The 279,789-nt window shown below is 42.9% G+C and overlaps 3 protein-coding genes across 19 annotated transcripts; all 3 read left to right on the top strand.

The window, feature by feature from the left end:
- Positions 1-4,142: 4,142 nt before the first annotated feature.
- On the top strand, positions 4,143-75,205 carry LOC143322550 (neuronal cell adhesion molecule-like). 16 transcript variants are annotated; one of them, XM_076733806.1, is made up of 32 exons: positions 4,143-4,375; positions 33,786-33,873; positions 50,198-50,373; positions 52,483-52,588; positions 53,960-54,153; positions 54,548-54,670; positions 55,342-55,512; positions 56,101-56,157; positions 57,187-57,298; positions 57,409-57,593; positions 57,772-57,906; positions 58,983-59,126; positions 59,232-59,343; positions 59,427-59,593; positions 59,869-60,016; positions 60,184-60,308; positions 60,624-60,653; positions 61,410-61,511; positions 62,191-62,388; positions 62,560-62,630; positions 62,841-63,066; positions 63,190-63,305; positions 63,400-63,604; positions 64,289-64,411; positions 64,834-65,010; positions 66,288-66,323; positions 66,800-66,859; positions 67,077-67,196; positions 68,909-69,070; positions 69,782-69,913; positions 70,238-70,316; positions 73,010-75,205. In XM_076733806.1, exons 3-32 carry the CDS (start codon positions 50,292-50,294, stop codon positions 73,254-73,256), a joined length of 3,945 nt encoding a protein of 1,314 aa, XP_076589921.1. In that variant the 5' UTR covers positions 4,143-4,375; positions 33,786-33,873; positions 50,198-50,291; the 3' UTR covers positions 73,257-75,205. The 16 variants fall into 16 exon arrangements, with proteins under 16 accessions (XP_076589921.1, XP_076589925.1, XP_076589922.1 ...); XM_076733810.1 differs by lacking the exon at positions 56,101-56,157; XM_076733807.1 differs by lacking the exon at positions 60,624-60,653.
- Positions 75,206-80,390: 5,185 nt separating this feature from the next.
- LOC143322729 (contactin-1a-like) lies at positions 80,391-143,574 on the top strand. The gene is made up of 24 exons (XM_076734119.1): positions 80,391-80,632; positions 112,924-113,058; positions 115,011-115,049; positions 122,256-122,382; positions 123,299-123,477; positions 123,829-123,924; positions 124,941-125,147; positions 127,238-127,337; positions 127,830-128,011; positions 128,295-128,419; positions 128,935-129,052; positions 129,383-129,530; positions 130,457-130,584; positions 131,314-131,486; positions 132,337-132,460; positions 135,206-135,367; positions 135,672-135,821; positions 136,418-136,488; positions 137,557-137,791; positions 138,946-139,049; positions 139,420-139,609; positions 139,737-139,849; positions 139,934-140,090; positions 141,187-143,574. The coding sequence occupies exons 2-24, from the start codon at positions 113,004-113,006 to the stop codon at positions 141,261-141,263; spliced, it is 3,060 nt and encodes a 1,019-aa protein (XP_076590234.1). The 5' UTR covers positions 80,391-80,632; positions 112,924-113,003; the 3' UTR covers positions 141,264-143,574.
- Positions 143,575-146,743: 3,169 nt separating this feature from the next.
- LOC143322677 (PDZ domain-containing RING finger protein 4) lies at positions 146,744-257,179 on the top strand. Of its 2 annotated transcripts, XM_076734020.1 has the most exons (9): positions 146,744-147,163; positions 147,287-147,376; positions 238,415-238,668; positions 241,004-241,106; positions 247,534-247,632; positions 249,869-249,931; positions 251,678-251,779; positions 252,624-252,752; positions 253,836-257,179. In XM_076734020.1, the coding sequence occupies exons 1-9, from the start codon at positions 146,762-146,764 to the stop codon at positions 255,300-255,302; spliced, it is 2,709 nt and encodes a 902-aa protein (XP_076590135.1). In that variant the 5' UTR covers positions 146,744-146,761; the 3' UTR covers positions 255,303-257,179. The 2 variants fall into 2 exon arrangements, with proteins under 2 accessions (XP_076590135.1, XP_076590136.1); XM_076734021.1 differs by lacking the exons at positions 146,744-147,163; positions 147,287-147,376 and adding an exon at positions 209,567-210,010.
- The last annotated feature ends 22,610 nt before the right edge of the window (positions 257,180-279,789 follow it).

Here is a 279,789-nt window from a genome sequence, read left to right as displayed (position 1 = left end):
TAGACTCATCACGCAACAAAAGGAGAAACTGTTTCCTGATGGTGGAGCAATGCATGCTTCTATTCCTCCATTAAATTCGTCTTGTCTAACAAGTTTGAAAGAAGACATCACATGACTGGACATCTTTCATCAGAGGTGTTTGTAGAAACTCTCACACAGTCACCAGTGTGCATCGAATCCCACCGACTGAGCAGCAAATGAGAAATCACCCGTCTTGTCTTTACTCGCTTTTTGGCCTGAACCTGTACCCAGCTGGGCTTGGATGAGCACAGTTCAGTTTATTCCATCAGGATGATCCATTCAGTATCAATACTGTCTTCCAGGGAGTCCTGGGTATGTCTGTATTCAAGACACACGACGCAACAAAAGGACAAATCACAGCAATCTGAGGCCAGTTTGCTCCTGTGCAGACTTGCCAAGCTGGTTCCAGTTAGTGGCACCACACTGCTGAATGCTGCTCCTGGGTCCTACCTAGGGTTGCAAACTTCAGGACGTTTTAACTCATTTAACAAGAATAAATGGAACACGTGGTAGCAGCTAATTAGCAAAAACTAGCAGAAGATGTGAAGTTAAAAACTGTAAATTTGCTTCAGCCTCCTTTCTGCTGGTTAAAATATGAAATATGTTAACTCCAGTAATATAAAACCTAGCAGAAAGCTAGTGTTGACAATAGTGTGGCTGCATATGACTGGAGAACGCCCTGTGCATGCAGAGGGTCGTAGTTTTACCGAATTCCCATTTAACGGGATGCTAGGAAAAGGTCTGTACATGTGATGGAATGACTACTGAAAACTAAGATTTTTATATTGAAATTGTGCGACAGTCCCCAAATTTAACTTCCCCAGGAAAATGCCTGGAAAGTCTAGTTCTAGTTTATAGAAGTTTGCAAGCTTTATGTGAGCCTTCCCTGCCTGACCTGAGACCTGTGAAGCTCTGTGACCTGCTGTAGGGAAGCAGCTAATATGTGAAAGAGGAGACCTGCTCACAGCTACGAACCTTGTCACAAACTATCGTGGAGTTTCCTTTGAGAGAGCACAAAGATTTAATGTTTGAGGGTTTAGAGACACTTTATTAGCTCTAAAGCACAGGCAGGCCTTGTCACATCCTCTGTGCTTTAGAGTTAACACAGTAAACAGTCCCTAAACACAAAGCACACCATCCACCTTCTTTGCTTCTCTTTACTCAGCCACTGGAGCTGATTAATGTCGGTCTTTATAACCGTGCTTACACATTTTCTCCTTGTTCATTTGTTCTAATAGTTCCTTTCAAAGCAAATTCATGTTGTGACACAGAAACGAGGAACGGTTGAACCCTAAAATGTGGTCATTAAAAACACATTTTCAGGGTTAAATGAAGAAGCGCCCCGAGTGAATGGTGTCGTATAAACACAGTTAACTGCAGCCAAACTTGTTACAGCTGAAAAATCTCAAACGATTTGGTTCAGCAGACTCGTCGCTGATGAGGGATGAGTTGGTGCAAAAGGCCTCAGGTTGTGAAAATGACATAGATGTTGTGAAAAATAACCAAATTCAGCTGTAAATGTATTACTGTCGTGGCAATGTAAAATGCACAAAACATGAACTGTATGACTAAAACCTTCACCTGGGATTCACATGATGCTGCTGATAGAACATCACAGATGGTCCATATCTGCTCACCGCGCTGCATTTAGTGGATTCATGCTTTTGCCCCCTGTGTGTTAACAGGGTTGGGCGGCCAGTAAAGGCTGCTCCCACTCAATATAGAGAAGTCATAATGTAATTAGAGAGCAGACAGACAGAGGAAATGCATCCTCCCCTGATGTAAACAGATCTGACTCATGAACTTGTCCCCCAGCAGTAATCACATCACTGATTTGATTTCTTTTGCACCTTTGGCCAAACCTCCAGACTCTGAATAGAAATACGTCTCTCTGGTCCATGTCGGGAACGGATCTGGAGAAGGTTTTGACAGGTACTGCGTTCTCCCATCTTCGTTGTTATGTAAGTGTTTGTCCTCAGGGCAGCTGCTACTCAATTACACCTCACGTTTAGCTGCAGCAAATACACCCAGCTCATTAGCACTTAATTAGTTTTGGAGCGAGCGGCAGATATTTAGATAAGATATGCAGAGTTTAATTTCAAAACACGATTGCCACTTCTGAAAAAAAGGTGAGAGAAAAACAAGGGATACGAAAACATCCCGACAGTTGAATGGATAATAAATAATGTGGCTCACTGTCTTTGACAAAGTCATGAACCTTTTCATAACAGATACACAACATTGCAAATAATGAAGTTCTTTCTGTTCCTAATCAATACGTTGAGTTCTGAATTTCTGACTCATTTTAAAGATGTGATCATAACATGGCTGTGTTATTGTTTCAGACTGATGTTTTTAATGTAAGTTCTGACTATGAGCCTGCCGATCTGTGTTAAATCTTTGTTAGTTAATCATCATCTCTGCTGGGAGTCAGGTCATTTCATGGTTGGCTTGCCAGTGCGGCATCTGTTATGGAGTTTGTTCTGTAAAGAATCAAAGAAAATAACACTGAATCAGTGATGAAAACAGGCCAAGTGAGGACTCTGTCTCTCCTGCACAATAGTCATGCCATGTGTGAAGTTTTGCGTCTCAGTGAGCAGAAGACTTCAAGGATCCACTGCAGTAACAGGCACGATAATTGGAGTTACCAGTGAGGCAGAGGCGATGTCTTCTGTGTTGGGTTTTTGCATTTCAACACAAAGCCTGACAAAATTCACTTTTCAACTTCGCAAGTGCTACACTTGGTCTCCATGGTGCTGTATCCTTGAACTTGTGAAAATCCCTTCGAGTATTTTCCGGATAATATGCATGGGGGAAATTAAGAGAATATCTTAATGAGATTCAAGAGGTATGCAGACATATCTGGAGGCGGTGTGAAATGAGAGGCGAAGACAATTACAATACTTCCCAGTGTGGCACTATCGGCAGATGTGGGTAAGAATCCCCCTGGTCCCCTTCAGTTGATGATGAGGGAAACTGGTGCTTTTCACACTGGGGGATTACGTTCAGCAGATGACCTTGGCTGCATGTCAACCTCTCTCTTTCTCTGTTTTCAGTCATCCTTAGCCGTTATTAAGCAAAGCCGAAACATCTTAGGAAGTGCTGAAGATGTGAAGCATAAAGAGAAGTGGATGACACCTGGGGTTTAAATTAGGCATTCATTTCTTTTGGCTTCTTATGATGAACTGTGCTTTGGCTGATTTCCAAATGATTATAAATCTATAAACCCATTTTCATTTTCAAATCTGTGCCAGCACCTAATTTTAGCTAATCTCAGTCAACCAGCCTCTGGATGACAACTCAAACTAAAATCCTTGTCTTCTTGCCAAACCAGGCTTATCCGAGTAATAACTGCGTCACTTGCTCTCAGTGTTTGGTTCTACGGCTGCAGATGGCCACCACAGCTAAGCCCGAGATAATGCATGTGTGCAACATGCAGTGAGAGGAAAGAGCATGGCTGGCTGGCAGCAGATTGAACTGAGAGGAAATGTCGCTTTATAAAGTCACATGACCTCATCCAGCACAGACCACAGGCTACTGATTATTAGTGCAATCCTGCTGTCAGGGCGAAAGGGTAGAGTGTATCAGGGCATGTAAATGGCTCTGAGCAATTAAGGCCCAGAACAGCTGCAATGAAGTTCACTGTCTAAAAGGTGAAAGCACTCATATTAGACTAACTGTAGTCTGTGGATTTAATGTTTCATTTCAGTTTTGTTTTCCTCCTTTTTTTCATTTTTCATTCAGCCCGATTAATGAAAATGTACAGGATTATCAAGCCTTAAAGGCCTGGAATTATTTCAGTGTTAAACATTATATCTGCCTGTAGCACTTTCATGATGCTTAAATTTAACAATAATAATATAGCAACTAAATTAAAAAGCCGCTCCCTGCTGTTAAATTACAGAGATGGGCTTCGCTGAGCATTAAAACTTTTGCCTTGTTTTATCCTAAAACTCGCCCAGCTGTTGTCCATCTGTGAGTTTTGAGCCCGCAGAGGACTAAAGTACTATTAGCGTGACTATTTGGATAACAATTTAGCAGGATGGTTCAGTGCCTTAAGGCCACCGTACATGGGTAGCGGCGCTGCAGTGCGCGCAATAGGCGTGCGCACGCCCCGGAGTGATGCTGCGCGCCCCCGCCTGGGTGAGCGTGTGTGTGTGTGTATGTGTGTCGGTGAACTGGTGGGAGAGGAGAGGAGAGGAGCAGAGACTGAAGCGGAGGAGACAAGTGCAAGAGGCGCGGCGCTGAACGGGACTCCACGTAAATAAAGCCAGCAGACGACAACGCTCTGTCGCGGGGGACTGAGGATAACAACCCGGGCTTCGTGTTTGGCACCGCCGAGGGAGGAGATAAGGTGAGCCAAATTCTTCCATTCATAATAAACACGTGTCCTGCAGCCTCCAGCTCTCTGTCAGGAGTTTAGAGAAGCGGCACGTTGAGTTGGATGCTGCGAGGCGGCCGATGAGAGCGCCACTGTCCTCTTTACGGCTCTTTGCTCCTGAACGCAGAGACGCGCAGGTTGTGTGTTTTTTTTCCAGAGCTGAGTCTCTAAAAATACACGTTGACGTGTTAGCCTGTAGCTTTTGGTCACCAGAGAGCAGGTGCACACAATCCGGAGCGCGACTGTCAAATCAAGGCTTGACACTTGGTGTGCAGCTTCAGAGATGCTGAGAGAAATCGTTGTCACTTGTCTTCCAATCTGAAGCCTTGATGTGATCTGTTCTTTGCTTCATGCTGCTCACATTAACGCTCAAAGTACAGATAGATAGATGGATAGATTTACTGTATTTGACAGTTGTTTTTGGTCCTGTGGTGATGAAATAGCTGTCCTCTGACACAAAATCCCTCGTGCCCTAAGCTGATTTGCTCCCCACATGTTTAATGCCCTTCATATTCACATCCCAACTGAGTCTTGTTTTGACTGACCGGTCAGTTTGTTTAGTCTAATTTCCCTTCATCACGCTCCATCTGATTAAGATAGCCCCCTGAGATTCACCACTTCCATCCCCTGCCATTTATTATACAAGCCAAACAATTCCTTTACTGAAAAAAAAAAAAAAAAAAAAAAAAAACCATTCCCACCCAAATCCTCTGCTCTGTCCCCGCTCCACCCCCTCCTCCCTCTGTCTCCTCTTGGTCAAAGCTTCAGTCAAGGGGGGGGGACTCACCATCATGCAACAACACCCCAGCACCCCCCACCCCTTCCTTCCTCCGCTCATCCCCAGACACTCTCACTCATACAAACACCCAAACACACATGCCTCGGCTGCACACTTTCGCTGCCCGCTCAGATAGCCAAATTAATGCAATGCTAATGACCCCCGCTTTATTGTCTGAATCTCTTGTTCTTACTTCTCCCTGGAAGGGCTGACACACTTTCTAGTAATGTTTATTCACTCCCAGGCAGACTATTGTTAATCTGTTTAAGAAGATAACAATATCCCCCTATCCCTGCCTTATGTCTAGTTTGCATTAATTCAGAAACAGGCGGCAAAATGTGTGATGCCACTTTCCATACGCGTGTCCCCGACTGTTTGTGAGCCTTTTGGTGGCTCCTTCAGTCATTTCTTGACCAGGGTAAGTCAGTACGTGGCTTAAACCCAGAGAGCCACTACTCCACTGCTGCTGGAGCTCTGCTGACGGGACATTTCAGGCTCATTTGACCAATGTGGAGAAATCAGGACAAGATAGTGACCTACATCACGCTGCCATCTTTACTTTCACCCTCAGCAGAAACGGCACTAGGCAGGGGAGATTTGCATAACTAAGGGATTATCATGACACACGTTGGCCGGAGTTATTGTGCGAGCACCAGTCAGTCACACTGCTGACCCAAAACCAGTGGCGGGCAGCGCTGCTGTGGGGGCTATGGGAAAAGCTTGGGTGTTGGAGGGAAAATGCCACTAATTTCAATGTGTGGGCTGCAGAAACACGCAGACTATTCTGCGAGAAGTGATCAACGCTCCTTCTGTAAGTGGCCGTCTGCGGCATTGTGAACTCCGCCAACCGCAGGACGAGACAAAGTGTCTCACAGAGAGAAAGAGTTGTTCTGTGTCACTTGTGCCGATGGTGATGACATCATTTCTGAGAGGAACTGATCTGAACCTGAGAGGCTTTCACTGGGTGATTCATTTCAACATGGTCATGCTTCATTTACAGAACAGAAAAGTTGTTTCATGTATTCAAAGACGGGAAGATTAAAATGACCCCAACGAGCTGCTGTTGAAGTCAGAGGAGGAGACATTAGAGTCAGTGGACAGTAGTATGGTACACATTGTGTGGAACTGAGAGACATTTTAAAGGTTAATTACAACTTGGCTCTTACTTTTGTGGGTTTGACCGTCGTTTCTCTGACTGGCTTTGACGAACAGGGCAAGAAACGAGTGATCAGACTTGAGCAAAAATGCCAACAGTTCTCTGGTTCCAGCATAGATGATTATAAAGTGAATATATTTTGGGTTTAGGCTGATGGTCGAATAAATCAAGCAATTTGAACACAGGAGCTTGAGCTGTGGGGTATTGTAACAGGTAAACATGGACACAATGATTAATCGGTTAAATGAGAAACCAAAACAGTCAACAGATGGATCAATAAAGAGAGCTTTCAGACAGTCAGATAGTTTGTGAGTGGACATGCAATGCTGATAATAATCCTTCATTGTCCAGGAAAACTGTACAACTACAGTAAGAACAGTAGGTCAAAGCTGAGCCAGTGTGTTGGTCCCTGAACTGTGCTGGATGTTTACAACAGACAGTTTGGTTCATAACTTTGCTCCCCTGCACTGCTTTTGTTTTCTCTTCCAAATCCTTCGACTAACCTGGAAACTGGTTTAAAACCTGTATGATCATCTGACTGCTTGTGTTTCAGTCCCGTCTGGCTTCTTTTTACTGATGCTGCCTGTTCTCAGATCTCCGCAGTTCACGCAAAGCGCATCATTAATGGGAGCCGTCATGATCAAAACTACCAAACTTAGGCCTGAGTTCAAGTATACCATAATTATCCTTTCATAAAGTGCTGCACTCATTTGTTTTCATTGGGAATGGCGCAGATGAATAAAGCTCCAGCTGATTGACTGAATGATTGAGTGTGTTCTGGAGACACGTGGACAATCCGGCAGCCGTTGTGAATAGAAGCGCTGTGCTGCTCAGCTGTGCTGAGGCTGAATCTCTGGGGGACTGATGGAGGCCCATGCCTATCCATTAGTGTCACTGCGGTCTGGGTGTCTCCTCCCAGTGGGCCAGTCACACACAGCAGCACAGCACACTGACATCGCCTGGACCTCCTTGTCACAAGCATGTTCATCTCATTTTGGGACTGATGAGCACCTCATTAGAGGACCACAGAGGGAGCGCCGCCCCCCCCTCCTTCCCTGTGCTTCATGGCTGCCTGAACACTAGCCTTGGTTGTAATTTGGACAAATGTATGCAGGGCCAGATCAGTACATGCAAAGAAGGACATACATGTTCATTACATACACACACACACACACACACACACACACACACACACACACACACACACACACGCATGTTTCACTTTGAGCTCCCTCTCTGCGAGTGGGCCCTGTATGGTTGCAAGCTGGTGGGTGCAATTAGAGTTTCACACTCAGTTAGGCAACAGCTCTAATGGGGATTGACACGTTCCTGTGAATCCACTCCTCACAGCTGCAACTGTGGATGTTTACAGACTAGACCTGTATTATATCATCAGGAGTGGACGGTGACAGATGATGAAGAAAAATGGATGAGAGGTGAATTATGTGTTGCTCATGGATGGACTCAGACTGGTTGCTGTGATAATTAGAAACAAAGATGTGCAGTATCTTTGCTGTTGTTTCTGCTTTGTCTCCTGCAACAACGCAGCTTCAAGGATTTATGCTGAGCTATTGCTTAAGCGATTAGAGGATGAATCGATCGCTGATCAACAGAAAAGTAACCAACAACAGCTGATAACTGAATAATCAAAAGGAAATATGTCAAGAATTTTCTGGTTCCAGCTTCTCAGATGTGAAAATGTGCTGATTTTTTTGACAGTTGGTCAAGAAAAACAAGCAGTTTGAAGACATCACATCACTTCTGATTGGCATTTTTCACTATTTCTGATTATTATCTTTAGGTTTTGCATTGTTGTAACTCGTCAGCTTTGGCTCTGGATACTTGAATAATCACATAAAGAATCAGCAAATTAATCAGTGGTAATAGTTGTTAGCTGCAGCCCTAATCTCAAGCAATCACGGATACTGTCTTCCATGAATTAGGCCGCTGTGCTGTTACAATAGGTCATATTTTTTGAGCAGCAGGTAGAGTGGACAGATGGCGGTCAGTCTGGACGTCCCTCAATGGCTCACTGCGACCAAATCATTACACCAGGGCTTTACACCATGACTGTCATCAAGCCCAATCACTCAAGGTTGCCCAGGGAATGCTATTATGGTGCATGTCAGGTTATTACACCCCCGTGTGAGAACAAAGCATTTAGAGATGCTCTTTTCTGTCCAAGCTAACTGCCAGGGAGTGACAGCAATGGAGCCCCCTTTTGAAGTGGGAGGTCGGGATAATGGAACGTAATGTTGTGGGTTTTATGTTCCCTCTCCACCCCCCAGTAGTGCGCCTGACAGGTTAACTAGCTCCATGTACCGTTTGATCAAACTCCCAATCAACCTTGAGTTCAGGGAGAGCTACTGTATAAGCAAAAGAGGTTGAGGCTTGGGATGTGCCCTCAGATGATATTTCGTGGATTCTCATAAGATGATCTGTTGTCTTGCCATGAACTAGAAGATGTGGAGGGAGGGAAAGGAGAAGTGGGAGTGTTTTGAAGCTTTCTGGGTAGCAGGAGGGAGGAGGGGTGGATCGTGTACCTCCGTCGACGCTGAGAAGGGGCAGGGGGAACAAAGGGGGTCTGTTTTCTCTGTCTGTACTGGCGGGGCGGCTGTACTCGGCTCTTTCTTGCAGTATTGGGGGGTGATGCAGGGTTATGCCTGAGGAGATCCACAATAGAAACTCTGGTGTTGGAGCCTCTGTTTGAACACACACAGTTGTTCCTGCTGAAGAGGGCTGGAGAGGCAGTCCTCGCTACCGACAGCCTCGGGCCTGTTGAAGCTCGGGCCAACTTTGGATGGGCAGCAGATGTTGGAGAGGTAGTCGGTGGCCCGGTGGCAGCACATAACAAGGACCATTGCTTCCCTATCCTGTCCTGAAAACAACAGGAGGTGGGCATTGCTCCACCGGCAGGGTGTAAGCTCGCCAAAATTACAGAGAATTCAGGAAGAGTGTGCACTTGAATGCTTTCTGTTCTGTTCTCAAGCCTCCATCTTCCTCCTATTTGCATCAAGCTTAAGAGAAACTCGGCTACACATCCCACTCTGTTGGCACAGCAATGCAGCCCACTTGTACAGTCTAATAGCTCAGTAAATACATTGCAATAGCTCTTATTCTGCTTAAAGCATTGGAGATTTAAACAGTGGGTATTGTCAAGAAATCCACCACAAACCGCCACACTCTTTCCAGCTGAACATTATATCCAGTAAACCTGTAGAATTAGGGGTCTGCACAGAGATAAGCGGAGCGAAGGTGTAGATTACCTTTGTCAGCCCAGCACATGATGCAACAGTGATTGAATCAACAGGAAATAAGAGGACACTTAGCTGTCAGCTCATGAATAAAGTTGACATGGAAACACAAAGTGGCTTTGCCATGGTTCAGGAGGCTCTCTGACCTCGAGGTCTTATTTAGGCCAGGCCCTCTAATGCCCTTACCCTCTGCTCCACCCTCCACCCCCTCCCACACCCCGGCCGCGGGTGAGACACCATGTTAGCAGCTCAGCAGCCACCACTGAAGGGCCCTTAATCCAAGTGGGATGACAGCTTGGCTCTCGATGGTGTTTCTGTGGCGCTGAGACCAATGGGCTTTTCTTTCCCTCTTTTTCATCCCTTAAACCCCCCAAACACAGCCACAGGAATCCTGGGAAAAAAATTCTCCCGGGGGAAACAAAGGAATGGGATGGTAAACAAATCCAAGTGTAGATCTGAGATTCCCCATTCAGCAGAAGATAGATGTGCATGTCCTTTGAGATATCAAAAGCACTAAATACAATACAACCTTTGTCTTTTTTTCTCCTTTTTTTTTTTTTTGTTGTTCTGGTGCCACGTGTTGTGGTAAAAACATAATCTATACCAGATAATCTTTGCTCAGGCTTCTGGTGAATGATTAGGGAAGATTGAGGTCAGAAAACCATTTGAATCATAAAATTTGGTGCAACTATCAAACCAAATCCCTTTTCTCTCCTTTACACCAATCAGCTGAGCCATTCAGAGACCACATGTGGAAAGACACCCGAACAGGCCAATAGTCACCATTGAAACAACAATGATCATCAGAAACATTTGCCAGTAGACTGAATGAGTCTGCCAGGCTGCGACGGCAAATTCTCCTTTTCCAGGCTGATCATGCGGCTGTGCTGATGTGATGTTAACACTGGGAACAGCCAGGAGTCACGGTAACGGTGCTGTTTTTCCTAAAATGTGGAATTGTTGTTCAGTCTCATTTGTTTTAACTGAGTATTTGGAATCTTTAGTTCTGAAATTTAGCAATTGAACAATTCAGTTGGTCAACAGACAGCAGTTTTGATAATGTGTTAGTAGTTTTAAGTCATTCATCAAGTATTAATGTCAGATGTTTGGAGCTTCTCAAATGTGAGGATTTGTAAATTGATTTTACTGTATTTGGCTTTTTGACTCTTGGTTAGACAAAGGATCATTAATCATCTTAATGACTAAGTACATTGCTAAAATAACCAACAGGCTAATCAATAATGAAAGTAAATTACTGTACATAACCCTAGAAATATTGGACATGGAGATATTGGACAAGGAGATACTGTATTGTTGATCCGAATCAGTGCATGCATATGCATTTATACCATATTCTGTATGAATGAATTGAATTTGCCTTCTTTTTCCTGTAATTGCACAACAGAGATCACCAAATAGATTTGAGCTTTTTTCAGCATTTCCCTTTATATCAAGGATATAATTTTTTTCAACCACCATGAGAAGAAAATTGCCTGTAAATTTGATTTATTAGCAAAAACCCAAGGACATCCACCATTGAGTTGACTGTGCTCAGGCCCTGTGCCAGAGCAATTTAGGATCAAGTGCAAGCAATGGAATAGCAATCAGTATAATCTCCTTGTGGTCAGTCCTTTGCCGGTTTCTCAGTGCTGGGCGTCTCTGGGAGCTGGAAGAATGTAATTGTCACTAAGATAATTCCTTGCTGTGGGCTAGCTGGGCCCGGCTGTGAGGACGGACAAATGGCAACTTCATTTATCAGGATCTCCTCTGAGGACGGCTGGCCTGATAACCCAATCAAACGTCTAATGTGGCTGAGAGCTGTCTGGGCTGACACTGGGCTTTTTCAGCTCTGTGTTTGTCTCTCTGTCTATGTGGAAATATCAATGAGTCTTTGTCAGTGTGCCATGGTTTATAGCCAAAGCCCTATGGTGTTAGCAGTCTCTCATAGACAAAATCACACTAATAATCTTTACATTTGTGGACTTTTTCAGCAGCAGAAATTGTCTTTTGCACATTTCATCTACACCACTATATGTCTGGATCTTGGCAATGAATGGTATTCTTTATGTTGGTTTTAGTTTGTATTCTTCTGGCAGAGGTTGAAAAGAGTCTGGTCTGAAGCAGACCTAATGCTCGGGTCTTCAAGGTTGGCTGATTTTGGGCCTCTCAGGGCTCAAGACACAATGACCACATCTCTGTATGAGCGGAGCCATGGTGGACATGTTACTCAAAGGGGTTACAGCGTGACAGAGAGCACGCCTCCACAGATCCTGTGAGAGAAAAATAGGACACTTTGACTCGTTGGTCATTTGTGATGTGTCACTGAGGTGGAATTCATGTAGCTCCTGGTTTTGAAGTCAATATCTTGATTGTAGTTGACATTTCGGGGTATGTAGAAGGCTCAGCTTTGAGTCAAGGGGCACTCTTTAGATGTGCACGACCGCTTTCATGAAATGTGATTGGTGTGTGGAATTAAAGATTAAATTGTTAATGTACTGAGAGGCTGCAGTGTGCCGCTGTACTCCTAGGTTATGTGCACTTTGGCAGCTATCTGAGCTGAACTGAAGTGGACATGTGAAGCTTTGACGTAATTGTTACAACTGCCGTCTCTATGAAAATCTCAGTTTCCTTGATTGGATGACAGTACTTGAAATTGTGGCTTGATTTTCAAAGCCAACCTTTTAGATCATGATATGCGCAGCGCTTATGGAATTATTAAAACCTGTTTTATAATCTCAGCTCGTAGCCATGTGATTTAAATAAAGGAGCAGTCGCTGACCTGAGAGCAGATTATGCAGTGATCTCTAACACTGTCTGTCTCTCTCTGTTCCTCTGATTATTTCCTTTTCTCTCTGGCCCTCTTCCTTCTGTATCACTCTCGGAGTATATTTCACATCTGCACTAACCTGACACCAGCTATTTATAAATCTGTGTTCAAGTGTTTGTGTCTAAAGTCTTTCATAAGTTCTTAGTAACTTCTGTGCCTGCTTGTTTCAACCACTGACTCAAAACAAGCCTAAGAGCCTAAGAAATGTCTTAGCTTTAATTACCTTTAAAACCTGTAGCACTGTCCAAACAAGAGAAATGGTAAATTGCTCTTGCTACACTTCCTGTTTACATTGTAGTCAGTATATCATTACAAGCTGTAGCATGTCTTCCAATAAAACATAGACAATTAAAGTCTAAGAAATGTCTGAGCTTTAATTAGCTTTAGTTGTTGTAGTCAGTATATGACTTCAGTTTTAGGGGAGCAAACGATCCAGAAGCCTTTGTAAATGTGAGTCTGACATCCTTTTATTTATATGTACGCTAAATTTGACTATGCTAACCTAGCTTGATTTAGCATGGCCTTTAATTGAAATATGTGTTTTTCTGTGAAATGTAAACCTTCATTTACATCATATTTATCCAGCATTTTATCAAGTGGCAGATGTATCAACTATATCCTATTACATATTTTACCGTGTAAAAAATTAGTAAGCTAACTTTAGCTTTGTCATTTGGTCCAGTGGCTACATTTGTCAGTTTCAGGGTGTAAATATTTACTAGCCTAACCGCTATGTAAGAACTAGTTTGTGTGCTGCAACCCATTTTAATTTAGTGATGCAACATTTCCACTACACATTTTATCTTTAATTTACCTTATTTTTACCCCGAAAACATCCTTATTACATGCAACTATCTTGTTCTACGTTAGGTTATTATAATACTGCTTAAGTACATGTTTACACTGCCTCATCCAAGGGTAAAGCCTGAGGCAAAGTAGTAGCATTCATTATAACCATGCATTTTTTATGAATTTATAGATTTCCCTGTATCCAGCATTGCCTTTAAATATAGCTGTTTTTTCACTGATATAGCGCCTAATCAGACCAGAATTGGGGAACTACACAGAGGTCGGACCAATTGGATTCTCCACGGTCATCTGCGGTTAAAAAAATCTAATTAAGCTTTAGGCGTCCAAACTCAAACTCCCCAGGATTACCCTGGCCCTGCACCCAAAACCCAACCCTGGGAGAGAGTGATAACTAGACTCCCATAATCTGAAGCTGGGGGGTTGTTGATGATGAAACGCTTGCAAACTGAATCGACTAGCCCAACTGCAGGGATGGCTGACGTCGAAGCAGGTTCAGGAGCGTGTCAGTCATGTCATCCTGGAAGCAGTGAAACATATCTGGTAAATTAAGTTCAAATCTAACATCACAGTTTGAGATGAACCCAAGTGGAGTTGGTGTTAATGATCAGCACCACAGCAGGAAATGGTGCATTTAGCTACAGTAACATCAGTGTGTTTTGTGGAGATAATGATAGAAAAACTGATTTCATGCAGAGTTTCATTGGCATTCCTCACAATCCCCCGCGCTTTGAAGTTAAATTAGAAGTGTGTCCGTATGGTTGGAAATGACAGACAGATTAGAGAACAGAAAACACTTTCAAAGAGCATTTACCCCACCTCCTCCTCCTCTTCCTCCTGCTCCTCCAATCTGCCTTTTGAGACAAAATAAAACCCTGTAAAGCATCTTTGCTTTTGTCCCAACTTTAGGATGTGGGTTTGATGAATTTTAGCGTTTGCTTTTCACTCACTCCTTTGTTTTAGTGTCCATTGAGTGAAAGTACATCTTTACTGTGGCCATTGCTTCTTAACAGCCCTTGAACAAGTCTGTTTGTGAGGAGAGTAACGCACAACAGGACACAACTATTGATCAGGTGTTTGCCTAAAGAAAGCCGGGATGAAGGGAGGAAGAGGTGAGGAGGGTGAAGAGGTCGGAATAGGGTGAGAGACAGGGCAAAGCCGGTGACCAGGACATGCTCTCGCTCTCACCAGGATGTAGCCAAGTCTGAAATATGGCTCTCTTCTTTTGATCCTGGAAACAATGCACCTGCTGGAGGCCTGAGGATATGTCCTCTCCCCATGTGTCCTCCTTTCCCTTGTCTCCAAGGTTTCACTGACCTTTATCCATGTGAATGAGGGTTCTAGTGTTAACATTATTTGACGATATCTTATTTCCTGCCACACCACAAAAGTTAAAAAGTTGCTTGTCATCTCCTCTTGCCTTTGCACACGATCCGATTGTTTATGAGTTCTTTTTCCCAGTGTAGCATCAAAACGCAGCCAAAGTGGGAGCAGAATATGCTCTTTTGGCCTCAAAACAAAAGCCCCCGAATTTGTTTCACTCGCTCTGTTTATCTAAGCTGTGATTCAGCCGAAATGGGACTTCGGATATGAATTTCGAGTGGAAGCAGAGCGTTGGCAGCAGCAGCAGGGCCACGTCCTTGACAGCCCTGTTGAATTAATTCCTTCCAAATGGCTGGTTTAAAGAATGAAAAGAGGAGTGTTGAATAAAACCTACTACTGATCTAATGCACCACTATGACGGAGGTCCATTTTTACCCATAATGTCTTGTGAAACCATCCTTTTTTATCCCTGTGACTCATATTGTGTGGAACTGAAGCAGAATGGAGTAGGTGGCCACAGAGAAACCACCCAGGACAGCTCGTCATAGCACTTCAGTTTGATTGACACAGCACTTCTTTTTTCACATCAGACATGGTAAAATGGTATAAAAGTGGCTCTTTTACATAACACTGGACAACTGCATGCCTAACCTCCTTCATTCACCACTGGGCCTCTGTGAATTCGAACTGGAGCAACCTCGACATATCTGTGTTTTGTAATGCAAAAATAAGCAGAATCTGAGGCATGTGCTTGATATGGTAATAGGTCAGGAAAATTGTTTTTTGAGTGTTAGTTTTCCATTTTACCGGGGATATTTGCCAGAATTGGCTTCTTAAATTAGACTCGCTGATGTGCAACATTGGCCACAATGGTCTAACCCGCCCAGATATTTCTAAAAGATTGCTACCATGGCAGACACGATTGAGCAAATGTGTAAACATATCTATCCTATTTTATGGTATATACATATATTGTTCGTGTGAGGCTTTGCTCCATCTTTGTCTTGGCTCTATTACTGAACTGATGAGATGATTTTAAGTAAGTCAGACTTGTGCAGATGTTTGCTGAGCCTTAAACATCACAGCCTAACCACTCTGACCATACTGTTAATACAGAAGTGTGAGGATTAAATATAACACAAGATAACATCTTTTTAATCCCCAGAGGCTAATTTAAATAGCCCCTGTCATGCTACCTACCATGCAGTTTCTCCTCTGCTTCCTTGACCTCATCTCCTACTCAGAACTAAGCTTTCTTAGAGGAGAAAAGCAGCCAAACATCCTCCAGAATTGTGCATTGTGCTGTGTGATTTATGATAGTCTTGGTAGATGTGGCGTAAATGAAAACTTCTGTGACGCTGACATGTTTTCTCACACAGCGGCAGCTCTCTCAGCTGTGCCGAGTGCAGCTTTAAATGTTTAATGGAGAGTCAGGGGATGAGGGGCATCTTCTGTCTCTGTCTGTATAGTGTCTCATTCCCACCTGGCTGAGCTCCAGTGCTCACTGCAGCACAGGCTGCTGTTCTCAAACTTGGCCAGACTATAAAGTTTCTCTGTTACTTGACTCTTGTGCACCTGTGTTTCATTTTCTGGCTTGGCTGTCTTCTTTGCAACCTCAGAGTAGCATGCAGGTCGTTTGACCACTGCCCATCAGCCTGTGTCACGGTCAAAGCCTCAGCAGCAGAGAGAAGCCCTGGCTGTCCTTCAATGGCTCTTTCACTGCCGCTATGTGACAATGCATTTTTTCCATGCCATAAAGCAGATGCTGTATTATAGCAGCACAATACTGGTCCCATCTGAAACTGTTTACCATGTGAAAGGCACACCGGGATCAGGATGCCTACCACTGTGTGGGGCTTTTTGACTTGCCACTCTATAATGAGTACACACTGGAAGGAAAAGGGGCAGGCAGCTTTAACTGGCATTGTGATCACTGCATAGAGAGCGGAAATGCGGTATAAAGTGCTGATCCAGGCTATTCTTCCAAGGCTGGGACCTTTTTTTTTTTACTTAATATAATACAGAGATTACTGTGACATCAAATGAGCCTGTCAGCAGTTACACCCACAGCAGATAAATAAGCAGGAAACTTGCAGTTTAAGAGTTTGTCCACCTTAAAAAAAGATTATCCTCCAAATGATTTAATGCTATAAAAGTGAGTTTAGTGGATCTCTCACACCAGCAGCCCCCCCAACCTGAACTGTGCTGCTTGTTACAGCCGAGGCAGGTGCCCTCTGGATGAGGACACTGATCATTTCAGCCCTCTCTCTCTCTGAAAGTCAACAAATCAAGAACTAAGAAGTGAAGTGAAAACCTCTTGACAACAGAGGCTTAACTGGCAGAGCAGAAAAGCCCTGCAGTTAAATGTTTAGCCTCCTTTGTGTGACTAGTACCTGTCTTCTCTTGTCTTGCTGTTTGTTGTCGGTGAGTTGAAGAGGCTCCCCTTGTTCTGGGTTGTCTGCCCTCGGGGCTTGTTGTATGATGCAGTCACCCCACCCTCCACCCCTTATACAAACAACTAAAACAGTGTTGAACCAACTCCACTGTTGAACTTACTGGTAGTCTGTCAAAAAGGCTCTTAGTCACTAATTGAGCACTCAAGCAGAGAGGGACCTTGAAAGGCCAGAGGTACCCAACCAGACAGACTGGTTGGTCAGTCACCCTCCATAGTCAGACCCTTTCCCACCCCAGACGTGATTTCAGACTCCAGAAGGACTTCCTGCAGACAGGCAGCACTTGGACCTCCTCCTCCACTCAGAGGGCTAATCCTCCCTGACAAGAGCTCTAGTCCTCAGCTGGCCATCAGTCATGTCAAGGACACACCTCTATCATGTCAAGAGCTTGGAGAAATAAGAGCAGCACCACACACATAAAAGCCCAGACGAGGACACGTTTAAGTACATTAACCCAACTCCAGTACAGCTTCAGAAGAAGGATGCCACTATGGGAAATAAGGAACTTACTGTGGGTGTATAAACCAATTGTATAATTTGATTTCTGCCCATGTCACAGGCTGATAGCACTACAGCTGGGTGAATGCGTAGCTGAACGCACTGAGAAAACATTGCCGCTGGCTCTAGGAAAAACATGTTTGAGCAGAGGTTGTTTTTTATATTCAGTAAATATAATTTTTTATTGCATTTTTTTAGCCAAAGAACTGACTGGATCAATGTCAGCCTGCTTGGTTGGTTCACCACTTTGGTCCAGCTGTTTGAGTGCCATAAAGGTTTGTACAGACATACATGGTCCCCAGAGCATGTTAGCATGCATTAGCATTTAGCCCAAAGGACAGCAGTGCACCGCCTCACAGAGCTGCTAGCATGTCTGTAGGCTCTTATATTCTGTTGCACAAAACATGCAAAAGTCATGTATATTATTTTCAATTGATTTTACCTCTATATAGTATTTCAATTAGTTTTAGAGCAGAAAAAGGCCAATTTGTGTCAAGCACTCTGTTGCAATACATCTAATTCCTTTCTATATGCTACACGGCATCTTTGAGAAGAGTTTCTTGCATACAAATTTGGTCTTTTTCTGTCCAATCTGTCCATAAAAGACATCTGGTGTGGATGAGTAAGATAGAAAACACTTTTAAGCATGCTGTCAATACATTCAGCTCGCAAGGAATCCCCTACAGCCAAGTTTTGAATAAAAAATGGTGATCTATTCACCCAAAAAAACATTCCATCACTTTTCTTATTATGCCGCTGTCTATGCTGTCATCTAAGTTATTTCAGCAGTGAGCATCTGTCCCATTTTGTTATATCATTTCCCTGAAGAGTACATGGTGTCTTGTCACAACTGCAGTAATGTTAGTCTTGCTTATCAAAAATGAGGCAGAGGGAACCCAGACCACAGAGACTAATTCAGTGGAAGTTGTGTGAAATCCCTTTAGGTGTTGAATAACTGAGCGTGTAGAACATATAGTAGAGAAATCATATCACCGAGAAAACTCAGGACCAAATGCCATGTATGACGAGGCTGTTGTCTCCAGCAAATCAAGTGAAGACTTTTTCTCGCTGCTTCTTCTCATCGTTGGAGCCAGCTTCTCTGACGTCGTGCATTCATGCAGAGCTTGTCTGTCAGCTTCGTTTTGTTACTAATTTATTCATTTAAGCAGTGGCAGCCACATTCAAAGACAATGGCACACAAGCTCTGAGTTGAATTAACCTCAATAATTATGCAGATTTGGGGGAAGAAAAGCCCAATTGTTACACACTCCTCAAATTCCTGCCCCCTCCTGTGCTTGACATCCAAGTGAATAAATTACTAGACTCAAGAAAATATTCAAACTTCCCTCTTCAGGATCTTCTTGGTACAACTGAGCAGGGAACTATTTTTTAAGAACATTTAGACTGAACCCTCGAAGGTCAGCCATTCGTGTTTGTGTTTGCATTATTGATCATTTACACGTACTTCTCAGCCTATGTCCACCATGAGTGCATTATCCCATGCCAGTAATGCAGGGGATCCATAAACTCAGAACATTTTAAAGGAATCCACTTTGAGCATTTCCAATAAAGACCTGGTTCAAAGTGCTAATGGTTCGTTTGATCAATACATGAGCTTTTCCACTGTAAATACCAAAGTTGGTCGAACACATTTAAAGGAGAATCCATTAAGTGTTCACTTGAATTCAGGAGCCATTTGAGCTGTAATAGTATGTTTATGGATGTTTTCAGCTTCTATTATATGACTCTGATTTAGTCTCGCCATAGACTGTCACTCAGACGATATCTTCCAGCCAACCTCACATGGTTCCCATGCCATATACCCACTATGGCCATCTTTGGTGCATATTTGTCTCATATACATACTACTGCTTAAACCTTTAGGCAATTATTCAATTACCTGATCAACTGAAAGTTAATCACTAATTATTTTGCTAATCAATTAGTCATTTATCTGACAAAAATGCAGTATATTTGCTGGTTCAGCTCCTCAAATGTCTTTGTTTATATACTGATGCAATTCTGATATATTTTAACTATTGCTAGGTGAACAGCACAAGCTCTTTGAAACTGTGATTTGCATTCTTCACTAACAACTGAAATGACTGTTACTATTCATAATACTCAAAGAGAGCATATCAGAACTAAATGCAGCACAGATGCTTCAGTAACAACACCTGGCCACATCTAATCGGTCACAGATGAGATATAATAAGGTTTTGACTGACTGTGAAACACAACAGACTAAAACTACAACAACAGAGGCCCATTTGCATCCTGTACTCAGCTGCTGAAAACAATGGCATCTGTAATTCTGCCTAATGTAGAACTGAGTGGAGATGAAAGCCTCTCTCCAGCAGTGTGCCTGGTACTCAGCCTGTCTCAGATGATGGAGCCCGAGAATAGGAAGCCCAGGGATGTTGCTGTTATTCAGGTATTTCTAAGAATAGGACAGCTCCATTCCATGAAAGTCTCCTCTGTGTTTACACAGCTCATAATTGATTTAATAACTGCGGTAATTTGTGCTGTAATGATGCGGGATCAGTCACTGGGACACGTGTTAGCCTCTAACCACAGTTATTTCCTGCTTCTCTCGGTCTCGTTGTGTGTTTCCTGACCATTGGCTCCTTCAAAATGCTATCGGTTACTCAGACAACCTGTGTCGAGTGTGTGTGTTTTTGTGCGTATTGATGTGTGTTTGGGGATGTATGTGTGGCTGAATTATTGATGCAGTGTAAATCCAATCTGCCTCATGGCAGGTGCGACGTGTGCTGTTTGCTATGTGTGTGTGTGTGTGTGTTTTTGTCTGTGTGTGAGACATTGTCAGGGAGGAGGAAGGAGCAGTGCTGTAATTAAAAGGCAGCACAGTCTGCAGTCCTGCCCACACAGATTCAGCTATAGGCGCACAGGCTAAAGGCTCGGTGTAATTTACATACACACATGACCAGAGTTCACACACATACATACACTGATGCTGCAGGGAAAACTGGCTATCTTTCCTCCTCACTCTTCCCTCCCTTCTCCTCCTTTCAGTCTCAGTTGAGCAGTACAGTTTGTTTTTCTCTTTCTCTCCCTCCCTCTCTCACCCTCCGTCTCTCTTGCTCTTTGTACTCTTTTCTCTCTCACAAACTTCACAATGTGCCACACTCGAGCTGCAGCAGTCTGTTATTGTGCAGCATGCAGACAAGCTGCTAGGAGCCGACCAGTGATATCATCCCATTGTCTCTGTGCTGTCACCTGCACCACGGAGCATGGAGTCCGGGAAGAGAGGGGAGGCACAGAGAGGTGGAAGGAGAAGGGAGGAGAAGAGGCAGGGAGGGGAGTCTTGGGAGGGATGGAGGACTGTGTGGTCTTCCTCCAGTGGGCCAGTTAGAAACACCAACCTCTGCAAAGACACTCGTCTTTTGGGGCAAACAAGCGAGAAGGACAAGCAGTCATCATGTACGTCACCTTGTGTAAACTTCCTTGACAGTGTTCAGTGTCAACTGCAAATTAAACTCTTCCTCCATGTTTAGCGATTGTCTTTTCAAATTCGAGATCATTTACATTTCAATAGCATCACTGTACAGCAGACACTTATAATCATGCCACACTCTGAGCTTCTCTTTTCAGGCACTGTTCCACTAGCTTCTGCTTTGACGGTTTTTTGTTTGCTGTTCAGCTACTGTACATCCACAGGAAATTTAGCTTAAAGGAATAGTTTGACATTTTAGGAAAGGCACTTATTCTCTTTCTTGCTGAGAGTTAGATGAGAAGATTGATACCACCCTCATGCCTTTATGGGAAATATAAAGCCACCACAGCAGGTAAGATAAGTCAGCAGTTGGCTGACAAGGCTTACCTGCTAAGGTAAACTAAACTTAGCTAACTTAGCATAGTACAAAGACTTCAAACAGGGGGAAACAGCTAGCCATGTCCTGCATAAAAAAGCAAATTTTCATGTCAGCTTCCACTTAATACTTCCATTTTGTATGATTTTAACAAACCAGGTGTAACATGTCGATTTGTCAACCTTAGAGGTGCTGGTAGGGGAATTCTGCACCTTTGGACAGAAGCGGGCTCGCTCTCTCCTCCTGCTTCCTGTCTTTTTGTGAAGCTAAGTTAGCTGGCTACTGATGCTAGCTTCATATGCATGCATGTGCACAGATTAAGCAATGTGTTAATTAGTGAGCTTCAGAGGTGGTATTGGACATAAATTTGATTGTGGCAGAATGCCAGGCTGGCTGTTTGTCCCTGTTTCCAGTCTTTATGTTAAGCTAAGTTAGCTGGCTACTAGTCCTAGCTTTAGATTTAGTGTACAGACATGAGAGACGCATCAAAGCTCCCGTCTTAAAAATGGCATTTTTACATCTCTGTTTGTGCATAGATTAAACAAACAATGTGTTAACTAGTGAACTTCAGTGGTGGTGTTGGGCATATTTACTAACTTAGGAGAAAGCTAGGCGAGCTGTTTGCCCCTGCTTCCAGTCTTTATGCTAAGCTAGGCTAATCACCCCCTGATTCTAGCTCTAGGCGTGAAGCGTCATCCAATTGTCAGAAAGACAAGAATCAATATATCCCTATATCTTGAATAGTGTCTTTACAGAGGACAAAAAACAAGAAAGGGGTGATGTATTTGTGACAGAAAACAATAATATTTCAGAGATAAAGCTCTTGGAGCAACAGCGGTGAGTGTGGCGTGACTGATGATGGAACTAGGGTGTAGAAGTACATTATGTTGAATTTTCCTCATGAACCATTATACAGGTAATTTTGCCGTCCCCTCAGTGTTCTTTACCCAGCCTTTATTTGTTTGTTCCAGCCGCTCACCCGGCTGTTATTTGAGCCTTTACAGTATACACACACTGATGCACACTCACACAGGGGATTCACGTTTCAGTGATGTACTCATATGCCAAACAGACACACAACCTCACACTTGCGGACATACAAACACAAACATTTGCGGATTCATGTTGCAGCAATGTACACACTCTTCTCCCTTCCCACAAACACTCACATATTGTTCAGTGCACACACACACACACACACACACACACACACACACACACACACACACACACACACACACACAGAGCAGCTAACTAGCCAACACATCCACCTTCACTGGCCTTCACGTCTGTTCCTCTCATTTGCGCCTGCCTTTGGCAAACTGTCTTTCTCTCCTGTGTTTCACATCTCTCTGTCTCCTTCCCTCTGCATTTTATCTCAGCACCTGCAGCAACATAAATGTGTGTGTCTGTGTGTGTGCGTTAGTGTGTGTTGGTGTACGCATCAGTCTGCTTTATGCAGGCTGATTAAACCCTTCAGCGTTGCCTCCTTCGCCGCCAGCTCAGAACACCTCAACATAACGCCACGTCACTGACACTCCCACCCCGCCAGCTGCCTGTGGCTTGTTTCACATCTATCAAAGTTATTTATATGTATAAGAATGTCTTTATACAGTATCCGTGTCGAAGGAGTGAGCAGAAGTGGCTCTTTTTACTCAGCCTTTGTTTTTTTTGGTTTTTTTTTTTGCTATTGACTCATTGAGCGCAATATGGATTTCACATCAGAGCAGGAGTAGGAGGCGAAAGATCAGATTTGTCCATTTTTGGACTCACTAAAAAGCCCATAATTTTGACTCTGTGCTTATGAAAAAAGCAAAGTGCTGAACATGAAGCATTTGCTGTGAGGCAGGTGTTTCAGGGTATTTCTGCTGGCTTTGGCTTTGTCATCTGTTTTTTCTCAGTACAGGCATGCAGTTGTGCATTTGAAGTGAAGCTTTTATACAGCCTGTAGAAAGCAAAGTCTTTAGATTACATTTCTCTGCTCATTCGGTTCACTGCAGGTTGATGTATTCATGCAATCCCAAGGCCAAAAGATAAATACATGCATAAACATACACATGTTTATGGTTTATATACCTATTGATAGTGTTTTCTTTGATTCTGAAATATCTCACCATTGCCATGAAATCCTTTGCAAACATTTCCTCTCGCAGCAACATGAGGCTGACATTTGTGTTTGTAAATAAAATGTCCTGACAATTGTTGGCTGCATTGCCCTAAGATTTGGCAGTCCTACACACATTGGTTTTCCCTTCAGGAAGAATTGTAATCACTTTATGACTAAATACCTGCAGAATTCAAGATATTCCCACCAGCCTCCACCGTGTTAGTATGCTAACACATGAAACTAAGATTGTACCTGCTCAACATCAACATGCTAGCATTGTGATTGTGAGCATGTTAGCATTTAGCCCCAAACATCGCCGTGCTCAGTCTTTTACTCTGAATACCTGACAGCACTGCAGTCCTGTTCTGACTGTGTTTGTGTTTGTGTGGACACTACACGTGTTTCTGTGGTCTTGGGAGGCTCAGGTTGTGCTGAGGAGACAGGTGGTGTGAGAGATGGACACACAGCATGGGTGAGGATGAGGAAGAGGAGAAGAAGGAGGGCAGAAGAGGAATGTCATTCCCCTCCTGCTGCCACAAACCACACTTCAAAGATGGCTTGTGGGGCCAGGCTCCCTCAGCTGCTGCTGTGGGTCGCTAATAAAACTAATGAAAACCAACGTAAATCAGGAACGACAGTCGAAAGAGCAAACTTAACGGGTTAACGCTTAAATGAAACTGACATCCATTCATCCGGCCATGGGTGCCGTGCAATGTGTCAGTGGGGCAGGTTGTTTGTGCTTATGGCTGCAGTGTTGCCAACAGTAATGAACAGCCTGGATGACGCACCCTGTGCAGCATCGATCGACACTCTCACACAGACGGCGGATGGAAATTGGTCCTGGTGGGGAAGCGAAGGAGGTGCACACATGCCTGCACCTTCTGTGGACACATATGGATGCAGGGATCAGCACACATGTACATACTGAGAGAGGGCGAGGGTGTGTGTTCGTGTGTGCGTGTGTGTGTGTGGGGTAGCCTGTGTTTATTGACTCCTGCGGATGCTCATTGGACCGAGGATGATCTTCTTATTGGTGACAGTATGGAGCATATAGAGGAGGAGGACCAGCTCGGTGGGTCTTTCTCTCTCTTTGCTGCAGAAACCTCTTGGATCCCTTCCACCTCCCCTCATGCTCTCAGCTGGTGCTCTGCAGTTGGAGGCAAGCCCCATATACACACTGTATCAAACCAGGCTGTAGCGCTTCCTCACTTTCTCATTACCACATGAATGGCTGCCATATTGCCATATACTGTATGGCTATTGTTGGCAAGTCACTCAAAGTCATTGGCTCGTACAGCGGCCTAACAATAGCCAAGGCAGGAGCAGTCATGGTGGTGCATATCCTTAAAGGGAACTTCTAGTTTATTTCAACTTGAGCCTTATTTTTGCATTTTTTGCCCGTTGTTTTTATTAGTTATACCGTTGTCCTCATGAAGTAAAGTATTGAAATCTGGGAACGTAATCGCTGCTACAACAAAGGCTGATGGTCAGATGATCAGACTGGTTGTAAATCTGCTTTTCACTTCACGGTTAAAACTCAGCACACTGGAAATATCAGTAATAATCCTTCAGGGAGGCCATGCAACAGAACAAACAAGACAGCAACAGATAATACAAACAAACCTACAGACCTCTGGGAAGCACAGTCAAACAAAAGCAATGCAGATAACAAGCCTTAAAGGAACACTATGGTTCATTCTCTATCGGCTATGGTAAGCAAACAGCAAAGTAACATGACAACAGGAAACGTGAAATTGCATCACATGAACACAGTGTCAGGCTAATTGAGTAAAGTGAAATAAAATGGAAATTTATTCTGATTATCAGGCCGAGAACGAACGGCTCAAACCACAAAAATAAACCCCCGGTTTTAAGTGCTTACGAATGTTACTCAGTCGTGCAAGCTAGATTTACTATACTCAGCAGGTTATTAATCCAAAACAGTTGCACAACAATCAAGAGTAATCCAGGATTTTAAGATTTTTTTCTCAGATCAAAGATTAAGCTATAACTTTGCTTTTATTTGGCCACCCTGAGGGTTTGGTTAAAGACCTGAATGAGTGTCGTTTTGTGCCCTGCTGGGCTTCTTCTTTGCAGTGTTGCTGCTTGCCGACATCTCACTAATGAACATGGTGAGTGCAGTGTTATTATTCATGATAGGACATACGTGCAGACAGAATTATCCCTTAATAATGTACATCACAGAAGCAGAATTGATTCTGCAAACAGTTCAGGGAAAGAAAAAAGAGTCTGGTGCTGCTCCGGCTTCTGTTAAGTTGGACTATTGTGTGTTTCGAATTGTGTCACTCAGGATCTTTCAGTTAAAAAGAAATACGATGCGCGACACCACAGGTCCTTAACCTCAGGGACGGTCTGCTGCCTGTGTGTGGTAAATCTCTCCTTTTCTACGCTTTCTTTGTTTTTTTACTGCGTGCTCTCTGCCTCTCTCTCTCCCTCTGTCCTTTTCTTTTTTCTCTCCATCATCCTCTCTGTTGTCTGTGAGCATGTTAACACTCCAGCCCTGTCAGTGAGCCTCATGGCACCATGGAAACCAGTCACACCATTCTTCACCAGTGTGTCTTTGTGCATGTGTGTGTTTGCAGCAGAGACCGCCTGTGTGTGTGTTTGTATGTGTGTGTGTGTGTGTGTGTGTGTGTTGATGGGCGGGATTAAGGTCTTGTTTAGTTTCAAAAATCTGAGGAGAGGTCGCGGCCGTCCCTGTGGGCCTCTTGCTGTAATTCATGTAAATTCCCTTAAGACCCCGGCCGCTTTGTTGTCCTCATCGTCCTCCCGAGCTGAGTCAGATGCCTGTATCATCAACGCAGCTTGATGCAAAACGTTTTGCCTTTGATACTCAAGCAGATACCTCAAGTTATCATGATAGTCCTGCTATGTGATACCTCTGACACTGTTATTGTGCTTGAATGAGTTCAGCCAGAGTTAACGAGGCTAAAACTGAGACGTGGACGAGGACAAACCCAAGTGATTGCCTGAGGACAGTGCTCCTCTGTCTCATCAGGGTTATTGACGTGGTTTATTACCTGTTGGAGAACAACATTTAAACAATTATGTGACCAGAAAACGTGTCTGGAGCACTCAAACAAAGGAGCGTTGAAAATTACGTATAGGAATGTGTTGGGAAACACAAAAGCAAACATTAAGAAGACTAAATCATCTGTACTTGTCTTTTAATTCTTACTCTGTCAGGAGTGAAGTATTTCACAAGTGCCCCCCCACCCCACCCTGCCTCGATAGCCTTGTGAACCCAGCCCCTCATTCTCTCCCTGAGCCAATCATATTTCACTCCCATTCACATTTCTGAATGGGAAACTCGAAAAAGAGCCCTCGCCACGAACACCCACTGATTGACAAATGCACGCACGCACACAAACACACACACAGATAGCGTGCAGCTCTAGTTAGGAGGGCTTGGTCTAGACCGCAGCATGAACTTTGTTCTGTTAAAAGTTGCCATTGAAATATGCGGTCGCCATTGAAATATTGTTATTCTATTGGTGTTGTGACAAAGAGCAGGGAGGGCGCCGGTCCTATCTCAGTGTGAGTCTGAAGGAGCAATGGGCCGGCGGGGATCGCCCAGTGTCTCTGCTCAACAGAGTCAGTGTGCAGAAATAATGCCCATTAGACTTGGTCAATCACGCCCCTCGCTCAATGAAATATGGCCCTTTCACTCATTTCATACCATAATCCATACACCTCGCCGCTATCCATCATCTCTGTGAAAGATGTCTGCCACTGTGAATGCTTTTATTTATGATCCATTTTTTAAATTAAGGGCGTCTCATGTGGTGACGTCCGATGCTGAGAAAGCTTTACGTGCTGAGTTATGTTTACAAAGACGCCGACTGAAGCAGTTCATTAGTGAATTAAGGTAGAATTCCAGCGCAGAGGTTTCAGGTCTCTTGACCGCCAACGAAGCTCTGATGGTTTCATCACGGTAAGTGGGTGGAAATTAAATACTCGCAGTAGCGTGCAACAATGACCATTGTGAAGCCATTCAGCGTGTCCCACTGGTGCAGACAGAATTCATATGCCTTTGTGGGATTATTAAGTGGCTATTCCCAAACCTGCAAGGAACAGAAGTGGAAACAATTGAGCAGTGGTTTAAGAGGTGCTCACATCTTTTCCTTAAAGGGGCCCTGCGGAGTTTAAAGAAATGAAAGTTTTGTTTATATACAAGTTCGGTGAATTGTTAAGCTCTGATAAATGAATACACTTCCTTCCTCATAAAACAAAGTATTTTTAATCCAGCGTTGTTTACATGCACGTTTAATTGTTTGCAGTCTTCTTCTTCCCTGCCTTTTCTACCGCATTGCTGCATATCTTGGCAAGTTACAGGTAGATCAGTGGAATAGTCTGAAACCAGAAATGTGTATTGTGTAGAAAAACAGCCTTTAAACCTTATAACCTTTAGGTTAAAGTACCAATATAACAATGCAAAAATGCACCATTGCAAGTAAAACTGCAGAAGCGTTTTCAGCAATTTGTACTAATACTGGTTCTGCAGTAAAAGTTAAGTACCTCAGAATTATACTTACAGTGCAGTACATGGCAAAATATACCTTCCACTGCTTCAGCTGAGAGGGAGAAAAGTGTAAAAAGCAATGTTTTTTTTAGATACTGGAGTCTAAGTCATTGTTCAGTGTGACGGACAATGAGCTTTGAGGGTGATTATGTTACATTTTCTGTGCTTTTGTTGTGAGAGGAGCATTATTTAGGGCCGGGCCCAGAGAATAGTGACTCTTTCAAAGGGATAGCTCCTGCCATTGTTGTCCTCTGCAACCATAGCTAACGGACGTCAAAGAGCTTTTTCACATCCATTCTTTTAAAATGGGTTGCAATAATACCGGTGAGGAGTCGGCAATAAATAAGCTTCCCCTCACTGAGTCAACTAGATTAGATTGCATGGGGACATCTGTTGAGTGTAGGTGAGCACTTTCTCTGGCTTCTCACTGTATGGGAAAGGAAGTCCTTAGGACGTGCCTTCAGGCCTTTTCCTTTCTATTCGCTTAGCTTTGCTGGTTTTACTCCACCTCCACCCTCTGTTGAACATCTAGAAAGCTGCACTGACTCGAGCGCAATCAGTGCAGCTGACAGTTATTTTGTGTACACTGGGCCGTTTAATTCAACATGCAGTTACAGTGTCAATTTTGCTTTTATGCTCTGCCAAATTCACATCGCAGGATGTTGTGTTCTGTCATCGCCTCATCCCGCCGACGGTTGCGTCTGATACAAAACAAATAACTTGTTGAATATTTTATGCTGTGTTTTTCGAAGCCACCCGTAAACTTGTGGGTTCTGGTAGCTGTTCATGTGATACCAGGAAATGTTTAACCCCTATTGTAGAGAGACAAAAGGTTGTTTTAATCCCACTGTGAGAGGGAAGGGAGGGTCAGGGGAGGGACGTGAGAGGAGGGGAGGAGGGGTGGTGGGGTGTGATGGAGGGGGTGGGGGCGGTTTTGTGAGGGAATCAGCTCGTCTCTCTTTACTGTCACTCAGTCACAGCACACACGTCGAGGAATACGCAACCACTGGGATTATGACAGCTGAGTTATGCTCTCGCACAGCGGATGCACACACTGAGGGGACGTATTGACACATACAGAGACAAAAGGTGATGTATTCTCTCTGTTATTAATGAGTGCTTCATTCCACCTGTTGTGGAGAAAGTTCAGCTTGTGATGCTCTTGGTGATCTGCAGGTCCGCAGTCCAACCTCTTGCATGATTTGATTAATCGATTAGTCACCTTCTATTTAAGAGAAAGGCTAAATATTTAATGTACAGGCCTCTCAAACATGAAGATTCACTGCTCTCCTTTCTTTTATTTTATTGTGCTCAACATATTTTTGGGTTATAGACCGCTGGTCATGGAAAACATGATGTTACCTTGAGCTGTCAGGTCTGTTTTCTCTGTTGATCATAGACTAAAAGAAAATCGATTAGAAATTAAACAAATAGCTGATTTAATTGCCATAACATTTTATTAGCAACTATTTTGATAACTGATTCATCGTTTCAGTCATTTTTCGAGCAGAATTATTAAATATTCCCCAGTTCAAGATTCTCAGTTGTGAAAATTTGCTGCTTTTCTTTCTCTTATGTGACAGCCAGTTGTATCTGAAGATGTTCCCTTGGGCCTAAGGAAATTTTTCACAATTTCTTTACATTCTGTACACAAAACAATGAATCGGTTAATCAAGATTCTGCAGATTAATCAATAAGGAAAACAATCATCAGTTCCACATGATGATTCCCAAAATATCTGCTAAAACATCAAATCCACTTGTTTTTGTCTTCTGATTGCAGCCTGTGGCAAACTGACAGGTGAGCATGTTTCTTGCAGTGTGGCAAAAATTTTGGGAGCTCTGTTTTTCTGCAGTGGGACGTCCATAAAAGATTGTTTCCTCTAACAATCAGCTGTGTTATTAACATTTTCATGGATGGTTTGCACTTTTCCAGCACTCACATATCAACACATTATCTCTTTTTCCGCTGTTTATTCTGCTGAATCTTGTCTTCGGTGTAATGGCACGAGAGCTCGTCTCTCACTCTGCGAGCCGTGTCCCCTAATGTAAATTCATCATTGGGGAAGAGGATCCGGCTCTAATTATTTCTCCCCTCTTTGGCGGTAATGATGCTACATCAGGAGAGTGGTGTCGTCTGCAGCCACTCTCTGCCTCTCATCAGGCAACTAAAATTAAACCCACAGGCCGCTATGTTGGTGCTGAGCCCCCTTCTTCAGTCTGAGGACACACACACACACACACACACACACACACACACACACACATCAAAACAACACAGCCTAGAGGAGAAAATCAACAGACTCTCATTAGAGAAACGTGTGACACCTCACTACCTGGCATTATCTGCAGTGAGCTTGTTGAATCTGCAGACATCCGTGTGACAAATGACAACCAATTTATAATGAATCAATGTGTGTATGTATACTGTCTGTATGTGTTATTAGATCTCTGCTTTTGGGGTTGCGATATCACTTCAATTTCCTTTAAAGCAGTTATACTGTTGTACTCGAATGAAATGTAGAGCAACATTAATCATTTATGATGCACTTTTGCAGCATTTTTTGGCCACATGGGGGCAGCACCACAGGCTACATTGATATATTTCCACCTTTTAAAGCTGATATGGCTCACTGCTTGGTAATCTGTAACTGCTGCAGACATGGAGCAACATTTAGCATTTGTTTGTGTTTCTAATGCACTGACTCCTGAGGGAAATATGTTTCACTATGTTCACCAGCTAACTTTGTGTGCCTGACATTTGGTGGTGAGCCGGTAGTGTACGGTGGATTTATTGGACCTTTTTTTGCTGAAAAGTGCTGCCTGCTGCTGGAAACGACTCTGATGTGAGAGGTTATAAAACCAAAACAGTGAGTTTAAGGACACTAAAAACTCTTAGCAGAGCTGAGAGGAAGTGCAGAGTCTCTGTGGGTTCATCACTATGAATTGTTTCAGGGTGATTATAACACACATTTCCTTCGTGTGTTTACTGTTACCTGTGGCGATTTCTCCTTGTAAAGTGCTGCTGCGCGATCTGTCTTCATGAAAGATTCAGCCCTCAGTTTTGTCTGTCAGCACTCGTGGCACAAGAGCTATCCCAGAGGTACTGAGGGCACCGTGCGTCTCTTGCTGTGAGGTTTTTTGTAGTCCTGCTCGCTGTCAACTGTCGGCATCCGATCTTTTAGCTATTTTCAGTCTCCGTCCCCCTTCTTATCACCATGGCAGCCGAGCTGGACTGAGCCCGGCTGGACTCTGTGGTGTCTGAGGGCAGAGGTGGGGTGGCGGGACGGCTGGCTCGGTGTCATAGGGGGAGGCCTCTTTTGATGGGATCAGCCCTCAGCTCATTCAAACAGGATGTGGAAAGGTCATTTTGTTGTTGTTTTATTCATAGATCCCGCCTGTAATCAGATGTTTCACTGATATCTTGCAAATGCACAATGAAGCAGAAATTACGAGCTTTGTCCTGCAGTTGAACAAGATGAACTGTAGTTCTGTGGTACGGCATGGTGTCAGCACAGGTGTCAGCAATAATACGATGTGATGCTGTGAGTGAATAGCCTGTACAGAATGTCAGCGCCTTTTAAAAACTGGGTCAGGATCCTTTCAAATTCAGGCCCTAGCGTTCTCAAATATGTTATTGATCACACCTTGGTGCTGAGGCTTTCTGAATGTTTGAATTGCACAAAAGGTTGAGGAAACACGAAGCATGAAGAAACACCTCAAATGTTTTTTAGACAAGCCCGCGGCGCTCCGATGCTGCGGAGTCGAGTCTCGTGTGCCGAGACAAAATGGTGATCTTGAGAAAACAATGGAAGACACCACATCTGTTATTTGTGTGACACAGAATTAATGTAAACTTATAGTTTACAATTGTATCTGTGCGGTGTTGCAGAGAGCGGCGGCACTCAGTGGGGCTTCCACATTCTTATTTGGAGAGCAGACTGAAGTCGATAAGCCTTTGCTTGAAGTAAATTGGATTGGCTTCTTCAATCTTTTTGCCGATCGATTCCAGAAGGTGCGTCTGTGTTCATTGTGGCAGCGTTTTAGGAGAGGAGAGGTTTGAGCATGAAAGAAAGGAGGAATGGACTGAATAGGAAGGTAGAAAAGAGAGTAAACATAATGCAAAGAGATTAGGAGAGACAAAAAAGGACAGTTTAGCTGAGGACAGGACATCTGAGCCTTTTCTGGGCTGTGACCCCATGTGGAGATCCCACATCGTCACAGCAAGGGGACGCCAACTCATGACATGTCAAACTATGTGGAGCACTTTGTACTTTATATATCAAGACACATCTTCATATCATCTCCCACGACTGTCTGCATGGGGGCTCCTGACCTTGAGGCTGAAAAACTCTGAGATAGAAGAAGAGAGAAGATGAAGGGAGATGAAATATAAAGCTTAGACATGACAGTATAAGGAGGAAGTCAGAAGAGGAGGACAGGTGATGTGAGGAGAGGAGGAGATGATGGAGGACAAGATCAAAGAAAATGATAGAATAGAACTGAAAAAGTCATGATGTTGTCATGAGAAACACACTTTGGTGCTTTGCTTCAATCTCAAAAATGTTATTAAAATATGTAGAGATGAACATCCGTGAATTATCTCCCACAACTCTTGATGATATTATAAAAAAAGAAAAGAGGACATGAGAGTCAGGGAGAAGGCAGGAGAGGAGGAAATGTGAGGAGGTGATTAGAGAGGAAGGAGAAGGATGGGATGGATCAGAACAGGACACCTAAGCCTGTTCTGGCCCATGTTTAGATTCTCATAATGAGTTCTCACTGAAGAAGGGAGGAGAGGACAGGAAAGGGGAGAACCAGGCAGGAAAGCAAAGGAGGACAGAGAGGAGAGCTAATGTGATGTGATGATTAGAGATAAAAGAAAAGGTCGAGAGAAGCTAGGGTGTAAATTTGTCACGCGAGAGAAGCTTTCGGTTTTCATGAGAAATTGCGATTTATTTCTAAAAAGAATTGCATGGATACCACGTCTGTTGAGGTGGAAGAAGAAAAGTGGACGGGTTTTGGTGAGTTGGAAAGCAGGAGATAACCCAGGAGGAGTGAGGAGAGGAAGGGTAAACGGAGACAGTACTGAAGGCAGAAAGGGAGACGAGGTGAGAAGAGGATCAGAGGAGAGGAGTGAGGACAGTAGGTGATAGGAGAAGGAAGGAAAAGCAGGAGCGCCGAGAAGATGAGACAGAGAGATCAGGGAGCTGAAACAAGACAAGAGGAGAGACGAGGGGAGGAGACGTGCCTCTCCTCCTGCTCTCAGCCACAGGCCCCTGTGTCTATCAGTTTGGATTACACACTCCTGCCTCGAAAAATCCGTGTTCACACTTTGGTTTACACAGCTTGGATGTTTGCTTTCTTTTCACCTCCAAAACGTGTCACAGTTGGGAGTGTTTTAAGTGCATTTGCGAAGAGTCAACACGCTCACGGATGATTATGCATGAAAAAAAAAAAAATCTCTCCTTTCACAAGTGTTTGATGAGAAGCAGAGATTTCGCGTCGGATCATCCTGGTGTGTAATCTGTGGTGTGACTGTGACAGAGCAGGAGACGTCCAATATGAAAAGGATTTCAGCAGATTATAATAAACCAAACACGGAGTAGCAGACCCAGTTTGTAGACAAACTGATCTACTGGATGTTGGAAAATATGCACGCTGCAGCTGTGCAAAACTTATTAAGAAAAATGGGCTTTTCCTTTCTGGTGGGTTCAAAGTTCTGTGTGTTTTCCAGAAGGAGAGAGCAGAGAAATCTACATTATGACAGCTGAAGTTTGTTATTCTCTTCCATTTTTGTTTAACCAGTTTGAAGAAAACCACTGAAGAAGAAGAAGAAGAGGAAGCAGACAAGTGACCAGGGAGGAGGAGGAGAGAGGGGACTCTGGTTGCTCGGGTGAGTTGGAAACATTTCTGTCAGACTTTGAATCCATTTTTCCATTTTTTTTTCTTATCCCATCATCTCCAGCATCTTTTTCCAAAACTGCGTGAACTCTCGGCCTTTCGGAATCAAACGCTCTCGTTCTTCCCGTCCCGTCGGACGTGAACGCGCACAGCTGTCAGTCTGTTGGCCATGCCAGGCAGGACTCCCGTCCAAATATCTTCATGTATGATCCTGCCAGTGAATGCATTAATATTAACAGTCTCTGTAGAGCGACGTCCCCAGTCGACGTCCCGACCTTTCCACCGTTACGACTCTTTTCCTCGCTCTCAGTTGTGATGCCTGCTCTTTTATTCGAGCTGTAAGGCAAAGGTCGCCGCTCGCTGGACTGGCATTTGTCCACCAACAAAGTGTGTTTTTGTGTCGGCATCCATTTTGGCAACGAGGTTTGGCAGCGAACGCACAAAAAAAAAAAAAACAACTCTGTGTCCACTGTCCAACTGTCTGTTTGATGCATATGGTTGTCAAGGTAACACACTCTCATCCTCGCCCACTGCTGTGATGGTGGGCGTCAACACTCACAAATCACAAAATAGCACTTAAGCCCAAATTGTGCTCCTCTCTTATTGACACATAATGTGTCGTAATGGAGCTCGCAGAGGTAGAAAAGTTCCCTAATGGCAGTTGCACAATTAAGAGCTAAAGTAGCTCCCTTAAGCACGAGGTCTCGACGTGCATTAGAGCCCGGAGAATTGACTCTCTCAAGTGTGCCTGTGATTCAGGGGGGAGTTGATCTAATGCTCTGTGAGTGGAGGTGACATGGAGAGATGTGTGTCCGCCGCCCGGGTGAGTGCGAAGGAAGGATCCCACCTCGCGGCACGCCGAGCGGGGCAGGGGACACCGCGCTCACAGCCGAGTGGAGAGTTAAGGGACTCTGACGGCTCGGAGCTCGTCCGCCTCTGCTGTTGGTGCTACTCTTGTTTTATTTTTGGCCTCGCTCGCTCTCAGTTTATGTGCCTATTTCGGTCTTTTCGCTTCGCCTCTGCCTCAGACCGTTAGTCTCTGGATCTCATTCATTCTTTCCGTCTCTCTCCTGTCATCTCGCTGCGGCCGGCGCCGGCCGTTGTTGTGAAGGTGTGCTGCAGGCCAGAGAGGCTGAGTAGACAGTTTTCAATGGCCGAGTCATAGAGGGCCACACTTAGGAGCTGCCGACTGAATTTGTGGTTTGAAACACAGTGAGGCGTGAAGCGTCCATTGTGAGCAGCAGCATTCAGGTCCCAGGCCCTTCAATGGAAGGCTGCAGAGGTTTCTGTTGACGTCCATAGTGTTGTCTTTCACTGGTTTCTGTCACGTGGCCATCAGGGAGTTTGGTGTTATTGTTTGTGTGTGTGTTTTAATGCAAAGTGGGGGAGGATGGGGAAATGATCAGCCAATCAGAGCTTTACCTCTGCAGATGATATTGTTAACTCTACATGAGTGTTGCTTTTGACTGTGAATCTATGAGACAGAATTATATAATCCAGTGTCTTCATAGGCGGTGCAGTCACAAAGTATTTGTGAGCTGATGCATTCTCCAGTCCAACGCGCTTTAAAATGAAAATGCGACTATGAGGTTTAAGTGCTGACTCTCAGTTTTGTAGGGGCATTTGCACCCCTACTGTGTGCGTATTGCATAATGGATGAACTCTAGGACAGTTTCCAGAGCCCCAGTTTCAGCAGAGTGCTGCAACACAGAGACGGCAGGAGTTTTATGGCCAAACTATTGATTGTCCAAATCTGTCATTTGAGGGCCAGCTCATTGTGTGTTGCACTTACCGAAGACCAGACTGAAGGCAAAAAGCCCCTCAAACAAGCGACAAGTGCAGATGGCTGCAGTACAGGCCTGGCAGACTAACACCAGGGAACATGCCAACCGTCTACTGATAGATGTAGAGTCCAGCCAGCCATTTTCTGAAAAGGATTTGCAACTAGAGATATTTTAAAGGAAAAAATGGCCCAGAAGAAAACCATGAGGCCAACCATGAAGTGAAAGTCCAGCTGGGGATCTTTGCTTGTTGTGTGTCATTTCCCTTCTCTCTACCCCTTATTTCCTGTTTTCTACTGTCAAAATGCTTATAAAGAAAAGAAATACCCCCAAAACACTACAAAAGTACTTAAAAATCACTTAATAGTCATGTTTTTTATTTCAAATCCAATGTGCTGGAGCTCACAGCCATAAAAAACGTGGCTCATCTTAATGCTCTCTGGCTGCACTATGCAGAATAAACGACTTCAGCTACTGTCTGTACTTACTTTTAAACAGACTGGACGGTGACCCGCTGACTCGCTCACAAAGAACCTCCTTTCCTTAAATGCCAGTGTACACAAACTGTCGTCGTCTACTCTGAAGCAGCAGCTTTCTCACATGTGGTTAGAAAGCAGCGATATTACGCAGCGGCGGTTCTGAGATCAGACAAGCTGCGGATGAGTAGAGGGATCCATGCACGCACAGAGGGCCCCTGGGCTGCTCCCAGCGCACGTCGTTTCAGATGAACGCGTCGAGATATTTCTTAGGTGTCTCTTTGATACGAGCCTGACAATTCTCCGACGGTTCTCTGTGTCAACACTCCTGTCTGCGCGTGTTGCGAGTAAGAGCTGCTGTTTGTGAGAAAGAAGCCGTGTGTGGATGTGTGTGTGGACGGATATTACTCACTTTGTGGGGACATATATCTCTTAACATGGTCGCATTGTGAGGACCTTTCTTATCAGGACAATAAGTAAGACATAACATAAATCATTAAATTTTAGGGTGAAGATGCGGGTTAAGGTTGAGGTCAGGCTTAGGCAAATAGTGGTTTTGCTCATTATGTCTCCAGGAAATGAATGTAAGTCAATGTAATGACCCAAAAGTGATGGAGACCAAACTGTGTGTGTGAGAAGCAGAGACAGGGAGGTGCAGAGAGACACAGCTAAAGTGTCAGGAAGAAGGACATGAATAAACAAAAGGATGAATAGATGGATACAAAGACAGTGAGGGAGAGAAAGAGGCTGCGTGATGTGAAAGTGGTTGGTGAGGCCCCTCCTGAGGGGCTTCTTCTCTCCTTCCTCGTCTTCCAGGCTTGTGGAGAAACTCGGCTTCATGCACACTGACTCACAAACTGCTCAGCAGACGGGCCTGGAGAGTCTGCGTTCTATATCTTGCTCTGCCTCTCCATTTATTTTTCATCCCACAGCTCCTTTCACCTTCCTTCACCTGCACAAACCTTCCTCGAGGCCTCGTTCCACCTTCACCACTCATCCTCTATTTGCAATTATCTGGTCTAGATTTTCCTCACTGACACTGACTGAATGCATGCGTATTCATTCCTCTGTATTTATTTGTCTATAATCCAATGCAGCAAGTTAGTTCTTACAGTATTACAGTTTAACTTTTTATCCAGCCGTTGCGGCCAGTCAGCTTATTTCAGTTTGTTGTTACTCTCTGAGAGTACCTTGTTCAACATTTGGGGAAATACGCTTATGGGCTTTCTTGCTGATGGATGAGATGGCTGACATCACTCTTATGTCTGCATGCTAAATATAAAGCTAAAGCCAGCGGCTAGTTAGCTTAGCTTAGCATAAAGACTGGAAACAGGAAACAGCTAGCCAGGCTCTGTCTAAGGAACAGTACCAGCATGTTACTCAGAGAGGAACATGTTATATCTTGGTTAGTTTGACAGTGAGTTGTATGCTGGATTTCTGGGACAGAACCAGGCTCGCTGTGTCCCCCTGCAGCCAGCGAAGCTCAGCTGTCCTCCGCTAATCATCTCCTCGCTCTGGCTCCATATTTTCCATTCAAAGACGAGAGTGGTATCAATCTGCTCATCTAACTCTCTGCAAGAAAGCCAGTGAGCGTACTCCCCCAAATGTTGAACTGTTCCTTTAATGGAGCCATCCACTTCCTGCCTCCAAGATGTTGTTGCTGGTTTAAGATTTTCTCAAGGAACTGGATTTCTCACTTGAGCTACAGAGAAAAAGATGTTCAGACAGAATACTTGAACAGCCTTAGAGGACGGAGCATGTAGTCTGTTCTCCCTTAGTGCTTCTGCTCTTTGTTTAGACAGAAAGATCGTAGAGGAAATAGAGCCCAGGTTATCGTGGCCCTCCTTATGGTTCAAAATCCTAACCAGTCAACTACCTTAATGTTCCTTTTTTTAGCTCACTTTAAATTGTACAAGCCAAATATTTTATCTCAAAGAACAGAATTATTGTCTCTGCGTGATGAAACATCTTTTTCTTTCATCTTTTTTTTTTACTTGGTACACCTCTGAATCCTTCTTCACACTGTTTATGAACGCCAGAGGTCTGTTTAGTCTGATTCCAAGTATCGACGTAGCTTCAGGACAGAGAGGATTGTCCTCACACGTCATAAGCTGGTGGGATCTATCTGTTTGGAAAGGCCTCTAAGAAACAAAATGATTTATGTGGCTGTTAGGCGTGGGTCCTGGTCCAAGGCCAAGTCTATCTGCTCATCAATATAAACAGCCTGCTCCCCAGGTGTTGTGGTGGAATACAAATGGCTGAATTTAGATGTAACCCCTCGCTCACCTGCATCTCAACCAATTCTAATGAGAAATCTCTCTCAGTACCTGCTGAAAAGGAGAGAGGGGAAAGAAATGGGATGAATACGAGACGTGAAAGCGCACTGAAATAGCAAGCTATATACAGACTTATGTGATTGAATTTTTGTTGCTTGGTAAATTACATCGAGTCTCTGTCTAAAAATATTTGTTTTTCTGCAGACAGATTTTATTTCATAGAATTTTGTGCATTCATGATTACATTTTCTGGAAGCTGAATCCAGTATAAAATCCTTCCCTCATATATATTAGCATTAGTAAATGAGCAAATTTGAGCCCTACTAATGAATGACCAAGTGTATACCTGTGTTTGAAACACACAGTTTAATGTGCTTCATGTAGGTGACCATAAAATGCATTTGTTCATTCTTTATGAGTTGACAGTGGAGGGTGAGGTGGTTCCAGCAGCGATGCCGTACCATTATCTGTTAAGGCAGCAATTCATTCATCTGTCATGTTTGACCCTGGGGCCACAAACACACTGAAACACCCCTGGTGTCCTTCAGCGGAGGCGAGTCACACACACCTTATCCACCTCCTGGCAGCAGCCTTTCACTGCACCTGCACTGAGAGATAGAAGCAGTCAGAAAAGCCTCTCCCAGCCATTATCCAACACTCAGCAGACACTTCTCATGCATTAGCGACCGGTCTCATGCCGTCAAACACAGACACAGGACAGAGGCTGTTAGCGGAAGCCGGGCGGACTGTTAGTGTTAAATTGGAGCAGTGTTTCCTCCGGAATCACCGTTTGACAAATGAGGGCTGATGGAGCAGTTCTTGTCGGGGCCATTATTTCTGATGGGGCCAGACGATCTGTAAGGATGGAGCGCTGTTTGTCTGAGCTGTGACGCCCTCTGGGTAAAACACCAAACCCACTGGAAACACTCTCAAACTCTCTAAGTGATGAATGTAATGGGGAAAATCTCTAAGCTGTAGCACTAGGAAGCGTCTTTTAAGTTTTGAGTCTCTGGTGAGTTTCGATGTCACGTCTTCAACTTGCACAGAGAGAGTTTTACAGCACATAAAGGGACTTCCTTTATGAGAAAGCTAAGTCCTACATTAGTATCATTATTGCTCATTAGCCAACATTTCAGTCATCCAGACCCAAGAGACAGATAGAAACATGTTCACACTAAGCCTTGGTGAAGCGCCAACAGTCACCATCAGTCAGTCACCACCAGGGGCTTTCCCTTGTATTCTTTAATCTTCACAATTCTTTCTTTAATTTCACAAAAAGCAGGGCTTCGCATAAAATGGGGTCACCCAATTACTTGCCGACAAAAAAAAAATCTTCCATTCGCTTAAGGGAGATGTTATCTCTCTCCCTGTTGTTTCTTTTTTTGGTAAAATATCACAAGTTTCTCAGCCTCGGAACTTAATTAGATCAAATTCCATCAAAAGTCTTTGAATGGGGAAGATTTAAAAGGAAATTTCACAGCGCCACTCTTCAGTTCGCATACAGTCAGAGGAGTTGACTCAGGGCTATCTTTGATGAATTGTTCGCTTCCCCTGAGCTGTTTGTTGAGTTTAGCATATGAAAACCTGACTCGTGAAATAGAGTGGCCATAGCTCAAGCCAATGTAATCAAAGCTCATTCAGACTTGGCTGAAAGAGAGTGTTCGGATCAGTGCGGCTGGCACACACATTATTTTCACATTAAGCAGCATTTCTGCATGTGTGGTGTGAGTTTTGGTGAATTATGTGGATTATGTTCTGTGTGGTTCAGGTTTCATACACTAACAGGCTGGAGAAAAGGCATTTGTCTAGTTTAACAGCAAGTACTGTGACGCTGCTTCTGCAGGAAGAGAGCGACTCTGCAAGTGATGGAGATATCTCAAATATTAAATCAAGTGAAAGTGTAACGCCGTACTTTTATTGATTTTGATGATACCTGTAGATTAACCGTTAAATCAAGCAAAAAACCCCAAACATTTGTTGGTTCCAGCTTTGCAAACATGGAGATTTGTGGCTTTTGTCTGTTTCTGTGTTAATATTGTCATTTTGCATTTGCACAAAACTTCTTTTTTTCAGGATGACAAATAAAATTAAGTCAAAAGTAACATGAAATCATAAACTACACTAAAAGGAATTGCAATTTATGTTGAGGAATAAAAACGTAATCATAGAACGAGTCCAGTTCAACAGCAACCGCTCTCACTGCTCCTGCATGTAGAGGTCTAATAGACAAAAGATCGAGCTATCTCCAAATGTCATGTCGAAATAGTGCAGAAGTTATTAGTCAATGAATAAATCATCAGTTTACAGATGCTTATCTCTAACAATGTGGCTAATTATTATTAATCGTTTTGAGTCATTCGTCCAGTTTCTCAAATGCAAAAATGTGCTGCTTTTCTCTTTTCTGCAACGTGCTAATTTGTCAGTCATAACTGTGCTAAAAAATATATGTTTGCAACTTTCTCCTCTTAAAAAAAAAACTAGATAAAAATTGGTCATTGAAAGCAAAACAAACACAAGTCAACAAATACAAATTAAACAATGGCGTGAAAGATTGATTACTGTTTTGATGCAGTCTGCGTGCATGCTTCTGATTGATAAATTGGCATCGTCTGCTGCCCCAAAATATCTCTTCTTCAGCTGTTTCTCTGCTTGACTTGTTGCAGATCTTACATAATAACTCGTAGATCCTGTGTTGAGTCTTGATGAGAATAAAATGTATTTTTCAGAGCTTGTTTACCATTTTGAACGCGTTAACTCCTGATTGTGTCTTTCATTAAAAAAAGACCATGATTTGATTTTCTCACACTTTGAAAGGACTATTGTTTGTGTCCTCTATGTCTGAAATTGGATGGTGAGTCCTTTTAGAGAGCAGCGAAGGGGAAATGATTTGTATTCACCTGCCGTATCTGAATAGAGCTGAGGAGGGGCTGAGAGAGAGAGAGTGAGAGCGAGGGGGCAACTACATAGTGCTTCCTTTATGTGATAATGGATTGCTCTGACATTCACACACATTGTGCTGTGGTGTGTCTATCAGTCAATACTCTCTAACTCGTGGGATGAATGGCAAATTTTAAACAGATGCCATTAAAGAACTGTCTTGCAGTGACACAACAGGTGACAGATTTATGCATTGCATGTGTCTTTTACCTCAAACCAGCAGGATGAATATCAGGGTGATTATTCTGCACTAACACATGCAACATTTGTGACTTACCATCATTCGCTCCTGCAAATCTTTCTCATTTTCTTTCTTTCTTTCTTTCTTTCTTTTTTTTTTTGGTGGAACTGCACTCTCTTTTATTGGCCCGGCTGGGCAACTGGATTCTTCTGTCAGCCACACAAAAGAGACAAAGTGGAACCGGGGACGGGCAGTAATGAGCAACTCCTCTTACAGTGTTACATATAGACCGGCCACGGTGTGGGGAAGCCTTCTGGAGACAATGGAGGGTTTTGAGAGGTCTGGAGCCCTCTGAAGCCCTTCTTTGATTGAGTTTCCTGGCACTGGGTTCCAGTGTTGGGGCTGATTGTGGAGTGGGAGCTGTGGGTTCAGGGAGGGGGTGAGGACCCTCCTCTGCGCTGACCTTTCACAGACACAGGTGGGGTGGAGTGGAAGGGACTGGAGGAGGAGGAGGAGGAGGAGGAGGGGAGCGGCAGGAGAGGCCTATTGTAGCGCTCTGTGAATGTAGAGGTGCCACTCAATAACACTAGACCTCGCAGCCTCCGTCCACCTGCCAGGGATTTTCTCACCGCTACTTTATCGCTGGCACATTACATGTTCTGGTAACAGAGTGTTCCAGCGGACGGTTCGTGTTCAGGCTTTGTTTTCTGATGTTGTCGGTAGATTTTGCAAGCCAGCCTCATGCACAGTTTGCTCCTTTTTAGCCATGCTAATGGCTGTGGAGATGGCACTGTCAGTCTGTTGTTGTTGGTTAGTGCAGACTGAAATATCTCAACAAAAAGTGAAAATTCAGTGCAGACATTGATGGTCCCCAGAGGACTAAACTTACTGACTTTTCCATTAACGCCACCAACAATTTCTCATTTTCGGCTTTTAGTGAAATATTCTGACACCTGAAAGATGCCACGAAATTTGGTACAGATATCCATGTTTCCGGAACGATAAATCCTAAACACTTTGATGATCCCCTGACTATCCTCTAGGGCCACCATGAGATGTCTCAATAACTTGCTAGCATGCTAACATGCTAAAATGCCAAACACAGTATAAACATTATCCCTGCTAGAACATCGGCATGTTAGCATTTTCAGTGTTAGCATACTAGCATGCTGTTAGCCTTGCAGTATTGCTAGCATTGGCTTCCAGCATATTTTAGATCTCTATTCCTTCTTATTGGTACCTTTTTAAAGACACTCTGTGATTAAAAGGTCTTTTTCTTTCATCTCAATGCCTCAGAAACCCTTTCCCTTTGAATGAATCCCACCCTGCTGTTTAGCCTGATTATGAGCACCCACATGGCCTCAGGACACAGAAGATTGTCCTCAATAAGACTACACCTCGCTGCCTCTGTCCACCTGCTACTTTCTCGCTGGCAAATTACATGTTCTGGTAACACACAGTGGTAACAGATTGTTCCAGCGCAGTCAGCGTCCACGCTTTGTTATCTGATGTTGTCGGCAGATTTTGAGAGACTGAATGGTACCATACAAAGCGCAGACAGGTTTAAATGACCCATCGCTGCCTGGATGCCTGTACTGTATCAGCACAATTCAAATTCCACCAGAAGAGTGTTTATTATACAGTAGTGCTTTTCTAGAAAGGCCTGGTTGCTTTAACTGTTGACTCTGAGCAATCATATATAGACACTGTTTGTCTTTGTTGCTTTGGCTGACACTGGCAGGAGTTCATTTGCTACAAAACATCACCACTTTCTGTGCATTTGAGGCGCACATTTCCTCCACTGCCTTTCTCACACGCTCTTTTTGTTGCACCCCTAAGCTTAAAGTAAACTCCACATATTGGCCCCATCTTGAGAGACCCTTCACATGTGGAGAAAGCCATCCGGTGTGGACACGGTGGCAAACTGAGATTCTAATCATAGCTCTTTTGTTGAGCTCAGAGGAGGTTGAGATGTTTTTTAGGGCAGAGCAGATGTCAAGCGTACAGTCTCTCTCCAAGGTTACTTATGAGATGACAAATGGGTCTGGGCCTCTTTGTCCCTTTTTTTTCCCACATGTCTGCGTTTGATGAGAGGGTTGACATCTTTTTGTCAGCATAGAGATCTGAAATCAGGAGGGGATTGCCATGGATACAGAGAGCCTTGTTGGAGTGCTGCTCAGAGTGGCTCTGGTCTGCTGGAAAGTGTATGGAGTGTCCCTATATTTAGCTATAAAACATTTTCCTGCATTTGCTGAGCTATGAGGCTCGTGGATTATATCGTATAACTATAATAACAGTATTTGTCTCTGATTTCACGTATGCATGGGTCTGTCTGTCTGCTGTCTCAAAGGATTTGCTTGCCTTCCCACAGCAGATTGGTTTTATGTTGATTACTTTCTCAAAGCTGTTATGTTTCTGTAGCTAAAGTGTGTCTTGACGTTGTGTGCCGAGGATTTTGAGAGTCCTTTAAGCTATTCAGGATGCCAGTCAGAATGCATTCCTCCCACTCCCCTGCATTTGCTCATGATAATGACCCTCTGCTCAGCATATGAATGGCCTCACCCATAACACACTCATAGTGCAGGCCAAGGCTCCATCTTTAATATCCGACATCCTGCACTGACCCATAGACTCTGGGAGCTCACATAAACAAGGAGGATGCATACGCAAATGAGTGCAAACGAGTGGGGATTCATATATACATGAGCAGGACTGCCTGGCGATATTGAAACAGCCTCTTTTAAGGAGTAATTACAGTGTGGGGATTAGCTATCAAATAAAGGTCAAGTTCAGATCCACAGTTACTCGTTCAGCTTGGTGCTGCTTCCCCTCCTGATCTCATTTTAATGAATGCTTTTTAAAAGTGTCTCCACTCTCTTAATTCTTCAGTAATGAGCTACTGTACAAGTCAGGTGTCAGACAAGTGTACCAGTGCACTTTGGGAACTTAACTTTTGCCATTGCTACTTTATTAACTAATGATTTATGGCTTTTGCTACATTGTGAGGCTGTGAACAGATCGAAAGACCTCTAATCTGCCACCAGCAATTACCCCAAGGGGTAAGAGAGGGCCTCATACACCCATCCAATCACAAGAACGCTCTCAGAGGGAGCGCTGGTATAATGTGAGGACGTGACTCACCAGCTATATGTCATATTTAGCCGGTCTGCAATGATGAGATGAAAGTAAAACGCCTTTCGGTTCCATTCAGGTTGAACAGGCAGGGATTTCCTCCTTAACACAGCCGTCCCATCTAGTGGTGCTGCATCCATCTGCATGCTAAAGAGGAGCCTCCTCTCAGAAGTGCCGGCGCCGGCAGTGATTAGCATTTGGGCAGAGGGGACAGAGAGCGAATCCTGGAGTGTTTTTGGCGTGTACAGGGAGGAAGCTTGGTGAATGCCAATGTGCTGTCCTCTGTGAAAGGAGGAGGACCAAACAAATTGCCGGACACGTTGCATTAGTAGCAGATGCCCATTAGCATTAAGAGTTGTGGTCAATTGATCGCTGGAGGAGAAGTATTGAAAACAGAGCAACATATCCTTAAAGGGCTACTCTGCAGATTTAATATTGCATTTCCATCAAGTTGGGGACTTCAGTGAGAATCGATGCAGCAAAAGCCAAAATACCCTGACTTTTACTGCCTAGTATGATTCAAGCCTACACTTCCCATAATGCAATTTTCCACACTGAAAGTTTGTACCCCATGCTTTGTGTTAAAAACATGGAATCAGAACCAGTTTAGCGTTAACTTGCACTCAACAAGAGAGACATATTTACAGTGGAGCACATGAATTCAAGATCCTCACTTGGTTGTGGGGCTTTGTACAGTGCAGATGAAAGCGCTGCGGTGTTTTTCAGCTGCAGGGTCCCCCTGAACAACAGGACTCCAATTCATATGTTAACCACACCAATTATTTGCATACGGCCCCCCAATTATAAAAGCTAATGAGAAGATTATGGGAAACGCACGCTGAAGCCGGGACGCGGAATTTCCATTGTGATCCTGTAGCTGCAGATAAAAGGCCTGTGAGAGGTATTAGTCAAAGCCACTGAACATTCAACCTCATACATCATGGCTGTAGTTCATATTACTGCGAATGCCTGTCCACTACATTGACTATAAATCCACAGCTCAACAAATCTAATGTTCCTTTCAGCTTTTGTTTTAAAGGACCTGCAGAGAGATATAACTTCATATATCCCATATGATTGTGACTTTCCAAACTTTGGTAACCAAATAAGGGACTGTCTCCTACAGCGAGGCCTTTCAAGTGAACTCCCGCTCCCCCATAGATGTTTAATGGCACAGAGAAATGGGCACGCAGCCCTGGGCTTGAATACCATGCAGTGACATCCTGAACTGCGACGGGAGCACCCGGCAGCCACAGAAAAATAAACTCTTCCAACCGTATCCGTTTTCTCATCACCACCTTCCTGAGTGTGGAGCCATTCTCATCATTATACCCCCACATTCAGCTGTCTGTAGGGGATCCCTGCTGCTCCATTAAGGCCATACCGAGGCTCACAAACTGCTGATTGCATGAGCCATCAATAGCACTGATTATAGGAGTTAATTAGGGTGCTTGGCAGGAGAGAAAGGCTCATCTTTCATCATAGATGTTTAAACTGTACAGTACTGATGCAACAGCAGCGATTCTGTCAGTGTTGCAGTATTGCATCACTGTTGTTTGGCACAGACAATGGCAATATCTTCACGAGTGGTTAGCATAAAGCATATGGAGTAGTATTAGCTGTTGCTTTAAGGGAAATTCAATTGGGTTTTTCCCCTGCTGACGGCTATTCATTTTCACCGTGATGTGCTTCAATTCTCAGTGCTCGTGCCCCTGTCAGCTCCATCTGTGAGCGCAGACATGTGCTGACCCTCACGTCCTGCAGCCAGCGCCCATGAGTGTGTGTATGTGCATCACTGTGTGCACTATGTCTCTGACATGGCCACAAAACCAATTAGTTTTGGGATGGTGAAGTAGCAGGCTATGGGAAAATGACAATGGAGTAATTGAAGAGGCTGGCTGAATGAGAGGCCAGACAGCTCAATGCAGCTGTTACACAAGTGCATAGTGTTTTCTCCACGGACAAAATGGACAGAGAGAAAACAAGTCCTGATTGAAGGTGGTCCTGTGAAGTTGTAGACAGTAATTAACATCGCCTTTCACTTCGCTGACGTGAATTTTTACTGAAGAAATGCAACTAGGTAAGCTGTGTCGTGGCACTTAAAGGTCCTCGGTGCAGTGGTTTTGCATGCTTTAGTTCATTTAATACAATTCAAAATTTGCCTCACATCCCTGCTAACTAGTTTACAAACCATGCTGTTTGTGTTTCAGAATGTTTTTTTCCAACCAGACAGCCGTTGACTTGAACTCAGTTCTGAAATGTACAGAAATCACTTGGTAGACTCTAACACACCACAGCATGCCTTTCAAAATCTTTAGCAAAAATGCATGCAGTCACTCGCAGTGATGAACCCACAGAAGAAGATCACCTGACTTTTTTCTTCCTCTCAGCTCTACAGACCATTTTAGCATCCTTCAGCTCATTGTTTTGGAGAGTAAAAATTGGATTTATATACATCAAGTGACCGGAAACATGGCTACAAATGAATGGTATCTTGTCATGTTGCTCTGTGTCTGCTGGATGTGGAAATAAGCAACTTTTTCACCCCATCAACTTGCAAGGTGATAATATATTATTGCGCTCACAACTTTCCACTGTTCCAGAGTGGCCAAAAAATCAGCTGGAGCAGGTTTGAGTAGCTAGACGTTGCCAAAACTCTGCTTTGATCTTTTAAGTACTCTGGCAGTGCATTAAATATCTATTGTATTGAGTTTTCTAAGTGAGACGGTTGCTCAGTTTATTGTCCTCATGGCCTTGTCTGTTTTGAAAAATAGCTTAAATTCCTCTCTGGAAGTGTCCTTACCTGCCGTGTTTCTTTCAAAGGGACCATTTCCTGTTCGATTTTATCAGCCGTCTCACAGCTTTCGGCACAGCACTCCCAACAGTACTGCGTTTTTATCTCGGCCTCAGCAGTCTGTGCTGAAGTGAGCTTTATTTACTTTGGCTTTTCCAGTTCTGTCAGCACAAGATGCATAGGAAGGTCCAGCATTTGTGATGGATGTTTTGTGATTGCGTGTCCCCTCAAGAATTATGTAGTCAAATAAGGAATGGGCTTTGAAGTGCGGTGTCTTCTTTAAGATGCACGGCTGCTCCAGCTTCAGCTCCAAATATTCTCATTATGCAAGCTTTCGCCTCATGCCTAATCAGTAGAGTGAATTTTTTAAATCAGGAGTATAACATTTTAATCATTTTTATGCTCACTGTGGATGCCAGTAGTTTCAGACCCTGCTGGTTGGCTCCTCGTCTTAAGAGCCCCACTTGAGTTTCCACTGTCTTCCAACTGTGAGAGGGATGTGAGGGGCTGGCCCCGTATCACTGCAGCTCAGAGGGATAATTATAGCACACGTACACACAAATGAATACAGGCGCACATATACAGTATGCACACAAAGACACACACATGCTGACCGGCTTGAGCTGAGCCGCTACACCTCATTAAATTGGGAAATGAATCCTGGATGAAGCTCTGGCTCCTTTCCAGATAAGAATCACCAGGCTTTCGGGGATTCACCGTAAAATTTATAATTAACACATTTATTCTCTTGCTGTCACAGGCTGTCCTTTTTTTTTTTCACTTCACCTGTGACTGTACACTGCCAAGTTCAGCCTGTATCGTATGTTCTTTTAAAAAAGAAGAATGATCTTAATAAGTTTTTACTTAAACAAAATTAGAGAAGGTATTACAAAGCAATATCTTGCTAATCACCATGAATGGATTTTCCATAAATCACATCTGATCATAAATGTCTAACACACGGCACATTGATGATAAACATTTATGACCAAAGTTTGTTGCAGGTTTTCTGCTCAGTACATGCTCAGCACTCCAGTCTGCAGCTTTCAAACGAGCTCCCCATCGGATCTTTTTATGTCAAATCCCAGCCCATGGCTCCCTGATGGTGTCCACGGCAGTGTGATTGGTTGCCCTAGGTGAATAATACAGCCCTTCCCCAGAGAGGTGTAGTGGAAGCCGGGGGCAGCAGACGTTAGCCTTGCTCTCTTCCCATGCTACCAGACACACTGGCTCTGGGGCCAGTACTGAATCATGACTGTAGGGCAGCACTAACAAATACATCAGTTCCCCAAGGAGGACCAGGCCAGGGTCTAACTGCCTGGCTGTCTCGCCTCTGGTCCCAGACAGCGCTTCCACTACCTCAGCTGCAGCCCTGACAAGACTCACACCCAAAGGCAGGAGAGCGCTGTACACATATACAACTCCACCTTTAATGGGCTCAATTGGATTCTTTCATGCAGTAACCAGCATTAATATCACAAATTTGATAGTGTGCTTTTGTGATAACGCAGCAAATTGGTCTTCCTGAGCTCTGAATTAAGCTGTGACATTTTAATACTGTGCCAGCGGATGCCGAGGGTAAGACAGGCGGGAGGGCGAGATAAAAACAGGTCAGCTTGTAGTTGTTAAAACGACAGAAAACGACTCCCTTTACTCATCACTTGCAAGCTCACATTCGTATAAAAATAATGAATTATACTGATCGGCTGAAGTATGCAGATGAATAAAACTGAGAAAAAAGTCATTTGGACTCCATTATCTATGCCCTCTGCAGCTTGGGTACATTGTTTTGACCCTGACAGTGATTAAAACATTTGGCTTTTGCTATCATTCCTTTTTAGCTGTCTTGATAAATAATTGCTTCTGGTTGGAGGAAGGTGTGATAAGGCGACACCGAGCTGCCTGGCAACAAGAAAGATTCCAAACCTGCTATGATCAACACAGTACACATATTTCTGCATTACTCTCCACTCTATTTACAGTCCATCCACCACCTAACACTGGTGATGGAGGTATAATTGGATTATATTGTGTAACAAAAGAAAGTCCTCACTTACTTAACAGTTAATCAATGGCCAATTAGCCTCTCAGCAGTTTTTTCAAGCCTGTAAACAAGCCACCTTGCTTGAACCTGAACACCCCGTCGAACTTGTACTATCTGTTTTTCTGCTAAGATGTTAGAGATTTAAGATCCGGTCACACGTGATGTTTCCCACTACAACAATCTCATGAAAGAATGATGGTTCGGTGTCTGAAGTCTGACCTAATTGCCGATCAGTTTGCCGCTGGCTCAGTCGGTCGATCAAACTGATAAAGCTGAGAGTAAAATTGAAAGCAAAGTGAGTGTCCCCTTGTCTTGTCCCTTGGCATGTAATCTGCCGGCTGATGTGATCGATATGGCAGAGAAGCCTAATGGCATCGTGGCCACGCCGGTGATTAGCCAAGCAAAATGAGCCCATGTGGGCCCTGCTGGCCCGCATTGGAGTGCACTAGATCAAAAAGATAGCTTCCAGCAAACTACACTGCATGGCAACTAGCATCGATCTGTGGCCAGAGCTATATGTGTCTGTCTCTCTCCCATTCTCTCTCCAGCTGATGAACACAAAACAGAACAAACTCAGCTTTATGATTGATATCCGCGGTAACTGGATGTGCCATTCAGCCCAGTAATCTCCGCTCCTGCTTCTATCCTCTTATCTCTGACGGCGTCTCTCTCTTTCTGTCTTTCTGTCCCCGCAGTTGTGAATGTGCACGTGTCCTCAGACAGTGTGACTGAGCAGAGAGGCGGGGCGTCGCTGTATTTCGGGGCAGACCTTCGCGTCACACACCGCTGATGGAGAGGAGGAGGATGGACGCGGCACTGCTGGTGCTGTTCCTGGGACACCTCGCCGCCGCCTTGGAGGTCCCACTCGACCGTAAGAGCACAGATCACCACACAGCACAGTCGTATCTCCGAGAGTGTAAATGGACTAATGTGAGGGGTTTGATTTGTCTGAGGCTGAAACAGTCAGTCAGTTAACTGATTGACAGAAAGTTTAATGCTAAGTCATTTATCAAGCCAAAGCGCCTCTTAAATGTGACGATTTGCTGTTTTTCTTTGTCATAAATGAGAGTAAACTGAATGTGTGTGGGGTTTGGACAGTTAGTGGGACAAATTTGATATGCACTGTAGCTTCGGGCTCTGTTCTACTGGGCACATTTTTCTGACATTTTAGAAAAAAGACAGATTAAAGGAATAATTTAGGGGATCACGATTTTTCACTTGCTTGCCAAGAGTTAAATGAGACGATACCACTGTCATGTCTCCAGCACGTAACCCTGTTTAAAACCGCAGCAGTTCGTCTTTACTCCTCAGTTTTCATATGTGTTAAACAAGTGAAATTTAAAATCTTTAGATGAGCTTGTTGGCATTTTGTTGGCATTTTGTTACCTTTAGACACAGTCAGTCTAGCTGCTTCCCCCTCTTTCCAGTCATTGTATTATGCTAAGCTAACCAGCTGCCTGGGGTAGCAAAAAGGAGGGTAGCATCAGCTTCCCATTTAACTGTTCCTTTAATCAATTAATAAAGAAAACAATTAGATAATTGGTAATGAAAATAACTGTTAACAGCATTCCTGTTTTTATCCGAACGAGATCCAGTTTTTCCTTTTATTTTCCCCTCAGTAGCTTTTTTTTTTTTTTTTTGGTATTTTACAGTTTGTCAGTATCACATCTAATGGCTGCATCTAATGGTTATTCTTCTAGATTATTCATTAATGTGCTAAATATGTATGAATTAATTATTCTATACTCTGCCTATTATCATTTCCCACAGCCTGGGGTGACATTTTTTTTTTTGCTTTTAATCTTACCAGTCTAAAACACAAAGATATTCAGTTTACGTTCATATATGACAAATAAAAGCATCAAATGCTCACATTTGAAAAGCAAGAACGTGTAACTGTTTTGTACTTTTGCTTGCAAATTGACCGGAAAAATTATTTAATTATCAAAGAAGTTGCAGGTCAACTAATTGCTTAATTGAGTAACCCTTTCACCTCCAGTTACTTTTATTCTAACCATCTGTCTATGTACATTTATATCTACATGTGGGGTCAGATTCCTGTTTTCTAAGCAGCTTATATGTCAAACTAAGCGTATGTATTGTATGTATTGGTGTTGTAAAGGGAACAATCTTTACACCCTCATCCTGGCTGATGTGGAAAAGGAAAGCGTTTGTCAGACTGACCTCCAGCACCGCAGTCTGATGTCTCTGTGGTTGTAGATCTTCTACACATTGTTTGGTTGGAGCTGTTGACCACCGGAGGCTGGCATTTCTCAGCTGGGACCCATCTTTGTTTAAACCGTGTCTGAAGCAGAGTTAATGCAGGAAGATGTGTTTCACCACTAATGTCTGGTTTTCTTTACTGTCACAATTTTTCTTTCTTGTTTGCTGATTCTTTGGAAAAACACTAAAGTTCTGGAAGGATGTAAGTCTGAAACTAGTGTGAATTCACTGCAGAGGTTGTGCCAGCAGTTTTTTTGTTGTGCATTAAAGGTTATCTTTGATTTGTGTTTTATTTTTGTTTAGTTTATGCTTTAAGGTGCTGAGTGGAGTGGATTTTAGTGTTGCATGCATTGATTTCTTTGTTTCTTTATTTGCTGTTTTTGCTTCTGTGTGTTGCTGCAGCGGTAGAGCATTTTTCTGTAGAGCAATGTTGCAAACAGCATGAGTTCTTATGTCATTTGTTTTGTCACAGTCCATTAGCCATCTCCCCAGCATTGACAGGAATACATTAAGCAACAGATCATTACAACAAAGTGAAATGTACCTGAGCGTCCTGCATGCTTTCTCGCTGTTGCACATGTTACAGTCTGAGAGCTTTTTGTGTCTGTCAGCAAACAGCCGTCTGGTTTGATTCAGTGTGGTGAGTCTACATGTGATTGGTAATGACTGCTTGTGTGATCAATGCCGCAACAGCAAAAGGCTTAGTTATGCAGTAAAGGTCATGATTGAATATCACCCTCTCTCTGATCGCCTGTAGTGCCGCAGCCGCCGACCATAACTCACCAGTCCCCCAAGGATTACATCATCGACCCACGAGAGAATATTATAATCCACTGCGAGGCGAAGGGGAAGCCTCATCCCAGGTAGGAATCTGTGAAATGTGATTTTTGCATTAATGATGGTGTTACTGTGAAAGATATTCCAGGTGTGGATTCAACCACCACCTGTCAAAATTCAGTGAAAAGCCTCAGCTGTTGGCAAGTTTCCAGAAAATATATTTTAAAAGCTGTAGTTTATTCAAACTTCACAAGAAGTAAAGCTGGTATTTCACATGCCGCCCATCAGATGCGGATTTTAGCTAATGCTTTTGAATCTTTTGCCTTTATGCCATCCTCTTTCCTTTATCTTTCTCAGTGAAGCACCTAATTAATTTCACACACATTTGTACCTCTACACTTGCGAGGACCCTCATTGACAAAATAAATTTCTTATCCCTTAATCTTCACTTCACCCTAATATAACCTTAAGCCTAAAACCGGCTCTTATGTAACCCTCAAACATCCTTTTGAAAAAGACTGGCAAGTACAAAATATTTTGCACATCCAAATCTTTTTCAGTTCTCTGTAAAGCCCCTGAAAATGTGAGTGATTAAGCAACAATCAAAGATAAAGTGAAGTAAAGAAGAAAGTCCTTAGGGAGTATTTTTTAGGCATTTAATGTTCGCGCTTCATCAACACGATGTGGGATCAGATTTGAATTTTAATTTTTTATTCTGTTAATCTTTACAGTGTGTCAGATCACAAGTGGGCAGTGGCGATGCAAGTGTAAACTTACGGAGGGGGCCTGGGACACATTTCATCTCATATCTTTTTTAGCATAAACGCTAATGTGTCCTGGCGCGTCTCTGACAAGGACGCAACAGGAGACGAAAAGAAATTGATGTAGACAGTAATGGAATCTGTGAACAGCAATGTGTCTGCTTCTGGTCAGATCACCAAGAGGCATATTAAACCAGGTGTAAGCATGGCTTCTGATTGGTTCTCAGAAATATGTGAAACCACCCTTCTGCAACCGAATCCCTCTCACTTCAAACCAATGAGAGTAGCATTGAGAAAAGGCACAAAAATGTCCAGTGTGAACTAACCAAAACTGTGATCTTTTTCATAACTTACATGTACATGTGGACCCCATTACGCATTTAAACAAGCTAATTGCAACAATAAGTTGTCAAAACCCTTAATTTTATTTTTTTTTTACACTTACTGTGTTACACGAGTGTTTTTGGAGTGAGGATTGGCCAGAGTGTTTTCACTTGGCAAAACTGTTCTCATTCTCCACAACAAAACATGGTCCCCACAAGGAAAAAGGACAAGAGCACAAACACACACGCTAACTTCACCACTTTTTTTCAGCACCTCCTTCTGTATACAGTGTGGCGGCTGCATGCTCCAGATTGTCATAACACAGTTTGTCATCAGTGCTGTTGTGACACTGGTCTGGTTCTTGTTCCTCAGTTTCTCCTGGACAAGAAATGGGACTCATTTTGACATCGACGAGGACCCCAACGTGACCATGAGGCCCCACTCTGGGACCCTGGTGGTGGACATCAGCAGAGCGAAGGCCGAACAGTACGAGTGTGTGTATCAGTGCACGGCCAGGAACAAACATGGAACTGCTGTTTCCAACAACATAGTCGTAAAACAGTCCAGTAAGTGCCATGCAGTCATTTCCATCATCCCACCTTTAAGTTCTTCCATTTTCTTAATGGCATACATATCGCACATCTTTCTTACATTATTCTTTTTTTTTCCCTTTTTTAAAAATTAAGTTGCATTTTCCATCTTAAGAGCGCTCCTGAAAGGTAAAAGGTTGCATGCAGGAAGTAGCATGTTTTACTCTGCAGGATGGACCAGTAGATAGAGCAAACACTCCGTTGTATTTCTCCTTTTGCATATTTTTATCCAGTTAGGCATCATCCCTCTCATCTTGCCTCGTCACCTCTGTCATCATGTCAGCAACAGTCCATTAGCAACCCCATATTTTACATCAAATCACAGGAATCCTCATCCACTGACGTGTGTGTTCTTCTCCAAACAATCCAGGATCCCCCTTGTGGTCAAAGGAGAAAATCAAGCCAATCGTCGTTCAGGAGGGCGTGTCCTTGGTTCTGCCGTGTCGACCTCCTGCTGGCCTGCCTCCCCCCATCATATTCTGGATGGACAATAGTGAGTGCTTCAGTCATGGGGAATGATAGTTCAGCTGCATGCATGAACACACATTACACACTGTTGTGTTCCCTATGTCTGTGTGGCACCTTAATGTAAACATGTCGTATTCACATTGATGTTTGTAGACGTTAATATGAGCAACTGCAAGCATCACGTGTCCAAAGGTTTATGGGAAATGTGGTCTTTATGTTGAGAAATATCATTAGAGGCGACCAAAAATCTCATACTGGGTCTTGTATATTCACTGTAATCACATTAAGTATTGTAATTAATTAGCTAATTATTGCTTGATTCATCAAATGTGTTGATTTTAAAGGGTCAGTTGACCCAAATTACAAAGAAGACATATTGTCTCTGACCTTGAGCCATGTAGATAATTTTGCTTTAGTTTCATTCAGGTGCATTTGGTAGCTGCTGTGGAGCTTTCAGTTCATCTTATGAGGAAGATCCCATGATACAGTTAAAAGCTCCAGGACAGCTACTGAATGGACCTTATGATGAGGTCAGGAATAAACTAACTAATCTGAAGATTTAGTTTAGACCATACTTATAATTTTTCATGAAAACGTTTGTGATTTGATTGAATTTACTGTTTAAAGCAGGCAGCACAAACAGTAGTATGTATTAAAAGGTATGCATCAAAAGGTTTAATGTGCTCTACATTTCAGACTTCCAGAGGCTGCCTCAGAGCAGCAGGGTCGCCCAGTCCCTGAACGGCGACCTTTACTTTTCTAATGTACTCCGAGACGATTCGAGGAACGACTACATCTGCTATGCCCGCTTCCCATACACACAAACCATCCAGCAGAAACAACCCATCACCGTCAAGGTCCTCAACAGTAAGTCTGACTGTGTGTGTGTGTGTGTGTGTGTGTGTGTGTGTGTGTGTGTGTGTGTGAGGGGAGATAAAGGCAGTCAAATGCACTGAAGTTGTAATGAGCTAGCATAACTGAGATGACTGGAGTGTGAGTTTGTGTGCTATGTGACCGCATGAGAGGCAGCTCATTCACCGTAGTATGTGCTAGCATGACTGCGTAGGAGGGAAACAGCATTTCCTATCTCTGATTTCATCCTCAGAGACGCCAGCGGTCGTCATCCCACTGAAAAGACATATTGTCAGAGCTCTCATGGCTCCCTGCGCTGCATCTGCCAGGCAGGCGTTCATTATATTGCCTCTGTGAGACGTTCTGTATACGCGCTCTCCACCGACAACAAAGAACTGCTCTCATTCAGTCTAGCATTTTGTAGCTGACATGAGGACAGGCTGTTCCCACAAGATTACAATCATTTTGAGTCTTGAGTCATTGAAAGTTTAGTTCTTGCCTTTTTGTTTCTGGACACTGTCATGTTAAGTTGTGTGTTTGTTTTTTTTAATGTGTCTGATGATTTCAACTTGTGGCGTGTTTGGTTTTTCTGTTGTGTTACAGTGGATGCAATCAATGACACAATGGCAGCTTTTTACAATGACACTGATTTGTTTAGTGGTGAGTTTTGGCACCCCCTAGTGTTTACCCCCCAACTTAGAGCTCCAAACTCTATCTGTTTACCCACTAACACCAACCCTGAAACCCCACAACCTAAAGCTTTTAAAATCTCACTGATTTATTGAGGAGGGAGATCTGGCGCCCCCTAGTGTTTACCCCTCACATAGAGCATCAAACCATAGCTGTCACCCACTAACACTAACCCCTCAATCCAAGAATCCCAGTGAATTCTCTACCCGTCTGTCACTCCTGCTCTATCCAATCAAACCCCTTTTGATAACCATTCGCTTCTTCCTATGAACTGCTAAAACCAGCTCTGCATGGTGATTCCAGCACCGACTGAGCAGATTGTGTCATTTTTACATGTGACAACATCTGCACAGTCTTCAGCTCTAAAAAACAATCCTCGGATAAATGAATTTGACCCTAAAGCACCTCCTGAAAGTATAAAAATGTTGAAATTAGACTTTTTGTTTGCTTTTCCTCTGCCATAACTGCAATCTTCCTTTTCAAAATCACACTTTCTGTGCTGCCCTGCCTAATTTTAGAGCACACTTAGTCTGTCACCAATCATTTTCATCTCTTCCCATTGCACAGAAGATCTTTGATTTGTCTCTTTTGTCTGAAATATACCACACATTGGCTAGCCTGCAACATGCCAGGGTGTTAAGTCATCATAATCACCATCATCATAAACATTTAGTCTGATTTTGTTATTATTGCTTTAGCTGATTACTTCATGTGCAGTTGAGTAGCAGAAAGCAAATAATTCTCAATTCTGTATCTGGTTTCATCTTATTATAACTCCAGATGGCTATAAAATTTAAATCTAACCATTAAATATGAATATGAATGTTGGTCTGTAATGAAGTGGGTTAGTTTCCGTGCATTACAGACCAACTGTACAGGAGAGCTTTCATAAAACCACAGAGACTGAGAAGGGCCTGGTTCAGGCCTGGATCTTCATTGCGGTGGACTTTTGCAGATGAGCTGATAATAGTTTCAATGTAAATCTGTGTGAAACTGTAGAAGAACCAGCGGATGAGCGGAAACCGTCCTTCCTCATCCCATCTGGCCCCTCCAGCTCCAAGACAGTGCTGAGAGGACAAGTGCTGGAGATGGAGTGTATCGCCGAAGGACTGTAAGTGAAAGAGTCGGCCATTTCTTTGGTCCTGAAAGCCTCAAGTGCCCACCTGCTCGAGTGTCATCATCACTCTCTGTCTCTTCCCCTCTCTCTCCCTTTGATTCCAGGCCCACTCCTGAAGTCTCCTGGACCAAAGTGAGCGGCGATCTCCCAGCCAAGCGCACATCCTTCCTGCACTACCAGAGGACCCTTCGTATTGTGAACGTGTCAGAGTCCGACGCAGGAGATTACCGCTGCACTGCCAGGAATCAGCTCGGCTCGGTGCACCACACCATCCACGTCATGGTCAAAGGTGCGTCTGTGACAGCATCCCATTGGGCCATTCGCTTCGCCATGTGGCGGCACAGTCGCTCCTTCCTGTCTCTTCATTCTCCCTCCATCTCATAATTGATTTATGCACAGATGCCAACAGGGCAGTGTGTTCAGTGATTAATTCTCCAGCCTTCTGCTGTGCTCGCTTCTATTTTCAGCTGCTCCATATTGGATCAGTGGCGCTCCCAGGAACCTTGTTCTAGCGCCGGGGGAGAGCAGTGTGCTGACCTGCAGGGCCAGTGGCACGCCCAAGCCCTCCATCACCTGGGCTATGAATGGCATCCCCATAGAGAGTGAGTGCGCCCTGTTCCTTTGACTGAAAGTCACTGTGCTTAGAAAAGACATTTCTCTGTCCCCATTTTTCATTTTTCATGTTAGCTGAGCATTGTTTCATGTCATTTTTTGAGACTAGACTTTCGTTTTCAAAGTACAAATTTGTAAATATTTTGATACTGCGTATTTACGATACCCGATGATACCAAAACAAAACTTCACGAAGAAGAATATAAAGACGTTTTTCTTCAATATTACACAAATTAAGCAAACCTTCTTTTCAGTGTTCCACACAGAGCCACAAAACAGGCCCACACATAACCCCTATAAAACCATAACCTGCCAATTTTACACTTTTTTTTTAAAGAATTTATAAAACATTGTGAATACAATGTCTTAATTAGTGAGCTTCAGAGGTGATTTAGTTTTCTTTGTACAGAGCCATGCCAGCTTTTGCCCCTTTACAGTTTTTATGCTCAACTAAGTTAAGCAGATGCTGACTGTTCTGTACAGACATGAGAGCGGCATCAATGTTTGTCCCTTAACTAGGCAAGAAAGAGAATAGAGGAGATATGTTGCACTATTACTTCTATTACTAGATCCCTGATTCCAAAAAAGTTGGGAAGCTGTAAAACATGAATAAAACAGAATGTCATAATATGCTCATTCTTCTTGACATATACTTAACTGAAAACTGTATAAAGACAATATGCCAGCAACATGTTTCAAACAAGCAGGGACAGGAGCAGAAAAAGACTGGGAAAGCTGTGGAATGCTCCAAAAACACCTGTTTGGAACATTTCACAGGTAAACAGGTTGATTGATAACAGGTGATAGAATCATGATCGGGTAGAAAAGGGGGAAGAGGAAATATCTGATCAAGGAATAAGTAATCAATGCCACATTTTCTGGTTAACACTCAGAAAGTATTAAGGTTTGAGACACAGCCTGAGACGTGAGACACATTAATGAAAGCCAGAGTTGTTTGTTTGGCAACCAAGACACCTGACAGCTCCTGTCAGGATGTTTGAAGCTTCTTTACATCCAGAATTCAAACAGCCAGAGTTGCATCTGTAACCCCTGTATCCACGAACAGACTCCCCTAAGGACCTCAGCAGAAAGGTGGAGGACGACACCATCATCTTCACTGATGTGCAGCCGGGATCCAGCGCCGTCTACCAGTGTAATGTCTCCAATGACTACGGTTACCTCCTGTCCAACGCCTTCGTCAATGTGCTGTGTAAGTTCATTACACAACAACCATTTGCATTAAAATGCTGTTTTACATTTACATTGATTTCTGGAGAGTAATAACATGGCAATAATTGCTGCTGCATCACTGCAGCGGAGCCGCCCAGAGTGCTGACACAGTCCAACAAAGTCTACCAGGTCATCAAAAACCACCGGGCCCTGATAGACTGTGCTTCCTTTGGATCACCCATCCCTAAAATTACATGGTGAGTTAATGACCTTTTAATAGACGAGTGTTTTGAGTTTTGTCCAAAAGCTCTAAGCGGCTGCCTCTCTCTCGCTGTCTCAGGTTTAAAGACAGTCGGTCCAGCACCCTGGATGGAGACCCTTACATCCTTCATGATAATGGCACTTTAGAGATCCACATAGCTCAAGCCCACAATAGTGGCAGATACACCTGCGTGGCCAGAAACAGCATCGGTATCTATGAGAATCACGTCTCCCTGGAGGTCAAAGGTGAGGTCTCTGCACTGAAGAATCGATAATAAGACAGGGAGTGCACTGGAGCAGAACTGGCTCTGAACTCACACAGTGCTGTTAAAGTGTGATGTTTGTTATAAAATATGTCTTTCCAGGGTTAAAATATCAAAATAATCACTCAATCTATCAAAAAACAATATTAAAACAATAACAATATTAACTTTTCCAGACACATGGTTTATTTGTCCACACTGGTGATTCTTCCATTTCTATTCAAACTGAAGCTTACCTCCTTGTCCCCCTCCCATCAGAGCCCACCCGAATCCTGAAGCAGCCGGAGTACAAAGTGGTGCAGAGGGGCAAGTCTGTGGTGTTTGAGTGTAAGGTGAAGCATGACCCCTCACTCATCCCGACCATGACCTGGCTCAAAGACGACGGAGAGCTGCCTGCTGATGAGAGGTCAGAGCTGTCTGCAGTTTGTTGGATTCAGCTAGTATCTAATTAGCAACCTTACCTTTAATTACACAGTTAGGTTCTTTGTTAATGGCCAAGCTTTGCTCTGAGCTCCAAGATTTGATAGAATCCAATGTCGTGCTGAACTGTGTGTATGAATGCTTTGTTTGCAGATTAATCGTGGACTCTGACAGCCTCACCATCACTGATGTGACGGAGAACGACGCGGGCGTGTACACCTGCATCATGAACACCACTCTGGACCATGATTCAGCCAGCGCCGAGCTCACTGTTGTCGGTAAGTTCGGCTTTGCAGGAGCTCAATTTCACTGACTCATAAAACGAACTCACAAATTATTTAAGTCTCTGTCTCAGGCCTTCCCAGAAAAGTGAATCCATTCAATAACCTACGCAGCAGATTGCCTTTCAGCCCTTCAAGGTTAATTGCTGGAGAGTTTACTTAGGTGGGCCGGAGCAGATTTAGTCAGCTATCGTGTCAGCAGCATGAATATTTGATTGTTCCCCTCTCAGAAAGCCAGATAATCTTCTTTGTTTTCTTATGGCTGACTGACCACTAAACTCCCCATTTCACTCCCGCCCTCCTACCTGGCAGAGGCCACGCCAACACCAGCTGTTGTCTACGGTAAACCTGCAGCACACATGAGCACCCAGATGTGCTCAGCTGAATGGTCTTGTGTTGTTTCTGTTAAGTGAAGCATGTTGTGGCCTGAAGATTTGTTTTTGACGATCACCGAGCATTTTCAGTCCATTTGTTTTCATTTTGATTTATTTGGTTTGTCTTAACGTTTTTTTCTTTTGAGTAAATTGTATGTTTTTACAAGTTTGAATGCATTAAAGCACTGATGGAAGCATTAAACATTTAGGCAAAGGGGGAGCAATTTCCACTGCCACTTGAATGCAAAGATAATTTGTAAAGCAGACATCTCCCCATTGCACCACTTGGGATCTTTTCAAATGCAGTTTCCTCATCACTCATTTATTCCAAGCATGCGTTCCACGTTATCATTACAGTTTCTAAACATGCGCTTCAATTTAGCCTCTCTAGTGAGCCCGAGACTCTATTTCCTGCAGAGTGATTATGGAAGATGCTCAGTTGAGCATCGGTCGTTTCATATGCATGATGCAGCGCCTGCATGTGCATCGTGGGGCAAATAGCATCGTCAAATGGAAAATGTAAAGAAATAGAGCAGCAAATCTAAGGTGTGCTTGGTTAAACAAGCATTCTTAGCATTTATTATGATTCCAGCATCACAGGAAGCAAATTATGTAAGCAGTTACCCTCTTTTGTTTTTGCCTCATCTTCTCGTGGCATGAACGCTTCACACTCGTTGACTGTAACTGTGTGCTGAAGTTGCTGTCTGTGCTGTTTCTCCACCAGAGCGACCCGACCCCCCAACTGACCTGGAGCTGACGGACCAGAAAAAGAGGAGTGTTCAGCTCACTTGGACCCCTGGGGATGAACATAACAGCCCCATTCAGAGTATGTCTTAAGTGTGTGTGTGTGTGTGTGTGTGTGTGTGTGTGTGTGTGTGTGTGTGTGTGCACGAGTTGTACTTTGATTTTGTCGTGAATTGACAAAAAAATCTGTCTCTGCTGACTCTCCCAACATAATGGAAGTGCAAAACTAAATCACTAGAGCGCCCATTTAATTAATTATGTATTTGGCATTTAGCTGACTCCCCGAAGCAGCAAGTGGAGATATGTGAACAAAATCAGAATGATCTACAATACTCGAGACTCCATCTGACTCGAGTCAGACTGCTGACCTGAGGTCAGTCTCAAATCTGATGACAAGTTTTAAGAGCATAAAAAATACCAAACCAGCCACGGAAATCTCTCTCAAACCTCTGCTGCAGCTTAATTTTCTTCTAAGAAAGTTGGAACGCCGTGTTAAGGTTTATAGTAAACGCAGGTTATTGTGAACACTTATCATTTCATGAAAACGTAGATAAATCCCTCTTTTCTTTGAAGCCTCAAAGCACTGCCACGAGTAGCATATTGTGACATATTTCAGCAAAACTCTCTTTGCTTTTTGAGTCACAGTACCCCAAAAAACCTTGAGGCGATTCATTTCAGTTATGCAAATATACTGTCAGTGTCAGAGAGTGTATGAAGTGTTCAGTTATGTACAATGCTTGTCTTTTTTCTATTTTACACAGAATTTCTGATCCAGTATGAAGACTTACTGCACCACCGCGGCCACTGGCACAATCTTACCGAGGTCCCTGGCACCAAGACGACAGCTCACCTCAAACTGTCCCCCTACGCCCACTACACCTTCAGAGTTCTGGCCCTCAACGCTGTGGATTTCAGCCGCCCCAGTTTATCCTCCAGAGTGTACAAAACAGAACCTGCAGGTACAGATTCAGCAACCTCAGGCCTTTGATCCAGTTTCTCATTAAACATGGTAATATGCGTCTTCGTTGAATATGTCATTCACAAAGAAAATCAGTTCTGGTTTGAGCCTCAGTGAAAGGTTTTCTTTGGGATAATGTTTCACTCTGGGTTTATTTTTCTATGTTTTTCAGCTCCAGACGAGAATCCAACAGGTGTACAGGGATTTGGAACAGAACATGATAATCTTGTAATCTCCTGGAAGGTAATAAAGTTGTATAAGTCTATCTGTTTTAATCCTGAGGCACTTACTGTTGTCCAGGGAGTACCATGAAACATAAAAGCACACTTCTCTCATTAACTGGCCTTATGAGTTTTCGTTTGTTCTCACTTTCCTCTCTTTTTCTCATCATCCACCAAAGCCACATACATCATAATGTACTGAAAGAAACATTTTAAACGCTCTCCTCTGCAGCCGCTGTCAGGCCTCCAGTCTAATGGTCCAGGGCTTCACTATAAGGTGATGTGGAGGCAGAAGGCGGTGGACAGTGATTGGACCACAGTGACTGTGGCTAATAACTCCAAGTTCGTTGTGTCTGGAGTGCCCACGTTTGTTCCATATGAGCTGAAAGTTCAGGCTGTGAACGACTACGGAGCCGGACCCGAGCCCGCTATTGCCCACGGCTACTCAGGAGAGGATTGTGAGTTCGACCTTGAGACCCTTTAAAAACGCACTGTGTACAAGCGTCGATAATGATGCATTTGGTCGTTAAACCTGTAACGTTTACTCAGTATGTTTCCTGTGCTCCTTGTCTTTTTTACAGTGCCAGTAGCAGCTCCAGAAAACGTGCAGGCCATAGTGATGAACAGCGCTCTGGCAGAGGTGCACTGGGATCCCGTGCCCTTTAAATTAATACGGGGACATCTCAAAGGATTTAAGGTACAGTGCAAAAGGCTGTATGTAATGTATCATGTGCAGCAATCCCACCAACCATAATACACCCCCAGCGCTTACTGTGTACTGTGTGTCGTAGGTGTACTACTGGAGAGAGCGCAGCCTCCACAAACACAACCCTCATCACGTGGAGAAGCAGATCCTGACCTTCAGTGGGAACCACACCCGCGGCATGCTGCCTGGTCTGCACCCCTTCAGTCTGTACTCGTTCAACGTCAGGGTTTATAATGGCAAGGGAGAGGGTCCCCCCAGCCCCACCCGGCAGTTCGAGACACCTGAAGGAGGTAGGTGACGGAATTCTTTCTTCCTTTCTTTCTTTCTTTCTTTCTTTCTTTCTTTCTTTCTTAAATAGAAGACAGAGATACTCTGTTACGAGTAATTGTTTGTGTCATTCTGCACAATGAGGCTTAAACATCCAAATGAATTGAGAATAAGCAGTGCTTGAGTGGAGGGGAACTTTAAAGGTGCAAAATGTAAGACGTCTGTGTACTGTGTTGCATAGCTGTTTACGTAAGTTAGCATGCTAACCAGCTAGCCCGGCCCATCCTGTTTGGTACATCTTTGTACCTTAAAAGGTCGTAGTCCAATAGTATAGCTCAGGCCTCTGGAGGTGGGCGGCTGGGCGCTGACAGATGCCCAGCCTCCCTCTTGCTCCTCTCCTACTTCACACCTCTCCTGAACCCAACGTGTCTTCATCGTCCTCCAAGTCAGAGTCCTGATTGGAGTTGCTGTAAATCGGTCAGCAAACTGTTCACTAGGTGACTGCTGAACCTGCTTCTGTTGCCCACTCAACCAGCTCTGGTTCTGGCACTGACCCCTGCCAGCATCTCCCCAAACTCTGGCATCTTCAGTAACTCTTGACAAACACTGACTGTCTTCAATCATTCATTTAGAATAATGTTTTGGAGCCTCTTCAATTTACTTTGTTAAACTGGTGTAAGGTTTCATGATTTATGTGTTTCCTGCAGTGCCGGGGACTCCTACCTCCCTGATAGTCACCAACCCCAACCTGGACTCTCTAACCCTTGAATGGAGTCCTCCTCATGTCCGTAATGGACGCATCACCGGCTACACCCTCAAATATCAGCAAGGTGAGGCTTTTTCCTCCATGACAACAACTGAGCTTATATATCTTTGCCAGGTAAATGTCACCTTCATGTAGTTTGTAGTTTGTACGTCCTCCTTTTTCATGTCTTGTGCTGTCATCCTGCTCAGACTCAGATTTTGAGACAGAGAGAAATAACAATAAAGGTTTAAAGTACTCTAAGAGCATTTCAAGCAAGTTATTTTGCCTAAATTACAACATAAATTAACAAATCAACTTTTGTCACCTTCTATTTCTGAACCCTACACCTCTGTGCTCCAAATGCTATCATTTCCACCTTTTTCGTCATTGACGCTCCGACCCCATCTACGACCTCTTCTCCTCATACCTCTATTCAACTTATCTCACTACTTCCCAACTTCCACTTCCATCCCATTATTCTTGTCACCTCATCCTCCACCCCTGTAGTCAATAACTCCAATGAGCTGGGCCCAATGGAGGAGCTGGCCCTGCCTGCCAATGAGACCTCAGTCACTTTGCCCAACCTCAAGTACAGCACACGCTACAAGTTTTATTTGAATGCGAAAACAGTCAGGGGAGCAGGCCCAGCCATTTCTGGGGAAGGTGTCACCATCATGGACGAAGGTAAGTCAGCAAATGCAGACGACTAAAAGTAATTAACCTGTTCATGTTTCTTCAAGTGAAACGATGTTTGAGCTGATTAATGTGAATTGTGTCTATAAGTCAGGTATGAAGATTCGAGCATGCCATTAATCTGCAGATCACGGGTGAAATCCATTCAACGTTAAAACACACAATCCAACTCTTCAGTACATAATATTACAATGTTTAAATGTTTTTTTGACTATCCTCCCTTCATCGGGGTTGTTGATGAAGATGAATTTATGTTTCTGTTGTTATTTTTTTTTTTAGCCGTGAGGAAAAATAAAGTGATGTGTGATCTATAAGTGATCTATTTATGTATAAGTTTAAGGAAACTGGAACCAACCTCAGACACCATCCTGATGAAGGCAAGATAGCCATAAATCATGGTGTTCTGGAGAGGAGTTGGGTGAAGTGTTTAAAGTTGGATGGACTTGCATTGAAGCTCACACTGGTTGCGTCTCACTGTGTGCACCTCCTCATAGTTAATGATTAATGATTTGCGCTGAAAAACATTCATCCAAACACTGAAATTGTAAAGCTTGTTGTTCTGTTTTGGTGTGTTTTCTGTTAAGTAGTGCAGAAACAATAGGCAATTTATTGATTAGTTGACAGAAAATCAGCTTGCGGCATTATTTTGTGATTTTTTTAATGGAAAAATGGCAGATATTTGCTGGTTGCAGCTTCTCAAATGTAAAAGTCTGCTGCTTTTTTCCATTTTATGTAAGTCTAAATTGAATTCGGTGTCGTTTCAGACTGCTGGTCGGACAAAACAAGCAATTTGAAGATGTCACCTTGCATTGTGGGAAATGATCATTTTTCACTTGTTTGTGGCACTATAGACTAAATGAGTAATTGATTAATTAAAAAAAAAATGCTCAAGCCATTAATCGATAAGGAAATTACTTACTGTTAAGTCAGAACATTGTCATGTGTTTCGTGTATGTGAAATGTTCCCGTCAGTCCACCGTGTGCAATTTAGAGTATCATTTTTTTGTTTTTGGCATTTTTACATAGCATGGATAACATAAGCTCTTCATCCATGTCCATGTTTAGTGGAACATGAGTGTGATCCAGTTGCATTGTTACACAGGTTGACCCATGCTGTTATAAATCTTCAGACTGATACTTTCTCACATTACACAGCATGACCACATGAATGCCTTTCTGTGAATGTTACATACAGTGACCTAGGTGGGGGGTCATCCCGTAGTGACCCCTGTCCCGTTGTTTCTCTGTGTCCTGTTTCTCTCTACAAGCTCTAATATCACAGCTTGACGTAGATGTGGGCACAGGTACCGGTGGTATCTAGACCGATGCATGTTTTTCAGATACAGTCAGAGCTTCAAACCCCACTGCAAGCATGCACTCCTCATCTTTAAGCAATTTCCCCTCGTCGCTATCAAATTTTCTGTGGCCCACCACAACACTGCTGAGTTCAAAGCTGGGGAAAGTTCAAAGCCACGTAGATAAAGATGCCATGTGACATATGCCTCTTTAATGACGTGTGATAAAACTAGATGAGTCTTTTCAAAGCGCTTGGCTGCCTTTTTTTCCTTTTAACTGAGCCTTTGGCGACTTTGACCCCTTGTCACTTCTTCCACTGTGGCTGCCGGTGCTGCTTCCTGCTGCATGGCAAGAGTTTGCTTGGCATGCCAATGAACTGTCTGCGCTGTGTATAATGACTTCAGTGTCTGTGGTGCCTCTGCTTGCGTCTGTGTGTGTGTCTCATGTGTGGTGCGGTCTTTACCCCTCTCCATGTTGTTTACAGGAAACACCCAAACCTCTCATCCCATTGCACGGTCTCCTTCACGCCATCCGACCCCCCAGGGTACATACTGCTGTGATCTTAGTACACTACATGATCAGCTTTGTGTATTGTTTGTTGGTATAGTGTCCTGATTGGAAATTGCTGTTTTGTTTGGCTGTGAGGGTCTAGGTTTGGTAATGGAAATCTCATTATATCAAAGCAATTAACAGCCAGTTATTGGATTACCCTTTGACCAACAGACCAATCTTGATGGTTGTCTTTTCTCTTGTGTGCTCAGCGCCATCTGTGAGTCCTTTTGGGAATGTTAGCTCCTTGGTTGGAGAGGACGGGGCCCTGATCAGTTGGGAGTACCGGGGGCCGGAGAAAAATGTTTATGTAGAATACAAAAACAAAAACAGTAAGCGAAGCATCACACCTTTATTACTGTCAGTTTCGCATGTAGGTGGCAAGAGACCCCTACTCCATTATTGGCTTGTGCAGGTGAATAGAAATTTTGGCAATCATGTCAGTGCTGGCTCCTGCCAACATGGACCCAGATGTGAAAAACAAGGCGGTCTGTGATTGGATTGCTAATTGCCCAGTCCTATTATTGACTGGAGTTGCACGCATCTCCCGTGACAATCACGCTGGAACTTGTGCAGACAAACATCATAAAAAGCAGCACAAACACTCTTGTTATGCCAAATGATTTTGACTGAAGTGCTCTCCATTATTTTTATCCACCTGCAGTGAGGATGAACAACAAACGCTGCGTTGTTGTAGTATGGCTCTCTCACACCTACTGTTCAATGGATTCAATTAGGGATTATCATAATTATAGATCGCATTCATTTAGAAAATGTTGTTATCAAAAACATAATCTTGTGATCATCAGTCAAACACATTTCATATCTAGCTCATCGCCACATGTATAATTTAAGGGGACCCTGAGAAATCAATGCTCCGCAACAGTATGCAAAAACAAAAGAAAATGAAGATCAAATCACAAGAGCAGCATTTAGAAAGCAAGACGAAGAGTCTGCAGCCAAGCTAGCAGCTCTGAGAGGCTGTTCTTTTTCTTAATACATCTATGGAACTCACTGTGGTGCTTTGAGCTAATGCTAACATGTTCACATGCTAACATGCAGATGTTTAGCAGGTATAATGTTAGCCATGTTCACCATCTTAGTTTAGCATGTTAGCATGCTAATATTTGCTAATTAGCAAGTAATACAAAGTACAGCTAAGGCAGATGGGAATGTCACAGGTTGGATGTTAAGAAAAAGTATTTTACCAAAGTATTAGAGCCAGATTTACCAAATTTCAGCCTGTCCAACAGTCGTTGAGACCATTACCTAAAATATACTTGCTAGAAGAAAAGATGGAATCACCAAAGTAATCAAGTAGGATTCATCATCTGGGCACCATGAATGTCTGTACAAAGTTTCATGGCAATGCATCTAGTAGACAGAGATATTTCAGTCTGTGGTGAGGCAGTGACAGACCGACTGACCACCGTTTGTCAGTCATGCTGCTGGTATGCCTACAAATGCTGCAAAGCAAGAAATTCAGTAAACGCGATCACATACAGAAACACAGCAAATCACACAGAAGACAAGATAAACGAGTCGCAAAGCCGTTTCCAGGGGACAATGAATCTGGGAGGTGCATTCATCCCATTTTATCGTCCCCCAGAAACTTCTGTTGTTTTGTAACTCATCTTCTCTCTCTCTTGTGTAACTTGCAGCATTTCTGATTGTGGCTGTTTTTCTGTGTTCAGTTGTATTTTCTCAAATTGCAGCATTTTCTGTATGGTGCACATGGGTTGTCAAGTTGCTGAAATTCTTTTCTTCATTTGCTTGTGTTTCTTTAAGTTGTGGTGCATTGAGTTTTCAGGGCCACCATAATAATTCATTTATAGACTAAGCTGTTTTTTCAGAGCTCCATATGAATATTCCATTAATTTTAACTATTCACATCTAATATAGACAGTATTGCCTGCAGTGTAATCTCATGTCAGTAGATTCTTATTAAGTAATTAGTTCCCACGATGTCGTGATCTCCATGACCCATTTGAAGTTGTGCTTGCTCCCTCAAACATCCCTCTCTTCATGAACGTCCCTCCTGCAGGTGAAGCTGAAGAGGAGTGGCAGAAAGAGCTTGTGAACGGCTCTCAGAACTTTATGCTGAAGGGCTTAAAGGGGGGCCTCTCCTATAGGGTGCGTGTGGTGGCCAAAGGTCACCACGACCAGCCGCCCCTCCTCTCTGAGGAGGTATTGGTGACGGTCCCAGGTGAGGCACTTCCTGGGTGGTCGCCTCCACCGTAGCCTGGCCTGGCTTAGCCTCGCACTGTGTCGTTTGTACAATGTGTAGTAGTTTGTACCGTTGTGTAGTTATAATCCAGTCAAGCATGGGTTTAACCGATGTGTTGTGGCCTCTGTATGCCAGGCATGTACTGTCGTGATATAGAGACAGTGTGTAGCAGCGTGCATGATCGTGTGGTTGAATTTCAGCGTAATTTAAGTGAGTCCAGTAGATTTGTTAATTAGAAAAAGTGAATATCATTCTCATATAGGAGTTTAATATATGTTTAGTGGTATAATATCCGACCTAATATCGCCCACAGTAAACCTGCTCGTACAGTATGTGTGTCTATGTGTAATCTGTGTGTGTGTGTGTGTGTGTGTTTCTGTCTGTGAGAGAAAGATTGATTTCCAACATCATGTACTAATGCGGTTTCAGTAATGTGCTCAAGTCACCATTAGCTTAATCTATGAGATTTCTAACTCGTCTAACATGAAATTTTGCTGTAACAATAAGCAATCATGACCCACTCATGAGCTGAAATCTCTAACAAGCACATACTAAAGAGAATGACTTGATCTACTTAATACATGCTTGTCTTAGCGAGGATTCGTCGATAATTGTTTCAATTTTTCCCTTCCCACCGGGAAAAGATCAAGCAGTCGTAAATGTTAAGTCTTCTTCTCCTCCTCTGGCCAGCTGTGGCGAGCAGACAGGTGGACATCGCCACTCAGGGATGGTTCATTGGCCTCATGTGTGCCATCGCTCTGCTCATCCTGATCCTCCTCATTATCTGCTTCATCCAGAGGAATAAGGGAGGGAAATACCCCGGTGAGTAGGAGCACAAACACCAGCACGGGCACTCTCGTACATAAACCCACACTTTAACGCCTCATTTGCAAACATTCCTTTATGTTTAATAGGATTTTAAGATCACTTTCTGCAGCAGTCTATGGCTGTCGCAATGCCGAAATATTTTTGCTCGGTTTGTTGTTGTTTGCTCACTTATTAAAACAGTTTTCAGTCACATTCAGTCTAAATGATGCACAAAATGAGGAAAATAAAAACAACTTCATACACTATTCCAAACAATATGCAGCATCACACGTTATATTAGCCATGCCCGAAGTTGATTGCGTCTTCTTTTCTCACTAGTCAAAGAGAAGGAGGATGCACACACAGACCCAGAGTTTCAGCCCATGAAAGAAGATGACTGTACTTTTGGGGAATACAGGTGAGAGAAAGTGCTCCGGCCTCTGGAGCCCCCAGAGCCCATTTTTACCCATCAACCCCTGCCCCGCCCCATGCTTTCTGCCCAGATCTGCTCTCTCTGGCTGGGCTGGAGCTCTGCACTCTCTCCCCTCTTCTCAACCCTTACAGCTGACCAATAACTCACCCAGGATCATCAATAACAGACACAAGAAGAAGAAGAAGAAGAAGAAGAAGTGCCCCTCATCTGAACCCCTACCACCGTGAAGCACAAGATTTTTGTTCTGGGTTCTGGGACGTCCTGGATGCTACTCGCATTGGACTCTCTTGTGTGCGTTTGCTTGATATGACATTGTGGTGTCGTTTGAGAAGCAGGATTCTTCAGGTTCAAGGGATTTAGGGGTTTGGGTGTTAATTTGAAACTTTAGATAAGACTGTCAGGAAAAAAATAAGCTAGATTGATTTGAAACACATCCTAAACCAACCCCGAGCATCGAATCCCATCCCGACTAATAAGCTACTCGTATGCATCCTGTGTACAGTATACATAGTATTAACACTTTGCCTAGTGTATTGCTACTTACATACACAACTCTCATAAGATTGGAAGTCATTGAAATGATCATTCCCGCTAACTTACAGCATTTATCCAGCTATGCTTGTCAGCACCCTCTTTCTAGACTGCTTCTCCAATCGCACGCAGAATAAAGAAAAATGAAGCACTTTAATTCTGTATAGCTAGCATTTTTAAATTGTTTTTTAAAAGTCGATTTATAAGATGGTCTTGCTTTTATATTTTATATTCCTTTTTGTATTATGTATACATGAATCTGTCCTATGGATTTTATGCTGTGATAAATACATATTGATATATGAATATATATAGAAATAATATGTGATATGCATGATGTGAAGATCTGATCTGATATATGAAACCTTGCTCTGCGCAATAACATGTTGAATGGAATTATTGTTCATATATAGATATACAGTATAGAGATGCATATGGATCTTACATGAAATTATCAGCATGTTTGAGGGAAGCAATCATCACTGAGTGTACAAGAGCTGGTTAATGCTGTTTATGACAGGCCAGTAGCCATTCTTTCATAGTAATAATTCTTAAAGGATAAGGCTGGTGGTATTCTATATTTTCATTATTGCAACAAATTCTTTAAATAGACCAGAAACATCGACTCCTCCAGCTTGTTTGTGGCTCTCTGCTTCAAGCCCTACTGTTGACTTAAATCTTTAAAAAGTACTACGGCACAGAGGAATAGTCTCTGACAGCCCTTGACGCACAGTAAATATTAGTTTGTACCATTCATTTGGTCTTTTCATGGCACTTGTTGACAATAAGAAAAATGTAGAATATAACTTATCCTTTAAAACTCATGCAGTTTGTGTAAAATGAGAGACCTATTTATACTGCAAGGGAGTCTCTCCAATGGACATTCAGAGAACAACAGTAGACAATAAATCACAAGGCAAAGTGTATAAATATTAGAGTGCCTTTGTGAGAGTATACTTTATATCCATGCTGTTTCATTAAGCTCAGCTGGAACCCAACAGTATGTCAATAAAGGCATAACTTAACTCACCTGAGCTGTTCTTGTTTGACTACAGGAGAGCATACTGTAAGTTCAGACTATACATGCACATGGCTTATGTGCCTGCTAAAGTGCCACACTTAAAAGAAATCCTTCTCAAGTGTGTGCGTAGTGCAATCATCCATAGGAGGAGTGACTGTTGTGTTGTGTGGGATCTCAGCTGGATCTCCTCATCTGCTCGCAGGGGTGTAGGTCTCAGGAAAGGTAAGGGTGATGATGGTGGGGGGGGGACTGAGGGTCATTGTTCTGTAAATCTAGCATGTGTGGAGGGTCAGTGGATAGTCGGGTCACCGTGGAGAAAAATGCTCACTGTAAAGCATCCCAGGCTGTCATCAAGTTAACATTTGGTCATAAAGCCGTCATCATGTGTGCAGTGCATAGACAAGTCTCTAAGGTCACTCATCTGTGGCTTTACTGTGCTGGTTTTACCCCTGAAAAAGGCTTTTGCACACTGATTGATATCTGTTTGCATTCAAAACCATTTCGGCATTATGATGGCTTTGTGATCTTATCTCATGTTCAACTCATGTATGTGGAATGTTTTCGACTATCTGATATCCAAAGAAAACTTTCTTTGCAGATTTTTCATGCATTTTGCCTATTTGTGATTATTATCATGCTTGCTTTGGGGGATGTTTGGCTGAAACCTTGCTTTCCGAGTTTTATTCACATCATTGCCTTGGATTTTCTGTTTTTCATCACAACCTCTGTCTGGGGGCGGGGGGGATGCTTTTGTCAGACAACACATTTACCACTTCATATTTGGTTTCAGGGGGAATTTGAACAGGGTATGATTGCTTGAGCTTTATTCCCCTGTTGCCTGATGGAAACCAACTAATCATTCATAGCTGCCGTTTTTTAGACATGGAGCAATCCAAATTCAAATTTGCTTCTTGTGCAGTGGGCAGGAATGTTCACTGTTGCATATTAATGAAAGCTGATGACTGAAAAGTAAACATTTATTTTCAATCTGGAAAAAGCCATCAAACTGTGGTGAAAGTAACTATCTGCGGTTCTCTGCTCCATCTAAAAAAGTGATCACTAATCTCCTTGTTGCATCTGTCACATCATCTCACCTGTAACACCTGCATGTTATTTTCTCCTTCAGTGACAATGAGGACCATAAACCGTTAAAAGGGAGCCGCACGCCATCTAATGGGACAGTTAAGAGAGACGACAGTGACGACAGTTTAGTTGACTACGGGGAAGGAGGAGACGGACAGTTCAACGAGGATGGCTCGTTTATCGGCCAGTATAGTGGAAAGAGTGCCAGCAGGGACACTGCTGAGGGCCACGAGAGCTCGGAGGCCCCGTCCCCTATTAATGCCATGAACTCCTTGAACTCATTTGTGTAGCCTAACAGACCAGTATGAGGTGGTGCACTGACTGCTCCATCCCCACATCTCTCTTAGAGGGCTGTTCCAACACTGCATGGCTTTATGATCACGTCTCCATCCCCCACACATGACACGCAAGAGGCAGACAACTTACGAAAGACATTTATGTTTTCACTTGGAAATCTTCATGGAGAGGCTTTCAAACCTGTGCTCATTCCAGTGTATCCCGAGCAGCATTTAGGAAGGAAGTAGCTCAACCTGACATTTGATTTTAACAGTGCATGAAATACCTGATATGACCTTAAATCCATATATTACTTAACACTTTGATATTAACAGGTGTTGCATTCTTACCACAAATCTCTTACGGACTATGCAGTGCTCGTCTGAACTATATTTGTTTTTGTTATTGGTTATTATATTATCTACTATGTTCAAATAGTAACCAGTGTCTACAGTAAATGACTATTATTCCATGTATTTTTCCAACACAAGCTTGTACAGGAGTCTGTATTTAATAATGTAATTCCTCCATGTAATTCCATCATGCATTTACAAGGCAGGTCATGTACAGTGTATATATATTAAAGTGAACTATCTGCAGACTGAATATTGGGAGCAGTGCACACTGCATGCTTGAGATTGCTGCATTGATACATCCTCATCTGTCACCACTCTGCTGTGATTGATGCGACTGCACCTATGACAGAGGGCGCTGAAATGCTGCATGGCTTGTAACATGACCTCATAACCTTTGCCCTGCATGTAACCTCCTCTTATTGAGTGTGATCTGAGGGCCGGCGGGGAACGCTGAGGGGGTGACAGCCTGCCTCAGTCCCTGCAGTGCTCCTTCAGCAGGTTGTGCCTTTTCTTCAAAACAAAGATTCGATTCTGAAGTCTCTTTCCACAGTTCAGTGGCTGGAACAGAGAGAGTTGTAGGACTGCAGAAGTCACACCCAGGGATGGATAAGATAAGCCTGAGAAGAGGACTCTGTGGAGGGAGGAATAATTCATATACTCTTGTCATCTTTTTTTTAAAGACACCTCCCAATGCCTTGAAACACAGGACTGGCTTTGATTCCTCTGAGAAGCTAAACGCACTCACATAAAACATCATTAAAACCATGTCTGGTGCATTTTCAAAGTCTGCACTCATTATGTACAATACCCGATTGTATTTCTGCAGTGTATGAATGTATGGATGTGTGTGTGTGTGTGTGTGTGTGTGTGTGTGTGTGTGTGTGTGTGTGTGTGTGTGTGTGTGTGTGTGTGTGTGTGTGTGTGTGCGGGCAGATACAGTACATTATTCAATTCCTATTAGGCAAAAGTTGTTCACTTGTACTAACTACACTTGAGGGCCTTTGGATGGGATCAAGATTTCTTTTCTCTTAACTTGCATCAAGTTTTTTTTTTAAGACGTGTAGAATATTTGTTAAATTTGTAAATACCTTAATTGATTGTACAGGGACAAGCAGCTTATAAGGCAGCCTAAGAGGCAATATTGTGCATGATATGGTTTAACCTGTTGATAGGACTGTATTAAATATAGAGTACTTGTAGAGAATATATATATACATATATTCTTTTTTTTTCTTGCTGTGCACACTGTACATTGTTCTGTAACTATCTGGACATAATATGAATTTGAATTCTGATTGTTTTCTGATTTGCTTGTCAGCGAGTTACATAACTTTGGTATTGAACAAGAACATGTAGGATATAGCAACAATATTAATTAATGCACAGAATTATATTATTCTGATTTGTATTGGTTCTACGCTGTCCCAACATACTGCCAAAATTATGCTTTTTTTTTCTGACAGTATTGCAAATGGTTTTGTATTTAAGAAACAGATTTGTACTAACAGATACTTTCTTTGTCTCTATTTAAGTTTCTCCTTTTAGTGCAAGTATGAAGCTCAAGCTACTGGAAATATAATGAATGAATAAATAATTATCTGCTTTAATTTCCACTTCCAGACTCTTCACTCAAAATGTCATTGCCCTCTGGAAATGAGTGCTGATCTGAATGCCCTTAGATTCAGTGAGTCATAAAAACCCAGTTACCGAGTCTGTGCATGCTATATAACCATAAATGGTTAGTTACATTCACTACCACATACCAGTAATAATAAGAGCTATTTCTGCAGGCACATAGACAAATATACTGCATTCTTGTCAATACTGATGCATCGCTGTGTAATCAGCATTGCACTGCTGTAGCTTGTCGAGGTAGAGCTAGATTTAGCTTCTTTATATACAGCTGGAGTCCACTGGTTGCCAACCAGGGGGTCAAGCCTCCTCCAAAGGGTCACAAGATACATCTGAGGTGTTGTGAGACAATTAATGTGGTAGGACAGAAGAAAAAACTAATTTCTGCTACACAAATTTGTTGTCGTTTTTTGGAATATTCTCTAATCTAAATGAAATGATGTTGAACAAATGTCAGATTTCAGCCCTCTGAAACTTCGCAGGGGCTGATAAGACCACTGTATAAATGCACATGCTACCACGTGCAATACACACATACACCTACATCCTGAAACACACACTGCACAGTAACGCCACCCTGTACAGTAGGCAGGGGCTTTGTGTAAATACGGATGCCTACACCTGCCTCAGTCTGCTTTGTGTGAAGCAGCTATAGAAAGGCCTTATGGAACACGACAGTTGGGCTACATCTTTTTGGCGCTCACTTGTGGCACTTCCACTTCCATTACAGTCATATTGTCAGGGTAATAGCGAGAGAGCAGCCAGCCATCTGGTGCATTATCACACAGCAATGGTGTCAGGAAGCGGGGAAGTCTGGTATCGAGTGTCTTAGAATTACTTTCTCTCCCTCTGGCAAGGACTCTTTGCCTTCTGTTCATTCAGGTACACTAATTCCTTTTTCTGACTTAAGTTGTTTGGGGACAATCCACAGGATTGTTTGCAGTTGGCACCAGTGATTGAAAGTGGATTGCTGCTCCACATATTTATGAGCTGGGCTGTGAATTACTTTTCCTTTTCAAAAATGAAGCCACAGATAGATTTATGAAGGATGAGTGCGTCCATGTGAACTGCAGATGGTTGGAGGGATGTCCATATTATTTTGAACCAAACCAAAGACTCCCACACTCAGCAGCAATGATCTCAAAGACCTGACCTTCAGCCACTGGGTGATGATTCATCAATTTGTTTGTTTGGCAGATTTTCCCTCTTGACTTTACTGCCACCTAGTGATATGAGGCAACTACACCAATGGCTGAAATAAGCAACAGGCTTTTAAATGTCATGCCAGGCACATGATCTGAACCGTCAGTAAAGCAGTTTATTGACATTTTTACTGGGAAGAGACAACAATGAAAATCTTATACAGAGGCCACAGTTGGAACATGCCATAAAATCAAATCACAATGTGCTGAATTACCTTACATTTTGGCTCATGGTCTGTAAGCCTATGAATTTATTTGGCCCTCTGTTGATGTCCCCAGCTCTCAATTACAAAAGCTTCCTGTAAGAGGCTTAGCTATTTATTTTTCATGGCAACAAAATCACATTATTTGTCCAGCAATTGGTGATCATTGCCACCAAACCAGCAGCTGCCCCATTACCCTTCTGAACTCCACCCAACCCCCTTCCTGCCGACCCCTCCTTCCATCATCTCATTCCTCATCCAGCCCTCAGTGGATTCGGCTGTTCGTCTGCCACAGCATCCATTATCCATTCCCACCTCCTCTGCGTCCAGCTCCTTGATTTACTGCTGGGCGGAAAGCCTCGTTTGAATTGATCTATAGCAGGTTTTTATGTCAACCTCCTGCCTGCTTTCAATAGGGAAAAGGATCATTACATGGTCTCATAGTCCTGCTTCCAAACAACCTGGGATCTTTAAAGTGCATCATTTGCATCCCAGAAGCTTCCCAATAAGACATTATGCAGAATAAAGGATATCAAAGGCAGGTGTTAGAAAAACACCATCATTTAGTTTTTGATATTTGTTGAGACTGTTGAGCTTACTTAGATGTAAGTGGCAGAGTCTTTGTGTCTTTATGCAAATTTGCCCTTTTCTGATGCTTTGAGAGCTGAGGAGGATAATTGTTTATGATTGTTCTGTGACATTTCCATATGGCTGACGAAGGGTTTGCCAACACACACGCTCACTGACACACACACATCTGTCAAGACCAAGCTGCTTGGAGCTTGAATGGTAGGTTTGGTTTGCCTGGGATTGAACGCCCCAACTGTGGGAGGGACATCACGCCTTCCAGTGTCATTTCTTCACCAGTGTTTCTCTCAACCCAAGGAGACTGTTTTCCCTGGGGGGAGGCGGTGAGCTGATATGGTGGCGGATAGCGTTCCTCCTGTTGGATGGATGCTACATAAAGTGAAAGTGCTTTGTTCTATCGATCTGACACTCTCTATCAAGCCCCCTCCCCCTTTTTATCATGATAGCACCAGGATTATAACCCTCTCCACCCCCTGATTCCTATTCCCCATGCAACCCCCACCCTTGTCCCATGTGTATTTGGACTGGGTGGGTGGTGGTGGGTCAGTGTGCGTGACGGGGGGGAGTACCTTTGTATGAGCCCCTGTGGAGATCATTGGAGCTAAATCATGTTTACCCTCAACCCTCCCTCTACCTCCTCCACCTCCCTCCTCCTGCTCCTCTGCCAGGCAGATAGATGACAGCCACCTATTCTTTCCTCCAGACAGCAGGGTGTTTGCTGTTCCTCTTATCCACCCCAGAGACCGGCCTTGTAACAGTGTTATTCACCAGCAGGATCCGTCTCTATTTGCACTGTCACGTTGTAAGAGGAGCAAAAGTGTTTGTCTGAGGGTTGAATACACCTAGATCCTGGATAACAAAATAATATCCTTTTGGGCCCAGTATTACACTGCTGTACTGAATTCTTTTGGCTCGGCTATCTTCTATGGAACGATATATTCTTCTCATGCATCCCCCCGGGCTGAAGATAATAACTTTTTATGTATCAAAAACAGCTCCCATCTCAAAGGAAACAATGCTATTCTGATGAAATCTATGAATAATAGCCTTTAGGGAACAAAGCAGCAACAACTTGATACAGAGCTGTAACCTTCATGTAAAGTCAGTTTCTGATCACATTATTAAGAACTTCTTTGATATGTTTCCCCCAAATTCATCCAAGGGGGCTAAGTCCTTCAATTAATTCTACCCTGCTCTTTCTCAAAGGTTTTTGCATTATTTATGGGCCTCCGCCACAGCACATTATTATTTGCTGTGTGGTGTTTACATCCAAGATTTAAATGTAATCCCAGGGGTTTGAGATGGTCTCATGTTTGGACTGACACTCGGGCAAGGCATTATAATTAGTGGAGGTGCCCTTTTGATATCTGCCTGATGAAAAACGGGCTGACGGTTAACACGCAGGCTGCACTCATTTCTCATCTACCCCTGGTGGTGTTCAGCCATGCAAACACATATATCTGCTCATGTTTTGACATTTCTGGCTCTGAAACTGTTGCTGCTTCCCCAAAACAATGCAACATAATTACGTTTGTGCAGCTTGAAGCACTGAAAAATTCAGTGAAAGGCAAAACTCTATAGAAAAAACATTACTCTGGATAATTCACAAACCTTGCTGTCAACATTTTTTACAGGGACTATTTTTCTTTGAAAGCAGTTCCAGCTGCAGCCTCTAAGTGCTCACATGCCTTTGTGTTTTTCAGTGTAAAATTAAACTGTGAACAATCTAAATCACCTTTTGGGGAATAATAGTGTTACATTTGTCTATGATTTAGGTTTTCCCTCTTAAACAAAACACTAGGTTATCTTTGATATCCCTCATATGTATTTTATGATAATCAGGGACAGGAAAGTTGACTCAAGTGTCTTTACTTGGCCAAAATTTGAAAAATACAGTCATTACAGGGAATGCATTCAGACAGGTAAACAAAACTGCAGCAGACAATCTGGTTAAAAGGTGAACGCTTGGTGGTGAGTATATAATACTGGGGCTGATGACTGATACAAAGCAGGTGTGTAGACAGGAGTTTGGTCAGGTGATAGCAGTTTTGTGGCATAACAGATGTCCTGTTCATTCATTCATGTGCATCAGTTATTCATTCCAAGGGACTAATAATGTGATCAAAGTATATAAATTGTTAATCTGCGTACACAGATTAATAATCAGGAACAGAATTATTTATTGTGGGCACAATTTATGTGCCATTGTGTCGATTTGGGAACAGCAAAACAAACTCTACTGTCTCTGTAGTGAAGATATGCCACCAGCTGTGACACCTTTTTGATACTGATAGACTGTACAGTTATGTCAAAGTTTCATCAGCTTTTATCATGAGCTTAGCTGCCATCAACATAGCCCTGATAAACTGTACCTCTGCCCAACAGCAAACACCAGTTAGTTAGCAAATGGCTGGTAAACACACCCTCTATCAAACGGCCAAGATATTTTGCCAGCAGCTGGTGGAGACTGAACCAAAGTGGTAAGAGGAGACTGAATTTTGGACTTAAATTCAATACGTGAGCAGAAAGAGGACTTCAAATGAAGGCTACTTGCTAGTACATCTGATGGATTTCAAGTAGGCAACTGTTTGCTAACACATGCTGAAGCGGTGTAGTGTGATTGTTTTAATGTTAGTTTGCCCTGAGAATGGCATGGAAATCATTCAGCTCTTATTTGACATTATTTAACAGTAACTACTGCAACTAGCATTACTAATATAACATTAAATTAATAATGAAGATACCTAGCTACCGTAACAGCTAGCTACCCTGCTAATATTAGCTAACTGACTAGCTAGCTAAGACACAAAGCATAGCTTAGCTAACAGCAGCCGTCAGAGGAAAAACGTTAGCTAACAGTGACTGTAAACTGTGAAGTTAACTTTGCTTTCAGCAGAATGATATGAATATGGTTTCATTCAACTTGTGGATGGCATGTATATGACTGTAAGGTTAGTGATTTCTACTGTAGGAGAAAGACTTAAGATGTGTATATTATAGCTAATAGGAAATTAACCAGTATCAAACTGGTAGTTTTAATCTGTAGTGGACAAAAGGCATCCCATAAACGTTACTGGGTGCGCTCACATACTGCGGCAAGGTTGGATGAGCATTAAGGTTTTTTTTTTTTTAATGTTCCTCAGGTCATCCTGGCATGCTGAAGACCTGCTGATGGAGCCCAGGAGGAACCCGGACACCACTGTGAGAGCCACTGCTCCGTGGTCCTGTGGAACAAGGAGGTGTAGCGCCCCCCTAAGCTGACAGTCGTAACCCTTCATCCAATGCGCGGGGACAGGACCGCTGCTCTGTCAGTTTCTTTCCCCGCTCTTGAGCGCCCGGCGATGCGGTGCTGAGCAGGTGCGAGCATCGTGAAGGACACACGCACGGACGCATTTACCCGCTACGGAAGGTAAGGACACGGGAAGCGCTGGACAGATAATGTGAAAGCTGATCATTTCATATTATTTCCAGAGTAGCCGGGTGCTGCATTTTGACAGCTGGGAAATCAGTGTTGTTTACAACATATGAGTGGGATGCGCGGATGGGATGGAGCCCATGTAGCCCACCGCATTGCAGAATTGCTAACGATTTGGGTACCAAGAAACTGCCTTTTTTGTGTGTCGTAGTGACAGATGCAGAGAGATACCGTGTGTGCAATATCTGACTTACGGTGGCGTGGTGAGGATGATGCTGTTACATGATCTGCTGCACATCCTGGCATGTACTTCCCTCCCCAAAAAATAGTCGATGCACAGAGCGGATGCAATGATGGTGCGATGTGTTCCTGCAATATATAGCACATCTGCTTTAAAGTAATAAGTCTGAGTATTGCATTCATTAGACCACGCCGGAGGCCATAGCCTAACAGCGCCGCACATACCGATGATTCAAACTGCCGCCTGCCTTATAGCCAAGAGATTAGGAAGGACCATACGACTGTAAACACTTTCATCTGGGGTGGAACTAAAACGCATGTCCTGGTGTTAGTGCCGCGATTGAGGCATATAGTTGGGCTCTGTCATCTTTGCTGGCAGACTGAGCCGTGGTGCTTAGTAATGGCCCAGTGGCAGGGTTATTCTGTCAGGATGTCAGGTGCTGGAGAAGGTGTCATGGGCGCGTCCACACTCGCCAGACTAGGCTTCAGTGGAGAGAAACTGTTCATGCTACATGTTGCCAAAGTAAGGTTTAGTGACTGCCAGAAGTCCTGCAGGGATTTTCATGCGGTCCTCGTCATTTTCTTATATGATAAAGAGTTAATTTTTCTATATACATCCTCATTGTTGACATTGGGAAAAGGATCTCACTCAAGTCATGCAACTATGGACTGATTGATTGCGAACTACAAAAATCGTAGACGTTATTCTAAAATATTCCATTGCTTTTTAGCATCCATAGGGGGTCATTGATTGGAAGTTGCTGCGATGTCAGGTAGCGTACCAGCTGCTGTGGCTCTGGTCACCGTGAATAGACTATAATGGTGAAGTCTGTCTGAAACTTTGCCCACATGACTACTCTATCTCATAATGGGTTGATATTTAGATAAAGTATGGTCATAATTTTCATTATGTTGTTCAGTGGTCGCTTGAGTGCATGGCTTTGTGCACAGCGCCCTGTAACAGACAGCAGAGTATCCTGTGGTCTAATGAGCTCATAATTGCCATTCATGATGTGATCAGTAATAGCTCCAAACTATTATGACATCTAATGGCCGTCTTTGTTTGCCATTCACAGGTCTAGAGTTGTTTTGCTTCGTGACAGGCAGAGCTGACTGAATCAGAACCTGGTATTTTGGATTATGGGTCTGACATCAATATATTAATGTAGGTTTATGAACATGTTAAATGGCACTTAGTTCCTTTAAGATCTCCTTTCCGATGATCCACTGATAAGTGCCTGGCCACTTTCTGCTCCTGGGCACCATACACTTAAATGTTTTTGACCCAAATTTTCATCTGGGCTTTCTTTGGCATTCAGTGCCATGTGTGAGAGTCGTCACTGTGTGTTTGTCTCGACTGAATCAGAGCCATAAATGTGGCACAAAATGTCAGAGGGATTCCATGGCTGCCTGTCAGGTGGAGCACTTTATGAATCTTGTAAGCTTGACTGCTGCTAATGCATCCTGTGCTGTCCTGTGTACACCCTGAGGACAGACCCTCTCCTTCATGCTCGGAGAATGAATTTACTTTGCTCAGAAGTAGGCTAACCTACTGCGTGCAAGACATCATCTTACATTTTTACACCCCTTGCTCTATAACAAAATATGTAGCATATAGAGTTTCGTAATAAGCTGCTCCCTGCCAGCACATTGGCTGTGGGGCTCGTACAGCCTGCACGACGAGGAACTTTTTACATAACACAGCACAAGATATGGCTGTTCCATGATGCATTTCAAGGCTACAGCCTCAGCCTCCATTAGTGTCACAGTCACATGATTCAACGTAACCGTACACTTCTCTTTTGGTCTGAAGCGTCAGTCGCACACGTCTGTCATGTATTGAGGTAGACAGGCTGACCTCACCTGAGGCAGAATATAGGACTGTCTTCAACCTCCTCATCTCCACCTCACATGAGTGCAAAGTTGGTAGAGATTGTTTTTAATAATCTTGGGTAGTACTTTTTACTGCAGATCTGTCCAGTGCATGAAGAGTTTTTTCCCATGTCCGGTAACATTAATGTCTCCATAATTATAATTTTGGTGCTCAAAGCAGAACGTTGGATATTTGCCATCCAAGATTAAGGCAATTTTAGAGTCGTTTTAGGAGATTAGATTTGTTTCCAGATGTCCTTCCAAGCCCTGGGCGACAAATTCTTGGGCAAAGAGTCAAAGCATTAGCTGAAGAGAAGATTTAGTGTGTGATTTTGAAGAGACTCTAAACTGATTGGCAGCGTTGGCATCTGGGAGCAACAGGGCTAGTTTGTTAGACGCTGTTTGTTCTGTCATACTGCAGTCTCAGTCACGCTGGAGGGAAAAAACTGGTTTCATTGTTAAAGTGAATGATATAGCAAGACAAGACAGTCCATGCACGTGAACATTTGTGGGCAGAAGCACACACTCATACAAACACAGCCCCTAGTGTACAAGTGCTTTTCTCCATCCTGCTGACAAAACATGCGATGCTGTTGTCTTGATGCTTCCTTTAGATTGCTCAGCAATTTACACACCGGTGATCAATAGAGAGATCCACTAATGGTACAGCAGTGAGGCAGAGACATGACGTGTTCTGTGTTTGCCTGGAGACAGACCTCTCCTCTGTTCATGCCTGAAGAGGAGAAAGGGCTTCAGTCCCCATCTGCCATCTTTGGCTGTCTGAGTACTAGTTGCACTGGGCCTGCCATTGATTTTCCTCCTGTGGACTGCTCCCTGCTCTCTGCATGCATGTGACCCTATAGAGCTTATGTGCAGAGATTGAGCAAAGGGGGGAAAAAATGCAGAAACACTGTGCACATTTGTATCCCACTTGTTGATTATCCATCTAATTTGTGCAATGTTAGACCAAACTGTAAATGTGGGCTCTTTAACCATTACGTTCCTAGCTCTATGTACAATGCTGATTGCTTTGTAAAATGAGTTGGTAGGAAAGCTAGCCATTCAGGTTAGAACTAAATGATAAGTCAATTCATGGATTAGTTGACTGGCAGCTTCTCATATGTAAGAAATGCTTCTTTTCTCATCTGATGTGATAGTAAACTGAACTCTGGTGGGTGTATTTCAGAATTTTGTGATATTTTATTGACCAGTTCATCAAAAATAACGAGCTGAATAATTGGTAATGAAGATAATCCTTCATTTCTGCTTTAACGCAGCAGCTAACATTAGTAGCTAGCTGTATCTTTTAAGCACCTTACATTGTTTTACGTCCCTCTGAAGTCATTCACTGAATGAGGTTTTGTTGCCTGGCTTGTTGTTCTATTTCTGGGGCCACTGTTTCCTACTCGAATCTAATGATCTTGAATAGTTGCCTCCGGCAATTCAGGAGGCTGGTTACTTTTAATGCCAGACCCCAAATTAATAATTATTCAGCCACACTGGATTAAAGTTGTTTTTGTGTGTGTGTGTGTGTGTGTGTGTGTGTGTGTGTGTGTGTGTGTGTGCGTGTGTGTTTGTGCGTGCATGTATGTGAGCGTGACTCATCTAGCTCTTCTTCAGTCCATGATTACTATCTTCCATATCAACGATCAGGATAAAATGCAGCTTGCATGAATGGCATTCTGTTGATTTACACAAATTCAGCTCAATGCTAAAAATAGAAATGGATTTATTTGATATCAACCACTATTTTTTTTTTCTTTGTTTTTGCCTATTTATAGCATTAAAGCTCCTGGAGAAAGATGTTATTCATTTACTGACAAGATAAAAAAGATGGTTTGGAAGAAATGGCTTGCTTGTAAAGCATCAAGAGCCAAACTCCCCTCAAGATATAACTTGGTGTCTTTTATCACTGAACATTTAATCTGTTCTTCTCGTTATCAGTGTGATTTTGTTTGTTGATAAAGTGCCTCAGCGACTCCGGTTTGTCCTCCGGTTTGTCTGCCAAAGTGATGTCTCATTCAAAATCAGATTTGCATTCCATTAAGATAATGTGGACCGGACAAGCTGGTAATGTTCAGAAATGGGCCGGTATCTCCTCCTGCCACTCACGGGGCCACTCACGGGGCCACTCAAAGGGCCACTCACGGGATGACATTGATCAATGTCATCAAAGTGCTGGCGAGAAGGTTCACGTGTTCTGTTGGGTGCAGCCGAAGAGTTTAACTCCTCAATATCATAATTGAAATAATACTGTTAAAAAATAATCAAGATTGCTTTATGAAGGAGGTGACTGATGAACCGGGTAATGACTGATTTACTAAATGATGAGTTTATTGGTTTACAGGCCGTCTGTGTGCGTCCAGTGATTCTAAATGTTGAATTTAAATTGATGAATTTAAGACATCATTTTGGCCACATTTAAGAACAATTAAAATCTGTAACTAGGTTACCTTGGACAGTATTTCACTTCTTTTCTCTGATTCGTCGCTCTGTTCCCTCTGAGATATTTTTAGACTTTACAATCAAAGTAAATCTTTTGGGATTTAGGGACTCAATTAGAAGGAGATTACAAACGTGTGCCCTTCGCCTGCTAATTTCTGTTAACAGCACGATCTGCCATTTGAATTTTTCCTGATAATATTTGACTTCCTTCATTACAATGTCAGCACAGAAAATTGTTTGTTTGCTTATTAGCAGGGCAAACCTTATCTGTCTTCACTGGGATGAATTCAATTTCCACAGTAATATCAAGAGTTATTTGCTCATCAAATAACTAATGGCCTTGTTGTAGTTGTTAACTAGTACTAAAGAGGTTTGTATTTAATGATGATAAGACGTAAAAGTGACTGTACTGCGAGGTTAACAAGTTCAGAGGACAGTTTTCTCTAATTAAGTAGTCAATTTTAAGTATCTGAATGTGAATGGGTCTTAATTAAACTACTCCTCAAAGAGTCAGATTGCCTCTTGTGAATTTGTTTAACATTTCACTGAGCAGAAATATTGTATTACACACAGTGGACTGACTTCTCACATGGGAGTCTTGAGCCATCTGTTTTTACACCTTTGTAGATGCAGGCAGATACGTTGTTTACTGGGCTGTTGAGACTGTGCAGTCAGACAGCACTGTACCTCTGCTATTTTGGTCCTGTAAGAAATGGCTTTCAATTTCATGCAATTTGGAAAGCAGTGGAGTGTTTCTGATTTATTCCCTGGGATTTCAGTGTTGCAAAGTAGAACACTTCTACAAGTTGGAAACAAGTAAATTCCTGTAGACTCAAAAAAATGAAATATCTGTTGAGATGTTTTCGCTTGTTTGTGCCGACCTTAGTCAGTACTTTGGAACGTTAAGGGAAAGCTTTGTGGAGACGTTTTGGACGATTAAAGGTTGAAACAGAAATAATCACCTTTGTTTCTGGCAAATACCTACCTACACAGCTATATTCCCTGTGATATAGTAATTAATTCCATAATCTTACCATGAAGCCTCGTATTTAGCATCATTTGAAAGATTAAATTACCTCTGTGTCCTTCATTATTGATATTCCTAGTAACGGGCAGCATTGTTCTGGACTTAATCCTGTTTAATCTGCGTTTGTCATGGGGTTGTGAAAGCTTACTGTATGTTTCAACAGCTCGTGCTGTTATCTTATAGTGCCAAGGATAAAGAACAAGCCCAATGGTGCGGGGAACTATCCAATTAGGTACAAAAGCATCTTCCTCGTTGGGGCCAAGCCACTCTTGGGGCCTTTGAGCAAGGCCTGTTGCTATGGTGCTTGGATCATGTGTGGAAGACAAGAACACACCTTCAGCTACGTGCTAGTTCAGCATTCAAGGCTCCCAAGCATAACAACACTCCTCTGCTAATACAGTCACCTTTCATGTATACTGTTTGATGTTTTTCATGGTAACCCAGCGTATGTTGCCTCACAGTGATGATGCATGCTGGATGCTGTCGACAGCTCAGCCCTGTTACTGCGATAGTATATTTAACTGGAGTCATGAACTCCCCGCCAGTTGTGTGTTGAAAATAATGAAAGACTGAGGGGGTCAAAGGGGACCTTTGCACTAATCAGAAATGTCCTTGGTGAGAAGCGTACTAGTTCTTTAGCTGGCTGACCCCGGGCCTTCTGTGGGAAGGTCTGTATGTGTGAGAAGTGTATGGAAAATAGACGGCTAATCGCACAGAGAGCCCAAAGGGGAAGGCCTCCTGGCACGTGGAGCGAATACTGAGGAAGCTGAGCTCTTGGGAAGCCTCATTATACATTTAGGGGCGTCCTGTTTTCCCTCTCTCTGGACAGCTGGACAGCTAAATTGTTTGTGGATCAATAGTTTAGCTTCCTACTGGCTCCACAGAGTGAGTGAAGTGCATTTAAACCCAAGAAATCCCATTACACTTGGCAGAGGTGGGAAGCATAGCACTAGGGGCCTCAGCAAGTGCTTATTGCTATGCCCATTATTCAATCTCCCTGTTTGTTTACCTGCAGTGTGTCTGCTGAAACCATCCATAGTCATTTTACTCTCAGGTTATCTAATTTTTTTCGACTTCCATTTTCTTTGTTACACAGTTTCTTCCATAAATATGCCATGATATTCCCATGCTTTTTAAAAACGCTGTAGGCGCTGTATCTTTAAATCTTTCATTGGATGCTGTATTTTCCGGGACACTACCTATAACTGAGAGATCTTCACTAGCATGATTGATTGGAAGTCATAAGGCTGTGTTGCGTTCCCGTACGGACTGACTGATTGTATATTAATGCAGCTTATTATGACTAGAACCTTGCTGCATCCTTTCTGTATTGATTCAACACTTATTTAGAATGCCTGTTGTTTTTCAGTTCAGCTCTTTGGCCATGTAAAAGGCAGAGAGAGAAAATGGGTAGAGAAGGAAGGGGTTCGGGAGTATAATGAGACACAGAGAAGAACAAAAAGTTTGGAGCCCTCCCCTCATTCCTTAGATCAGTGTAACCAGAAATAAAAGCTGTGGCTGGTGCAGGCTCTGGGCTGGGGGCCGCCGCTGTCCTCCCCTGGCTCACTTGCTGTGCTGCCGGTGTATTTTGTGTTTCTCTGGTCAGCCTCCGAGATCCTGGGCCCTAGGCTGCATCTCGACATGAAGAGCCCATTGATGTGGGCAACATTAGCATTCGGTGTAGGCGAGCACGACAAACAGGTTGGTTTCCCATTTCACACTGACAAACCTGTTCTCTCTGGATTCTCTAAAAGGGTTTCAAATCAGCCCTCTTGTTGCATAGCTAATGAGATTGGATAAAAGAGGTCAGACAATGCTTATGTAGCCCTCTTCAGTCCAAGCAGTGTACTCTTTGTACAAGGCCTTGACCTGCCAACTGCCACGTCAGGGCAACACTTCTTAGCTGGCGTGACACTGTCACATCTGGCTCGTAAACTCACATGGTGATGTAACCACCTGCGTCATGTTTTCTGTAGGTGCTAGTGGGACAATACACCAGCACTAATAGCTTCCGACAAACTACCCTAAAATGTCCCTGAACAAAAGCTGTTCTTTCCAGTTGGCATATCATTATTCAGATCTGAACCCAGCTTTTGGAGGGAGCCTGGCTGACTTATGCATGAGACTTGTGCACTAATTATGCCGCAGATTCTTTTCCTTGGCTCGTTTTGTAGCTGCAGGAGCGTCTGTTGCAATCTGCTAATTCATGGTGCTGACATTATTCTCACGATTTTACTTAACAACAGCAAATTGCCCCTGAGAAGAAGCGGCTAATATTACCCCATGAAAAATAACACTTTCGATCTTGGTGTTTACCGTCTCTGTGTTTTAATTATCATGAGTCAGACTGCTGCTTGAGCAAGTCATCCTGGTGCCAAGAGAGAAGTGGAGGGAGAGTAGGGGAAGCCAGCTTCCTAATTGCAGATCTTTTTCTTCTAATGCTGGACATTTCAGTCTTAGCGTGGAGGAATTTATACGAACGGTAAACAGGCAGATAATGAAGATGTGAGTGAAGATACCACCCTTTTCATTCTCATTATTGGCTGTCTAGACTGAGGGAGGTGCCAGCAATCACAACATCAATTCCCTGCCCGTCTGAAAATATCTCTCACATTATTCCATGGAGAAAAATAAGCCATGCATGCATATTAATAGAGTTATTTGTTCAGAGTTCAGTAAGGCTTGGCAGCGGACAGCCTCCATACTGAATGTGTCGGGCCCATGGTGTCCGTAGTAGGCAGCTAGTGTCACTGGGTGGATTATTCATGAAGAAGGTGTAATGGCAGCGAGTGAAGGAAAGGGCATCCAGAGGTGAATCTGACTCGGACTAAGAGCACTGAATCCTTTTTTACTATGCTCTTTTCACACACACACACACACACACACACACACACACACACACACACACACACTGCTGACTCTTATCTGCAACACACAGCTCCACTCATGCTGCACACACAGGGCCATAGTGTGTGGAGGGCATACGGAGTGAAGGGCACAGCGTCGCAGTCAGGCAAGCACACATACACCCTCTACACACACTCACAAACACAATGGATGGAAAGAGGAGGCGTTGTACTTTCTTAATTCCCCTGCAACAGAGGACAACAAGACAAAGCAAACCACTGCTCTTCGATATAACTGAAGGGGGATGGAAACTGCTACATGTTGAGAGACTGCTGGAGTACTTAATGTTATTCACAATGACCCATGACCAACCCGATTATGATTTGACTCCAGTACAATGAAATGAAAAGGCTGCAAAAAATGAATGCCTGCAACTCGCTGTATATATTAGACATTGCTCTCAATAATTTAATGAATCACATTTCCAGTAAGGGGTTTTTCAAACAAGACACAAAACTGCAAATACTATCAATGATCCAGAATTAGAAATAAATAAGCATAATGTTATTATGCTTAAGGATAAAGGATCAGTTTGACATTTTAGAAAGGTGCAGGTGCCTACCACCTCTTATTATCATATCATATCTCATACAAAAAAAAAATTTAAATTGACAGTATGTGGTTTTATGGACTATTCTGGCCGGTCTTTATGCTAAGCTAAGCTAACTGTTTCCTATGGTTGGGTTCTGTTTACTTTTTACTGGTACTGATTCCTAGAATTTAGTACTGGTTCCAAACAGTACCTTTTCTTTTGGTACTCTACTTTCTCTGTGACAACAAAAGGTGTCTGTTAAGTTGTTGCTGTTATCTTTACTAAAACAGTGCTTGCATACTGTAATATTGCCCATAAATAGTATGCAGTTCACATACTGTTGGCTTCACACTAAGGTTTCAGACACTGAAAAAAATCTCACATACTGTTTTAGTGTACTACATAGCATGTTGGTAATGTCGGCTAATGCTAGCAAAAATGCTAAGCCAAGACAATGAAAAAAAGCCCAGTTATCTCCATCAACAGCTTATTGAGCCAGCTAGGGTGATTTAATGAGAATGGTATTGATCTTCCCTGAAAGGAAGCAAATCATTTCTCCAGATGCCAAACTTAATGATTTGAAAGCAAAGCTGAAATGATTGAGAAAAGTTTACAGTTATTACTTGATAAATGTTCTTTTTTGTCCATGAAATATGAGCTGCTGAATGGAATATAATACCGTATTTATTAACAGTCATAAAGCAGAGTGAATGCTGCTAAGTTAGGTAGAAAGTCACTTGAAAATCTTTAAAACATTTATAAAACTGATGCCTAGTGCTGTAGTTTTACTCAAGCACTGGCATGAATATAGCCCAGCACAATGTAGGTGAGAGGGCCCTGTGAGTTCTCTTAGGGCAGTCAAGCAAAAGCATCTGTTTGAAGCATAATATATGAAAAGTCTCTTAACCTAGTTTAGCTTTCTTCCTGCCACTGGGAAGAACACAAGCCTGATTGGAAATGCTGTTAAGCATGTAGCTGCGTGGGCTGTTAACTGAGCTGTGTCTCTGACAGCAGTTGGACTGCGCGCATACAGCTTCATAACACTGAAAATGATTTCCTTATGTAAAGTGATAATCTTGTGATCTGAATGCCAGAATTCTCCCACACATCTGCACCCCCTTACGCTGACACAGCCAAGCAATGGCATGATGTGCCATTTTTGTGTTTGAATATTTCAGTTTTTGAAGAGACAGCACATTAACCCAGTCATAGTCGGAGAGTTATCTACACAGTCAGTTGATCATGATCTGGCATCGTGATCTGAGCTCTCCATGTTCATACATCTCCCTCTGTTCTTCTCTGTTGTTTAAGTGGACACCTGTTCTGTGTCATGAGCCACGATCACATGGTGTGACTTGGCTAAGAAGCACCAGATGACTCAGGTCTTTGCCCAGGCTGTGCTCATTGTCAGTCGGCACACACACCGCTTTCCAACAGGCTGTCTGACTGTGGCCATGTGCTCGGCAGTAAACACAGGTGACTGGGTCTGTTGACATGGACACTGTGTTCCGGACATGGATGTATATGATGGTGAATGGCCTGGTCCAGATGAAGACTTGATCCTTTTTGCAGATATCCTTGCATGCAAAATTAAGAGAATATGTTGATGAATAGAAAGGAAACAAGCAACAGAGAAACAGTAAATTGGATAATGTGTCTGCAAATATTAGCTTGTCCCAGCTGTCACCCTCATGCTGACTGTTAAATTGTATATGTGATTCTTCAAGGAAGGAGTGCCAAATACCAGGGGAATATTATTTTACACATAAATGCACCCATTGAGAGAGACTGTGGAACTTGCAGGGGCACAAGTAGTGGAGGAAGATTTCCTGATGGGTAGGCATTAATATGCATGGCATTGCTTAAAAGCACTGGCACTGACTAATACAGTATGGCAGTCAATGGATTCACAGAGCAGTCTTTGTCTCGTCTACTTTAAACTCAGGAGGAGGTGTGTGAGCCTCTTGTTTTGAACTGTTCAGCCCTAAAGTGCCACAGCAGAAATCTCACAAAGAGAAACCTCTAATCGTGCTTTAAATCTTATAAATGCAACATCATATGTGGAGCCTTATTTTGTGTTTATGCTGTTTCCGCCCTCACTTCTTTATTACTTATTCATCAGGAAGATTGTAGGGTGTTTACATTCCCCTATCCAACTTGGAATTATGATATTTCATTTGGGATTCATAGAGGTTGAATTGGTTTAATGAACCGCTCAGTGATACAACATAAGCTACCAAAGTAAACAGCTCAGCTTGTATCTGATGCACCACAGATCTTTAAAAAGATCTTCTTGTGGTCCAGGCGTATTCTAGACAGGCACCAACTCTGTTCAGAGACTAACTGGCAGGGGATTTATTTCTCTCCTTCTCATTTCCTGGAATTCCCTGTCAGTCATCCACATCTGCCTTGGAGAGAAATTTATAGGAAACAGGAAATATTAGAAGTAAACAAATATCTGCAGAGCTTGCTGTCAAGTTCTGAAAGCTGCAAAATGCTGCCCTTGGCAATAGGGCTGCTGTTGCATCAAAGCTAGAGTGGAATTGGGACTTAACAGCCACAATGGCTTCACCAAATTAAATTATCACTCCCAAAGCTTCAGCACGTCCAGTGCATGCATAAATCTGCTGCCCCTGTCTGCCTTTCGCATGCATCTGTTTTCATCTATTTCTCTATAGTCTGTGCAGCTGTGAGGTCTGACATTGTAAAGATGTAGGATGTGAGTGAAGCTGTGGCCAAGTTTCCCTACAGGGCCACATTCTGCTGAGAAAAATGATAGAAGAAACAGATCTGGTTGTTGGACAGATCCAGGTACATGGTTCATGTACGACATAGCAGGAGACACAGCTCTTTGGGAAGGAGGCCAAGGGCTTGATGGTGTGTATATATTAGTTTAGAATCTGAATCAAAATAAAGGGACTTGCTTTATAGAAGCAATTTGAGACCTTAGTGTAGTTACTGTGAACAAACAAGACAATAAAAACTCACTAGAGTGAGTCACTCATGGCACGAAAGGATATTTCTTTATGGTAAGGTCTGTGTAGACTCCAGCACAAACAGAGGGCTTCTCATAATGGAAAGCACAATGGTGCAGCATGGCGTCAGAATGGGGAAATCAGAATTCTGATGATGTTTTATATTTTCTACAGTCAGCAAATCCCATGAATATACTCAAACCAACAAGAAATGAATACTACAAACAAGTAGCCTGATAGCGTATTTCCCCGTCCCATTAATCTCCACTGTTGTCCAAAAAATCCATGTGTAACACATAAATGAGCCACACTGCTGCACTGTGTGACATGTTCCTCCATCATCATTAACATGGGCAATGCGTTTTGTATTGAGTCTATTAAGTCTATTGAGTAATTGTTAGAAACCTGTTTAGTAACATGTTACATTAATAAATGGACAGAAGTAATATATTACTGTAAAGCGTTAGTTTTATATTCTGTTCCCCTGACACTGTTTTGCCCCAAATCCATAGCTGAAGAGCATTATTTAGTCCTGTTTGTGAACTACAGTGCTCAGCTGTTTGAGGAACTTATTTAAGATTTGTGACCAGTTTTGAGAGATTTTGCTTGGGGCTGAGAGCCACATACAGGCTGGGGTTGTCAGAAAGTGTTCAAAACATCGTTGGTTTTGTTATTTTCATGGGCTTTGCTCATTATAAGAAAAATCCAGAATAACGCCACAGACACTTGATGTGGGACTTGTCTCTAAGAAACCGTGGGAAACATAAACACTCTCAACAGCTCTGGGAACAAGGCTTCTTCTGTAATCGTCCTAATTATGCTGTTGATTGATTGCAGCAGTGATACCGAGGTATCAGTGCCGCATTAACTAATCATTGCTGTGCCATTGGTTCAGCCCCCCTGACTCAGATTTACCTGAGCTGTACTGACAAACATCGATTATCTCCTGATGGATTCCATTTCTCAGACATCACTCTGTGTGTCCTAACACGCGTGAATTGATTAATAGATGTCAATGATTGGCTGATGTCTCGCCCACAAAGATGTCGCTGTATCTCTTGCTGTGAAAAGCGTCTTGTTTGGCCCGTGACCCTCACTGGCTTACATTATGTCTTAACGGTCATTATATTCTCATGTGCTTGGACGGTACATTTTTTTTCTGCCATTTTACAATCAGTATCGCTGGGGGTGAAAAGGTCCACTCAAGTGTTGAGGTGAGGAAACACTGCACTCTTCAGCTGACTTGCACATACAGTGCAGTGCACACTTGCTACTTGCTCACACCCACCCACCCACACATTCACTCTGGAGTTGCTGGGTTGGTCTGAAAAAGCTGAAGGAAACACAGAAAGGAGGAGAGGGTTGTTTAGTTTGACTGTGTGTCAAACTGCTGCAGAGGAAGGTAAAGATTGCAGCCATTACACACATACAATAGCTCTGTGTCTAGCTAATACTGGCCCCCACTGCAAGACTCCTCTGCTGAAATCTTCTCACCTGCACTTTGTTCAGACAGTCCTCTGAGCAGACATAGATAATGAAGACAGAATAGGCCAGAGGTGAGATGTTGCTCATGAGGCAGAAAAGGAAGGTGTGGGCAGTTAACTGGCGATGGACTCTGTTTTCTATGATTAGGCTTAATGTACAGTAATAATTAAAAAGCAGCCTGATGTTCAGTGTTCAGTCCCCCCCCCCACTCTATTGTTAAAGTGAAAGAGATCTTGTTTGTTTGTATGTGAGCATGTTTGCATTGGAGTGTTTTGCAGAGAGACAGGGAGAGAGGGTCAAATCTCCAGGACGGTGGAAGACACAAACATAGGACCTGGCTTCTGTGCTGTGACCTTGTTTGCTAATTAAGTGTCAGACCTATTTTTCCACTCCAGAAAAAAAAAAAGCTCATATCATAGGACTGAGATTGCCAGAAGGCGATGGGAACGCTCATTTCGCCCCCATTGGCTGGCTCTTCGGGGTCTTTGTCTTTTTTGTGTGGGTGTGCGTGTGTGAAAGAAAGTCAGGACTATCATTAGAGATGCTACTGTATGGGTAGCCCGTTCTCATGAATACTGCATAAAGCTGTGAACATAGATGTAACAACACAGTATAATGCTGCAAAAATGTCACTGTTACTGTCACAAATATTGGCTCCAGTGATCTGCTTCACAAAGGCCCGGTTTAGCTCTGAAGCCTCAGACAAATAGTAAATGTGTCATAAGGAAGACAACTAGTAAGTAGGGTTGGACAATGAAGTAACACTGTGATGGCAGATTCAGTATGAGCTGGGTTTTGGTTTTATTATTAGTTTTACCAAATGACATCTCAAATGTTGACATCACAAGTCGTTAAGGTGGTGTTACATTTAAATGATGATGAATTATTCATTGACTAACCAAGATTAATTGATTATTAACAATAATTGGCAGTTGCAGCCCTTTTCACATTATAGTACACAGCAAGTTTCCTGAAGTACTTACAATGATCCCCATGTTATATCATCACACATACTGATATGAATTTCTTTTAAAATGTAGTAATATTTATGTTTGCACATACTGACCTGTGCTAATTCGAAGACAAAATCCAGAAAATATACTATATGACAGAATATTTCACTGATACCTTGGAAGGAGATTGCATCCATTTACCTGACCCCTGCTCATACAGTCTAGCTATTAGAGAGATAAAGTGTAAAAAGAGATTATTATGTTATTTCTTTCCATTCATGTCAATCTACTGTCACCTTTATGTAACATTCCAGATCATACAGCCCTGAAAAGTTGTTTTCTTGACACATTTCCTCTTGTCTGTTTGCATCTAGCCGCCGACTTTACATTGTATGTGTTTTGTTCAGCGAGCATGAAAATTGCCCTATTTAATGATGCCCTCCCATGTTGCTCAAGATGCACCGCCTCTTGAAGCACAACTCGCTGACCCTTCCTCTAAAGGCTCCTAACTCCATAGGAGGTGCTGCTTTAAATGAACAACAGATTTCACTCTGGTTGATCCCTATTGTGTGGGACATTGTTATATGTTAATGCTGCAGGCCATAAGTGCTTGTTTGTCCAGTCCTAAAAAAAAGAGCAGCATTGTACATGTGACACATATCAGTCACTTGAATGCCAATGTTGACCTATAAATGAAGGCCTGGGTCAAAGGAGGGGCAGGCTGGCCACAGCATAGGGCAGATATCTAGTCTAATGAGGCTTAATGTAGCATCCAGTGACACGACATGAGTCATATTGTGTCTCAAACAGACAAGAGGAGGCAGGATGTATGTGGTAGCTTACATATTCTTCAAGCTGAAATAAGTGTGTGTTTTTTGCTGTGTTTATGGTTGTGTAATGCAGACCACTGCTGATGACACACATGAAAACCTTCCCACAAGCGTGCTCACATTTACTAGAGACTTCCAATCTTCTCCCTTCCTCAATCTTGGTCTTGCTCTCCCCTTTTCTTGCAGTACATACCTGCAGATACACATCCATATTGGCTAATTCCCAATTCTAAACCAGTGTATCCATTTGCTAGTTGGATTCGTATGCATGTTGTGTTGGACAGGACAGACAGCAGAGGACAGGAGAGAAGATGGACTGGCTCCCCAAGGGAAGGCAAAGATGCAGAAAACTCAGTGTGACTCTAAACCTTATTATCTTTGCCTTGATGACTCCTCTTGTGCAGGAATCAATACAGCCTGACTGGCTCCAGGGGCACAGGGCCCACTACAGGAAGCGGATATCTCCAAACTATCCATTATGGATGAGAGGAGGAGTGTAAGTGTAAGCATGTAAGGAGGATAAGAGGAGGAGAAAGAGCAAAAGAATGGAAGACAGGGCCAGAGGAGAGGGATGAGAGGGTGGGAATACAGGAAGGAGGGAAAGTGAAGATGGAAGGAGGAGGTGATCCACAAGAAGAGTGAAAGAATGGATGAGGAAGAGGAGATGAAGGTGAAGATTGCGGCAGGGCACTGATCCTTGCAGCTTGTTGTTGTAGCTCTGTTGCCTCACTGTGGCTGGTTCTCGCTGTTCCTCCAGTGTGGTCGTAATGTTTATTTCCAGCTGAGGGAATGGACACAGCTCTCTCAGCTATCAGAATTAAATTGTCTTCTTCCCTCCCTCCCACAGTTTGTTCTCACCGCCGCAACTTTCCAGCAGCATTTTTTGTATTAGTTCTTGCCCTTCTCCTCCTCACACAGCATCCTCCCCATGGCGCGTACTGTAGTCTTCTTACTTATCCCTCCACGCTGTAGTAATTTCTTACTCCTCACTGAGGCTACCATGCTTTCAGGTCATACCCTGTTATCACTCTCCCCCTCTCTCTGTAAAGCACACACATGCAACCCCAACCCCCTCATCTCTCTCTCTCTCTCTCTCTCTCTCTCTCTCTCTCTCTCTCCACTCTCATGCTCCCTTTCCTCCTCCTCCAGTGTGATGTGAGGTCACAGCTGGAGAGCCCTATGATTTGACAGCTAAATGTTTATGTGAGAGTGTATGTGTGTGTGTGTGTGTGTGTGATGGAAGGGGTTTCTGTGCCACTGAGTCCCTGTGATAGAAGGGGGCAGGATGCCATGACAGCGGTTGCTAACCAGCACTAGCAGACTAGCAGTTTATCCTGAGGCATACTGAAGCAGAGAGATATACAGCTGGCTTCACTGCTGCCAACGCCAGCGGGATTGGAACTACAGGCGTGGTGGGGTGCCTCTGCCTGCACCTCAGGGCTGTGTGCTCGGGAACAGAGGTGGGTGGCAGAGTGGGCTCACTGTTTGGTTTGTGTGTGCGCTATGTGGAGGAGCCAGAGCAGAGCAGAGAGTTAAGAAGTTTACTGGTTTCTCTTGGGGTATTGTAAAGTGTGTGCATGTGTATACTGTATGTGTGTGTGTGTGTGTCCTCCAGCACAACTCAACTCTGCTGGCTGCGTGATTCTGTCCTCTGCAGAGGGAACAGCTCATTATCTGCCTTTCAGAATAAAGCGTCCTACCTCAACACTGCAGTGCTGCACACTGAAAGAATAAACCTACTGAAGCATTATGTGTGTGTGCCTGTATGTGTGTGTGTGTGTGTGTGTGTGTGTTGCTGTACACTGCATGTCCCTGTTAGTTTGTAGGTTGTTGTAAGGAAAAGGGTGGCGGGAATCTGTTGTAATAACTCCTCTACAGTGTATGTGTGTATCTGTAAGTGTTTCTGAGTCTTGTCATGTTTACATTTTTCTTACTTGAGGCATTACTTTCACATGTTTGACCCACAAAGTCATTCATTAAATATTCATAGCTTATTTTCATTCTTTTTTGTATATTGCTACAGTACATGTTCAGTGTGTGATTTATTCATATCGAGCCTCAACTGTGGCATTTGTCCCGTATGCCCAGTGTCACCTATAGTACAAATAAGCACAAATAGTCTAGCTTAATCACCATGTATGCTGTGATAATGTTGTGCCCTATATGTGCATTGTTCATCCATGTATGTAGTGTTTGTGGGCCTTAAGTATTGAAACAGTGTTGGAAAGGTCTCTTGTGGTGAGTGTTTTTCCATGTCAGACGCTTCACACCATGTGATGTGGATCTGTGTGACCTTTATGTAATGACTTTCTATGCATGATTTTATGTCAATGGGCTTGTACCATCAACAGCAGCGTGACGCGTTACCCTCAGAATTCAGGTTGTCTCTCCTTCTCTGTGGTTTGAGAACATGTTGTGGGAGCCAACCCTGCATGTGCAAAGTGTTTTATGATCGGTAGGTTATGGTAATAGATGAATAATTTTCAACCAAATGAGCAAACTGAATACTGAATAAGTGGCTTTGGAAAAATGCACCAAAGAAGTAAATCAAATGATACCCCAAGGTGAAATAACTTGAATTTTCCAAATGTGTGGGCTCATTAAGGTCCTGCAAATCTTTTTTCTCAGTCAGCCTCTGTGAGTAATGGTGCTCGTAACAGGTCTGTTATTTCACGTCAGAGAGTTAATGTGTTCTTCTCTTTGCTCTTCCCACTGGTTTGAAGTGGATGATGCTCAGTTTGAAACATGTAATGTCAACTACAGTACTATGGTGCACCAGTAAAGTGACATTTGAATCAAAATCTGGTGAAAGTTTTAGGGATGTTTGCTCAAATGCATTGACAGTCAAAGTGGACATTACATAGACTCACATTCATTTCCTGGAGATTTAACCTACCTTAACCACTACTTACCCTAACCCTAATCTATACCCTAACTCTATCTTAACCCAAATATTAGCCTTAACTGTTGAGCCAAAAATCATGTGTTTCCCAAATGTTCACAAATAGACAAGTTGCCCCCAGTGAAGTGTTCGTTCTGAGACGTATCCCCGAAAATAGGTTAAGTCAGAAACCCCTCCCCAAGCAGATTAGCTCCATCATTAACTTAAGAGATTTTGACCATTCAGCTAAGTCAGCAGGGATAGACTCAGCAATGGCCCCATGGGCCACCAAGCCCCTAAATTTGGTGGCCAAAGTACATTTTTGGTGGCCCAAATGTAAACTTATGTAAAAGAGAAAGTTAATTTAATGCTGAACATGATTAAAATTTGTTTATATTTTACATGTAATTAAATGTGATTTCTAGAGCAGCAACAGCAATGTTTAAAACAGCTAAGTCCCATATAAACTCAATAATAATATCTCAATAATATCTCACTGGAAACAATTCAAAAATGTCAATAAAATAAGTAATATTCCTGACATCATTACACAGGGTGAAGTTTAAAAAGAATGAAGAACACAGATATTAGTCAGCGTCAGTCATTCGTCTTGTCCTCTGTCCTGCTGTTGTGACATGCTGCCTGTGGGTACCATGGGTAGAGGGAGGAGGCTGGTTTGCTTCAGCCAGCAGCTAAGTCTGCAAGAATTTGCCAAATGGTAAGAGACATGGCAAACTAACAGCTGGACTACACGCAGACAGCTTTTGTTTTACCTCGTTTGTAACAATTCCCTAACAGCCAAGCTCGTGTGCTTGTGCTTGTGTAAAACATAGCAGCGGTGGATAACAGACTGCAGACAGAGCAGACTGAGATGTTGCTTGCACTTCTAGAGTGTAGTTGGAGGAGCTCAGCCCCAACGTTGAGAGTAGAGGAGATGCTGCAGCATGATGATGACCAAAACGTTAAAAAGTATCAATAAAAGAAACAGTAAGGTCAGATCTTATTAATACTATGGTCTTAATAATTAATATTGGGTTTTGGTACCATGCATCTGCCCCATCACGCCCTCATTCGCTCCCTCCCTGCAAGCACTGTGCCTGAGTGAGACATGTCTGCAATAAAAGCATTACAGAAAACAGTAGAAAACCTTAACACACACACTTCCAACTGTAGCCTTCTTTGTCAAAATACGCTTTGTTTGTTCATGGTCCACCTTTTGTTTTTCGCCTCTGTATCATGTTCGCAGTTTAAGTAGGCGTAATAAACCCATAATTCAGTAGCCCTGACATGTTGGTTGCTAGCCCCCATCGAGTACTGTTGAACTGTAACATGTTGACGAGAGCTCACAGTTTGGAGATTTTTAATTTAATCTTTATTTAGACAGGCATTCTCATTGAGACACTCTCTGTGTCCACAGGCCATCAGGCCATGGTTAATGGCGAACCCTGCAATCAGAACCAAGGATTTTTTTTAACTTCAGGGGCACTAACAGGGGCATTTCTTTCTCCTATCAAAAAATCCATTTGTGCTGTACTCCCTCATTTCCTAGCAGACATACGACAAAAAACACTCGCAATGAGAGCTGAACGCCTTTCAAGGTACCTTCATTCACTCGAACCTCTCAGCACCACTCATATTAACATGCACACAAAAGCTCCTTTGGGCAGGTTGGGCTCTCCTCCTAAGTCACAGGTTGTCCAGCTTGTTCTGCCTCTTTTGTCTTGAAATGACTCATTGAGCAACAAAGAAGGGCTTTGAGGGAAGGATCAGATCAGGGACAATTTGCTATGGCCTCAGCTCAAGCCTTGAAGAGACTGTAGTCTGCCCTATTATCAACCGTAAACAGCAGCAGTAAACATTTGTGCAAGACAAGTTAATTTATTCATGTGCAGCATGTCAATAAATTCTGATTCACTGACCTGTTCTTAACCTGTCGTGCATGAGGTGAGAGTTCACTACATATTGAACAGGACACAGCTGCTGACACACACATCACTACACATCTACATGCACAGCTCAGAGCTGACACAAAGAGGGTGTTTGTGGGGATGAAACCAGTTAAACACAGTCAACAACTGTATGTTAGAATGAAAGAACAGCCAATGTACGATGGTAGATGAAAAGACTGTAGACCCCCAAAATTTCTGTAGAAAGCCTCTTTGAACTTAGGAAAAATGCTTCATAAGAGCTATGAAGTGTGTCATTGAATATGTATCTCTGTTATTCCTTTCATGCATTCAGTCTGCTCATTATACTGCTGACATTCAACACCACATCAAATGAGATCATAGGGAGAAGAAACCAGGGCACAACAGATTGAAGACTTACCACAAATGAGACTTGCATGCCTTCCATCAGTGTTAAACAGTTACAGTGTTATCACCAGATCTTGTTTAAGCAGTGTTTGCAGTTAATTCTTAATGTTTGTTTTAAAAGTGGGTAGATTTTGGTGATTTCATAATTTGCACAACTAAATGCATGATCACTCAGATGTTGATCGTAATGTGCTGATGAATACTTTCAATAGATAATTGGATGATTTTTAATTTCACTCTTTATGATCACAAACTACAGCCAGTTTAATATATAAAACAGAAAGCCAAGTTAGCAATTTAAAACTCCTCATGTGTATCTAGTGTGATATTGGAATTTTCCTGTTTATGCTTTCCTTGCATTTTTACACAATGTCGTGCTGTTAAAAGAGAATCTTTGCAACTTATTTAGTCGATGGCTATTTTCTGCAGCCGTGCTATGCGGGTATAATGCGCAAGGTGGAGATGAGATTGTATGCAGGTAAATTAGTGTACATTCCTAGTGTGAATACATTCAGTCACTTCTGTGTTATGTTCCTGTAACCCTGCTAAACTAGATGGGAGAATTAAACAACGATTTGACCCCACTGAAATTGGTCGTAAAACAAAAGAGAACATGAGAAAATGCAGCACGTCCCACTGCATTTATAATGTCCAATAAGATGCAGCTGCAGACTCAAAGCAAACCCTGCCAATCTGATACCCCAAATCAGGGGTCCTACATTTGTCCCAGAGCCACAATTTCTCTCTCTCTCAAAAAACATTGACAGTCCATAATGGTAACTGGATACTTGATTAGAAAATGCTCTCAGACCACAGGCAAGGAAAGACCAGTGCCCAGTACAAAACCCACAGTTCAACTACCAATGAATGAGTCCTTGTCTCACAAAATATCCTCTTTGGGATCCCAGAAAGCAAAGAAAAATACTCAGTTTGGGTCTCAATACAGCAGATGGCCAACGAAAGTTAACACAAATGACCACGCTTGCATTCAGTAAACAAGCTTTGTGATTCTTCGTCAGCTCTGGACCTCCCTCCCATAGTCTGGCCAGTGTGCTGCTGTCGACTCCGATGAGCGACCAGCCCAGGAGCCGGGCGGTTTGATGGTGGGTCCATGGGGTAGAGAGGATGGAGTTGGAAAATGATTTGATTCTGTAAAACGAGTAAACTATGAATTACTGACTTTTTGGCTTGTTGCCAGGGTTTGTCAAGCTAATGGACCATCACTGTCGGGATTAGCTGGCCTTCTTCCACTGGTGGGTAAAGTTAAATGCGCGCATTTCCAGAATACATTAATAGTCTGTGGGATGTATGTGGTCGCCAGTTGACAATGCCTGAGTTATGGGCTGTTTCTGGATTGACTTACTGTGATCCAGACTTTGAGAAGCCGTGCCCCAAATCATATACGTCCACGAACCGTATCCAAGTGAACAAACACCAACAATTACCTGTAACTGCTTATGCTATTTCTGTCTATTGTGGTCAGAATGGTATTGTGAAAGAGAACAAACTGTGCAGCATTTACCCACTCTGAATGGACTGCAGCTCTGTAACATAGAAGGGACGAAATTATCCTCTTTTATTCCCGTCAGCAGTGGGATTGTGCTGAGTCAGAAGTCTTGGGTAAATCACATTGGAAGAAAAAAGCCAGAGCACTGAAGCCAACCAGACACAAGCCTTATGCTCTGCCACTGCACCCTGGCCCCGCTCCACATGCTGTATGCTTCTGAGAGATTTGCATTGGGTTTGATTAGCCGGGGAGCTCATGGTTTATGAATAGTAGCGGAGTGCTCGCTAAATGAAAGAAATGGTACTTCTTGCTTCTTTGCACAATTCTCTTGACTTTTTAGTGTCCGGGCTGGCTGATCTAAATAGAAGCCATTAGACCGGATTTGGTCTCAAGCATCGTCTCCAGCTCTCTTGACCTGATCCATTCGTTTTAATGACTTGAAGGTTAAGTGCAGACATTTGTGAATTCCAGATTTCATTGGCTACATTTTAGCACAAACGCTCAGCTTTATCTGCTTTCAGCACTGAAACACGCTGCTCTTGCCACTTGCTCCCCATAATCCCTTTACTTTCTGTAATCACTTATGTAAGTTGAGTGACCCACAAAGTTAATGTTACTTAGAGCCTTAGATAATACAAAATGATCTTTTTCCTAATTCTTCAGTCCTATGTGTGTCACTCACAATCCCTTATGTAATTTAATGCCTTAGTAGTGAATCAAGATCAATTAAGATGCATTTTCTTCCTGCAGGGCATCAGCTGGACATAAATTGACCAAGAAGATAGATGATAAGGGGGTACTGGGAAAAATTTGGGACCTCTGTGTGATTAAACATCTAGAAATCCAATAATTTTAATCAGTTCATTGCTCTGTATTGTTGCCCCAGTTTCTTTTTAGCCTGATCACACAATTTATCATGTTGTCAGGTTGTCTGGTTGTAGGCAATGCCAAATCATTTGCTGCTCAAATGCTGCTGTATGTGGTACAAGACTCTCCTAAATCAGCTCCAGTGCCACCTCTACCAAATCCCTGCAACACTCAGCATTTTCTCAGTTAATGCAACCCATAGGCACTATGTGAGATTTGTATAATAGTAGCTTCCTCCTGTTCCCAGAACAGAGCGGACACCACTTAAACCTCATGTTACCACACTGGCTGGGTATAAAACTCACAACTGGGAGCGGATGAATTATATATCATCATTTTGCTGTTAGACCGTGAGAAGCTCAGCTGGAGAGGTTTGGGTTTCAGTGTCTTTTTAATGGTTCTTGAGTACTTATTGTAGCTTTTCTTTCCCATCCAGAAAGTGCCATTTTTGACCTTTCACTTAGGCTAACTGAGCTTTCTAAACTTTTGAAAAAGTTATGGCATTGGTAGAAAATCTTTTAGTTGGAATTGTAGCCCAACCGATACTGGATTTTTGAGTTTGATTCAGATATATCTACATTTTAGAGATTTAAAACTCTGATGATATATCGGCCAATATAATAATTTTAAAGTTTAATGGTGATACGGTTTCAAAACTACCTCAAACAATTCTTTGGCATTTCTTAACTATAATTTCTTGTGATTTATTGGCCAGTTTACACACAGATGTAATAATGCATCAAGCTAATATAGGCCAATGTATATAGTCACAATTTATCAGCTATTTGGCTAAATGAAAGAAATTTTCACAAATATAATAAAATACTTTCCTTGTCTATCCTTTGTTTTACATTTTAGTGATCGGGTGACTCTGGGTCATCTTTGGGTGACAGGTTGTACCTTTAACACCCAGAAGCTTTGACTTATTTGGGAGAGGAGATACATGAACTTCAAAGAAGAGCTCAATTATTGTTGCCTTTCTTACGTACGATAAATGGAACAGGAGAAGGGGAATACAAAAGGGAGAATGAACTTCAGAATGTGTTTCAGACTGGGAGACTTCTATCAGCTTTTAAGTTAGCAATCCATATCACAGCCACAGCCTCTCATGTCTTATTGTCACTCGGTTGATCTCGTGCTAAAGTGCTTTGCGTGTCTGTTCTTCGCCTTTTTCAATGGACATCTTTTCCAGGAGGAAAATTGCTTTCTCTGTGACAGTTGTGGGGATGATGATTATGACAGTGCTGATGATACGTCTGGCCCGCTGCCAGGCTAATGATGAGAGTGAAGTTGGGATGGAGGGTGGGGTTAAAGTCGGGGTACTGGGGGAGAGGGGGGCGTTACGTGTGTGTGTGTGTTCATGTTGTATTTTGTGTGCTGCATGTGTGTGTGGGAGGCTTAAAAGATTAAATCCCAGCCTGGCCACGGTGACGAGAGAAGACCCCTCTGTGGAGCGCTCTCACTGCAGGGAGGCTTCTTCAGTGGCGTCCCATTTGCATGGCTCCCTGTCCTGCTCTGGGAATTAGCCCTTTCTTTTCCCATTTTCCCTCCCTCTTCTTTGCACCTTGAAGAGAGTGCTTCCATCCAGCAGCATTGCTTGTTTCAGAGGCAGACAATGGAGCGGAGTATTTAGGACACTTGGCAGGGTAGACATGTTGGAGGGGATGGGGACACGGGCTGCTAAGTAGCTCATCTTGTCACATAGCCACTGGCATGATAGCTCTCCACAGCAAGGTAAGCACTTAGCAGAGTCACATCACACACACTCCATTCCTTGATTGTTTAACTGTGTGTCTCTTATAGCTTTGTGCGGTAATATAATAGGCAACCTCCTCCTCTTCTTGACCGTGCAATTAAGCAGGATGTTTGTGGCTTATATTTCGATTACATTTAACCATTCAGTTTGTCAAGTTAATCTGTGGCATAATGTTGGATTCACACCCTCTAATCCAATAATGGGATGAATGGGAAATGTTGTGGGGACGACTCGACTTAGATTAATCTTTCTATTGTTTACCATTTATTGTCACTGCCCAATGCAGAATAAATGCATTGTATTCACTCTTTCCCTCTGAGACCTTTCTTTCTGCAATCTGAAGGTATTGTTTGTCACTGTATACTTAATTGCAGTATCTGAACTCTTCCTCCTGATCTCTACAGCTTTGCCATCAGGTGTAAGCCACATTCTGTCACTTAGTAATTACAGTTATTTACTGCAGAGTATGCACCAGTGAAAGCATGTGGCTGCTCTCCTACAGAAACCTCTCAGCCAATATCTTTATTGGACAGATGTGGCATGAAATAATTAAGCTGAGCACTCAGTCTCCTCTGACCTTTACCTATATGGCACAATTCATCATACACGATGTGATATACTTTGCATACTTGGAAGCACATGTAGTATCTCGTATCTCATATCTATTATCCTCTCACAGAATGTATCACACTCTTCCATGGCTGTTGTTTTCTGTATTTCGAACAATTAACTAAGCATAAAAACAAACTGCACATCTATATTACGTTGTGACAGAGATTTCTGTGTTGTATGTAAACAACAATGGTCACATCCAAGTGCCAGACAGAAGAGGTCAATCTTATTTATACTGTAGTTGCGTAGTCTGCTTTAAGAGTCAGTCTTTTTGGAGAAGTATCTTTGATAGCATTTCAAATGTTATAATGGCCAATTTGGAATCAGGCTCTCGTTTAGTCTTTTTTGATTTGCCAAATTTAAGATCACCCTCGTCCACTCCATAGACTCATATTTTATGTCACACTGTCTTATTCCTGCCAAGAAATGTTGGCATTCCTTCGCTTTCATGTTGGTTGAAACGGTCCTGGAAGAGCACCTAATACTAAGATGTGACTTACAGTTCAGTTCAGTTCAGTTCAAGCAGAGAGACTAGGCATGAGCAGAATGAAATGTGTTAATGTATGTGGAAACCATGGATTGAATATTTGGATTTGAATTGATCTCATCTGTTTCTGGTTGCAGCTAACAAGCCGTTGCAGAATTAGACAAAGCACAGGTGTTAATCATCACTTTGGAAGCGTACAGTCTCTCATGAATGCAAAAATTATCAGCTGTCATTCCACGTCTATGGTTTGTCACTCACAGGTCAACCACAGCATCAAATGGTGTCTTCCGTATTACACGACACTGAACAAACTCGCACTATGACATCAAAGGCAGAAGTCTCAGTCATTTTATGTGATTCAAGTCACGTGTTTGCTATTGTGTCTCTGCATTCGTTCACAGACACTACCTGATTTGAGGTTAATGTAATTTATACAGCAGTCCAGCTCCAGATTTCATGGATTGAATGACTGGTGTCATTGATATTCAGGTCAGCTGAGGTTGCTGAGCCTGTGTGGCCCTGAGGGCATTGTGTTGACTGCAGGAGTTGGGATAAATAGCTTACATTAGCATGGCTACCTCTGTTGGGTGAGAGGCAAAGAGGGAGGGGGAGAGAGACAGAGTGACACAGTGAACGAGCCATGACTGGATCATGTGCAGCTGGATTACATCATGAATAGTCCTGTACTTCATCCTGAGTCTGTCGGTTCTCTGGGTTCAGGAGGTATTGAGGTGCTTTTGCAGAGGATGGACAAAAATAACTACATTTTAAAGCACTCTACGTATTAGATTACACACAACACGACAAGTAACAGGCTGAGAAATTAATGCAGAAGGCAATTCACACCTCACTAACACGGTTGTACCAGAAATTGTCAAAACATATGGCTGACATTAGCATTTTTTATTGGTGAATAATAATCAATTATTAGACAGGTTGATTTAAAGACAACGGTTTAGGTGACTGCTGTTTTCTACCCTGGACTGCTGAAAAGGAAAAGTGGAAAGTGAGTTCTGCCTGTGGAAGAAATCCAGCTGTTACAGTCTGAAAAATAATGTTATTTTTTTCTATTAAGTGCTGAAACAGTTCCTGCTTAGCAACAGGGGACCTGGGCAGCACAAAGCATGTCTTTTTCTGCAGGTGTTGTTTTGTGTGTCTTGGGGTTACAGCTTTATCTGCTGTGTAATAGACTTGGATAGCCTGTGTCTGTATCCTTTATTTAATTGAATCATTCTGTTGGTCTTCTGAGAGATAGAAATCCTGTTTGTCTTTAGCCGAGTCCAGTCTCAGTTTCCACGCAGATGCAGTAGAGAAGAGTTCATTTTTCAGAAGTCAGGTTGGAAAGACACAAGCTGTCTATGGTTCATTTTAGAATCAAAATCAATGATTTTGTCATAAATAATTCATAAGTCAGACGAAATGTATCACCACTGCTTTGTGGTAAAATAACACTGATTCAGCATAAGAATCAAAGGGATCGCAGCTTGTTTCATTCTGGGATTTATGTTTAAACACAGTATGTAGTCATATCAGGTGTCTGATCTCATCAGACGTGAAAACATCTGTGTTTTTTCCTCTTTCTTGTTTTCCATTTAAGAGAGAAGCATTTAAATAGCAAACCTCAGACAATTTGGCTATTTCCCCCAAGCAGAATACGTTATAAAGAAACACATTTAAGTAGAGAAAGAATATTTGGTGACACTATGGCAGATGATTTACTTCTGAAAACTGACTTTTTGTAGAGCCTTTTGCAACTTTGAAGAAGGCTGGCTGGTGTACACACCTGCTCTCTGAATGCTTGATGGAAAAATGGAATGATCAAACTTCCCAGCTGCTTCAGCGGACCACCAGTGGTTATACTGGGCAGCTGAGAGGCATGTTGGTGTGTAATTTCATGAATGTGAATCAGAAAAACAGCAACTGCTCTCAGCAGGCTCAGGATGAATAAAGATAAAATGAGATTGAACAGTAATGCTCCTTAAACCAGACTAAGTCACTGCTGCCTCTCACAGATGATTTCAGACCCAGTGTCTCACTGTTTCATCTAAATTTAATCTGGATCGATATTCCTCTGCCTGTCTCGCTTGTTTTTTCCCTGTTTCATTTGGTGATGACACTAAATCTTATCTGTTGTATCACAAAATGTGTGCTTTTAGGATGAGTAGTCATCAGACACTGTGTTGATATTGGATTTCACATCTCATGCCTCAGCAGAAGCGGTAATTCACTGCCCTGTAGGGGTGCAGGGATGGGAAAAAATAGACTGGACTACATTAACCAGCGAACCCTCTTCCAATAATATACAATTATTTTGACATTTTGGGAAATATGTCTCATCACTTTCTTGCTCACATTAGACGATCAGTATTACTTTCACATCTGTCTGCTAAATATGAAGCTATAGCCAGCAGCCTTGGTTCAGTTCAGCACAAGGACTGGAAACAGGAAACAGCGAGCATGGCTTTGTCCATAAGTAACAAAGTGTGTCATCCTGTGTGTTTTAAACAAATGAGATATAAAATGTCAATTAGTGTGCCTGAGCAAAAGGGAGGCTAGCGGTTTCCCTTTTGTGTCCAGTCTTTATGCTAAGCTAGGCTAACCGACTGCTGGCTGCAGCTTCATATTTACCATGCAGACGTGAAAGTGGAATAAATCTTCTCATCCAGCTCTCAGCGTGAAAGTCCAAAATGTCAAACTATTCTTTTATCATCACAATGTGACGTTAAAGTGGTGAAAATGAAACCGGCACACTGTCAATTTGCTTTTGTCATTGTTGGAGAAATGAAACTCACCAAGTGCTTTTTCATATCAATTTCAGACCTAAAAATAATAATAGCAAGGACGGTCTATAAAAAATTAATATTTGTTTTATCCAAACAGTGCTAAAAACAGTTTAGAATGATATTAAACAGAGCAGGGCAGCAGAAACAGTACAGTGTGTCTTTACTGCTAAATGTTTGCATCCTTCAGACGTTCAGACGTGGATGCTGCAGCAGCTGACACGAAGCAGTGCTGATTTTCTCTGACTGATTAAGACCAATCCAGCGTTAACCCCATCTTGGCTTCCCTTTGCAGGATTACTGTAAATCTGTTGTTAATGACTGATTGTGGTGATGTGGCTGATGGTGTTTGTGTATGTAAGAAGTGATGCTGGCGGGGGCGGGGGTAGGGTTGTTGGAGCAACATCTTGTTTTTGAAGTCAAGCACTCTGACCGCCCCTCCACCCTATCTTCTTTTCTCTCCCTCTCTCCTCCCCCACATCACTGGATCTGCCCCAGCCGATAAGAGAAGACGTTTCTATAAAGTTAGCCACTCGATTATGCAGCACACATCAGGCCGAGCGCGGAAAAGGAGAGGTTTCGCTCACGCTCACTTAGCCTATAGCACCCTAAGGGGGTTATGGGGTCATGATAAAAAGTGCAAATGACAGTGTTGGTCATCGCAGTGCGGCAGTGGAGAGTCTAGAATCAGCCTCCAGCAGAATCGACTTGGTGTAATATGATGTCTGATTTCTGAGCAATAGGGTTGAGAATTCTAAGGGGAACAAAGACAAAGAGATTGAAATTCAGCGAGCAAAGCTGGGAAAGGGGGAAAAAAAAAAAAAAACGTGACTAGAAAACCCACCAAAATCAAACCCCGAGCAGTAATAGCTCTGACATCGTCCAGAGTGTGATTTATGGGGGGGAAGAAGCGGCCTTGTTTGAGGGCTGTCACATCTGGGCCATGTGATTTACTGTGATGACTGGAGCACTCTCATCACGTGCATCCAGGCTGCTAAGATGGGACAGGAGAGGTAGGAGGTCCCATTAATACTGATTTTAAGAGCATGCTGCCTTTCTGTGTGGTGCTGGTCTGATTTTTTTTTTTTTTACAGTATATCAATTCAGTGACATTTCTTAATGGGATAGACGGGACTGGTCTATCCACTATGTGCTCTGACGCTATAACGAGCCTCCTTGTCGTCTCCCCTCATCTCCTAAGTGCATCTATTAGGCTCATTTATGATTTATGAGTTACAGAAATTATCTTACTGTAGCTCTATAGCTGTAGTGTAAACGTGGAGAGAGGGAAAGAGTGAGTTTTAATAAACTCATTTTTTTCAGTGCTTCGTCTGACTTCAGCAGATGAATGTCTTTAATAGATGAGCAGAGCTGCTCAGTCTTCGTTCCACAACAGCAGTGTTGTTCCAGATTAAAATGAGTGTTTGCATAGTTTCATTGGCGGTCACAAAAGGCCCCCCGCAGCACACAAACTGCTCCTTTTGAAAGGTGTTGCTAGGATACGGGCCAGTGCGAAGATGAAATCCCCTCTGTGTTGCTTTTCTGCAGCTGTACAGCTCGGACATCATGTCCAACTTATTGTGCATGTTGTGCAGTTGTGCAGCGCGTCTGCTCATTTCTCTTGATTGACATTTGTATGTGTATCCCTGTGTGTCTACATGACATGCAGTTCTGCTTGTGTCATGCAGAGCTGGCATATTACGCGGACTCTCTTCTATCTAATCCATCTTTTGTAATAAGACTCCATATTTCTGGTGAGCTGAGATCTCAATCCTGCAGTCACACCTCTGAGTGTTCGCCAGCTGACACCTCAGGCAGTGCACAAAGAATCAATAGTGTCTGCCTCATGTTCAATTACACTCTAATCAACACACACCAGTCCAGCACAACCTGTGAATGAATGGAAATGTCTGCTGATATTGAACTGATGCTCAGCACTGTGATACTAGTACATAAAAATATGAAGGTGTTACATTTTGTTGTGAGTTCTGGCAGCGTTTGCTGAAAAAGAGTTCAGGTCATCGAACGCTGACACTGACAAACTAGAATTGACTCACAGCAGCTAGGTTTCCATCCAAACACGGTGCAAATTTGAACCGAATTTTGAGAAAATAAGCAACAGAAAATGTGAATTAAACCATCCATGACTCTGTGTGATTATTAGGAGTTAGTTCATGGAGATAAACAGCTGGTGGTGCTAATTTTGCAGGCGTATGCCATTAAACCATTGCAGAGGAGGAGGCTGCATCGAGATGATGTGATTAAATGAGCGTCAGTCAGACCTCAAACAGGGAAAAAGAAAATGTGGAAAACATGAAGGACATATGGATTTTATGTTTATTTCATGTATTAATCTGAGGAGCGTTACAGTCTTCCTTTTGCTCTGCACAAAGCTGATGTTTCAGTCGAACAGAAGCTTCAGTGGAGGTTTAAGGCACAATCGTCATGTGCGTCATGATTTATTCATTTAGTCACACAAATACACAAATTTAGCTTTTGTTGATAAGCCAAATTTCAAATTTTCTGTTTCCACTCAGGTTTTTTTTTTATGCACAAATTGAAAGGGAAAAAGGAAATATATAAAAACTGGGAGATAGAAATTCGCCCACTGACAAAAATCATAGTGCAAATGAGAGCTTTTTCTACATCAATTCTCTGTTAGCTCTTAAAATGTCACAGCACTTGATAATCATGCTGAAAATGTACCCACTTTGATTGTTCCAGCACCTGCAAGCAGACACATACCTACCTTTTCCAATTCGTAGTTCTCTCTATGACGATAATTACATGTTTAATTTGGTAAGTCTGTTAAAATTAGCAATGTGGTCAGCTAGATACCAGTCCACTGGAAAACAGGCACAGTCAGCATCACTCAGAAGTCCTCAGTCCATCTTACCTTCATCTTGAAAAGATCATAAGTTGAAATGGTATAACAATTATCTGAAGTCTGTACATCTTTGTAATGGTGGACCTCTGGTATGTTTAATAACACTGACATCAATCAACAGTCTGATTAAGAATATGAATTATATATGAAGACAACACATTAAGGAGTAAAATTTCAACTCCGATATTCAACCGTTCTGGAGAAATGATCATTCTTCCTCTTGTCGCTGTCGGCGCTCTGCACTCAGACAGCTGTTGCTTTTCGTATTGTGTTACTGGGCGTGAGGCTGCGAGCTGGCGCCGCTGGTGGTTGCTGGTGTGGTGTTAACGTCTCGGGGGCGGTGAGTGAGCAGCGAGATGACTGCTCAGCTAAACCAGGGCTCGGGCTTTCTTCTGGGAACTGTCCAAATGTCAGTCATCAGTCGTCAGCCTATCAAGGAGCTGGTGCCTTGGAGGCTGACAGGAAGCAGACACCCAGTAAAGATGCTGCCACACTGTCTGCTGGTGGCTCGCATGAAGGCAGGGATTGGCCGGCGACGGTCATCATGTGCTGTGACACAGATTGATTCTAATATAGTTTATGCATTACACACACAGCGAGGCTGCCATACTGGGCATATTTCTCCTGTAAGGGACAGTATCACCCACAGAGTACATTTAGCATTAACATGCTTTTCTGTGACTGAAACTGAGATTCGGGCCGAAAGAGGCCACACAGTTAATTGTTCAACAGGTTAAGAGCCTCTTTTTGCACAGCTGTTCTATATTTTTGCGATATTGTGCTAAATACACTCAGGCTGAAGGGCAGTGGAGGTTTCATCATATTTGTTGTAAATTGACAGTAGCTGCTAACACATAGATTTACCTCTGGGAAGAGTTTTCTATGTTTTGACAGCCTCTCTTGCTTTCTGTTTTATATCTCTTCAAGGAAAGCCAGGCAGTCCTGCTAATGTTCCATCAGCTGAGCTTGTCGCTGTAACCCCACCAGGTGGTCCTCACTTCAACATCATGCTGCACCTCACGCTGCTTCTCCATCTCCTGGTCCTCTCACTCTCCCCAGCAGGTCAGTAGAACATTCAGCTGAAAGGGAATAGCGAAATTAATTGACGGAGCATGTTAAAAGATATTTTGAGATACTGTGTCCCTGCTGTTGGATGACAGGATCTCCAAAAATCCAAAAAGAATTCATGCTCAGCCTTTTTTAATGTGACAATCACGCTGCTTTATATATAGCTGTTGAATGTCTGTATGACCCCAAGAGTCTTTCAGTTTCTTGAAACACAGCTACAACTGAAATACAAACATGTAACACACAATACTAGGACCTGTTAGGCATCACTGATACTGCAAGAAATGTTGTAATTAGCTCAGCAGTAGTGGCAGTTTGCTCTCTGGGAATTTTCTTTTAGAGCTTGCTGGTGAGCAGCACGCAGAAATCAAAAGGACTCGGCTCATTTAGCCCAACTCTTTATACTTGTACAGTATGTCCTTCATCTTTCAAGTATCGCCATCCAAAAATCCAGCTGTCAGACATTCATTTAGCAACAGCCGCTAACTGGTACGACTGCTAAAAAAACTGCCAGTGCAGTGTGTCTCATGTTCTCATACAGCTACTACATAAAAAGCACGTGGTGGCAGGTAGCTTGGAGGCTGGAAGCACATGTCAAAACTGGATTGTCAGGATGAATGGGATACAAGGGAGGCGAGGTGTTAACAAGCTTTAAAGATCTATAAATCAGATGTAGATACATTTAAGATATGGTACACATAGCTAAGGCCAGCTGTAAAAGCACACATTGTAGAATAACATACAGAGTACAGTACATCTGATAGGCCAGGCTGGGCTGCTGCGTGCTTTGGAGAGCCTGGAGTTTGCAGGTTTCCATTCCTCTTTTCGTCATCAGCTGTGTTGGAAACAAAGCAAAGTGGTCAGAGAACAGCAGGTCTGAAAATGACCTGTGTAAAAAAAGATGCAACCTCCTCTGTGTTCTCATACCTTAGGCTATTCTCACTTGTTTCAGATTTGATTTCACATGAGCTGAAAAGAGGGGGAGCTGGGATTGGGAATTCTCCCAACTTCACACCACATCTTTCTCAAACAGGCTCTTAGATCTCGGAGATTTATCTTTCTTTTTCTCTTTTTTGCTACATGGTAAGGCACTTGTGTTATTATAGCTGAGTTCACCAAAGGTTTTAGCAGCACTAGAGCTAAATCTTAGAATATCCTGTTGAAAATGCACTCACATACACTACATCTAAAGGGCAGGATTGGGCAGATAAACGCTCAAAAACATCACATACATAGTTGTACTGTACACACACACACTTCATCCACACAGAGTTGAACTGTATGGCTGCTCTATCTAAACAGACAGCAGCCAAGCAACAGACTCGGGCCGTTATTCTGGGGAGAGAACATCGGCTTGACATTTTTGTTTAGCCCCAACAGGAATAAAGTTTGATAGTTAATGTGACATTAATGCTATGACAGCAGAACAAAAGTCAAGCACACACTATCCTACAAGTCAGGTCCTCAGTCAGGTTTATACTATAGACTACAATGTAAGGATACAACAGAGTTTAACAGTTTGGATTATTGTTTAATCATCAGGCTTTAACCAAATGCGCATTGCTCACCATTTGAATACAACATCACAGAGTAATTAAACCCACATTCATTCAGTCCAACTACGAACGTTTTCTCGTGTTATTGTGACAGACAGAATGTAATGGATTTCACAGAAATGGCCTTCAGCCACAGACATTCCTTCAGTCCAAAGCAGGGTTTCCAGCCATTCATCACATTCTCAGCAGCAAAAAAAAGGGATTCTCTCAAAGATCTGCTCTTCACTGAAAAAACGATTTGTTTTGATCCATTTTTCTTGTTCTACTTTGTGAGAAGTGAGGGAACTGCACCTGCAGTTCAGGTGCTCAGGATGTTATCATCAATAAATACCATATTTGTAGCATGGTGGTTCAATGTGTTGACATGATTTCCTTTCGTAACTGTTACAGATGCATCAATGCATGGGGAGGTGCCTGACTTTTATGGAGGTAAGACTGATTATAACACAAAATAATCATGGTTACTTGTTCCAGTGTTTTTGTTATCAAGCTACATGATTCTGTCTATGTTTTCTGCATTGAAATAATGCTAAAAATAAATGCTTCTTGGTTTCACCACAAATACACACCTACATGTGCGACTGTGTTTGTGCCACTTCAGAGGACATTAAATACACTTGCATTCATTTCTTGGAGATGTACCCTAACCCTAATGATAACCGCTACCTCCCTAACCCTTACCTTAACCTTAACACAAGTCTCCAACCTCAAGCTAATGGTTTATGTTATGGAGACTTGTGTTTTTTCCCCATAAGGAAGGAGTGTAAACAGATTTATGCCGCCACAGCATGAATATTACATACAGACACAGACACAGACAAAGCCATTTCTCTGCTAAATGTTAGTGCAGCAAGCTTCCCAGCACCATCGACTTAGCCAAGAGACTCCTCCACTTACTGCATTTCACAGAATGGAACTGCAATTTTCAGTTTCCACCAAAAATCTTCATTCATGTGTGTCCAAAGTTGTCTTGCGTGGGACATGATTGAGCTGTAATATATTTCTGCACAAAATATCCATAAAATGTTCCGTCGGCGGAGATAAGGTTTGCAGCTCAGTGCCGACTTTGAAGCTACAGAGAACATGAGATAACCAGAAAGGTCACAGGGTTTACAAGTGTTGTGCTTTTTATTTATCTATGTTCTGTCAAAGTGCATTAGAGAAATAACAGGGCTGCTGTAGCTCAGGAGGTAGAGCGGTCGGCTGCCGATCAGGAAGTTAGTGGCTCGATCCCTGGCCTTGGCACTCCACATGCTGAAGTTAGACAAGATAATGAACCCCCAAAAACTGCCCCCGATGCTGTGCCATCGGTGTGTGAATTCATATGTACGTCGTTTTGGATAAAAGCGTCTGCAAAATGACTGTAATTGTAATTGTGACTGAGAAATGCATGGGACCAAACAATGCAAGTAAACGCCTGAGATGTGAAAAATAACACTTGTGTCAAACCAATAGACAAACAAGTTGCACATATTTCCTGGAAGGTTGATGAACCTGTGGCCTTGGAGTTCAGATGGGGAACAGGCTGTGTTTATAGCGAAGCAGATCTGTTGAGCATGAGCAGAGAAGGAGTGACTTGTGACTTTCTTATTGTGTATTATATAAAAGGGTCTGCGTTCGTCCTCATCCTCAGCGTTCGTGTCGCACAATTTCCTGTTTTGCTTAGAACTCCTGTTATTGCATGTGAGCCAGGCCATATGAAAAACCCCTCATGTGATAGCACTGCTCCTCTCTCCTAACAGTTTCAGCTATTATAAAAAAAAACAAGACATAATACTTTTTCTACATATTCGTCTTCTGCTTAACCTAAACACACGCTATTCGAGCTTTCACACTTGCTTTATTCATTTTCTGCAATACAATGAAAACCAAAGAAAATATGTATGTCAGATCCGAATGAGCTTCAGTTGTGGCTCTCCATCTTATGCCCACTGCAGCCCCTGCGGTGGTAAAACTATAATATCTGCCTGTCAGGATTTGTTAAGGGACATGCAGTGATAGACGGCTTCCTCTTTCATGGTCCACAATAGCACAGGACAAATTCAGATCTATCTGGAGGTCATGTTTCTTTCGACGGTTGCTATTTCTGGTTTTCTCACACTTGCAGATGTACGTTAATCTAAATGGAGATGGTTAAAGTCCAAGACATTACACTGTACATTCCTGTGCAGATCAATTTAGGATGGTCATTAGAGCTAGAAACCGTATTAGAGCCGCCCTGCCTCATTGTGTGGTGATCTTATGACGGATGAGAGAGGAAAAAAAGGTCGTGTGGTTCATTCAAACAACCATGAACATTTCTGTGTACATATTAAATGAATTATTGCTTGTGATTTTTAAAATGATTTTTCTTAACCGCTGTCCTGTCTGCTGTTTTTCATGTCATGCTTTATGTGAAGCTGTCGTATCATAGGTAGCTTAAAGCTGCAGTAGGTAAGATCGAGAAGAGGGCAGGGCAAAACATTACTTTTATACAAGTTACCTACTGCAGCTTTAAGACTAGAAACGGTGGATATAGCAAGTCTGGCTCAGTCCAAAGATAATCAGCAAACCAAGCAACTAAAGCGCTCTAATTAACGAGCTGGATGTTGTTTGTTTAATCTGTACAAAAACCAAAGTGTATAAACCACCGGGCCAGACTATTTCTTGGTAGGGTTCAGTATTTGAGGTTGCCAGGCAACCAGTAGAGAGTCCAGGAAGTCTCTGTGCCTGGCCATGAAAGAGTCCAGAAATAGTCCAATCTTTTCATCTAACGCTCGGCAATGAAGTACAGAAACAGATTCCCCAGAATGTCGTCATTTCTTTAAGTTGTGCATGTTGGCAGGAGGAATATGAAACCCTCCAAGCGTGACTTTCAAAGATGCACCAAATCAGAACGCTGTGGCACTTTCTCCATTTCCAAAAATACTGTAGATCTGTTTTCATAAATAATAAATGGAGAGTTTTGATCAGTCAGAGTACCTTCCTGTTCATCAGGTGCTGTGCTGTCAGTATTTACTGCTTTATCAGCATACGATTTGTAGCGTGTGTGTTATTCTCTGGGAGAAAAATAAAGTGGAGGCAGACTGTCAGCAAGGGGTAAATTGGAAAAAGGAAGGCTTGCTGCTTCGTTGCTTGGGAACAAGTTGTGATGCCGCGTGCAGGTTGAATTGTTGATGGATCCTGTGAGGAGAGGGTTCCTTTTTTCTGGTGGTCTCTCTTTTGTTTTTTTTCACCCTTTCATTTTCTTTTCTTCTCCATGAAGCGTCGACGGTAGGTGACTTTTACAGCCTGTGTGCCTGCCTGGAGTGTCGCCTCCTGGACATGTTGACATTAGCTCCACTTTTGTGCAGAAATAACACGCCACGATGCAGCAAGGCGTCTGCTAAATGTTCCTGAGGTCTGATACGTTTTAGACAACAGTGGTTCAGTTCGCTCAGCACTGAAAAATGTGAGAATTTTGAATTATCTGCCAAACTTGGACAAAGATGAAGTAGCCTTAGGAGGAGGCAGAGTTGATCTCACACTCCTCAAAGGGCATAACATTGTGTAGGTGGCCTTCCAGCTGGGGCACAGTGCTTATCGTTCAGCCAGGAGCAATGTTAATGCCCATCATTCTGCTGTTTAAGCGATACATCCCAATATCTCTTTAGTACCAAGTAATCCCCTGCAGGGTTGAAAGATGGCATTAAAATTTATCAAAATGTCGAGAGACTTCTCAAATCACTTCTCCGCTGCCCAACCGTTTGCTCAGTACTTTTCACGCACTCATGTTTTGCCAGTATAAGGCTGAATTCACCACCTTAGGCATGACATTATTGAGCAGGTGGGCGTGATGGTTTGAGTGCCTGCCCCGCAGTGTAATCAAAGTTTTTTATTTTTTTTTATTGAAAATTAGAGAAAAAGATTAGTCCATCGACAGTAAATGAATCCACAGCTATTAATCGTTTTAGCTATTATTTAAGCAAAATGCCAGTCGTTTGCTGGTTGCAGCTTTTCAAATGTCATGATTTGATGATTCTTTGTCGTACATGACAGTGAAGTGAGTGTCTTTGTCTTTTGGACCTTTGGTCAGACAAAACAACACATTTGAAGATGTCACCTTGGCCTGTGAGAATTCTTACAAGCATTTTTCACAACTTTCTGACACTTAGGTAAGACAATTAATCGTGAAAATAGTCATTAGATTAATCGCTAATCGTTACCTGCAGCCATATTGAACATGCTGAACATCTGATGGACAGCTGAGAAATGGATGATGCTTTGCTCTCTTGCAGCCACAGTTTTGGAGAATCACTCTTTTTGACAGCAGCGGTTGCGATAGCACAGCTGACACCACACTGAGCACACGCTGACCGGGACTGCCACCCTTATGTCCACACTTCTGCACACTAGTTGAACTTGCGGTGAAGCAGAATAATTATTTATTTAACCTATGAAATTTTTAAAGTCGAATTCTACCCCAGGGATAATTTGGTCTGCCACCGTGCCTCGTATGTGGCTCAAGGGCTTGTGGGTAATTACTGCTACATTGTGCTTTTGATGCTTCCAGGAAACAATATGTTATCTGTCCCACTTGGACACTCTCTTGGTCATGCAAACAAACTGCTCAGCAGATGCAGCCAAAAAGCACAGCTGTGAGCAAAGTCAAAATCATCAGAGGATTTAAGTTCCTGTGGGATTTGGGGTAATTATGTGACTTTTGAAAGAAATACACATACAAAAGACTTTGTTTGCAAAACGGGAACGACAACCCTTGAAACAGCTGGAAATCTTGACAGGTTAAATAATAAAAGAATTGAACAAATAGAACAGCTGTTTTACGCTCACATGTATTCTACTGTTTCAAGTTAACAAGCCATTGTTATGCACCCAAAATCATGTCTTAAACCTCAATGAATAATTGATGTCTCATTAGAAAACTGATGCTAGGGAAGAGAGCAGGTTCCTAAAATAACAGGCTGTATGGCATTTCAGATGAGAGTCTAAAGTTACCTGCTCTTCAGTTTAATAGGAGTCCGTGTTTGATAATGAAGTCTGTCCAGAGGAAGATCACTTCTAGCAGGCCCTGGAGACACATAGCCTCTGACTAGTGTGTATGTGTGTGTCTTTCTTCCCATTTTTAGTACAGATACAGCCTTCTCTGGGAGCAACTTTAAGCCTTTTATATGTTTTATGCAGGGAAAAAGTGAACCTGAGAGACACACAGATACATACCGTAGAGAGAGGATAACACAGATTCAAAGAGATGATGATGTATCTTTGGAGAGTTGGGAAAAGATTCTTTGTGTTTTGGACAAAACATAACGGGCTGCATGAAAAGCTAAGGGTTCCCCGAAGTCATTAGGATTCATCTTATGGGCATTGTGGATATCTGTATCAAGTTTGAATGACATCCATCCAGTATTTGTTGAGACATTTCACTGAAAACCAAAAATGTCAACCTCACGGTGGCACTAGAGCATCACTAGAGCCAGTAGGATCCATCATCTGGCGGACCATGAATGTCGAAACCAAGTTTTCATAGCTGTAGAGATATTTCTATTTGACTAAAGTGCTGGGCTGACTGACTGACATCGCCGTCCCTGAGCCCCGCTTCAGAATCGAAGGAGTTTTAAAAGGAAATCCAGGAAATGTAAAGAAAGAGGGGCAGAGCATGACAGTAGGATATAGGTTGGAGAGATGGAGAGAGGACAGAGGGAAGCCAGAGAGAGACAGAGAAAGTGAAACGAGGCAGGGAGAGTGGAAGAGGCCTGTGTGTGTCTCCAGGCAGTGGGCCTTATGTGGCCTGCTTTAACACTCCCCTTCACCATCTGTCACATCCCACATTACAGGGGAAGGATAGGAACGGTACCAGTGCTCATCTCTCCGAGTTACACTCCAACTGCTATTTCAGCACTGCACCACAGCCTCAGTGACTCCTCTCCTCCAGCCCATCCGCATTTATATTTCATATTTACATGCAAAGCATTTATCTGACGCTCATGCAGAGCAATCTAAGTGCAATAGTAGAATAGGGTCACTGTAGTCCCTTTACTATACTCGTCCATGTGAGTCTTTCTTTCAGCTCCTTTTTTTTTTTTCACCATTGCTTTTTTCTTTCTCACTTCTTCCCAGAACATAGCTTTCCACTTAATTTACCTTCCATCGGTCCCACAGTGTCCCATTTATAGTATGTTTTATTCTCTGCCAGCCAGCAGTAATTCGGAGTCCTTGGGATTTGCATCAGTGTCAAGCACTCGCACATGGTTGGCTGCTGGAGTGTGTGAGCGGGAGTGGATCCTGTCTCCTAACGTCTTAATTGCTGCCTCCTGGTTGGCCGTCCTGGTGTGAGAAGGGTGCAGTTAACTGTCTTCATGCTAGTTGGGATTATAAGACTTTTAATTCCTTTTGCATCTGTACAGCAGAGGCAGATAAATGTGCATGCTGGTGTTGAACTACACAGTATTGGAGGTTACTGTACAGTGATGTCTGGTGCTCACACATGTTGGACCGCAGGAACGTCTTTGATTCTTGCTCTATTTTCTTGTTATCCTGTGCAAACGTATCTTTCCGTTCTTTTGCTTGTAATTGCAGAACATTATGAGTAAAAGCATCTTTTGTTCAGGTTTCTAAAGGTGACTCACTGTCAGTCAATATGACATTTTCAGAGCGAGCGAATCCGAAGCGCCGGTGCAGGACTGGTTGGAAGGATCGAGCAGAAGCGGGATATTACTGTCTGAAAGAGCGAGCTTCTCCCCATTGAGGTGTCAGCTGTGCACTCTTAAAACTCAGAGACGCAGGGGAATAACACACATGCGCACACACATTCGCACACCCTTCACATTTGTATTCCTGCAGTCACCTACACACACTCTTGATCTGAGAGAATAATCAGCGTTTGAGAACATTTCGCCTCATTGCTTATTCATAGCCTGGCATTGTGTTTATGTCTTATTCATGCCCCTGCTCGTGATGTCTGTCTGTTTTAATGAGTAATCGGGGCTAATTGTATGTGTGTGTTGACGGTGTAAAAGCCAGATTGAACCAAGAAAGGCATTTTCATCAAGGGGACTCTTCTCCCTGGATTTGCCAGTGCAACTGCTTCACAGCGCTGACGATGACACATGCAATATGAAAGGGGTTTGGATTATGCTAAGTCAAGTTAGCATTTCCAGCTCCCGGATTTGTATTAGCTTATAATAATATCATATTCACTGGCAACAGATGAATGTGTCGCTGTGGCTTGGCACCTGAGTGAGCCCATCTCTGTCATAATTAGCGTGATGTTGTGATTTGGAATAAAGCAGGGGGCTTATTACACTGCATCATGTCTAAAAGAGAGTTTGTGTGAATTCAAGGATGAGATTAGTTAAAGCTAGAACCAGGATTTCTCTGACACCAGTAACAAAGCAATAGAGGTACGTGCTCCAGTGAAAACCACAAACGGGGCTGAAATATTAAAAGGCAGGTCTGCACAGGGGCAGTCTCAGAGTCTAGTCAGTATGTTTTTTTTTTTTTTTTGTATTACATCTGAAACCTGCTGTCTCGTTTTTGATGGAACTGCCCCAGAAATGCCAGACAGACGCTGAGCTCTAACACCTCGATATATCCTCTTTGTAAATCTGACCCAGCTTGTTGTTATTTACTCTGGTCTCATTTGTTTGTTGTCGGCAGATGAAGCCACAGGTTATGGGCCAGTATTTGAGGAGCAGCCGGTGGAGACCATCTACCCCGAGGAGTCGCCCGAGGCAAAAATCACCATGAGCTGCCGGGCTCGGGCCAGTCCACCCGCCACATACAAGTAACATATGTTCCCCATAAACCCAGTCTCATTACTGCCAGCCGTGAATGTGCTGTGTGGCTCCCATCGTTCGCCATCTCTCAGGCTGTTTTCAGACTGGTTCAGGAACTGCCTGTAAATGGCAAGGTCGCAAGGATGCTTGTTTTAACCTTCATACACATCCAGGATTTACTCTGTGTGTGTGTGTGTGTGTGTGTGTGTGTGTGTGTGTACCATCCAGCAGTGCATGATTGTGTGATATATTTTCAGGCCATTCCCACATAACTGTGTTGTCAGACAACCTGCACAACTCATTTTGTTTGGAGCAGATGTTTGTTTTTTCCTCATATTAATAATAATTTAAATGCCAAAATGTGACATGCCTGAAAAAGCTAACAAACAAGATGTTGCTCCTTCAGCAGCAGCAGCACAAACAGTGCTGCCATCATATATCGACCTCGTTTTGCAGCTCAAAATTTAAACCGTTTTGCGTGATCCATTTCAATTTAGATGTAAATGTATGTAAATGATATTGCTTGGCATCCCCCAAATCGGTCTCACTGTCAGAGACCCCCAGAATTAGATGTCAGAGGGAAAAGAAGTAGCTTTGGTATTCAGTTTTTAAGAGGGTTCACCTACAGTACAGTTCATGATGCCTTTCAAAACTTGAAATTTGTGATTCCTTTATATAAAACAGTTCCCATTTTTTGAGTCTTGGTAAATTCTTACAGTAAGTAGATGTTTATCCAACTAAAATACTGCATGTCACTGCAAGAAACAACTGACCTGACAAAATTCTCCTTGTGGTGCTCCATGTAAACAAACCATTTGTAAACAATTCTAATCAATTATTATATATACATAGTCCCATATCATCGTTGACTCACTGCTTTCACAATGCACAGATATGCTGACCCTAACTGTGTCTCTTGTGCAGGTGGATGATGGACAACATGGAAATTGACCTGGATGCAGAAGGCAGCCATTATAGTTTAGTGGGAGGCAACTTGGTCATCAGCAACCCCATTAAAACCCAACATGTAGGAAATTACGCCTGTTTGGCCACCAACACGTACGGCACGGTCATCAGCCGAGAGGCCTCGGTCCAGTTTGGATGTAAGTGACCCAGATGTGAACCCTGCGTTTAGGCTGCGATGATGCACCGTGCAGAATTAACAGAGAACTGCTCTGGAGCTGTACTGTCATGCATATTAAAGCACGCTGAAATTGCAAGGGCAGCTGGGACAAATCATAAGTGGTGTGGAAAGTGCAATTTGGGAATGATCTAACTTCATAACGCCACCATGGCCAATGTACTTTCTTATTAAAAGCTAGCACTCAGTGCAAAAACAGCTGTCAAACTTCAGTTCTGAAATCTTTTGTGTTGATTTTAAGGAAATAAACCACAGGAGATTCTCAAATATGCATGCATGACAGTAGATTCTGACGTTTGTCTCTTCCTCTCAGACCTTGATCTCTTCTCCTCGGAGGAGAGGGAGTCGGTGTACGTCAAAGAGGGACAGGGGGCCGTGCTGCTCTGCGCTCCCCCACCACACTATCCAGGTACAGCATGTCACAGCTGAGTGCATTTCTGCTGAAGTGTTCCTACAAGATTACGCTCAGCCTCCGTCATCATGTAGCATTAGCATGTGATTGATAAGTGGGCGGATGGAACAATGGACAGTCGTTAGCGCTGTTTCCTGTTTTGGTTTTCTCGTCCTTTCTGTGTGTTTTTTTTAATGTTGTCTCCTTGATTGTGTGGGTTTCCTCTCTGGTGCCACAGTCATTGGACTGAAGGTTGCACACATACAGTACGTAAATGCGAGTGTGACTGCTCTAACAGTCATTAGTAGTCATTTTTTCTATCCACCATTGGGGGTTTCATGAAACTGATGATCTGAATTTCTGAAATGGACCAAAGATCTTTTGTCCCCTGTTGGCTTGGGATTGAATTGCCCTTCTTAATGTCCTCTAAGGTATAAAAATAATGATGATGACTGACTCTGTCGCTGTCTCATTATCAGTTTCTAAGGGATTTTCTCAGTTTGCACTCTTCCCCATGCTGGTTTTACTCCTGCTCCCTCGTGGATGCAAAAGGGAAAGAACACAAAATGATTTCATCAGTCTCATATTTAGTTCAGACTAATATGCCATTAAAAGGGTTGTTGTTTGTTTTCCCCTCTTTCACTGGTCTGTATGTGGCCTCATTCTGTTTTTTTCCCCTCCTTTTTTCATTTTGTGTATTTTTCATATTCATGCAAATGCAAATCAGTCAAACACAACAGTCTGAAAGCACTGTGAACTCTCCGCACAGCATCCGAATTACCTCAACAAGGCAATATGCTTATTATGCCTCTCAGCTAAAAGAATTATAAGATTTCATCTAAAAGGTCAATGGATGCTTGAATAATAAATCCCCCTCAGCACCAACCAATTGTGCTATTTTTATTTTGCATGTATTCAGATTATTCAGAGTGAGCCAGCTTCACACCCAATTCCCTCGGCTCTCTCCAAAGCTTTTGCAGACTGTCCGGGGTCTTGATTGACGGGTGGTGTTTTTCGTGTCTCTTTCTGTCCAGCCGAGCTGTCATTCCGCTGGATCCTCAACGAATTTCCCACCTTCATCCCACTGGACAAGAGGCGTTTTGTCTCCCAGATAACTGGCAACCTCTATATCTCCAAGGTGGACTCCTCGGACAGCGGCAACTACTCCTGCATTGCTTCCAGCCCGTCTATATCCAAGAGCGTTTTCTCCAACTACATCCCCCTCGTCCCTCTGGCTGAACGTCAGTACCTCACTTCCTTCTACCCATCATCTTTTCAGTTTTTTTTCCATAAATTCTGATTGCATTCATGCAGTTTTGAGATTTCTGTTTTCTTGAGTTTTACAGCCATTGATGTTAAATGACCCACATAAGAAGTCAATTTTCCTGCACCAGATTGATCACAGTATGATAGCGACGTTTGAAATTCACTGCAAATTAATGCTTCTCACTTTAATGGAGATTTTTGCAAAGATTTTGTGTTTTGATGTATAAAATGTACTTAAACTCAAAACAACAGACATCAGTTGAACATCTGTTGAATTTGAACCATATATATATATATATATATATAGAGAGAGAGAGAGAGAGAGAGAGAGAGCGCAGGAGAAAAGTAGGTCTTAAAGAGATGAGTTTCAAAAATAAGCTTGAAGATAAGAAGTGACTCCGTCGGTTGCAGCAAAATACTGCATTGATTTTTTTTGTCTCTCATCCCGACTGAAGCGCCATGTTTAATCACAACAGCGGCTGTTTTAAATGTGATAAGGTCATGCCAGTGTTGACTCTTTAAATGAGATTTACAGGAACAATTCAGCTCAGAAGTCGAATGCCGCACAAGAACTGGCTTTAAGACAGAGCATGTTATGAAGAATGAACTGGAACATGAACAGCCTCAGAGATAGAAAACTAAAGCGATGCCCTTAAGTTTATTAATGCTCTGCCTGTTTGTGCGACCGTATGTAAGAGGTACAAACACAAAACTAGGCGACTATTTTAACGTTTTCCTTGGGGGCCCTTTCCAGAATCCATCACTTATTCCATTGTTTGATTTTGACTCTCATGGTTATGTAACTTTGGCCGGCTTCACCTGTGGCGGATGTGTTTTGAATAGAACTGTGGTTGCTTAGAACACCAACTACAATGTTGTGTCCCACCAAAGAAGTCGGGATCAGAGCGGAGCACAGCAGTTGTTTGGGCTCTCTCATGCATACACGTATCATGAGATGCCTTCTGGGAATGATGTGGCCCGTATTTAAGTCCAACTCTGTCTCTCTGCTACCTTCGCGTTTTGCCAAGGCTTTTTAAATGCCTTGCGTATGTGCAAATAGGGCACAGCGATTGCATTTGATATGCTTGCTCATCATTTGAGTTGCATATCATCTGTATTATTCCAATGTGTGTTAACATGTATAGTAGAATCACAGGTATTATCTGGTCTACCGTGTCCTGTGATTGAAACCTGGATGCTTCAAAACCGTATAGAAGAGTCAGACTGGACTAGTAGTTTGTCCTGAGAACAAAGGATATTCATATGATTAACAATGCACTGATGATTAGGCTGAAATAAAAGTATGACAGCAGAAATGTAAATGAGACATGTTCCTGTCTCCTGCTTTCTGCTGGTCAAATGACAAAAATTCAAACCACCAAATGCTTTGGTGTCGTAAATGAACCAAACTATCTTCATCTGCACCTGCTGAGGTAACTCAGTGGGCACAGAAATGACAGCGTGACTGAGATGATGAGAAATCACAGACACCACACGGTGTACTGCAAAGTCTGGACCCTGTCACACCACAGATAAAAGTTTCCATTATAAATGACAGAGTTGTCCAACTGAGGCTGCAAGAGACAAACCCATTGGAAATGTGCCAGTAAAACCTGGGACAATCCAAATCCAAACGCCTGACAGCCCACACAATGAAAAACCTAAAAACAGTACTGTCGGATTCATGCGTGCATGTGCACGAGGAGACGAATAACCCGTTCTCTCAGGTTCCATGGAAACGCCATAACCCAAAATAGTCAAAACCAGGGATATTAGTGTGCATGTAAATATAGTCTTTGTGTTGCTAACCTAAAAAGTCTCGTCACATAGTGCTTTTTGTGTGTCTCAGTAGGACATCTGAGTAAAACAGCATTTACAAAGAGGTGTCTTTTGTTTCATATGACCCACTTAGGTAATAACAGAAGAGGCTGGGATGGAAACCTTGAAATAAACACTAAGATGCTTATAATGAACACTAAATCATCCTGAAACCGCTATTTGTTTCAGGCTGAGCAGCTTGAAATGGATTGAGCACATAATTCTGCTCTGCTGTTGTTCCTCTCAGGTCCCATCAGGAAATACCCCGCTGACCTCAAAGTCAAGTTCCCAGACACCACTGCCCTGGTGGGGCAGAACATCACCTTGGAGTGCTTCGCTTTGGGGAAGTGAGTGTGAGGGATCATTGTCTGTTTGTTGGGGTGTGCAGTTTGAAAGGTGCACTGTTTGGACTGAGAGGTTTCATGAAAATCTGGCATCAGACAGAAAGTCTTTTCTTCTACATTTCAAGTGCTTTAAAAGTGGTCTTAAAGGAGGATTTCTGTGAATGTGAATGAAGTTTTTAGAGGCTTTGTTGCTCAGTCAGTAATAAAATAAAGAGGAAATGTTACTCTTTGTAATTATTAGGCCATGAAATATTTGATTTAAATGATTTCAGTATGTACAGTGGTACATATCGACTATCAACAAATACAAATTTAAAGTAAGAGGGCTGTATCAATCTCTCAAAACACCATATTTGTTTACCCTTCATGCATTCACCGAGCCGAATGATTTATAAATCATGTATATGTTTCAGAATGATGATGACTCGAGTGCAGCGGTGCATTACAATGTGAAGCCTGCCTTGTGTGTCATTTTTCTCTCTCTCCGCTTCCCAGCCCCGTCCCCGAGATCCGCTGGAAGAAATTAGACGGACAGCTGCCACCCAATCATGAGGTGCGGATGGCGGGGGCCCATCTGCACCTGTACAACGTGCAGTTTGAAGACGGCGGCACCTATCAGTGTGAGGCGGTGAACTCGAGAGGAAAGGACTACCACGCTGCACGTGTGTCTGTGGAAGGTAAGGCGTATGTTGGGTGTCATGTCAGCCTCCTTCTGTTAAAGCGTGTTGCAGAGAATATCTGTCAGTACTCTATTCTCAGATAAGCTCACCGTGTGGGGTAAATCCAGCAGCCATTTGTTCTTATCAGGACCTGGTGCATTTTCTCAGGCTTTTCCTTTTTTTAGATCAAACACCTACTGTAATGCCTCAAGTATCACCCGGTATCATATATTATTCAGCAGCTTTGTAGTTTTCTTCCATTTTCCTCAAACACTGTAACTCTGATTTTGCTCATTTGCAGCTTTTCCTGAGTGGGTGGAGCACATCAGCAGCGCCGAGAAAGACCTCAGCAGTGATTACACTATGTCCTGCATCGCTAGCGGCAAACCTAAACCACACATCCGCTGGCTGAAAAATGGAGAGCTGGTAATATTCAAACTCATAAATCTTAATTGTCCCATAACTGAGCAATTTAGCTACAGCTGTAAAATGCTCAGAGCCTCCTTGGCAGCTCTGTGAGCTCTCTTAGAACCTGTTCAGTGTGCAGCGCAGGGTTGTTACAGTAGCACAGCAGTGACAGGAAGCTGGCACTGCGCGTACACATCATGTCAGGAAATAGTACGTGTTGTTATTGAGCGGGTGCCAGCATGGGTTGTGTAACCCTCCATAGAAACAACTGTCATCAGGCCTGAAAAATGCCCAAGAGAGAAGCAGGTACAGTAGTGACAGCAGTGTGGGGGAGGCTGTTTGATGTATGTGGCTGGAAACATCATTATGCATTAATGGCATCCTCTCCCAGTCAAATAATCTAATTGTCATCTCTCTCTGTGGAAGTCAACAGTCAACAGTTTGATTTGAATCTTTGCTTAGTGCTATAGTTTGAAACTAGTGAAATGAAGAATGGTGCTATTTTAACTTCACTCTGCTGTTATTTTCCACAGTTGGACAGGAAAGAGATGACGTTCAGCAGCTTGACGTTCACCGATTCAGGGATGTACCAGTGCATAGCAGAGAATCACCACGGACTCATATATGCCAACGCAGAGCTGCGTGTGTTTGGTGAGTCACACTTTGGCTACAAGCGCAGCACAAATGGCTGCATCAGAGATTTAAAGGTCATGTTTCAAGCTGACTAATTGGAGCTTATTAGGACATAGAGAGTGCAATGTCAGATTTTGTTAAGAAAAACTACTTTTACATGGCTGAAAAAAAAAAAACTCCACAATTGGAAAAGTGGACTTTGGTAATTCAAAATAGCACGCACAATATGTTAGATCAGTAAGCTACACATTTTTATGAATGTAAAATGTCTCATACATTTATGCATGAATGCACTGAATGCATATTCTACTAAGTTTGTGATGAATAATCCACACCGTCGCTCCTCAGCTTGTGCTCCCACGTTTGAACACAACCCAGTGAAGAGAGTCCTGGCAGCTAAAAACGGCCGTGTGGTGATCGAATGTCGACCCAAAGCTGCTCCAAAGCCTGCCTTCTCCTGGAGCAAAGACACAGAGCTGCTTTCCAACTCTACCAGGTGAGCAGTCTCTTCATGAGGTGCCACTCTTCTTTTTGTCCTCTGATCTGTAAATATTGCAAGGACATGTCTTCATTCAGAGAGGCTGCTTCATCACGGCACAGTTTTCCTTGGTGGTATTTAATGAAAACATTCATCAACCTTTTCCTGTGACTGTGAGACATATTTGGGTCATATTAACACAAGGACGAGTATCTGGATCTAGAGGCGATCCCCTCAAGACACATACAAGACAGTGATTTGGGGGATGTAGATAAACTGTAGATCTCTTAAATCTACTCTGTAAGTCTTTAGTGTTATTTGTCAGTGATTGCTGTGCACTGCTTTGCTGTCTGTCACTGGTTGACATTAAGCTCATTCTCAAGCTCATCAGCGTGGACAGACAGGATGTGTGAACTCCTGTCTTGTGCTCCTCACTGACAAAACAAGCCTAATCTGCGAGCTCTAAGACCCCCAACCCTTTCCCCTCACCCCACACAACCCCGTGCACCACACTGGGATTCACATAGAGGAGGAGTAGCAGCCAAATTACTATGCAGCATATGCCCCACTAATACCCTCTGTGGTGGCTGTCTGCGTGAGAGACGGTGTGAAGTAGTGACGGGGCGGCTGCCGCGATGGTATTTGTCATGCATGAATATGAAATATGCAGAGAAAAATGAATCAAAGATTGTTGCCTTGCCTTTAGCGCAATTTAATGTTGCGTCTTGTTGAGTAGTTTCAACCTCACATACGTTTCTTCTTGGATAGCCGTGAATCCATTAGGGAACTGGCAAACATTCAGACTACCCTCATCATTTTTCATCATCCACATATCAGTGGAATAACATACGCTGGACTTTTGACCTTCACATTGTGCTGAATATTTCATATCATACAGCTCTTTCTCGCCAGTGTGTGAAGAATTCGTTCTGGTTTCTCCTCAGGGTGTTCATCTGGGAGGATGGCAGCCTGGAGATCCTCAACGTGACGCGAGCAGATGAAGGCAGGTACACCTGCTTCGCAGAGAATGACCGGGGCAAGGCCAACAGCACGGGCTCTCTGTTGGTTACAGGCAAGTTCCAGCTAATGAACTCAATTAATAACTCTCTTTAAACCTCTTTTTTGTAATCTTTCCAGGACAGTCTGTGTGCTTTGACTGACGTCGGCCTTCGCTGGCAATCATCCCTGTCACTCTCAGTCCCACCGAACAGTCCTGACCTCCAAATGTCTGCTGTTGTTGAATTATGGCCCTCTAAGCAGAGTGACAGTATACAGGCTTCTGGTGGATATTCAGTCAATCCCAGAGGACTGAGGCGTGAGGGGATAGCTTTAGATCAGATGTGATGAGACAAGGGCTTATTCCTCACGCTGTTCAATAAGAAATGAGGATCAGACTTGAGTTATGAATTTGTTAAGATAGTTTGTTTAATACTAAATAATGATGTTGATATGAGGTTTTTTCTTGATTGTCATGTCTTTTCTGTAGACGTGCCATCTCAGCTGTCAAACATTTAGAGTTTTTTACAGTTGATCTACAGCAGGGCTGGATGTACAGCTCTTTCCTGCCCTCTTCTGGACATTTGTGCATATTGACCAGTTCGACCTAAATTATGTTGACACCAAATACTTTAACATCTACTGTCTGTCGTCTGTCTTCTGAGACTCCCTCTTTCATTTAAGTAATATACCTGCATTTTTATTCTACTAAATCAAATTTCTAATAACCTAAATGAGGTTTCAGTAGCTGGACAGACCTCTTCCTCTTCATCACTGATCCCCTCATCCACTTGTTTTTCCCCAGAGTCCACAAAAATCACCCTGGCACCATCCAACTCTGACGTTAAAGTGGGTGAGAACGCCTGGATGCAGTGTGCCGCATCACATGACTCCTCCCTGGACATCACCTTCATCTGGTCCTTGGATGCCCGGGTCATTGACCTCCACAAGGAAAGCCAACATTACGAACGCACCCCGGTGAGACGTCACGTTGATCATTTTAAAGAGAAATGAACATAAACAATCCAAGTTTAACTCGACTGCACCAACTTTGCCCCAGCTGCAAAATCGTAGCTGTAGCCTGGAGTTCAGCCACGTCAAATCATATTTGAGGTCAGTTTGATGTCGTAGTATTTTTATTGGACTACCTGAAACGGAAAAGTACAGCCTGCTTTAAATGAAAATAATTGTAAAAGCCATTTCACATTCCTTCCTTGAGTGGAATAGCGCATTGTATATCTGTTTAATAGCAATTTCCGCTAACATTCATTATTGTTGACATGACCTGCTCTCTCTCTGTAGTGCAGCTCTAACCGTAAGTTAGTGGTAAGCATTTCTCATTTGTCTCTGCCCGCTAGGAAAACACCATATTATGACTGTGATTGATGATTCCTCATTTTTGTACACAAGGAGGATTTTCCCCTCATAAGAAAATGGGGTCCAGTTCCACTTAATACTCTTTGTGTGCTATTAGTAAAACCAGCTTGACTCACATGCAGAGTTCATCCACTCATGTGTTTTTAAAGGAGGTTTACATGATGGTTTTACCTTTCTACATTGAGGGTGCTGACGAGAGCAAACACTGTGTGCAGCTTGACATTTCTTCACAGGGAAAGAGGTGATAGCCCTTTAGCTGAATCCCAGCTCCCTTAATTGGATGCTCAAGTATCTCGGGTCTCCTTTTCTGCGTTTCAAGATGAGATTCAGGCAGAAAATCAAACCTGATGATTTTGCTCTGATAAGCACACAGTGGGAAATCCTGACTCCAGATGTGTGATGTTCTGCTCAGTCCTCAATTAAGTGTTGTCTGTTGTGTTGTTTTTTGCAGAATGGAAGCTCTAACGGCGAGCTGCTGATCAAGAACGCCCAGCTGAGGCATGCTGGACTCTACACCTGCACCGCACAGACTCCCATTGACAATGTTACTGCCTCTGCCCACCTGGTCGTCAGGGGTGAGCCATGAGTGGTGCAGTTATAGTACACATATGCAGACAGTCATGTGATTGAAATGTCTTCAAGGCTCTGAAAATGCATTTGATGCTGATCTGTCAACGTTCTAACTTTTTGTTATTTTACATGAGACATTTCTGTATTCTGTGTTTTATATGGGCTCTTTTCACTGGTTTGAAGTGGGCGGAACAATGTTGGAAAATGTGATGTCACATACTTACAGTGCACCAATCAGGATTAAGTAACATTTGCGTCAAAACGTGACCACAATTGCTGGTTTGTTTGTGTACCGTCAGTCAAATTTGATCAAAACATGCCCACAAAGTCCTGATGAAGCAGATTAGCTGAGTTTATGACTGTTAAAGTCTCGTGTGTACTTTAATAGTTGCCCATTTATTAATATTAAATGTTGTGGAGAAAAGCTTCAAATCCAATCAGAAAAGCTTCAAATCAAAGTTATCAGGGGGATTAAAGTGAACACAAAACTTTAACTAAATTCCACAGTTTATCAGGCGCCTATTCCTAAATTGCTCATTAAAACTCTTCTTGTCAGACCATTAATGTATTGCTAGAAAGTGCATGCGTGTGAATAAAAGAGAGAGGAGACAAAGAGAGAGATAACACAAGTGCTGTACGCTCTCCAGCGTGTTTTTGCAGAGAAGAAAATCTCTCCAGAGTAACCAGACCGTAGCCTTTTTTGCTGGATAATCTGTCAACCCCGAGACTCGATGTGAAAAGAGAGAGAGAGAGAAAGTGCTGGAAAAGCTAAGGAAGAAAATGTCTTGTGTCCTCATGCAGGAGACAGAGACACACGCACAGGGAGCACTAGCTATCTTCCACTCAGAAAAGGTCAGCCTAACGTCTCAAACATGATGCATTTTGCCAATAAATGGCTGCAGCCTTTCTATAAGTGCAAGAAATAGCGAAGAATTCAGCTCAAACATATCGGCTGATGCCTTCCTTCCACATTACATTGTTTGGCCATGAGGGAATATTTATCCAAATCTGCTATGTCCCGCCAGGCAAAGTTGTTGCAGGAAGTTTAGTATTTTCCTGGGAGTCTTGGTAACAAGCCCTTGCTATGGTTGCATTATTGGAAACAGTAGTTTAAGTGTGTGGAGTGTATGGAGGGTCAGCCCCCACCATGTATTCAAAGCGTGTAGAACATGACAGATTTCAATCTTTCACCTCAATATTTTGATACGGAGTACTGCTTGTTCTTCCAGCCACGTACAGATATCAACATGCCAAACATCCACAGTGTTCTGTCTGTCATTTACTGTATTTCACCTCCTGGGTGATTCATCAGGCTTTGTTTTCACCCTCCACTTCCTGATGAGTGAGAGCTTGCCTTACAGCCCTCCCCTCGGGTCTTGAAACAGGCCCAGTGTTGGCGGACAAAGGGTCTCTTCAAATAGCAACCCAAGAACCCTAGCAGTGATCTGGCTGCCAGTGATCCCTGTTGTGCCCTGGGTGTGCTGCCACCTCCGCTGCTTTCTGAGCAGGTGTTGACAGATGGCCAGGTGAACGCACAGCGGCAGACTGTGACGTCTCCCAGAGTGCAACCAAAACACAAGCCCTGGGCCGCTCCTAATGGAGTGCCAAATGCCAGCAGTCCGGGGTGCAGGGAGGGAGAGATGAAAGACAGCCATTTATCACGGCAGATGAGGAAGCAGATCTGCTTCAGGAGATTGTCCGACCTAAAAACACGGCTCTGCACCTGTAGCTTGTTATTAGTAGGGATTTGAGATAGGGAGAAGAGCTGTTTTCATATGACGGGTGTGTGTGTTGTTGTAGTGTAACGTTTCAGTCTTGCCGGTGTTGAAATGTGGCTGTGTTAATGTAAGTGTCTGTGAATTAGCAAAACTATTCATAAACTTTATAAAATGTGCTTCTTGGGATGCAGTCAGTGAAAAACGCTGAAGCTTATCACTTCAAACACATTGTGCTGAGCATCCATATGACACAGTGTTGTACAGAAATGGAAAATCTGCACTATATTTCATCCCTTACATTGAATTGCAAAAAGAGCTGTAGATGTTTCTCTGCTCTGCTTTCTCTCTTGACTCTTAGAGGAGAGGGGAAGCTTAAGGGCTGTCCAGCTTTGGCTGTTTAATCGCCTTACTTGTCTCGGCTCATATTCATGACTTGGAAAAAGCAAATCCTGGCTGATTTCTGAGGCTGTGGGTTGGGAGGCTAACCCTGAGGCAGTCTGGGTTTTCTATTAGGCCATTTTTATGTTCCAAAAGAAGAATCAAGAGGAGCGGGAGGACCAAGAGAAACATTGGATTCAAAAGCTTTTGCTTAAGCTTTAGTTCATATATGTCAATGGGCTCTAAGCTTTAATGTGTTAATCCATCAGTCTTTGCTGATGTCTTTTAAAGAAGCGACTAAAAAGAGGAAATGTGAGGGCTTTGATGTGCTGTGTTTCATGTGCATCAAACAGTTGCCTTTTTGGAGACTGGTGTTGAAGTACAAAGATGTTAAAAGGCTCAGGACTTTCGCCAAGATTGTCCCCATGAGCTTCAAAAAAGATAAAGCTCTTTCAATAACAATGAATCCTCATTTTCTCTGTGAGCAAGAAGGACGTTCACTCTCCGTCGCAAGCGGGCAAAGTGGGAATATAAACGTATGAACTTCAGGCTAAAGGACAGTGTCACCAGTCTCAACAGAGCCGTGCGGCCACACTTGTATTCACCCATCAAACAACACTTCTAAATCGTCTCTTATTCCTTTCTTTACCCCAGGTCCCCCCGGTGCCCCAGGTGGGGTGCGAGTGATGAACAAAACTGACAAGACTGTAACATTGCAGTGGAGCCGTGGAGCAGACAACCACAGCCCAATCTCCAAATATACCATCCAGTACAGGGACTCCTTCTCAAAGGACGTCTGGAAGACTGCCACTACATGTGAGCGACGCCAGCACGCTGGTCGGACAAATAAACACTGCTACCTTAATGCTGAGCTGGCTCTGGTGTTATAATAATTTGGGTCATGCCACATAGTGATACTGCAGGCCTACATGGTGGTTAATGTCTCTTAAAGATGGCTACAGTGTAATTAAGTCACGCCTCAAAGACTTAAAATATAGGAAAGGATTCCAAAAATGGAAATTCATTGTTGCTTTAAGGATATTTTTGTTAAATGGTATAATGCTTTAACATACCGTGCTATCGCCCTGAATTTAAATTAAATCCATGCATTTCTCTGCAGCGCCCGCAGATGTAGAGGGGAATGAGGAGATGGCCACAGTGGTGGATTTATTCCCCTGGACAGAATATGAGTTCAGGGTGATTGCCACCAACACTCTGGGCACAGGAGAGCCAAGCAGCCCCTCACCTAAAGAGAAAACCCTGGAAGCAAGTAAGAGCATGTCCTGACTTTGGGCTAACATTCGGTACAGATTTATGGTACGAAGACTAACGTGAAAGGTCATGGAAATGCGGTGCCTACGGTCCAGCTTTCCATTCTGATATTTATTCTTCATCATTCTATTATAGCACTGTTTACTCATGTTAAGTATCGCTGCAGAAATGAGTCAGCAGAAATCCCATCAAGCTGTACTTCCTGCAGCGGACGCATGCTGCCAAACTCACCACACAAACCTCGACAAATGAGCACTGTGCTGAAACTGTATACTGAAATTCAATTATAAAATGGAAATCACAGGCCTACTGTAACCTCTCTTAAAAAAACAATCATCATTTGAGGGCCAGCTACTAGACTCGGGACAAAACAAGAGAACCTTTGCCTCTCAGTCTCCTTCAGTGGCAAGGTTCCCACACTGACATTAAGGTGTTGCATTTGGCACGAAAGAGGACATTGATATTGTATTTGCAGAGGAAGGATGTTTCAGTACCGATGCCAGGTGTAGGTTACACAGCCTGTGTGGGTTGGCGTTGTTTGTGTGGATTCTTAGCATGTGGGCTCAGGGTTTTGCTCTTGCTGTCTCATTGTAGTTCCTGTGGTGGCGCCCTCGGACGTCGGCGGGGGTGGAGGGACTAGCAGAGAGCTGACCATCACGTGGACGGTAGGTCTGGACTTTCCACTTTGTGCAGAGGGGAAAAGGGTCACAAGCTCATGTAAAAGCTCTCAGAGAGAAGATATGCGGCTGCTAATGATATTATTATAGTTTCAGTTTGAAATAATGATACTAACCTTTATTTTATAGCACTGTTCAAAACAAAAAAAACGTGCCAGAACAAATAGAAACAGATGTAATTTGACAATAAAAAGCTGAGGGAAAATGCATGCGTATTCCAGTTGCTTGTTTGCGGGCAGACATCACAGAAGAATGGATAGCTGCACGCTCATGACTCTGACGCAACGGATGAAAATGAACGTTTGGATGAAACAGGACTGTATTTTGACAGTTAAAAAGTGGTCCATGAAAATGCTGTAAATGAAGAAAATACATTTAGAATAGGGTCAATTAAAGGCCAGTTTTTTGTAGATATTTAAAGGAAGCTGATAAGTGATAAGTTTCCAGTTGCTTTGTTGGTACATCGGCAGATCAAATATATGGCAGAGAGCTGTCAAACCTGTGGACAGCACATCACAAAACATACAGAGAGACTGGAGAACAAGCATCGGATAATCTTACATTTAATACCAAACAAAACAGTCAGTGTCATGAAAAATCAATGACAGAACTGAATCATTTCCCTCCTGCAGCTGTGGATAAATTAGCTCTCATGGGTAAATTTCCTCTTGCCTGTCTGAGGCACGGCCGTTCGATTCCCGAGCAGCTGGAGGACGAGGTGGCGTTTTAGAGGTCTGCGGTGCCTAATGCAGGCAGGTCTTACTGGGTAATGTGACATAAAAGCCAGAGTGCCAATAGAGGAAATGAGGCATCAGGACAGATCGACAGGCAGGAGCCAGCAAAGTGTCACAACGCTTTTCGTCATTTCACTGAACAGCATGTAAACATCATCTGATTAGTAGAACTGGCCCCTCTGTGAGTGAATCCTAGTGTAGAGGACAAGCGTAAGTGGATGATGCTTGACTGTAATTCCCACTGGAGAGACGCCGGCTTGAGAGCTGTGTTGGATAAAACACTTGCCACATTAACGTGAATGTTTGATATTTCTGTCATCAGCCTGTGCAGCCACAGTACTACTATGGGCCGAACTTTGGCTACATCGTGGCCTTTAAACCTCAAGACGATAACGAGTGGAGGAAGGTGACGGTAGCCGACCCCCAGGCCAAGCGCTACGTCCACAAAGACTCCTCCTTGCCTCCGTCGACGGAGTTTCAAGTCAAAGTCAAAGCGTTCAACAGCAAAGGAGAGGGACCCTTCAGCCTAACAGCCGTCATTTACTCCGCACAGGATGGTAAGCACTGAAGAGATTCACAGCTCTCAACACCAAAGTGTAAAAAGCGAAAATGTGCCAGAACGATGTCACAGATCAACCTGGTCCTGTTTTCTCAGCGTCACAGAGAATGATGAGGAATTCCTCAATATGCCAACACTCTGCTATTTCAATCTGTCAGTGTCGGCTACTTATCACGGCCAGGGTTTTCAATGGACTTGGATCCATTTAATAGGAGTTCTCATGTATAGTTGTGAGGAATTTTAATACCCCTTGAAAGCGAACCCATCTTCCCCTCGCTCGCTCTTTCCTTGCGGGGGGATTATCATGATCTATGTAGCATGAACCAGAAAGCTGATAATTCGCCCAAGGATGCAAAGCATTTAGCCTAGTTATTAACTTCCACTGACAGACAGTTGAGATAACCACCGGCAACCCAGACATGATGGGTTACAGAGATGCCCTGTTGCCATGGAAACCCACTTTGGGAACCGTTTGCAGTTTGGGTGTCTTTTATTTTATTGCTAAGCCTGCAAAGCGCGCTGCCTCCAGGGGTGTGGCCATTTGTATCTGTGCTCTGCACGCTGGCTCTGCAGTATTGTTTCTTCATGTGATGGGTTGTTGGTTCAAGGCCCAGCGTGAAAATGTAACATTCAAGGACAGTTTCCTGGCTGGGACAGCCTACACGCAGAGAATAACTGGCCCATAAGTCATGGGAAAGTGTCCAGTGAAGGAATATGGGCCAAGAAAGATCTCTGTCACTTCACTTGTTCCTCACTGCGAATGAGTCACATGACTGAAATGATGCTCGAGCACCACTGAGAGAAAAATGGCGTTAATAAGGCCAATGGATACAGACAAGGAACGCTAAGTAGTTTATAGTCAAGGTAATGGATCCATTAGCGTGTGTGGTGCACAGATTGATATCAAACTAAATGTATTCATACAGTACATATAAAATACTCTACGTTGGAGCTTTGTGTGTGCAGTATAAAACCACTTCTAGCGTATCAGGACTGCATGGTCTTTCTCCTTTTCCCCTGTTTCTCCACAGCTGCCACTATCAAATAAAGCAGAAATGGCAAAAAAGATAATAACCTCTGAAAGTCATGTCCTTAAAAATGGTCCCGTTCCTCCATCCTATTCAATAAAGTGTACTTTGTGTTTCTCCTCAGCTCCGTCTGAAGCCCCTGTGAGCGTTGACGGCAAAGCTCTCTCTGCCACAGACGCCGTCGTGTGGTGGCTGCCGCTCTCACAAAGCAATATAGATGGATACCAGGTCAGCGGAAACTTGTTTGTGTGATCTGGTTTAAACTCCTGTTTTTAAACATCTCATGGCTGACATGAAAAAATCACTACAGCCTCCAAATATTTGTCTTTCACATGTCTTCGAAAGAATTACTATAAACGTGTTGCTTCATATAAATACAGTAAAGCCACTCTTTCTTCACTCTTTTTCAAGTTCTGAACCTCTTAGTAGAACTTTTATACCTTCTAGTTTGCACAAATTAGCTTCGTATCTATCTTAATTTTACTTGTACTATGCTTTCCCATGACTTTTTCCTTGTCCTCATGCTGTAAATCAGTCCTTTGTACACCTGGCTGGTTTTGGATCGTAGCCATCTCACCTGTGTTCCTGTGTGTCGCAGGTGAAGTACTGGAGGAATCATGAAGACAGTGAGGGAGGCGCCCAGAGGGTGGTGGTACCCAGCAGGGAGAACCACACCCGGCTGGAGGGTATGAAGGCCAACTCCCAATACCTCGTTGAGGTTCGGGGGTACAACTCTGCAGGATACGGACCGGCCAGCGAGCGACTCCAGATCCACACCAAGAAAGCCCGTACGTTGAGCTTCAGAGCGGATCAGCGTTGACAAGCAGGGAAAACAGCATTCATCTCATAATCCTTACTCAGAAGTGTCATTTTAATGTCACTCTTATTCATTGCCATTTTTGTGTCTTTAACCAGCTCCAAGTCGACCCCCCAGAATAATCGGTAAAAAGTTAAAGGGCCAGTCTGTGAATATCGCCTGGGAAATTGTGCCACCACTTGCTAACGAGGCATCGATAGATGGCTACAAAGTGAGTACATTTCTGCGTTTACTTACGCAGATTCTGGTCTCTTAACCTGACGTTTCTCATACCGTATACGTGTGGCACACCTAGGTGCTGTACAGGCAGCAGGGCCACTCCACAGGCACGCTGTACACCACCAGCAGACGGTACATAGACCTTCCCCTGCTCACAGATGGGAACTACGTGGTGGAGGTGCGGGCGCACACAGAGGGGGGAGACGGGGCTGTCGCACAAATCGAAATCACAGGTAACTGACAGACTCCATCGTGTACTCGTCCCCTCAATAAAGCTTTTTGAACTTTTCTCTCTTGTTGATTAATACTCTGAATAACTACACTTTTACAGACTGTCGTAGTGGACTAAGGGGCAATGAATGAAAATATGTTTTAAAGCAGGAAGCTGAATAACAAGGTTAATTGTGAGAACGCTATGCATCTGGTGTCAGGGCAGTTGAAAATGAGCCAAAATCAACCTGGACTCTTCTTTTCAGTAAACGTTTAATAGAGCGTTGGGAAGCAGAAAAGCTGCCGACACTTTACGACAAAGGTGCTAATTTAGAAGAAGGACTCCTCCTTTCCTGTCAATGGTGTTTTCTCTTGGATGAACACTGAAATTGAATTTAATGACTGAGAGTAATCTGGTGCAAAAAGAACTATTGTATTCACCCGGGCTTAGTTTCACATCATCGGAACAAAAGTAAAGACAGCCTTCGGGTATCTAATCACATTTTAAATCCACAGTGCTGAGGTGACGCGCTGTGGCTGTTCGTTCCTGGCCTGCCATTTGCTTGTGAGATTATAGCGGGTTCAGAGCTGGCAGTAGGTTATCATTTGTCACAGCTAGAGGGTTCCCATGGGCCGGCGCAGAGCTGTCACTGCAGGTTTCATACCTTAGATTGGAGGAGTAAGATGGGAAACTTTACGGTCCGTGACTAAAGCCTTGATAGCCCGCTGACTCGATCCCCTCACTGGCTGATGGAGTGACAGGTAGGCTGGCCGGGCAGAGGAGGCCTTAAGCCTCTGTAATTGATCTTGATGAGTAGAGGAAACCCCTCCTGTGGTTTTCCCTTATCCCTTATCGTTCAGTCCAGACCCACCTGACAGCTTGATTTCACAGACCGGGAATTTAAGCCGTGGGGAATTTCAAACGCAGGGCATTGACAAATGGAGGGGCATTTAAGGTGATGGGGTATAATAGATGGGGTATAATATCAGACTTCACACACCAAATGTGGTCTTTAGTTTGACGGATGAGAGCTGGTCACTCAAGGAACATGTATTATCTCTCCCCCCTCAGATTTGACTGTCAGTCCAGTTATTTTTCAATCTGTGTGTGTCTCTCAGGTGGAGGTGTCATGGTCGCCCAGCCTCTCGGCGTACTCTCCCTGCTCCTGGTGGCCCTCTTCTGCCTCAACCTCTGAATGTAGCGCCATCTTTGTCTTCACTTCCCACGAAGGAGACTCTTTACGGTTGACGCCTATAAGGACTTAGGGACTCTTTCCACAAACGTTCGGTTCCACCCTATAACCCGGGATGTCATATTCCAACTCTTCCCCTCTGGAATATGTTTGTGGAAATAGACACAGAAATGGAAAAAAATTGGAAAAGGACAAAGACATCCCTTATTTATCCACAAAAAGCCTCTTTGGAGGAGTGTCAAAGGAGTTCTGTCAACTTTTTAAATATGCCTTATATAAATGACTGCACTTATCTTCCACATGAACTTGTTTTAAAGTGGATCATGAAGGAAAGTGTGAACATGACACTTTGCATACGTTAGCTGTTAAGTCTTTTTACGTCATGAAGCCGACATTTCTTACATAGATAAAGACGCCGTTCGCTCAGGAATGTAGGCTTCATTTGATCGGTGATATTTTGGAAAATCTATCCTACAGTGCATTCCATAGTTTAAGGTAAACAAGTAGCTGTGAAGGATAAGTGTATGAGTTTATAAAAATGTCTTTATGTCTTTCTTTACTTGCAGTTCAGTGGCATTTTCTTCTGTTTTCTTTTTAAAATGAAGCACACCCTTTGTTACTGAGATACAGTCAAAGCAAATCTCCCTCTCTCATACTTTTATACATTTTATTAAACAACATCATAGACGAAAGAGCAGTTTATGTCATGCTGAAATAATATATCCAGTAATCCATGTTTCTTTTCTATCTAATATATTATGGATGTTATTTGAAGAAAAATAGATTTTTTTGACCTGCAATCAGTGCTTATTTCCAAATCATAACATGAGCTCTATTAATAGAACTTTCAAAACGTGTGCATGTTGTCTTCGATAGGTGGAGGAAATGTTTCAATGGTTCAAACGTGTTTGGGATCCAGATTTGCAAAGCTGAATGTAAAGCGAACCACAGGAGCAGGAAGTGAACTGAGCAGCGTATCAGACGTGCAGTTTCAAACACAGCAGACGGTGTGTGACAGCGGCCATTCTGACTGCTCGCCACCTCTGGTGACACGACTGTGCAGTGATCAAGGCTTTGCCACGACATCTGGGTCGATACTGAGAGTGAAAACGGCTCCATGATTGCGATCTAAACCTAAAGTAAAGTAAAAAATAAAAAGAAAGTCCCAGACTTTTGTTTTGACTGTATCACTAGGACCTCAGTGGTACCTGCTGGTGCTTTGTAAAGAATGTTGGCATTTGAGTTACTGTAAACATTTTCATTTCATCTCTCTCATTTCTGGTTTTGTGTGGGAGTCACTATTAACTGTTACAGTGAACAGTAGCGACACTCATGCCCTCCAATAACTGTGCAATGTCTGGTTCATCTGTGGCTACTTTATATTTTCTAATAAGACAACTTGCCTAGCTCCTAAAACAGTGATCTAGTATATTTCATTTTCCATGATCTGATATAAACAGAAGCATAAGTAAAGCCATTCATGTCAGCGGTAAGAGCCCATTCAGAGCTCATGACGATTCATCTGCATTATTTTTGTCTTTTTATTAACATGTGATCAGAGATATATAAACATTATCAACTGCTGTCGCTTTTGTTAATGATTATTATATTTGTATTCATGACCCACCTCTAGCTGGACAGTTTCAAAGTTTATTTCCCTCGAATGGAGGAACAAATGCTGTGTTTTTGAATTCCTCCTCTCATTTCTTGTATGACTGATGCTGGCCGTGCTTCTACATTGTGACTATATCAACATCCACCACAAAGTGCTTTTCCCAGTTTCCCTTCATGCAACAAATCATAAAAAAAAAAGAGTTGCCAAATGCATGAATGCCTTGAACTTTGACATTTTGGAAGAAGCAGTGGCTCTACATTCTAACATGCATGACAGTGGAAGACCAAGTGACACATTACTTTGCAACAAAACATCATAGCAACTCGTCGACCTCTCAGCTTCATATGAAATACATTCCATTCCTGAGTGACATCCCTTTACGTCAGAGACAGCGTAGATGTAAGCCTAATATGTGCGTTAGCTGCTAAGCTCCATTAAGCCAGTCATCTCACGGGGAGAGGAGTTTTAGAGAGAAAATCTTACACTGACTAAAGGAATCTCACTCACTGAAGTTCAGAAACGGTCCTGCAGTCTCGCGCACACGATGGTTGGAGTTTGATAGCATCACTGGTGGCAGTGGCCGCATGTTTGCTGAAGTTCAGCAGCTCGCTGGGCTTGAACGGCACTTGTGAGGGATGAAACTGGAACCTCTCATTGGCTGGACAAGGAACAATAAAAGTGTAGGTACCTATTAAAGTGCTCTGGTGTTTTCTCTTGTTTTGCAGTGACTTTTCAGATATGAGCCCCACAGAGTCTTCAACAATGTGAGTTTACTGTGAGTGTGAGTGCAGCTAAAAACTGAATCAAGCACTTTTGGCTGGTGTGAGTCAGGACTACAGCCCATGAAGAAGAAGTATTCAGATTGCTAAGTAAAAGTAGCAAAACAATGATGTAAAATAAAAATCGAAGGACATAACTGTCAACTAAATGTGGTTTAGTATCGTAGTTTGAAGTGCTCATTATGCAGACTGAGTCCTTACAAAGGATGATGTCGTCACATCCAGGAAACCCAAAATTATCTCTCTAAATAGCTTACAATTAGAATTACATAAATATATAAAGTATGCTTTATTCCACAGTGGTGCCTGGAACTTTAATAATGTTGTAAATGGTTGAAGTAGAGCTACTTTCTAAAGTGCTGATGGGAAGTTTGTTCCACAATAATGCATAATATTCTCCTCATGTAATTCACATGGAAAATATTTGTATGTAAAATAACAGGTAAGTTCAGCCGTTAGATAAGTGGAGCAAAGTAAAAAAACGCAGTATTTCCCTCTGAAATGCGGTGGAGTAAAAGCACCTGAAAGCTCTCACACAATTTGGATGCCATTGTTCAGAGTAAAAGTGTAAAATGTCTGAAATGAATCTCAAAGGAATAGTTCTGAATTTTTAAAGTCTGATCTTACAGTAAACCCACTGAATCATTTTTATTGCATTATACAAGAACACACAGAAAAGGAACAGTTGGAGAGCATCAGGAAAGATGTCAAATATACCAAAATATCCAACCGACGTTTTACCTTTGATACAGCAGAGCGACATAAAACTATTTCAATCGTGGGAAAACAAGCACACCATGACGTGCGTTAAGTGGCTGCTCTGGAGGTTTTTATCATATCACATGATCTTCATCAGCAGATGGAGTTTGGCCAGTTGACTTAGAATTGCAGAGTCTATTGAGGAGCTGGTCTGGAGGTTTCAATCACATGACACGATCTTTATCATCATAACTGCACTGATTTGTGCCCCATTTATTGTCTTGCAGCATAGATTTAAAGCTGTAGCTGCGTATCCCGTGTAAACAGGACAAATGAGTGAACATGTGATGGAAAAGTCCCAGTTTAAAGTTCTGGTTCACAGTGAGTCAGCCTGAGTTCACTGGTGAATGAATCATGAAGTGAGTCTGGATGGAGGGACATACCGATTTCATTTTAAGATTGGAAGTCCGTCCATGGGAGCCAAAGCAACGCAGACAGTCCAGTAGAATATTTCCAGTCCAGCTTGTCCACAGTATCCCTTTAAACACACACTAAAGTTGTGAAAAGCGCTCTGTATTCAGACAGCTGGTGGTCTCAGGTGCTTCTTGCTCTGCTCTGACATGTGCCAAAGTGCCGACACTCCTGAGGTGGATTTAAATAAGAATTCAGCAAAAATGCAGCTGCGTTGGAACAAAAAAAAAAAACCTTGATCAATTGTCTCCTTTGTCCTTGCTGCCTTGGGATTAACACATTTTATACACAACTGCAGCTTTACACTGGTTATGTGTGAAATATTCTCAGCAGTGTTTCAGCTCTCACATACCAAATAAAAGAAACTAGAGTGTCGTTTATGATTTATGAACACCTTCCATTATCAACTCAAGCGCTTGCAACAATTCCTCGATTTAAGTGTGGATTTCCCCCCTTTTTAGCCGTGTCTGTCTCCAGGAAAAAGCTATTCATTACCAGTACAAAACATATCAGCGATAGCATTTCAATGTGTCCTCCATTAGAGATAAGGCCGACTTTGTCAATGTCTAGTTTTTCAGGCAGAAACAGCTGTTGGAGTTTTGTGTCCTATCAGGTGTCCTGCAGATGAAAAGCAGATGGATATCGCTCCTCTTGGTGGATTAGGTCAGACCAAATGAATCAGATTTTATTGAGCTTCAGGTTCATCTCGCCGTTTCAATCAGAGCTCTTAATGGTTAATGGAAATCAGCTCTCAGAGAGAAGAAAAGACAGAGATGACTTTTTCTTTCTCAGTGTCTTATCAGTCCAAGCATATGGCCTGTGTGATAGGTCTGATCCCAGGTGGCTGTGCAACACTTTACCCAAAACACACTCACAATGATTGCGACTTAGACTGCTGCAAGGTTCAGTTTGACTGCTCCTTCAGATCACATCCAACAGACTGTGAACTCATTCGCTTCTGAAATATAGCTATTTGCAATATTTAATATCACACTATAAAGTAATACAAGAGCTACTGTTTCATTTGCAGTGATTGACGGGTGGAAGAATGCACTCTTCTGACCTCCTTGTGCATGTGTTTCTGCAGACAGGTGTGCTGTCCCAGGACAGATTGTGCTGTTGTCTTTGTAAATCGACACCTGTTCTTTGACAGCTCAGACAACACAAAACATACTTTAAAGTGGTGCACAGCAGACCAGAACCAGACCGCTTCGCTGGGAGACCTGAAACGTGACGCCCTCTCTGAGATGCCTGCAATATGTCATGCTGTGTCAGGCAGTAAGTCCGGCCTGGAATCAAGCGGGAAGGCTTTGAAAGCGAGGGTCCCCGTGCAGATATTGTGTTACAAGCTGGGGTTTAACCACTGAAGGATCATCATCCACCCTGAGATGTTTTTCACTGATGGATCATCTCTGCAGGACCCGCTGGCTCCAAGAAGCCAAGTTCCTTTAACAGAGTTGAGGGGAGGCACAATAAAACCCCAGTGATAATGTCAATCAGGATGTGGGCTGTTGAGTCCTTCTCATTGTCTGTGAGAGAAAGAGCGACCTCTGCTGGTGAGGTTTTATAACACAAACTTCACAGCGTCTGTCACAGCTGCACCAAATGAACAAAATTAACCTCCACTGAAAATAACTACCAGACTGTGAAGGTGGTTAAACGCCTCTGAAATTCAAGTCTGACACATTATGTCGTTCCTGTGAACATCAGGAGGAGCACAGTGACCCTGAGCCGGCAGGGCAGAGGTGAGTCAGCAGGGTGAACATCTCATCTCATCTCATCTCATGTCGTGCGAGGAGTGGCGCAGCCCCTCAGCCCAGCGTGAGCTGCGCACACCGGCCAAACTTCTTCTGCACTCACGCATTCATGTGCTCAGGCTTGTTAGATAACTTTCTCCTAACTCACTGTGCTGCGCAGGAAAGTTCCCTGCGCAAACTATGTGCGCTGATTGCCTAACTCCTTGCGGAGAGAAAGACCCGATCTGCCAAGTTCTGAACCCGGACGGGATGAAGCCGCACTCAAAGCCGGAGACGGGTCATCTTGGTGGACGCGTTTGTCAGAAAGGATGCGGGCTTGTGCTGGACTTCAGCAAAGGGGAGCACTGCTGTGTGGACGCGCTGCGCGCCGTCACCGACGCTCTGGAGGGAAGAAGCGCAACTTTGGAGCACGAAGCCCGGATGTCGAGGCTCAGGTGGAACAGGCGGGAGCAGTCTCTGTTAGCCCAGGTGTCAACTCTGCAGAACGAGGCCCAGCTCGCGGCTCTCCAGTACCAGCGGAGACTGCACCAGTACATGCTGCACATAAACAGCATTGCAGAGCAGGTCACTGGGTACTACAAGGTGAGAGGGACGCTTTGTTTGACGCGCGCGTGTGCTGCAGCGACTGAAAAGTTTGATTTCTCATTTCACTTCGAGTCAAGGCCTATAAACTTGTCGCATTTCTGTGTTTGTTGGCTGAATTAGAGTGGCTTGAGAACAGCTGCTGACAAGCAAAGCCAGATGTCAGATAAAGCAGCGTGTGCAGATCCACAGGAGCAGCTCAGAGCACCTGAGGTAAGAGAAGCACTCTCACTGCTCCCACAGCTTTTCTGGCTGCGTCCTCTGCCATTTTCTGAGCCCTTCTGCTGGATACACTGACATTTATGGCTCATTCATAAAAGTTTTACAGATCCAGTAAACCTCGGCTGTGCTTATCCAAAATGCCTGGAGGCTCAGTGTCTTTATTTTCTGATCTGTCAGTATCACTGTCAGGGGGGCCACTAAGGCACTTCCCGGTAATGTTGATGGTAGGATTTGGGTTTGAGTGCTTTAAAAACACTGCATTGCTGGCACCAGGAGTTTGCTTCTTTGGACTGTTTCACCTGCTTCCTCAGCTCAGGTTTAACTCTGCTGCCAGACACTACTTTGTGTAAATGTTGACTTTGGCATCGCAGTGAAGGCTATGGAGTGGTCGCCTTGTCTGAATGAAGACAGCTTTTGGAGTGTAATCTCTCCTCTCTGCCTGTTGTTTGTCATTTGACGTGGTCTTTCTTCCTCAGTCTTTATCGACAAGGGAATTTGTTTCATACAAAGTTGATTATGATGTATATCAGCCTGTGTAGTATTGTAGTCACCAGTGTCCACCTCAGTGCCATGATGAGAGCTTGATCACAGCTTCTGATGTCTGTGCTTGAATCTGTTCAGCTTGTTTGGTCCACCCTGACTTGACAAATGTTGTCTTTGTCCTCTTCTTCGGGTCTCAGCTGATCTATCGTCATTGGTCATTGTGTGGGTCGTGTCCTGCCCTTAGTGGAAAGTGTAAACACCTTATCACATTTCACCTGGAAGCACTGCATCATAGCTGTGGTCTAGGCTTGCAAAGAAACAAAATGGACATTTGAAAGCCTCCTTCAGCTCCGAAAATGTCTTAAGAGAAAAATCTGGTGATATTTCATTGACTTCATACTGTATATTAAATGTGCATTATGGAATATGGTTTATTTATTCATCCTGTATGAGTGAACATGCTGTATAGGTGCTCTTTGCGATGCTATATGGACATGTCTGCTGTAGCATGAAAATGAGAAATACTAGAGAACCAAACTCTCACTTTTGGTGGTAACCGCTTAAATTAAACGTAAATCATCGCCTGTGTGCTTCTGTGCTTTTGAATAATTTGGGCGTAATGGGCTACACTATGTGGACACGTTTCTAGCGGCTCCTGAGTCTTTGTTGTTGCACAGAATAATTTATCAAACCTCCCCACATGGCTGCCAAATCCAAAATTGCTTGTTTTAGTAAGCTCAAAAGGTAGCCCGAAAGTTTGTGCTGCGTGTTGTTCTTGGGCTGCTGTTGAGGGTGGATGGGTTTAATGGTGGTAATGGTCACATAAAGTATCTCTCTAATTGCCTCCACCATGCTGTGAGTGCAACAGACTCACTTTTGATTAATGTGGAACGCTGTTCACTCTCCTCTGCCAGCGCTGGGCAGCATCGCAGCATCTATTTTCAGCTCCTTTTAAAACTCCTATCTAATGCGTCTTTAATAGTTTTCTCACTGCGTGTTTTCATCTCTTTCTTCCCAAATGGATTTTCCAATACTTGAGAGAGCTGGGTTGCAGTTCATCAAAGGAAATTTTACAGTTTAGTGGAAATCCACTTTGTTGTATCTCTGATGGGCTCTCTGTCTGCGTGGACAATAGAGTCGGGCGACTGGTAAACATCCCAGTCGCAGTTACGGATCGTGACATTCAGAGTCCCTTTGTGTGGTTGGAAAGCAAACCTAATTGACCCTTTGCTGAGCCTTTTAGTCGTCTGTCAAGCTTTCCGCTCTGGCATGGCGCACATGCAGTGCTGGAATGGAAATGTCATTTTTGAAACATTGGTTCCCTGATTTCAGATAGAGGTAGACAAAAGTAGGCTTCTCATTGGTGACTGGTGACCTTCCATTCTGATGGCTAAAATCACAATGCTAGCAGATGTAGGTAGCCAGCTAGTTAACCAACTTAGCTTTAACATATTAACTGCCTAACTCTCCTGGTGACTCATTTCAAGTATGCACTTGATGGCCACATACATGATATATTGCAAAAAGACTGAGGCTAAAGCTACATGTCCCAGCAGACTATGTAGAAGACGTGGAAACGGAGGCATTGTTCTTGTGTTGCATCGTGGCAAATTGGTCTTTATGGGTCAGTGTAAGGAAAGTTGGAAGATGATTATAGTTCTGATATCTGATTGGATGCTTGGTATAGGAAATAATACAAGCAGAGGTTAGATGGTGACGTGGAACTTAGTGCTAACTTGGCGTCAGCATTATGTGAAGGTGTTGCTGAACGTCCAGTTCATCCAGGATTGTTCTTGTCTCAATGGAGTCCCGAGTCCCAACAAATATGTTAACCACAAAAATGTCCCAGGATTCAGCCTTCACCACCAAACTGACCCAGTTCTCATCTCTGTCCCACTCACTATTTGCCTAACCCAGTATAAAAACAATGCACCATGCACTAATTTGTCTGTATGTTGTGAATCACCAATGAGCCTCTTTCTGACGGACGGCGATTAGCTGTCATTGCGAAGACGCCTGTGGTGTGTACATAAACACATGCTTGTGCACATGCATGAATGTGCCATACACTAAAGGCTCCTTGTTCTGGGGAGTTAAAAATATGGTTACCTCACGTTACCCTAAATTCTTGTTTTGTAACTTAGCATCCAGGACTGGCTCTCACTGTTGGCAGTGATATATAACACAATTGAGCTTTTTCTAATACCTGATAACTTGTAATCCCATAAAATAATGTAGTTAGCTAATGTTAATGCTGTGCTTCTTTGCTTTGGAACTACACTTTACTACCATGTGTAGTAAGCTGGGCATGCGAAAGTTTTGCAGCTCACTTTTATTTCCTAAGAATTGAGTTTTTGCATTCCAGCTTTGCAAAAGCTGAACCCCCCCTCCGCCCCAGCACCCTCCAAACTTTAAACGCTAAAACTTGATAGGCTGACCTGCTGTGCCAAGTTAGATTTGCTAAGCTGATTGGACAATCATTGTTTAGGGGACGCATTAAACGATCTGTCAATTGGTGTGCTGGTTGGCTTAATTAGTTGTGTTACACCTTAGCTAATGGTTCAACATTATTTGATTGAGAATATTGTCCCAGTGGTTTGTGGACAATGACTTTATTGTTAAGAGCATGACAAGCTTTGAGTCAGTTGTTGAAGTGGCTCCAGCAGCGAAGCACTTCCACACATGCCAGTTGTTCTTTGTTGTCAATGATTTTGATGGCTGCTGCGGAGAACAGCCTGCTGACAGCTTGTTCTGTGAAAACAGAGACAGAAAACGTCTGCGTGAAAACTGCTGCAGTTAAGACTGACTTTAAATGCGATTCGAACCATATTTTTCCATGTACCTCAAAGATGTTCTGATCTAGATCCTGCCGATTGCCTCTTCACTGGCCTGACAGTGACTGGGTGAGTCAGCCAGTTCTGCCATGTTGAAAAGGGATAATAGAAGCAAGACGCAGCGTTCAAACTGCAACAGGATTAGTCACCGTTGCAAAAACATACCGTCGTCTTCATTTGCCCATGCAATTTGCTCGTATGTTTGTTTAAAACCAGATGACTACACAGACCAGACCACAGTTGAGGTAAAACAGTCCCACTCCCACTCTTGCCCAAATCCACAGTTGAGCTTGGAGTCAGCTAAAAAGTTTGGAAGCTAAGGAAATATTTTCATGTCACTCACAATGGATCGCTCTTTTCATCATCCATTACCAAAGCGTGCGCTTCACAGGACGGTAACAGTCTGTTTTGTTGAGCCAGACTGTGCCTGCGACACCTCAGTGAAGGGCTTTTGACAGAAACACTGAGGCCTTTCCACCTGTCTCTGCGAGAGCACAGTAGCTCCTGCTAATTCCTGTTTGTGTTCAGATCAGGAGAAAAGAAAGGCGAGGGAAGGAGAGGACGCAACTCGAGTATCGGCCTCATCTAAATCCAGTCTTGCATGACAGGCGGGGACGAAAGCAGGCCAGTTTGTTTGCTTCCATAACAAAAGATGATAAGAAAAGATTACTTCACGACAAGAGGAAAGATGGATTTATGACCTCTGCTTTTATGTCTGTTGATTTGATTTTTTTCTTGCCCAGACAGAACCCCAAAGTAAAATGATAAACAAGTGAATATCTTTTTTTCTTTCAAGTTGGGTGTTGGCCAAGTTGAGGGGGGAAAAAAAAGTGATGTAACTACCTGGAAAAATGGGGAGAAAACATTTTATATGTCGCGCCAGACAAAGGCTGATGTCTCATGGTCAAATCAGTTGTACACATCTTTTTACTGCTTGTCTAGACAGTTTTATAGTCACTTTGTACTCCAATTCCCACAAGCACTTTGTTGAAAATGGAAGAACGCTTGTATTCGGAATACATGAAGTCGTTGGTTACAGCTCGCTGTCTGCTTCCCCCTCAGTGGTATTGGTGGATATGGAAAGTGAGTTGTTGTAAATTGGGGGTTTCTGTGTGCTTTAGCCCTCTGGAGGTGTTTTCTGTACCTGTTCTGCTCTGTTTGGGACGTCATTTACCCAGAATTTACATGGCAGCTGTTTATCCTTCGCCTGTGAGACAGGGACCGCCCTGCTCCCCATTTCCTATTTCCTCTCCAACACGCACACACACCGAGCTGCTAAAACAAACTTCAGCTTGCATGAATTTAGATTTATCATTCAAGATAAATTTGATTTAGATAAGCACGTAATCATTCAATGCCTCTTTAGCAGCATTAAGAGCTCTTGTTTAACGTCGTACTCCTGCTTATCTTCATATATTTATAGGAGTTGAAGGAATTTGCAGTATTTTCATAGGTGTCGGTTTGGCAAACATGATGTTTTTCCAAAGCTCTTGGCGAGTGCCTGCGTTAGTTAGTAAGGCAGATATTGAGATTAGGATATTCCAGATTCCAGGGTTGTAGATTTGGACCAACCTGGAGCTGTGGCTGTCGAGTAAATCATGCACCTCTGTGGGTTTTGTCCATAGCTGTGTATGTCTGTTTGTGTGTGTTTGCATGTATTTACTTAAACAGTTCAGGTCTGTTGTTTTAGGCAGGATGCGTGAAAAAGAAAACTGTTCCACTGGAGACCACCGTGCTCGTAAAGAGGAGCACTCTGGGTAAATTTGTCCCTACCTGCTGAAAGGCCTCTTTTCAAATGTCGACTGCATGTTGCTTCGTTTGCTCTGCGGGATGTTGGAAAGCAATTCATAGTGACTCGAACTCGGATGAACTGTTGACTTTCACACTTTGGTGACAAATTATGTTCCTAATTCGATGCATCCATTGATAACATCTGCAAAGTTAATTACGCACCCAGAAGTCTAATCCAGCAGTAAATACTTCCTGCAGGTTTGTTTTAATAAAGGTCAGTTTTTGCTGAGGTGTTTCTTTTTCTTACCTCATTTATATAAATGGGGCGGATAAAATATTGCAAAAATATGGTCCAGTGCTCTACAATTCAATAATTCAACAAACAACACAGAGAGAAGTTTATGCTGAGGTGCAACTCTTCATCTATCATAATAATTAGAGTTTTTCCAGCAAAAATTCCAGTGAATCACTGTTTGTACTTGTGCTTTCTGTGTTTTATATCTTTGGAAACTCAATACTTTTGACTTCAGCTTGAGCTGTGGGTAATTGTGATTGGCAGGGTTTAAATTTTTGACATTTTATAGACCAAACCAATCGATTATTTGAGAAAGTAATTACAAGACGAATCGCTAATAAAAATCATTGCATCCCTTACATACGTTACACTGCTGGCCTTGGACAGGGGCTGTATTTCCACTTTGTGCAGCTTTAGCATGTGTTTGCATCTTACCAACTTTGTGTACTTGTGTGTACACATGTGCTCATCTTTCTATGTTTACTACAATAAGGTCCCAGTATCAATTTTTCTCCCAGTTTGTCGGCTCTGGGCTTTATCCGAGGACCGTTTCTCTGCTGTTTTTCCCAGGAACAAGGCTTGAGCAGATGTTCATGTTTTGCAGCTCAGTCCAATCCTGTAGCTCTGCTCTCAGGAGCACTGCAGGAAATGCTCGCTGACTGCAGTGATTCATCACTTCACTTCCCCAGGAGGAGAACACTTGGCTTTATTCACACCTCGGTGACTGTAGCCCGCCGGCCTCTGCTGCTTTTCTGTGAACTGCAGTGAGAGCCTCGTTCAGGATTCAACAACCAACATCTGGAAAAGAGCCTAGTGTCAAAGAGGCTGTAAACTAAGTGGCTGAATAGAAACTGATGAACTTTCCAGGTCACTTCCTAATGTGGTGTTTTAAAGTATCTCACAGTGTTCATGAAACCGCTTATTTACACGCACAGACGTACATTCATACATGTATGTACAGACAGAAATTTGTAGTATTTACACACGGTGCTAATGCACACTTGTACACAGCTGGCACAGATGATACATACCGCCTACCCCACTTATAACTGATGTCACGGAAAGCTGCTGTACACAAGAGCTCTCACGCAACTGAACGCTCTCTTCTGTCTCTGAGTGTGATGAGAAAATGGCTTGTTGTGAAGTTGATTCACCAACTAAACATCTGTGGTCAAATCTATATTCAGTCGCCCCCTCTGTTCCCATCTTTACCACCAGTGGGGAGTTTGGTTAGTCAGTGACCTGGTGCCTTTTGAACTCACACCAACCTACTGATTTCCTCTGGTCTTGATAAACATGCGGCTTAACCTACAGCTGTTGCAGGGAGATTACAGTGAAAGCCTTGAGTCAGCATGTACACACACGTGTACACAGCCAGCTGCATGTGTGCGTGCACGCACGCACACACACACAGCAGTGGCCACTCTATCATCAGGGCTCTGCACACAGCTTGTAATGAGTGTGTAATGAGGTAAAGTTGTGGCTGCACCTTTTCCCTGTGAGGGCTGCAGTGAGAGCCAGAGCCAGCAACGTGGAATAATAACGAGTCGGGTTGCAGCCTTATTTTCATTATCAAGTATCTTAGCAAGTTATTCAGGTAATTAGAAAAGAAAAACTGAAAGTATGATTGAATAATCAGAGTAAATATGACCAGGACTCTTTAAAGCTCCTGTTCAGTATGTAGATGTTTTATGTATTTACAGCGTGTTTCCATTTTGTGCTGGCAGAGCAGTTGCAGTATAATTGCAAATGAAATGTAAATGAACACAGGTTACCGGTTCTCTTCAGCAAAAACAACGTACATTACAATAATATGCACTCATGTCATTTTTCTTTATTTATAGATGCAATAAACAGCACTATAAAAACACGCCTCTCACATTATCGCTCTTTCTTTTGTTTCTTTTGTCTTCCCTTGTTTTATTACTTGTGAAGTCAGTGTGTCATCTTGGAGAAGTAAAAGTCATACATTCACATGCATTCAGAAAGTACCCAAGTATTGGCATCAAATAATACTTAAACTACCAAAAAAGTAAGTAACTAGTAGCTAAAGTTGTTAAATATGTAAGTGTTGTACTGTAAAAAGTACCTCTGAGTTGTAGTAGAGTGGAAGTATCAAGTTGCATAAAATAGAAATACTCAAAGTACAAGTACCTCAAATTGCAGTCAACTAAAGTACGTGAGTAAATGTGTTCAGTTACTTTCCATCACCAGCAGGTCACCAGCAGATCAGCGTAGCAGCCAGCACTGAGCTGTCCAGGCGTTTATTGTCTGTTACACCTGAACCCATAAAAAAATGAGGCCTTGCACTGTTGAATCCATTACTGATAATCTGGAGAGTTTAAAACACCCCTTAGTCAGAGACGACCGTGACATTACCTTTGGCCTTTCGCTGGAGGTGCATCATCATCATCAAAGCACCATGGCTGCAGACTGTATTTACTGCACGTTCGTCTGCAAACTGAATTAAGGCTGCCTCTGCTTTTGTCGACAGGAGGATTAGGGCTTAATTACATCTGGGCAGAGGCAGCCATATAGTGAGAGAAACAGCCGTACAGTGAGAGACCGGTGCGGTACATTAGGGAGGTGTTGAGGAGAGGGATAAGCCTGTGTAATATGCCAGGTGCGTCCAGGGTATTAGCAAACACTGGCACGGCACTGTGCGCCTGCCAAGACGAGGGATCAAAACAAACCCACCCTTTTGAATAGTCGCTCTCATTTCATGTTGAAGGCCAACACTCGCCTGTGTCGGGCATTACTGAGTGGAAGAAAACAGCAGAACGTTTTGTCTTAAATCCGCACACAATAATATACAAAATGCAGGCACACATGACACCCACAAACACACACCACAGGCAGGTCACTGGTTCATCAGTCAGTCACCTCTGGTCTTATCTTGCCATGCGTATAGTTTTGGTTTTATTTGAAGATATCATCTTTGAGATTTCTGCCTTTGTCCCAATACAATGGAAGAATTTTGTTTGTGGTCCACACAGAACTGAAAAATGACATTAAAAAACATTTAACGCCAACATCTTCTTACCTCACCGACAGCTTCCACGGGGACACTCTTCATAAAATTAATTTATAGCAATTTAGCCAAAACTACTTGGGTGTCTGTAAACCGGTAGAGGTAAAAATTAGAAATTGGGTGAAGCTTTGTCAGAGCTAATTATCAACATTGTATGAACCATTGCTTTGTTCCAAATCACATACTTTTAGTACGTACTGCAGTTGCTTTTACAAAGTATGCGCTGTTGCATGCAGTATCCATACAAATGGGACAAACCTCTTCATCACCATCAACATTGCTCCTTGAACTTTGACCCTCTTGCTCCTAATTTTGCAGCCCATTGTACAAAATTGGAAGTTAAAAAGAAAAAAAAAAAGTATTTGATTTTAGAACGGATACCAAGACGTTGTACGAGCTCTGCTTTTGGAGGCCCAGTTGATATGAGGGATCAGAACAGCGTGCTGGCTTTCATACTGCAAAATGTGTCTGGAGGCAGTAGGACATCCTGGTATTTTTGGCATACTGCATTTGACACATCCCAGTATGCATTGGGACATACTAAATCTTTTTCTGGAATACTAGATAGTATAATAGTAAGGATATTGGAATGCAGTGTAGGAGTCGGGCCGCTCTGTGAGATTGTGCTTGGGCACAGTGGTGCTTAGCTAAATGATAACTATCATCATGATTGCAGTGATGATGCTTGCAAGTGGTTGTTCAGCTGCTATAATGTTTACCATGTTTGCCGTCTTGGTTAAGCGTGTGATCACGCTAACATATGCTAAGTGCACAGAACACCAAGTACAGCTAAGGTGGATGGAAATATTATTAGCTGAGTGAGTATCGATGGTGGTGTTCAGTGAAAAGGATCATCATGGTTACATTAGTCCATCCAGAGGGGGCCAGAAACATATGTACCAATGTTCATGGCAATCCAATAGAGCTGATAAAGGTGAAGCACATGGTGGTGCATGAGAATCAGTTCAGGTTCATCTTCTGGGCACCATGAATTAAAATTTCACAGCAATCCAGTTGAGATGTTTCAGTCAGACACAATGTGACCAACTGAGCAACATTTTGAAATGGTGGGATAATGAAGATGATTTTAATTTCCACTGCATTCTGGATAAAGTGGAGTTCCTGCCTGTAAAGGTGGTTATTGCACATTTTACCACCTGTCTTACTCGTCTTCACAGAGTGTTTGTTTGACTCTTGAGCCTCCAAAATAAGAATCACAATTTCTACCAAATATAAACACAGACGTCCTCTTCCAGAAACTCGTGAATATTAATTTGTTCTGTTATTTCTGTCTCAAACACATCTCAAGTCTTCCTCATCGTGGTGAATGAGTGGGCTTCCTTCTGTAATAGCCACAGAGTGATGTTCACCCAGTGTAGCATGACCTCTTAGGAAGTAGTTAGCGACAGGCTCAATGTATTATTTTTACAGCAAGATAGAGCTGCTTAATTTCATTCCAATCATCGCCTTCATGTTGTTGCTGGAATTGGAGAGGAAGCGCTGACGGATGTGTTTTTAATTAGCTAAATGGGCTTGCAGAGAAGCGGAGTATGAATATTCATAGTGATTGCTGTTATCTTACAGATAGAGCTGAGGTTTAATCAGAACAGTTTCAACATCTTGAAAGGAAAGTAATTGTTTCAAGTACATTTATTAAATGCTCTTTTCCAGTAATGCATATAATTGAAAATGTGAGCGCTATGTGGTCGTTTCATTGACATTTACGACATAATCTACAGTATTACAGTCTCAAAGATTATGTGGGTTTATTGACACGCACTTTTAGCTCATGTCTCCAATTTTCCAATAGCAAGTCTCAATTGGAGACTCCATAAGGAAAAGCCTCAAGTCTCATGAGCAGATTACAAGTCGAATACAGATCTTTTGAGGTCCCTGAATGCTGGCTGTTAAAATTACAATTGGCACTTGAACATTGTCCTTTCAAAGCTGTGTTATGAGATTTTCCACCACTGAGACCAAGTCCTTCCAGTGCTAATATTGTCCATCATGGAAATCATGGCACATTTAAAAGTCCACAATTCAACAGCAACTGACAAAGCTCCCACTGCTGACGAGGTCTGTGTGATGAAGGCTCCAGAGCTTAAATTAGCATCGCTCTGGTTCTTTAGCTTCCATTTTTATCAGTAATCTGTGGTGTCACTTTGTCAGGCTGAACCTTAATGCTTGAACAGTTCTGCTTTCAAGTCTCAAGTCAGGCCTCTGAGTTAAGTCTCTCAGCATGTCTGAGTCATTTTTGTGACTCAAGTCTGACTCAGTTTCAAGTGAGTGAAGCATACGCACCCGCTCACATGTAGAAAGCTTTTATGCTTTAACAGTCATATACCACTTAGAAGAAGAAGCTCGCTGTCAGGCTTCCTGCAACATGCTGCCCCTTTGTCACCATGCGTTTCCCTCCTTGTAAAACAAGGCGATTTATTTATTTTTCCCTCTCCATTTGCCAACCAACCTTTGCTAGTACGTTAGGGTCTATCTGCCACCAGCTGTTGATCAGTGGAAAAGAATGAAACCTTCTGCAGGATCATGTCTCGTGTGCATGCATGAAACACAAATAAAACAGGGATTGCACTCGTAAAAACATTGTTCCTCCCAGTGGCTAAACACTCCAGAGGCTTCCTTTTTAAGTGGGAGCAAATGGGCTAATAAACATGAGCCACTTTCATTCATAAAGTTTTTTTTTTCAATTGGAAAATCTTCTGATTAAGGGGCTAATGTTGGCGTTTTCCCTTTAAAGGGAGAATCGCTGCAAATAGCACATGCAGCCTGGATATGTGTGCACGAGTTTGAATTTTCAGTGTGTTTTCACCGGGCGGTGCACATACGTCAGTGTTTCTCTGCTTCATTTCCTCCTAATTGATCTCCACCATGTAGAGCAGGAGGCGGATAGCAATCTGCATGTGTGTTTGTGTAACTACCACCAACAGTGAGCCAGATCTGTTGGACCACAGTCCAGCTGGTGGTGTTGAGTCAGCATGTTGAGGTCGCAGCACTGGTGTTGGTACCAGACCTCCATCTGGTTGCACCAACACAGAGCAATGCCAATCTCTCGCTACATCTGATTCTGTCTCAGCGCTCCAGATTGGGTTTGGCGTCCCTGCAGCCTCCCCACATTCAGAACACATTGTTTTTGCATGTCATGTGTTTCTCATTAAGTGCTGTTTGTTTGGCAGAGTAAAGCAAGTGTGGTGGCGCATATTCGTCCTGTGCACTGACTTGGGATCAGTATCTACCAAGATTGTGACCTGAGTGGTTCCACAGCTGAATGTGTGCGGGAAGTGTAACAGCGGCGTCTCACCAGCAGATGGCAGGCAGCACACACGTGTGCGGTGTCGTCCTGACTCGCAGCCTGCTGCAGATGTTGGCAGGGCTGTTGATTTGTAGTTATTAAACTAATTAGGATGGATGGGAATAGATTGCTTCATGAGAACTTGTTTAGATGTTTTGCTGCACATCTGACAGCTGTGTGCGTTTGAGTCTCATAGATGTGTTTTTGATCTTTCGCTCGATCTGTGATCCTCAGTGACAACATATATACACTGTTCTGTATTGTGTGTTTTTAGACTTAAAAGTGGGTGAAATCCAGCCAAAAAGTATTAATTATACAGAAATTGAAGTCAGATTTTACCCCGTGTATAATTTGCAGGGTGTAGGTTCAGTAGCTTAGCCATTTCTTTTGACAGAATTTCAACTCAAAGTCCACTTACTTGATGGTTTTGGAGGTTTTGTTCCATGGGTCCATGATAACTTGGCAAACCGCTGATCAGGACTGTGTGACACATCCTAAAGCTCCAGAAGAAGCAAGTAGGTGGACTTTCAGGTGAGAGTTTAGCTGAATGCTGGTTCCAAGTTCAAGAATGAACCGTCTAGGTTATTCTCCACTGTTCATGGGTATTTTGGTGCATGGTAAACACTTGTTTTGCATTTTTCTTTCAAACTGAAGATTCCCATTCTGAACGGTGGTGCCATTGTATTCAAGCTGAAGACAGAAAAATCTGCACTGAAACTAATGTCCTCTCAAAGGGACGTGTGTATTTTGTGATAACTGTTCAAAACTGAAAACAAAAACAGTACAAAGACATAAATTAACCTGCGTCTGTGAAATGCACTCTGATTTGTGTGTCTTTGCTCCGTGTTGGAAACCTCTTGAAGACAGCTGCACAGAAGAGCACTACCTCTCCAACACTTGAAAGGATTTGGCGTTGGTGTGCTGCTCCGCTCTCCCTCATCTCTCGTCTTCTCTCCCAGTGTGACTCATCTAAGCTGTGCACTCTGCTTCTGCTCTGTGCATTTGTATGAAGTGGATCATATGGCTCTCACATAACAGCATGCCAGGCTTTTCGTGTTATGTATTTCACAGAAAGTGGGCGTACAAGTGGTCTTGTAAGGTCTGGATCAACACAAACAAGTGTTGTGAGAAACTCTGCACAGAACTGGAGTATAGATTAATGTTAGAAAACACTTTGGAGTGTTGATTTCTAGTTGTTTAACAGCTTCCACTGCACAGATTGACCCACTGGGACAACAAAGACAAACTCGCCTGTTGTTCTCCCCATTAGCCTGCACCAGTTGTTGATTAAGTTTCAATAGACTCTCACTAGTTGGTTTCCTCCGCTTAGCCTCCTAATAAATGCCAGAGCTGATTTTGCCGCGATTGTCTTCCCTCATCACTGCAAATGACCGCTGAGTGCTGCTGCACTGTGAAATCAATAGCCTTGGACTATCAGAGCCTCGAACACTAGCAGATTACTGATGAGGGTGATATGAGGTGTTTAGCTGTGAATGTGTGTGCGTGCGCTTTGGCTGCGTACATGTTGGAGAGAGAGTGAAATGAAAAAGACAAAGATAATGACTGTGTGTGCAAGAGAGAATGAGAAATAATGATTGTATGTATTTTCCTGCTTTTTCGTTTGCATGCGTGATTATTCCCTACAGGATAATGCTTTGGCTTCTCTTTGAAAACCTCCTTCTATACAAATGACAGAAATTTCCTCTTCCCAACAGAGCCACGGCTAAAATCGATGTCGGCTAGCAGTCTGTGGCTAATCAAAGTGAGTAGTTGGCCCCCTGTTGCAGACGGCAGCTTTACTCCTTATTGTTTTTAGGGCTGTGTAATTGGCTTGAGCTGATACATGCTGGAAAGAATGGAGAGACAATGCAGTTTTTTTTTTGGTCCATAATTCAGAGTTGTTTTGTGGTACAGGCCGGGATGTCAGTGGAGAGAATAAGACTTTATTTCTCACCCTCATTCAGTGCATGATATTGAGCGTTTCTATAATTTGCTATTCTCTTTGTCTTGAGTCAGCTGCCTGTGGATGGAGGACTTGCCGTGCCGTGCGAGGCAGAGGCAGCGTGATTCATCATTTTGGTAGCGTACTCCATAGAATTTTTATTCCAGTTTCACCCTGCATCTCTTTTTTTTTCTGTATTATGAAGTAGCTGTGTTATTTCAAAGATCTTTTAAATCTTATCAATGTGTATGTTTGTACACAACAAAAGGCCATAAATCAGACCTGCGTTTGCACTCTGCATAATGTGTCTCGTATTTGGATGAGGAAATGTGGGTGATCTTATGAATAATACAAGCTGCTCAGTCTTCGATGCCAGTGCAGATAATAATAAAGCAGGCTTCTATCAACGCGGGCCAACCAGGAGAGCCAGAGAGCCTGGTACATTAGCTGTGGATGGCTGGTGATAAATCAGGCATTCGCAGAGAGGATTGCTTGGCACGGGGAGCTCCCTCCGGAGGCCTCCCGGAGCTGTGCCATACGGTGAGGCAAGGCATTCAGAATGCCCTCCTTACAAGGTACCACAGGTCTCCAGGGTGGCTTTTAATCGCCACAAATGGGCGGCGATAACAACTGGCTGTATTTCACTTGCTGTCCGATAGTTACGGTCTCCTGTAGCATTTACGACGAGGAGGTGTCAGGTTCCTGGCATAATTGGCTCTTCTATGGGGATTTTATGAGTCTGTTTACTCTGTGAGGAGTACTTGTCTCTGGGATGCGATGCTCTCCTCGGGGTCGCTGGTTGATATACTTTCAGCTTCAGTTGGCGTACAGGGAGGGTGTCTAATGATTAGACACTGTATCGCCTACTGATTGATGGGCCCGGGGCCGCAGCCTGGGGTGGTTGGAGTTATCTGAGCCCAAATCTGACCATCTTCATTCACACGCTCAGAGTGGGGGACAATAGAGTGGGAGACTCATCTCTGTCACTCTGTTGATGGATGGCTGCTGTCCGGGCCAATCCAGGGCGATTTTTCATACATTTCCATACAGCAGTAGCGGGTGGGGGAGGGGCTTGGCTCACTGGCTCGGCGTGAAGCTTCCTAGCGGAGTGAGTGAAGTGTAAGTAACCTCTTTCCTTGTCTTTAACCAGGCAAGCTTGTAGTTTATCCTCCCAGCACATGTTTCTGTCACAATGCAAAGCTCCTACAACCCACGGAGACGTACGCACACGTCTCTCGGTGTGCTGTAATAATTTATACGCTCAGCGTTGACCTGCAGCGCGCGGGAACATCATCAGCAGACGAGAAAACATTAAACATAATCTGCGTCTGAGGAGAAAATTGCGACGCATCTTTCAACCCAATGAGCCATGGCAGAATTGGCTTTGTCCTCTGATTTGCGTTTCTCGTTTGATGTTTAAGTATGATGATGTGATGAGAGCGAACGTAGGAGATAGTCCTGCACATTAAGTCTCAGAAGAAAGCCGAGTTATTATCTCAGATTTCCTTCAATCTCCTCTCTTACTGTCAGTAAGTGTTGCAGCCCTGGATGAAGCACCGCGGCCAGTCTCATGCAAGAACTAGAAGCTAATCACCTACAGCGTGATTGAATGCTGTGAAAGACTGCAGCGGAGCACAAAGGAAGCCGGTGATGGCGAGCGTGTTCGGACTGGCAAAACCGCGTAAAACCATCCTGTGAGTGAAAATCACAGAGAGGCTGAAACGATTACTCGCAGAACTAATTCAAGTAATAAAAATGTTTGAACCTCTCTGCCTCAACACTTAATCTGTACAACAACAGAGGAGTACAGAGACAGTATTCGCTTTCTCAGTCTGCATTCTGGCCTCTCCTCAGTCAGTCAGGGCCCACGTACCGTCCCGGTTTAAAGTCTGCATTCAGCAAAGAATGGCTCCAATGTACAAAAGTGTTCCTGCTGACAGTTTTATCGAGGATGCTTTGGGAGTCGAGATGAGTGTACTTGGTGTAGACAAGCAGTGATGGTGAAAAAGACCCACGTGTTCATTCTCCATTTTGTCATCAAAGGCAACACTATATACACAATATATACAATGAAATTCACAGTGTGCAGGTGTTTATGTTGACAGTGATGGTGAGGGATGAATGTTAACTGCATTAATGGATACAAATGGCCGGTCAGTGGATGTTTTGGTGTCAGAGGGTTAGCGACGCTGTATGACGAGCTAACTGTTCATCAGGGTGAAGGCTTGTGGGAAGAAACTGCTTATTATGAGGGATTTTTATTCTTGATATTGTCCATTGAGATTATAAATAATGGGAGTAATTAGTTTTTTGTCAGATGAAACCATGTTTTTCATTTCAAAACATGCTGCTGTATCTTGAACGCTGCAACCACTAAGAGGCGCTGACATAAATTTTCAAGTTCTGCGCATTGTGGCAATAATACACTCAGGGGCCAGTTTATTTGGTACACCTGGCTAAAAGTAATACAGCGTAATACAACGGTCCAGCAGTAAATCTTCATGAGGACCTCCGACTGAGTGTATCTCTCACGTTAATCTCCTGCTCCTTCAAATAATAATCTATATTAAAACAGCTGTAATCAGTAATTGGTTTATCACGTCACAGTTCTCAGTGCTTGGTAATGAAAATAATTGATATTTGCAGCTGGTTCAGTCCCTAAAGCAACCCTTGGACCTTCCTTGTTTTGGTGTCCTTGTGGCTGTTGCTGTCCTCAGACCAGTTGTTGTGTACATGTGCATAAGTAAAGAGGACCGTTGGTTCAATACCCACTCAGTCATTTCCTTTTTCTCTCATTTTCCTTTTTAGCTTTGTTGTTGTTGTTTTTGCTTCAGTGAGTCTTCACCAAAACAGCCTCGGCTCTCCCCTCTAATCTCCAGTATGGTAGTGCTTTGGTAACCGCACGGTCCCAGCGCACCACATTCATTATTTATGGTGATAAATATCTGTGATGTTTGAAGAAAGCCGTGCCTGTGTGTGTGTGTTTCACTGTATCTCTGCGCAGATGTGTGTGTTTGTGGAGATGTGTGTGTATATGTCTGTTTGGAGGTGACGGGGGTATTCTTGGCTTGTCAACTGCGATCACTGGAGACCCCGGCTGATGCCACAGAGCAGACAGCAGAAAGACAGCACATTGTTCTACAGGTAGGGGTGTGTGTGTGTGTGTGTGTGTGTGTGTGTGTGTGTGTGTGTGTACCATAATAACAGAGTAAAAATGAGCCGGCAGTCACCCTATTGTCTTCTCATTTCCTCACACTCGTTCCCTGCGTGACACCTTCAAGCTGATACACTCCCCTGTGCTTTCAAGCACACAGTTGTCTATCAGTGACATATGCATGTGTATGTGTTTACCCTCGTGTGTGTGCGTGCATCTGATTGTGTCTCCGTGTGTGGTCACATGCTGTGCTGTGGCGCCGCTGCACCTGTTTCATGTGTCTTAACGCGCTCATCATTTCTCGAAGCCTTACAGGTCCCAGTGCCTCAGACATAAACACACACACACACACACACACACACACACACACACACACACACACACCTTGATGAATAATTAAGAAGGCAGCCATGGAGATAAGAGGCCAGTGTACCTGAAGGAGCATCTCTCCCACAGCCTTCATGTCGAACATGGCTTGGATTAAACGTTCACTGTTTCCTCAGTCATAAGTTTGGCTTCTCGTCTGTCAGTCGTGTCGAGGTTCAGGAAAAGTCACTTTTTTTGTATTTACACACACACACACACACTGCTTGACAGTCATAGGGCATGTGACGAAAATCTGAAGCTCCCAAAATCAACAATAAAAAACAGTAAAATGTGAGAAATGTTACTTAAAATTAGCAAAATTATCTGCCAACAGATAAAACCAGTAAAAATATCTTGTCTCAAAGAGCCCACAGTTGTCTTAAAAGTAGTGCAGCAAGACTAAAATCTGAAAACAAAGAAATTCTGACTTGGACAAAGCAGTTTTGTACTTGTGAGTGTTGATCAAACAGATTTATAATCCTGGCAGTGCTACTTTCAAGCATTACGTTACTCAAAACTAGTAATAAAATTATCAATAAAAAAACGTTATGTAGATGATATATAAAAAACAAGCATATTGTCTTGATTTAAGGTATTTCTTCATGCTGTTTGCAGTAAAATCAGCTCATTTGACGTGTGACTCCATACATTCAGCTGTGGTATTTAGGGGAAGTAATTTAAAGAGATGGCTCACCCAAATGACTAAAAAGTGGTATTTTAAAAATGCATAGTTTTGGTTTTCTTGCCCAGGTTTTGCGATATCGTCAGCATCTCAGAGATTTCCTCTTCCACCACAATGCAATGGAGCTGACACATTTTTGTTTGTGGTGCTCACAGCCTGGAGAAATTGACATCTAAAAAATTCAATAGTGACGTCTTTTGCCAGAAACATTGTCCTTGTCACTCCACAGACCTCACTGTAGACGCTCTCTGTGCAACTACTTTTCTGTGTGTTTCTGGAAAACAAGCTGCTGTCAAGGTCAAATGCCATTTCCCGGAGCTGTGAGCACCACAAACAAAAACCAGTGTCGGGATTTTGGGAGAAATATTTAAGATCTCAAAGTCTTGACAAATGAAAGATCTACATGACTGATACCAAAGAAGCAAGATAGGAAATATGTTGTTGTAGTTTTGGGCGAACCAACCCTTTGAAGTTTTCCATTTTTATTAAAACAAATAGCTATTTCCCAAAATCCCACACCATAAAATGCATAATTACAATAACTATTAAATGCAAATCTTCCCTGCTGAGACGGCAAACATTTCAAAGGAAAATATCAGTGTGTTTGCATATCTAGTTGTAGCATGTCGTCAGTGTGTAATTGAGGATGCTGTTATCATGGCAGTCAGAGCACTGAGAGCCATTAACAGGCCAGTCTTTTATGACATTCTGTATTATGGATGCCTTGTGCGTGCAGTTTCATCAGAGGCCATAAACATTGGCCCAGTCAGCAAACTCCACTCATTAAGAGACATTTAAATCTAATTATTTATTGATGCCTCTTATGATCTATTGTCCTGGCTGCACCAGTGTGGGTTTTTATTTTTCATGTCATGAGGCCTGGTCGCTGAGATTGCCCAGGTTAACAGCTGTCTTAACTGTTGCAGAGCTAATTAACGTCTCCTCTCAGTCGTCCTAGAAAGGGTGAAGGGAGACGATTGTCTGGGAAACGAGGATGGAGATAAACATTTTTTGTGGTCTTTTTAATGAGCTTTGAGGCACTCTCACAAGATGTAGTCTCCAATGGAAAAAAACTTGTTTTTGGAAAGGTTTGTGCAGTTTGTCTTTTTTTTTTTTTTTTTTGACCTCTAACAGTATCACTGATCCGATGACGGATGATGATGATGAGGGTCACTTGCTAATTCTTAAATAAGTGTGAGCTAAGATTTAAAAAATTTCTACGAACTTTGTATTGCTCAGGAATTCACGAAGGGTTCAAGAAATCAACACACTTTTGACTAGTGTAACTACATTCGTAATAAATAGATGATTTCATGGACCGTATCAAGTTTTATTATCCATTTTACGAGAGACTTTGATAGAGTGCCAATGAAACTCTCCCGTTTGACATTTGCTACAGCCAGGATGATAAAGCTGTTGAACCGACACATTTTATGAAAGACATTTTTGCTCACTTAAGGTTTTATTAGACTACAGAAAGCCACAGCCCGGCTCACACAGCCACGAAGGGCCGTGAACTGCAGCTGAGGAAAAGTCATTAAGAGTTCAAGAGCTATCAAGGGGATAAATTAGACGGTTTTCTGTGAAGAAGAGCTCATATTCCCACAGAACCATCACACTCGCTGTCGTGCCAGACCGTACCCTTGACATTTCAGCCGGCAGTGGCACTATGTGTGGACTAAGACATTGTTGCTGGAAGCGACATGTCTGCAGATCACTCAGTGAGATTGATTTTTATGGGTACAGTGCAGCTAATGATGTGTTCATGGTGTCATTCTTTGTGTAGTTTGAAGATTTTACCTCAATGGCTGTCAGAACTAAAGTCATGTAATCAGCAGTCCAGACTAAAACAAGAGTCTCTATGGCCATGGAAGTGATGCACTGAGCTAAATGCTAACGGTTGCATGCTAATATGCTCCCAGTGTTGATGTGTAACAGGTATAATGTTTACCATGTTCACCATTTTAGTTCAGAGTGTTAGCATTCTAACGTGCTAATTAGCACTAACAGCTTGCAGCTGAGGCTGATGGGAATGTCCTTAGTTTGGTTTATGAACAAATCCCTGCAAAATATGACTGATTTGACATGACAGTTTTCAGATCTGCTCGCCTGGTATGTGCTCACGCGACCCTTAAGACCCAGAGATGGTGGGTGATTGCACTTTTGCCATTAGAGCCTGGAAATGTTTTATTTATACTCTGTACTCTTCCTCTGTGCTCGTGTCCTTGGCTTAACTCTTTTTTGTAAAGCAGAAATAAACCCTGTTATTATGATGATGGTCCTAAACAAGAAGTTAAGGGATTCCCACAAATGTCAACTTTGTGGTAGCTTTACAGGAAAAGAGGAAAGTTTGCCAATATTATTAAGATACATCATTCAGATCCATGATGTCTTTGTAAAATTTTGTGGCAATCCATCCAGTACATTGATATATTTCACTGCATCAGTAAAAACTTTGACCCGCTGGTGGTGCGAGATAAAATGTCAGGGGAGCACCAAAGTCACAAAGATTCATCTACTGGGGATCGTGGATGTCTGTCTAAAATGTCATGGAAACCCATGCAGTGGTTGAGGTACTTCAGTTTGGACCAAGTGATCAGAGTGAATACAAAAGAGAAGACAAAGACGGGAAAAATTTGCCCTCCTGTTAGTGTGGACTACCTCCCACTTGATTCACATGTAGCTACTTAATTCCAGTATCACCAGTGGCCTATTTCAGCCAGAGGCACTGGAAGTTGCTGCCAGCTGAAGCCTCCTACTGTTCCTTGAGGTGCAGGGGGTTTATATCACCAAAGACCAAACGGCAAAGACCTGCTGGATCTAAAATTAGATAAGGTCCTGCAGGGAGATACATGCCCTGCTCTCTATTCCTACTTCTGACCGCTTGCAGTGTCTCCAGATGTATGACCACGGCATGTTATCACAGGAAAATCAAGTACAGTTAATCAGAAGCACAACAGGGGAGGTCACATATCAGTATGTGAAAGTGCTCAGGAGTAGATGATGGAGTATGTTAAGCAGCATGCATATTTCTGATAAGTGTAATGCCTTATATTGCATGAGGAAAGATTTGAGTTCATGCTGCTCCTCAAGAGGATTTGGACGCAAAAGCGCCAACAATTCCGTATCTTCCACACACTCCCTGCACCTCCTCATCGTGCTACAATATGTCATACTGGTCACCAACAATAGCAAGTCTATTCTTAGTGTCTTCTAGCTCGCTATTGCTGCGCCGTCTCTATCAAGGTTAAATAAGCAATCAAATCAATCAAAAAGCTATCGAAAATGGGAGAAAAATACACTCAACCTGGTTGAAGACCTGTAATTTTTCAAAAGAGCTCCACATACGCCGGCTATATATTACACAAACAATTTCTTATCTGACATTAAGCATGAATAGATGTGGGGTTGGGGCTCACGTCGAGGATCAGAAGAGTTCTAGCTGATTATAGGCGGATCCAGAGGGATTGGCCTGCCTCAGCAGATAAAAGAGGTTAGCAATACAGAGACAGGCTCCATCCATCAGACACAGAGGTGGCACGTCAGCCACTTTTTCACAGCACTGCAGGCTGACGGATGGCTCTGCCGCTGACATGAAGACATCTGAGGGGCTGTCATTGCCAACGTTCCCCTGTAGCCAACCGGGGGGACAGTGGCTAATCAAAATCAATGGGAGCAGGTAGCCAGAAAGAAGCTGGGCAGACAGGTACTGAAGTTCACCTTGATATGCCACGAAGTTACTCTAAAGTTTGCTGTCTTTGCACACTGCTGGAAGAGTGCTGGTACAGTAAATTTCCCTAACAGCCTCCCGTTAACAGACTGGAAAAGAGACCTCCTCTTTACACCGCCACAGAAAAAAGTCAGTGGATTGTTATGATCATATATGGGTGCTGTTGTGCATGGAAGCAAACTAATGGAAAATAATATGGATGTTATGTTGGAATTCTTTTTAATTAGGCAATCAGTGACTGTGCGTGCCCATTTACCATCTGTGGAGTGCGTGGATCATTACCTTACCGTGCCAGGTTTTGTCATAAGTCCGGATAGAGACGTAACTGAGCAAAATTCCTCACGTGGGGTACTCTTAATGCACAGCCTAAGTGAGATGGATATGTTTTTAATCACTGGCATCGTTGTGTTGCCGGTTGAAGTGATATTATGTGCAGAGAGAGAGGAGAGCGCGCAATTAATAAGGATGCTGTGGCCGAAGGTTACTGCTAAAGCTCATATTTGTGTTGCATTTGATTTCTGCGCCTGAGTCGGGGACCATTTTTTTCCTTCTTTTTAATGGGGGTGGCAGTAATTGCGAGTCTAATGGAGGTTCACTCTCCTGCTAGTTAGCTCGGCAGCAGTAGCTTGCTGCTCATTTATGGAGCCAAGGGAGGGCAAGGGTGTTCATAGTTAGAAAGCCATGACATTAGGAGCTAATTTTACTGTACACTGTTTGACAGGGAGCTAACCCTTCTTGTTATTGACAGAACTGGAGGCCCAGGAGTATTGCTCCTGCTTATTAAGGGGCATGCACACAGCTCCATTTGAGGATTAAAAGATAAACATAATTAATCCTCTTTGGTTCGATAAATTGCAATATTAATGTTGATAGCATCTCACCCAGTCCGAGGCCCCAACAATCCGTCGTCATTACTGAGTCTGAGCTGTTGTGAGATCAATGTGTTGTGCAGAGCTGCTTGCAAAACACCGCAATTTCTTCTTCTTTTTTTTTTTTGTGGGGTGCCATAATTGTGACCTGCAGAAAAATGGTGGACCCACAACATATGGCTGTGCTCTGACCGATGGACCAGAGCGTTGAGTGTGTCACAGGGCCTCATGTACCACAAGAGATATGGGAGTGTGACGGCTGCAGATCATTAGGATGCCACAGCTGGGAGAATAGCCTTCAGTCAAACATTTATCTCTGGTCGTAGGCACCACAGCTGAAAAGTCTTTGTTCGCCCTTAGTACCACTGATGGAAGCCATTCCTTTTCCATGTCCTCTGAAATCAATGTAAAGAATGATTCTGTCAACCCTTCATCTGCTTTCATGTGAGGAAAAAGGACAACCCCGCTTCACCTTGCCATTTTTAAAACGGTCCGATTTTCGTTGAAAACATTCCACCTCAGCCTCATTACAGATGCACATATCCCATCGCTTCATTTCCGAGCCGTCAGATCTTTCTCCTCTGTTTCACAAACTACCCTTCAATTAGCTCTGTTATCAGAAGTCTGGGGCTCAACCTGAGATAGTGACCAGACAGAGCTCGCCCATCATTTCACCAGACCTTGTTGCATTTGAAGACGCCCCTCCTCTTTCTGCTCGGGCAGAAGTGACACAAGGAAACGCTGGATTTAATTTAAGATAGGGTCGTATTATTTTGAAGTCCTTGGAGAAATAACACTTGTCTACAATGGAAATGCCATTGGCTTGTCCTTTATGTTTATGGATGGGAGGCCATGTTGTGAAGGTCTACAACAGGGATACTGTCACCTGGAGTTATTAGATGTAAGACACTGCAAATAATGAGAACATTGTCCTCTGGAGGGTACACAGGAAGAAAGCACCATCATTTAGTTTGAATGCTACTTCAGAAATAAGTTTGAAATGTGTGCTTCAAATGATAGAAATCAACACAGCAGGTATCAGAAGTGTAATTCTCTGGAGTGGTCTTATCTCAAATTTAAGACAACATCTTTGTCAATCTTAAATTCATGAGATTGTTTTGTTGCTGCTGGCTGCACCACTCTTGATCTATACTGGAAAAACTTCAAAAAATGGTGTCCCCATTAGTCAGTTAGACACAGAATCAGCAGAAAAGGGTCCATAATCAGATAATAAGTGACCTGAATTCTTCCTGCTTGTCCGGGACATTGAGGTCTTTCATGACACATGGACCGGCACCAACTGGAAACTCTGCACACGTCACCTTCATTGATTGAAAATGAAATGTAGGTCAAACTGAAACAAGGGAATAATTCAACAACACGGCATACAACATTATTTTATTTAATAAGATATGTTTTTGTTGAAATAATATACAAGTAGCATGTCTCTTGTGTTGGTTTTCCCTCTTGTGGACATGATGTGCAAACACAGATAAACCTATGTGGTTTTATTTGTTTTCAGAAGAAATAATCAAATGTCATTTTCAGCCAGTTTTGACATCTTATAAGAAGGATTTGGGGGATATTTTGATGTAACTGTGGATGTTTGTCATTTCAGATACAGCTGTCTTGTTGCAGAAGTGCTGGAATGTGTTGAGTTTTGTTCTGCTTTCAGTCTGAAGTTGGCAAACTACCAGTAACAAAATAAGAAGATGTTCTCATAGTCAGTCATGGCGGAAATAATCTCGCCATGCAAGAACCTGCGTCCACGGTCCACCTGCCTGTTATTCTTTTAATTTCAGATCTTATTTTCATGAGTGGGTAGGCCGGCTTGGAGGGTGGGTATCATTAGATATAAATTAGATAGCTGCGGGTTGCCATGGAGGAGACCTGTCTGTGGGGTTACCAGGCAGGGGAGGCGGTGTGTGATGGCGCCGGGTGGGAGGAGTGGGTGGATGAGCGGGAAGGTTAGAAGATATGGAGTTGATTACTTTGGGTTGCCATGGCGGAGGAGACAAATACAGCAATATCCAGCTGGTTTTCTTTGGCTGCGGAACTCCATGAATGGGAGGGCGACGAGGATCCTGAAATGAGGAGTAGATTGGTTTCATTTTCCCATAGTGCAAAGCCACCTGCTAGCATGTGATGCAGACAGGTGAGCTTTTTGTCTGCCTTGTTTAGGTTTTCCTCCTTGATTTTCAATTGACCCCCTAGTTAGATGCATACTCGTGCAATAATCTATCCCGGCTAAATGAGATTCTCTCCCAGTCTCTCATTTTCTCCTTTTTTGATTACCTCTCTCTTCTTACGCTCTCAAACAGTTAATTTCTTGCTGTTTCCCCCGCGGCTTTTCCCTCTGCCTTTCCGTGTTTACCTGTGGTGCTGTTCCCTCTGATTGTCTCTCCCAGCTGTTGATGAGCGTCTTGATTGGCTGGAGGTGGTCTCTGGGGTGAGGTCAGGGGGGCTGGCACTGAGCCGTCCCGTCTCACTGTGTCACAGCAGCCTGCAATCAGGCGAGCAGGATGAGACGCTGCCTCCTCACTTGCTCAGCACCGTCAAGGGCCCGCACGCACACACACACACACACACACACTTTTTCATTACTGCGATGCTTGAACACACAGTGAAAAGTGGGATTGAGGTGGAAAGTGGGAACAAGGAGTGAAAAGAGTCAGACACAGCGAGAGAGGAAGAGAAAGAACTCGTAAACAAGCACTTTAATAGAACATGATGGCGCTGGAAAAAAAGACAATGGGAAAAAAAGTGGCTGAAAATGAGAAATATAAAAGGAAATGGACTGTGTGTGTGTGTGTGGAGTGCAGAAATATGAAGTATTCACCTTCCTTATGAATAATATCCTACCTCCTTGATGTCCAGTGAGATAATAGCTGCCAGGCAGGTGCAGCCAAATACAGATGATAGCTTCTCATGTCCACAGCTGTGTAATTAAGAGATATCACTGACAGATATGTATATAATAATAATATTACAGATGCCATCAAAGGCTGAGGCTTCATTTCCCCGGTGCACAGAAGAAGAGAAACAAACAGCCATCCGTTTGATTTCCTCTCCTGATCGACTGCAATCCTATCGCAGGAGAAGGGAGAGATAGAGCTCTTTATTGTCCATCAGCCTGGGGAGCGCATTAACATTAAAAAACCCCACAGGGTTATCTTCCAGAGCTTAGTTAATTGAAGTTAATCAGAGGCAATGTTTCCGCATGTCGCAGTTGTTGCTGGGGTGGACTGGTCTTTGTTCCCTTCAAACACCTTTAAGGTTCTTAATTAACCATCCTGACACTCTGACACGGGACCTCTCCTCCGGATCTGCCTTGACAGTTAATTACAGTCTGAGCGAGGGAAGAGTCTGGGAGGCGGAGGTACTACACCGGCATTGACCTGATCTGATAACACACCTCCAAACGGATGAAAATACTGCAGCAGGGGTGTTGTTTGTTCTCTTCTTTTTGATGAACTCGAGTGGAGATGAGAATATGAGTATAGTATCTTATCTTTACCTTCTCTAACTTGGGAAAGCTCGGGTGGTTGGTTGTTGTATGTTGGGTGGACACTGGATGGATTAAACCTCAAATTCAGGCACCCCCAACTGATTTTAAGCTGAGTCCACACATACAGTTGGATTTTTGAAATGCTGGTTTTTCTATGCCTCTTGGCCTTTTGTCCACAACCAAACGCAGTTTTACGTCACTGAAAACTGAGCTTTTGGGAAACTGTTTCCAGGGTGAAGATATTCAGAAACTCCATCCATCGTTATCCTCTTTGTTTACCAGGATCAGGCCTCTCGCTGCAGGTAGCATACTGGTGATACCTTTTTTCAGGCGTCTGATTTGACAACATGGCTTTATTGTTGTTGGGTTGTAGAATCGCTCATAGTAACGCTGCTTTGTATTTAGTCCATGGTGTTATGGACACAGTCGTCTTGTTTGAATAAACTTTATTTGAACTGTCAATGGAAGAACCTGATAAGAGTTTCTGTTATGTTTTTTGGGACGATATGACTGGTCAGTTTATCTGTACAGTGTGAACATAAAGGTTGAAGGGTTGTGCGGAACGATGGATCCAAATGTGTCTTGCCAGCTTTATTCTTTTTCCTCTCGGTATAAGCGGGATGTCTGCATTGCAAGGATGAAATCCTGCAGTACCGTCTCTTCTTTCTTTTGCACGCTTCTCCTCCAGCACCCCTTTGCCACCATGCAGCGTTCCCAGTGGAATTTCCAGGATGTTACCGGATTCTCTGAGGTCGACTCCAGAAAGCAAAGTGAGGGAATTTAAATAGGTTATCTGCAGAAGTCAGAAAATAGCAGGTAATTCAATAAATAGGTCACTTTACAGAAATACTACATGTTTGAGCATCTGTGCTATACTGTGAAACATATTCAGGCTTTGGATAAGGTTCTGCTTATCAATCTTTTAGTGGTGATGCTGTGAAAACATACATTTTCTCTTCATATTGTTTTCTGTCCCAGTGCAGGGACTTCTTCCACAACTTCACCTACTTTCAAGACAGATCGTAGAAAGGATGCATTCATCTTACGGCCTCGAGGCCACAGATGTGTTGGTCTGAGTTTTATTTGTTCGACAAGATTTTATGCCGTTTTTTGGTGAATTTTTCCTCCAGTATTGAATGTTTGACATCAGTTACTTTAATTATGCTTTAGAACAATAAGGTGACCTGTGAGAGCTAATGGATGTTAAAGGATGTTAGCTGCTTAATTTCACCACTTTCGTGTTTAATTGTGAACGTATTATTCATTCAGTCGGGTGTGTGGTAGCTATGAAACCCCTTTTAGCAAAAAATAAGCTGTCTGCTTTATTCTCAGTTTCACAGCATCATAAACCAGGAAACATGACAAACTTCAGGTCGTGGAAGCATGACTTACATTTAAAGTCACAGACTTTGACATTTAGGCCCCGGTAGGACCGCTGACTGTCTACAAGAATAAACGATTCATCTTCATTGTTTTCTGAGAGAATAAAGTGTCTCTGTCCTGAATTTGATGAGGCTCTGGCACTACGATTGAGTTAAGGAGCCTTTACTAATCCTCACATACAGTTTATTCTGTGAATGTTATTAAAAACTGTGTTGTATGCTTAATAAACCACGGACGCCACGTTTTATTACCTCACGTTAGATCTGCAGGTCAGCAAATAGACCTAATGGTGCAAAAAATCAACATAAAACAGGGACCATATGCAGTGTCCTATGCCTGGATGTTTATGAGGCCTGAGCTAGGGATACGGTAAATCACCTCTTATAATCAGGGCCATTGCCATTGCTCGTGTATAAGATGAGTTACAGTATATGAGTTATATTGCTCATATCGCTTTGCTGTCATCCCCTTCATTCAGTCCCTCCTCACAAACCAATGCGAGGCTATCAGCGGCGACCTTGCCACATCACCCCAGCTCCAGGTGGAAGTGATAGATACTCACTCTCCATGACAGCCGGGCCTTTTTGTATAAGAAAAGCCATATTGATTCATGAGCCAATAAATACAGACACAAGCGGTTTTGCCTCAGCTACTCCTCCCCCTCTATTGGGTGCCTCTTCTCTTTCTTTTTTTTCTTTTTGTGCTCTCAGTGAGAAAAGCAGCAGTAAAGTTCTCGTCCTTATCAGAGGAATCAGCGCTGTGCCAGGCTTGATGGCAGAAACAATTGAGGGTCAGTGGGAGGCAGTGTGTCAGCCGGCGTCGCCAGGGTCTTATCATGGCGTGCTCCATCAGCGGCTGCCAATCAGGCAACTCTCAGGCCACCCGCAGAAAGAATGGCCTCAGCCTTGTGTCTCTGAGATAACCAGACAACCAGCCTCCTCCATCCTGAAGGCTCCCTGTCCTCAATGGATTAAATATCGATCATAACAATCCAGAAAATTGAGTTATTTTCTCCATGTGTCATTACAGAGCTCTACGCTGCCTCTCCTGTGAGGTGAATGGACACTTGTGGCAAATTTATATTAGTGTCATAAGTCACAATGATAGAAAAAAAGAGCTTTTTTACCTGCGGTCTTCTTTTACATTAACGTCTCATTGATTTTAACTCTGGAGGTAAGTCCTTTATTTGTTGGGTGTAATTCATGTTTGTGAACAATCTGACCTTCATCACTGTGAACTTACTACAACCCTGATTCCAAAGAAGTGTCCAAAAAACACTGTGTAAAGCATAAATAAAACAGAATGTGATGATTTGCTAATCCTTTATGACATACACATAAAGGATATAAAAAGCAGAGACAGAGACAAAGACAAAATCCAATGTTCAATGTTTTACCTCTTCAGCTTCATTGATTTTTGTAAATTTAATGCAGCGACATGTTTCAAACAAGTTGGGACAGGAGCAGCTAAAGACTGGGAAAGATGTGGAATGCTCCAAAAACACCTGTTTGGATCATTCCACAGGTAAACAGGTTCATTGGTAACAGGTGAGAGTATCGTGATTGGGTATGAAAGGGGCATGCTGGAAAGGCTCAGTCGTTCACAAGCGAGGACGGAGCGAGGTTCACCACTTTGTGAACACATGATTGGATAAAGGAGATTACTACATGAGCTCAGGAACACTTTGTAAAGCTTCAACACTCCTGAGTTACTTTTAATGTTTGTGTTGGTTCATCTCGACAAACTTTGAATAGTTGAAATAATTATAAAGTCATTTTTCAACTGTTTGACCGAAAAAAAACCACAAAAATATTCCATTTGCAGTCATAAGTAATAGAGAAAAGTGTCACATCCTTTCATTTGTTATGGTTTCACTGGCTTTTGCTTGAAACGACCCTCAACTACTACTTGAAATCCACTTTCTGTCAGCCTGCCTGTCGCTTTCTTCTTCAGTCCGGGATTTCCTACATCTCCCAGAAAATCCAGTCCCAGAAATAGTATGAACCTGCTGTATTAAAGCAGTTGTCTGTGCTGTTATTCGCTAAATAGTCCACTGATAATCCAGCTTTGTGCTCATAGTTGCCTGGAGCAACAGAGGACCACATGTGACCAGATGTTAGATGGTGTGAAGAGCGATGTTCACGTGTTCATTCTTCAGGCTGATTCCACCACTTCACCAGTTTGCTTAAGTATGCGCTCGTATGTCATTACCACAGCAACCAGTACAGATTCACAAGGTTAACCATGCAAGAAAATGTAATTTGCAGCATACAGCCGCTCCAGAACATCAACTTAGACGAGGGCCAGGTTTTCGTCATACAGTTCATTTTTTAAAAAATATCATACATCTTGATTTGGCATATTTTCGCCAATTTACAGTCCAGATGCCTTATAACCAAGCAGAAAGATGCTAAATTGGATTTTTCAGTGGAATGTGCCTTTGGGCTTGCTTTTTCCTGGTTAGCATACAATCTCTCTCTCTGAAATGCCACATGGAGTTTCAGGGTGCTTTTGCAGCACCATGGTTCCGGATACATTATTGATTTCCAGAGCATTTCTCATCAAATAATAAAATACGCCTGGCGTGTCATGCATCACATTTCACGTGTCCTTAAAGTGACCTTTGTTTGCTAACACGATAGCTGAGAGAAGCTGTACTTGAATGTCACACTGATTAGGATTGGATGCCGTTGCTTAGCATGTTTTGCTCCTTGCAGGTGAAATAACGCTCTGGCAAGGAACAGCCGTCCCTCATGATTGGTGTTCTTGCAGTTTCACCGCGAAAGGATGGAAGCCTGTTAAGCTCAAACATGTGGCAGGTGAATTTGTAACCTGCTGGGGAGGTGAGAAATATCACAGGTGTCTTTCCACCAACCCTCATCCTGCCAGGAGTTATTTCAATATGTAAAATGTGCCTTCCATCATCGACCGTTTTAATGTTCACCGCCAGTGATTTGTGCTTTTTTTTTTTTTGGTGTTATTATTTAAGGCACTGTTGCACTTTTCACTATGCAGTTAGCATTTAGCTGCCATGGTGCATATGTTAATACAAATGCAGTGTTTGTTGAGTTCATCCGTTCATTTTGTGTTTACTGGTCCTGCTGTATGCTGCAAATGCATCCAGTCAAACTGTGGATCTATTCTAGAATATTGAAAAGCCATCCACTCTTTTCATTAGAAAAAAAAAAAAAAAGAATAGTTTTTCCTATCGTGGAATCGTTCACCAATTTATCCTAATGATATCGCTTGACATTATCTTAACCGGGAGACTGTAACGCTCCGTGTCTGTGGTAGTTTCAAAATCGAATTATGGCTTAACTGCAGCTAACCTCAACACAACAGGAGCATATCCAATCACATTTGTGTGAAAAATGAGACGGGCCATATTTTCAATTACATTTCAGCATAAAGGGATTGTTAATCCTGTCTCCTGTGCTGCCAGAAGCCGTTAATGAATTTGCTTATCCTCCGAGATACTGATGTGACTTGCCTCCGCATGGGGGGGGGGAGAAAAAAAAAAGAAAAAGAAAACAGACTTTTTCTTTGTCCTCTTCACACAATACTGTGTCTGACTGTAATGGATGCAAATCTATTCACAGCAAGGTTAAACAGTTTGTTTTGCTGAAGCTGCCGCTCTGTTTATGTACAGAGTTGTATCAGATGATCTCATATGCTAAAGCCCGGAGCCATGATTTGCAGAGTGCTGCAGCCTCCTCTGCCGGCTTTGTCTGCTGAGTGATTTATTGGATTGAAGATATTTTCTCATTCAGAAATATATTTTCAAGGCTTTTACAACAAGGAGCACAAGACCTGTGACAGGTGATAGAGTTTATTCCTGGTCGACATACTCGTGAACAAAATGGTATATAATGATAGGAGTCCAGAAACGTCCCTGAAACTTCCATTTTTTGTTGGTCCACTTCTGTGCTGGTGAGAAACGTCGGAAACTGAAAGATGGAAAAACTGTTCTGTATTCACTGAACTTAACTAAAATTAATGTATGTCAGGGCTGCGACTACTAATTATTTTCTGATTAATAGTTGGCCTATAAAATATCAAAACCCGAGTGAAAATAGTTCTCAGAGCCCAAGGTGACATTTTCAAGTCCTTGTTTTGTCCGACCAAGAGTAGAAAACCCAAAATTAAAATGATACAAAACGCAGAAAAAGAGCACATCAAACCACCGTTAAATAACAGCGATTAATGAACCTGCACATTAATTTTCTGCTCTTTTCGTCTTCGCTTTCGAGCCCGATGCAGCAACTGCTTGGATGCACCAGGTCTGCTTCACATTAGGACGCAGGTCTGGTCCATCTGAGGTCTGAACCAGTCAACAGTTAGCTGATGATGGATGGTGTCTTAATGCTCTCAGTCCTTTTTTATTGTCACTGTGCATTACACAAATTAGGGCAAACAAATACGCCCCCCGCCAGTCTACCCACCTCCCACACACACACACACACACACACACAGACTCGTTTCCCTCACGCCACGTTGCTCTGCCTGTGCTAATACTGCTAATAGGCTTGATGTGTTTGTGTGTGTGTGTGTTACCTTGTTGTTACTTTGATGCTGAGTTCCATTGAATTAACGCAGATGAATCTACAGACGCATTACATCATCACATCTGGCTCACATCAGCAGCCCTTCACATTTCTCCTAAATAACAAATGGGATTTTCGTCTCTGATCCTCTCTGCTCTACTTGCTCCTTTGTTCTCCTCCTTTCTACTAATTCTGATGTCTGTGAAATCAATGGGCAAGATGACTCGTATATATGCTAAAGGTTTCACTCTGTGGGCGTTCTTTCGCAGTCTGGTGTGAGGCTTGTGTGGGCGTGTGTGTGGGCTGTATGTCTGAAGCGTCATGCATGTGCATATAGACACGCACACACACACACACAGACAGAGGTGACACGGTCACCGTCATTAGACCTTCACAGGCATCTGCTCATGCCTGCAACATGACGTGATCCTTCACCTTCTACATGACAGTTGGCCATTTAGCACTAAATTTATGCCGCCCATGCCCTTTATCCATGCATTCTGGGGAGGGGGGCGGGGGGGGGTAGATAGAGGGCGTCACTCAGTGTCCTAGCTTTGATTTGTGTTACTGCTTTTACTCAACCAGACATTGTAATGACACCTTGGGCTTTTGAAAACAACTGATGGATGCTCGAGTAATGCAGATGCTATATGTGTACATTAGAGAACATCCGGGTGTAGTTCATTCTGGAAGGAAGAGCCTTTCCACAATGTAATAATCATGTTAGTTACCAATTTAGATAAATGCCAATCCAACATCAGTAGTACAGTCAGAAGAGTATTTGATTGCAGTTTGCTTTTATTTTTATTCTTTGATTTGAAATATAGTAACTTGATGCGCCAGATGGTTTGTTACACAGAAACATCTGGGAGGTCATCCAAAACTATTCGGAAAAGGGCAGACACCTTCAGAAAGTACTTAGCAGGTGATTGGACGAACCTTGGGCATCATGGGCAAACTTAAATGCATCATTGACCATGTGACTCAGTAGGAGAGCAAAACTTGCTGAAGCGCAAAAACATATTTTGATGAAAGCCTTCAGTGTCTTTCAATGAAGAAACACTCGCCAGTTCTGATTTAACAGATGCTACAGCAGCAGCTACGCTAACCTCATTGGAGCCGCCACTGTTGTTTTCAAACGAACAGTCGCACTGTCTTAATATCTAAACCATGCTGCCGGTAGGTCTTTACATATTTTAAAGAAACGCAGCGTATCCCCTGATTATGTCTTAGTGATAATCAGAGTTACTCTGGGCTTAGACACTAGAAATGGATGATAAAAAAAATTCATTTAGGGCGACTGTGGCTCAGGAGGTAGAGCATGTTCTCCACTAGTACAAAGGTCAGTGATTCAATCCACAGCTCCTCCAGTCTGCATGCTGAAGTGTCTGTGGGCAAGATACTGAACCCAAATTGCTCCTGAGGGCTATCGTGTGTGTGTGTGTGTTTGTGTGTGTCTAGAAAAGTCCATTTACCATTATGAGACAAAGTTGTGTAGCACACTGGAGTCTTAAAGGCAGTGAGGGGCTGAGCAAAGACGCAGGTGAAATGTGACAGAGCCATGGGTTTTATACCAGATGAAACAAAACTGCACAGTGGTTTTATAAAACTAGCAGACAGGAGTTTCACTCTGCAAAGTTATCACTCTCTAAATCACTTTATCCTCCATTTTACTCTCAACAATTACAAGATAAACAGCAGAATTACACGGCTCATGTTACAAAGCAATCTACCGAGACTAGGTAATGCAGCTTTGTGCTGGAAGACACTGCATTGTTTTTCATCTCTGCGCTGGCACCCCCACAGCAGTGGGCCCATTGAAATGAATGAAAGGGCTTCAATCTTTCATGCAGCGCTGGTGTTGGTGACACTTGGCATGCAAATACAAAGTTAGCCTTGCATAGCCAGACCTATCTCAAAGCACTGTGTCAGCACTGGAGAAAGGTCTGGCAGCATCCATTATCATTCTGGTATGGGGGAAAACACTCCGGCTTGTTTGTGTTTCTTTAAACCAATGACAGTCGTCTGGGGTGGCCTAAACCAAGGATGCAGTGGCGGTGTCCTTGCAAAAGCTTTTTCTGGCAGAACATTTGGACATGGCAGGCGAGGCCCGGAATTAAAATGACTAAATCCCCGACTGAGTACTTGTGTTTCGACGCAGCCGCCGTACTACACACGAGGAAGTTGTTCTTTTCAGGCAGTGTTGTAGCTGTAACACACGTCCCATCATCCACAGCGAATAGCAGCCTATCGCTCTCCCAGCTTTGTCAATGTGTGTGTGAGCAGCACATCCGTTGTGTCCAACAGAGGCTCAGGGTCACTCTTGAGCCATTGCTCATCCCTGCTCTGTTAAGAAGTCCTAAATTTGCTGATTCAGTGGTCAACCCGGGTGAGGCACATCTTATGAAATGATGACCAGCTGTTATCCGTGTGGAGTTTGTTTGGATTTGTTTTGCGTCTTTGGGAATTTAAATCTGATCATTATTCAAGGAACAGGCAGGTTTGATAGGACTCAGAGATGAAAAAGTACAACAAACACCTCGTGATTCCTTATTATTTTGTTATCTTTGCTGCATGAGGTCTGCTGCGATAGTCAAAGCAGGACATTTTGCTGCAGAGAGTTTGTGGATATCTGAACAGACGCTTTTTAAATTTCCCCCGTGGCTTCCAAACATTCAGAAAGAGGCTGAGAATAATATTATAGGCTGCTGCTTAACAGAATGGTGCCTCTCCAGTTTGATGCCCTCTAAACTCTTTCACCTTGACGGGTCAGTTCACCCAAATCCAAACAGAATTGTATGTTCTCCTCGTGGTATCTAAACATGCAGATCATGTCATTAATTCAATAAATGTTTGCTTTGTAAAACAGAACAAAATAGTGAGGAATTCAAGCAACATCCTCAAATGTCCTGTTTTGTCCAAGAAAAATGTAGTTTTCAAAACATTCATCTTCTTTACCCGCGCATCCCATTTCGGGGTTGCGGGGGGCTGGAGCCTATCCCAGCTAGCAATGGGCGAGAGGCGGGGTACACCCTGAACCGGTCGCCAGCCGATCGCAGGGCAACATACACAGACACACAGACAGACAACTCACACACTCACACTCACACCTACGGACAATTTAGAGACCAATTAACCTAACGAGCATGTTTTTGGTCTGTGGGAGGAAGCCGGAGTGCCCGGAGAGAACCCACGCATGCACGGGAAGAACATGCAAACTTCACACAGAAAGGCCCTGCCCGACCCCGGGTTCGAACCAGCAACCTTCTTGCTGTGAGACACGCGCACTACCTGCTGCCCCCGTTTTCAAAACAGCTGCAGAATAATTTTCTGAAAACTGTTAATCGAGTAGTTAAAGTCAAATTTTCCTTACTGTTGCATCACATTTTAAGTTTGTTTTATATGTAGAATCTTTTGTAAAAGTAACTTGCAGCTGTCAGATAAAATGGAGTGGCGTAAAAAGTACAGCACAGAAACAGTGTGTCTTGAAAGGACATCAGATTTGAACTCAAAACTGTGCTGAAGTAAATATACTTAGTTACTTTCCATGGCTGCAGATATATAACAAAACTGTCCCCATTGAGTCCTTAGATACTGAATTATCGCCTCTCTCGAGCCACTTCAGCAGAATCTCATTCATGAAACTGATCATTTTCCTGATATTGAATATGTTTACTGTCCAGGTGCTCCTCCGTGGAAGACATTCAGGCATATGCTGTCCTCCGGTGTCATTGTTAGTAGCTTTCTTTTTGTATAAATTAGTTCCTTCTGCATCAGATTTGTAATGCTGTGATAATGTGTTGTAATTACCAAGCCACATAACAGCTGTACTGTCGTATGGTAATGACCTCTATCTCCTGTCTCCACATAATATATGCCACATAAAACAGATGAAATAGAGCTGTAGAGGACTAAAACACTTGATTATACATTTAGCTTTTCATGCAAGTTTTGCTTGTTAACCGCCCTCAGTTTATGGCATTTTAGGGGTCTTATGATTCCGATATTGTCAACAAGCACATGTCGGAAATCAAGCGTAACTTTCAAAGGCAAACTTTAACAGCGGAGCGTGTTAATGGTCACGTAAAGCTGTCTTTCATTTCTTTTCCTCCACTCTGTTTGGAGTCCTCTTCATCTCATCTGAGGGGGAGAAAGTGTGATTGGTAATAGAGACTGACTATCATCGCAGGCTCAAGCTGCCATTACCCAACCTCTGACAGATGAAGCCATTGGAGGGTGTTATCAGAGCCAGCTGTGAGGGCTGAGGTATGCATTATACATGGGCAGCAACCCTGACACTGTGTGCAGGCACACACAGAATTACAGCCAGTGCTGCACACACACACTTTATTATGTTTGAATATTCAGACACTTAAATCCTGCAGGCAGTGAGTCTAAAGCAATTAAGGCACAAAGATACAGTGAAGAGATTGTTTGACTAAATAAAGCAGTGTCCACTTAGGACGTGCAGGATTTAATGTGGTATTACTGTTGGCATTAGATGTTTTTTCAGCCTTCAGGACTCCACTTCACTTGTTATGTAGGCAGCGTTGTGGGACATTATTTAATTTATTGTTCTGTGTTAAGAGCAAAGAGGAGGCATGGAGCATTAACATACTATGCCTATATATTTGGTCTATGTGAATGAGCTTGACTGGGTTTTATGTGTGTGAAGACCTGGAGAAAGCTCTGGCCGGTCACATAATTACCAAAATTGGATCATTGAAGTATGGACTCGTTTTGACCGGTCCAATGAGTGTCTGTTCTTTTGCGATATGCTAATAGGCTGCAGGACTTTAAGATTAAAGGAGTCTGTGGTTTCATCCAGCTGCTCTGCTGCCAGCAGTGGAGTCACGCAGGGAGTTCATTTCTGAACATAAGCACTTAATAGCAGTTTTCAAAAGCATATGTATATTTTACAGTAGGTTAGTAAGGGCCCTGCAGACTCTTGGCACACCTGAACAGGTGTTCTGTCAGAGCTCCTCTGAGGACTGTGGGGTGTGTACAGACTGTGCTTGACTGACATCTTCCTTTTTTACTCTGACTGTGCAGACCCTCAGTAGTTGAGCCTATAGAGAGCAGCAAATTGAACTCTTACGGATCATCAGAATTTAGGTGTCGAGTCACATGATGGTGATTTTCGTATACTGTCTTTCTATAAAATGCAACAAAGATTTTTGTTCCATTCTGGGAATTTTGAGTCTATTTAAAGTATTAATTTCCCCCTCAGAATTCAAACACTAAAGTAAAATGGCTGTAGACAAACATAGTGCACTATCGAGTAAAAAGGGAGGGATTTTAGGCCTGATCCTTTCTCATAAGACATTTCGAAAGTAGGAAAAACACCGGTGTTAATAATTAAATTCACCATAGCTGAATTTCATGTAGTTGCTTGATATAGTTTATGCTGTCTTACTGGGACACTGGAGTAGAACAGAGGCATTGCTAATGTTATTTGTAATGCCTGTGCATCAAAGGCATCACATGACCGAGATATGCTCAGTTTAAATATAAACTTGTCACAACTCTCTAGTGAACAAGATAAAGGTGACGCTGTTTATAAATGACTCAATTAATCATGTCTAACCCCATTGTTCCCTAAACAAGTACATTTCTACGTGGCCACAGCGTATTCTGTCTAATGGACTTTAAGATGATGGAGTATAAATAATGAGTTTTGTCTCCTCCGCTGCTCGGCTTGTGGCTACACACAGAACCAGCCCAATAAGGCTCCTCTGGGATGAGGTTGGACAAGACGAAGTGTGAATGTGCCACCAGGAAAAAAAGATGTGAAGGAATTATTCAGTCAGTATGTAGGATTTTATGCCGTGTTGAATATATACAGTGTACTTTGAAGAGCTCAAGCATGAAGGCAATAAGGTGGCCCTACCTGTCATTGTCTGCTTCAGCCTGATAAAGAGACCAGACTCTGAGCTAAATTAGATGCTGGTTTGCTTTGATGGGCCGCTCCTGGAGTTATCTGCACCTTCACAAACACTCGACCCCTGCGCCACTTTACATTACATATTCATGTACACGAAAGCACATACAAACGCAAACAGACTGAAAATTATGGCTGATGTGCTTGATGAACTCATCTCATTAAATGTTTTTGGCAAAAATAAGATTTATTAGGAAAAAAATACAGTTTTCATGGAGGTTTTTTTTATGAGGCGTTCACATTATCTGTTGAAATGTAAGAATTTCCTGAGTGTAAAAAATTTACACACTCAGTTTTCCATCTCCACGTTTTGAGTACCCCCCACTGAGAGCTCTCAACCTCCAATCCTGCTTCTAACGGCTGGAGTGGTGAACTGGGAAGAGTGATATTCAAATCAAAGCTGCCTGAGCGTAATATGGAAATGAGGTCTAGTCATTGACAGGAATTCATAACCAGGCTGACGTATCACACAGCCTGTGATATATCCAGCAAATCTTGCTGCATGTGAGCACGCGGGCGACGGATGATTAGGAATAGTTCATCAGCTGTAAAGTCTCCAGTGAGTCCGTGTGTTGTCATAAATGTGCAGGAAACAAAGGCGCTGCTTTCGAAGAATCTAGGAGCAGTGGATTCTGCTCATGATGGAAAAGAAAGATTTATTTTGGCAGGTCAAGGCAGGAGGTGTGCTTGAAACGTCTTTTTGGTGCAATAATAATAAACTTTTACACACTTTTCAGAAAGTTTTTTTCTGTTGATCAGGCTTTTAAAAATAATTATCTTCTTAACTAATCACAGAAATGAAGTAAAGTTGATAGTATGTGTGTGTGTTAAACACAGCATCATTCAAGTTAATTTACTCTGACCACAGTCAAACTCTGATGGCTCTGTGGAGGATTAGCTTAGCTTTGAGAATTACCAAGGGCTGTTGAGCCAACAGCTGGACAACTTATCAACAACCGTTTATCCTGTTTAATGCTTCAGTGACGTTGAAATGGGAGCTGTCACCAACCCCTTGATATTCTTTATGAAGGTTGGCGTGTTGGCCCTTCAGGTGCTTTGCCGAATTTGTTGTGTCTGTTGCATCACTTGCATATGGGCTGGCTTGGATCCTTTGCCTTTCCGCAATCATTTGCCTCTAATGTGAAGTGTTTCCAAGCTGCGCTTCTGCTGTTTTCTTTGTCAACCAAAACCTTGCGGGGGCTCTGCACATCTTTAATGAGCTAATACCATCAGAAAACCTCAAAAACCAATATACCACAGCCTGTCAGCTGGAGCAACGAGACAAGTGAGAGGAGGCGGGGCTGGCGGAGGGAAGAGCAGCTGGTACCACTGTCAATCAATATTGTGGAAAATGAACACTGAAATTGCTTCAAATACTCAGAATTGATTTACAGATGTCGAAAAATTGCTATTTTTGACAAACTGAAAAGTTTGTACATGTCGCCCGACCACAAGGCAACAGTGTTTGTAGCGGTTCTGAATGACGACTCTCGATGGTGGGTGGAAGCCTGCTGTCGGTGTGATGTACGTATGAGAATAACATCTGTTGTTCACTGGAAAAGTGACAGTAGCTGGAGGGAGAACTTCAAACCAAGCTTTCTTTCTCATCTCCACACCCTTGGCCAATCGCTGTGTGGAAATGGCTGTGACTGTTGGGTTGTTGATTTCGGAAAGTGACAGAAATTGTTGAAAGCAGCCCACCCTGTTCAGATGTTGCAAAGGTGTGAGGAGGGAGGCGTTTCAGATGCGAGTTCTGAAACCAGTTTCCTAGACCAACATACAGTACATGCTCATTGGTTTGCTGCTGGGAACTGAAACCTGAGCTGTGTCCCAATTCCGTACTACATTCAAGTACTAAGTAAATATAAGCTCCTCTGCAGCTTCGATAGCAAGCCCTTGTAAATGAAGACGCAGATATTCTGATGCTGTCTAGATGTTATTGATTACTATGTTGATTACTTTTGTGCTAGCTACCAAGACACTGTATCTACTGTGTATACTGTACACAATATAGACTTTAAACACAACATTCTTTGCAGCGGTGCTCCTCTGGGCACCCTGGACATGTCCAGCCCATCTGGCCTCTTAACCCTCAGGTGTGATCCTCTGCATGCCATCGTGGTTGAGGGAATCTCATTCTGACATCCTCTTGAGCTTGCAGAAACACGTTTGCAATGACTTGGTTGTGAAAAGTAGTTTGAAGAGTGGAGTATCCTGCTTTACTTTTGCTTCATGGTAAAGTGTAACTCCTAGAAATTTGTACTTGCTGTACCAAAAGCACTATAAGCCCCGGCTGTTCTGTGACTGCTCGTCAGTGTTCACTTGTCTGGAAAGTATAGCAGCAGCACAGATGAATGTTGGAACATTCGGTGTCTTTGCTGACAGTAATGCCCGGCTACCTGAAGGGTTCTCCTGGAGCAAGGTGGTACTTAACATCAGGCTTTAGCAGGACTCAAAGGGTGAATGTCTTCTCGTCATTGCCCATTGTGAAAATGAGTCTCTCATTGAAGCCTGGAACATTTAGGTTCATTCACGGAAACTATTCAACAGTAAAACTGTGCAGCAGTTGAAGATTAAGACTCTTTGGTGGGAAATATCCTCGCCTGAATGTGCAAGAATCTTCTTTCCAGAAGAAAGACATGTTGTCAGAGAAGGAGAGGGGTGTATACAAAGGTTTTGTTTGAACACTGAATGTGTTGTCTGAGATGATTGCATCGCTCGGTGCTCCAAGGACCCAGAGGCCAGGGTCATGCGTCACTAGATAAGAGGGTCATGTGTAGTTGAAGTTAACCCTGGGGTGAAACGGTCCAGATGGACTGCCCTAAAATTCCTCGTTCCTTTGTGTATCACTTAGCTTGCATTAACACTTCAGTACCCACCCTGAAGACAAGTCTGGTGGAGGTTTTATAGAGCTCCTGTCCACACTGATTGAATCCAGACTTCTGCAGTATGGTTGCACCTAAAGATTTTCATTGTCACATAATCTGTTTTCCAATTATGCTCGATTGTTCAGTCTATCAAATGTCAGAAAATGGTGACAAATGCTGAAGTTGACGTCTCTGAAGTGCTTGCTTTGTCCAAAACCCAAAGATATTGAATATCCTCCAATGATAGCAATGAGAGAATGGTAGGAAATCCTCACATCTGAGACAAATCTATGATCGTTTGGACTTTAATGTTGATAAATGACTTACTTTATCATCTAAATGATTGTCAATATAACAGAAGTATTCTGTGACTTTTGTTGAGCGTTTGCTTTCATGCACATGGCAGCAAACCCTGGTTCTTGTATCAAGATGAGAATAAAAGCATCTCTGTCTTATAGTTGTTAGATATTGTAGGTTTGTGATTTTTGAATATCTGAATTCTTGAGCAGTACCATCATCTACACACTATCTAATCCAGAACATATCTCTATTGATCTCACAAATTTTATTTACAGTGATAATATACAGCTCTGCATGTTATTGATCAGGAAATGTGACAGAATGGACATAAAATGGTCTTCACGAGGACCCGGCCGCCATGGAAGGTCACCAGGTAGAGGAAAATGACCCAGAATGGCTGCAGCCTGTAATCATCTGTATTAATTCTCTGTGAGCTGTTACCAGAGAAAACACATCTGTCCAAAGTGACTTATTGATTTCATAAGACTGCCACTAAAGCCGGTGTTGAAGCTCAGCGGCAACAAGCTGTAGGTCCCGTGACCGAGGCGCGCTGTCGTGTTGAAGAAAAGGACCTGAGCAGAAGCGTGAAACCTTTCAACGATTCTCAATCCCCTAATGCTCCAAGGAAATCCAATTTCACATGGCCGTAATTGAAATTTATTTTGTCACCACAATGGCGAGTCGACATCATTTATTGAGCTCTGTCTTCCCTGTGCCGGGGGATATGTCTCACACTTCTACCGTGCTGAAGCTGTAACTTGTGTTAATAAATGAATGATAAAAAAAAAGGCCCTTTAACATCTTTCATTAAATTGCAGATGAATTATTCAGATTGCAACCAATATTTTAAACTACAAGATATCTGCAGCCATGATAGATTCATTGAGGTGTTGTAAGATGTTGCAATTTGCAATACAGAAATGATCCTTATGCATTAAACACTTGCTTCGGTTTTCCGATTCATGTATTGTTACATAAACCCCTCGGCGCACAGGAGTTCAAACCCCAGTCTAATGCAGCCATCACAGTCCGTCTCGATAAATCAACATGAACATGTCTACAGCTGCTTGACTCCCTACAGATCCCGGAGTGTGATGTAAAGGCAGCCATAGGATCGCCCTTCATACCTCTCAGCCATGCTAAGAACGCATTGCATGAGGAGGTTCATTACCTCTACATAGCCCCTTCCCTTCCTCCACTCCCCCTTCACGCCGCTCAGAAACACAGCAGCAGAAATAACACGGAAAGCCGGCCGAGCGTTCAGCCTCCCTGAAACCAAACCCAGACTCACAGGGCTGCAGGGTTTGAATAATGCTGCAGATTAAAAAGTGAATGAATCATATTCAGAATGCGCCGTGGTTAAGCAAAAGCGATCAATCAAATTAAAGGGGAGACACATTTCAGAGGGGTTATTACATAGTCTAATATGGCTATTTCCAATCAGTAATTGGATGACTTCGTTAGCAAGCACAGCATGTGGGAAAGGACTTATGAAAGCAATCTTATTTGTGTGTATGGACGTGTGGAGGTGTGTATCATCTAGCTTATTAAAATTATTTAGACCTTGTTAACCTCACGACAGCTTTTGGACATTACCATTTTAAATTCCTGATTTCGTTTTCATTCCTGTCATTTTAATTAGAGTTGTTTTTTCAAGGATTTCTTCACAGTGTTGGCTCAACATGCTCCTTTTCGTTGGACTAATTGAGAGTTCCTGCTCCTGTGTGCATCCAGTGAAAGCGTGGAAAGGCATGTGGGTATTTGACAGGTGGGCTCATAATGTCTGGCCCCTCGGGGGATAGAGAGATGTGAAGTTGTTGCTGTAATTGCTCATGCAGCGAGGTGGCCTTCCCTTTTGTCTGCGCTGGTCCATCAGAGACAGTGGGGGGCCTCTGTGGTGATAACTTGATGGTGAACTCATTGTTCTTTGTTCTTCGCTGCTTTATTCCACACGTGGGCTTTGGAGCATTTAAAAGCATCCCTTCCTGCTTCCAGCAGACCTGTTGTGCTGTCATTGATCTTGGAGGTCAATTTTCTCTTAAAATTCTGCATCCTTGATGTCTTTGTGAAAGGAAAAACATAATATAAATGACTTTGCTCATGCATGGGTGGGTACATATGGCTCCATTGTGAATAACAATGGCATCTTTCTGCATGTGTTTAAGGTGTTTGTTTGTGTGTGATTTACGTTTGTGTGTATGTGTGGGGATGTGTGCAGCGCTTCGGCTGTAACATCTGGCACTAGTGTGATTGGTGTGGTGAGCCCTCAGGCCTTTTCATAGGTAATAGATGACACCTATCACAACCTGTCAGCAGGGACCTAGCCTGCAAACTAGCCAACCAACCAGCAGCCTGCCCTCCTTTATCTTCACCCCCAGTTTTTACTGCAGAGGGAGATGGAGAGATGGCAGGAGCAAAGAGAGTGACTCATTGCCTTTTATGAATATAAACATGCAACACTGCTTTACTTTGCAGCATTAAGATCCAAACGTTGCATAAAAGATGTGCTTTGTTTCTCAAGTAGGATGTCAGCAGACGATAGAGTTGAATGAATAAAAGTTGCATCGGAGCAGGAAACACCACAACGTTTGAGCCGCTTAGACGGGTTAGTTTGCAGCAGAGGACCCAGCAGTTTGCATGCGTCCTGAAGCTGTTGCATGTAAATTCACATCACAGTGAATGTGAATGAGGAATCCAGATAAAGAACATTCTTCATTCTCCAGATGAGCCATTTCATTGGTGTCCAGGAACAGGCTGTGTTTTAGCACAGTCAGAAAACCTGCCAGCCAGCTTCTCTTCTGATTCAGTAGGCTGAGACAACAATCAGAACCCATCTGTTGTACTGCTTTCCTTTTATCTCTTTCTTTTTCATCCCTCTTTTTCTCTCTCTGTTATCAGAGGTGCCAGTGTCTTATGTCATCATCTGCTTATCCTTATTTGGAGTGTGATGGTTATTGGGACTGAAGCTGGATTCATAGGTGTGCATTTAAGGGATGCAGCGTAGCCTCTGTAGCTGATGTGCAGCTTCTAAAAAATGTAACTACATGTTGGGGTCAAGGCAGCCACAGAGAGCCCATCCAAAGTGTTATTAGTCAGTTATAGGAGCTTGTGTTTTCTCTGACAAGTTTCCAATACTCGATTGTTAAATGTAAAGATGAGAAAGATGAAAAAAAGGCTGAGAAATCTTTTTCCTTTTTATATCACATCAAGAAAAGCCATCTCCACTGCAAACCTCTGACTTGCCTGTGACTGCGGCTCTATATCACAGTGAATAAAAGGATGTAAACACCATTAATTCACATATTAATGTTTGCACAGCAGAAGTCAGAAGTGAGTCAAAGCAAGCTGCCCCTTATCGCTGTATATCACAAGGTGAATGAAAGAATGTAAACACAATCACTTTGGGGTATGTAATTAAACTGTGCCACAGCCTGATAATGTATCAGGGTTGGATGAAGTGTTGAAACCTTCCAACCAGCCTCCATCAGACAAACAACCATTGATTGTTGATATATTCACACAGGTACATGTGCAGCACCTCCTGCTTGGTTTCAGCTTGGAACTGTATCTTTGGTAGGTCTATTCATTATTCTATTAAACAAACAAAAAAAAGAAACGCATAAAGTGTCAAGACAGGAGATGTTCTTACACCTATTTTCCTTATTAAACAGAAAAATACAACCATGCGGCTTCTGAATTCAAGTTTCTCTTTCTTAAGACGAGTTTGATTACCTTGTTAACTCATTATAAAACACATTTTGTTAAAACTAGATGAAACAAAAGGTCTTGGTTAGTCTTTCCAGCTTTGGTTTGGCTGAAATAAACCCTTAATTGACAGAATTAGAGGTGAAAATATTTCTGCTGTGCACGCTGTTTTCCTTCTGCCCCTCTCTTCTGTTGCTGCCCTCTTTGTGCTCCTTAGCTCGCTGAGCAGCCGCTCTCACTCGTTCTTAAGGTCATTAAATTAACAAATGAAATGACTAAAACTGGCCAAACTGATATATTTGCCCAATCGCCCAACCCTATAACGCACAACACATTTATCTGTTGGATTGGTGCTATCAGCAAATGAAATTTAATGGTGAGCTATAAATCAGTTCATATCTGAGAGACACATATGGTGGGATCACTGAACGCTGTGATTCTGAACTATAATTCCACCTTTTTAATTGCTGTTTTTCGCTCAAGTCTCTGCTGCCGCAGCTGTAATGCATCACTTCACTCCCCTCTCGTGCAGCATATCCCTCCACCAAATGAAACAGTTACTGCAGGTGATCTACACAGTGTTACACACAAGACATTTTTTACAATGCAATGCATAAGTTACCACTGTCATCATCTTACATAATGTTGCATCTGGTGAAATGTTGATGAGCCTTAACTCTCACTATATATGCCAAAGCACCCTGGATAGATTGTAATGTTACATGTCTTATTAAAGCTAAACACACACTCAAGCAGATACACAGTACACAGTGAAGTACACACACTACTAAAGCTCGCACGTGTTAATGGATCAACCAGGGAGCCATGGATGAGGTTTGACAAAGTGCCGGCTCAGGGCCACAGTGGCTTTCCTTGTGCCTGATAATAATTGATGGATGACTGTGGTGCAGGACACCGACAGCCTGGTTGCCTGGCCTTTACCCTCTGCCAGCTCAACCCTTACATGTGTGAAATAGCCAATTACTCCGACGCCTATTGAAAGTAATAGGCTGATGAGCAAATGGCTACTGTGGGACGTTGTGGAGCCTTGTAGAGGCAGGAAGAATAAGATAAAGTTCTACCAGGAACAGCTGCCACCGGTCCCAGCCGGGCCTGGCGGATACTGTGCATGCAGGAACGGAACGAGGTTCGGTATTTTTTTCCTCTAACCATGGTATCCCCATGCTGTATTGACTTAAAGTTTATGATCCATGATACAATCATGTTATACAGGAGCTAATTTACAGAAATAAATCCTCCTTTTAGAGGCTGTTAAATGGATAATGGAAACAGCAGCAGCCATACATTCTCAGGGAAGCATTAAACACCATTTTTTGCCGGGGAATGGAAAGTCATATGCTGCATGGCGAGCTAACGCTAGCCAGCCATAGGATATTGACAGAACAATCCATCTTTATAAAAGACAGTGAACAATTCCAATCTATTTTCTGGAATCACATTATCAGAGGCAATATATGACTGCATCTAAATATATACAGGAGATGTATATATGAAGGCGGGGGGGAATCAGACGGGGTGTACAGTAAAGCATCCCGGATAGAAAGCCGAGCAGTCGCTCTTCATAATTGGACAGGTTATTTTTACACAATGCTGACGTCTTGGGCTGCTTGCTGACATGTGTGGCCGTATTTCTCTCAAATATTCTCTCTAATTTTCTTTCACTGTCTCACCACGCCACCTCCACCTCCCCCCCCTCATATACACTCTGCCCTCCCTCCATCACCAGCTCCTGCGCCCCCCCCTCCACCATTCATCCTCGCCCTCTCTTTCGTTCACGCTGACTCTCTCCATCTCCCCTCAGTCCACCCTCATCCTTTGTTTGTTCCTCTGCAGCATTTTGCAGGCTCCCACTGTTCAAACAAAGTATAATTGACTGATGTTTAGGAGCGTCTTACTCTGAAAACAGACACTGATTGGACATGGCTTGTTCTCCATGTAACCAAAGCCATTCACTCTGTGCTAATTCAATTCCAGCTGGACTCCCACCCTAATCTATTGGTGCTTCAGTTGGAGGCAAAAGAAAATTGACATGGCTATATTGAAACTTTCTTTTTAGATGTCTTGTTTACTTGTCTTGCAATTAATCCTACATGAAACAAACTCATTGCTGTGAATATCTCAGCAGACATAAATCTCTTGTTTCTCTCCGTCTCAGCATCTCTCCGGTCTTGATAAGGCAGAACAAGATCTGCTTCCAACTAAAAAAGCTTTTTAACTTCATTTCCCATGTGCACAAACTCCTGAAGGCAGTTCAAGTCTAATCCAATCATGCCAATATGAGCTCTGTTACCTCCACTTAAGAGTTCAAAGACAAACCTTGCCTGCCCTTGGCGCATGTCTGACACACGGGTGTATCGGGCCCTCCCCTGCCTCACGCCAGCCAGTGGTGACGGATGACCTGCAATACATCACTGAGCATGGAGCTGGGTGGGTAGTGGACGCGACTGTCAGGCCTCTTCTCGAGTATTGGCGTCTCAGTAAGTAATTGGAGTTTCAAAGAGATGAGGTCAATGACTGAATTTACTGTTGTAAGTGAAGGAAATCTATACACATGATAAAGAAAAAGACTGAACAGAAGGAAAGTATGTGTTTGTAGCAGGGCTGGATAAAATCTAAAATCTAATTAACAATTAATGTAATAGGACATTTTAAATACATCTCCACATTTTCTCATGTTGTTTTGCTTTCTGTAAGTTTATCCGTATTAATTAGAGTTTGACGGGTTCAGCAGTCTTATTTCTTTGGGTGTGAAGGAAGAGTCAGTAAACGCAACAGGACAGAAGCTAACTGCTTAGTTACGTTACTACATTTCCAGCTAGTAATAAAAGGTTTGTATGTAGAACCTGCAGTTTGCAGATTATCATTGACATTCTGCAGATTATCATTGTGGAAATATTTGCTCTCTTTTTAGCTCAGTTTTCTGCTCCACCATCTACTGTGAAACCTGTCCTGCTCTTTAGCTGCTAAACGCTCCACTGTGCTCACCAGCTAGTTGCTAGCTTCGTCTTCTTGCTGTTTGGTGCTGTTCAGGTAGTGAACAGTGGATTTATCAGAGCTGTAAAAGCAGAACAATGAGCTCAGAGCCTGAGAGGCGTCACGGTGAGCGACACTTTTCACATTACACGCAGGCATTTGAGCTGTTGTGTGGAGTTCAGCGGTTGATGTGGTGATTCTCAGTTTCATTACATTGGGTTCAGATTATTCCTAAAAGAGTAAATTTAGGTCAGAGATTCACACTGTTGGTTGTGTCTGTCGTTATTGTCCAGCTGTGTGGTTTAAAAGGATCATATCTGTAGTCTGACAGTAAACACAACACAGTGCATTAGCTGGAGCATTATTTCACTGGACAGAACTGTACATTTTGATGGTTTGTAGGCCTCCTGGCAGCGTTAGGCTGGACCACATATCTATTACTGATGTAGTGATTGACACAGGCAATGGGGCCTGGGATTGGAGATGGCTGTGCAGAGTATTGGTGTGAGGGAGAGTTGTGTTCCCTTCATTAGACAGGCTGGGGGAATGCCCTGTTGACCCCACACTGACCCCTCCAACACAATTACAAACCACAGGCCTGGCGCCGGTTATTGATGCCCATCACTGACATGAGCAGCTGCACAGAGTTACAGTCTCACTCACTAATGTGAGCCACAGTGTGTCAGACTCACTGAACTATGGAAACACGCATTAAAAAGGAAAACAACAGCGTGTGACTCATTGATTTGGATTCTGTTACTGAAAGGCTTCGGGAAGAGAGGACGCATTTTATAATGTGCTTTTTATACGTTCTCGTAAAGTATAAAATATCAGTTTAGATCTAGAAGCTGACATTTACTGGATTTTTGAGGACAATAATGATCAATGTTGGAGCGATTAAAGACTGATAACAATACATCACCCAGTATTTGTCTTTAACACATTTTGAGCTCTTAAATTTGGCTGTTAGAGAGTTGCGACCAAGATTTGTACTGTGGGGCATTATTTGTGAGGAGTCTTTTGTTTCTGTGTATGCAATGCATGTTTCCAACCATTATTTATGTGAACATATGGAAGTCCAGTTAAATATATCCCCACAATATCCTGTGCACTGGTGATGATTGTATCTGTGATGAGCTAAACATTGGTCTTAGCAATGTGGGCTCAGGAAAAATGCATCACAGTTTGTTAGAGCCCAAGGTGACATCTGCAAATTGCTTTTGTCCACCCAACAAGCCAAAACGCAAAGATATTCAATTTGCAATGATAAAAATGGACAAAACAGTAAATCATCCCGCTGACCAACCGATCGTTCCTTGAAGTTCTCATGTGCTGCATGAACAGATCAGAGGTGCCTTTTGGAAACGGGTCTAAAGCAGAGGATACTGCAGCATGATTGGAACAAACACCTGTGATATGGCAGAGGATTCTCCGAAACAAGAAAAAAAGAGCTATTGAGCCTCTGTTTCTCTCTGCCAGCTGTAAGTGTGTGTGTGTGTGTGTGTGTGTGTGTATGTGTGTTGAGGTGCTGCTCGACTGTACCCTGTTGTTGTTTGTGATGTAATATCCTGGACTGCGAGTGGTGTAAGGGGGAAAAAAAATACCAACCTGCTGCTTTTGGTTATCTTCTCATTTTTTTCTCCCAGCAAGTTGGCAATAAGCCAACGTTCAGCCTATCGATTTTCTCCTCCTCCTCCTGTAAAATGAAACCTGAAATTGTTTCCCCCACCTCTTCCTTTCTCACTTTGCAGGTTGTGGCTCTCGACAAACTTTGCAGCCTGTGATTTATATAATGCTTTTCTTTCTGCGCCTCTGGAAAGCAGCGGGTCTATTTTCGCCACATACCCTTGTTTTTGTATTGTGTCTTTGGCTCGGAGCCATTATACCTGCTTAGCTGCTCGCTGGCACTACCTCTGCATATCTTATGGCTCTTGATTCCAAATTGACCTGAGGAATCCCTGTTGGGGTAATGGTGGGAAGGGGCCCCATTAACGAGCCTTTGTCCCTGCTCACTGATGGAGGGCGCACGGCTCTGGGAAAGTGGCCTTTGTGATTAGTAAATTGTGGTTAATTAGATAGATGGAAGGGTCACCAGCAGTGATAAAGTCAAGGGAACCACTGAATGATGGGAGTGTCAGCTGATGCTAATAAAGCAAGAGTGCTCAGAATAGCATGGAGTCTGTAGTAGCCGTTAATAGATAGTCATTAAGAGCCATTAAAAATGACCAGATAAAGGCAAAACTGTGCTTAGCTGCCAGCTAATCCTCAGAACCACTTCAGTCCGTTTAGTAAATGGTGAGGAGTGGACTGATCTAACTCCTCAGCACCAATAAGAGGAGTCAATGAGGTGCACACCTACATCTAATGATACCTGTATGATCTGCTGGAAATGTTAATGTTGAGAGGAGGTTTAAGTGGCAGCACTGAATGATCATTTTGGCTCGGCCGTTCATGTTTTTTCGTGGTTGGAGCATCAGTCTAATCCGTCCAATCAAACGGAGGTTATGTAGGAAGACAGGAGGCTGATGACATGGGTGGAGGAGAAGGAGAAGATGAATCACAAATATGATCCAAAGTGAAGAGATTAGATCCATATCAAGGAGAGCGTGCAGCGGATCTATCTCCACTATCGCACGTCCGCCTCTTATCTGACTTTGATTTATGTTCCAGCAGCATACAGACAGTGGGGGGAAAAATGATTTGGCACTTGTTTATCTCCAAACAATGGAGCACAAGTGAGAGTGATTACGACTGACAGACCTTATTCTAGACGCCTCAAGGAGACTCCTGGTGCGGTGTGTGTCCTGCAGTTTGAGGAGTTTGCCCTCCGCCTGGCTTGGCTTGTAGCAGGTGTGTGAACCGGCTACCCGTGCTGGCTATGGCTGACCTCCCTGCACTAAGACTGGGCAATTAGTCCACAAAATGGCTGACTGTAAATCTCCCGCAGGCAGGGTTTGGCAGGGGCATCCTGAGGTGAGCTCCACAACGAGGAATTAAACACACAGTATTAGCTAACAGCAGTTTTATGATGTGAGGAGCAGAGCAGGGTGAGGGAAGGGGCAAGGATGCTCCTCTGCAGAACCACAGGGGAGCTGCGTTGTGTACTGCTTTTCTAGATCGGGGTGCCTGTTATTTACAGAAAATGTACTGTACACTGTAGTGAGCATCACTTTAAAAGGCTGGTTGGGATTTCCTGAGCCAAGGCAAGAAACCAGAGGAGGACACAGCATGCTCTGTGAAAAAGACGTTCTGGTAATGCACTGAATGCTCATTTGCTGCTTCCAGCACATATAAACAAACGGGTCTGCAAGTAATGATTGTGTTCGCTATTGATTAATATGCGGATTATCTTCTTGGTTCGTTAATGAATCGTTTAATTCATAAAACGTAAGAAGAATGCCTGTCACATTTCCCCAGAGCTTCAGGGGATGTCTTTAAATCGCCAACTTTGTCTGACCAGCAGTCCAAAAGCAAACATATTTCCTTTGCAATGATCGTCACACACGCAGCTGGAACCTGGAAGCATTTGGCGTTTTTTGATTGGAATAAATGAAAACTGATTCGTTTTGGTGATTGACTAATGGCTTATTTCAGCTCTTCACATAAACTAATGACCCATATTTGGCAAGTTTTTCCTGCTTTTTGCTGGATTCCATTGTATAGTCAGTCTTCCATTGGAGGTTTTCAGAGAGGTTTTCTCTGACAAGCATCTTTCTTTGAGTCTTTTCAGGCTCATCACCTCCAAACATGACATCCAGTGACACCATGTTTCTTGGCTGCCTGACAGATGAATCTCTGTCTGTCTGTTGAACCTTTACAATCGTTATTTCTTCTGTGGCAGCAAACACACAACATGAGCCAGCAGAAAGATCCTGTGGGTTAGACTGGGCTTACTGGGCACTTTTTAGGCTGACTAACTTTAGCAGAAACAGGGCAGTTGAACAGGCAGAAATCCGCTTGCCCAACAACATTACTCCTTACACACCCTGTTCTGTAATACAACACTATTCTAATAAGACAGCAAAGAAAGCCTGTTTTCAAATGCCATTAACAGAAATGTATATCTATATGTATTTAGGGCCAATATGAAAAAACAAAGATCTGAAATTCAAATGATGCAACAATGCTGCATATACACAGCAGTATTACAGTAATTTTATGGGCATGTGTAGGAACAATATATTTCCACAGGAACACTTCTGTGTATTCTGGTGATTTGGTAGCATACGTTCTTCTTGCCTGCCTTGCATAATGTATGATGTCCCCCTGAAAAGGAGTCGGGGGGCCCTCCCAGCTCATCCAGTGGGAAAAATCTAGAGGTGGTTTTGAGGAGCGGGAGCTTATTGAAGAGGGGTTCGAGAGGATGCAGAGACTTCTGACAGATAGCGTTGCCTCTTTCCTCATAACCATTGGCTGATTTGTGAATATTGTTCCCCTTTGGTTTAATCTGCTGTGTGCTGTGAGGTGGAAAGTATTCCCCGAAGACTGCCAGAGGGGGTTGTTAATTTATCCCCTGTGTATTAACAGTGTCTTGGTGGGAGAGTGCACCCCGACCTTCTCTTCAGCTAAGTAAACCGGGCAAACGTTGACCTGTGTTGACCCAAAATCTTGAGATGGACTCCATTAAATTGTGAACTGGGCGATCTGAGGGCACGTTTGACAGACGTTTATCCAGCCATACGCAGCCAGATGCCCCGTGCGTGCTGCTGTAGGCCCACACTGATGGGGTCATCCTTGTAGGCTCAATACTGCAATATCTGATCAGCAATGCACTGAGCTGATTCCTCGAGGCCGTGCCCCCGGACAGAAGACATTTGCGCGAGTGATGCTCCAGCTCGGGATCACAGCAGATTTGTTGTCCCACACGAGTGGTGAGGATGCCCTGCAGCTATTGGAGGTCCATCAAGCATAACAACAGACAAATCAATAAAACACCACGTCCAAGATGTATAATCTCATTAGATGGCTGCTACAAAGAAATACGGCCTTTTATGATTATGCAGTAGCTTTTGTCCGCAGCGCAGATTTAGAGCTCTGATTTTATTGCCTGTTGACCGTGGTTTGTCCGTCCTTATTGATGCTTTTGTGGCCGTGAAGTGTCCTGATGCTTCTGCTGTTGTACCAAATGTGTAACTGCAAATCTTTTCCAAGGATTTCAAATTTTGCTTTTGCATCAAACTTTCTTGTAGTGGCCCTCCGATTGAAAGTTCAGGGTACAGTTGAATACTGAAAACCTCTCTGAAAGGGTCGGTATGGGGTGTGTGTGTGTGTGTGTGTGTGTGTGTGAGGAAAGGGATTTTTAAGATGAATCTGTGCACAACAGTTCTTTGCCAAACAGCTGTGGTTGCCATGGTGACACAACCAGGTTCAGAAAACCCATCGTGGAGAACTGCCTGTGGACGCCACCACTTCATCACCTGACGTTCAATAATTTTGCTTTTGATCATAACGGGGCAGTCAGCGGCTGTCCTTTGGGAGCGACAGCGAGCCGTTTCCATGTTCAGCATCCAAGAGTGCAAATCAACTTTTAGATTTCACTTGATATCCTCCATGATGAGGTGCAAGTGAGGACGCTCAAGTCTGAGCTGATGCCATCTATTTGACTGTTTTCACAGTACATAAATGTGAACTTTGATATTCTGATTGTGAATCTTGGAGCCGTTTGAAAAATTTACCTCGTTGTGTTCTTTGATCAAGTTAAAGTCCTCGCAGACTTGTTACTCTTTGTTCTGTCAGAGATAACGGAGTGGAAACAATCAGACGTTTGAATGGTTTCATTTTTTATTTCCCTTTTGTGGGCATCCACTTTAATAAATGCGAAATGATCATTTTTGATCAAATTGTCAGTCTTCCTCAAACGGAGATGAATCACAGTGACTTCGTGTCAAAGCACAGAGGAGAAGTGCATGTGTGTGTTCTTCAAGCATCATTGTTTTGAAAGGGTCATTCAGCACATTTCCTCATCTATTATTTTTGATTAATTGTTCGAGTATTTAGTCTATAAAATATGAGGAGAAAAAGCCCTTTGCAAGTTCCCGGAGGCCAAGGTGACATCTTCAAATTCCTTTTGTCATCCGTCAAAGAGTCAGTCCAAAACCCAAAGTATTCAAATTATTTATTTAGTATTGAAATTAAGTTGGAAACTTCTGGAACGGATGGCGTTCACTATTTTGCTTGATACCATAAATGACAAACTTCTAATTGATACTGAATTAACAACAACCGCAATAAGTGTCTCCCTCCCACCCTCGTCCCAACTCTCACACCTAGATTAGACTTGAATCAGTCATCAAAAATTAGAAAAAATATATACGACATAACAAAATGGCAAATGTATCTGTAAAAGAAAAAACAACAATAAAAACATTTGAAAGGTGAAGTCTTTAACAACAGAGAGCAGCAGTTTCAAGGCTGAATCTCATCGCTACGCTGTGTCTGACAAGTGAAGACAAAGAACTTCGAATGAAATAAATCCCACTCCCGTTTTCAGAATAATGCTGCCTTTCTGGCTAAATTTTTATTTTTCTAGGTATTAAAAAGAAATGGGATGTTTGAGCCATGAGGGAGGGGGAGGAAGAAAAGGGATTACAACACTTACAAATGCAATAAAAGTCTTCTGTTAACAAATCACACATGCAGAAGCTAAAGCGTCTGTGCTAATTGCTGTAAGGCCCAGAACCTTGAAGCTAACTCCAGAAATAACAAGGGGATGAAGCTGCAAAGGTAAAATTAATGCCGTAGACATTGAGGGCTTTGAACAGGAAAGAAATGGTGATTTGACCAGCAGATTTTCTCTCCTTCATTCCTTATTTGGCTCTTTGGTATCGACACTCTCACGTTATCCAGATGTTCTGTATATGAAATGAGCTTTTGAGATTAGTGGGCATGTAATTAAACATAAACTGCCGAATGGATGCAAACGCAGCAGACTCTGTTGTGCTACAGGACATGAAGCTGCATTTGTCGTAGCCAACATTACCCGTCCGACACTATCTGATCCAGTCCCCTAAATTGGAGTGCCAACACACCAGCATGCGGCGCAGCATGTTAAATCACCCACATCTCCCTCTCCCTGTCTTTCCTTTTGGTTGTCGCCTGCTCTTGTTTCCTTATCAGGGGGTCAGAAAATAAGATTCCTGCCCCCTGGGTATCATCATAATTCCGGACTAATCTGTGTGCTGAAAAACAAGCGTGTGATCCATCTGCAGGTCTGTTATTACCACCGGATCTGTAGCCATTCTCATTCTGCAGCGTCGCAGTTTAGGTGAAGGTTTTAAGCTGATCCTCAGGCGCGCCGATGACTTTCTCCCACCCGGCCCAGGCAAAGGAATGGAAGTCACCAAAAAGCACAGCATATAGGAAATGGAGGCCTGTTTGTGCACCCACCAGGCCAGCTGAAGCGCTTGGAGGAACACGATGAACAAGCCCATCACAACACAAATTATAGAGTACATGAAGGGTGCCGGTGGGGGCCCGCCGCTACATCAGTGCAGAGCAAATAAAAATTTCTGTGCTGCTGCCAAAGTCTGACTACTTTTTCAACTTTTCCAAATCTTATTATTTTTGTTTCGCTGCTTCAGAGCAATTGGGAAAATTCTATCAGTTGATTTTAGTAAACCTTAATACCGAGGTCACATTACAGATGCAGATTGGGCTGTTTCTTTAAAACTGCAGATTGGTAATAAAATGACAGTTCAGCCGAAAGTCTGCATCAGTCTCCTTTTTATTAAATCTTTTCCATCAAAGTGTAGCTTTTATCATTCAATCTTATGCTGCCAGAGGCTCAGGAAACACAGATTTGAATTTGTTTGTCTCGTGCTGATTGCCACTGTGAAAATACGGCTGCCATCAGGCTGCAGGCCTCCTCAGCAGGCAGCCGTGCGGAGGTCCTTGTCAGTGACCTGCAGAATGAAACCATAAACACTGCGCAGACCTCATCAGCTGCATGATTGGATATCATGTTAGAGCTACATTGATTATTTTTTTGGCCACTTGGAGGCAGCGGAACAAGCTGAAAACATGTGACGTATTATCACCCTATCAGGTTTTTATAGGCAGCCTTCATGTGCCAACCTTCATGTGACGCATTGAACTGCAAAGTCAGGTGATAATTTTCTATAGGTTTATGTTTCACATCACAAATAACTATTTTATCCATTGTCGATATGGAAAATACTAATTAGTGCAGCTTTAAATGCATGCTTGCCCCATCCTTTCTACAATAGTTTCATCTTATCAGGAAAACAACCAGCTGCAGGTTCTCTGTGTGCCTTTGCCTTAACATGACATTGGGAGAGAACATGAGGATGCTGTTATTGTGTCCCTGAAATGAGATGACCTGTTGGTGACATTGCCTCAAAAGGCCCCGCATAGGACACAATAAGAGATTGCAGGTTTGCTGTTTATGCCGGAATCAGCATAAGACTTGAATAGATGGAGCAGAACAGGTTGGTATGGAGCCTAACCCATTTGCCCTCTGAGCTGATTGTCCCTATAGATCCACTTTCCCTCTTCAGGAGCACAAAACTCTCATCCACAATCAAAGGTGTATTGACTGTGTATTGACGAGTGCTCAGGCAGCACTGGGCAGAGTGTGAAATCAATGACATGCCTGTTGTACATGTTTGCTGCTTGTTGTCAGTGAGAATTGCCACCTTGAGCTTCTGTGACAATACGCAAATTGATTATCCCGCTTCACTTGCCCTTAAAGACACATGTTTTAAATACTAAAGCATAAAAAGTGCGATGTGATTTCACAGTTTTAATTTCAGGATCCACAGGTTATTGAAATTTATATATACAGAAAAGCCATTAAAAGGACAATAAATGGAGTTTATTGCCAGTCTGTATCACGTATCTGCTTTGCTCTGCTTGAACTTGGAAACACAAGACTAGATGTCTTATCTCTGTAGTTCCATCTGAAACCTATAACAGCTATGAATTTTTCACAGTATGCAGATGGTATTTATTGTATTTTTAGAGCTTCTTTGTCTTCTGATTCAGTGTCCCAATCAGGTGGCTTTGCAGTCTTTTCCTATACACCTACCCAGCGGAGGTTCATACAGCTGCGGATGTCGCTGGTCTTGTTACTGTATGTCAGATAACATAATAAAAAGGGTGGAGCCGAGCACACAAACAGATTGTATCTGCCCTGAAATATCATTAAACACCTCAGGCAACAGGAGCAGGCAGACCTACGGACTTCTAATGCGTCTCTGTTAGATCTCCAGATATACGACGCGTGCTTCATAGCTCCGCTTTATTTATGCTCGAGTGCTTTATGCATCTGAAACGATTACTATTCATCACAGACTGGCTGAGGGGACTTTAACAGGCATCGAGGCTAAATATAAAGGAGTTAGCATTTTCACCTCCGCTTCCCCAGAACTGCAGGGAGGCTGGTGCAGCAGTAGTGCAGGATGTCCTGAGGGTGTCCTGCTACACGGGTGGTGTCGGGGTCACGGTGTCATGTGGTTGTGAGTGTTTTCATGGCAGCTGTTAGCGCAGGTCACACACTCTGCAGCCTGAGGTTGAATTAATATGAAAGCAGACAGAAGCGTCCAGCAGAGACGGTAAAGGGGAGCGTCTTGTCTTTCACTCAACACTCCCTTCATCCCCCCCTTCTTCAGTCAGTTCAGCCGCCTTTATTTTGAAGTGCAGTGCTAAATTACTGGAGCACCTCTTTCCATAAACTGTTTATTGACTTCAATCACATTGATGTACAAATCTTGTAAATCCAACGGTACCATTAAAGACTCCTGCTTATTGATTTGTAGTGTTCCCTGAAAGGGCTGAATACCATCAGAGATATCACAGGAATAGTTGACATGATTCAAACTGTGTTGAAAAATCTCATATTTTTGACAAATTTGTACATAGAGTAATTAGTCAACCTTAAGTCCAATCATGCATCTTTCACCTAGACGCAGACACAGTCTATACTGTGGGCGCTGACACTCAGACTTATATTTCATCCTCATCTCAGACAGACACTTTCATTCTTGTCTTTTGCTTTTTTCCCTCCGACTAAACCGAAGGCTTGGCATATGTCACTTCCTCAGCAGATTCACTGTGAGATAGTGAAAAGCTGGAGCTTCCTGTCTGATGTGCACTTTGTTTCATCTTCATGCAGACAGAGGGGGGGTGTCAGGGTTAACCTGATTTCACGTAGGATGTCTGTTGTGTTGTGTGTGGTGTGTACAGTATGTCATGTGCTGCTGTGCGCATAAATATAGGGAAAACTCCTCGGAGGTGTTGTGATGTCTCGGATAAGAGACTCATTTGCAGCAAGAAATGTGAATTTCATTTCAGAATTTATCTTTTACATACATGTCACAGTTATGTTATGTGAAACAACAGGGGGATTTTGTGCTATGCCCATAAAAATGTCTAAGTTACTGATCATTCATGAGGCATAGATAATGTCATATTATTAGCTAAACATGCTAATCACAAGGTAATTCAACCCAGTAATTCATAATTAATCGGTCTAATTTGTGTGGATTAGAAAAAAGCGGCGGACACTTTGTGTGGGCAGAAATACGAGTTTAAATTGCTTTTCAGGCTTTGAATTAGACAGCCATTACGTTGATTGCTTGAAAGGCAACATTGCATACATTATCATGCGAGGCAGCAAGGCAATGTTCTATTTTTATCCCTGGCCATGTTCCCACGTGAATTAAAGATTCAAGCCTTTTTAATAATTTATTGTCATTGAGAAAGATGTTTTGGTTGGCTTCCCACGGTCTGGCCACGCTGGCTTTGAAGCACCCACCTGTGCATTCGTGCTCGCACGCTGGACCAACTCCCATCAAAGCTGTCATCGGAGGAAGCAGGCTGCAACGATGATTCATTCACAAACGGGCCTCATTTAATTACTCCCAAATCAGGTCACATGGATACCCGGGAGGAGCGGCTGCTTTGCAGCGGCAGTGGGCGATCAGATCTGAGGCACGCGTCACATCACAAACCACTCTCAGATCCCCACGGCTCCACGTTCACGTGAGCAGGATTTCAATCTTCGCTGCTCACACCAAAGAGATTTCAGCCCACCCGGTGTGTCAGAGCTGGCCTAATAAACCTGTTTATGTATTAAACACTGCAGGGACTCTTGATATTCCTGACAGACATTGCCATAGACAAGTAATCACAGCAATAAGTGCTTCTTATTAAATCTCCAGCTCTACGAAGATGCTCTCCTGTTTGTTGTCAAGGTTACCATAAGCCTCACACAAGTGTTGAAATCCAGATATCTCCTCCACTAGCCTGGGATGATCCCCACGTTTCTCTCCCAAACCCAAGCTTCAGTGTCTGTTTGACTGAATAATACTCATCTCATGTTTGTGATGAAGTATCAGCTGCTCGAGCGTCTTCTCTCGCCGAAGCGCTTCCCTGACAATAGGGATGATTGGCAGCCAGAGTCGACTTTGTGTTTTACCTACTTTAAAAGTCATCCAGATGGGATGCATGCCGGGCTCTTGAACCAGATGCAGACGAATACTGAATTGATCCAACTTTTGTGCTCTGGTGAGCGGTGGCCGGCGATATTTATCCCATGACAAGAAATCGATACAAATCCAGTTTGTGGGTACCGATTGTGATTTCACATTCCACGCTGGCAGCGCCCGGATCAGCGGGGTTTTTGCTGCTCATTTTCTTGTTGCATGCGGTATGTACTGTGCATGTGTGTGGCAGACATCCAGAGTAAAAAACTCTATTGCTGCATGAGCATTAAGCAGGTATGTCTGCGGGCACGAGGGTTTACAACTCGACCATATACCTACATAACACACTTGGCTGAAGGTTATACCTTCAGGTTTGAGGTGAGCTCAAATATCAGTTTGTCAGAAATGCAATTGAAGAAACCTCCAAATACACCCATCATGGTGGGGACAAATCACTTCTCCATGCCCAGCGATGTGAGGCCCATTAACTGAGAGAATGAACACGATTGAGGGTCTGTTTCTACCTGAGCAGGCAAAGGGCAGACCGGATGATAAATGACCGCTGGACAGTAGGAAAAGGACAGCGGGGTAGTCGAAAGGACATGAGAAGGAGACAGAATCAGTGACCGTCAATATGAAATACAGACTTTAAGCACAATACTACTTTCGTTCTCCATACAAATGTTCAACAAAAAGGTTTCTAAAGTTGCTTATGTTGTTCGCCCTGATCTTAACTTTCACATAAAAAGCCAGAGAGACAGAGACAATTTATACACCCAGTGCAGCTTCACCTCGTCACAAAGTAAATGCCTTTACTAAATGTATCTATAATGTGCTCATGTTGCCCTCAGGTCGCATTGGAAATGCAGTCTCAGGTAAATTCACCCCGTCACAATGTAAAACCCGCGGCCATAAAGCACTGCGGGAGAGCTTTTATCAGTCTTAATGCACTCCTCAAGGAGCATCCTTCACTCTGCATGTCCCATCGAGAGGTGCTGCTTGACCGCAGGCAGAGGCTACTGTATCAGTCTCGCTGCACAGATGATGAGAAAGACCATTTGGGTGACCGATGAGCATCTTAACCTTTCGGGGTCAGTGAGTGCAGCATCACAGAGCGATGGTCATCCAGACCTGAACCCTGAGTACACGTCTTCACGCGTCCTGATATTGGATACTGTCAGCAATTTCTCAGTTTGATATTTGTCTCTCTATGCAAGGAGGACATTGCATTCGACCCTCGATGGTTCTACATTTTCCATCTGTGCTGACTGTAGACAACTAGACATGCGGTCCTCGTCACTCACAAGCACTTCATCGCTTCCAGTCCTCCACATACAATTTCAGCAGACTGCCTCTGACCCACATTTTCTTCAGTCCATTGTACCGCAACAAACATAGCACCCCTGTTCATCAAATGCAATATTATATCCCTGCTCCTCAGTCTCCCAACAAGACCCTTTGATGTCAAATTGACACTTTAGTGAACAGCTCTTCATGGATTTGATATTGCCTGGCAACTGCAGAAAACCCACTCCTTGTGGCGTCTTCAGGACGAGGAGCGGATGGTAGCGAGGACGGTTTGGGTGGTGGTGACGAAGAGGCAGGATGCTGGATGGTATTAACCATAATGGTGCGTTATGATGTAGGTCTCTTGTTTGGCTTGCCTCCAGGCGGTGGAGCAAAATTAAAGCCCAGAAAATCGGATTATGGAGTCCCCGGGGGGTGAGATGCCCAGTAACCAGCTGATGAGCGCTCATCTACTCTTAGCTGTATACTGCACAGCAAGCCCTGCTGTTGGCTGGGAGGCCAATTTGTTAACAATTATTGCTCGTTAGTGCAGCTTCCTGCTAGCGAAAGGGGACTCCATGGTGGAGACAATAGCCAAGGTCTATTGTGTCGCAATTATCGCAGTTTGAGGGAAGGCACTGGTTGATAGATTGTCTCTGAAGTCTGAAGCTTTGCTGATTGCCAATTTGCTGTGAAGACCCCCATTATCAATGACACCTGTAGTGCCTTGAGAGTTATAAATATGCAATCGTTTGTTTTCTTCTTACATTATGCCAGTTTGACACCACAACAATGAGGTCCTTTAACTGTACTGAAATACTGTCCATCGATTGTGATGATTTTCTCAATTAATTCATTAAACTTTTAGTCGATAAAACATATGAAAATAGTAAAATCATCACTGTTTCCTGATGTTGTGGGGCTGCTTGTTTTGTCTAACCAACACTTCAAGGCTAAAGTGTTAGATTATTTATCACATAAGACACAGAAAAGCAGATTAGACATTTTTGCTTGAAAAATCTAAACAATTATAAGTAGTTAGATTGTCGAATAATTAGTCAAATATTTATTTCAGCTCTAATTGTATGAATTAAACAGGATGTAAGGAAATCTACATATTCTACAATATGTTTATTTTCATAATTGATTAATGTGGTGATTGTTTTCATGATTAGCCCGTAAAATATCCACCAATAGTGAAAAATGCCTGACCAGCAGTCCAAAAAACCAAGATATTCCTCAAATAGTAATTATAAAATGGAGAAAAAACAGCAAGCATTTCTGCTTGTTCAGCAATTTATCAAAATTGTTGTTTTATAAAATTTCTGGCGATCAATTAGTTGATTAACGGCCAAATTATTTCAGTGCTAAACCAGCCGTCCTGTGCTGTAATGCTATTTACCGCTTGATCGCTCCGTGAGATTGTGATTCCTCATTTCCCTCAAAAATAAACACTACGTGGTGACACATCCGCCCCTCGTGAAGCAGATAAACGCTCAGTGAATGACCTCAGATGCCGGCAGGTTACCCATAAGCCTCAGAAAGCCTCCAGAGTGTCGCCCCGGCTCAGTCCGCCCTGCTCCTCACAGGAGCTGCTCACACAAAGGAGCTTATTGTATAACTGCCTCAGTTTTAATGAACCAGTGCTCCGGCTCACACACACTCCTCCCTCCTCGCAGTCTCCTCCCCGGCTCCCGCCTCCCTCATGAATATCAGAGTGCCTCCCCCCTCATTATTCATGAGCTGGTCTCAGCGTAGTCATGTGCGCCGACACCGAGGAGAAAAAGGGGGGAGTGTCTCAGTGAGCGCGAGTCACATCTCCGGCATGCGAGTGTGTGCGTGTGTGTGTGTGTGTGTGAGTCTGTGAAATAGAGGGAGCGAGAGAGGAGAAACGCCGGCTGATGCTGCCACTTGTACCACTGCTGAAGCTGCTGCCACACTGTTCACATCTGAACCTTCGTCCGCTCGACTCAGCTGGAGCTTTCTGTTCCTTCGAGCTGGGCTTGTTTATGACGCTTGTGTGTGAATGGGATGCCTGAAAGAGATGCCTGCTAAGGAGTGACTGATGAGAACCAGCGCTCCGGTGTGGAGGGTGACCCCCTGTGTCCGTACCACCACTACTCGGGGAGAATTGGACGCCTGGCGTTTCCACGACGGCTATAATGGGCTGCAATCTGTGCACTTTACAGAAGCGAGAGGAACACTACAAGCTGCTGTATGAGATTGCACAGGTGAGCGGAGGCACGGCCGACTCGGGCATCGATTTGTGTGTGTTGTTGTGTGTGATTCATTATGTGAGGAGAGCACTTTCAGGCTGCTGCTGCTGCTGCTGCTGCCTGTTTTCCAAAATAGGTTTCAAACCAAGGCAGGAGCCTTGTTGGGAGTGTTTCAGGGAGAATATTCAAAAGGTATGAATGAGGGATTAATACACAAAATGAGAGTGAGGCAGCACATTGGAGAGAGCCGCTTCTTACTCACCAGCAGATGTGTTTTGAGTAACGGGCAGTTGCTTAGAGAGCAGCTAGTCCATTCATCCTATTGGATGAATGGGCTGCATGGGCTACCTGGACCTGAATAAAAATACACATGGTGTATTTGCACCAGTTTCTGAGTCTTTGGCTGATGTTCAGAATGTGTCTTTGAACATACTCACAAATGTTGAAAGTTGTCTTTTGCCACTTTGAGACATTTCAGCGTTGTGGCCGCAGGGTTGTTTTTTAACTTCTTGGAGAGCCTCAGTAGTTTTGATCTCAGCCCACAAATGCAGCATACGTTTATGTGTTTTTGTTATTGTTAGACTGCTGATGCACAATAATTCTGCATTTTTATGAGAAATGAACACACGCTTTTTTTTTTCTGAACGATTAATTGATCCTGGGCATGCCGCGAGTTGACACACAAATAGGCAGAGGACAATATCTCCGATTGCAGGTTAGCGGAACGGATAAACAAGCGTTCACCTCACCACCTCCAGTCTCCCCATCAGCCCTCTTCCTGTGACAGGCTAATAACTGTGAAGCTCAGTGTCTCCTGGAAGTGGAGTAGTGCCCCCCGCCCCCCCCGCAGTAGCGCCTGCCTTCACGCCACTGTGATCACAGCCTCATTACCCATTTTATACAACCATCCTGTGCATTAATTAGACGTGAAATGTCTCTCTTTACCCTTGTGAAAAGACGGGATGAGTGGAAGAGGGGGAGGGAAGCTAACTGCTCCCTGTAGCTTTTAAATCATGTGCAACTTGAGAGAACTCTGACGATGGACGTTGTCAGGTTTTGGAGCTTCGTGAGTGATCGGCGAAAGCTTCTAGATCAGCAGCAAAGAAGGCTGCAATTCACTAATGGTCTGTTTTAATATTAGCAAGCAGACAGAATAGTCCAGGGACCATAAAGCATGAGGAGGTTGCCACTGCACTGTCTGCCTCTCCTCAGGAGGACCATAAAAATAGTGCTGTCTTGGTGCTTATCTTGGCTTTTGTGCCTCTCTCCACACCAGTTAAGAAATAACATTGACTCCTTTTCTCGTGGTTTAGCAGAGGGGATCAGAATCCACCAAGTGGGCCAGTCTCCAGGGCGCACTCACTGTTGACAGGAGCTCTCTGGCATGTCTGTCCACCCACTGATATACCGAGCTGGTTCAGGCGGGAGCTGCAACATCAGCACCTACTTTCTGATCACCACTGTGGGAGGGAAGGCGGGAAGGATATAGAGCATGGAGGATAAAGACTGGGATGGGAATAGAGAGTAAGCCGTTAAAGATGCAGTCGATAGAGAAAGTGCAAGGGAGGGAGGAGGGAAGGGTGAGAGGGAAATTAAAGGAGGGAGCAAACAGGTGAAGGCTCATTAATGCAGGTAGAAGACTAAAGAGGAGAAAAGAGGGAGAAAGAGAAGCTGTCATAAAAAACAAAACACTTACTTCATAGTAAAACCGCCTCTTGTCACAGTCTTGCATGTACATATTGGTGCAGACGCTCACACGTCCTCAGAGACAAACAAAACAAGCAGTGCGGCCTCGGCACCAGCACAGCAAATGCATAAAAACAGCAACACACCTGGTGGAAATGAGGAGGAAGACAGACAGTCGGGAGAGTCTCCTCCAGGCAGTGGAGCTCCCCCTGCAGCTACAGAAGTGTGTCACCGTGTCTTTGTGGTCAGGAGAAAGTGTGTTGTGACAGCAGGAAGCTGCGCTCGCCGCTCACACCGCCGGCAACCTAATCCTCTTTCTTACACATATCGTCTCATCTGTCTAGCTTGCTCAGCTCTCACCCGCGCTTCATGTTTTTTCTTTCACTCCTGCCCAGTTCTTTATTCTGTCTTTGTGTTCTGTCTGTCTGCCGCTCTGAAGCACACACGCCGAGACACGCGCACACACACACACACACACACACACACACTCGCCGCTCTACTCTTGTGATTATGCAGAGTTGGTGAATGTGCGTATGCAAATGAGATGGAGGTGGTTTGCCGGTGTCACAGCGTGACTGACCGGCCTTGCAGCAGGTTGATTCGAGGAGCAGGAGTCAGTCACAGTGGTTGGTTAGCCACCTTCCTCCCCTTCCCTTCACACCCAGAAACAATTTTGACACTCTCCCCCGTCTGCCTGACCCCACTAGCTGTGGGAGATTTATGACTAGCTGGCTCCCTCGCTCTCTCTCCATTCCCCCTTTCTCTCTGTTCTCACGGCTGCGGGTGTTCTGCATGGAAATGTGTTCACCTTTCTCAGCTGGCCTGCAAAGCTATCTCGCGTGGTGACATTTTTTATTTATTGTATCAGCTTTCCTGCCTGGACAAGAGGACGCAGGCATCTGTTTCTCGAAGCCTTGCTCTTTTTCCTCCCACTGTCTTATTTTTATACCTACTGCTGATCATTCCTTGTGCATCGCGCTCTTTTTGTCTTACTGTCTCTCTCTCTTTTCTTGATTCCTCTGATCTCTCGTCTTCCTTTGATTACATTTGTCTCAACCTTTGCTCCAGCCTGTTCTCTGCTGGATTCCACTCCAGTTAACCTTCCAATGATTGTCCTGATGCGGAGGAGAAGAAGTGGGAAGTCTTTTTTCTCATTTTTGGTCAACAAGGATGAAACCTTTTGACCCAAAGTTCAGCCACTCTCAGGCTAGACCACCAGACTCTTACAGCCTACATTCTCCACCAGGCTGCTGCTCAGGACATTTCTGCAGACAATAACATACTGTAGTTGATTCGCTCTGTGATCTGGCAGAGCTTTGTAATTCCCATTGTGTCCGTGAGCTCCCCTCGTGAGTGTCACACATTGTCTGTGCACCACTGAAACCCAGTGATGTGTGGCTTTTTTGGGGGCTAATTAGCAGGATGGCAGATGTTGATGAGAGGAGCAACGCTGCATAGCTCAGAGTTATGTGGAGAGGATGAAATTTTCTGTGTGTTGATGCATTAATGGTCTGCATTGTCTTTTGGCAGAAGCCTTTTTTGCAAATAGGGTTGCAGTCAAAACAAAAGGACGCATTAGGACTCCTTTAGGTGTCAGAACTCAGCAGTTAGCAGTGATGGGAAGCCACCACCAGGCAACAGCAGCAGCCAGCCGCTTTTAAGATTGCTGGATAATGAATTTCATCCTCAGCTGTGCCGCGTACAAAAACCTCTATATTTCATTATCCTGTTTTGTAATTTTCCAATGAACCCAGCAGTCTTTTTGTGTTAGAAGTTTTGAAGGCAGCATAGCCAGGTTTAAAGTATAAGTTTTATTAGACGGGAGCAGAATCACTCTCCGCTGCATTTCAGAAATAAATGGAAAGCAGCTTCTCAGCTCAATGAGGCACAGCAGTCCCTGATAACTTGCTGATGCATATGAATGAGAATGAGGCGCGCACACACAGCCCAGACACACACACACACACACACACACACACACACACACAGGCGACACACATATCTGTCTACAGGAAACAAAAACAGTCTTAGTGAATATTGTAACTAAAAAGCCAGAAAGCCACGTTCATGAATTTTAGTGTGACAGCGCTCGGGAGGCCGACTGTAATGGAATGTCGGAGTTTAGCGACGTCATGTTGAGCAGTGTCACCGGGTTGACACGACAGGACAGACGCACGTGAAATGAAGCGGATCTGGAATTCATTTGTTCCTGGGGTTAAGGGCGATTCCCGGGAGCTTGGCCCTGCAGCACAGTGGATACTCCGTTCTGTGTGGTAGCACCAGATGTGGAACCTGTGGACCGCAGCGGGTCTAAGGACGACACAGCTGACTTGCTGCTGCGTCCGCGAAGCCACTTGCCATGTGTGTAATGGATATGCATTCAATAAAAGGTTGAGCAGCTATCACAAGAGCCAGGCTTCCTGAGAAAAGGGCTGGCAAGCTGCGCCGTGCTGCATGAATCATCACGTGCAGAAAGCCAGCACCAGTCTACATTTGTGTTATCTTTGTGAGGAAGGGCATTAGTTATGCATTTAGTCTATAGAGTTGCAAAGTGGGAGAGGAGTAATCCTCAGTGTGCAGCGCTCTGAAAGTTCATTTTCTGCGTAGACAATGTTACTTGGAGCACTTCCAAAGCTTGAATGGTCAAGAGACGCTCACTGTTGAATCATTGTTTCAAAAAATATCAAACATGTTTCTCTGTTAAAAACTTTTCCCTCATACTTGTCAGGAAGACCAACAGGTGATTTTTGTCTCACAGACATTAATATTCAGTCTGGTGTTCCTTATGGAAGCATTTTGTGCCATACATGCTCCCTCTTTTTGTTTTTTGCCTGACAATGTTTTGGTCTTATTTTAGTCAGCACACTGAGGTGCATCTGTGTATTAAAGGTGCAATGCAAAAAATGTTGTTAGTAAAGGTTTAAGCCTGTATATATAAAAGTAACAGGAGAGAAGTCAACCATGACACGGGAAGGAGCATTTTTGTAATAAACAATACAATCATCAATGGATCTCATTATCTATAGCGCGGGCTTTTGTTCCCAATTTCAGCAGTCATTTTGAAGTTGCTTCCCTGCAGAAGCAGCGGCTGATTCATCAGGCAAAAGAAAATTAAACAGCAGTTTTTGATACATGATTCATTGAGCAAAAAGGCCAAATTTCCTTGCTTTCAGCTTCTTGATTGTGAGGATTTCGTGCTTATCTTTGTTTTGTCTGACTGTAGACTGAATGTCTTTGTGTTTTGCAGTGTTGGTCATTTGAGACATTTGAGGGCTTCAGTTACAGCTTTAGGAAATTGTGACAGATATTTTTCACTATTTTCTGACAGTTTAAACACCAAGCATTGAATTGTGAAATTGAGAAATAATCAGAAGACGAACAATGAAAAGAACTGTTAGCTGGCAGGTTTATTAAAATCTGAATTTACAGTGGAGGAAGATGCTTCTGCAGCCAGCAGTCCTCCCACCAGTGTGCATGTGCCTGCGACGGCTTTGATGGCACATTGAGGCTGAACCCTGCTCTCACCCGCACCACATCTTCAGCACTATCTCCAGACCGTTAGCTACAAATGTTCTCATCCATCTTCTTCTTCCATTATGGTTTTTTGAAGGATGTCCCTCAACCATTAAAATTGATAGAAGTGGAGAAAGAGGGGGAGGAGAGGAAAAAACGTCCTGCTTGATTGATCTTTTGTCCGCCCAGCAAAGATCAGCCTGAAATATAATCTGGGTTTTCTGTGCTGCTTTTACAATTCAAACCTAATATGAAGGTCCATATGTTTTGAAGCTAAGATGAACAGATGAATACTCACACAAACCCTTCTCATGCCCTGCTAATATAAAGAACCATATTTCTGAGTCAGCCCCGTTCCCATCATCAGTTCCAGCGCTTCATCCTACAGCCTCTAACCAGAAGCCCAATCTGTCAGCCAACCGTGTTTGATTACAACACAAATGGATGTCTGCGAGCGTCGTCGCTGTCTGGCTCAGGGTTCCCAGCGGCTGAAATTGAGATCTAAATATGCTGAGATGATGTTTTTCCACTTAGGGTGTTTATAAAGGAGCAGTATTTACCTCCCCACTCTATAGCTCCCCGCTCAGCCGTCTAATGCTGTTCCCTTACTTATCAGGTTGAAGACGCTGCCGAGAGTGTTGCATAACCACAGCTTCACGCTGTATGTGTGACTGGAGATTTCATTGTCTTAATTTGCTTGAATCACACATTCAATCGCATGACTGCTCCTGTTTAACAGATTACTGTAGCTCAAAGAGTTTGTTTTTTAAACACAATGTTCTTTTAGATGAGAGGAAATGAAAAAGGAAGTTGAATCCAGATACATTTTGGCTCGGATGTGCGCGCTGTGCTCTTCGGATACAGATGATGCCACATTTGCCACGAGACAAGAAGTCAATGGTTTTTATCAGTCAGGCCACTAAATCTCACCGTGGAGGAGCAGGAGGGATTTAAAAAGGGAGCTGATGAATTGACCTTTTCCTTTTCATCTGTTTCTTATCTCAATAAGAACCCAGCTGACCTTTTCAGCCACATGTCAAGTCTCCGGACCCCCTCGTCTCCTCGCGCTCTCTCCAGCCGGACATGAACATAGCTCTTCAAAATTAGCCTTATCTCCCCGATGTGCTTCCGCCTGTACCGATTTCTTTCATCTCGCTCACACCTACCGCCAAGGAAGGGCTGCACAAACAAACCATGACATACCGTTTTCCTTGGGGAGCTAAAGCTGTTTATCACAGAACAAATTTCTCTACATCTCACTGCTAGGTGTCGGATGTGGAAGTACTTGTTTTGGCTGTTTGCTGTTCTAAGATATTCAGACAAGGGGCTGTGAAAGGAGGTTATTGTCTGATGTAGTACGTGCACAGAAACAACAAGAAACCAATTATAGAGGCAAACAAAGTCCTGGAGGTCATTATACTCACTCACCTTCCTTTTTTTTTTGTTTCCATCACCTCGTTAATTCATCGGGATAAAAGTAATTTCACTCTGGCTAAATCTCACTTTGGTGAATGAGGATGACATCAGCATGGCGTCATCCATGAGCAACGCGCAGCCTTGTCTTAGCGCATGTTTTACTTTCACATGCTCGTCAGGATCAAAGGCCGTCAACTTCAATCAGACTGGAGGAGCGACGGAGAAAATGAACTACATGCCTGAGTATCTCAGTGCAAATCCCCAGTGAACCAGAGCGTCTATTTAATGAATTGAACCCGGTATACAATGACTCAGATGGTGTGTGTGTGTTTGTGTGTGTGTGTGTGTGTTTGTGTGTGTGTGTGTGTAAAGAGCAGGGAAATGGCATGTTACTGTGGCTTGGGGGATATGAAATATTTTCTGTCTGAGGCTTTTTGTTTGTTACCATATCTGTGCCAGTAAACAAAGGACAAAGGAGGCATATTTTTCTGCCCCCATTATTATGAGCCACGACTTGTTGCCCTCAGTATAACTCAGAACATGACAGTATGCGTTTCAAAGCTGCTGTTTTTTTCCCCTCTATACACGCATCTCTGGTGTGTGCAAGCATGACTGTTTATGGAAACATGAGCATGTCTGTGTGCACGGAAATGTGTGTGTGCACACTCAGAATTATTTGTGTCTCTGTCTAAATTGGTTTGCATCTGTGCTTGATTGCTGCAAGTATGTATGTGTGTGTGTCGCATCGTACTGTGTTTTTGTGTGTTTTTGTGTGTGTGTGTATGCGGTCGCTTTTTACTGGAGACTCTGGACTGTTAATTTCTGCTCTGAACTTCTGTTTTTGTGTGTGTGTGTGTGTGTGTGTGTGTGTGTGTGTCATGCGTAGAGCGAGAACAGACCTGACAGCTTGTGCTTTTCACTACAAACATTGATGAAAATAAAGAGCTATGGGTACACGCAGGGGGCTGTGCATCTGCATCCAGGGTGCCTCTTAGCTGATTATCTGAGTTTTAGCAGACAGAAGGGTCCTCATTAATTTATTGCCATTCACAAGAACACATCTTCCCTTCTCCTCCCAATTAGCAGGGATTGTATGCCGGGAAGGGAGGAAAATTGAGCAAGAAACACATTCAATACATTCAGCAGTCGTAATGACTATGAAACGTTAGCCACTTCTGAAGCTTAAAGGCTTGAAAATGTATTTTTTCAATCAGCTTTTTACTATAAATGATGTAGTTTGACATGAAAACACAATTATCTACCCAAATTGGGACAGTGTTGGTTATTTCACATGAGATGTTTCAGTATTTTGGCTTTGTCTGTCTCTACAGCCCTATTGGAAAAGGCGATATCTGCTATTTTAGTGCACCAGTCAGAATTTGTCACTGTACAAACTGTTTTTACAGTGTCACAGCATAGAAAGAACTGGAATTAATTCCCACCAAACCCTGAAGCCATACTGGCCACTTCAAGGCAGCAGCATACACAAAGTGCCATCGGTTGCCCACAAAGACAGGATGGGGATCCTCTGTGAGTTTGATTGGTCGCCAGTGTGGGATCCAGGCTCGGCATCCTCTTGCTCGTTCATGCACTTTCCCCTCTCTCTGTGTTTGCCTCTGACAGGCTCACACTAGATATGACCCGCCTTTCTGATGTTCACAAACCAATCAATAAAAAAATGTCAACCACCAGGGAGACGCCGCTGTCAGTCAGATGTGATCGAACCACACAGTCCTGGTGAAGCACCTGCTTTGATTAAACTCTTAATAAATCATAATTGAAAATATTTTTCCAAACTTTAACAAGGCAAAATATTGGTGCATCAATTGATGTTTAGTGCAATGACCTGTGGCTCTCTGCTTGGCTTTAATTCAAAATGTGAAAGAAAACCATCAATAACTAAGAAAACTTGCCTCTGACATCATATAATTTCACAAAATGATAACAAAATATGTTTGTATCACCAGGATAGAAGACCGCTGACAGTTGATTTAAGGTTGGTAATGTTGAAGCATCACTGAGCTCTAGATGACATCATCAAAACACTTTATAGTACACAAGATATTGTCTCCATTGCTTGTAAATCAGAGATCTGTGTTTTGTGGATGCTTTCAATGCTGCCGCTGCTGCGTGGTGACAAAAACAAGGTCCTCTCCTCGCTGACAGCATACACAGGCTTTCTGTTATCTGTACGATACAATGTGTTCAGCGTCCAGTTTCCCCCCAGCCACAAGATATCAGCGCCAGCATCACCGCTGACATTTGGAGAAATAGGATGGCGTCAGGGCAGGGGCTGCCTGCGTGATCTATAGTCGATAAAAAGAGGTGACAGAGCCTCCGGTCCTGTGGCAGATGCTTTCGGTGACGGCCCTTTTTCGCTCTTTGTCTGTCTTTTACTCTACCTCCCTGCTTTTCTTACATCGCTTTTACTTTCATGCTTTAACCTCTGCATGAGCGCGGCGCCTTGGAGGGTGTGGATTGTCTGTGACAGGTGTGTGTGTGAGAAGATGGCTGATGCTGGAGTAGGTCAGGAGATCAGGCTGTGTATGTGTGTGTGCGTCGAGGGAGGAGGAGGAGGAGGAGGAGGAGGGGTGGCGGCGCTGGGGGTGTCGGGGTGACACAAAGCCCCCCGGGTGAGGCGGCCATGCTGGGTGTCACTCCGCAGGTCAGCAGGCACCCCCTGCGGCTCCCATGATAAGCCCGGCCTGACAGCCGTTTGATGGGAAGGGTGACACACGCTCACACCTCCCTGCTCCACAGCTCGCATGGCCGGGCCCTGGGGAGGAGAGCGATAAGAAGCTCCATGAATGCGGCCGCTGCAGCGACACTAGGTAACTAACAGTCATTCCTCAGGGCTCGTATCCAAAGAAAACACAAGTCGTATCAGCCCGAGTGAAAGAGCCAGTCAACAAACAAGCCCTTAGCTGTGTTTTTGTAAATAAATCTTGAGGGTTTCTGTTTTCAGATTGCGACTGGCCGAGTGTTAAAGTGTGCTGTGGCGAGCAGAGCCGTGGCTTTATTGTTGCTGCCGCTGTCACACTGACACACTGACACAGTTCCACAGGCCTCGCTTTTAATGAGCTGCATTGGCAATGAGAGCATCACAATGGCTTTTTAAGAGCTCCAGCCTTTCTCAGACGAAATCAGCGCCTCATCAACATAGGCTGAGTTTCACTCGATATCTCAGTGTAAATGTAATTTAATTGCAAAATCTATTTCAAAAGCCCAGTTGCATTAGAGTTTGAAGTAAGCGGGGTCTGAGGGTTAATAGATTTGCAAGAAAATGTTTCATACATGCAAGAGTTTGCTAAATGCTAATCTCCAAATGATAAATCACGTTTGGTGCAGAAGCAAAGCGCCTTTTTAAAATTTTAGGCACACTTCGTTTTATATGCATCGATATGAGCGAGGCTATTTTTACAACACAGCACAGTGTTGGGAAACAGCAGCTAGCAGAAGTTCACAGCAGAAAGTAGATGCAATCTTTGCGAGGTTGGAATGGTGACCGTGTTTTCTCCCCCGCAGCACTGCAGTCAACCCAGCACCTCCTACACAACCCAGATCCTCTCACAGTCAGGCCTCCTTCCTCACAGCCTCAACACTAGCAGGCAGACTGGCACACTGGGGAGGGAGCCACCTGCCTTATTCAGCTCCTTCTTCTCTAGCAAGTTGCATTCAGAGATTGAGTTGTAAAAGCTTAAAAATGTGTTGCTCACTCATTAGAAGGCATTATAATTTTATCATGAAGCCTTAAAAATTCACAAGTTTGTCTCCAATCTCAAGGAATTTGCCTGCCAAGAGCTATTTTATTCACAGCGGATTAATATATTTACAAGTTTGCCTCATCAGTATACGTATTGTTTATAATTCCAGTTACCTTGTTTTCTTTTCTTTTTTTTTTTCACAAACGGACGTGGTGGTGGAGGCCTGGCTTGGGGCCTTGGTTTTGTTTTACCATGAAGTTAAGCCACATTTCCATCCAAAGACCCTCGAACTTCTAGCCTTAGGAGCTACTTTTCAAGAAACTAAAAGTTTCTTTCACCCAATTGTTGTCTGTATATCCACCACAGTCTGAAGGCCTGCGAGGATTAGGCAAATTAGTCCAAAAAATATGAAAAAGTGACGGCTGCACATGCTATTTTGCATGCAGATATACAACAATAATCATCATGGGTCTGTCTGTCGTATGCTTTCCTCTGTAACTCCATGTTCAGCTGCATTGAAAGGAGCAAGTTGAGGGTTTGAGGCAGCTGATCTGGATGCCTCCTGAAAGCCTCCCTCTCCAGGCACGTCCATTTGGCTGGAGACAGCAGACAGACCCAGAACATGCTTGAGTGATTTCTCTACATATCCTATCTGGATTGGGAGCACTTCAAAAAGAAAGAGCTCCAGGAAATGTCTGCAGAGAAAGATGTCTCGCCCCAGGACCCAGACGTGGCTAAGCAGTGAAAATGATTGGATGTACAAGCCTATTTGAATACGACTTGGACTTCGATGTTCGACATGCAGATAACTTACTCTCTTCACTCGCACTTTGCAAAAGCCGAAGTAACTGCAGAGAAACTTTCTAAATGTATCTGCAGACTCCCTCTCCGCCAATCTGACTGTCCTCTGGGGTGAATTGTGCCAAGTGGAGAGAGACAGATCGGGAAAGACGAGACTGGATAATGTCAGGGGAGCGCCGAGTGGCAGTCCATTAGTGTCATCGGCACGTCACAAACTCTCAGTGTCATTGGTCCATATCAGTTCCTCTCCGTCGCTTGTCAAATGCGAGGAGGGAGTGGCTGCTGCCATCACAACGACACGCTGAGAGCTTCCTGAAAAAAAACAGCAGACAGTGACGGAGCAGTGCCAAAAGACCACAGCGAAGTCCCAAAGCTGGCTCCAGCCGAACTGGCTCAGCAGCAAATGACGTTTTATTTAACCATAAACAAGGGCTGTGATTTATGCAAGTTGTACAAACTGTGTAAGGTTACGTAAAAGGTCTGATATTGACTCTGTTTTATAGCAACAGCAGTTAAACAAAGCAAATTTGATTTGAAAACAGTGTTTTCCTCGAAGGAGTGCCTGAGGGAGTAGCACAGAGGTAATCAATACAGGAATGTCTGTTTTTAGACACTGAGTGCATTTTAGACTGTTTGTGAATTAATCAATAGCAGAGGAGAGAGAGAGAGAGAGAGAGATGGGATGAGGATGGGTTCCTCCACCTTCCTCCACCTGAGGGCTGCTATTCATCAGGGAATTGACAGAAGGCTTAAAAAAAAAAAAAAAAAAAAGAACAGGGCACGGAGCAAGCAGATATCTCCCACTTGACTCTGCTTGTGTGTGTTTATGTGTGTCTGTATAGTTTGGAGGGGCGCTAATGCAAGTGTCTGTGTGTGTGTGTGTGTGTGTGTGTGTGTGTGAGTGAGAGAGTGAGTGTGTCTTTGCACGCCAAAAACATCATCCTATCATGCTGCTTGTTCAGCTCTCCGCTAGATTTCCCTGCTCTCTGGAGGAAGCTGTATTTCAGGAAACACAGAGTCTGGAAATATCTCAGTTGCTTGGGGAAAATCTACCACGCTTGTTCTTTGCACAGGAATGAATTTGGCCGTCACACAACTGAGGGATTTCCGTTTTCCTCTCCGTCTCTGTCTGACAAGTCTACACTGAAGCCCACACCTCAGTCATGGCCCCAGGTGGATGTAAGACTTATAGGTCTCCTCGTGCTGGAAAATGGCCACTCAAGGCCTGCAACAGTGCCAAAGTCCTCCGTCTCTTGTGTGAAAGATTATTAAATACAGGTGACACTTGATCAATAAAGCCAAAATATATTTGCACCAAAAAGAGGCTATTTCAGTGCCTAATATGATGCACAATGGTATCTAGGATAAAGATGAAATTTCTGCCAGCCTTATACAGCGTGAGTTATGCAGTGAATAAAAGCCACTTGAAGAGGACCGGCATTCAAGTTCAGCCTTTGTCTTTTGCAAACTAAACATAACTTCTTTGCAAAGTGAAAGCCGATCCATCTGTAGGATTGTCAGGTACCACATGAATTGTCTGCTGCATCAATGCTTGAGCTGACGGTGGGTGAGAGGAGAGGAGCTCTCTCATCTCTGAAATGAAGTGGCTGTGGCAGGTGTGACCAAAATTGCTAAAGCAGCATATTTATTAATGGGTGCTGTAAATGCTGGGTGAACAGGTGAGTTCATCCAAGGGCGAAACCTTCAGTCAGACTTTTAGACAAAACATACTCATACTGCAGCTCAAGGCTTTACTTTTGATATTTGGATATTGTGTCTAAATTGTTGTTATTACATGATTCATTGTTTCATAAAGCTTCTTATTTTATTTTAGCTATGTGATTGAATTGCTTGGCTTGTACTCAGGACAACAGCTAGCGATCTGGAGGTTGACCTCTGGCCGGGTTCTCCAAACTTTCTTTTCTTGTCTTAGACAAACTCTGAAATGATGTTGATGGTGATGTTTTGAGTAATAGTCTTTGTGATCAAAAAAGAATTAGCAACACATTACTGATTTAGGCATATCTTGTCTGTTTAATCTCTATAAATATAATGCAAGAAGACAAGTTGTGGTTTAATGGGGATAATGTGCTGGACTATTTCTTGATGTTACAAGGCAACAAGCAGAGACAGCAGGAAGTCACTTCGCCTGGTCAAGGCTTAGTTACAGCACATACAGAACTCCCATTGAGTTCGAACAGGCTAGCTTAATGCTAAGCTAGTCCTCTGATAGCATCATACTTAATGGACATATACTGTATGAAAGTGGACTCTAACCACTTATCTAACTTTCTGCAAGAGGGCAAATTAGAATATTTCCCATAATGTCAAACTATGCCTTTAACCAGCTTAAAATGTTCATGTTTAGTGACAAAGTAGAAACAAGTGTGACATTACAATGAAAGAAACTTCCCCTGTCCAGTCAGCAGTCTTTCCATGAAGCCACTACCTTAATCTTTCCCTATAGAAAAAACTCAGATGGGCGATTTTGTATCACTTTTTTCAATTTGTGCTGTTGCTTCAGGACATTAATTGCATCTTTCTGGGCATTGTGGGTATTTGCCTTCAAAGAATAAGCCAATGCAGCATGTGTGTGAGTCAGAGCAATTGACCTTATTTACAACAGACATTTTGATATGTTCAGCAAAGGTGTAATTAATAACATTAATAATGGCCGCGGTGTTCCAGTTCTGGGGCCCTGGTAGTGCTCATGCTGACTCTGTGGAATGATTTACTGGCACACCTGAATTAAACAGAGCCATCATTAGTTAATGTTATTAGTTACACCTGTGCTGTTCCTACAAGAACAACTGTGTGCTGACGGAGAAGTCCGATTGTCCCAGAAACACTTTTTCTTGAACCATTGGGGAGACTCTTTGTTGAGCATCACACCGTGCCCACACGGATGCGACTCCTGCACCCTCTGGGCTGTTAGCCTCCTGTGCTAAATGTTGGTGTTTGACAGAGAATTGAATGTGCGAGACAGAGAGCCGAGAGGAAACTAAAAGTGCCAGATGTGAGCAGGCTTTAACAGGTTGCCCTACTGCTGTTTGGGACCAATTAGCATTTGTCATGACCAGCTTCCACCCCACCATCGGTCTGTATGTTTTGAACACAGATTTCTTTTCACTTGCAATATGGTTCATATTTCATTAGCTCACTAATTGTCTCCATCTACAGCCCTCCTCCGCCTGTTTCCAAGTCATCGAATTGTTATCGGAAAATCACAGTGGAACAGACGCTTTGCTCCCAAGCAGTTGCGCTCATCTAATTATAAAACACTAGGTAAATGTTGAGCAGATGCCCTCCACTAATACCCCCACCCTCCCCCTATCTGCCTTCCAATTGAGAGAGCCATTTGGTCTCATTCTAGTGTTACAATTGGCTCCACATGGAGTGGTGATCCTTGCCAAGTGGCTGCCGTGGTATAAATGAACCTAATCGCTCGCCAACTCCACACACTGTCCAGCAGACAAGAACAAAAGAAGAACTTCCACTTCAGCTAAAGTGGTCCGCTACACCCTGCTGTGGTGCCCGACTTCTCAGCCTCCCTCAGCTTGCGGTGTCTAGTTTGGGAGTGTGACACTGCGTTACCTTCTAATGACTAATAACTTCCTGTGTCCTTGTGCCTTGCATTTAGCAAGGCCGTGTCACAATTAAGCATCTGTTAGTGAAAGAAAATATGGAAAATGGAAAGTAGGTGAAGACAAAATAGGCTTTTACCTCTTAATGTAGCAGCCTGTGACCTGGATGTTTAAGACCTTCACAAAGCAAAGCAAATGGCTGTGCTGTTTTGGAGTTTGCTCTGTAGAGCATGATGTGATCCTCGAATGTTCCATAATCTTGTATATTCATATTTTCCATGCATTGTTTCGACATGTGGTTCAACCTCAATTTCCCAAACGCTTAACAATCTTCATAGTTGAGGATCTGATTCCATCTCTGTTCTCTTCCCAAATGCTTATCACAGCTTGTCCTCATTTGTCCATATTCCAGTTTTCAGATGTGGTACCAATTTGCACATTAGCTTAAGTAGTTATGATTAACAGCATTGCTCCTATAACGCTGCCTAAATGTACCTGGAACTTGTACAGAGAGTCACCCTCCAAGTAGGGCCAGAATTTAGCTTTTTATTTAGTATTTTATTAGCTTTGTGTTGCTTTAAGTGGAAAAGTGGGATTTGTTTATTAGGCTTCAAGTTGGACATCATGCTGTCACTTTCTCTTCTCCTCCTCCAGTGTTCACATCTTTCTCCTGGCTTCATTACCCCTCATACCACACACTCTGTGCTGGGGAGGCAGAGCAGCTGTCATTTCTGTCTGGCAGGAACAGCTCTGCTCTCCTCTCCTCTCTGCCACAGCCACAAGTGACCTGTTCCTGTCTCCAAGCCAGGACAGATGACAGCCCTGCTCCAGCCTGTACGGTGCAGGTGTGGGCACCGGGTATAAGCTTCATTGGGATCCAAACCATGGCTGTGATTGCACTTTGTAGCTGATTAAAATTTAATATTGGGCTAGCAGTTGCAGGGATTAAGCTTTGTAAAACAATACTGACTTTGCGCATGGGTAGGATGAGTTTGAAGTACACATACACGCAGGAACAATCACATGCGCGTGCACACGGCGCATCCATTACACAGTCGGACTATAAATCTGCCTTGGAATTAACCAGTGAGTGGAGGCTGATTGCTGTAGCGGTCCCCTCACACTCTCAGGAATGAGAATAAATGAGCGGACGCTGGCATGAACAATCCTTTATTACACCCATTAGCCAGAGGAGCCCGAGCCTTATGAAACAGGGGACACCAAACACGCAGCCCAGTCGTCACATACATGGCCTACTTATGGTTCCCATGACAGTGTGAAGACCCCATCTACCCCCCATCATTGCCACCACCGCACATGCATACTATTACCACATTACCCACCCGCCCCCATCTCACATCCGTTTGCACATTGGGTGGATGCAGTGTAGGTGCCTGCATACTCCTTGCAATGTCAAAATATTTCTGAAATGCCAGCTAATAAGTGCAGCTCTGGAGTGCCTCCACCAGCTCAATATGTTCATCAACACATTCTTTTTTTTTCTGTTGGAGAAACTTCAAGCGATGACAGAATCATTAATCAGGAAGTTCGCAGTGTATTGCCTGTAAATCATTCCACTCATTCCTGGATGCACTCTTCAGACAACAACAGCACCAGGTGTTCTTAATCAAGATTGGTTTGTTTGCTTGTTTTTTGCATACATTAAAATTGCCAGGTGGACCATTTTTTTTTATTATTAATGTATTCTCCATCAAGAGCAAGGTAATGTTACAGCTCATTTACTGTGCAAAGCTTCAGGTCATATAAACATGTTTTGACAGGTGTTTCATTACGTTCAGAATAGACTGCCTGACACAGTTTTTTGCATTTTCTATTAGAGGTTACATTATTTCTGTTGTTAGTTGGCGATGTGGGGACTGTCACTTGGAAACAAGTTTTCTTAGTGTTTTAAAATATTGTTTGGGAATCAATATGCATTTCTTAATTACCAAATAAAAATATCAACTGGAGAGTACTGAAATTTTGGCCCAACCCCTAAATTCCACCAGGTGTGTAATGTCCTGTCACGTCTGACTGAGTTGATTGCTGCCATTCTAGACAGTGCGTGTAATTCAGTGCGAGAATACGCACCAAGTCTATTTTTGACGGACGATTCGTCAATCTGCACAGAGCAGATCAAGCCAGGCAGGAAGTCAGACACAGGAACAGTGTAGAGAATCTGGTAAATTTTCAAAATAAAACACCCGGTGCAGACTCCCAATTGTACGTCAACAATAATTGTATCTTTGTACTCTTAAGATTGAAAGTAATACTTGATAGTAACAGTCAAATTCTATGTAAGTTTAAATTTGATGAGATGAAACAAATCAGTTTCATTCACTGTAAAGAAACCAAAATCCATCAAAATGTACATCTGCAACTAGTGGATACCGACAGACCCCCCAAAACAAGTGCCTTGTCCTAATGCACTTGTACTTACCACTAGGAGGCTGATTTGAAGATTTTCCCTGTTAGCAACTCATTTTATGGTCAATCAGTTGTGACCCAAACATTGCAAAGGACTAATGAGGCCAATGTGAGCGATGAGGGTTTCATGTCCTGTGATCAAGTATACAGTAGCTCTTCTGAGCATCATTTCTGCCTCTAGTGTTCCAACTGTGTAATCAGGACACAGTGGGAAGCACCGAATTGCATCCAATTTCCTCTCACTTCCCTTTGTTTATTGACTCGGGGACCTGACAAGGAGTGAGACTCGAGTGGGTTGAGAGGAAACCACAGACATCGACTCTCCAAACCCTCTCGCTGGCACTTTGGCTGTACCACGAAGAACGCAACAGGGAGCCTTGAAGTAGATTGATTACACTTGTGATCACTCTTCTAAGATAATGTCCTTCCTTTTAATCACGCATTGTGCCGCTGCTCTTTACAAGGATAAGATTATCATCAGCAACTTCATCACTGTCTCATTGTAAATGCCATCCTAATTGGACAGCTCTGCTTTCCATTGGAAGTTTTGATCTTTTTTTTACTGCCGTGTCCTTCAGCTCTAATGGGATCACTTCTGGATATTTTTTGTTGTTTTGCTGTCCTCTGGTCTGTAGGCTGTCTTATCCTTGAGCCGAGAAGTTAAATGTGTCGCCTTCACTTTCTAAGAACTTCATTTCAGGATTTTTACTGCTGCATTGTTCGTTGCTAGGTGAACGTAATTGCTCTACAAAACTCCCTAGGACTTCTGAAACTGCTCATTGTAAAATCAAAGAGTTGGCAGTATTTGCAGTATGTTAGCTTGATCCCTGTGGTGTTGAGCTTTGCTGAGTGCTCTGAAGTCAATAACTTCTTGTTTACTCATTGGGCACCAGAGAGGCCTTATAATCCTGCGACTCCATAAACCTGACATTTCATCAAAAAATGCCAGCCATTTACCTGCCAGACATCCCCCAGCTTTCTCTGAAAAATTCTCGTTTGAATTAAGATTTGAAGATGAGTTTGGTGCAAAGAAAGCTTCAGTGAGAGTTCAGTCCTTGCAGCCTCGGGCTATCATCAGTAATCCTGTCCATTTGTTCTCTTTGACATTGGCAGCATTGACCAAACCTGCTCGCTTTTGGCCCACGAGGCACTCTTGATTTTATGGGTCCGCTCTCCTGTCAGGTCCTTTGTGGTGGTTGATGTTTGTGATGGGACACCAATGACTGTATTTGCCTCTGGGGAAACTGTTGAAAACAGCAGCCTCAGGCACAATCACACACATTATGTGCAAAAATTAATTGTTTTGTGCCGTGACATCTTTTTTAAGTAGACTAGAATTGGAAACACCTTGTGGTTGAGGTTTGTGCTCCTTTCTTCTTTCCTTTCCTTTCCTGGACACCTGACCTGGCTCCCAGTTAATAGCTAACAGGCAGATCAGTGGTCAGCCGCAGGGGTCCTGACTGACCTTTCAAACCCTTCCAGCTTGTTATTTGCACTGTCAAAGCTCCACGTGCTACCGTCTGACCTCCACTCATTCCCAAACCAGCGACCGTGCGACAGCCTTGCAGACAAAGAGCCAGTTGGAGAGTGGAGGCACGAAGAAGTCAGACGAGACGCCTTTGTTGTGATCATGAGTGTGTCTGGCATTATGTAAATAGTGCTTATCTAGTGTTAATTGCCTGTGCTCTAGGATGAGCATATTAAACGTGAAGGAAACAATTTACCGCTTTCAAAGTCTCCCTAGGCCACCGTGAATAAGACCGGTCCTGGCATTCGAAGGCATTGCTGGTGCCATCTGCTACTTGTTTCATCTCATCTGCACTCTAAAACTTCACGGGAAATGGCAGATTATAAAGGATAAATCTGGTTTATTACAACTTTGGTCTTCTTCTTCTACATTTTGCCATTATTTGTCTCTGTAATAAGAACATTACACTCACCAAGTTAATTGCTGGGATCTGCAAATTTGGAGATATTGCTAAAAACATAGACAAACATGAGAAAACCAAGGAGTGCTGTAAAATACAGAGCATTTTCCTGGTTTAACTTTAACCTGCTGTACCATACCTACCATAGTTGTAAGATTTCAGATTGATAATTGATGAAAACTGCTACCATGTTACCTAAGAATAACATGACAGAAGAATAGGATATTTTGGAAAATAGATATTTGCTCTCTTGCTAAGAGATGAGAAGATCAGTTCCTCTTTCATATCTGTGCGCTAATGATGAGAACAGGCAAAAACAGCTAGCCTGCGCTATCCCCAGATCTTAGAACACTGTAATCATTGCTGATAGAATTGATGGCCAAACCAACAAATAATACCAAAGCTGGAGTAAACCAGGTTGTTCCTTTAACGGTTACTTGACTCCTTTTTCTTCTGTAAGTAACAGATAGGGGCCACAGGCAAGTAGACAAAGTGAGGGAAGAGCCGTTGGTTTATTTTTGCATGTTTGTTTTGTATTGTGCCTTTTTAGCGTTGAAAATACACCCACCAGGCACCCTCATTTGTCGTGCCTCCTTTCTGCCTCACTCCCAGCACATTTGGACGCGTTCCATGACAGTACCCACTTGATTTTCTTCAGTCAGCATATGGATGGCACCATTACTCCTTACAACATCTTTTCACGCCAGCCAGGCTATTTTGCTGATCTGCACAGCACACAGCATCAACCAACTACCTCCCATCTCCCGCTCCTTTCCCACCCCCACCCCCCAAACCAATTACCAGTTATCACCAAGGAGGAGGCTGTTCATCCATTAGTTATTCATCCACCCAAGTGCCGCTTTTACTCTAATTCGATTTCCTCCCTCCATTTTACATTAAAACTCACTCCAAGATGGCAAGATCTTCAAAGTTAAGCACGGAGATTAACTGTGCATCTCTAAATCTCTTTAACAAATATACCCTGCATGTACCATTAACCTTGAACAAGCTGATTAACTTAGCACTCCATTTCCCTCACCAGTCCCAAATCATATTTAGAATCCGCTGCAGAATTTTCATAATCCAGCCAAAATAAGGTAGTACAATTATCAAGCATTCATCCGTAATCTGTTAATGATGAAGATGGAACGCCGTATTGATCTAATTTCATGGGAAAGTGATCATAAACAGAACTGGGAGGATATTGTGGATATTATGGATATTATTGCAGGGAGCGTCTGACAGACTGGGCCGAGTAGAATAGGAAATCTGATGAAATGTTTACCCAACAAGCCTTCATGTGCAGCATTGTGAGCACGGCTTTATGCTTGTCAGTGTGTGCCTTTCTGTCTGTCCTATCTGTGTGCACACTTGCGTGTTTTGGCCATGCTGGGGGAATTGATAGGCCCAAAGAAACTGTTGCAGGTTTCAGCAACAGCATTTAATGAATGCAGTTACTTGAAAGATGTGTGAAGAATGTTCTAAATTACTCATTGCATATTACTCTCTGAAAAAATAATCACATTATTGATAATGCATAATATAAACTTGTTACAGTAAGTACTAATTACAAAGGTAAACAACTCAAAAGTCTTCACATCCACATGTAACACATTCTGGATTTAACACGTTTAGGAACAAAAAATGACATTAACATTTAACAGGCTGTCACCAACATTTTGGATGTAACTACTGACCATCAACAGCTAGTTTGACGTCAATCTCAGTCAGTGCACACAGCAATCCAGATGCCCTGTCCTCACAGTGAAGCTGTTCATACAACCCAGATTCCAAAAAAGTTGGGACGCTGTGCATAATGTAAATAAAAACAAAATGCAGCCATTTACAAACAAACTGTGTTTATTTAACACTTAAACGAATTGTTCCTGAACCCATGGAGTAATCTCCTTTATCCAGTCATGTGTTCACAAAGTGGTGAACCTCGCTCCATCCTCACTTGTGAACGACTGAGCCCCTTTCATACCCAATCATGGCACTATCACCTGTTATCAATGAACCTGTTTACCTGTGGAATATTCCAAACTGGTGTTTTGGAGAATTTCACAAGTTTCCCAGTCTTTAGTCCTCCTGTCCCAACTTGTTTGAAACGTGTTGCTTGGATCAAATTTAGAATGAGCAGATATTTACATGTGGTTTTCAAATGAGTATGTGTCAACATTCTGTTTTAATTATGCTTTTAACAGCGTCCCAACTTTTTTGGAATCAGGGTTGTACATCATCCAACTCTGAACAAAGCAGCTAATTAACAACACAACATATGAATAAGACAACTGACAATAAGACCGCTGAACACACAGACTCCCCTAACCCTACTGACAGAGAAACTGATATCCAAGGCCAAGTGTAGAGGAGTAGGAGGAGGTGGTGGTGGTGGTATGAGATGAGCTCAGAGCTTTCTTCACCCACTCAGCAGCTCAACACTTTTGACATTGAGTGTTGGGAGAGTTCATGCAAAGACCTCGTTCGCTTTGTCCTTTTATAACAGTTGTCCTTGTGCTGGGCGATTACGGCACAAGATTGGATAATAAACGTATGTAAAAAGGCGGACCATGAATTTTAGAGCAGATTGAAAGAGCTGATGCAGTTTGAAAGAGTTGCGCAATAAAGGGAGTGCTCCACATGAGATTGGTGCTCAGCGAAGAAAATTGGCAGAATTCATCAAATGTTCTGCGGGCATAAAACCTCAGCAGCATCGTGTAAGGCCTTTAATGTGAAAAATAACCCAGGGGCCTTGTGGAGTGTGTTTTATGTGGTTGGAGGGGTTAAAGGAGGCCCGTACATTGGTTCATGTAGAGATGTTGAGGGGATCGTCAGATTTCCCGTGTGGCATGCTCTCTCTCTCTCTGTTTCATGTCACTGGAGCGTTTCTTGAGTCACTCAGACAGTAGCGCTGACTGTCTGAGAGTGATTTATGCAGTCATAAGGGCTGTTCTGTAGCGGACCTTGGCCCGTATTTTATTCTGACACTTATTATTGAAATGAGACATTTTGGTGTAAAGAGGAACCCAAGCCGTTTTCTCGCCGAAAGGACGAGGTAGCAGTCATGCTCACATCAAAACTCAGCCTTCCCGCATGTGGAATTACCTCAGGGAGTATTTAATTCCACTTCTCCACTGAATGTTCCCGTTCTCGCTTGTATATAGTTTTTTATTTATGAAAATGCAAATCGCGTTTCGTATGTTGAAAGAGGGAATTGCGACACACTGATGTTGTTGTTGGAGCTGCAGTGCAGCGGCTGCTGTTCAGGTGCTGGGAGCCTCAGAAGAGGCAGACTGCAGCAGTCAGTCAGAAGTAAGCAGCACTCATGTCTCAAATCCACTTCATTCATTGCATGGACAATGTTACATGAGTGGCAGTTGGAGCGTTTCTGAGGCTTGTGTAAACTAGCAGTACAAAAGATACTTTTGAATATATTATATGTGATCTTTGATAAAAAGTCAACATTGCAGGCCTTTGTACATAAACACTTGAGCAGAGAATTAACCTATGACTTCCAAGGAGAACAGCCAAGCCACACTTTTGTTCGGCCACAGATCTTTGTTGCACATCGTACCCTATTTGCTGTCATCTCTCGACTGTTGCCTTCCCCAGTCAGCCAAGATAAACCTGTTATCAATGTCCAAAGTGTGTCTTATAAAAACTCTACTATTTGGACTTCTTCTTTGTGACAGCTTCCAGGGAGCATTTTGGCATGAAACAGCCAATGCAGAGCAAAATTCTGTCACAGCTGCAGCTTAGTGAGGAACCTGTGGAAAGAAATAGTTTGGCATTTCGGAAATATGCTTATTTGCTTTCTGGCCAAGACCTAGATGAGAATATGGCAGCTGGTTGGCTTATCTTAGCATGAAGTCTGTAAACAGGGGTAAACAGCTATTCTGGCTCTGTCCAAAGGTAACGTTATATCTTGTTTCATCGGTAGAAAAACAGAAGTGTCTCTGTGTTGCTCTGTTGAAAAACACTGATGATTTTGAGAGAGAAAGTTTAAAAGTGGCGTTTACACTGTGGAAAAATACTACACCTCCTCCCATGTGCTGACTAAATTTGTCCAAGCGACAGTCTGTGAGAAGCTTTATCCACATGTCTTGTCCTGAACTGCATTTGTCCACATTTTAAGGTCTTAGAAAAGTGGTTTCTATCCTATCAGCGCTGCCCAGTCCCAGCAGCACCTCTTCTATCTCCGGAGTCCAACTCTAGTGGCTTCCTTTGCCTCCCTGTACTGTACCTGCACCTCCTCTAGCACCGTCACCACTCCTCAGTCTCTTTTATCTCAGGGCTCCACACAGCTGACTGGACCCCAACGCTGAGGGGTCATGTTGCCTTCTCCCTAAAGAGGAAGAGGTAGAACAGGTGTGTAATTGACGGCTGTAAGCGCTACACTCCCGAGGCTGGATGACCTACATGTTACACTTTCTCCATCTGCCTGCATACACTTAACACCCCACAGGCTGCCACTCAAACCAGCAGGTGACGGCACACAGGAGATACAGGCTATGTGTAACGGAGGCTCACTGTCTGCACAGATGTTAAGCACAACACGCAAGGTTACGCGCACTGGTTAAATATGAGCCTCTGATGTTCACTCCACTGCTGTTGAAAGCCTTGTTCACTTGTCAGTGTAGCTGAAGTAGAATGGATGACCTTGCTTCATTCAGCTGAGCGCATTTCTAGTTCAACCAGGATACGAGTGAAGGCGGACACTGTCTCCTTGTGCACAGCATAAACTCTATAAAATTGAAAACAAAAACATTTCATTAAGATTCAAAGTGCTACATGCAAGCCATAAAGCAATGTATGCAGTTAATTCAAAGGCATAAAAAAGCTAATGGACTATTAGAGCCTACTGCCTGGGGCTGCTTTTTTCTCCTTGCAGAAGAAGTACATCAATCACTTCTATCAGTAATCCCCTGCAAGCTGCCGGCAGTGTCTGCGCCTCCTGCCACAGAAACGGTCCCCCAGCAGAAGCAGCATCAGATGTGGCTGAAGTTGACATCTTAACAGATAAACTGGCCCCACTTTACTGCCACTGTCACTACATTCTGCCCTCGGTCTTTGCGGATATTGATGGGAGGCAGCAGTCGAAGAGACAAAAGCAGTGACGGAGGAGACGCCTGAGGAGTCGAGCTAAGCTGCTACGTGTTTGCGCTCTCTTGCTTGTCCTCATACCTGGAGGATAAATGATAAGATGGGACACAGATGAGGATTGTGCTTTGCTGCAGGCGACTGTAGGCTCATAGTTGTAAAAACGGTGACTTTTGGTGAAGTTTTCGTGTAAGTCTGTTTGTTTGCTCCTAACAGCTCAGAACAGCTTAAAGTGACGTTTGATATTTACTGAAGCGGAGACTTAATGCACCCAGCTGCATCACAAGTACACACTTTTCGAATGTCTTTGTCAATACGGGACTATGCCACAGAGAAAATGAAAGAAAAGAGGTTTCATCCTCTCGACACACACCACTAAGCTGGTTTACTGCGTTTGTTGTGGAAAGGCTGGTGGTCGTGTCAGGGGCTTTGAATAAAAACACATTTCTCTCCTGGCTACAGCTGCTGCACATCCATGTGCAAACAACCAGCAGATGTGTCTCGGTCCAGCTACTCCATCCCAGCGCCCATTTCCTTCCAACTTCACATTTACCTGATCATCTCTTGGCCCAATTGTACAGCGAATGATCTCTCATGAATAATCACCACTGTTTTGTTCCAGACCAATAAGATAATTCATGTTGACTCTGTGCATATGGAGCACTTACAGAGCTGCACTGGACTCTATAAACACCACAGCTGCTAAATAATTTGTTGCAAACAGATTTTGTTTACCAGCATGTGTTTATGAATGAATATGTAATTGAATACTGTGCATGCACACTTGAAGAGGGTAGCGGTTAGTGTAACTACATCAAAATATGTGTGATGAAAAAAATATGTGTGATGAAACTTTAAGAGGCTACAGCTTGTTCTGGGCATAGGCAGCGAAGGAGGAAGGAAACGGTGCTTCATTTTGACAGGATCAAGGCTGCCTGGGAATGAAGCCAATTGCAAAAAATTACTCACATTAAAATTCCACTGTACACTCACCTTCAGCAACTTTAGGCATGCTAGCTGATGATGCACTTTGCAGAGAGTAAAGCTGTCGTGAGATATCTCAAGGGCTGTGCGCAAGGCGGATCTTCAGTGTGAGAATATCTGGGAATATCTGAAGCTGCAGCCAGGCTTATAGAAACCCTTCCCATCTGTCAGATAGGATTGCAGATACTAACTGAAGCAGTGTGTTTAGCTGGATAGACATCAGCCAAGGGGACGCAATGAGGATGGCAAAGTCCCTTGTGCAGGAGTTAAGGCTACTTAATATTCCTGTGTTGATTGGGGATTAATTGTTCCATCTGGCTCTCATGAAAACCAGTGAAGAGAATAAAAAAACAAACCCTCCCGCCTCTCTTTCCTGACGTGTTTCCCTCTTGTTTCGTTATGGTTGTGGAGTATGGCTAGCAAGCGGTGAGGCTTGGAGGAGAAGGAGGAGCCTGGACCGGACAGGCTGTACCGGAGGGAGAGATGGGAAATTTGATCATTTTTCTCTGGGACTGTCATACGCTATAGGCTGCCTCATTTGTCTGCTCCTACTCCTTTGTTTCCACCAAGCTCCCTGTTCCAGGATTAGCCCGCGGAGTGAGAGACGAGCAGGAAAATAAAACAGAGAGAGAGTCAGAGGAACTATATAATTATTAGAGTGCTCGATGTTTCTTTAATACAGTACTTAACTCTAATGTACGTGGTGCACAATTTAATACCTGCTGACTGGCCAAAAAATGAGAATAAAAGCAGGTTTGGAGTGTGAGGGAAGGAGGCACGAGAGACGCTGCACGAGTGCGTTTTTATTTTTTCCTCCAAATTGCCCTGCAGTTGCACAGGAGTGGTGTTGACCCAGTTTATCTCCTGCTCAGGTGATTAATGCAGCATCGCTACAAACAAAGGTCACGTCAGGAGGCAGGGGAGCAGGCCATAGTACAACAAGAGCTCAGGGAGTTATATATGGCGCTGTTATGGCTGAGAAAATAAGTTGGTGGTTGCTTTGTAGGGCATCGCTCAGTCTCTAGAGACACGCATTGAGAAGTGGAAGAAGAAACACAACACACACAACCTCGCATGCACACAGGAATGAACCAGGAATGAGAGTAACACACTATTATTGTATTACATTATAAATATTCATTATATTTTCTGTTAGCAGGTAATGAGGTTAGCTATGTGGAAGTCCGTTAAATTGAACGAATAAATTAAAGGGGCTCTCCCCTGGTTTTACACAAGATCAGCTCAGTTAACAGTCCTATAATGTCTTTTGTGGCGTTTGTGGAGGGAGCTTCCTTAAGTTAGAAATATAACCTCTGATGATGTCTTCAGGGGTGTCTAAGAGGCTATCAAGTTGCATTATATCATGTGTAGGATCCAGGGTTTTGGAGCTTGGAAGCTACTCTTGGCCTCTGCTTCTTAAAGTTTGTCTTTATACAAGTGCAACATTAAATTGCTGGAGTGTCCCTTTAAGAGGAGGCTAAGTTAGGACAGCAGCTGTGTAACACACAAACCCTGATGACTTGTGTGTGTGTGTGTGTGTGTGGAGATGAATTATATTCGTCATGTTTTGGGGACATAAATCTTTTTATATCATCACATTGTGGGGACTCGCCTTCCACATGGGGCCAAAACACAAGTCTCCAACATGTGAATCATTGAAGGTTAGGATGAAGACTGCCGTTATGGTGACAGTAAATCCAGGAAATGAATGTATGTCTATGTAATATCCCCAAAACTGATGGAAATATTATTTTGTGTGTGTGACCCAATATGGGAACAGAGACCCATTCTGGGATATAATTGTCTTTGCTTTTTCATTCATTCACATAATGCAGCGGTTCAGGGTTCAGGATCAATCATGACATCCTCAGATGGGGACTTGTGGCTTTCCAGAAGATTTATGCTATCAGCCTCTATTGACATTTTGCTGCTGCTCAAAACATGCTGAGTCATTTCTCAGAATGTACTTTCTCAAAGTCAGATGTGTAAGAGATGTGAGATGTGTAACGGAACAAGAAAAAGTGCATTAGCGGTGGAATATGTGGGGGTTGAAAATATAAGATCTCTCTGTAGGAACTCCCTGGTGGCTTCTGCATCTTTAATATTCATTTAGAGGCAGCACATAGATGCAGCCGGAGTTGCTTGAAACTATCGACGGCTCTTGAATTTAGGTCATTTTGTTAGTCTGAACTAGGCTGTGTGTTTTTATTTCTACCACTGTGTTGCATTTTAAAGCGGGTTTGTGATTTGAGTTCTGAACCACTGATGCTTCTGAGGTTCCCAGCCTTCCTGTTTTTCCACAGCTGACACGTGTGAATACAAATGCGTTCTTCTACATTTATCATTTAAACTGATTTCACTTTGCCTTGCAAGAAATGCTCCATTCCAAAACCGTATTTAAATACAAGTGCAAGTGTAATTATGCTGTGTCTACCTTCTTTCTTTTCTGCGGTTATCTAAATTATAATCTCTGGTTTCGGCGTTTATACCACAGCACATTCTCCGAGGTATTCGACAGCCATGGCTTCTCTTCCAGAGGAATTACTGATGTTAAATGAAGCAATGATTTTCTTTCTATGTGCCAGCTGTAGTGCAAATGGTTTTCAATCTACCAGAAAATCCAGTTCATTTTGTGAAGATGAGGTTGAAGATGGACTGGGTGAACAGGGGCCATTTGGGCTTTGATCTAACAGTCTGATACCATTGCATCAAACCGTGTTTTGGTGTATATTTTTTCCAGTGTATTCATAAAGATTTCTTTTTGATCATGTCGAGAAGACATTCACGAGTAGAAAAAAAAGTACATTTCTATCCGAATGCATTCACTCTTTATACAGTATGCTGCATGTCCAGAGGCTTTGGAGGTGGTGATCTGGTGCTTATGTTTCCCAGTAAACCTTGAAAGCGGGTTAACTTGTGTACAATTTATGTTACGGTTTTAACCATTTCCTGCATCGATATGCACTTAAATGTGGTGGCATGGCTCTGCTCATGTGATGCTCTTGAGACAGACTGTTCATGCCTTCACAAACCATCAACATACTAAAATGCTAGTAAAGGAGGAGGCTGGGTCGATGCAGAGCTCAGCGTTGTTGTACACAGACTTCTCTGAATCAGACCTGTGTCTTTGTGATATTATACGTCCCATCCCTCTTGCTTTCTATCTAATGTCACTTAGCAACAGCTCTGGTTCTTCTGCATGGACAGATTTAGCTGAACCAGTTTTCATATCGCAGACAAACATTATCAAGGGTCAATTTTCTCTGTCCTCCTCAGGTGAATGGGAAGGAGTTGTCCAAGTCCAGCCATGAGGAGACTGTGGAAGCCTTTCGCACTGCCAAGGACCCCGTTGTGGTGCAGGTCATCAGGCGGACCCCCAGTGGCCGCCCCCATGGCCCCCCTCAGGAAATCCATGTGGTGGACGTGTGCACTCAGACCGATATCACCTTTGAACACATCATGGCGCTGGCAAAGCTCCGACCTTCGACCCCTCCCGTGCCTGACGTCTGTCCCTTCCTGCTCTCTGACAGGTACGTACAACAGGAAATGTAGGGACTTATTTTACATCTCTGTCAATCCTAAATGTGAATTGGGATTATAGTTTGAAGGTCAGGGATTTGATAAATCGGATTTTTTATTTGACATGATAAAACTCCAAAGGATTTCTGTGCAGTGCCTTGAAGAGTTTGTTGTGTCCTTGTTTTGACTTTGGCTGGGACTGATGGTAATTAAGAAGTAAAAAGTAGTGAGAAATGTTATTGAGCTATGAAGCAGAAATATCAGTGTTCACAGGATTAGCATTACAAGTATGCAAGCCGCCTGTAAAATATAAATGAATTGTCTAACCAGCTGCTCAGTCTATTCTGACAAATATAGATTTGTTTGATGAATGAGCTCCTCTGTGTCCTTCACGTCTTCTACTTACCAATAGGACAAACCTAATTTAAAAAAAAGAAGAAGAAATAAAGGACAGAGCTAAGTGGTCCTAATTAACCATTAATACAGAATGTATGTGCGAAGTGTGCTCGGCATTTCAATGTTTAATTTAGTATAAAGCGTTAACTTAAACGTATCACCAGGGAGACTGAGTTTGAAAACACTGAGAGCGAATATCATCAACAATTCAACCACCGACATTTAATCATGTATGACTGCCTCAAGTGATTTAGCATACATGAGAATCTGGATCCGTCATGGAAATTGATACTCCTACATCACTTGAACGCAGCACAGACAGAGTCACAGGGGGGATACTTGTGATTGTCACTTACAGGTGAATCAATATGCAGTTTGCTGTTGTTTCCCTGGTCAGGACACAGCTAACAGACCTCTACCAAAAGACATATTACAATCAGTAGAAGTCTCATCACATCTCAGCTGGATGCTGGATAGTACAATACCTCAAAGACATGTTGTCATTGTCTGTGTGAGAGTAAAGCATGAAACCAGAGAGTTGAGAGTTTAAAGTATCAACAAGAGGTTTTCTGGAAAGCAACAAAAGAAACAGGGTTCATTATTTCCTCTTCTGGCATTTTCGTTTATATTCTGTTCATCTCAAAGGAGAAGTAAACTGTGAACAAGGCATGTTTAGCATAAAGGAGTATCTGGGTTTCACCTCTTGGGAATGAAACAATGAGACAGTAGCAATGCAGGAGCTTCACGGCACAGAACCGGGAAGTCAGGATGGAGCTGGTGAACCGTGAGTGCGTTTGTCACGCTGTATAATTAATTCCCAGCAATCATAAACATCTCTGAATAACCGTTGCTGAGACATTCAGGGATGGAATTTCAGTTGGCTGCTCCATCCTTTATCTCTCATTATTAAAAATATCATTAAGCCTCTGTTATCGTCAGTGTTACATACTAGTCATAAAGTGCTGTAAATGACCTGATCAGAATCATCGCCACATGTATACATCTCACACATTACCGTAGAATTCCCCACAGGGCCTTCATGCCATAATTGGAGCTGCTTGGTGTATCCGTTTTGACTCATGGAAGGTTTACAAGGTGATTAAAGCAAATGGGCTAATAAAAAAACTAGGCAACACAGTGCAACGTGTGCTCGAGGGCTACTTACAGCCCGAGGCCGACTCCAAGTGTAATCAATGTGTCCCATAAAACTCGCATTTTCTTCTCTTCATCTGAGCTCAGGTGCGAAATTCAATATAAAACAGATTTTATAGGTGCAACAAATGTTTGTCACTCTTGGTTTTGAGGCTGGATTGTAAACTTGTAATTGTATTCTTTGCACCCGCTGCCAGTGCTGGTATATGGGTAATATTGAGGCATCAAAGTATAAAGCATTCTGACATTTACCAGTCTGGTTTTGTGACTGGGAGATTGTTTGGAGACAGTTTTACAGCGCTGGGTAATCTGAGAGTCAGACGGCCCCCGAACACGTCACTCAACATGTTCAGCAGTGTCTTTTTTGAAGTTTTTGTCCAGCGTGAATTATATCGTGTAGCACTGAAGCTGCTCATCTTGTTGGGCCCTCACAATGCGGTTTTGTTCAGTGACTGAGGGAAGCATAATAGAATTACACTGTACAATGTGGGGGGTTTTGTCTGTCAAGAGCAGGAAGCAAATTATGTGGATATGCTGTTATTAACAAGGGGCTGTACTTTTATCACACACACACTCCAGAGCTAGTGAAAGCCCTTGACAAATCCTTTATTCTTCAGATTCTAGCAAAGACAAAGGCAAGGAAATCCTGTCACTTAGAGGTATTGAACACATATGAAAGAAAATGAGGAAAAAGATCTTGCTCACGCCCAACTCCTCCACCTCTTTCTGTTCCTCTGCCTCCCTCCCCGTCTGTCTGTCTTTCCCTCTCTTTCTTCCTCTGTGTGTCTCCCCTGACAGCTGTCATTCTCTTCATACAATGGACCAGGATTACTATGAAGGGACAGACTACCTCTCCCCTGTTCCAGCTGATGGAGAGAGGACAGAGGAGTTTGAGTATGAGGTAGGAATCACACTTGACATCACTGTTTACAAGAGAGAGATTCATTGGCACGGCTAATATTATCAGCTAGTTTTAGCTGATCGCTGACATGCGCTGGTGCACGTGTCGGCAGAAAAGAAACAAAAAATTGTGGCACAGAAATGCCAAAGAAAGAAAGTGAAATAGTGTCGACATTGCATGGTTTGTACGCCAGAGGACACTGAGGATTTCACGTTAGCTTAGTGCACAAAGTAGTCACACCCCTGAAGGAGTAATTAAATATTATGGGAAATACGCTTATTGGCTTTCTTGCTGAGACTTACACTGATACCTCTGTAATGCCGGTCTGGTAGCTGTAGCTGTTAGCCTAGAATACCACCTAGCCACCAACCGGCACTAACTAACAAACAGACGTGTAAAAACAGCATTTTGTGGTTTCATGGGGAGTCGCATGCTGTAAGTGGCCGCTGCAGTGACTTCCTGGAGTGCTTTGACATTGTCATGAGGATGCTTGAAAACCATATCTTATCATTTTTTACACTTCAGTTTGTGTATGTATTAAACCAATGAGATAGGTATTCATATGGATATTGGCCTCAACAGTCAAGCATCAGCAGGGCTTTACCACTTGACAAACATTGAAATTTTAGCACCCATATGTACAAACACACATCTGACCCATCCAACACATGGACACACATCCCCTCAACACCCCATATTTAATTGTGCTTAGCAATTGGTGGATGGACGCGAACACTAATTGACTCCTCAGGCAGATTCCAGAGGCACAGTTGTGACATATGATGAGCGACGCTGCAGACAGCTTGAGAAATCCCTTCCATCCATCGGCAGTGATGCCACGTCTCCATGTTCTTGCCTTTTTTTTTCTTGCAAGGCAAAGCGAGAAAGTTGGAGATCTCCAAACTGTGCCAGTGTTACCTGAGATTTACTAATTGTTTTCACAACTCAGGGGGAAAAAGCTACCAAGCTGGTTGACTCTGAGCTCGATTAAACCTGATTTTAGCGAGGTGCGTGTGTGTGTGTCAGGTGTTAGTAAGCAGAAGAAGAAACAAAGAAACACATTTCTTCTGTGTCTTTAGTGAAGTGTAAGTAACAGGAGCAGCTGGACAGGTGATGTTTTTAAGGCTGCTGAACTCTGACATGTACAGATATACATACAGATGCACTGATTCAACTGTGACGGGAGGAGATAAACAGACTGCCTCCGCTTTGGTCCAATATTCTTTATTTCCGAGTCATTGAGGTGTGAGCACATTGCAGCGGGGCTTCGACTGGTCTGATGTATGATGATTGCTCACCCCTCCCTCTTCTTATTTGTTTCATTTACATTTGTTCTGAATGCTTCCACCCACTGAGCTTGAGCCGTTTCTTCTTCACATCCCAAAGAGATATGTGCACCCATTTGGATCGCAGAGGCCCGAGTGTCAAATCGGAACAAATACAATATATTAAAGCCTCTCTTTATGCCTCATTGCTATTAACAAATCCTATTATACTGTGTATGCTCTGTAGGCTGCACCTTTTTTTTTTTTTATTTCACGCTCGAGGAGTTAGATTCCACGCTAATGCAGCCCCACTTACTGTATGTCAACTGAAAACGCTGTGAGGGGGATGTAGACGAAAGCTGAAAAGCCACTTTCAGATTCGACCTGATCCCTCACTCCCCGCTGAAGGAGAGGAAAGAAAATGAAAGACATTTCTTTAAATTACCTTTGTTAGATGAAAAAGCTCAGCGGGGGAGAGCAGTTTGCTGTCACATCACAGGGAAACCGTCTGAATCTAATTCACCTTTCTAATACACCAGGACATTGATGTTTCTGTTAGGGTAATCAACATGCAGGAGTCCTGGAGGATAGTGGTTCATAAGGTGGAGAGATGCCACAGAAGTACACACACATAGTATATTGTATATTTCAAAGCTGTTTGGACAGAATTCCCATTTTCCTGTACTCAGCACTTAATAAGTGGCCACAGGATGCACAGCATACTGAGTATTGCTTTGTCAGGACAGACATCAAAAGACTGACACCTGAACTGTTACTACTTTTATGACCTCCACCTTTACATGCCCTTAAAGCCGCCCTAATCAATATTTATGATCCAGATGACTATGTGTAATGTAAAAGGAGTTATTTGTAGTGGTTCTGCCCGCTCCTCAGCTCTACGGGACGTTTTAGCGTCTTTTCTGCTCATTGTTTTGGTTTTACGGACTGCAGCTTATCAAGGATTCAGACCAAAAACAGCCCTGCCCTAAAACCAAATTAGTTGTAAGGAATGTGGGCTTGCTGAATGATGTTGCATTGCATTGTGGCAAAAGTTGAGTTGTGTTTTTGTTTTTTTTGCTGTAGTACGATCTGTTGGCACCTGCTTAAGCAGACTGCTCGCCACTGCAGGCAGCTACCTGTCGAGCACCAAAGAGCAGACAAGGTTAGCAGCTAGCTGATGAACAGTGGAGCTTTTTGCAGCTACAGCCAGATATTTTACTGATACTGAAGAAAGAAAGAAAATAGAATGCAGCTAGGTTACTGATGGCTTCCTGTAGCAAAACTATTTCTTAAACATCATGTATATGACAGGTTTCTGTAGTTGGAAAAAAAGATTAGAGAAATTAAGTAAATGCAGCGAGATTTCTGCAGGAGAAACCTGTTTGATTTTTGTCATGTATACATGTAACATGAATAACTGCACATGTTCATGAAAGACTACAGATAGGGAGAGCACTGCTGTCCTACCCATGATGTAGGATGAAAGGAAGTGCCACATTTGCATCCAAAGTAAATAAATCCAAGTCAGTCTGCCTAAATGAAAAAGACCCTAAAATAAATAGCTTTCATATATATAGGTGCAACGTTAAACTAAATGTGAAAGACAGACAGTCTTAATTTAAGGCTTTTACTGCAGAATCTTACACACTTAAAATAAGTAGTAAAGTAGTAGTAAATAGTGGGTAGAGAAAAATCTGATTACTGACTGGTTTCACCAAGTTATTAGTATTTTAACTCATTCTTCGATTTTCCACTATATCCTGATTTTTCTTGTATCCCACCATAATGCACTCCACTTCCCTCGAAGTTTATCTACGACCCTGAGTCCAAAAAAGTTGGCACGCTGTGTAAAACATATATAAAAACAGAATGTAATCATTTGCGAACAAACTGCGTTTAGTGACAATGATTTTCCAAAGTGTTCCTGAGCTCATGCAGTAATATTTTTTACCCAATCATGTGTTCATAAAGTGGTGAACCTCGCTCCATCCTTGCTTGTGAACGACTGAGCCTTTCCAGGATGCCCCTTTCACACCCAATCATGATACACGTGATACACAGTGTCTCAACTTTTTTGTTCATTCTGCGGCAGGGGCGAAGGAGAATTTCTCTGCCTCCTTATGGTTAAAACTGAACAAATCCTGGACTCAGTGTGAGAGCCTAAAACATCTCTGTCCTCTCTGATGGTTGGCTTGTTTGGAATAATGAAACACACAGGCTATTCCTTATAGCTAGAATTTCACACTGACACATCATACGTTTCCTCGAATCCCTTGATGTGCATGTGGCCACAACACCATGTTAGTAACCCTTCCTTTGATTAGTTTCGGTAAGTTCTGAAGAAGTGAAGTGCTCCAAGCTCAGAGATAGTCTTCCTTCTCTTCTTGCCAGTGGTAGCCATCCATGCATTTGTGACTGCTTTTTTAATTACTGGTAATCAAAGGCGCGATTATTATGACAGCATCCAATGCGCTTTGATGGTGGGCGGCAATCTTCCCCCTAATCACGCCATCGCAGTCATTAATTTACTGTCAGCCCTCTTCCCTGTGCCACGCGGCAATCTCCCGCCTGAGAGGCAGAGAGCTCGCCTGGAAAATGGAGAACAAGTAAAATCAAAAGGGAGCAGGCTAGACTGAGATTGGTGAATGCATGTTTGATGGATCAGGAGACAACCTCCTTTTACTGAGGCATCTGAGTGTGAGTGGGTGTTTTTTCTACATAATATTATCTTAAAACAAGAAAACCAAAGAACGTCTGGTGAGGAAAACAAAGGGTCACATATGTGGGCTGCACATAGTTCAACACGGTCGTCTGATGTTTCATCCAACATGCAGTAATTGTAGCAATCTATTTTCTCTGATCATTTAGCCACAGGTCTCCTGCACTACATCTAGCCATTAATTAGTCAGAGGTAACTTTAGGCTTGTTTCGCAGAGCCAGATAGGGATGATGTAGTACCTGCTCACACCTATGCTTTGCCTCAGTCTCAGCAATTAATTTGTGTGGTATATTTTTAGACAGCGTCTCTGAGACATTGCTCGCCATTTCAATATTTCCCACAGATATCTCACAACTTCTCATGTGTTAGCATGCAAGGTGTGTGCTGTCTTTGTGGCTCCCATTACCTCCATGACTGCTTCGTTGCATCAGGCGATGTACTGCTTTAATAATGTCTCTACCAACAATAACAGTGGTAACTCATTAGTAACATTTTTAATATAGCTAATGACTGATTCTTGCAGCACGCTTTGTTCAGGTTGTCAGAGGCAAAGCTTCTTGCCTCTCACGTTGTGTCCTTGCATATCAGCCGGGATTTGAGGTTGTCGTCGCTTTTGAGACAGTCAATTAAAGATCTGAGCTCCCCATCAGGTGGAGGGTGTCGGGAAAGATAAAACGACAAAGCTCAGACAATGTCGTTTTTCTCCAGCTCTTTTTCTCTGTGTCTGTGAAAATGTGTGTGCTCTGCTGAATTGTGTGTGTAAGCGTAGGAATTGTACAGGGATGCAGGAATTACTTTTTTAGTGCGTGTTGCCCCGCAGCAACAGCAGCAGCAGCAGCAGATCCCTGGTCCAAAAACACCTCAGTGATCTGCCAATGTGTGAGAAAAGCAGAGGTAGAGAAGTGTTGAAAGAAAAGGGTGACAGGAGAGAAGGAGAAAATGGGAATTGAGTCTAAAGATGTGTTTGTTTGTGTGTGAGGAAGTGGGGGGCCATAAACAGCTTAGGAGGGGTAGCCAGAGGCACCAGGTGGCAGCTTTCTGGCAGCGGTATTGGCCTTTTCCCCTCATCTCATCCCACCACGGTCAGACTTCGACCCCCTCGTCCCCTTCCCAAAGCCCAGCCACATCTGACACGTGTAACCAGCCAACCCACACTTGTCACAGAGGAAATGAATCTCTCTTTCTGTGCGAGACCCCTCTGAGCCCCACCAGAGCCATTGCCGTTGCCTCATTTCTCTCTGCCCCCTCCGTCCTCCTCTCCACTCAACCACCTCACTCCTGCTGCTGAGAGTTGGTGTGTTTCTGCTCTAATGAAGACTTTGGGAGGAGAGGCCATTTCACACTCGATTCCCTCCAACACCCTTGATGTGTTTCAGCATTTGGAGATGGGGCACGGGCTCGTGCTGTTTGGTGTTTGGCTGGGCCTGTGTTGTGGGAAATGGAGTGCAAAGTAGGTTATGTACATAAACTGTCTGCGAGCCCGGGAGAAATTGGAAGTTGTGTTTTTTAGATATGAGATGAAGGGGGACTGTGTCACTCACTCAAGTGCTAGTGGTTAATCAAATTTGTGTGTGTGCATTTATGAACTTAAATGAAGAATTCCTGTTGACGCCAGGGTAATCTGCTGTGTTCCAAGAGGCTTGGGGGAAATATGACGACCACTGATTTGTAAGTCAATAGTTTGTTGATCTCTCCCTGAGGGAAGATGGGGAATACTTTGGTGCTGCAGTAAATATGTATATCTGGTAGCACTAGCATAATTCTAGTTTATTTATAGTCTAATATTCTATAACTTGGCAACAGCTTGAAAGAAAAACACTTGAGGTCCTTTGACATTTATCAAAGCCCCACCGATCAAACTCTGCGAGCTGAGAATGTCTTTCATGATCAAACACTCTGAGACTCAAAAACCTCAGACGAGAGTCGGCAATCCAGACTCAGAGCGTCTCAAAAACAAGCAGGATTTTTGAGCTCAAACTTGAAGAACATTGTTACTTGATCCTCAGTTGAGCAGAAACTTTGTGTTTGTGTATCCGTTGTTATGCATCAAGATTTTAGTTTTATGGCAAGTGGACAGAATTTATTTGGAGTCTTAGTTTGCTTCTTTATTAAAGGTTACAGAGGTCCTCAATGTTGGCAAAACGATATCTCAATGAGGTTCATTTCGTAGTAGAGTGAGTGCAGTTGTTATGGAATGGTAGTAAATTTCAACACTTCTAGGATTTCTCTTCCATGTTGGCTTAAAGTGCTCAGAAAAATCTAATTTGACCATCTACAATTCCATGACAATGGCACACTCCACCTCTAGAGGAAGACTGTGTGATATAATCAAACACTCCAAAGTAGCTAAATGGACCCTGTGGTGAAACTGTTTCCAAGGTCAAAAATGAACTTTCAATGTCTTGTTTTTACATGTATTGTATTTTCCCCCTCATCTATTTAGGAAGTGGAACTGTGTCGACTCAGCAGCCAAGAGAAGTTGGGCCTAACTCTCTGCTACAGAACAGATGAAGAGGAGGATGTTGCCATCTATGTCAGTGAGGTGAGGAGGTTACTTGCCCTTCAAGATGATCCACCTTGAGTTCAAAGAGATAATTTCCTTCATATAACACCATGAGTGGTGCATCTTCTAACTTAGTTTGCCGTGAGAAACTTTTCATTTTAAGAACTCGCTAACCACAGAATTGCATCTCTTTGATCTTTCCCCACTCTGCTTTGCTCCTGGAGATACTGCAAAAAAACACATGCAACATAAATATATCCTCCTCCTGCAAGCCTTTTTTTTTCCTCACCACCACATTTAGGACAGCTAGCTGTTTAAAAAATGAAAACATTAATACACTTAGGACATAAGGTATTTCCATATTGTACCGATCTTTCACTTCAGTTCTTTGACATGAACACTGTTGTCAAAGTGACAGTATGAGAGTTTTTCGGTAAAATGTCTAAACAAATGAAAGAGAGAGATTTCCAAGACTAAATCAATTGTGATATTTATTATTCATTTCCCAATTTATGATTTACTTTAGTGTTCATGTGAGCATAGCAGGTTTCTCTATTGGGTATAGTAATTTTAAAATTGAACTCTTTTATCAAATACAAATGACGCTATTGAACAGTTTGGCAACGTTCTGACTGCCTGATGATACTGTCAGCTGTAAACATGAAATGACTGCCAAGACTGGGGGAAAAAAAAAATGCTCTCAGATCTTGTCAGAGTTCTTCACGCAGTCCTTTCAGTACAGCTGACATAGAACAAGCAAGCTGTGAGATACATGTTAGCATTTTTCTCCCACTTGTTGGAAACCTATACTGTTCTCCATTCTGCTCAACTTTCCCTCCGATTCGTTTGAAGTTGACTCGGACCCTGCAAGGTGTTCGCTTTGAGAGCAGAGTGGAATATAAATCAATGTGGTCTGTGGCTCCTGGCAGCATCTTTAAGTGTTCACTCTGCAAAAAAGTAGAGCTAAGAGGTGTGTGCTGCATTTCGATGAGGCGGCTGAATGTCACTGTATACACGATGTGTTAGAAGAGGTGTTACGTGTTCTGATCTTGCATAAATAGTGAGAACACATCAACATGCAGTTCAGAACAATGCAAGGTCATTTTAAAACAAGCTAGAATTCCCAACTTTGTAGTGCTTGATGAATGGCCTCATTGCTTTTAAGCTATTTATGTGTGTTTCCATTGTGTCTTATGGTACGATGGTTAAATTATTCAGAAGAGAGCAGAAAAAGGACAGTACTTTGGTCCACCTGCCCATTTTCTACACCTGTTTAATTCTTCTCAGGTGCACAGGGGGCTGGAGTCTGTCCAAGCATGGATAGGGCAAAAAGGCAGAGTCCATCCTGGACAGGTTGCCAGTCTATTGCAGGACCAACAACCACTCCCATTCACACTAAAGAGCAATTTAGAGTTTACAGCCCACCTTCCACCTCGTTGTTTGTTTCCTCCGGGTCCATTTTCGTTCCACGTTCAAACAAAGTGAGAAAGGCACACAGAAAGAACCAAAGCTGACAGTCAAACTCAAGGCCTTCTTGTTCTTTGGCAAAACTGTAATGAGCAAACATTCCTATATTTTCCTATATTTCAGTTTTCTGTTGCAGATTATTTAGGCTTTGGGTGCTCTCCCCATAACTTCAGAGAGATTACCTTCAGTTTGCTCCGTTCCCTCCAGTCCTACCCCCAATTCCTGTCTTGTGACCTCTCTCCCAGTTTAATGAGTGTTCCTCTGTGTAGGAGTGGACTATCATGAAGATGGAGTGCCACAGCACCTCACCATCTCCAGAGATCCCACCTGAAAGGGAAGAGTGAAACGAATGGCCCCAGACACCGATTGATTGGCTGATGAAATAGTGTCCTGCCTCCTTGTTCACTGGCATTAGTTATAGGAGGAGCAGGTGCATCATGTGTTGATGTTGAGTTACAGCCTGTGAATGCTATATGCAGAGGCTTGTGCTATATAAACCTGCCAGAATATAACAACTGAGCCGGGTACAATTCAGGACTTAAATGATAAAGGTGATAACTCAGTTTGTTGTGGCTTTTGCTCAGGGCTAAAACTATCCCTGCAGCTGCAGGAAAGCCATTTTATATCTAAGGTCTTCCCATTGTAGCCCACCTACTGTGTGTGCTCACATTGTTAATAATAGTCTAGACATGTCTAGCTGGGAGATGTCTACATAATGAGTTAAAACATTTTCAGGCACTTCGCAATTCTCTTGAAAGAAGACTGAAAGTGTTTCAGAGGCATTATTTTCCTCCCTCTACCTTCACAGATCAGTCCAAACAGCATCGCTGCCAGAGATGGACGCATCCGAGAGGGGGATCGCATTTTACAGGTACAGGAGGACACTCTCTTACCGCCCCTCTACACAAACTCTCATTAGAGTCAACGTAAAAACACGCTTTTATTTTGTCACACAACCACTGTCTCCCAGCACGAGAGCCCATTCATTTTTAATGGCTGCACATTAAAGGGGGAACTCGCCCCCGCTGTGACTGTTAGAGGGGGAGAAATGCCCCCCTGGCTGTTTTAGTTACCGACTCAGCACCAACAGGGGTTTTTAAGAGTTCTGGTTCAGGATGACGCTGTGCTGCAGCTCACTGCCTCCTACAGGATAGCTGAGAGGCCATGACTGTTATTATCCCCAAGCTTCATTTTCAGGCCAGAGATTCAGAGGAATTCTGGTCCTGACAATGAGAGGCAGTTGTTAGGGCTGAGGGCTGGATAGTGTTACCTCAGTGGATTAGGTGGGTAATTACTGTTTTTGTGTAGGTGAGAGCTTCCAATTTTAATGTTAAAGCTGCATTAATGAATTTATTTTGGCCACTTGGGGGCAGCGAAACAAGATGAAAACAACATCTGACGCATCACCTTATTGAATTGTTATGGCAAACAATTGCCTTTTTACACATTCAGCAGACAGAGCAACATTAGCATTGATTTTGAGCTGCTTTTTAATCTTCTTAAGAATACAAGTCCAATACTTCACTTTCCTTTTAGCTATGTTTGGGTCTCCACCAATTCCTGGGGGAAATATGCCTGTATGTCTGTATGCATGCGACCCTCCAAGCACCAAACTGCAGTGGCCTTATCGGGATTATTTCTCGGTAAATGTTTCCCTTCTGCTGCTGAAAATGTGATATGTGAGAGAGAAGGTTGCATTGCAGGCCCAGCAACAACAAACTAAAACAGGCTCAAAAGCTCATTAGAGATGGGGAGGAACAGCAGAGGTAGGTGATAATTCAGTGTGGGTTGTGGCACCTTTTAGATTATACATAGTCGTTGTTCATATGAAAAATACTCATTTGTGCAGCATTAAGGTTAAATGTAGTGCACAGGGAAATTTTGATGCCACAAATGGGTAATGTGAACTGTTTTAACACTGACAGGGAATGGGTCTATGAACTAAGAAGCAAACCACAGTATTCTATGCAGAAAATGTCTGTTAACAGGTACAGTTGTGCATTTTGAGAGAGGAATAAAGTCAACGAAGAAGTAGTCTGCGCAAGCGATTATTAGATGCGGGAGGCAGATGCATAAGCACTGTTGGTCTAATTGCCCGGTGTCTACCATGTGTTGTGTGACTGATTTAAGCCAGGAGTGTGTGTGTGTGTGTGTGTGTGTTTGTGAGGCAGACCAGTACTCTGGCACTATTATCCACTAGTGACAGGGCCATTACTCTGCCTGCAAAAAGATGGACGCCCCCTGTCAGTGGCCAGTTAATTGTACGGCTAGATGTATGTAGGCTGCCGGATACTTTGGTGAACACAACAGCTCCGTCGGCAGTTACTGTCCCATTCATAATCACTGCTAGGTCCTGCTTCATATTAGGGAGCAGCACAGAGTGTTTACAATTTCCACCAGAAACAAAGGCATTACTGTGCAGTGCCACTTTTATTGTGGCACTTTGTTTTTCGTAAGGGCTTTTATATTGAGAAAATGAAGCTGTCTTCAGTGTATGAATGTGTGTATGTATGTAATTGTGTTCAAATATTTGCATTTGTGTGTCCAATACATGTTTGCTTGCTTATGTCTGATTTAATAGTAAGCATGGTACATGGTATTTGTATTTCATCTTCAGATTAATGGCCAAGACGTACAAGATCGAGAGGAAGCTATGGCAGCGCTCTCCAATGATGAATGTAGGAACATTGTGCTGCTGGTTGCCAGACCGGAGATGCAGGTTAGAAATGACCACACACTGTCACTGACATACTGCATGTTTTAGTCACTGAATGAAAACACTGACTGTGAGCCTAACATGGATAAAGGAAGCACGCTACTCATAAATTGCATCCTTGAAGGTTTGTCATTTACAGTGTATTTGCTCAGAGTAAACCTTAGCTGTCTGGGGTAGCCAACCCTCCCCCCTCACCGATGCCACAACCACTCCTTGTAGAAGCCACCACTGAGACACCTCATCATGTTTTATTTTTATGTAGCGCCACTGTAATTGACTTCCAACGGTAAGCCATAAAAGCTAATGGCATGCTAATGTGGAGTGAGTTCAGGCCCAAGGCCGACGGCAAATAAGTGAAAGGACTCTGCCGCAGTGCAGATGAGCCAGGAGCAATACTAGAGTCTTTATAATTAATTGTGTCTCTCTGTAGTAAATCTGACGTCTTCAGATATGGATCCCATTTGGTTTACATCGGCCAGACAAACAGATGATGGATGGTGTAGAGCAAATAGGTCAAAGGTGGCAGTCTTATGTCCATTAAACTGCTTTGGCTTGATTTTAAGATTACGATGCATGTTTTAAAGATGAGTGGTGGTGCTGGTGTTTTGTTGGTTAAGAAACAGGGAACTGCATATCTGTCAAACACCACATCACATTGATGCTTGCAGTTATTTCAAAACCATGCTGGGAGTTCTTTCTGAAAATCCTATTTGGGCACCCATTTGGAACACCCAACTATTTGTTTGGAGACACAGTGTCGCCACAAGCTTTAGGCCTTGACAAATAACACTCACCCCTTTCTTTCTCTCTCTCTTTCCATACGCTTCCCTTCTTCATTCACCCTTAGCTGGAGGAGGCCTGGCTGGATGATGAGCACAGCGAGTTCCTGGAGCAGCTGAAGATGGAAATGTTGGAGGAGCAGCAGAGAGAGGAGATGGAACTGGCTGCCTTACAGGAGGAGCAGGAGTATGAACAGGTCAGACAGCAGCAAAACATATGCTTTGCATAACTGGATTAGCAAGTCAATGACAAAGCCTTGTTTACTGGATTTAAGAAACTCTGGAAAGCCTGTTTCTTTTTCTTGCTCTGTTCAATAAGACTAACGCCCCTAAAAACTAGTGAGCTCCAAAGGAATAGATTTAAAGGTACAATGTTTAAGATATGGACAGAAATTTTGTTTAAAATGTAAAAAAAAACCCTCAAACATTAAACATTAACAGTTCTGACGCTCTGTCAAAGACATCTATGTCTTGAGTTGCAGAGATATCCACTGAAGTTGCCAGCTAGCTGTGGACTATGTCCATTGTTTTATGCAGTCTATGGTTCTTACACATTGTACCTTTAGGTTAACATTCCTGCTGTCTGGGAGACCGCAGTACCCACTGAGTTATGAACATCACACCATAAGACTGACCAATAATTGCTTTGACAGTATTAGGACACAATTCACAGTCAATATTAACCAGATCTAAACAGTGGCAGCGATTGATTCAAGCTCTTCATTTACTTGGCAAAACAGTGAAAACAAGCTTTGAAATATGAATATAAAATAATGATTATGAATATTTATGGAAGGGGACTGTTGCACCATTTAAATTCCAAACATTAGTAATCATAATTTAAAATTCTGTTTTGTTGGGAAGATAGCATGCTACAAAAAAAACCTTATAAATGGAACTTCAAAGACATGGCAGAGAGGAAACAATCCCTGAAGTAACAGAGCTGTAGAACAGAGTTATGCACAACAGCACATGTAATCCTTCAGGAGAATGCAGAATAGGGTTGCACTTCTTGAACTCTTAAATACTGTAGTTCTGTTGACTTTTTGTTGTTTTCTGTCCTCATTTCATAAAAAGGAAGCTAAAACAGAAAACTGTAGCAGAAAACACCAGAGTACCTTTCAAAGTTCATCAGAAATAACATGTTTCATTAATTACAACATATTTGAGAGTATTCATGCAAGTAAGTTGATAATATGCTTAAAAACAGGTTTACACACATCCTTCTCTGGTTCATTAAAAGAGAAGTTTATCACGATGTCTTATCTTATTCATTTCAGAGAGCAGAAGATGACAAGCCCACCTGCTCCACACTCCCTCATCATAAAGATAGCGTACTCAGTATAAGAGACAGAATGGAGAGCTCGGAGCATAATGTCCTGGCACACATCCAGAGACGTCTGTCACAGTGCCTGAGAGACAATCGGGACACACACCGTACCACCGGCTCTACGCGGCTGGAGGACAAAGAGGATGAGGACGATGATGAGACGGAGGGTGATCGTTTCCAGCAGCTCTTGGAGCTTAAGTGTCAGATACGTAACAGCGGTGAGTACGACCTGTTCTACAGCCACCGCAGCACCATTGAGTGCAGCATGGGGGAGCAGGGTGGCGTACAGCATGAGCTACGCATGCTCAACGAGGAGCTACGCAGCATCGAGCTGGAATGTCAGAACATCATGCAGGCCCACAACCTGCGTAAGGGCCAGCAGTCTCCCTCCACGGGCCACTCTGCACCCTCAACTAAAAACCAAAGCCCCCATCGGAGTGATCCCGCAAAGGGTAAGCTGGCCGACATTAACGAGAGGCTGGAGAAATCGGACAAGGACAGCTCCAGTGCCTATAACACAGCGGAGAGTTCACGGAGCACTCCTCTTGCAATGGACCGCTCCCCAGAGCACTCACTCCAGAGGATGGTTAGTCTCACCAACCAGAGGAACCTCTGCAGCGGCCTCGCCACTGGCCCTTCTCTTAGCCCAATCCCAGCCTGCCGTGCTCCAGTGCCAGGCAAAAGCAGTAGCCCTGACCACAGCAAACCCTCTGAGTCAAACCAGACAACTCAAGCTGAGGAGGACAGCAGCCGGAAATTCAAGCCACGTGCTTCCCAGATTCCTTACTTTTCTCCATCCCATAGCTCCCAGCAGAGGCAGGTCAACATCCCAGCTCATGCCCGCCACTACCAGAGCTACATGCAGCTGATCCAGCAGCGCTCAGCTGTAGAGTATGCTCAGAGCCAGCTCAGCCTCCTCAGTGTCTGCAAAGAGCCTCAGAGGCCCATTAATGAGCCCAAGATGGAGTGGAAGGTCAAGATCCGCAGTGACGGCACGCGCTACATCACCAAGAGGCCCGTGAGAGACAAGATCCTGAGGGAGCGAGCTCTAAAGATTAAAGAAGAGCGTAGTGGGGGAATGACTACGGATGATGATGCAATGAGTGAAATGAAGATGGGGAGGTACTGGAGTAAAGAGGAAAGAAAGCAGCACCTGGTCAGAGCAAAAGAACAGAGGAAAAGACGAGAGTTCATGCAGCGCAGTCGGCTGGAAAGCTTGCGGGAGAACCCTCAGAGCAGCAGCGAGGGTCGCAAGGAAGTCAGCATTATAGAGCTCAGCCACAAGAAGATGATGAAGAAACGCAACAAGAAGATCCTGGACAACTGGATGACCATCCAGGAGCTGATGACTCATGGTACTAAGGCCCCTGAGGGGGCCAAAGTGCACAACGCCTTCCTATCAGTCACTACTGTATAAAAAAAAAATCAAACACACACACATTCTACCCCATGCGGTATAATATACTTGCCTCGTTCAATGTGGCGCTTTTTTTGAGGACAATAGGAATATTTTTCACAGTTTGTAACCCAAAAAAAGCATTTTGTAAAGAATTTATCAGTGGTGTCATGCCGTTTTCTTCATATTTTTCAGTATTGCTTTTCACATCACTCTGCGGGAAAAACATTTTTTCTATGAAATTATGACTATATAATTATTTTATTACTTCACTCTAAACATGTTTATCTTTTCAATTCTATTTTCATATTTATGTTGTAACCATATAACTCAAAATAGTTGTATGAGCATCTCAAGAAAGTTGAGTATTTTCTTTTGTGTATTATGTATAGTTGCCAGTTGCAACACACAATGAATCAGTGGGTTTTCTGCCTTTCACAAACTTTTTTTTACTGCTCCCTTAATAAACAGATCTATTTATCTTTTAAAGATGAAATCATTAACTCTCAGCGTTGTCAAGATGTAGGTCAAATTATATTTCAGACTACTGGTGCATAGACTTGGACCACCAGTCCAATTAATCATAAGGTCTAATAGTCATATAAAATGATAGCTTACATGAAAAAAAAAAAAAAAAAACAAAGTAAATGAGGCACAAATTTGAGCTTTAAAGGGACATAAATAACACACATTCCAGTCACACTACTGTAGAATTTGTTCCCTATAAAAGATTGAGTATAACTTTGACTTGAATTTGTAAGAAATGCAATCAAAAGGAAAAAATCCCCTTCAAACTCAAGTGTTTCACCTCAAATGTCATATCTGTTTTTGGAGGAAAGATCTTTGAGGTTTTAGATTGCTGAACATTGTAAACTGCGAAGATGAACAAAAGTTTCTGGTCAACAAATACATGTTTCCAATGTCATCAGCAGTTTTATAAAAGCATCTTTTGAAAGTTTGATACCTCATCTTACAGTAAAACTCTTCATATGTTCTTTCTGTAATTTGTGAACTTGAGCCACTTTTCTAACAAAGCTGCAAACAAGAAGCTGCTATACTGACAGCTCAATGGAGGAACACCTTTGAGGACACACGGATTATGTACGTACTATATATTGTACTTCTAAAATGGAGATTTTTGGTTTAAAGGAACACAAACGTCCAAGATGTTCTGACACATTGCCAGTGCTGCTGCTTGTTTGTTTGCTGTGCAGCTTTGGATAAAAGATTTTGTATTCAGTTTTATTTTTGCTTACTATTTTGAGTTTTTTTCTACATATTCAGCAACAGATGGACCTGCTCATAGCTTTTACATACCAGTATTTTTACATCATTTTTACTCTCCACATACACCTTTACTCAGCATAGCCTTAACAGCAAAAACTGAATCAATGATGCATTTGTGTGGCAGACTGATTTAATACACAAACTGTTTCTGGATACCTCTGTGCAACGGGGAGGTATCTTTCAGCCTTATTCATGCATTGTATAATTTGAGTTTTTAAGTAACTAGACAGATTCATAGATATTGTATAGTCATTACAGAATTCTGTTTGAGGTCACATTGAACTTGTGTTGGGATGATTGCCACTGAGCAGGACTCAGAACACAGCATATTAGATCACTGAAAAACTAAACTGGTGAAATGAATGGGTTGCCATTTATCAACAGGCTTTAAAGTTCAGTTACATGTACAGAAAACTCATTCCAAATGCCTCCTTTTTAACTGAAATATTGTAAATTTGAAATTTTAAACCGATCCCTGTATTTGTTTGGAGTCAATGTCAATGGTCTAATTTTGAGTAATGAGTAGTTGGCACATTTGTAGCCAGGTAAAATGTGTGATAATGGTGATCTTTGCAAAAGAAATGATAATAAATTATTGTTTTTTGGTAAAACATCACACCGTTTCATGTTTTAATCAGACATTTGCAGAGCGACCAAAATCTGCTGATAGTTAGTATTTGCAAGGATCCAGTGCACTACATTTGTAATTCAAGTGGTTTTTCTTAGTTGCTTTACAAACAGTGTGAAAGTGAGCAACAATCTGTGCTGTCCCTCTAGTCTTCAGTGATGATGCTGAGGGAAAATGCACAAAGAAGAAAGGTGGAGAGCAACAAAAAGCCACTCTGAGGGGAAAGACCAGTCTAGTCAGGCAAACAGAATTACTTGTGCACTGAACACACCTCATACCTCCTCAAGTCTCACTTTTTTTCTCCCCTCTTTGGATATGTTAAGTGATTAAACAGAAGGAGATTTCAATTAAAATCAGCCTCCACTTGGACGGCTTTGTGTTCATTAAAATGTACCAACCACTTAATCATCGCTATGGCCTTGTCATATGCAGGGAAGAGCTTCTGGGATACTCTGGTCTCTGTATTATCTCAAGTTGTCAGTGTGCTATAGCTGAAATTGGAGTGTCACGGATACACTATTGCCTGAAGACTGTTCTGTACTTCTGTGTTTCCATTTAACTGAACACACACATTTTAAACTGGTGAAATGTAAGGAACCAAGTCTTCCTGACGTTATTATACATGCTTTCTTTTGAGTAGAAATTGTTCTTGGTTACCCATAGGCATTATGTCTCTGTTTTGTTGCCAAGCACTTGTGTTTGGTTTTCCTTTGTTAGTCTTAATATTGTCATATTTCCAGACACTTAATGAGTGCAAACTGGCCTGTGAAGAACTCCATCCAAACTCCTTACAAGACCAAAAAGACCCATTGCTCAGGCTGTGTTGCACTATGAAAACACTTCCTTCTGGCAGACTAATTTACATACAATACTGATTTACAATGCCAAAGTGTCACAGCTAGTGTGATTTTGAAGTTGTAGTTGGTCTGCCTTCAATTTCTATTTTAGTCTGGCACGTGAAAGCATCTCCATTTATACATGGACAAAACGCCAACATCCAAATTGGTATTGAAAAGAGGACTCTTGCCATACCCTGAGCCCATTTGCTCTCCCCTCATTTGTTAATACTCTCAGTCTGTATGAACAGTGACCATTAAAATGCCAATGAAAAGCCAGAGATGAAGAAGCGGCGTGAGTTGTACCAAGCAAAGCCAGCACTAGCCCGAGTGCTTGCTGGCTAATTAAGTTCATCCCTGAGCCCCTGAAAGACCCAGTCAGGTGTAATTAAAATCGAGCCTGTGACAGCCATGGCATTTGTCAGAGCTACCCAGCAGTTCAAATACCAGTACTGACAGAAATGTCAAACAGATAGCAGTGTCTCAGCTCCTCTTCAGCGCTTCACTCACACACAAACACACATACTTACACGCAAACACACAGCCATTGCCTCTGTTATGAATGTTTACCGATAACCTTTAGGATTCCCTGAACAGCAAAAACTACAAATTCTCTATCATTATCCATCCAGGGAGGCCCATATTTTTTGACATACAGATCCACTTGACACGTGATGGTGCCATCTACTTCACAGCGCCTCCACTCACTCTGCTAATCTCAGAGGCTTGTAAGAAACTGATAATTGCCTTGGACTGTGCGTCTCTCGATGTCACTTCGGAAATTTATGGCAGCTTTGATCTTTGATATCATAACTGCTGTAGGAACCGTGTATGTGTTTAAGTGGAATATATTTCTGAGCAATAGGGGGTGTGTGGTAAAGGCAGAAGCTGGCCACATGAAATTTAAGCTCATGCCAGTAATCCCAGGGCAGTAGTGGCTAAAGTCCAGGACACTGCATCTGTTATAGCTGAGCCAGCTGTTCTGAATCTATTTACCTTAATCAAACAGAAGACAACAGTAAGCCTGCTGACAGAGGATCATGGTGCATGGAATCACTTCAAGCTGCAGTAGGCAACTTGTATAAAAGTATTTTTTTGTCAGATTTGCTAAAACTGTTCCTTTGCCCAGACAGCAGTACAAGAAACATGTAATCTGTAAAAAAAAAAAAAACGGCTCCATTGGTCTCACCTACTGCTCCTACTGCAATTTGCAAGAATCCACCGCGCCCGACCCAAAACAACCAATCAGAGCCAAAGGAGCGTCTGAGGGAGTGTCTGACATCTGTCAATCACTACTCACACCTGCTGCACCGCCCCCCTCCCTCCGCTCATGCTGCTGGCTGCTGCTCAGTCAAACAGCTCTGTGAGCGCCGTCAGGAGGGGAGTGAAAGCTATATGTGATTCTGCACCTTCAGTCATGAAGTCTTAAACAAAGTCACGCACTTCTGAGGGTTTGTTGCTGCCTCTCTCTCCGTGTGTGACACCAATCATTTGGCTTAGGTGCTGTGAAAAAACACAGGAAAACATGATATTCTGCATTTTACAGTTGATTCTGTATTTATCATTACATTCTGCAATTCTGTTCTTGTTTTCTGCCCCACAGAAATCACAGGGCCCTATATTGACACCAGGTATTTGTCAGAAATGTTGCTAACCTTAGCATGCTACTATGTTCAAACTAACAGTGCAAACATGCTGATGTTCAGCAGGAAGGTTTTTAGTTTTTCATAAACCAAAGTACTGGTTGAATTCAAATTTGATGATGGTGGCAGATGAAAAGTCAGGGCATCACCAAAGTTCATCAGAGGGAACATAACTGTACCAAATTTCATGACAAGCTAACAAACCAGACCAGAAGGACATCACCAGTCACTCAGCTTCATCCCCAAGGGAATATATGCAAAGTCCATATAAAATTTCATGGCCTTCTATCCTGCAGTGGAGATACTTCAGCCTGGACCAGCCAACAAACTGAAATTGCCATCCATACAGCCACGCCGCCAGCATGGCTAAAAAGGACAATGTTAAAAAGCCAGACTGCTGGTGTGTTTGTCCTGAGAGAGACCTTTTAATTAAAACATTAAACACAGCGGGCCTAAAAGGCTCAGTGGGGATCTTTTGCACAGATATTCTTTCTTTGCATATACTACAAACTCTGGAGATTGACTGCAGGCTGCAGAAAAGTGGAAAGCAGTGGTGTGTGTTGATCACCTCAGACTACAGTAAGTTGCCTCTTATTGCAGTACTTGAAAACATTCACTAATGCCTACAGTAGTTGGTAGCGCAGAAAAACTCCCATGCTAATGAAATGAACAAGTTTGTTTCACATTCAGTTCGCTCATTTCCAGCATCACACCATGCAGAAAACCAGGTTTATAGCCAAGTGCTGACAGCCAACTGTGACTAGAATATGAAAGTTACACAAGTTACTAGTTTTAAGGATTAGCTGAAAGTCTTATCTTCTGTTGTCTCACTATTTGCTTCATCACAGCTCTGTGTATTCAAACTCTCTGCTGGATGCGTTTGTGTGTCATTATTGGCAGAGATCTTTTATTGCTTCTGTGAACCATTTGGACTTGTTCTTTTCTTTCACACCCCCTGTTTTATGTGTCATTTGTTGTTTCATTTTCACCCCAACCGAATGCATTACGGGACCTATTAGGCAAAAACCTGTTAATATTTCAGAGCATAATTAGAGCTCTAATTACAATTCATTATTCATAAAATGGGTGAACCAAACTGCAGTACATACTGCAAAGGTCTCGACTATGTACTATTGGGATTGCAAATAGAATATGTATTATACTCCCTAAAACATATTGTAATACTCTTAGCCCTAAACAGAGATATACTAGTATATTATTCATGCACACATATTGCAGATTTTAAGAGCTGGTTAATACCCACTGGTGGAAACATAATCTCTCTGAAACATTCAGCTCGCACTTTTACTAAAATTATACAACAGGGTTACTGCTGTGTTTTCAAGACAGCCAAACAGAAAATGAGCATAGGGTAAAGCTACTTCAACTTCACTGACTCATGTTGATCAATGCTAGCCCTCCGATCTTCCCAGAATTTATATTTTGACTGTCACTGCCCATCCAGCCCTACATACAAAACACCTATCGCAGTATCTCGCCCTGGTGTTTTCACTAACCTCCAGGGGGGAAATGACTGACATGTGTGGTCAACCATGCAAACTCTACACTGTATACAAATGTAACACTTTCCCTTTTGTACATTCATCGTCTCGATGAATTCCATTAACATTCCTGTAACTTTGCTTCTCTTATTCATGAGCTGTGGGTCAGAGTCCGTATCCAATGGAAATTACTAATATGATTCTGAGTCTGTGATTGCCTCGCTGAGCTTGAGAATTAATAAATAATGTCTGACAGTCAGTGCATACTAGGCTGTGTTTCACATTTATTACACAATGTAAACATTGACCCCCTCCCCCATCCCATGTTATTTCAGTGTCAGCATAGTTGCTAAGAGGTCTCTTTCATTAGTCATGGTGAGCTCAGTTACTCCAGCTGGCTGCTAGTGCACTTCCTTCCATAGCTTGTAGAGGGTGAACTCGCCTCTGCCATTGATACAGGCTGATACAGTTCAGCGTCAAGCGGCAGGAGATTTTGCTTGTTCAGTTGCATTCTGGATGGCGGGACACCTGCACTCAGACTAATGAGAATCTTGCCAGGAGGCCTTGCTGGTCAGAGCTCAGCTCTTCACTGCTCCTAGGCTTTGCCAAGGGCAAGTCAAGCTGGCAGTGATCCACAGTGCATCTGCAGAGAGCGAGCCAGTGACTAATGACCTTACTATAAACGTAGACAAGATCATTGACATGTTGCAAATAAGTCAACTTAACTTTACATTGACTATTGTTGTATACTGACAGCTCCCCAAATGGCAGTGAAAGAAAACCAGTGCCCAAATAACGTGGATCAGTAAATTGCACACAGCACACTGATGTTTACCAATCCAACTGGTTTATGCGTCATTCTTTTAATTAGGGTTAATTTCACTGGAAGGAATATACAGAATAGCATATACAGGAAGTGGTATGCTCACCTCTGCTGCACCCCACTGTGAGAAAAGAAATCATACGCAGTGCACCCTGATTTTAATGTTTTTGTGATTAAGAATACATTTTGTCTTTAGGAAAGGCTAAAATTGTCCAATATTACCTGCTTCCTTTACAAATTAGTAATGTGGAAATGGTAATGGCCCATCTCGTGTTTTGTTTGGTGACTGACTGGGAAAATGGCAAACATCAAAGCTGAACAGTGCCTTTTGTCAATTAACCACTTAAATCAATTCTGTGACTCAAAACATGAACTATTTTAGTCTTTAATGCATGCACCCTTCTCCTCCATTATGTGCATTTACTATTCTATCATTTTAAATCCTTTGAAGTATCATTAATGACTGCACAAGAAAAGGCTGGTGTCCATCCCTGCAGATGATAATCTGCATAACCTTTGAAGTAAGTTGAACAAGGTGTGCTGCTGTCCAAAGGAGGTTGGTGAACAACAGCAGGACAAGGGAATGCAAAAGGGAGGCTGATGCAGTTGACTGCACAGCAGAGCCTTTCTCACAGTGACTGACCTTGAGGCTGGAGTGCCCATTATACTTTATTACAGTAGGCTACAGAAGTCTGTGCAGGCTTAATGATTCATGGCTACTGATTTCATAGTGCTTTGCAGACCATTTGACAGTGCCGAGTTTTATAATGAAAAAAGACTATGACATAGGAGTGGCTATAGCCACTCAGGATAACTGCTTTTGTTTTAGATGGCCTTTGGTGTCAAAAAGTAAAGTTAGATGTGACTTCAGTTAGTCAATTGAGTAACATCACCTCTGTAAAATGGTGTGCACGCATGCACGCACACACACACACACACAGGGTCCTAATCCAATATTACAGCATGCGATAACTACACACCTGCCCTCTCTTGGCCCTGTCCTTACCTTCTTCTCTCCATTAATGTGAAAAAGTTGCTACTATTAAGATATCCCCGGTGCATTCAAGAGAAGGTCACATTTTGAGTGAATGTGGAACTACATGCATCCCAGACAGGCTCCTGCTAAAATACTGCTATTAGTTTTAATATCACCCCTTGAAGTCTCATTAATAGCACAGATTCAAAAAGTGGAGCAAGAGAATACTCACTGGGAGCAACATACACCACAAAATGTATTGATGCTCCCAGTGGCAAACAGGGTATACATCACTGTCATCACCATCCTCTATTTTTGAATATCCTGTCTGCAGAGCACACTGCTTATGAAAGATTTGTCTCCAGTGGTTTGCACTATTTGCATGGGGCAGCTACAGTATGCATGGACTCCCGAGATGAGTTAGACCTTGCTGACAAATCTGTTTATCTGTTAAACTCGGTTAAGCAGAGACAAGCCATACATCTGTGTGAGATCATTACATGATCTTGCAGTGAATCAGTTCCAAGTTTTTTTGTGTGTGAGCAATACGCTTTTGGGGAGGCATATGGGGGATATCTTGTGTTTCTGGATGCAATATGTAAGTCTAACTTTGCATCTTGGTTGTTTTTTTTTAATTCTGCTGCAGCGGTTCCGTTTCTGCTCACAGAATAATTATCCAGGATACCCTCGAGCTCAAAACTCCTCAGGTGTGCCCTCTGCTCTTTAGGCACCTGGGGATATGAGCACAGAGAGAACAAAGACATCTCATAAAGTATGTAAAGTTATGAGCATCACTGCTATGCTGCAGTGCAGTCAATTAAAATTGCTTCTGGAGGGCAGTATTACTGATGTTTTAAGAAGATTGGTGTACACAGCCATTACAGAGCACGCATTTTCATTATCTTAAGTGCATGTGATTTTGTTTAGGCCAGCATTTTTAGGAAATAGGAAGCATCTATTATGGGCAAATCTGCCCATATGAGCATCTGAAAACATAAGTCAGGCTCTGATCTGGAATCTCTGGTGAGGAAATTAGACTATTAGTCACAGTTACAGACCAAACTACCATAAGAATGCAGCCACAGAGGACAGTTTTTGTCCTTGCATTATGTACAGGCCTGATATTTAGAGCCAATGACGTGACATCTCCATTATTCAGTCAGGCATTGCTTTCAGTATGCTGCTTTCAATTAATTTAATTTTGCCCTAACCAAGGTACATTGCATATCCATGTGCTTTTTGTGCAGGTGGTACATGACGTTAGGAGGAATTTGATTTGAATGTTGAGAAGTGGCCGTGTTATTATGAACATGGAGAATTACAGTGATTCAGAGTTGGACGCTAACCTCCGTAGAATCATAGAGCACTACTTGCTGCCTTCAACACCTTCATGATCCCTGTTACTGGAGCAGGCAGTACCTCCACATCCATCCCAGGGAGGATGCCAACACCTGAGGACACAGGACATACCATGCTATTGCTAGCTGGCTGACTAATGAACTTGAGCTTTGTACTGCAAAGAATTTCTGGGTAGAAGTCAGGATATTGGTTGAAACTGGTTGCTTCTAGCTTATGTAAGCGCGTCATATTGTGTTTTACAGGAAGAAAACATGGATTTTGATAGAAGAATAAATAGCTTTTTTGTATATATATTGTTAAATAGGTACACAATATGAACAGGATGTGATTAAAAAGGGTTAGAAAAGACTTTTCATTTCATCTCAACTTTAACATATGGTGATACTGAGAGTGCATGCTGATCCAAGACAGTTTTCTTGTTAAAAGTGATTATACACAACGATGTGTCCCAGTATAGAGAGTGATGATGAAGCAGAGATGTCTGTGTACAATGCAGAGTTGTCTATTCTTTAAAGAATCAGTATAGTCAAGATTAATTGAACAGTCTGCCAGCTTGGTCCACAGTAAAACAAGGCTGGCTAACATCTGTAACTACGTTAGCAAGCTATGTTATTTAGCTAATGTTAGTCCTGTTCTTATCAGGCTATTTTCTCTAATGTATTTACTCAAAATAAAAAGGCATTTAACTAAAAGTACTGATAAAGTGTGGAAGACAGGTGAACAGAAGCAGGAGCAGGCATCCAGGCCAAAACACAAAACAAAGAACATTTAAAGGGTGTAGCACAATATGGCACTATGTGAAGTGCTTAAAATGCCACATGTAATAGACAAATTTTGTGTTAAAACTCCCTCCATACAAGCTTGAGTGCTGCCTCTTAAATGTGCTTTTCCTGTTTATGGACTAAATATGGCGTTACCCACGTACGTTATTAGGCACACCCTTGCCTCTATACCAGTTAAAGAACACGACTGGCCTGAAACCACATGATCATTTTTGCTTCATAGCCATTTTATGTAAATGTTATTCTTATGTTTTATTATTACCATGATTGACTTCTGCAGATCGTAGTGTCACTAACCTCCACCCACAAAGACTGATTGGTTCAGTTGTCTCTTCTACCAGGGAAACAGGCTTTAACAAGAGAAACACCAGACCAATTTCAACCACTTGACAAAATCTGACATGTGGGCAGGGATTCATTATGAAAGCATAACTGATTACTGAGAAAATTGAGCCTTCAATGTGCTACGGATTGTACATTCTGTTAGATAGACATTTCTGTTGAAGTTTTCCTTGATTGTATACTGCCAGCACTTGCTTTTAAAAGATTTATAAATAGAACTGGAAATGTCAAACCACATGACAGTACATCAATTCAACATCTGTTATTGTCACCTTTCGAACACCATGTAAAGAACCAGGACCAGACTATCAGCACCATCAGGCTTGTTTTTAATGCAGCATCTTGCCTGTCACATCTGAAATCTCAAAAACAACAACAATTTATCTTATAAATCAGTCACCAGCCAGCATTATTGGAACATTTCCTTTGTTGAAGACCTCATTGTCAGATTTTAGGAATGGCCCAACATGATGGTTCTATACTGTCAAGAGGTCAAACACTTTGATAAGATTTCTTCAGCAGCCCTTTTTTGATATCTTCTAATCCCTTGACCAGATTTCTCATTCAAAAAAAAGGTCTTCACCACCTCATTTTGATTCATCCTGCATATTATAGTCATGAGCTACGATCAAATTTGATCTGATATTGCTTTTTTACACTTTGTCCTCCATGGCGGTGCTCAACGATTACTATCAAGGCTTACCTTTCTATTCTGTTTCAAAGTGTGGTTCTATAGTCAATGAAAACACAGACGCAACATTCACATCTGGGTCATAAAGTCCTAACTTACTTCACAAGTTCTCAGTTCTGAATGTATTTTGTTTGTGTCACCTTCTTGAAAGGATGATTCATACTCTCTAGGGGTTATTCATTTATATTATAAGCACGTGGGACATCTACAACTGTACTGGACACAAACAACTGCGCACTTATTTGTTTTAAGAGAAATTTTGTCTGGCACCATTCAACACTGGCATAACATGCTGCTGCTCAGACAAAAGACATTTGGGTGGACCATCACAGGCTTTATGGCTTTGTTCGCTGTTCGACATCCTATTATTCTAAAATAAGCATATTGTATTGTAGTGTGCATATGAATGGTAGTCTTCTCTAATGTTCTCTTATTCTAGTCCTCTACCTCTCGCTCACATATGCACATCCTCACCTCATTTTACTATGAAAAGGTCTTGTAGGCATATTGTAAATTAGATTCCATTCAACAGTGGAGGCTGAATAGCTTGGCTAATATTTCTTTTGATGATCAGAAACACATAGGGACCTCATAGCCATTCATGTGTGGTCATATTGTTGGACTAATGCATTCCATTAATTTTACCAGTGATCCACGGGGCTCAATATTTCTTTCAAATATGGACATCCTGTTTAATTTCCTATCTTTGGTGGTTTTTGATGAGAATGAGAAAACAGTGGGCTCAAAGAACTTCAGCACATAAAGGTACTGGTAAAGGTTTTTGCTGGTGTTAACTTATGAAATTTAACATATATTAAAAATAAATATAAGAAAGGTACCAATGTTTGCAGTTTATAGATCTACAATTCAAAGAATATAAGCTGTGCAGGGTGTCTAATAAGGGGTATTGCTTGTTTTCCACACATTTTTTCTTAGAAATGTACATTTCCAGAGATGAACCATAACAGTGCATAATGGGCCGTCATAATTTTGATCCATCACAAAGGCAATAGAGCGGTATGATGGTTTGAAGTACAAATAGACTGTTCTCACAGCGGACATTTTAACTTTTCATTGCAAGAAAAACACAGGTGTTTCCAATAACGTAAATGATGGCTTGATTGCATTACAGTCACCAGTGAGGCAGAATGCACATTAGGAGGTTCCCTGGCATCATTACTGGTATCTAAGAGACAGAGCCATGTAGAGACAGTCATGTCATCTCTGTTCTCTCAAATGGACCTTTTTTTTATTTTTACAGCAATGGATTGTGGAGCCTCTCACTAGTTCCCTGAATTTAGGAGCAATTACTAGCAACACTGTAAAGTTCTAAGATAACAAGATATGTTTCAAATAAGGCAGCAATAAGGACTCACACTAAATATTTTCCAATGCAAGCTCATCATGCACCAGACATGAAGGTAACATGGCCTCTTAAAACAGCAGGCTATTAATTAAAGGTTTTAATTAAATGTCTTCAAATTTGAAATCATTTGAAGCAAAATTTAAGCTGTGGCAAGTGCAACTGGAAAGGGGCAACGCTGTGCATTTTCTGACTCTGCAAGAGCAAAAGCCTGCAAGGACATCTGAATATGCTGGTGCGTGTGCTTCAGGCATTTGGTGAGATGTTTCAGGACATCACACTGTTCAATCTGGTTAAGGGGGCTGAGGGGTAATCAGAACATAGCATGAAACAGAGCAGTCACTAAAATAGGTTTTTCAAAAACTGCAAATCACAAGAGAGATCCTTGAGCATAAAGTCATAAATGTGCACACAGTATTATAGGCTGATTGCAATATGCAAGATTAGCTGCATGCACTCAGACACATGCACATACATGCCCAAAAGTATGATCCCCTCGGCCTGGCGAAGATAATAAAAAGCAATGAATTCTATCTCTCATTGTAACAACGCAAACATGGCGGGTGATGAACAATTCTTGCAATGCTGAATAACCTTCGGCTACATGGAGATGGAGCCTCACATAACCGTGTATCACCACCCGTCACTGACTATTTACATTTGGCCTCATGCTCAAATGCCAGGGATGCTATGTGAACATTACGGCTTGCATTTCACTAGACCCTGTCAAAGGGAATTACCATATCTGCAAAAGAGCAATTATTTTTCTGTGAATAGCTGGTTATTTGGATACTGTATGACAGATGCACATCCTGTCCCCTAAGGTGGGGAAAACAAACATGTTACTCTGCTCTCCTGTGAGACCTTTTGTCTGTTTTAGAGATAAAACTGGTCTATGAGATGTCTATCAACCGTGACTTCCCCACCTTTTAGGGGGGGAGTGGAAAAGGCAGTGGAAGCTGATGTGTCTGTCAGAAATCAAAATCAACACTCAGAGCTAAATGAGGGGAAAAAACTTGCAAATTAAATTCACCTGTCAATCCACATCTGTTTGATCCCGTCTCACTGTCAGTCTACATCAAGATTCCTCACCACAGCATTATCTGAAGGCTGTTAAAGGAGCATGCTAACGGTGCTCATGTGAGGAAAAAAAGATAAATCTCCCTTTCTTGAAAGTATGCATTAAAATTTCCTATTGCCCCCAAAGGATTTTCTTACAAACTTAGAAACATCTTTATTGGCAAACAAGCCGTTCATGACCTCCAGTTGCACCCTCACATGTCTTCCTGGCTCCTCAGATGTTGATGCCTTGTCTTGCTTGCTTCCTTTGGCAAACCTGGTGTCCCATTTCATTCACAGCTTTAGCTGCCTGCTGTTCAGGTTTAGGCAGGAAGGTTTTAAAAAACAACACGACTCTTTGTATTCTGCATGAATTATTTCATACTCTCTCCATTCACAGTACCGTCACATCATCCCTCATTATATAGTGAGAATGACAAGCGGCTCATACTTTCAATACATGGGCACCCCAGTTTCGTCGATATAAAGTCAAGCACGTTGCGAGTAGCAAGATCCCTCCTTGTGGTCTTTGATGGAAGGCCATAAAATATTAATTTCCCAACAGCTGTCTGGGGCTCTCCGTTATTTGACGTGAGCTGTCAGCCTTCTAATAATCTTCCCCGGTTTTGTCTCATTTGTGTGTCCCCATCGAGGTGCCTGTAATCTCCTTCATTATTAATCTCGCAGAGCAGAAATGTCATGCCGGCAGCCTCAGCGCACACTCGGCATCATTTAATTCTTGTTTACCAGCCTTCCGCTTTCGCCCCAGTGAAGCCAACCTGCCACCGCCACAGCAGCATGCTTTCCCCTAAAGAATAGTCTTTTCATTCTGTCAGGAGACTGAGAATTTGCATTGAGATCTATAGTCTTCTCCCTGCCACACGCCCCTCTTATCATTCCCCTAATGGATCACAACAGCCATTGAACCTTACAACTGTGTGTGTGAGAGTGTGTGTGAGTGTGTGTGGGCTCATGTGTGGCACCTGTTCATGTGAAGATACCTACAACCCCTTGAGGAAATTTTCTAAGCTGATTTTTACCCTCTTGTTGCATGTCCTACTTCCTGCTCCCTCATCTCTTTTCCAGATCCCCAGACTCCAGCAGCTTTAATGTAACATCACAGGGTTGTGTACCTGGCCGGGACCCCCAGTTGGAGAGAATACAAATGGAGCTTGGCTGTTTGTCTGTGTTTTTTGTGTGATTTATCTGGGTAATGTGGATTGAGACCGAGAAAAAACTGTAACAGAAGGTGACTGATGGAAATATGGGATTTATACCAGGAATGATACAGTGTGCTGCTGGATTGGAGCTTAACATTAATAGGGACTTTGATCAAGTTTTAGCCTCCATTAAGAGAAAATTATGTATTTCCACATATCTTATACGTACTTACCACCTACACTAACAATGGCTCAAATGAGGAAGCAGCTGAAGTGACAAAACAGCAGAAAGTTATCACCCAACCCTAAAATTCCCTTCGGTTCTAAAGAACTTTAACATCGTTCAGCTCACTGTTTTGATGACCCACATCATTATTGTTTTGCTGACCTCTCACTGATGAACTGGTTTCAGCCAAAGCAGTCTGCTGTTTTTAGTTAACAAGCTCCCAATGTACTCTACCTGACGAACACCAAATAACAGACAAAGTTTGCTACTATCTAGTGAACACAGTAAGTCAGCTTTGCTACAGAGCCAGATATTTCTCACAGGAGACTGTGGGGACCAGACCAAAGCTACAACGAGAGTGAATATTGATCTTACATTTCGTCTGGAGGCTATAAACACAACTGCCACATGTCTGCTGGACAGCTAATTAAATGGGTGATTTTTGCCAACACATTTGCCACATTAACTTTCTAAAGTGACAGTATGTCAGTTTTGTGTTCACAGCCTGCCCCACTGCACTAATGTGTTCAAAAACTGCTATTATTATTATTTTCTGGGTACCAATACTTTCAAAGACTTAGACTTGAAGATTTATTTATTAATTTATTTATTTATTCATCTTTATGTGCACATGTCATCACAGCCAGAAATGATTTACCATGGTGCATCTCCTCCACAACAGAAACATTTGCTTTTACTGATTGCAGTTACCTCATTTGTCAAAATTTGGCTGGAGAAGAAACTACTGCCTCATGCTGCCCATCAACATCCAATTACATGCTAGCTTTAGCTGTATGTTTTGTGGAACTTGGCCACTGGATGAAAGTATGGCAACACAGGTGGTGGTGGTGGTATAAACCCAGGTTTAGGATTAAGACAGCAAGGCTGTCTGGAGGTCCTGGAGGGGCTGAAATCTAAAGTTGAGCATGTCTCTGAGAGTACATATGTGTACCACAGAGGCCTTGGCAGTTCAGTGGGCCTGTATATTAGCACTCACCAGCTGTTCCTTTATATATGCCAACTCCTCTTTTGTTTGCTGACAGGCTCATTGGCAGCTGCATGGGTGATGGAGAAAGGCACGTGTCAGAATTATACGCACGGCCACGGCAGCTCCACAAACCACCTCACAACAGATGGAGACTGCTGGAAAATGTGGCCCGTGTGTATAGAGTCTCTTATTTTGAAACTTAGCTTGCACACAAAGCATTGGCATGTGCTACATGGGTTTAAGAAATTTAGTTTGCACAGTGGGTCTAAGTGATCACAGACTTGAGGTTGATCTTTACAGTCTGTTTGAATGGAGTATACTGATTCTACTCTAAGTCATTACTGATATTCAAAAATTTCACCAAGATTATTTTAACAGCATGCATAAAGTACTGGACTACATGTTCAACAAAAAACAACTTGACTGTCTTTTCTCCCTGAGCTCAAATGTATGACGCCACTCTTTCTCCTACAGGTACGCTGCTCTCAGCCTGTATCTCTGAATCGTTGCGATATAAGTAGAATTTTTTGCTAAAAAAGAAAAAAAATACACTTAACACATTTTATTAAATTCCCTCAAAGTCTTAGCTACATTCATGAATCTGGTCAGACACAGATTCCGTCCAGTCATGTTTTGCACCTCCACATTTGGAAATATCTAATTCTTCAAGTGTCTGCGCTGCTACATGCTGCTGCTCCTGTACAACTACACACTGCTGTTATTGTTAATGCTGCTTACATCTACTCCCATATACAGCTGTGTGTGGCTGTGTTCATTTCTCCCTTTACCACCAGCCTCCAGTCTCCTCCTGTCTGGTTTCTCATCGCAGCATCTCTTCTGCAGTACATATATCCCATATCTCAATGATTTGTGACTGCAGGGCTCTGTCCTGAAAATCTCTGGGGAATTCAATCACAGTCTTCACTGAATCTTTGAGTGTGGCTTGACTTAATACTGGGAGTAATACAGGGAAGAGAACCTGCAAATGAAACTGTATTATAATATTTTGTGATTTAATTTCGACAGACTGACTGACAGATTCTTTTAATTTGGTTTAGCATTATGAAATCAGTCAAATATGCAGATCAGACTTGAAATTTGGATCAAAAAAACTGGTAATTTGTGCATGAACTTTCTAATTTGCTGATACAAATCATTAATAAATGGCCTAAATATAATAAAATGCTTCTGAAACATAGTTGAAACATGAAAACATTGATGTTTCAAAATGGTTTCAAGCACTTGTCAATAGTTGATTTTTCCTCTTTGCATCAATTAATTTTGTTTATAATTAGCCTGCTATTTTGTTGAATAAATGCATAATTAAAATCAGCTTTTGAAGAGGTATAATGGATTTAGATTTGTTAATCAAGCATTACTTCAGGTAAAAAGCTCAGGGGAGGAGTTATTAAGGCACTGCCTGCTGACAAGGCTTGTGATGTAAAGTGCTACTGTCTGTACAAAGCAAGAATAATCAGTATTCACATCAATATGCAGATTTGAGTGATGTTACAGACTTTGAACAGATTTTACAAGTTTCATGTATGCATGTGTACAATCAAAGCATAGGGTGTGCAAATTGATGCTTAGTTTCCACAGCGGTTCATAAATTATGTAAATCTGTCATAATGAGTAATACAAGGGTAGGTTTAATGAAATTACTTTGTGGTTTGTAACCTGTAATTACAATTATAATAAATGCTCTCTATTCTTGGTATTTCTATCATAAATATCTAGACCTTAAGGTGACTGTCTGGGAGGGCCAGTTATCCATCACTGCTATCACAAAGTAGGGTTGGGCAATTGTTTCTATTTTCATATCGCCCAGACGAGGGGTGGGGGGAGTTATATCACAGCACTCCAGTGAAATGCCAGCATGGATGACTTGGTCAGAGGCCCTGTCTTCACCTGCCATTAACATGCACCTTGGGTGATCCAATCACAAATGGGCAGCCGCTACATGATGAAAGAGCCGTGTGCACAGTTATCACATGATGCCATGTTTGTTTCACGCTGGCTAACAGCTAGCTCAGAGAACGAAAATGTTTCTAGAACTAATGTACAAATACTGTCTGTGTATCTAAAGCATATTTTGTTGTTCTTCCACTGGCACCTCATAGCTAATTAAGGGTATCTACACATCTGGGCTTCTTTTGGTATTTACAGATAGCTATGCCTTGTGTTGAGCATTGACAATGAACTTCTCTTCATGTTATTCAATCTCTGTGAGAATGATTCAGAAAAACTGCTGTGTGGGTATGCCTTATTATACAGCACCATTATGCCATTAGCAAGCCTCTGAAGTGGGTTTGTTGACTGTGGATGAAAGAGAAATATTAAGGCCCTCATGAATGGACCTGCCACTACTTTAACTGAGTGTAAGACAGCCGAATGATACCCTTTACACAAGGAATAAGCAGGGGAATGAAGAAATGCTGCAAATAATGAATGTACTGAAATTGTCTGGAATAATGAGCCTTTTGATGGAGGGGGATAAGCTATCATTTGTTGTCAGCCATGGTCCTCAGACACAGGCGCTATTCACAGATATCATCATTTCATTCCACCTGTCTATTCATATTCAGAAGACCCAGGAGGCAAAAAGAGCAGGCAACACGTGTATGAAGTATAATATGCAGAAGCGCCATTGTCTGTACGAAGCAAATCTTTTCCAAATGCATTCGCTTTCAAATTAATCCGATATCAGGATGTAATGAGAAAGATAGGCAGTGCAATAAAGCTCCGACAATAACCAAGTCACATCTGACATCCAGGTAGGTGTTCTTAAGTAAATATGGTAATATGAAGGCTTTCATATCTGAGACTCACACAACAACAAAGTCTCACTGCTTTGATATCAGTGTCTATTGGAGGAATCATACATCAGATAAAGTAAGCAGAGGACAGCGTTGGCCTACAAACTGAGTGGTAATCCTTTGAAAGGTAGCACTGATGATTCCACTGTGAGCCTCACAGATGGTCTGCTCCTCTCCATCCCTGTGGAGCCCAAAGAAATACGAGCACTTAATGAAAATGAATAGCCTGGTCCAGGCGACTTGATTGCCAGAGCTGCTTTCATCAATACATCTAATAAAAGGAGTCACACCTCCTGGTGGGACAGAATGAACCAGTGATATCGAAACAACGAAAGAGTTTTTATCTTATCTGCAGCAGTATAGTCTACTTTTGTTTCCAGACACTGTGAAGCAGTTTATCTGGACCAAAGAAGCATGATGAGTCATATGGGACTGAAGTAAAGCACCTCAATATCAATTACAGAGTGGGTTGAGTCAGAAAGTTTGAAAATGTTTCACATTTTACAATCTTACCATAGAAATTTCCTGCCTCAGAGATCTAATCGCTCCACTGCAGTAAAAAAAACACGCCAATTATGTATGTAAATTGTTTTTTAATTTAGATCCACTAGCAGAATCTAATAAATATTCATTTGATTAATTTAAGAAAATGCTATGTGTCTATTACCCCACTGGCAAAATATTTCAATCAATTCATTCAGACTCCGGATCTGCCGAACATTTGCTTGAGTGTTTACAACCAGAGGCTCTGCCAGCAGAGAAGCCTTCATCCGTGGCCTTCTGCAGAGCTCTTACTGAGGCTGAAACATGGAGGTTGGATTAGCTCTTTCCATGGCAAACTCATTCTCATAGTTTAGTATGGAAGAACAATCTAAATGCAAATTGCTCGCCGATTTTGTTGTACCTCTGTCCTTGGGCATTATGGGGTGAACTTAATAGGTTAAAGGTTGTTTCATTGCCGAGAGGAGTAATTGGAGTCCTACCTGTTGTTCTGATATGTCAGCCAAGTCAGAAGCAGGCATAACGATCATGAACCCCACTGGTGTTCCCACCAACACTAGGCAAGCACTGTTGCTGTGATGCACTAAAGACATTACCAGTCCCATGTTTTGCACCATGCTTGCTTATTTATTTCTTCATCCTCAGTCATTTTGGGCAGAATATATTAGGACTTTTTTCACGAATGACATGTTTTATAGTGATTAAAAGCATCCACTATGGACAGCTTTGTAACTGTATTTTTCATTTAGTGGACATTGTTATATTTCAGATACACAAAATATACTGTTAGGACATATAATTGTAGCATGACTTGCCTCAACTGGACACAAACCCTTAACTCCAGCAGTACTAATGCCATGCTCTGCCCATCAGGTTATACAGGTCCTCATTACACTAAACACTGACACTATTGTTGAACTGTCTGAAAACAACTGCATGGAAAAAGCAGTGACTGAGAGGTAAACTTCACATCATTATTTCTGCAACAACAGAAAATGATATTTTTCTGTCTTTTTTAATATTCAGATGCCTCATAATGGCAAAATCAGAAATTAAATGTGGCATTGCATGATATAAAATGCCAGAAGTTTTAATCACAAATGTCATTTCAGTACAAACTTCCAGAACCTGGAATGGTGTCGAATCATTAATGATTATCTTACTGAAACTTAAAAGCTGAATTTATGTTTAAGTTTCATTTTTTAATTATTAATCATTACCTCACTGAAACTCCAAAGTTGTACATAATTCATCCGTGAAATGGATGGGCAGGCAAAATAACAAAACTACCTGCTAGAAAAACACAATACAATTCAACAGCACCACAAACTACACTCTCCAAATAGTCTATGAATCAACACCTCTCAAGCTGCTGCACCAACAACTGAGCATATGTAACTTTAATGAAGTAGGATTTATTGCAGGACTATCGTATCAGACTGCACTACGTGGACCTAATAAACTGGCAACTGAGAGTACATGTATACACCTGTCTAAATGTCTGTCTCACATCATTAACATTATTTCTATATGCCACCTTTGAAATGAATAATGTCTGAGACCTCACTACAAACCTTTGGTCTTTGGTGACCAGAGGACAAATGGATGAGTCAGTAATTTAATTTTAAAAAAAGGCAATAAATAAATGAATAGATTGTTGTGAGGAGAATTTCCCTGTGATAAAGTACATGAGAGCTGATTTTAGCGCCTGGCGAAATGAAAGAGTGGTCTCTCTGCAAGTGCTTTACTCTAAATTTGTTCCCATTCAGGGGACTTGAAAAGCTGCTGTGGGGAGTTGCTGAGGACAGAAAATATTGGATAAGCGTTACACTTGATGAAAGAAACAGACGACTTAGTGCTGAGCTGAATTGCTATGTGAAGAGGTTTAAGTGGCACCTTGAGCCGGAGATGCTCATTTGTTCAAGGGACTTACTGTCAAGGGGAAACACCCTAAACTTGTTTTTGTGATTACTGGATATTCATGTTTGAAAATTATCCAGTTTCTTTTCACATTCTGGTAAAACGGCTCCATAAAATGGGTTTCCTGGCTCATCTGAGCATGTCTGCTGATGGTTAAGATACTTGTCATGACTCATTCAAGTTAATTACCTTTCCAATCAATATGATGTTTTAACCTTTCATGACCCCTGTGTTGTTTTTATTCAATTGAAGTTAAACTCTGGGGAATATAAACTTATCCAAAGGATGAGGGTAATTACTGTTCTCAAAATGAAGAAAATTGATTTTCTCTACTGTTGAAATGTTTTGTCTATTTAATCCACAACATAGAGACAGGGCTAAATATTCAACAATAACGGTAGTCTATTGGTTGAAGACATGCGTAGCAACCAGCCTCCAAATCAAATGTTTACGTTTGATACTTCATAAACTGAGAAAATGAAACCATTAGCTCAGCCATCCTCACAGTCCTCATAGTTTAAGATTAATCTAAAGCAGATCATCTACAACGAAAATGCCCGTCCATACGAAATCACAAAAACACAAGTGGAGCACTGTCGAGAGCATGCCAATCCAACAGGAGCTGATATAACTATAAAGCAATGTTGGCCATTCAGAAGCCTGAAAAAAGCTCTTATTGGTAGGCTACCTGCTACTGGAGGTCTGACTTCATGTCCACGTACACTGTAACAGACATGAACTGCATTTTGATGCAAGCAGTCACTCAGACTAAGATTAAGTCCATTAGGTCAGGTTACGCAGATAGATCATGTCAAGTCAATCAATACCTCTGATTGGGGCCCTCATGTCGATGGATACATCATGTCAGTGGATGGATTTGATTGGCAGAAGTGCTACAGCAATGGTCCAGTCAATAACTATGCTGCTGAAGTATGATATGATGGTCAAAAAATAAAATAAAAAGGTATAACAGGATGGCACTAAAGAAAACAGAGAGCAGAATTTGGGATTTCCGCATGTGCTGAATTTGAGAGAGGGGATATAATAATTAATATCAGTCTTAGAGAGCATTTCACAAAGTTGCTGAAGTTAAACCTAAATTAATTTTTTAAAGGGAATCTGGGGACCCAATATCAAATTGCAGTTACGGTTTTTGTAGCGTTTGACAATTTCACCATCATTAAAAATTTTCTTTCTCTCACAAAAGAGTGTAAATGTTGAAATCAGTTGAAACGGTGTGTTCACAAATATCTGCTGCTGCTTTGTGGCTGTGAGCGGTCAGATATTCTGTTTGTTATGTCCATTTCTGGCCAAGCATTGTTAGCAAGTAAGAGTGTTGCCTGGAGGTGAGAGTAGCTTTCTTAGTATTCTTGCCACACTGTGGTAGTACAATATCAAAGGTTTGTCATGCTGTCCTCATAAAACAAACAACAGGTTTATACCGTTATTCTGTATAGCTGTAGTATATAGCTTAATTTCATAGTTCTCAGCTGCAGGCAAAGTAAGGAGCGCTCCCAAAGAAAATCTTGCCTTGGGCCCGGTGATGTCTAGAGCTGGGCTTGCATCTAAGATACATGACTTACACACTTTTTTAAAATGTATTTTCTTAACACACAAAGATATGATACCATAAAGCTTATACAGATACAGGTAGGCTACAGATCGGTACTGACGACTGAACTGACTGAGATACTGAAAACATTCACAGATCTACAAGTTTATGTTCATATCAAATGGTATCAATGCATGTATCAAATACATGACTTACACACTCACACATATATTTATATATAATATTGGTATACAAAGGCCAGTTTTCTAGTTAGTCAAGGCAATGGCTCGTTATACAGCAAAGGATAAAAACAAAAAAGCAATGAAGACTTTCTGAAAAGCATCTAGCAGACCCTCTGCAAGGGCCCATCCCCAAAAAACCACACAGTCAACTGAACGACCACTAAATGCAACACTGGACAAATTCCAAACTATTCAAAGCAGGATCGGTACCCCACAACTGTATCAGTGTACAGTAACACAACAGGTTCAATGGCAAACAACATACAATAACCCAAGAATAGTAAACAAAGCGCAGCACATAAACAGGCAAGGAGAGACATTTACTGTAACTATGAGGGCAGAGAGCAGGCCCCAGAGACGTAACAGCTATATGTACACACAGAAAGGTTGTATCTCACTCACGTTAATTGACTCCGGGGTCCATTTTCTTTCCTTTCGAGATGAGGTCCATATCCATGTCATGTAAGTCCCTCTGCACTTGTCGCTGCCATGGTTATTTTGTTGGTTTCTTGCCAGAACTCCTTGAACGCCTCTTTATCTCCCTCCATCTCTGCCGTTAGCTAACGAGGGTTAGCCAAACAAAAGTTAGCTGTTATCATTGGCAACACTGAGGAACAAGCTAACTAACTCTCCGGGTTGTTCCCTTTAAATTATGTTCACTTTCTGCTGTTGTTTGTTGTAACGCCAGAGTATGACTATCTTTACACTTTCCTTGAGTTTCTTTTCCAGGGAGCGGTTCATTCGCAGTTTCGCTGAGGCACAACAGTGACCGCATCTAATTGTTTGGTTCTTGCTATGTTTATCAGAGAATGGCAACTACACCTGTTTGCGTTAGGTAGACGTTAGTAAGGGTGCAATGTCGCATTTTGACCACAAAGACTGGATGACATTACAATACGTTAACACCCAGAGTGGCGCTGTTTCACGCACTGGAAGAAACTAAAATTGTTGTTGACCGTAGGAACCGTTTCTTCAAATATGGTCCTTAGAGAGAGTATATCAGTGTTTTCTGGCTTCAGAAATGCTGTTAATGTTCACTGAGTAAAGACTAAATTCTCACAATAAAAATGAGAGTTAAATATTTGGGAGATCTAGCACACTCGTATACTTTTTAAACTTAATACTTAGTATATGTACTCAGGAGAGGAAAGTGTGTTTCTGCAACATGGATTGCCATCAATCAACAAAGTATTTAATAAACATTGTTTTTTCATTCAGCAGTCTTAATATGAGGCTGACCTTTGTTCCGATGTGTGGTCTCAGGGAAATCAATCAGATTTTAAAATGTAGTCAGTTAATAGGATACTTGTCTGGTAATTAGCCTTTGGCTCATAAAATGTTACATGTGCTGGTAAATATTTTATTATTCCAAGCGTTTAGGTGGCCATTAAGCCAGCAGAAGAAAAACAAAATTAATATTTCAAAGTGCCAATTTTAAATTCTGGAAATGAAAGTATCATTCATTCAGCAGCTTTCTTTGTCCTCTATTTAGGCTGTAGTCTGCAGGATTTCCAGTAGCTCAGTTAGCTGCAGTATTCATTGCCGAGGGTATTTAAAGTCAAGAGTTGTGTGTGAAATGTTGTGCAGAAGGCTGCTGTATGAAGAGGTCCCATATATTCAAGCTGTGTGTGCTTTATCCTTTTTCAGGAGAGCCATTTGCTTGCGGCTTCATTGTTTTATGCACATTCTCCCCAGATATTCCACACAGCCGTTAAATGGTTCTGCCTTTAATATGTCAGTTTTGTCTCCTGTCGAGATTTTTAAAAATTCATTCACCACGCTTCTATCCCCATCGGAGCATGACTGAGAGAG

Source organism: Chaetodon auriga, chromosome 6 (genome assembly GCF_051107435.1).
Source record: "Chaetodon auriga isolate fChaAug3 chromosome 6, fChaAug3.hap1, whole genome shotgun sequence".
In the NCBI taxonomy this organism is placed as follows: Eukaryota; Metazoa; Chordata; class Actinopteri; order Chaetodontiformes; family Chaetodontidae; genus Chaetodon; species Chaetodon auriga.
This window is presented reverse-complemented; position numbering and strand designations above follow the sequence as displayed.

Excerpts from the sequence above, each read along its gene's own strand:
- LOC143322550 (XM_076733806.1), top strand. The coding sequence starts at position 50,292 with ATGGAGAGGAGGAGGATGGACGCGGCACTGCTGGTGCTGTTCCTGGGA. Across the intron at positions 50,374-52,482 it reads CTTGGAGGTCCCACTCGACC|TGCCGCAGCCGCCGACCATA; the intron begins GTAAGAGCACAG and ends GATCGCCTGTAG. Across the intron at positions 54,154-54,547 it reads CATAGTCGTAAAACAGTCCA|GATCCCCCTTGTGGTCAAAG; the intron begins GTAAGTGCCATG and ends CAAACAATCCAG.
- LOC143322729 (XM_076734119.1), top strand. The coding sequence starts at position 113,004 with ATGCTGCACCTCACGCTGCTTCTCCATCTCCTGGTCCTCTCACTCTCC. Across the intron at positions 125,148-127,237 it reads CCTCGTCCCTCTGGCTGAAC|GTCCCATCAGGAAATACCCC; the intron begins GTCAGTACCTCA and ends TGTTCCTCTCAG. Across the intron at positions 129,053-129,382 it reads CGCAGAGCTGCGTGTGTTTG|CTTGTGCTCCCACGTTTGAA; the intron begins GTGAGTCACACT and ends GTCGCTCCTCAG.
- LOC143322677 (XM_076734020.1), top strand. The coding sequence starts at position 146,762 with ATGTGCGCTGATTGCCTAACTCCTTGCGGAGAGAAAGACCCGATCTGC. Across the intron at positions 241,107-247,533 it reads CAGAGGAGTTTGAGTATGAG|GAAGTGGAACTGTGTCGACT; the intron begins GTAGGAATCACA and ends TCATCTATTTAG. Across the intron at positions 247,633-249,868 it reads TTGCCATCTATGTCAGTGAG|ATCAGTCCAAACAGCATCGC; the intron begins GTGAGGAGGTTA and ends CTACCTTCACAG.